This window comes from Urtica dioica, chromosome 3, assembly GCF_054948205.1.
Source record: "Urtica dioica subsp. dioica isolate 48M chromosome 3, U.dioica_male_clone48M_v1_H2, whole genome shotgun sequence".
Classification (NCBI taxonomy): Eukaryota; Viridiplantae; Streptophyta; class Magnoliopsida; order Rosales; family Urticaceae; genus Urtica; species Urtica dioica.
This window is the reverse complement of record NC_142758.1, coordinates 49,826,200-50,101,522: the sequence shown is the minus strand read 5'-3', so window position 1 is coordinate 50,101,522 and position 275,323 is coordinate 49,826,200. Positions and strand designations below refer to the sequence as shown.

At 33.8% G+C, this 275,323-nt stretch overlaps 35 protein-coding genes, 1 long non-coding RNA gene, 7 other non-coding genes and 2 pseudogenes across 52 annotated transcripts; 25 read left to right on the top strand and 20 right to left on the bottom strand.

Annotated features, from left to right (window-relative positions):
- Positions 1-8,791: 8,791 nt before the first annotated feature.
- Positions 8,792-12,651, bottom strand: LOC149403578 (uncharacterized). The gene is made up of 3 exons (XM_089609738.1): positions 12,507-12,651; positions 10,051-10,666; positions 8,792-9,284 (listed from the first exon to the last, which is right to left on the bottom strand). The coding sequence occupies exons 2-3, from the start codon at positions 10,612-10,614 to the stop codon at positions 9,078-9,080; spliced, it is 771 nt and encodes a 256-aa protein (XP_089465864.1). The 5' UTR covers positions 10,615-10,666; positions 12,507-12,651; the 3' UTR covers positions 8,792-9,077.
- A 5,248-nt stretch (positions 12,652-17,899) lies between these two features.
- Positions 17,900-20,256, top strand: LOC149403577 (Gap junction beta-4 protein). The gene is made up of 4 exons (XM_089610029.1): positions 17,900-18,740; positions 18,874-19,114; positions 19,481-19,601; positions 19,707-20,256. The coding sequence occupies exons 1-4, from the start codon at positions 18,166-18,168 to the stop codon at positions 19,796-19,798; spliced, it is 1,029 nt and encodes a 342-aa protein (XP_089466155.1). The 5' UTR covers positions 17,900-18,165; the 3' UTR covers positions 19,799-20,256.
- A 2,007-nt stretch (positions 20,257-22,263) lies between these two features.
- Positions 22,264-23,297, top strand: LOC149403576 (uncharacterized). The gene has a single exon (XM_089609853.1). The coding sequence runs from the start codon at positions 22,402-22,404 to the stop codon at positions 23,119-23,121; it is 720 nt and encodes a 239-aa protein (XP_089465979.1). The 5' UTR covers positions 22,264-22,401; the 3' UTR covers positions 23,122-23,297.
- Positions 23,298-26,598: 3,301 nt separating this feature from the next.
- LOC149403575 (glucose-6-phosphate 1-dehydrogenase, chloroplastic-like) lies at positions 26,599-33,219 on the top strand. 2 transcript variants are annotated; one of them, XM_089609278.1, is made up of 11 exons: positions 26,599-26,857; positions 26,989-27,230; positions 27,338-27,432; positions 27,534-27,648; positions 27,998-28,203; positions 28,292-28,441; positions 28,563-28,683; positions 29,214-29,443; positions 30,131-30,331; positions 30,424-30,682; positions 32,668-33,219. In XM_089609278.1, exons 1-10 carry the CDS (start codon positions 26,716-26,718, stop codon positions 30,674-30,676), a joined length of 1,755 nt encoding a protein of 584 aa, XP_089465404.1. In that variant the 5' UTR covers positions 26,599-26,715; the 3' UTR covers positions 30,677-30,682; positions 32,668-33,219. The 2 variants fall into 2 exon arrangements, with proteins under 2 accessions (XP_089465404.1, XP_089465403.1); XM_089609277.1 differs by lacking the exon at positions 32,668-33,219 and having other exon boundaries at positions 30,424-30,889.
- A 3,561-nt stretch (positions 33,220-36,780) lies between these two features.
- ACOS5 (acyl-CoA synthetase 5) lies at positions 36,781-41,973 on the top strand. Its single transcript, XM_089608714.1, has 8 exons — positions 36,781-37,206; positions 38,527-38,894; positions 39,078-39,297; positions 39,945-40,143; positions 40,244-40,389; positions 40,601-40,668; positions 41,626-41,681; positions 41,777-41,973. Exons 1-8 carry the CDS (start codon positions 36,781-36,783, stop codon positions 41,971-41,973), a joined length of 1,680 nt encoding a protein of 559 aa, XP_089464840.1.
- A 5,780-nt stretch (positions 41,974-47,753) lies between these two features.
- On the top strand, positions 47,754-51,160 carry LOC149403573 (squamosa promoter-binding-like protein 3). Of its 2 annotated transcripts, none has more exons than XM_089609053.1 (11): positions 47,754-48,066; positions 48,164-48,374; positions 48,470-48,550; positions 48,642-48,708; positions 48,803-48,883; positions 48,970-49,041; positions 49,136-49,215; positions 49,311-49,970; positions 50,056-50,189; positions 50,278-50,589; positions 50,686-51,160. In XM_089609053.1, the coding sequence occupies exons 8-11, from the start codon at positions 49,387-49,389 to the stop codon at positions 50,955-50,957; spliced, it is 1,302 nt and encodes a 433-aa protein (XP_089465179.1). In that variant the 5' UTR covers positions 47,754-48,066; positions 48,164-48,374; positions 48,470-48,550; positions 48,642-48,708; positions 48,803-48,883; positions 48,970-49,041; positions 49,136-49,215; positions 49,311-49,386; the 3' UTR covers positions 50,958-51,160. The 2 variants fall into 2 exon arrangements, with proteins under 2 accessions (XP_089465179.1, XP_089465178.1); XM_089609052.1 differs by having other exon boundaries at positions 48,637-48,708.
- A 577-nt stretch (positions 51,161-51,737) lies between these two features.
- Positions 51,738-55,685, bottom strand: LOC149403572 (Ran BP2/NZF zinc finger-like superfamily protein). Of its 2 annotated transcripts, XM_089610149.1 has the most exons (10): positions 55,534-55,684; positions 55,303-55,348; positions 55,006-55,121; positions 54,223-54,511; positions 53,782-53,858; positions 53,549-53,600; positions 53,342-53,442; positions 53,215-53,239; positions 52,974-53,125; positions 51,738-52,745 (listed from the first exon to the last, which is right to left on the bottom strand). In XM_089610149.1, the coding sequence occupies exons 1-10, from the start codon at positions 55,540-55,542 to the stop codon at positions 52,743-52,745; spliced, it is 870 nt and encodes a 289-aa protein (XP_089466275.1). In that variant the 5' UTR covers positions 55,543-55,684; the 3' UTR covers positions 51,738-52,742. The 2 variants fall into 2 exon arrangements, with proteins under 2 accessions (XP_089466275.1, XP_089466274.1); XM_089610148.1 differs by lacking the exon at positions 51,738-52,745 and having other exon boundaries at positions 52,752-53,125; positions 55,534-55,685.
- A 1,211-nt stretch (positions 55,686-56,896) lies between these two features.
- Positions 56,897-59,844, bottom strand: LTPG1 (glycosylphosphatidylinositol-anchored lipid protein transfer 1). The gene is made up of 2 exons (XM_089609938.1): positions 59,425-59,844; positions 56,897-57,457 (listed from the first exon to the last, which is right to left on the bottom strand). The coding sequence occupies exons 1-2, from the start codon at positions 59,756-59,758 to the stop codon at positions 57,258-57,260; spliced, it is 534 nt and encodes a 177-aa protein (XP_089466064.1). The 5' UTR covers positions 59,759-59,844; the 3' UTR covers positions 56,897-57,257.
- Positions 59,845-69,037: 9,193 nt separating this feature from the next.
- On the top strand, positions 69,038-71,987 carry LOC149403570 (glucuronoxylan 4-O-methyltransferase-like protein (DUF579)). The gene is made up of 2 exons (XM_089609834.1): positions 69,038-69,932; positions 71,456-71,987. The coding sequence occupies exons 1-2, from the start codon at positions 69,435-69,437 to the stop codon at positions 71,876-71,878; spliced, it is 921 nt and encodes a 306-aa protein (XP_089465960.1). The 5' UTR covers positions 69,038-69,434; the 3' UTR covers positions 71,879-71,987.
- Positions 71,988-74,762: 2,775 nt separating this feature from the next.
- Positions 74,763-76,787, bottom strand: LOC149403569 (phosphoribosylformylglycinamidine synthase). Its single transcript, XM_089609344.1, has 5 exons — positions 76,454-76,787; positions 76,245-76,348; positions 76,021-76,134; positions 75,397-75,480; positions 74,763-75,145 (listed from the first exon to the last, which is right to left on the bottom strand). Exons 1-5 carry the CDS (start codon positions 76,689-76,691, stop codon positions 75,089-75,091), a joined length of 597 nt encoding a protein of 198 aa, XP_089465470.1. The 5' UTR covers positions 76,692-76,787; the 3' UTR covers positions 74,763-75,088.
- A 1,551-nt stretch (positions 76,788-78,338) lies between these two features.
- LOC149403568 (protein FAR-RED IMPAIRED RESPONSE 1-like) lies at positions 78,339-80,080 on the top strand (annotated as a pseudogene).
- Positions 80,081-86,757: 6,677 nt separating this feature from the next.
- LOC149403567 (oxidoreductase, 2OG-Fe(II) oxygenase family protein) lies at positions 86,758-89,063 on the top strand. Its single transcript, XM_089609486.1, has 7 exons — positions 86,758-86,998; positions 87,081-87,232; positions 87,315-87,622; positions 87,733-87,871; positions 87,961-88,027; positions 88,153-88,274; positions 88,770-89,063. The coding sequence occupies exons 1-7, from the start codon at positions 86,901-86,903 to the stop codon at positions 88,907-88,909; spliced, it is 1,026 nt and encodes a 341-aa protein (XP_089465612.1). The 5' UTR covers positions 86,758-86,900; the 3' UTR covers positions 88,910-89,063.
- Positions 89,064-89,285: 222 nt separating this feature from the next.
- Positions 89,286-89,366, bottom strand: TRNAL-AAG (transfer RNA leucine (anticodon AAG)). The gene has a single exon. It is a non-coding gene; the product is annotated as a tRNA-Leu (tRNA).
- Positions 89,367-90,316: 950 nt separating this feature from the next.
- Positions 90,317-90,932, top strand: LOC149403565 (chaperone protein dnaJ-like protein). Its single transcript, XM_089609599.1, has one exon. It carries the CDS (start codon positions 90,435-90,437, stop codon positions 90,726-90,728), a length of 294 nt encoding a protein of 97 aa, XP_089465725.1. The 5' UTR covers positions 90,317-90,434; the 3' UTR covers positions 90,729-90,932.
- A 2,967-nt stretch (positions 90,933-93,899) lies between these two features.
- Positions 93,900-98,193, top strand: LOC149403564 (Pentatricopeptide repeat (PPR) superfamily protein). 2 transcript variants are annotated; one of them, XM_089609651.1, is made up of 7 exons: positions 94,231-94,969; positions 96,470-96,611; positions 96,977-97,095; positions 97,228-97,395; positions 97,648-97,704; positions 97,838-97,902; positions 97,987-98,193. In XM_089609651.1, the coding sequence occupies exons 1-7, from the start codon at positions 94,527-94,529 to the stop codon at positions 98,028-98,030; spliced, it is 1,038 nt and encodes a 345-aa protein (XP_089465777.1). In that variant the 5' UTR covers positions 94,231-94,526; the 3' UTR covers positions 98,031-98,193. The 2 variants fall into 2 exon arrangements, with proteins under 2 accessions (XP_089465776.1, XP_089465777.1); XM_089609650.1 differs by lacking the exons at positions 96,470-96,611; positions 96,977-97,095; positions 97,228-97,395; ... (1 more) ...; positions 97,838-97,902; positions 97,987-98,193 and adding an exon at positions 93,900-93,974 and having other exon boundaries at positions 94,510-96,405.
- A 1,875-nt stretch (positions 98,194-100,068) lies between these two features.
- EMB3011 (RNA helicase family protein) lies at positions 100,069-107,587 on the top strand. Its single transcript, XM_089608916.1, has 17 exons — positions 100,069-100,246; positions 100,339-100,477; positions 100,576-100,812; positions 101,309-101,352; positions 101,563-101,845; positions 102,049-102,249; positions 102,349-102,473; positions 102,765-102,862; positions 102,952-103,060; positions 103,371-103,548; positions 103,637-103,866; positions 103,956-104,132; positions 104,594-104,665; positions 104,798-104,974; positions 105,217-105,278; positions 105,385-105,537; positions 105,633-107,587. The coding sequence occupies exons 1-17, from the start codon at positions 100,241-100,243 to the stop codon at positions 107,233-107,235; spliced, it is 3,894 nt and encodes a 1,297-aa protein (XP_089465042.1). The 5' UTR covers positions 100,069-100,240; the 3' UTR covers positions 107,236-107,587.
- Positions 107,588-108,968: 1,381 nt separating this feature from the next.
- On the top strand, positions 108,969-110,331 carry LOC149403562 (uncharacterized). The gene is made up of 3 exons (XM_089609699.1): positions 108,969-109,295; positions 109,755-109,832; positions 109,919-110,331. The coding sequence occupies exons 1-3, from the start codon at positions 109,124-109,126 to the stop codon at positions 110,269-110,271; spliced, it is 603 nt and encodes a 200-aa protein (XP_089465825.1). The 5' UTR covers positions 108,969-109,123; the 3' UTR covers positions 110,272-110,331.
- Positions 110,332-112,232: 1,901 nt separating this feature from the next.
- GCS1 (glucosidase 1) lies at positions 112,233-119,808 on the top strand. Its single transcript, XM_089609259.1, has 22 exons — positions 112,233-112,608; positions 112,699-112,772; positions 113,159-113,410; positions 114,270-114,444; positions 115,050-115,136; positions 115,219-115,287; positions 115,368-115,464; positions 115,569-115,651; positions 115,877-115,984; positions 116,685-116,806; positions 116,896-117,003; positions 117,097-117,170; positions 117,349-117,474; positions 117,591-117,658; positions 117,952-118,101; positions 118,189-118,239; positions 118,445-118,501; positions 118,710-118,859; positions 118,976-119,067; positions 119,149-119,258; positions 119,350-119,413; positions 119,505-119,808. Exons 1-22 carry the CDS (start codon positions 112,306-112,308, stop codon positions 119,647-119,649), a joined length of 2,565 nt encoding a protein of 854 aa, XP_089465385.1. The 5' UTR covers positions 112,233-112,305; the 3' UTR covers positions 119,650-119,808.
- A 1,126-nt stretch (positions 119,809-120,934) lies between these two features.
- LOC149403560 (nuclear pore complex protein) lies at positions 120,935-123,972 on the bottom strand. Its single transcript, XM_089608095.1, has 9 exons — positions 123,489-123,972; positions 122,741-122,794; positions 122,553-122,612; positions 122,311-122,421; positions 121,978-122,043; positions 121,806-121,892; positions 121,601-121,702; positions 121,362-121,511; positions 120,935-121,141 (listed from the first exon to the last, which is right to left on the bottom strand). The coding sequence occupies exons 1-9, from the start codon at positions 123,912-123,914 to the stop codon at positions 121,025-121,027; spliced, it is 1,173 nt and encodes a 390-aa protein (XP_089464221.1). The 5' UTR covers positions 123,915-123,972; the 3' UTR covers positions 120,935-121,024.
- A 1,605-nt stretch (positions 123,973-125,577) lies between these two features.
- Positions 125,578-127,853, bottom strand: LOC149403559 (Galactose oxidase/kelch repeat superfamily protein). The gene is made up of 2 exons (XM_089609954.1): positions 127,063-127,853; positions 125,578-126,339 (listed from the first exon to the last, which is right to left on the bottom strand). Exons 1-2 carry the CDS (start codon positions 127,572-127,574, stop codon positions 125,709-125,711), a joined length of 1,143 nt encoding a protein of 380 aa, XP_089466080.1. The 5' UTR covers positions 127,575-127,853; the 3' UTR covers positions 125,578-125,708.
- An 11,852-nt stretch (positions 127,854-139,705) lies between these two features.
- On the bottom strand, positions 139,706-142,876 carry EMB1688 (Minichromosome maintenance (MCM2/3/5) family protein). The gene is made up of 5 exons (XM_089609086.1): positions 142,083-142,876; positions 141,627-141,839; positions 140,813-141,007; positions 140,274-140,461; positions 139,706-140,039 (listed from the first exon to the last, which is right to left on the bottom strand). The coding sequence occupies exons 1-5, from the start codon at positions 142,773-142,775 to the stop codon at positions 139,874-139,876; spliced, it is 1,455 nt and encodes a 484-aa protein (XP_089465212.1). The 5' UTR covers positions 142,776-142,876; the 3' UTR covers positions 139,706-139,873.
- Positions 142,877-143,219: 343 nt separating this feature from the next.
- LOC149403553 (large ribosomal subunit protein uL22y-like) lies at positions 143,220-145,693 on the bottom strand. Its single transcript, XM_089609087.1, has 7 exons — positions 145,556-145,693; positions 145,426-145,462; positions 145,249-145,289; positions 143,933-144,163; positions 143,752-143,854; positions 143,590-143,657; positions 143,220-143,505 (listed from the first exon to the last, which is right to left on the bottom strand). Exons 1-7 carry the CDS (start codon positions 145,556-145,558, stop codon positions 143,437-143,439), a joined length of 552 nt encoding a protein of 183 aa, XP_089465213.1. The 5' UTR covers positions 145,559-145,693; the 3' UTR covers positions 143,220-143,436.
- On the bottom strand, positions 144,265-144,402 carry LOC149403557 (small nucleolar RNA snoR74). Its single transcript, XR_016296253.1, has one exon. It is a non-coding gene; the product is annotated as a small nucleolar RNA snoR74 (small nucleolar RNA).
- On the bottom strand, positions 144,459-144,594 carry LOC149403556 (small nucleolar RNA snoR74). The gene has a single exon (XR_016296237.1). It is a non-coding gene; the product is annotated as a small nucleolar RNA snoR74 (small nucleolar RNA).
- On the bottom strand, positions 144,642-144,781 carry LOC149403555 (small nucleolar RNA snoR74). The gene has a single exon (XR_016296235.1). It is a non-coding gene; the product is annotated as a small nucleolar RNA snoR74 (small nucleolar RNA).
- On the bottom strand, positions 145,011-145,144 carry LOC149403554 (small nucleolar RNA snoR74). Its single transcript, XR_016296259.1, has one exon. It is a non-coding gene; the product is annotated as a small nucleolar RNA snoR74 (small nucleolar RNA).
- Positions 145,694-151,243: 5,550 nt separating the features above from the next.
- Positions 151,244-153,052, bottom strand: LOC149403552 (uncharacterized). The gene is made up of 5 exons (XM_089609843.1): positions 152,888-153,052; positions 152,644-152,817; positions 151,766-152,429; positions 151,463-151,600; positions 151,244-151,269 (listed from the first exon to the last, which is right to left on the bottom strand). Exons 1-3 carry the CDS (start codon positions 152,993-152,995, stop codon positions 152,145-152,147), a joined length of 567 nt encoding a protein of 188 aa, XP_089465969.1. The 5' UTR covers positions 152,996-153,052; the 3' UTR covers positions 151,244-151,269; positions 151,463-151,600; positions 151,766-152,144.
- A 3,654-nt stretch (positions 153,053-156,706) lies between these two features.
- LOC149403549 (signal peptidase complex subunit 1-like) lies at positions 156,707-159,454 on the top strand. The gene is made up of 3 exons (XM_089609458.1): positions 156,707-156,847; positions 156,984-157,024; positions 158,975-159,454. Exon 3 carries the CDS (start codon positions 158,975-158,977, stop codon positions 159,263-159,265), a length of 291 nt encoding a protein of 96 aa, XP_089465584.1. The 5' UTR covers positions 156,707-156,847; positions 156,984-157,024; the 3' UTR covers positions 159,266-159,454.
- On the top strand, positions 157,129-157,262 carry LOC149403551 (small nucleolar RNA snoR74). The gene has a single exon (XR_016296260.1). It is a non-coding gene; the product is annotated as a small nucleolar RNA snoR74 (small nucleolar RNA).
- On the top strand, positions 157,492-157,633 carry LOC149403550 (small nucleolar RNA snoR74). The gene has a single exon (XR_016296236.1). It is a non-coding gene; the product is annotated as a small nucleolar RNA snoR74 (small nucleolar RNA).
- A 6,258-nt stretch (positions 159,455-165,712) lies between the features above and the next one.
- LOC149403548 (signal peptidase complex subunit 1 pseudogene) lies at positions 165,713-170,216 on the bottom strand (annotated as a pseudogene). 2 transcript variants are annotated; one of them, XR_016296212.1, is made up of 2 exons: positions 170,086-170,216; positions 165,713-166,303 (listed from the first exon to the last, which is right to left on the bottom strand). The product of XR_016296212.1 is annotated as a signal peptidase complex subunit 1 pseudogene, transcript variant X2 (transcript). The 2 variants fall into 2 exon arrangements; XR_016296211.1 differs by lacking the exon at positions 170,086-170,216 and adding an exon at positions 168,828-169,021.
- A 1,313-nt stretch (positions 170,217-171,529) lies between these two features.
- LOC149403547 (Zn-dependent exopeptidases superfamily protein) lies at positions 171,530-178,480 on the bottom strand. Its single transcript, XM_089609359.1, has 22 exons — positions 178,319-178,480; positions 177,930-178,194; positions 177,598-177,683; positions 177,384-177,485; positions 177,111-177,217; positions 176,876-176,976; positions 176,350-176,437; positions 176,154-176,242; positions 175,882-176,021; positions 175,616-175,781; positions 175,191-175,326; positions 174,988-175,084; positions 174,662-174,788; positions 174,210-174,269; positions 173,985-174,103; positions 173,748-173,872; positions 173,064-173,288; positions 172,749-172,909; positions 172,500-172,669; positions 172,267-172,349; positions 171,947-172,032; positions 171,530-171,816 (listed from the first exon to the last, which is right to left on the bottom strand). Exons 2-22 carry the CDS (start codon positions 178,140-178,142, stop codon positions 171,673-171,675), a joined length of 2,625 nt encoding a protein of 874 aa, XP_089465485.1. The 5' UTR covers positions 178,143-178,194; positions 178,319-178,480; the 3' UTR covers positions 171,530-171,672.
- A 4,727-nt stretch (positions 178,481-183,207) lies between these two features.
- LOC149403546 (Exostosin family protein) lies at positions 183,208-186,237 on the top strand. Its single transcript, XM_089608192.1, has 4 exons — positions 183,208-183,842; positions 184,090-184,386; positions 184,473-184,568; positions 185,560-186,237. Exons 1-4 carry the CDS (start codon positions 183,264-183,266, stop codon positions 185,974-185,976), a joined length of 1,389 nt encoding a protein of 462 aa, XP_089464318.1. The 5' UTR covers positions 183,208-183,263; the 3' UTR covers positions 185,977-186,237.
- Positions 186,238-191,432: 5,195 nt separating this feature from the next.
- Positions 191,433-196,718, top strand: LOC149403545 (ELMO/CED-12 family protein). The gene is made up of 9 exons (XM_089609130.1): positions 191,433-191,706; positions 193,889-193,998; positions 194,096-194,164; positions 194,662-194,777; positions 195,320-195,374; positions 195,489-195,612; positions 195,702-195,749; positions 196,103-196,197; positions 196,303-196,718. The coding sequence occupies exons 1-9, from the start codon at positions 191,601-191,603 to the stop codon at positions 196,399-196,401; spliced, it is 822 nt and encodes a 273-aa protein (XP_089465256.1). The 5' UTR covers positions 191,433-191,600; the 3' UTR covers positions 196,402-196,718.
- A 3,000-nt stretch (positions 196,719-199,718) lies between these two features.
- On the top strand, positions 199,719-203,225 carry MAP65-8 (microtubule-associated protein 65-8). Its single transcript, XM_089609821.1, has 11 exons — positions 199,719-200,094; positions 200,180-200,392; positions 200,598-200,858; positions 201,227-201,439; positions 201,557-201,712; positions 201,800-201,959; positions 202,067-202,218; positions 202,300-202,387; positions 202,570-202,643; positions 202,736-202,810; positions 202,899-203,225. The coding sequence occupies exons 1-11, from the start codon at positions 200,014-200,016 to the stop codon at positions 203,046-203,048; spliced, it is 1,623 nt and encodes a 540-aa protein (XP_089465947.1). The 5' UTR covers positions 199,719-200,013; the 3' UTR covers positions 203,049-203,225.
- Positions 203,226-203,507: 282 nt separating this feature from the next.
- On the bottom strand, positions 203,508-204,247 carry LOC149403543 (nuclear transcription factor Y subunit C-6-like). The gene has a single exon (XM_089609835.1). It carries the CDS (start codon positions 204,224-204,226, stop codon positions 203,795-203,797), a length of 432 nt encoding a protein of 143 aa, XP_089465961.1. The 5' UTR covers positions 204,227-204,247; the 3' UTR covers positions 203,508-203,794.
- Positions 204,248-204,909: 662 nt separating this feature from the next.
- On the top strand, positions 204,910-205,634 carry LOC149403542 (uncharacterized). Its single transcript, XR_016296115.1, has 3 exons — positions 204,910-205,009; positions 205,102-205,176; positions 205,266-205,634. It is a non-coding gene; the product is annotated as an uncharacterized LOC149403542 (long non-coding RNA).
- A 528-nt stretch (positions 205,635-206,162) lies between these two features.
- Positions 206,163-206,632, bottom strand: LOC149403541 (nuclear transcription factor Y subunit C-6-like). The gene has a single exon (XM_089609666.1). The coding sequence runs from the start codon at positions 206,592-206,594 to the stop codon at positions 206,163-206,165; it is 432 nt and encodes a 143-aa protein (XP_089465792.1). The 5' UTR covers positions 206,595-206,632.
- Positions 206,633-210,163: 3,531 nt separating this feature from the next.
- LOC149403540 (mitochondrial import receptor subunit TOM20-like) lies at positions 210,164-213,432 on the top strand. The gene is made up of 6 exons (XM_089610117.1): positions 210,164-210,363; positions 210,571-210,649; positions 210,841-211,010; positions 211,104-211,151; positions 212,124-212,219; positions 213,143-213,432. The coding sequence occupies exons 1-6, from the start codon at positions 210,265-210,267 to the stop codon at positions 213,266-213,268; spliced, it is 618 nt and encodes a 205-aa protein (XP_089466243.1). The 5' UTR covers positions 210,164-210,264; the 3' UTR covers positions 213,269-213,432.
- Positions 213,433-223,827: 10,395 nt separating this feature from the next.
- Positions 223,828-226,804, top strand: LOC149403539 (cytochrome P450 78A5-like). The gene is made up of 2 exons (XM_089609971.1): positions 223,828-224,901; positions 225,978-226,804. Exons 1-2 carry the CDS (start codon positions 223,948-223,950, stop codon positions 226,593-226,595), a joined length of 1,572 nt encoding a protein of 523 aa, XP_089466097.1. The 5' UTR covers positions 223,828-223,947; the 3' UTR covers positions 226,596-226,804.
- A 9,014-nt stretch (positions 226,805-235,818) lies between these two features.
- SSP5 (SCP1-like small phosphatase 5) lies at positions 235,819-240,283 on the top strand. 4 transcript variants are annotated; one of them, XM_089609861.1, is made up of 8 exons: positions 235,819-236,004; positions 236,079-236,099; positions 237,028-237,192; positions 237,909-238,045; positions 238,163-238,256; positions 238,563-238,838; positions 238,924-239,261; positions 239,784-240,283. In XM_089609861.1, exons 3-8 carry the CDS (start codon positions 237,036-237,038, stop codon positions 239,997-239,999), a joined length of 1,218 nt encoding a protein of 405 aa, XP_089465987.1. In that variant the 5' UTR covers positions 235,819-236,004; positions 236,079-236,099; positions 237,028-237,035; the 3' UTR covers positions 240,000-240,283. The 4 variants fall into 4 exon arrangements, with proteins under 4 accessions (XP_089465987.1, XP_089465989.1, XP_089465988.1 ...); XM_089609865.1 differs by having other exon boundaries at positions 235,820-235,979; XM_089609863.1 differs by lacking the exon at positions 236,079-236,099.
- A 482-nt stretch (positions 240,284-240,765) lies between these two features.
- Positions 240,766-245,926, top strand: ASY1 (DNA-binding HORMA family protein). The gene is made up of 21 exons (XM_089609868.1): positions 240,766-240,873; positions 240,969-241,025; positions 241,826-241,922; positions 242,019-242,087; positions 242,172-242,264; positions 242,579-242,775; positions 242,888-242,929; positions 243,154-243,282; positions 243,363-243,476; positions 243,564-243,606; positions 243,718-243,756; positions 243,848-243,972; positions 244,098-244,110; positions 244,197-244,273; positions 244,364-244,438; positions 244,529-244,679; positions 244,768-244,844; positions 244,939-244,975; positions 245,064-245,231; positions 245,328-245,464; positions 245,558-245,926. Exons 1-21 carry the CDS (start codon positions 240,871-240,873, stop codon positions 245,609-245,611), a joined length of 1,797 nt encoding a protein of 598 aa, XP_089465994.1. The 5' UTR covers positions 240,766-240,870; the 3' UTR covers positions 245,612-245,926.
- A 512-nt stretch (positions 245,927-246,438) lies between these two features.
- On the top strand, positions 246,439-248,425 carry LOC149403536 (Rubber elongation factor protein (REF)). Its single transcript, XM_089609866.1, has 3 exons — positions 246,439-246,628; positions 246,728-246,964; positions 247,656-248,425. Exons 1-3 carry the CDS (start codon positions 246,614-246,616, stop codon positions 248,121-248,123), a joined length of 720 nt encoding a protein of 239 aa, XP_089465992.1. The 5' UTR covers positions 246,439-246,613; the 3' UTR covers positions 248,124-248,425.
- A 106-nt stretch (positions 248,426-248,531) lies between these two features.
- On the bottom strand, positions 248,532-251,024 carry LOC149403535 (NADH-ubiquinone oxidoreductase). The gene is made up of 3 exons (XM_089609867.1): positions 250,955-251,024; positions 250,384-250,707; positions 248,532-248,774 (listed from the first exon to the last, which is right to left on the bottom strand). Exon 2 carries the CDS (start codon positions 250,682-250,684, stop codon positions 250,385-250,387), a length of 300 nt encoding a protein of 99 aa, XP_089465993.1. The 5' UTR covers positions 250,685-250,707; positions 250,955-251,024; the 3' UTR covers positions 248,532-248,774; position 250,384.
- A 2,807-nt stretch (positions 251,025-253,831) lies between these two features.
- Positions 253,832-255,642, bottom strand: LOC149403534 (HCP-like superfamily protein with MYND-type zinc finger). The gene is made up of 3 exons (XM_089609784.1): positions 255,220-255,642; positions 254,951-255,113; positions 253,832-254,866 (listed from the first exon to the last, which is right to left on the bottom strand). The coding sequence occupies exons 1-3, from the start codon at positions 255,480-255,482 to the stop codon at positions 254,132-254,134; spliced, it is 1,161 nt and encodes a 386-aa protein (XP_089465910.1). The 5' UTR covers positions 255,483-255,642; the 3' UTR covers positions 253,832-254,131.
- Positions 255,643-275,323: the final 19,681 nt, after the last annotated feature.

Sequence of the window (275,323 nt, the reverse complement as noted above, 5' to 3'; positions counted from 1 at the left end):
CACCAAATATTTACAAATAAATTATATTACAAGTATAATAAAAAAAATTACCTCAAATATTAATTTGTTAAGTTAGGACATAGGGATAAGACCATCAACTTTTTAGACTGCCAACATGCATGAAATATCAATTATATAGTATCTTTATGTGAGAATTATAAGATTTCAAATTGGTAATTATTGAATACATTTTGTTTTATGCATTAATGATACAATTTGACCAGCAAATTAATTTAAAAAATGTAGTTTTTTAGGACCTTTTATAGTATATGTTATTCATGTATATACTATATATCGCTATTAAGTTGGTTCATGCCGTTATCGAGCCAAATCACGCTACATCGTAGAATAATAACAAAAATAAAATATTATCTTTTTTTAGGTTAATGTACACATCTTAAAATATATTATGAATAATACAAGTTAAATTAAATATTTTAAAAATAATAACACTTAGAGTTGAAGTATAAATCCTCGTTACCTTCTGAAATCGATTAAAAAATAAAATTTTATTCGTATATAACATTGGTACATACAAACAATCGAGCATGAGTCTAGTATATGTAAACGCTTCACGAAGCCGTGAGCCATATCCGAGCATGAAATTTAATTAAAACTAACCATAGTCATAATTTTAATATATATTTTGTATGCTATATATTATATTAGTCTTTTAAATTTTAAATTAATATGATAAACTCAAAGTTCTATGTTTAATGTTGGAAATAAGACTAATTCGGTAAACTCAAAGTTATATGTTTTAATGTTAGAAATAAGATACGCTTAGCCACAAACAATATGATACATATGTTAATTTTATGTATTTATGTAAATTTGCCATGTATAGTTGGTTGACTTAAAAAAAATAATCAAAGTTGAGAGATTTAAAAAAAAAAAAAAAACATATGCGTCTTTAGTTATGAATCATTTTGAGTCTTTTAATGGTAAAGAGAGATTTCATTAAAGAAACATAACGAGCAATGAATTGGTGGTAAATTCCAATAATGAAACTATATGGTAAGGGCTTGACTGGTTGGTCGGGAAAAATGTGAAGATCAAGCTTTCAACCCCACGCGCGTGGCTTAAATTCCAATACTGCCTTTGCATTTGGGAATACTCTAAATTTAAATACGATCAATGTTGGGTAGCCTCATACATAATTCGATGGAGAGTTCTCCTGTGTTCGAGTTTTTTGGGCTATAAAAATATATATCTCTTTATAGATGGAAGATTTATTATCTTTCAACTAAACGTGGGCATGGAGAAGAAATATAAGGGGCATGTTTATTTCTTAACTTGAAAACTATTTTTAACTTTTCTAACTTGAACAATTTTATGAAAAAACTGAATTTAGTGTTTGTTTGATGATTCTCATAATACAACTTAATGAAGAAAATAAAATAAAAAACAGTTTTTAGGTGTTTTTCAATTTTTTCGAATCAACTTTTTTAACTTTTTTTTTTAGTATCTCCTCTTGACATATCATTCTCTCCTATCAACATCATTTCATTTTCCTCACTTTTGATTATCAATTTTGTTTTTGTTCCCTGTGAAACTTAAGTTTTACAATTATGGCAAACTTTAAACAATCAGAACTCCATTTTACAAACTGTTAATTGGTCGTGATCCTCTCGTCGAGCACATAAGTTTTCACTATTTTTAGTCAACATTAGGTATCAAAATTTGATATTTGTTGTATTGACTACAAAGACAAACAGTGTTTTCCGATGAACTTGTGAACAATCATTATAACTAAAGGTATGACCATTATATTCACAGCAAAGACTTTCAATTAGTATATATCTCGACGTATAATTCTTATGGGAATTATTACACTACAATTAAAAAAAATTAAATTAAAAAAAAACTGAAATCCTTACCAAACAATTATTTGAAAACAACTGCAAAAATAATTTTAGACCAACTATATGAAAACTAAAACAGAAATAAAAAACAGTTTGAGTAAACTACCAAAGAGGCCCAAGAGAATTCTCTTATATTCTCTTTCCTTTTAGGGAAGAGAAATTTCCCTTCTCTTTAAATGAGGAAAGAGAAGAGAACCCCAAAAAACATTATCTTCTCTCTCTTCTCTTTATTAAATCGTAGGATTTTTTTTTTTTTTTTTAATCTTAGTCATTAGATTGTTGACCTTTGGAGATCAAATAGCTCAGATTTTTTGACCGTTACAGCCCAAATATTACCGTTTTATATCCGTTGGAATCCCAAAAAAATTAAAAAAAAAATTCATTTTTAACTCCCTTACTTCTTTCTCTATAAATACACTCATATATCTCCAATTTTTTTTTTTTCACAAAACACTCTCAAATTCTCTCATTCTTCTACATCTTTCTCTATAAATACTCGATTCTCAAACATAAACCTTACCAACCCTTAGTATTTTATTTGTAATTTCCTTTTAATTTTGCTTTCCTTTTTTTTTTTGCTTTGTAATATGTGTTCCTCCGCCATAAGCGATGGTTATTAATAAAAACACCACGTTTCCCTTAAGAAAAATATTTACATACAATTAAATAGAACAACACACTTAGTCATGAAATAATTACACACACATAAAAATGTCTTTGCATTTTAGTCCCTTCAATTAAAAATACTACAAATAAAATACCATTAAATTTAAATCAAAAATATATTTTAGGAGATGAGAATTTCTCTTCCCTTTTAGTAGATAATTCCCTAAAATAAAGGAAGAAGAAAGGAGAAGAGAACTTGTGTTCCTTCCTTTTGATTCCGATTACTTTCAACTTAATATCCGTGTACTAAATCAAGTACTCGCTTGCATTGCTATAATATATAATGTAATCTTGATTAATAATATAACTCTTTAAAAAAACCATGTCAAATGTTCACTTTGGTACACTTTCTAAATTTATTGGAGTATTTTATATGGTGATATAGCTAAATAGTCAATTTAAAGGTATGAATTCGTAAATTAGCCAAGATTTGTCTTAATTTAGTGAAATAGCTAAAATGTGTAATAATCTGGTTTAAATAAAAAAAAAATTTGACCCCAAGATTAATTTTTTTGAAACTAATAAATTGTTTATAATAATCGTAAAAAAATTTAATATTGACTGTCAAAAAAATTTTGAAAACGTAATTTTAGTTACTTTGTTGAAAAGTTAAAACTTTGACTATTTTACTAATCAATAAGTTTCAAATGACTATTTTGTATAACATTTCCTATTATATATTAGTTTTTCACCTAAAGCTGTCTTTTTGCATTTATCGGAAGAAAATAATTAAAAAAGGGATTCAGATTAAAGAATTACCTCCATAAAAATTATAAATGGTAAAGCAAGGTTAAAATAGTAATTTAAATAAACATGCCCGCCAAGGCGCCAATGGAGATGAGGACAACCGACCAACACTCGGTGCAATTTTTTTTTATTTTTTATTTTATTTTTTTCGGGCTACCCAAAGTAATTCTCTTTTTGTGACATGTATTTCATATCCCAATTTCCAATTATTTCATAGGTAAATTCAAAAACATATATGTATTAGCGCACGAAATTTATTTTCTAAAAGTCTATGTCATAAATATGAAAATTACTGAGTGTTTTAACTTAAAAATCATTCTCTCAAGTTGATCATAATTTTTTTTTTTAATCACTGACATTTCATTCAAACTAAAAAAACTACAAATGAACAAATTACAAAGAATTGAAGTTTCAAGAAATTAATACGACTAAACCAGGCAATAAAGACCTAAGCGTAGATAAATGGCAATCAACCTCTCGGAAGATGAACCTACTCGGGATTAGCCAAAACACCTCCCTATCTCGAAATCGGAGAAAAACTCCTTCAAATCCAAGGACGACAACTCGAACAATTGTCCAATGAAAAACCAGCCAATAAATGGCAATCAACCTCTCGGAAGATGACCACCACCTCAAGTTCGACATCCTCATTTTAATCGATGATTCGCAGCAGGTGTTTGAGAGCATGAGGCTGGCAAACAACCCAAAATCTTTTCCTCACTCATTGTACGCCTGAAGTTTTAGGAAAACCTCGGTAGAAAAGCGCACAATTATGATCAAAAGACTTAACTGACTAGCAATAACATAAACGAAAGCAACTAAATTGCAACTTATAAAATCTAAAGCTAAACACAAAAGAGACAATAAAAAAGACATATTTAAAACACTCCGAGCATTCTTCAAACACCAACCAAATTCCAACTCACACCCAAATACCACTCTCAAACACGATCAGAGTCGAGATCAAGTTCCGGGAAACGAGAGTGATTCTCAGCCACAATTGCAAATGCCTCGCGGGGAAGAAATAAAGTACCAGGATCTGCGGAGAGACGCATATCTGAAGATATAGACACCGTCGAGGGCCGCAACCTTGGTAACAAATTAGGAGCGTCGGAGATATGCATCGGGGAGAGTTGGTGTCAACAGCCACGCCGGGAAGGAGTTTGGAACCGATGATGTCCAACCTGAAAAAGCAATCCACAAACGCAGAAGCACGACAACACCGCTAGTCCAAAATGTAGATTACCGGAGAAAATATCGATGGAAACGTCAGAGAAAACAGATGAAGAAGAGTGAGAAAGAAAAACAACGAAAAAAAAGTTACAGGTGGGAAACGAGCCTCCCCCTCCCGGCCTTGACCTCGCCTCCGACGAGCGAGAGCGGCGTCCGGCTCCTGGGGGAGGGGGGCGACAAATGTGAAAATGGAATTTGAAACCTTAGATGTGGAGAAAGGGTTTTTTTAGAGAGAGAAAAAATTTACATGAAAAACACTAATAAACACGAGTAATAAATTCAGTTGATCAGTGCAGTTGACTGTGATCAATTTGAAGTTTTTAAAGTTAAAATTTTATGTTCAAGAACATTTATACTATTTGAATTTCCCTCCCTACTTCTTTCCTTCAGCACATCATTCCCAAAAAAATCCCTATATATATTGGTATTTAATTTCTGAAGAGGTTACTATAAGATATACCAACGATTATGTATTAAAAAATAATTAACCATTGTAACACAATATCTCAAAAGACACCCACTTTATCCCTTTTATTTCTATTGATTGGTTTCCTTCCAAATTTACTTTGACAACGTAAATATGAAATTTATACAATTTACATAATTGTTAGTTGAGTAGCGAACAATATAATATTTCAAAACATTCAACTATGAACGAGAATAGTGAATATGAAGTAAACGACATAATATAGGATTGAAACGAAGATTACATTCGCAAAATAAAAATGACAACGTAACTATTGGGCAATTTGAACGTGTCACTAACATATTTTGGTGTCAGTTTGAAAGTAAAAACGTAAATTTAAAATTGATTTATATGATGTAAATCAACGTAATGCAATAATAAACAATGTAAAGATCGGAAGCATTAAATTTTAAGCAAGAAGGTGTCGACATGAAATCGAAAAAAGAAAGAAAAAAAATCCATGAAATATCAAAGGAAAACAAAAATAAACAAACTAATTGTTACTACAATGTTGTCGAATATATTATACCCATCCATTGCATATCTCTAAAAAAAGCATCTACCTATACTATTAAAACATATATTACACGCTTAGTGGTTCGTTTTTGGAGGTTTACAAAGAAATTAGAGAGAATTACAAGACTAACAATTTTTTAGGCTTCTTTTCCGAAATAACGGTGATTTCAAAACACATCAAAACTATTATTTTTTAAATATTTAGGACGATAAACACAAATGTTAAGTCGTTTTTTGGATTCAACATTTGTCGACACGTGGTGTGCTTGGAATAGTCACGTGTCTAGTCAGTCTTTGATGGGCCCAAAATCACTATTCAAGATTCCAAAGGGCTCAAGGAAGTTTTGACAAGGCCCAAAACATCCGAGAGCTTTAGAGAAATCATTGAATCGTAATTTGAGAATAGAAGTCACTCTTCAAAGTTCCAAAGGGCTCGAGGAAGGTTAAGACAAGGCCTAATGCATCCAAGAGCTTCAGAGGATCTTGGAATCGGGTTGCGGGTCGATGAGATTTTCCTCTTACTAAGTGAAGAGCATGAGAATTGATTTCTCAAGCTCTTGGACACTTTTAGAGAGGGAAATAGAATTTGGTTTTGTTGGCCTTGGTTTGTGAGAGAAAATGTTTGAGAGAGAGTAAATATTACCTCTTCCAACCTATAGAGAATGAAAGTGATTATTTCTATTTTTGTGTTTTTATTGTGTGAGTAAAGTGATTTTTCTCTTTGTTTATTTTGGATCTCAAATGTTGTTTAATAAAAATCTAGAGAGAGAAGCGGGAGAAATATTTGACATGGATATACCTAGTTTTTTTCTTTCTTGAGAGAAAATGATGAAATGAGTGGGGTATTTATAGAGTTTTGGGAAGGGCCGGCCCTGACCTAAGGCGGGCAAGGCTTGTGCCTTGGGCCCCCAATTGAGTTGGATAAAAAAAAATTATTTTACACTTTTGACTTATTTTAAGAAAATTTACATTTTTTTACTCTAAAAATTTACACTTTTTACTCATTTTCTAAAAAATTTACATTTTTTTATCTTGAAAATTTAAATTTTCATCAGTATTATAGGGCCCCAAAATATTGAATCGCTAGAGCTCTGGTGAGTTTGAGCCAGCCCTAGTTTTGGGTGTTTTTATGCTCTTGGGCGAGCAAAAACACTCTTGGACGGATAGAATTGGTCTTTGGGCGAGCAAAAATGAGAAAGAATAAATCAACTTGGGCGGATGATGCCATCAGATAGAGGGCGGATGACATCATCAGAGAGGGGAAAAAGGTTTTTCCTCATCCCACTTCTTGTATCTCTACCGGGTCCGGGTTTCACATATATTTATTCAGGTTTATTTTCTCCTTTAATTTTCAACAGCATAACATCGAACATGAACTTAGCTAAGTAAGATATTTTATACATTGAATCAATAATATGACACGCAACCATTATAATAAGTTTTTGGAGCTTCTAGGGAACTAATATTACCTAATACAACTAGTACGCCCCCAATGAAAAATGTCTAAACAGAGCAACATGAAGTGCTTGAACTTCTCTTTTTTCACACGAACTAATATTATATACAGAGAACTAATATAAAATACAGAGAGCTAATATAACTAATATATAATAAGTAAAGTCGTGCAGTCTTTATATTCTAAAAAAAAAGAGTGTGGAAATTCCCTAATCCATTATATATACCTATTCAGTTACAAGTATGACTCTTTAGTTTTGATCATCTCTTTCAATCGTCGTAGGCCGGTACGCTCAAAATCATGGAGAAATTCACCAAAATCGCGAAAGTCTGCAAAGCAACCATCACGCAAAAGGTAAAAAAATTCACCCCCTGAACTCAATTTTTTAACCTTAAAATTATTTGATTTTTTTTTTTTTTTAAATTTGCTTCTGCTAATTTTTTTTTTTTTTTTTTTTTTTATCTTCAACCATTCTTGATTCCGTCCTTAGCTCTCCCAAATAATATTGTTTGTGGTGTTATTGTTAGGTACGCAACGTAATGAAATGCATGGGATGTGGAAGCACCGTAATCGTGAATGAGTGCGGTGTTGTGGTCACGCTCTCACTCATACAGATCCCAGACTCGAGAATTAAGAACATCACTGTCCCCCATAACGGTCAGGTTCGAATATCTGACCACAGATTCAGTAGCGATCGCAACCCTGACCGTTTCATTCAACTCGCTGTTCTTCGCGGACCGAATGAAGTGGGTCGCTTTACGTCCGCGAATGTTGTGAACCACAAAGCCATGAAGCTCTCCTTCGCAGACGATGGAAACACCCTGATTGCTACTCCGCTTTGATCTCTCCTTTTGGCTCAAATAATCTCATCTCCATAAAAATTATAAATGGTAAAAGCAAGGTCAAAATAGTCATTTAAATAAACATGCCCCGCCAAGGCGCCAATGGAGACGAGGACAACCGAACAACACTCGGTGCAAAGAGTTTTTTTTTTTTTTTTTTTTTTTTTTTTTTTTTAACCGGACCGGACCTGTAATTTGTAGACCGCCAGTCCGGTTTAAAATCGTTTTTATTTATCCGGTCCAGTCCGGTCTACTCATTACAAACGGTGTGGTCCGATTTTTTTAAAAAATAAACCGTTAAATCGGATCGGACCGGTTATTTATAAAAAAAAATAAATTAATGTCCAATTAGCCAAATTAAGCATTTGTGCATGTATTTCCCTCTTATACATGACTATATGTTAGTCATATGTTTTTGTTTTGGTGGAAAATTACTGGTTTTTTTTTTTTAAATTATGTAAAACGGTCTAATAAACGGTCCGGTCCGGTCCAGTCTAAACGGTTCGAAACGGTCTGATCTGATCTAAACGATTCAAAACGGTCTGATCCGATCCGATTTTTACAGTTTTTTGATCCGATCCGGTTTGGATTTTTTTAGACCGTTTCGATCGGACCGTGCACGGGCCTACTTGTTGCATGTATTCTACTTCTGTTTATGAAATCTTTTGGTTTATGATATATTTTTTTTTTGGGGAGGACAAGAGAGGAGCTTGTATTTTTGGTCTCGGCGTTTTTGGTTTATGATATATAAATTCCAATACATTAGTCTCTCTCTCTCTCTCTCTCCATATACATATATATATATATATATATATATATATATATATATATTAATGATATCGTCGTTCTATGTGAGTCATGAAAAAAAAAAAAATTTGTTTCAGAATAATAATATCCTAAAGAAAAGAATTATTCATTTTAATGAATCACACGCTTATGCTTACATAAATCATGTCATAAACCCAGGAATATTATAACATCAAAACTTGGCATTTGGAAAAAAAAAAAGGGTTCAATATAAATTCATAATATAGTTTCTTTCACAACAACCGTGATCAAATACACCTCGATATATAACAACTGTATAAGCTACGAAGAGTAATAACCATATCATTCAAGACATGCATATTAATATTATATATAAACAAAACAAAAAACAAAATATACAGTAATAATGTACAAGATATCACTACAACAATATACGCGTACGTAGAGATTAGGGAGTGAATGAAAAAAAAAAAAAAAAAAAAAAAAAAAAACAAACAAACATAAGATTAGTTAATTAGTTAATCAAGTTTATTAATATCGGATGGTTGAGTAGAAGATTTGGGACGGTCGTGGGAGATCTTGGCATGAAGTTCGTCTCTTTCCCTGAAATAAGTCTCGAAAGCTCTTGGAAGGAATTTTGGAATCAGAAACACGAAGAGGTTGACTGAGAAATACACCAAATTCGCTATCGCCAAATATTTCCCAAACCAATACCACGCCACGTCCTATAATACACACACATTTTCATCTCTTTATTACTCTTCATATTTTACTCGCAAGGCGAACCAGATTTACATCATTTTAGATTTTAGAGTAGTATTTTATTTTAGTGGTTTGTTTGAAATTACACATTAATTTCTTTTTATAGCAAAAATAGCCCTGAATTATCTAAAATTATTATAATTTGAATGAGTCACTAATTTTCTTATTTATTATACATACATAAATAATACACAAATTGTTGCATTTGGACCTGACCCTATTATTTTTTTTAAGTTTTTTTGACAAAATATAAACTACATTTTTTTTTGGACAAACTACTTGGTTACGAGTACATTTAGAATTCTAAACATAACTCAACCTAATAAATTTTGAAAAAAAGGGTCTAATAACAAAACCTTACGAAAAATCAATCTAAAATAAATCTCTTTTACTATTTAAAATAAAGGGAAAATATCAAGACTATCTCTCGTGTTTAATCGAAATGCGAGATTTATCCCCTCTATTTTTAGAAATATCATACATATCCTTTCCGTTTAATATAAATGACATATACCTCCCCTAAAAAAATGTTATATTACAAATATCACCATTTTCGTTTATTTTTTACAAAAAATAATTTGAACTCCCCAAAATACTCTTCCCCAAAATACTCTTGATATTTTCCCTAAAATAAAAACACGACGTTGACCAAGACGACTTTTATAGTTCATTTATGGCCGTGGGAAAAAAAAAAAAAAATACACCAACACTTGGTAAATAATATAATACCTTGAGTTGAGCGTTGGGAGGCAGAGAAGCAATATTACCGTTCCCAAACCAAGCCTCCTTAGTCCAATCAAGAAGAAGAAAAACCCTCCTAACGGTGTAAATCACCGGAATCAGAGCCCTGACCGGCGGCGAGAATATCCCGAGCCCGCTAACCACGTTCTCCGTCAGAATCTGAAACGAGAGCAAGAAAAGATGCGGCGCCGCGAATCGGACGGCCCTCTCGTCGCCACGCGTGTAACCCCCGAGCACGTAGGCCAAAGGGAGAAACAGGCCCACGAGGGTCCCGAGGATCACGTGGGCCCGGAAGAGCGGGCCCGGCTCGATGACGTGGCGGCGGTGGGCCCGGCCGGGCGGGAAGGAGAGGCGGGCGAGGGAGAGGAGGTATGACGTGGCGAGGGCCGGGAAGAGGAGGTCGGAGAGTGGGACGAGTCCGCTGGCGGAGAACACCATTATGAAGGCCACGAGTTGGAGCTCGATCACTCGGAGAGATCCCAATATTCCTCCGATCACCGCTTCCTGTTGCGGATCTCCTTCCCCGCCCGCCGCCACGGTCAACCCCGACATTTTTTTTATTTTTATTTTTTATTGATTATTGAATTTAGTAGTGGATTGAGACCTGATGAAGAAAAAAAAATCATCGAATTAGAATTATATTATATATATATATATATATATATATATATATATATATATATATATAAAAAATAGAGGTTTGATCTTTAGACAAGAATCATTGATAAATGAATTGTGTTTTTTTTTAATCAGAAAAGAAAAAAAAATCCAAAAAATTTTATGTTAATATTAATCAAACTTATATATTTCTAAATATATTTTTAGATATTTTTTTTTCCAGATTAAAATATATTAATTATTTCGCTGCTTATATATAATAGTAGTTAGTTTCAACTAGTGTATATCAAGAATGATTAATGTAACAAACCGGGATTCATATTGAACTAGATGCATGGACTGTATATTACGTTTAATTTTCAAAGAATCAAAGAAACATGGGTACATGTTAATTAGTTGTTAATTAATAGCCCCTAGCAAATTTTAAAGGATTTAGTTTTTTTTTTTTTTTTTTTATCAAATTCATTTTGAGTTACGTGGACTATATTGCGTTCAAAGAAACACACGTGTTAATTAATTAAAAAAACCAAGCTGCAAATAGTTATAATATTGAACGCGGATTATTTAGCTTGTGAGTTTATTTTAGGTTTGCGTTGTCAAAATTAATGAATTATTTTTAGGTTTGATGGTGTCTAGTACTCTAGTCTACTGCAAGGACGACTAAGTTTTAACAGTTTTTCCCGGTTAAACGTACGTTAAATTTTGACTTGTAATATTACTAGATAGATTGAAAACATGCACGGGTTAACCCTAGCGAAAACAAACTATGTACGAATAATGCTATGCGTGGCTCAAAACATGCGATGTTTGAGGAATATATATTTGGAAACTTTAGTCGGTAGGTTTCATGATTAAAATTTTATGAAAAAACAAGCACTTCATATATTAATGGTCCCAAAGACTAGATATACATATACATATATACAGCACTACCTACATATGATCATAATATATCTATTATATTAGTGATTTATTTGAGATAAATGAGAAGTGTTCATTGGGAAAGAAAAAAAAACATATGTGAAAGGAACGAAGATTACAAACAAGAAAATGGTGACATAGAGGGAAACAAATTGAGAGATATTTTGAAAGCACAAGAGGATTTTGTTGGTTGTGTGGGAGTTGTGACATGTTAAATTACAAGGGAACATAACAAGTGGTCTGTGTTCGAGTCTTCAATCATACATTTCACTCTTCAAAAAAAAAAAAAAAAAAAAATTCATACATTTCCACGACAATATATAGTTAATCATCATCATGTTATTCCAACAAAAGTACTTAATACTAAAGTCTGAATAGAAATTTGGGCCCACAGATTGCGGTGCTCAAATAAACTCAATTGTAGGCCAATCATTCATGTGGATTAATATGATAAAAGTGCAAAAAAGTGCACTAGATAAATTATCAAGAACATCACGACCATCGCTATATGTTTTTTTTTTCAAAAAGAAAAGATAAGGTTCTGATATGACTCATCAAATTGAAGAGTACTTCCATACATAAAAACACCACTTTTCCTATAAAAAAAAATGTAACGAGAAGAAAAATTGTGGTGGTTGAAGAAAATCAATAAACTCAAGATTTTAACAACCGCAAAAAAAGGGAAAAAAGGGAAAAATAAATTGAATGATATTACTCACCCACGTTATTGGTCTCTAAGAGAAACACAACCACAAATAGAAGAGGACGTAGAGAAACGATTTTGAGATAGAGGAATAAAAATGGAGTTATGTTTTATTACCCTATACACATTATATATTTTTGGATATACATAATATATAACACAAAAATTAAAGTTATTAAAAGAAAATATAAGGAAAACATACCAAGCGGATTAGAAATCTCGAGCGCTCTATCAATGTTTGCTGTTATTGTGGGATTAGGGAGAGAATAATAATATAATGAGTGAGTATATAGATGTCTTTATACTTGAAAGCTTTTTGAGCGAGTGAATTGAAGATCTTTTGAGTTTTCTTCGCTTTTCTTTTAGACTAGAGAAAAGAAGGAGTGATCGAGTACTTAAAAAAAAAAAAAAAATGGCTAGCTGTTTGTGGTGTTTGACGTGGAGATTTGTGAGATTGACACGTGGTGCACCGTCAGATTTGGAAGTGTATTAAGAGTACACGTGTGGGTGTGTTTATTACAACTGTGATGAAGATAACGATGGCTAAAATATTCTGAAACTTAGAGATATTCAAATCCGAACATGGAGTATTTTAAACGGAAAATAATATAAACCAAAGCCTTGCTCTCTCTACGCACGTGTGATGAGGACTAGCTTTAGGTTTTTTTTTTTTTTTTTTTTTTTTTTTTTTTTAGTTTTATTTCATTTTTTTTACGTGGTTGCTTTTGATTGTTCTTTTTGTAACTTATTGTGGTGTTTTTCTTTGAAGTTGGAATAACCCTCTTTTCAAAGTTTTGATGTTGTTTATATGTTAGTTTTTTTTACGGTATGATAAGTATAAGTATTTGAACATTCGCAAAAAATTTATTCATTAACATTCGAGTGATTTTCGAATAAGATATTGATTCGAGAGTTTATATGTCGGATTTTTTAAAAGTGTAATGTATACTTGAACATTCGCGAAAAGTTCATTCATTAATCTTTGAGTGATTTGTGAAAGAGTCATTGATTAGAGTTTTTTCTGACCTATTCGTTGAATTGCGATATAATTTTTATGTTTGCTAAAAAAAATTATTATCCGATTTCAACTTTGAATCTTTTTACTCTTGATATTTTATCTTTTTTTTTGTCTAAATTTCTTTGATGTCTCTATTTGCGGGTGTTATATCCGTTATCCAGTAAAAAACTGTTTACTTTTTTGGGTTGCATTTAACTTTATCTATCATTCACAGTTTTATTTAAAAAAAAAAAATTGTACAGTTTTTAAAATTACATTAGTGATTTTTCAAAACTAAATAAAATAATAGTGTATTTAAACAGTCATTTTTTATGTTCACATATTTTTTAAGTTACTTTTATTGTTCACAATTTCAATTACAAAGAAAATGACTATTTTACAATTTGTAAAAAATATTATTCATGAAAATATATAATTAAAAAAAAATAATGCACAGTTACATTCCCGCAATTTCCCCCTAATTTTCTCGTGATTTTATACAGCATTGAAACCCAATAAAGTCTGCCATCGATATGAATTGGGCTTGAAGAGAAATAGGTTCAAATAGGTCTCTCTTGGGCTATTTCTCAAAGCCCGAATTTGGCTATCTACTTATTTTTGCAGTTCAGTCCTTTTCTTTTTATTTTCTTTCTTCTTCTTCTTCTTCTTCTTACCAAAGTCAAATCAACCAAGAATCTGAAAAACACTTCCGACAAAGCGTTTTAAAATTTTTATATTTGTTTATGAATGCATTTATATTTTCACGTATTAAATATGTGAATTCTATTGAATGTTTTGACATAAATGCATCCAAAAACAGGAACTGTATGCTTGGTACTAATGGAAAGGAATTCTGAATTAATAATATAAAGTTCCTTAAATCCCTTTATATAGCACCTTATAAAAAAATAAAATATAAATGTTATCGGCATAGGTAAAAACGACAATCTCATTTCCATCTTAAATGTAAATCCATTTTCCCAATAAACTTTGCATAAATATATTGACAGCTAACACATAATTTAAAGCTATTATGGTCATGATATTTGCCTAAAAATAGTTTGTCCTATAATTGTAATTGCCTAATTTTATTTCTTAATACTACTTGTGAAATTTCTAAGTTATCTAGACTCATTTAGTCATGATAATTTCCTATAATAAATAGAAGAACCATGTATTTGTATATCTCTGAATACAACTAGCCATGCCTTTTAGAGTAACATAAATAAATCACATTTATAACCGATCATTATTCTGTAACTAGTCTTGGAATATTGAAAGACGGAATATCTTTAATATTAGCCATATTAGTGATGTTTAATATTATGGCATTGTGAAGATGATGATGACTCAGTGCTCATATGTAACCGAAGTATAAAATCACACACACACACACACACACATATATATATAGTTATATATTGAGCCACTTCTATATCTTAGTTATTGTTAATCTATACAAAAAAAAATGTGTAACGAAGTTGTGCTCAAAGCCTCAATACATTGTGAAGGATGCAAGGACAAAGTCTCCAAATGTTTGAGAAGTTTTAATGGTATTTTATCTTTTAAATGATGTCATATATATATATATATATATATATATATATATATATATATATATATATATATATATATATATATATATATATATATATATATATATATATATATATATATATATGGTGTATTGCGTTTTGATGATAATTGCTTTTCTTATCATTATATTTAATTTGTTAAATAGGGGTTTGCGAAGTTGAAATTGATGACGACCAAATGGTGACCGTGAGAGGCAAAAATTTGGACCCGTTGACGATTTTAGAGAGACTTAGAAATAAATACAGTAAACATGTTGAACTAATCTATCCATTGCCAAGTGAAGATTGCGAAGAGGCCAGTGAATCGGAATTTGAAGAAGAACCGGTTTGTATTACAAATTTTTCATTGATTTTTTTTTTTCCTTAAAATTATTGTACAAGCTGATTAATTGTTGTTTGTAATGAAATTAGATAAAGCTGAAAATTGTTGAGCTTCAAGTGAGCATGCATTGTGAAGGATGTGCAGATGAAATCAAGAATACTTTACAGAAAATGGCAGGTATTACTATTATACATATGTATATATGTGTATATATATGTATGTATGTGTGTATATGTGCATATACATGTATATATATTATTATTATATATTTAAAGGAAAGGAAAGATTTCCTCACAAAATATTGTTTATTTTTAGATTTTTTTTTTTAAAATAAGAAATTGGACCATAAACACAAGTAATGTTCATTCGTACCGAATTTTTTTTTATCAGAAAGATAAAAATATATGCAAAAAAAACTTTAAATACATTTTTTTTAAAATTAAATATTTCTAGACATGTCTCTATATATTTATTCTTCCATATTAAAATATATTAATTATTTCGCAGCAACGAGACATATTATTTGTATATATATATATATATATATATATATATATATATATATATATATATATATATATAATATAGCCTTGACGCGGGACTCAGCCCCTAACTTTTCATTTTTGTTGCTTTTTAGTCCTTTCAAATATTTTTTTCCCGTAAAATAATTAATAGTTGTTTTGTTAGTTTTTTCTTTTATTAATTGTAGTAGTTCTTTATTATTTTAAATTTTATTTTTTATCCTTTTAAAATTTTATTTCATCGTTTAACCCTACTTTTTATTTTGACAATTGACCCCTCTTATGTTTAATTACGTGTGCGTGTGATATATTGTAACATTTTTACTATAATTCATATTGTTATTTTGTGTGTAATATGATATAGGAGTAATGACGGTTGACCCAAATTGGGAGGAGTCAAAGGTGATTGTGAAGGGAAACGTTGACCCAGAAATACTTGTGGAATATGTTAAGAAAGGAGTTGGAAAGAAAGCATTGGTTTTGAGCGAAGAGACATTGACATGTGAGTCACGTGCTTGTAGTTGCACTTGCACGTGCGTAGAGAGTCTAGTGCCGGAAGATATCAACCTCTTATTCCCTCATTTGCATATGCATTACTCTCCTCAATGTCTTTGTCTTACTCAAATGTTTTGTGATGAAGATACCAACTCGTGTAACATTATGTGATTTTTTTAATCAATATTATGTCTATTCCCTTATATGTAAAAGTTTATCGAGGTTGGTCACTATTAAATTTGTGATTATATGCCTCTCCTTCAAAGTCGGCACGGTCTTACGCAAAAATAAAAAAATGGAATTTTTAACATATTATATTTTTTTTCGATGTAATAACTTATTTTTTAAAAAATTTAAAGCATTTTTCTCTAAAATTTGAGATTTTTTTTAGCGTTTTTTCCACAAAAAATTTGGAGCCTTAGGACAGCCCTCCTCAACCTTTTGAAATTGTATGTGTTATCTAGTAAAATTATTTGTTAGTCTATAGGATACCCCCTTCCCGAAGAATTTCTATCATATATGTCCCTACTCAAATAAATTCGTCACAATTGAGCATGAAGTATTGTTATATGTTTTCAAGTGTGTGTGAGTGGATTATGTAATACGTCTTGATTTAAATGACAAAAAGATCATATTATTTTGATTTTTTTTCTTTAATCGTTTTTCGACTTTGCCCCAATATCCTTTGAACTTTTCACGTATAAACGATTAAAACGAGAGTTTAATCGCAACTTCCTCTTTCTTATATATTGAGTGGCTCTAGATTATTTTTGAGAAAAATATCGCTCAGCCGTTTATATTTCGACGGAGAATTTGCATATACATAAATATGTCACATCTAACTAATGGAAATGATCTTAGATCACAAGTCTTTTAATCCTTTTACGACTAATATAAAGATGCCATAAAAATGTATTGTTGATTGCAACTTGTTTTAACATTTTGAATCCGTTGTGTGAATCATAATCCAAACGAGTGGTTAAAGATGCTTGAGCCTTGACATTGTTAAGTCTTACATAAAAGAAATTACCGACTACTAACACAAATGTGATAATTGTCTTTTGAAAGTTCAATACTGTATGTAACTAAAGTTAAACTATGTTTGACTAATCGAGCGACTGAAACAAGAACATAGGATCATAATAAAATCCTTAAAAAAAACATGAATGTATTATCGTCAAAATATAATTTAAACTTGTTAGCAATATTCGGCCATTTGAAAATAAATTTAATATATATCTCGTGTTAACCTTGCACTAAAAATGTGTTTTTAACTTTAAGCCCTCTAAAAAAACGTGGTTTGACTTTTGACAAATTTGACCTCTTATTTTTGGCAAAGTATTACCAGTAAGAAACAAAACAATAATTTACTAATTTTTCTTAGCCACGTCATTTCCTACCGTTACCTCGTGAGAATAGCCTTGACCGTGCAGTTTGTCACACTCCCACATGTATCTAGATAAGAATCAATGTCCCGGTCCCAATACATCACTGGTCCTAGCTGGCAAATTTCTATTGGTCCGTCGTTTACTGTTACGAGCCCAACTACCACGAGAGAGCCAGAGTACGTGTGTACTGTGTACCTACTTCCCTCTCGGGTGCACCGAATCTCCGTGCACTATGCAATCCCCAACTAATTAAACACCCGAATCTATTTCTGGCGCAGATTTAGGGTTCATTGCTCACCCAGCTTACGTTAGCACGTTCGCTTCGTCCAACGCCTCTGATAATTCCACGTGTCTTAATTCCTTTTCTCTCTCTCCTTCTGTCTCAATCTATCCGTTAACTCCTCTCTCTCTCTCTCTCTCTCTCTCTCTGCGACACTTCCGTTGAAGACCAAGAAAGACGAGGGAAGAAGAGCAAAGAAAAATCGAAAAATCAAAGACAAATATTTCTTTAGTTAGTTTTTGAGGGAAAAGAAAGGTTTTGTTATGGGGAAGCTTTTGTGCGAGTCGACTACGGCAGTGGCTGAGACGTTCCAGCCTTCTTCTCCGGCGACGATTCCGTGGCTGGAGGCTAAGTCAACGCCGGAGGTTGATTCCACGGATCTAACTGAGGCGGCGGCGTGGGACGAGGTCGTCGGACTTGAGGAGCAGCAGCGACGGAATCTCCGGCGACTCCACGCGAAAGGCGTGCTGTGGAAGCACTGTGAGGACGGCAAGGAGAGATCGGTGGTTTTCCGACTCACTCACGGCGGAGAAGTCTCCTCCGACGGAAACTGCCTATTCACGGCGTCGCGGAAGGCAATGGCGATGGCTTCGGAGCGTGAAATCGACGCGCGGGAGCTGAGACGGCGTACGGTGTCGCGGTTCTTGGAGGATCTTGGATCCGCGACGGAGAAGGATGCGGAGATGATCGGAGCCGCCATACGGAACATGTACTCGCCGGATCTGAGCAGCGGTTGGGGAATCCATGTCGTTCAGGAGGTCAAGCTCCTCGCGAGGAAGGACGACCGCGATTCTCTCGATTCCGCCATTGACGAGCTTGTTAACATCGGAATGCAAAGGTACATCTCTTTCTCTCTCTGTTCGGCTTTCGTCGATCTGTGCTTCGGAAACCCTAATTTACCTCCCATTTCACTAGGAACCCTCGTTCTTTGACCTAATCGAATTAGATCTTGAATTGTGTCTATCCCACAGAGAGATGGCGGCGGAGTCGATCTACAGAGAGCGGTGCTTGGCCGTGAACGACGGTCCAAGCTGGGCGAAGTACATGTCGATCTCCGGCTCGGCCGACGATGAACACGACATCGTGACGTTGCAGTACACTGAGGAGGGCTTATTGTCTGTGGACGAGAACAGGCTAGGCCACGCAGCCGCGTTCGGAGACGATATCGCCATCGAATGCCTTGCCACCGAGTTCAAGCGAGAGATTTACGTGGTAAAGAACAATTCTGAGGAATTCCGATCTTTTGATATATTGATTCTTCGTTGATTAATTGACTTGATTTATCGAATGATTTGAGAAGAGAAAGTCGGGGCTTGTTGTGGATTGTGATTGATTGAGTTGAAACATTGTTGATATATGATTATAATCTCATATGATTAATGGTACTTAGAGAAAAGAAAGTCAGGGCTTGTTGTGGATTGTGATTGATTGAGTTGAAACATTGTTGGTATATGATTATAATCTCATATGATTAATGATACTTGGAGAAGAGAAAGTTAGGGCTTGCTGTGAATTGTGATTGATTGAATTGAATTGAAACATTACTGATTATTGATATGATTATAATCTCATCAATAGGTTCAGGCACACGGATCGGACGCGATGGTTGACGAAGATAATTGCGTTTTCTTTCTCCCTCACCGCCCAAGAGGAACCCAGATTTGCGATATTCCGTTCTTTCTCTTCATGAAAGGAACAGGTAAAGAACTGAGCTTTTTTTTTTTTTTTTTCAATGTTCTTCATTGATTATAACTTGGTGATCAGAATGTAATATTATTCTTTTTATTTTTTTTCACTCGTTCAGGTTGGTGCGGCGCGGGAGCCGATCACTACGAACCCTTGATTGCAAATCCTTGCTCTTATGTATCCTCGGAGAAAGTCGCAATGGTGCTCTGAGATGAGGAAAAAACAAACTTGACACTAATATCGAGAAGCTTTGAGGCATAGAAGTAGAGGTTTTGATATTTATTCGTCGCATTCAATGTTCCGGCCGGTAATCCCTAGATTCATTTACCGGGAATGAAGAGAGGAGAGTTTTCTTTGCCTAGTATTTATTCTGTACTATTTTTGGTAGCAATAGGTGGTTTCTTTGGTAGTTTATTTTTTTGGGTATTCCCAGCCAGGTATTTTGCCTGCATTTGAGCAGAATTGCTGTAACAGCTTTTGTATCGCTGTCGACTTTTTTGTCATTTTTTTTCGATCGATATTTTTTGTATTAGGGGGAGATTTATATTGGTAGAGAGGGCTATTTTCAATTTTTAATTTTTTTTGCTTGAAGCTGGAAGAGTGTTTTATCATGTTGTATCTTAGGCTGGTTTTATTCAGATTAATGAGAGTAATATTTTTTTAATATATATATTCTTTCTTGCTTCTCTTTTATTACGTACCAATGATTTGATGTGATGAGTGTATTTACACTTGCACATTGTGTTGCCTAATCGTCTTTTCGATTGCATGTTAGATCTGAAGATTTTTTTTTAAATTTTTTTATTGCTTGAGATCTCAATTGAATAAGATATATCTCATGGATAAGCTTCTATACTAAAAAAAAAGTATGGATCGATGGATAATGTTAGAAAAGGCAAACATTTTTGTCCACGTACGTACGAGTGTATTTATACATGCTTACACAAAAGTATTGGTGTGTTTTTTGTTTTTGGTTACATTATTATGAATCTATGATTGAGGTCTTTCTATGAAGCTTCACTCACAATTCCAACACATGGCCTTTTGCTCTCTTTTTACTATGTGGTTAAAAGTTAAGAGTTTCTTTTGGAGGGGAATCTTCTCTCTATTATATACAAAACTTGGTTGTTTTTTTCTAAAAAGCAAATGCCAATGCTTTAAACCTTGGCTTCAAAACTCAAAAGTAGACAACAATAATACATACACCACTTATATTTATGTCCTCCAAAGAAAGAAAAACTCGGTATATCTTTGTACATTTTTGTAAATACCAGACAAATCAAACAATATACTTGAAATTGGTGTTTCTTTTTAGAGGAAATTTTGCAACTAGATGGTCCTGAAAATGGAATCTAAAATGTAATTGGGTTTTTTATGACATCAAAATATAGGTAGACTTAGACTTCCCAACTACCCACTCTCTTTCCAAAGTCCTCTATTTTTTTTTGTTACTACATTTTAGAGCTCATAGTATTTTGTAAGTTTAATATAACTTCTTTTTTCCGCTTAATACAAGGAATACAAAACTACTGTATGATCTTTCTCCTGTAAATAATCTCTAATGTCACGCCTGTACTTTAGAAAAAATAAAATAAAGTAGCACGATAGGATATGTATAAACAATCAATTTACGCGATTCATGTTTGCAACAAACTAATATAGTTACCAACTTCACACGTTAAAAATGATGATCATTTTTTTTCCTTTTTCTTTTTTCTTTTTTCTTCTTTCTTGAATACTATCATCTTTATAACTTTGGCGTTTGATTCAACACGTGTGTTCAATCATGCAAGGGAAAAGCACACATATACTACAAAACATAAGCAAACGATAATGGGAAATTACTATTACTTCGACGTTGTAGTTTTTTAACGTAACTATATATACAAAAGCAAGTGAGATATTTTAACGAGCCACACGAAAGTAATTAGAATTTTCTGGACCAAAGCTTTAGTGTTCTATAAAAACGATATATATGGTGGCAATAGTACTACTAAAAGAAAAATACTGCTCATGAAAACAAATTATTATATTAATTAATCAACCACTGCGATACAAAGTTTTCAACATATTTTAAGAGAAAAAGAAAGAAGCTTATATATTGTAATCAACATCTAGATTGTGCATATTTTATGTTCTTTCCGACCAATTATTAAATTAATCTTAACCAGCTTATTCAATTGAATTTAACTTTATTATCTATTATTGCATGTGGTGAAAGGGATTATTTATTTCCCTCTTGCTTAAACAGAATCTATACTATACATTGCTTCTTGAACTTGTTTTGGTGATCCAGTGGATTCTCCAAAAGTCAAAATCACAACCCTAATATCAAAACCAGCCTCCTTTTATGGGGCTCTTAATTTCATATTTATGCACAACAATTTGTGTCCTCTTAAGGAAAAGAAAATTCAAAACCATCAAACATGAATGTTATGGTGGAAAGCTATCGGGAGCCTAAAAATATAACCTGATTTAAAAAATGTGAAAAGGAACCACATTATATTCTCTCAGCATGTCTTACTACTTTTTTTCTTTTCTTTTCATAAAGCAATAATTTTAATATTATATTCGTATAATTATTAGAGCTTTGTCTATCTATTCCCTCAAATCAATACTAAACTTTTCCCTTCCCTATAAATGTCATTGTTGTTCAGTTCTTCATGTTCAGTCAGATTCGAGCAAATCCTCTCATAGCCCTCCTATAATCAAACAATTAATATATATACCTCTCTCTCTCTCTCTCTCAATCTTTCCCGGCCTATATCAAAATATAAATATTTTTCCCTTCAAAAACTTGTACCCTTTTGAGAATGGATTATGTTATGAAAGCAAAAGATCTTAAAGCCATGAAGTACTCGTCATATTACAAGGACATCCAATTAGTGATGTACAACCTCATATTCTCTTCTCTAGTTGCAATAACTTGTAGCTTTCTATGCTCATATTCCTTTTGGTTCTCATCTCTCAAGTACTTTGCTCTCATATCCCTCCCAAGCTTTTGGTCATCCTTTCTCAATCCCAAGTTCTTGTTTGTCGTGTTTAACGTCATCGTCGCATATCTCGTTGGAGAATCAAAGCTCCTCGGTACTCCTAAGCCATCCCCGGCCAATGAGATTTACTCCGAGTACGTTGAAAGGACTCAAAATCTCCGAAGGCAAAGGAAATACTTGCATGAAGAAGAAAAAGAAAAAGAAGAAGAGAAGAAGTTGGAAATAAGCACTAGTGGAATTGAAAGTGATGAGAGCAAAGTGTATCAAGACAAAGAAATTGTGGTGGTTGAGCAAAAACATGATGAAGATCAAGAGAAAGTCGAAGATCAAGACGACGAAGAATTTCAAGAAGCCGAAAATGATGAGGAGAATGAGAAGAAAGAGGAACATGATGATGAGAATGAGAAGAAAGAGAAAAATATCGCTGGTGAAGAAGTTGAGTCCGGTGAATTCCCGGCGGAGGAGCTCAATCGGAGAGTTGAAGATTTCATTGCGAGGATCAACAAACAAAGGTGGATTGAAGCAAGAATGTTGATATGATATCATTAATTAGTATAAGTAAATCAAATGTATTAGTATGTAGTTTTACTTGATTATAGGTTAATCATGCATGATAATTCTACTCTACTACTACGTGGGATGTTTTTGTACCATCGTTTGGTAGTTTTTTTTTTTTTTTTTTTTTAATCTTAATAAAATTTACAATAGTAATATTTCGTCCATCTTTTGACTATTGTGCACAATTTAAATTTTACCATCGATCTCTTGAACAATTAAATGTATTGCGCGCGATAATGCTTTATCGAGTGGTATTATGATATCAAGAAAAAGACTGAAAAATATGAATATATTAATTCGGTTACTTAACTGTTGGATTTGTTAAGACTTAAGATCATCAAACCATAATCACCATGAACTTGTGGATAACTATTCACAAAAAAGATTAAAACAAACTATTTACAAAAATGAATTCCTACGTGGCACATATTTATTGGCGGAATAGAAATAAAATAAAGAAATTATATAACTTTTTTTCGCCGTGGAGATAAAAAAGTGAATCTCAAATCTAAATCATGTTTCCGATTCGCAGATAACCATTTTTGTTTTGTTTGTTTATTTCTTCTCCTTTTTATCATAAAAAAAATTATTCATTTGCATGAGTTTAGATGTAACATAGCATTTAACATTAGGTTGCCTCAAGAGCTACAATTAATTCCGTAGATAATAACAAAATGAAGTCTTTGCACAATCAATAAAAAGACTAGGATTAATATAATCGATATAAGACCTATAGACTATTTAAAAAAAAAAAAACAAAACAAAAAACAATAGACCGCTAATTATACGAAAAGGAGACAAAAAAATATAGACATGTTATATATTTAGCTTAAGATGATTGGACTTATTCGAACTTAATATCCAATTTGAAGGAAAATAATCTCAATTATGCCATTGCCCATATAATAAAATAATATCACAATGTCTTTGTTTGACACTATTATGAATATTTTATGTTCTTAAACTTGATTGGTATTGCGTTGGTTTAATTTATTTATTTATTTATTATTATTAGCAGATCAAAGACTTGTTCCAATAATGCTTCAAAATTTATTGCGACTCTGAAAAAGCTTATTTGTAGTTGTAGTGCATGATTGTGACAAGCAAAATTTCATTTTATTTTAGATGCCAAATAAAGTAGATTCGTTTATATGGTATAGCATATGGACAAGAAAAAAAGTCTTGAAATATTCCATTTGATTCCAATAAAAGCCACATAGCCAGCCATACCCCACCAACACATTCTCATATATATTGTGCAAGTTTTGACCTACCAACACCATTACAATAGAAAATTCGAAATTCCTTCCTTAGCTTCGAAGAGACACACAAAACGACAAACAAATGTCTATTTCTGTTCATGCCAAACACGCACAATATTTCAAAATTGCTTTTCGTGTTTAATATTTTCGTTCATTTTTTCACTTCTACACGGCTACGCCTATCCATTCAATCATAATAGATATTTTTTTTCCTCAATTTACGACATGTCGTCTTTTAGTTTGTTGTCGTTTGGTACGGCAAACGAATCAGGGTTTTTTTTTTTCCTCGGCCCATTATGAACCAGGTTTTGTTTTTGGGCTCACCAAATCACTGATAGAGAACCGAAACACGCCCGTGTACGAAAAACTATAATAAACCAAGGGAAAATTACGAAAATAACGGTTTTAAGGTGAAATATTTATAAAATAGCGACTACATTAAATCCTTTCCAAAATAGCGTTTATTTTAAACAGTAAGCAATTATTCCCTTATAAATTAAATTATAAACGGTAAATAGAATTTAATAGCCCAAAGGAATTATAAACATCAAGAAAAATTGACCGTCTACAGTAAAAAAATTTAAACACGCTATTTTGCAACTAAATACAATAAACAAAGTGCTAACTTTAAATCTTTTTTAAAGTGTAGTGTGCAATATAGAATATCTGATATTCGGATGCGCTTTTTATTTGTTTTAACCAGGTTAATATATAGTTTCATTATTTCCAAGTACTAAGTAGTATTCGGGATCACAATAGTTTTTTTTTTGTTCGTATGCTACAACGTTTAGTGTGATTGATTTATTGTTATTTGTATTTTGTACACATCTAAACGAGTTAGTTTCCCTCACATCTTAATGATTTATTCATATTATCATCTTAAACCTATTCCGTTAATTTTAAGATCGTCTAATTGATTTTTTCAGATTATTCTCTTAAATCTCTTCGTTTAAGTTTCATAGATCGAGATTTAAGTTAATTGTATAATGCTGCTAATAGTAATAATTATCTTAATGTTATGCAATAATTATGCTTATTTACTTGTGGAAATTCAATTAAATATAAGGTTTCCAAAGATTCAAATTGAGACAAAATACAAGGTGTTTATATATTTGGTGTGACGTGTTTCTCTATGTAGCTCTTAATTTTCTTTATGTATTCTTATTTTTAAATTTTTCCCCAAAGAAAATAAAAAAATTCCAAAGAAAGCCGCCAAAATGGTATAAAAAGTGCACTTGGCTTTCTCTTTCAATAAAAAGAGAAAGAAATAAGCCACTTGGCATTTATATAGTGGGTTATTTTACTATATATTTAGTGGGACCCAACTCAAGCATTCTCTACCATTGGAATCAAAATTGCATGTCGTAGGCAATTTCAGCTCATAAAGTTGCATATCTATTTTTCAAAATTATATTCTCCTGAAAAAACAAATTTTTTTTTATATTGGGAATACAATACTCCGCTTTATTATGCGGGCAGGGCTATATCATTTCCCATGCACTCCACCGAATCGAACCGATCATTTCAAGTTGATGAAGAACTTAGGATACAAATATTCACACTTTTTCACAAATTCAATAAATATACTGTTTTTCTCTTTACTCAAGCAATTTTTTTTTACATCGTTCATGATTCCAAGTTCTAACTCGTCAAAATAATTATTTGATTATGGAAAAAGACCTATATTTTTAATTACTCATGAAGTTTCCGATATTTATGCTATTCGACTCAAATATAGGATATGAATTTATTGATTAAAAAGATTATTAATAACAAAAAGACACAACTTTTATTTAAATTCTAAATTTGGGTCTATAATCGAATTAGACCTTGATTAAAGTTTGATGGAACATAAAAAAAATTACCTTTGAATTTTAGCATCGCGAAACTTAATAAGTGCCAACTTAAAAACCCCGACCGAACGATTATTTTAGTGTAGGACCTATCGATGAAAATATAGTTCTCATGCGTAACCTTACTTAAATAAATACACTTTATTTATTGATTAAAAAATTAATAAAATAAAATAGAAATAAATTTTCAAATGTAGGTCTATAATAAATTAATAATAATGGAGTTAGACCTTAATTGAACTTGGAGAGTACAGAAGAAACAACCTTTCGTCAATCTCAAAGGGTCTTTTTCTCAAACTAACTAAACACAACTCTCACATATAAAGCGTAAAAATAAACTATAAAGTATAAAAAATACACAACTCTTCAACGCTCTGCTATTTCTCTTATTTCCAACACCCTTTCGATACTTCCTAAGCCGTTTATCCTCTTTGATTCCAATACCAAACAGAGCTTCGAACATGGCGTCTCTTTCTTCTTCGGCTTCGTTGCAAGGTCAGCTTCAACATCGCTCTGCGTTTCATCGACTCTCTCTGCCGACGAAGGTTTCTCTCCAAACGCAATTCGTTTCTCGTCGAATCAACGCCATTCGAACGCAAGACGGTTCGTTTCAATTTTTTGTTAATAATTAATTTGATTGATTTAATTGATTATTTGCTCTTCGTGCATAGTTTCTTTAAGAATTGGATACGAAACTGCGATTCATTATTTCTATAAATATATATGACCTTTAGGTGCGGTGGTTTCGGCTGTGACTCCGGTTGAGAACCAGGCTTCGTTTGAGAAATTGAAGGAAGCTCCGGTTACTCCGGTCAAATCTCCGGCGGATTTGAAAGAGGCGATCAAATTCAACGGAGGAGACGAGAGTAATGAATCCACAGTCAGCATCACGGTCGTTGGAGCCTCTGGAGATCTCGCCAAGAAGAAGATTTTCCCGGCACTTTTCGCCCTCTTTTACGAGGGCTGTTTGCCAAAGGTTCGATTTATTTATTTATATATATATATATTTTTTTTTTACCAGTCAATTATTAGATTCTCTGTGTGTGTGTGTGAAATTGAGTTTTTTGTTTGTTTTTGTTTTAGCATTTTACTGTGTACGGTTATGCTCGGAGTAAGATGAGCGATGCGGAGCTTAGGACCATGGTTAGTAAGACTCTGACTTGTCGAATTGATCAAAGGTGAAAAACTCGGCTCGTTTTTGCTTTGTTTGTATCAGATTTGTTGAGGAGTTGAGGATTGAGACGACAAGTTTGTGTGTTGTATGTATGTATATATTCAGGGAAAACTGCAGTGAAAAGATGGAGCAATTTCTTCAGAGGTGTTTTTACCACTCGGGACAGTACGACTCGGAGAAAAACTTCGAGGAGTTGGACAAGAAGCTCAAGGAACACGAGGTAATTTACGCTTTTTGTTTTGTTTTAAACTGTATTAAGTCATGTTTACTTTCAGGTGTTTTAAGCTAAATAGCCAATTGAATTTAATGAATTTGTGAAATAGCCAAAGGTTTGCCTTTTATAAGGGAAATAGGCAAATTTGACGTTGTCAATAAATTTTTTACCGTGCTACGTAGCTTATAAACAGGGTCAATATTTCTGGTGATAATATAAAAAAAATTATCTGGAAAACGTGACATTCGCTATTTTGCTAAAAAATTAGAACTTTTGGCTATTTTATATAAATTGTTTTTAGTGTTTTGACAAGGAAAGCTCTCTTTTTTTTTTTCTTTTTTTTTTTTTGGGTTAGGCTGGTAAAGTTTCGAACCGTCTCTTTTATCTATCGATTCCACCGAACATATTCATAGACGCTGTGAAATGCGCTAGTTTGTCTGCTTCTTCCGGTAATGGCTGGACCAGAGTCATTGTCGAGAAGCCGTTTGGTCGAGATTCCGAATCTTCTGCGGCTTTGACAAAAGCCCTGAAGCAGTACCTAGACGAGGATCAAATATTCAGGTGAAAGAGAAGTGTCTCCATTGTTTGACTTTGTCGATACTAGTAGTGTTACACGGTCCTTTTAACGCGGTAAATTTTCCTTTTACAGGATTGACCACTATCTAGGAAAGGAGCTCGTGGAAAACCTCTCCGTTCTCCGTTTTTCGAACCTCATCTTCGAGCCCTTGTGGTCGAGGCAATACATAAGGAATGTGCAGTTTTTGTTCTCCGAAGATTTCGGAACTGAGGGTCGCGGAGGGTAAATTTCTGTTCCCACTTCCCAGCAAGGCCTTTTGTTTTATTTTATTTTATTTTTCGACAAGCTCCTTACTTTTTATTATTATCAAGTAATAGTTTTTTCTTCCGTTTGTGTCAATCAGGTACTTTGACAATTATGGGATAATCAGGGACATAATGCAGAATCACCTGCTTCAGATTCTCGCCCTCTTTGCCATGGAAACCCCTGTCAGTTTGGACGCAGAAGACATCAGAAACGAAAAGGTATTTGTTCGTTGATATCTCTTGTTTCTTTGATAGGGCTTTAAGCAATCAGACAATTAGTTAATTGTTGAGGGACCTAATTAGTAATTTTAAGAGTGAGTCTATAAAATACAATCTCTTTAGTGGTGTAGCAACAATTCACTCTCTTCGCACGAACTGTTTGATCTCTCGATAATTCACTCACGAATTGTAAAATGAAAACGATAGAAAACAGTTGATCCTCTTCACTACCTTTCTGGTAACCAACTTTCAAGTCGATTAAAAGAAGAGAGTCGATAAACTGTTTTCTCTTCTCTTCTTTCTAAAATCTCTTAGCTCTATTTTTCTGATTATTATTAGACAAGTTAGATTAAAAATACAATGTACAACTTAAATACACCGAAGTCATAAACTAGCCGTCATTATACGAGTCAAGAAACAGAGTTCATCTTATATCGTCTTTATCGTTTATCAAAATGGAATTTCGAAGGCTCTTATCATTCTTCTCTTTCCCATTTTATTCATATATTGGCGGGTTTTAAATTTTTCAGGTGAAAGTGTTGCGTTCGATGAGGCCGTTGCAACTGGAGAACGTGGTGGTCGGGCAATACAAAAGCCACACCAAAGGCGGAGTCACTTACCCAGCCTACACCGACGACAAAACCGTCCCAAAAGACAGTATTACCCCTACTTTCGCGGCCGCCGCGCTCTTCATCGACAACGCGCGATGGGACGGCGTTCCTTTTCTCATGAAGGCCGGGAAAGCATTGCACAACAAGAGGTTGTTTGGCTATTTCTCACTTGTATATATTTGCTTTTTCGACTCTTTAGGGAAACATCCTTATCAAGGGTTTAAGGATTATTAACCCCAATGCGATTCTTGGGACCTTATCAGTCTCTGTTTAATTCCCCTTGAACGCTATAATTGGGGCTATTGGGGTAGTCTCCTGGTTGATAATGCCAGGTCCTCGTGAATTTTAGTCGGGTTTAACCCAGATAGTAAAAGTGAGTAAAATGGTTAGCCGGTCAAATTTTTAACCATTTTAAATGGTTAAAGGTTAAACATTAACCATTCAAAACGGTTAAAGATTTAACTGGTTAGCCCTGTTCTTTAGAACGGTTAACCAATTAACCGTTAGTTTCAATATTATTTTTTATTGATAGTTGGTTAACCACGGTCAACAATGAAATAACCGGTTAAAATTAACCGCTCGGTTAATTTTGACCAAAACGAATAGTTAAAATTAACCGTCCGGTTAAAATGTAATAAATCGACAGGTTAATTTTTCCCGGTCAAAATGCACTCCTTCACCAGAAACTAGTGATAAAAAAAGTAGAACGAGGTTTATTTCTCTCCAAAAATTAGTTTAGGGACCAAAATGCCCGCTTGCATTATAGTTCAGGGACAATTTGCTCGAAAAAATATTGTTTTTATTTATTTTCCCTTGACATTTTGGTTCTCGTGCAGGGCTGAGATAAGGGTACAGTTCAGGCACGTCCCCGGAAATCTGTATAACCGAAATTTCGGGACGGATCTCGACCGAGCAACGAACGAGCTCGTTATCAGAGTCCAACCCGACGAAGCTATCTATTTGAAGATCAACAACAAGATCCCCGGTCTCGGCATGAGATTGGACCGCAGTAACCTCAACCTTCACTACGCTGCAAGGTAAAAATTAAAAAAAAAAAAAAAAAAAACTTTCTCGAACACTAGTCAAACAAACTAACTTTCTAATGAATCGGATTCGATGTTCAACATAGATACTCGAAGGAGATTCCTGACGCGTACGAGAGGCTGTTATTGGACGCGGTGGAAGGAGAGAGAAGGCTGTTCATACGGAGCGATGAATTGGACGCGGCTTGGTCTCTGTTCACGCCGCTTCTGAAAGAGCTCGAAGAGAAGAAGATCACCCCCGAATACTACCCATATGGCAGCCGTGGGCCCATCGGGGCCCACTACCTCGCCTCCAAATACAAAGTCCGCTGGGGCGACGTTGGCCTCGAAGACCAGTGAAACAAGGTCCTCTTGATTTTTTTTATTATTATTATTTTTTTTGGATAATTTTTTTTATTAGATTTTCGTTAATGTTATTGATGTCCTTTAGCGTAATAATAAACTAAATGAGAAAGAAAATGGTGATTTAAGCGCGCGCACACATTAAGAAACTCACATGAATTTGTCAAATTGGAAGTGTGCTCAAGATTAATAGCATTGGTAATAAAAAGAGCTCTATTTATTCTCTTTTACTTTTGATTCTTACACAAGTGAAAGAGACCTTAAACGGGCAAAATTGGCGAGATCAAGAGGGGCATGACGTAGAATGCAATTGAATTTAGTTATGAAACCAAGAAAGTTGAAAAAGGGAGGGCTGCGAAAATTTTAAGTGACGGATTAGTTTTCATCCGAGCAAAGTTTACAATGCAAATAATTAAAGGGCAGTGTAGCGAAATAGTCAAAATAAAACTATAAAATTTGTTTTTAGCCTATGTTTCACAACTTTTAGGGAAATAGCCAACAGACTTATGTGGCAATAATTAAGGTCTGATTTACCCTTATTTATTAACAAATTCGTCACTTTCTCTCTCCTACTTTTTTCCTACATTTTTTTTACATAAAAACTTCAAAAAACCATATATATCTCATATGAACTCGAAATTTAGTGATTCCAAATCCTACGGATTCGTGACGCCGAGATCTTCAAAAATAGATCCATTGTGTTTGATGAAAAATCATGTTTAATACCATAGATGTAGAAAAATCACGTTACTACATTAAATATGGAAATAACTAGAAATTTTTGAAATTATCAAAAAAATAAATGGAAACGTAACTATGATGCATTTTCATCAAACACAATGGGTCTATTTTTGAAGATCTCGACGCCACGAATTTGTAGGATCCGAAATCACTCAATTTTCGAGTTCGTATGAGAAAGATACGAATTTTTGAAGTTTTGATGCAAAAAAATTATTTGAAAAAAAAATAGGAGAGAGAAAGTGACGAATTTGTTAATAAATAAGGGCAAATCAGACCTTAATTATTGCCACATAAGCCATTTGGCTATATCCCTAAAAATTGTCAAACATAGGCTAGATCCAAAATCACATGTTTAAAGTGGCCTACTTACTTACAAATCTCATAATTAAATTTCTTTTTAATAAGATCAAATAAATACAATTATGCATTAGGATACATGTTTAAGATTTACACATGAGTTAATATTTATGATTTTATATAAATAATAATAATTAAAAGCGGGGACAAGCCTTGATTTTATCTTTGTAGCTTTTTGTTGAAAAGTAATATGAAACTTACATAAAATTGTTATGAAAACAAAAGAAATAACTAAGAACAACTATAAAAATAAGTATTAAAAGGTAAGATATTTAAAGAGAGAGAGAGAGAGAGAGAGAGAGAGAGAGAGAGAGTGTGATGGAGAATTGGAGAACAACTATAAATATTTTTGCTTTTAGAATATACATCTATTACCGATTGGTGATGGGTCCATGTATACCGTCGTTACAAGAAATGGAGGCACATAGAAGCTACATTGACTAGTCCGATAATAACTTCAATGGAAAGAAGAACAATTCATCACGGATAGGTATCAAGAGCGTTCGTTAACATGGATGAAGCCGACTTTGTTGTTGATGACGCATTGAAGTTGGACTTTATGACCTTTTTAGAGGGCTACTCTTTAAAAATGTTATATAGGCAACGTTTCGTTTATCTTAGGTAAATAGCCGGTCCATGTATTTACATGTGTAAATTAACGTAAATGCTCTACATTTTTATTTCAATGAAAAGGCAAATCAGGAATGCCACGTCATCTTTATGGTTATTTACTTAAGATTTGCAAAATGTTGGTTATATATCAATTCCGAACACTTTAGTTGACTAATTACCTAATTTTTTGTTTTAAAAAACGAATCGTAGACTATGAACCCATACCGACTATATCTTGCCAATGATCTCCTGTTTTTCTACTCCTTGTCATGGGGCAGGATTTCATGGGAGGCCATCTATTGCGTTCTTTCGATTGATTTGAGCAAGCATAAAGATGATAATCACACGAAGAAAGCACCGGATGAGAAGTCGAAACCTAAGGTATTGTATACCCTTCTAAGGAATGGGAACGCCTTTCAGTATCGGGCATTTGAGGCTATTCCAGAGATAGCGCACGTGTTTGCCCGAAGACTGAGAAGATTCATGAGAAATTGGTTTAGGTATCTATGGAAGTGTGTAATCTGATTTGTCTAGCGTTATTTGGTGTTGCTATGTTAAGTGCCCACCACAAGGTTACTCCATGATCATAATAAATAATGAAGCTCTTCTTTGTTGAAAAATCTTAAGCAAGGATCGATCAACAAACTTAGCTTATAATGGTATGAAATCTTTAGAAAATATGCTTATAATGGTATGAAGACTTTAGAAAGAGGAAGGAATGTCAGGCAATAGATGATGATAAAACTGTTTATACAAGAAGACTCGAACCATATTTTTCAAATTGAATGAAAGCTCAATAGTGCACATATACAATTATTAGTCCAACATCTAAAATCGTTTTTGTATCTTTCACTACACTTGTGTGTAACTCTGTATATATTTAATATATACATACATAGCCTTTTGTTCCTTGTTCTTTGATATGAATATGATGTTAGTTTTGCTGCAAAACCAATATTTGACCATATTGCATTGTTTATAAATAGTTAAAATTCCACTATCGGTAGAGATTGGCCGAAAACGTGAATTGTTGACTTTCTTGAATGAACAAATATATAGATTAGGACGTGCTTATATATGGCAATGCAGGCAAATTTCAATTTGAAATGTTTTACAAAGCCATCATTAATTTGAAAGCAATCTCAACATATGAGTGAACATGTTCTATATTTTATGGCAAACGTTTAAAAGAAAAATAGCCTTTAGACATGCACGTTTTAAAGAAAGCACTACTCTAGCTCAAAATCGTAAGTGAGTAAAATGGTGTATATGTCAGTGCTCTACATCTTGAACGTAAGTTTAGAAGAATTTTTAGCATATTTACATTAATATATATATATATATATAAAGTTTTTTTGAGACATTTTTATCTTTCCGATAAAAAAAAAAATCGGTGCGAATGAACACTACTTATGTTTTTCTTGGGTTATCTTTTCACTGTCCCACCATTTTTGTGTGTGGATGACGGACGGCGAAAAGGGCAGACCCCGACCGGGAGGGTCCAATCTCTTTTTTTTCTTAAAAAAAACCAAAACAACCAAAATCATTGTTCAATGAATAGTGTTTTGTGAGTAGATGTCATTCTTCTACTTTATATATGTAATATATATATATATATATATATATCTTCACCCTAAAAATGTTTATAGGTTTTTATATTTTTAGCCCAAATTTATATAATTTTTTAAAATTTCTCCCCTTGAACTTGTTTTTTCAAATTTGTCTTAACTAGACTTCATGGTTCTGCCATTAACATATATATATATATATATATATATATATATATATATATATATATATATACACATATATATATATATATAGTAGCCGAGCAGGCTCGAAAATTATATTCAGGAGGCAAATTTGAAATTTAATTATTTAGGAGAGGCAAAAATATAAATAATTTATAAAACTTTAGTGTAAAAATTATAATTTTCAAATATTCTGTACCGCCAAAATATAATATATATATATATATATATATATATATATATATCATATGCCGAAGTCAGGAATTTAAATTAGGGGAGGTCAATATGCAAAAAAAAAAAAAAAAAGTTCAAGGGAGACTAATTTATAAATGTTTAGGATAAAAAAAATGTAAAACTTTATGAAAAATGGGCAAAACGTGCAAAAAAAAAATTCGAGGGGCGGCTTTGCTATGACTTTCTCCTATAATATATGTGTGTGTGTATATATATATATATATATATTGATCTCATATTAATTATAAAATTAATCTTGCCGTCAATCTTTTAGCTCAATTTTGACTTTGATAGAATTTGGAGTGACAAAATTATTACATTTTGTGTTATCCGTACCATTTTTATTGGCGGAAAAAATACTCAATATTTTCGATTTATTGTAATTTAATATTTGTTCTTTAAAAATTGCGATAAAAATACATAATATTAAAAATGCTACCTGTGTTACTACCTACACCGTCAACAAATTTAAATATGTAAGTAAATATTATGTATAATAAAAAGAAACAAATAACAAATAAAAATAATAATAAACAACCCCCAATTTTTTCTTTCCTCTGTGTCGAATCACAAGAGAAAAAAGATTGCATCTTATTTTTTCTCACACAACAACAATACGTCAGCGATTGTCGCCGTCGCCTGCTTTGCCAAAGAGCGAGAATGCAGTTTGTTACGGATTTTCTAACAGAATGACTAAATGTGACTATTACGAAAGAGTGATAATGCAATTCGTTTTGTTCAAGGAGCAACTCATTAATACCGATATAGTTTAGGGGACAAAAATATCATTAATCCTTTTATCATCAATAACACGTGTAAAAATAATAAAAAACAATAAATTCACGAAGAAGAGAATTTTGATAAAGCCAGCTTGGTTTGGTACCATTATTTTTTGGCACTCAGTTGTGACATAGACGTGATTGGCAACAGCTATATATAGTAATGTACAAAAACTCTCTCTTGTAAGTTTCATCATCAATTAAAACTTCACTATCATATTGGTCCCTCTCTATTTTTTTACTACTTTTTCACACCTATTTCTCTATGCTTATCGTTTTCTCATGGGTCCCCACATTTTAAAAGTTAATTATGATTTTAGTCTCATTTTTTTTTGTTGGAAGTAGTGGAATTGAATGATTTTTAATTGTTATATAATGACTTGATTTGCGGCAATTATTTAAGAGTTGAGGCAGACAAATTTAACCGAAACATACAAATTTAAGAGGATTATTATTCCTTGTAATCAGCATTAGAAATTGGCTATTATGAATGAGAAATCAATGTTTATAGTGTGTATAAAGAAGCAGATTGAGACAGATTTGAATTCGGATTTGTGAACCAAAATGTGTGCCGATGATGTGGACGATGCAAATGCCGAATAAAATAAGTTACCATGAGGCAATGAATTTGTGTTCTATAGTATCCTATCCGAATTTCTTCATAAATTAGAACACTTGTTTATGTCAAGTGTCTTCTAATAGGCGAAATATTTTTCTTTCTTTTTTGTCTAATGATAGCTTCTAGTACATATTAAAGTTCACTTCGTCGTGGTTGTATCCCAATTATTTCGTATTTGTTCATTCTAACACTTGTGAAGAGCAATAAAAGCTTTAAGAAAATTATCATACAGGTCTCGACGTTTCTTATTATTTATATTGTTTATATATATATATATATATTATATTTTTTCCATTACTTTTATTGTTTCGGAATCCATTTTATTCCTTAGTTTCCAAAAATATCGTTTATTTTCATATTATTATTTGTATATTGTCCATAGTATTTGTAATATTTCCAAGATATTCTTGGCTTCTACTTTAACATAAATCTTTTTTACATCCCAATCCAGGATGATAATTAACACTTCCACTTATTTTGTTTTAAATTACGAATCACTAAATATATTGCGCGTCACACCTTCTTCCGAGTTTTGTTCTCCGTGCATACGGGATGAATTAGGGTTCGTGAGTTATTACATCGTAATTCTTTTTTACGTATATATATTTGGTCAATTTTAATGTGTTCTCTTAGTCCACCCGTTTTTCCCTTTGACGAAATTATAGGTTCACAATCACATGCATAGCGAGGGACGACTAGCAAAATACATGCATATCACATGAGATATATTATATATTCAGAGTAATAATATTGCTCTTGTAATTATCAAACATATCCTTATGAGTTGTGACTTGTGACACACTAACATGAACCAACAAGCCATCACCAACCCAAAAATTCATGGCAAGATTTCACCCCTCCACCAATTTCTAACTAACTCACAAACATCATGAAAAAAACATGAAATTTGCACACCTCACAACACCTTTGATAATCTCCTCAATTTAAACCCTTCGGATTCAATTTACTACCACTAATACTCTCACCGCAAAAAAAAAATAATCGACCATGGAAACCAAACCTTTGTCACAAATTTACGAAAACGATGAATACATTTTCCGTAGCCGTTTTCCCTCGGTTCAAGTCCCGGACGACCTCACGTTGCCCGAATTCGTCCTCGGAGACGCGGAGCTCTCTGCAGACAAAGTGGCAATAGTGGAGGCCGAAACGGGAAAAACGTACACATACGGTGACGTGGCACAAAAAGTGAACAAGTTCGCGGGGGCTTTGAGGTCCCTCGGGTTGAGAAAAGGCCACGTGGTGGTGGTTGTGTTGCCAAATGTGGCCGAGTATTGCATTGTTGCCCTCGGAATTATGGCCTCTGGGTGCGTGTTTTCGGGCTCAAACCCCGCGGGCCATATTTCGGAAATCAAGAAGCAGGTCGAAGCGTCTTCGGCGAGGCTTATTATTACCGATGGCTCAAACTATGACAAGGTAAAATAAAACTATGTTGATATTTATTTGTAAATATAATTTTGGTAATACAAAGGTTAGTTTATGGGTTTGTGTAACGACATAAATCAAAATGGACCCAAATATAGCAATTATAGTTTAAATTATTGATATTTTAGTTTTCTAGTTTAATTTTTTTTTTTTAATTGTAAAGCCAAACGTGAATTGTGATTCATAATTCATTCATCATTAGCTTCTTCTTCTTTTTCTTTTCGCCCAACATTATTATTGAGTGCTAACTTGAACATTAGTACGACCTCATATAGTCAAGCGACAATAAAAAAAAATAGATAGATATCATTTACACCACTTGGTATTTTGTGAATAATATTGGACGTCCAAGAGTACTTTGCACAATTCACTCACAAAAATCCAATACATACATGCTGATCAGCGATTAACATATACTATATACATATCTTTTTGTGTGGTAACTAAGATAGTCTAGTGGTAATTCCACACCATCTCCTGTGTGGAGGTTGTGGGTTCAATCTCCACTAAAAAAAAATTTATATATATATATATATATATCTTTTTGCATCTCAATAGTTTTCAAGGAAAGACTGCTAGTAGTAGTACTAATACTATAGAGTCTAGTTAAGACAATATATATATATTTTTTTAAAGGTATATAAAAATATATTTTGTTACATCCTCTTTAGTCTTCCGTGTTCCATTACCTTTTCACGCTACTATTTTATTCCATCCCTAAACACGAACCGTCACAATTGTTAATAATATATATATATATATATATATATATATATATATATATATATATATAATATGGATAGGTATCAACATTTTTGTTACAGAAAAAAAAACACACACACTCGTAATGAGTATAGTTTTGGCAAGTACTATTATACTATTCATTGACGTAAACAATATTACGGACGGACCACTCATTTTGCTTTAAATAGCGTACAATAACTTTCAATAGTTATGTCAAAGTGACCAAAGATGAATTTAAAAAGTTGATCGTTACCTTTGGTTCATAGTTAGTACCATTGCTATAAAAACTTACACGTAGCTTTTAATAGCCGCTCCATTCATTTCGTAAGAAATCGAAACTAACACTAACTAAAAGGTGATACAAGTCAATCAATAGGTAACACGTGACTTTTAGTAGCCAGTCAATATTATATATCGGAATGCAATTTATTATTCGTGGGATAATATATATAGCACGTTGACCAAAAAGCATAATTTAAAATAAAATAATAAAAAAAAACACTTTAATGCTTATGGAAAGCTAATTTTGATTATGTTGAGAATTTGTTTGGTAAAATTAAATTATAGGTGAAAGAAATAGGATTACCGGTGATAACCGTGGACGAAGAGCCCGTGGAAGGAGCCATAAGTTGGGACAAGCTCATGGATGCGGCACACAAGGCCGGGAGTGTTCCAACGTCAGATGATGAGAAGTTGACTCAATCCGATTTGTGTGCCCTGCCTTTCTCGTCTGGCACGACAGGCGTGTCGAAAGGCGTGATGTTGACCCACCGAAACTTGGTGGCCAATCTCTGCTCGTCGCTCTTTGCAGTGCCGACAGAGGTGGCTGAACAGGTCACCGTTTTGGGGCTCATGCCGTTCTTCCACATCTACGGCTTGACTGGGATCTGTTGTGCCACCTTGAAGGGACGGGGAACGGTGGTAGCCATGCGTAGGTACATCTGAGATTTTTTTTTTTCAAATTTGTCCCTCCTGAATTTTTATTTTCGAATTTGCCCCTCCCATCAATTTTTTTTTCTTCTTAAAACTGTATATATGTTTTTTGTATATAAAAATTCTCGAAAGAGTATTTTTGTGTTAGCCTCCAAATTGAGTTTTCTGGCTCCGTCCCTGCTTAGGTATGAGGTGAGGGCCTTCATGACGGCACTCACTGATCATGCAGTCACGTTCGCCCCAGTTGTGCCGCCCATAATATCGGATATGGTCAACAAGCCAGCTGTCGCGGAGTTTGACCTCAGCTGCCTAAAGCTCCAAGCTATTATGAGCGCCGCTGCACCTCTTGCCCCGGAGCTCCTCAGGGCCTTCGAGGTCAAGTTCCCTGGCGTGCACGTCCAAGAGGTATTAGTTAAAAGGGTTATTAAGTTATATAGCCACACGGATATAGTGGATTGAGATATAGCCCACCTTTGGTTAATTTCTTGTAAATAGCCAAGTAAACTTATTAACAGATTAATAAAAGCCTTATTTAACACAACCAAACATATATTTTAGGTAGTTAATTGGCTGCCACGTATGCAAACTGGCTATTTACAAATTATTTACCAAAAGTTGGCTAATTTACAATTCATATAGTTTAGGTGGTTTACGTAGCAAATTTTTTGTAGTTAAAACCACATCTTCTCTTATGAGTCATGACTAATGTGACCCAATAATGTTATTAAAATATTTATTAAAAAAACTATGTGCAATATTTTTTTTTACTATATTACAAAAACTTTGTTGTTTAAGCGGGATTGGCAAGTTGGTTTTTTTAAGTTAATTTCGCTACATGCTCCAATTTTTATGGCGTGAGGCGAAGAAATTCAATTAACATCAACAATATATGTTGATTATGGATTAGTCACATTTAACTATTTTAACATAAAATATAGAATCATGTTTCTAAGAAAATCAGTTAAAAAGGAGGTTAACCACTTTTTAGCCGGTTAAAAAATACTTAAAAATGAAGACCTAGTAGTACTAAATTACAACAAAATGGATGATAGGCATATGGAATGACTGAGCATAGTTGCATCACTCTAAGTCATGGAGGTTCACTTGAGGATAACTATAGATCCAAGAAGAACTCAGTTGGATTTATTCTTCCAAATTTGGAAGTGAAATTCATAGACCCCGACACCGGCCGATCTCTCCCTAAAAATACCCCCGGCGAATTATGCGTAAAAAGCCAATGTGTTATGCAAGGTATGCATACGATCAATTAATAATTAAATCAATCGATTCATAATAATTGACTAATCACAACATGTGTTTTATGTTTTGATTAATATTGTGATTATATAAGGTTACTATAATAACAAAGAGGAGACTGATAGAGCAATAGACAATGAGGGTTGGCTTCACACAGGAGACATTGCTTATATTGATGATGATGGAGATATATTCATTGTTGACCGTATTAAGGAAATGATTAAGTACAAAGGCTTCCAAGTAAGATTATATTTAAATTATATGATTTATAAATATATAAATATATATATACAATGTACGGTCATAAAATCATAAAATCATAAAATTCACTTTCTAGGTATATAGACTTCATTTTCTAGGTATAAAAGGGTCAATCATAAAATCGTAATGATTTATTTTCATATTTTTTTAGGGGTGTTTGATTATTATTATTATGATTATTATTTTATAGGTTGCTCCTGCTGAACTAGAGGCCATTCTTCTGACTCATCCTTCCGTTGAAGACGCTGCAGTTTTCCCGTGAGTCTACTAAATTTCATTATGGCCTATTTTTTGGTTTTTTCCAAAAGTTTGGGTATATTTATTTATGCATGATGAAAAATCATATCAAATCAGTCGAGAAATTGTATATAAAGCTGAGTAACGTTATTGCTACCTGGCCGTACTTTGTTTGTTTGTTTGTTTAAAAATGTTTCAACTTTCATACAAATATAGGAAAAAAATCGTGAATAAACATAAATCATGACGAAGTAATAAGTGTTATTTTAATTCATAATATTTATAAATAAATAAAAATTCTCAACGGCCGGAATAAAGAGTTCCTATATGATGAATTGTTCTCCACTTTTTGGGCTTTGTGGATTTCTAAGTACCATTGGCATAATAAATAAATAAATTTTAAAAACAAACTTATATGTGCAAGTGACTTTATTAGTTTATGATGTTTCATATATTGACATATGTAACTCTTTTTACTAGCCATTCATTTACTGTGATAATACAGTCTTCGGTTCTCGTAACTTCACTTAATTTTTTGTTTTGAGCAAAAAACAAATTTACTTTTTGGACGGAATTTTATTTCTGCGACTTACTACTTCACTTTCAGTGTAAAATAATTAGGTCATATGATTGTATAATCGAATTCAACATTTCGCATCGCATCCATCACCAAAATATTACTTAAACTAGGCTAAAAAAAGACCACAAGTACGTACTAATGAAGTTTTCAAAGCATAAAATCAATTATTCGAAAAAAATAATCGGTCACAACTCATAAAATTAATACGAGAATAAGCCATATATGTAGCCAATTTTTTTTAAAAAAATTAGCCCTTTTAGTTTAATTGATTCCTCCGTCCCCGATAGATCATTTTATATATCTAATTATTTGTATACATCATATTCAAACTAGAAGAAAGCAAAAAATGAAAAAAAAATTCATGGCCTATAAATATAATATATTGGATTTTATTTCAGGGTTGTGGACGGAGAGGCTGGAGAGATTCCGGCAGCGTGTGTAGTACTAGCCCCAGGTGCCGATATTTATTTATTTATTTATTATTATTATTATTATTTCAGTCTTACATTAAATACATATAGTATATGCTTAATTACATTGAATTCATAGGTGCCGAAGAGTGTGAACAAGATATTCTCAGTTTTGTGGCCTCAAACGTAGCTAATTACAAGAAGATTAGACTCCTCCGATTCGTCGATTCAATTCCCAAATCGCCCTCCGGCAAAATCATGAGAAGGCTTCTCAAAGACATTGTAGCCAAAGACTCAACCCAAAAACTCACTCCCAACAAATACATAGCAATATGATCATATATTGATGATTGAAACAGTATTATACGTTGGAATAAAAGGGAGCAAAATAAAAATAAAATAAAACAAATGTGTCTCTTGTTGTCTAAAGTTTGTATCTTTCATTTTCTGTTATTGCCTATAGTCCATCGGCTACAAATATATTATTCATAATTCCATATTGGTGATGAAAATTACCATTGCGCATTGCACGTGTAGTATTTTTTTAGACTAGTAAAATAGTACTATCCATAATGATTATTTAATATCACGTAGGTGTAGGTAAGAGAACATCAGTTATTAGTTTATGTTAACACAAATTCAGGCTTGAAGACTTGTTATTACACTAGCTAGCTAGCTAGCATTTAAAATCATATTTTTCAATTACGTGTTTAATCGAAATAAATTAACTTCGATTACGCATTGATGTATCAAATAATACGGTTTGGAGCCAATCTTAACGGAGCCAGCTTTAAAACAAAGTGGAACGTGTTTTGATATATTTTAGTTATTAAAATAAAAGAGTATATTATGATTGATTTTCACTTAATAATAACTAGCTAAGTTCGAAAGTATAGACTTATATCCTCATTTTCTTAATTTTTGTATATTACTTACCCCCCTCTGTATTGTTTTTTTCCTTCCTATTACAAATATACTATCTTCTTTCTCTCTACTGGTTCTTATATCTTTAATTTGAAATTAGTTTAACATTTTATTTATTAATTATATATTTTCTATTCTTATTGATAGTACATATTGCGATTTATATTTATTATAAACATGTATTATAAGTTTTTTGTGCCTAATCAATCCTTAGCAGATATTAGACACTTTTATTATTATGGGTGTATATTATTTAATTATAATTAAAACAAAAAAATAAAACATGTCTTGTACTATATATCGTATAAAACCAAAAGAAAAATAAGACAAGCAAATTAGTAATCATAAAATCATGAAATTTGTCTTGAATATATATAAAAAAAAAAAAACGATTTGATTATACGTGAATGAATGGATGTGAGGTGACTAGAGATAAATATTTGGCAACTATTTATGGATAATGTATTTTCTATGAAACCCTGAATATATAATGTATTTATGGATAATTGTTTCTGTATTAGGAAACTATAAGTCAATGCCTAAATACTAGCCTCCTGAGCCGTCACCCCAAAATTACACGAATTAAGAAAAATCAGCTTTTTGTGCTCACGTTAATGATATTTTTACCTGATTAGGGTTCTAATGATGGGTCTTTTTATTATTTAATTTTTATTTGATTTTTCATTGCTTCATTTGGGTAATCACGTTGCTTCAAACCGGTCTGTGGTTGTGGACAATAATTCTCTAATTTTGTGTCACTCCACGTGTTTGACAAGCTTGATGGGAAAAAAAAAAAAAAAAAGCTTAAAAGGTCCATTGGGGACACATTTCCTTACCCATTTTCAATTCCTTCACATGGGTCTATGGCCCACAAAAAAATGCATGATTGTTGAGCCTCAAAAGCCTTTTCTTTTTTATTATTTAAATAATTTATATTTTTGGGCCTTTGCATTCTCTGAGAGAGGCTCAGAAAAAACTAAAGCAATGTGAATATCTCATGGTAGCTGAAATTCATTACTATCTTGACTTTTCTTCTTTTACCTATCACACTCTGGTTTCCTAAAATAAATAAAAATTTAAGGCAATGCAATACACATAAATGATTTCTACAGATTCACCAAAAAGTGAATTATCCGTACAACATAGGTTTTTTTTTTTTTTTTTTTTTTTTTTTTGGAAACACACCTGTTTCAATGGGGTCTAAATGCCAAAGCTGTAAAACCTTCAATAAATAGAAAATAACCCAACAACCTAATAACATTTACTTTTTTTTTTCATTCAGGAGGAAAACAACATAAAAGAAGAGGACAATGGAGTTTTTATCATAGAATCGTGATAATTTGATATTTCGTCATTTGGTGAATGAGTTTTCACTGTTCTGATTAAATCTGCAATGAAAACTTCTCAGCGTCAAATTCATGAAAGAAATGTTTTTTTTTTTTTTTTTTTTAAACATCGTGCCACGTGCTCACGTGCACTTTCCCAAGTGTGCAACATTATGAGATCTTACTACATCAGCTAAATCTAATTAAGTGATTGATTAAATTGTTGGCCAACCTCATTTACTCACTCCACACGAACTAATAAATATATGGTAGAATATATAAATATTTTAAAGGTAAGGGATCCAAATAATTATTAAAGTTTATATAAAATAATATCTGCCTGGAGTGCATAACCGTGACCCCCTACGAGAATAATATATAATTACTATGATATTAACATATTCCTTGTAACACATCCCATGTAGATATTCATATTCTTTATTTATTTACGATTTGTCACTAGCCACAATTGAACCTTTACTTTTTCAGTCGTTCCTTCCTTCTTTTTTTTTTTTTTTGGCCATAATCATAATGTCAACTAGTTCAACTTGTACCGAGACAACACAAAAAAAATTATATATATATTCAAATACAAAATAAAAAACAATATCCAACTTGCTAATAAAAAAAAGTGACACATTCTCTATGTTTACTTTCTTTAAATAGATGCCAATGTAGAAACTAACAAAAAAAAAATTAAAAATTTGATACCTTAGCTTATGATAGACATTTCACTTTACTTTTCAGATGTAAAGTAACAAATCCCCTTATTTGCGATTGCGCTACGTTTTGCAAAGCCTAATAACTTCTTTGCAGCGAAAATAATGTTATTTATATATCCTTATATAGTTCTACCGCAAACATATATAAACAAAAGACGAGGTAAGATATTTATTTTTTGTTTATTCAAGTGTATTAACTTCAGTTTAGATATAAATTTTACGAATAAATGTGAAACTTTTTGTGCTATTTATGAAACCCTATAAATGTGGATTCGATTTCCTCACTTTAGTTTTTTTTATTTTTATTTTTATTTTTATTTTTATTTTTTTTTGTGGTTTAAACTCAGAACTTTCAATTAGATTAAAGTAGGTGTACAACTTCTTTTTTTAAAACGTGAGCGGTACTAATACAGACATACCTAATAACATTAACATAACTATTGTGTTGATATAATATAAGACCCACTAACTTGACTACTAATTAGAAACGAGTTCTAAAAGTACGCATAATCCAGCTTATGAGTAGGATCAGACCTAATAACCGAGTGTACTAGTGAGAGATTGATGTTTAGTGGTTCGGGCTTATTGAATTTATGTCATTTTTTTTAATTAGATTATATTTAATCTTTATTGTTCTTAAAGGTGTGGGGTTCCATCTAAAACCAAGCTTGGTAATTAGAGGAGTAACCCACAAGACTTATAAAGAGTCCAGGATCGTAATACCCAGCCGATGTGAGACTTTCCTTGATAATTGTTGAAGATAGCACAAACACATCAGCGAGTCAACTACATATACTTACTTATCTGACGTGGCGCGCAGAGAATGACGGATGAGGTTTGGACGGTTGAGATTAATTGTTAAGGTCTTATATACTTTCCGTGTAATAGAGTAGTGGTGAGTTGAAATCATCCTGATACATTCACAAGTTCTTTCATTAAAAAATATGGGTTTGGGATTAGGGAAACACTTGGTCAAACACAAGCGAAACACGGTCTAGAATTTGGGATTAATTTGGAAATTGATCGGAGAAGGTTTTCTATGGTTTGAGTGATTCTCTTGTACTCAAGGTTATTGTGAGAGATTGAGTGTGTAATTGGTTGACTGATATAGTGCAAACTGAAGTACCGGTTGAGGAATTTCGAGGATTAGGCATAAGCTGAACCTTGTAAACAAATTCTCGTGTCCTCAGTTCTTTGATTCCTTGAGTCGCACGGCAATCTGCTTGTGCAATTGTTCGAGTTCTGTTCTAACATTTATGAAGAAAAAAAACAGCGTCATAACGCTCCACATGTGGGTTTAATCTGTTAAAATGTTTTTTCTTCATTTCCACTATTTTTTTCCTGCAAATTTAGTTATATTACCTTATATTTAACCAATTTTACCTTAGATTTATTGATTCTAATTTATTAAGAGTTATCTTAATCCTATCTTCTAGTGAGGCTGCTCATAGGAGAAATCTCTATATGGACAAGTTTCTTATAGTTTCATTGACCAACGGTCCAACGTCATATAAGTTGATTTGTTTCCCTAATTTTCCCTTTGAAATAAAAATTATTAATATGAACAATCAAATAGCTATTATTTTATTGAGCATCATGAGAGCATCGAAGAAAAATGTTTAGTATTTGTTGAATCAAATTGGTTGGGTTTTTTTTCTTTTATAAAAAAAAAATGTTTTACGACCACTATTTATAAATCGAGATTCTTATATCATAATAATTGTTATTTGTATACAAATCACATCTAATCCAATCCTAAACGACAAAATAAATAATTATTTGGAAACCGAGATGACTCAGCTGAACCGGCCAAAACTCGGACTTGTCTTCTCCCTCATTTCATTTCAATATATTTCTTAGATAATTAAATCTTCAGTAGAGAAATATTGCAAAAGGAAATGAAAAAAAAAAAATGGAAATAGGGTCATATTAAAAACAAAAGTTTTGGTTCGCGAATGGCTAGAGAGAGAGAGAGAGTAGAAAGATGTGCGAGAAAGAGACAAGGAAGAGAGAACAAAACAATTTTGAGTGTGTTGGAAAGTGATGGTACGTTTAATTATAATACCACGCATTTCTCTCTTCTCTTCTCTTCACACAACAAAAAAAAATTACAATAATAATATTTATACGATACCCAAACTTATTATAAAAAGCTCAATCACCATACTAAAAATCCCTTCTTTATTTCTGTTTCTTTTATTTTTCCTCTCTAAAATCCCTGCAATTGTCTCAGACCCATTTCTCATCTCTCTCGCTTCCACAAATCAGGTAAAGTTTCCTATAAACCTTCTCTCCTTTTAAACTTTTCTATTACTTATCTTCTGTATTTTTCGGGTTACAAATTCCCAAGCTAAGAAAAAAGACATCTTTAACTATGGGTTCTTTTATTTTGAGGAATCGATACAATCTACAATAAAGTTTCTATTTTAAGCCCTGGAAAATCCGATTTTTTATTATTTATTTAGCTCTTCTTTAAATTGGTTGCTCCAACAATCAGGTTGGTGGATTAGGTTTTCTTGTTTTTATTTTTATTTTTATTTTTATAAAACAATACAGAAAGATGAAATGAAACAGTAATGGGTTTGGGTTTGACTAGGTTTTATTTATTTTTATTATGGGTATGAATGAACGAACTTGAGATTGATGATTAAGTGTGAAGGTTGTTGAGGTGAGGTTGGTTTTTTTCAGGTTAACTTATATATTTTGTATGAAATTGTTGACCCATTTCTTTCAGTATTTTACTTTTAAGACATGTTAAAGGTCAAATGTTTTGTGGTGGGTCTTCTTGAGATTGATTGTTTTCCTCTTCTTCTCAGGTCGGTGAAGCTCCAATTTTTTTTTTTTTCACCGTTTCTGACGGCTCTGCTGATTTGCAATAAGTGTAGAGAGAGAGAGAGAGAGAGAGAGAGAGAGAGAGAGAGAGAGAGAGAGAGAGGTGAGCCTTCAAAATGGCAATTTTCAATTTTTTTTTTACCTTGTATGAAATAGTGTGTTTGGTTAGTTAGGAATAGAATGTAGACATGAAAATAATCACCTCATGAACTGTTTGTAGGGAAAGAGGGAACACCTTGGATATCTTTTTTTTTTTTTTTTTCTTTTTCTTTTCCCTACCGAGGCTTTTAATGCTTTAGAGTTTCATAGCTGTAGCCTAGTCTTTTGAGTGATGTGACTTATTAGAGAGATAGAGAGGGTTGAAACTAATGGCTGATATATGAAGAACTCAATTGGTGGGCCTTTTTCCACACTCACATTGTAAGGAGAAAGAAAGATAAAAAAAGAACCCAATTGTGATATCCTTGAACACCATTCAATAATGGCTTTGCAGTGAATGATGGTAGATTGGTTTTGCCTCTTTTTTTTTTCTGCTTCTCTTTTCAGTTCCCTGGCAGATCTGATAGCTCAGCACTTTAGTCCGTTTCTAAAATATGGTTTCCGATTCGGCAACGTGAATTCCGAAGGTACCGCCGGAATTCCCATTTTCGGTCACACAGTCTAGCGCAATTAAAATATGACTAACTTTGCTTCTTCTTTTTTTGTCCTCCGGTGATTTTGCAGATTAGGCAACAAACATAGTTTTGTTCTTTTTTATATTCTGGCATTGAATTTGGCGGCGTAAATTCCAAAGGAAACCGCCGCTATTCTGATTTCCGGTCTCACATTCTAGCGCATTGAAAACTCAACTAATTTCACCCTTTTATTAGGCACAAACAAAGTTTTGTTCTTTATCAATATTCTGACATTGAATTCTGTGACATGAATTCCAGAGGTACATCTGCAATACCCATTACCAGCTACATTTCTGTTGCATTGAACATTCAACTAAAGCTAAGCTCTTCTTTTTTTTTTTTGGTGATTTTGCAGATTGGCATAAACACAGGCACAGACAAAGTTTTGTTCTTTTTTAAAATTCAGGCATTGAATTCGGCGACGTGAATTTCAAAGGTAGGACCGCAATTCCCATTTCCGGTCTCACATTATAGCGCATTGAAAATTCGACTAATTTCACCGTTTTATTTGTGATTCTGCAGATTAGGCACAAACAAAGTTCTGTTCTTTTTCAAAATTCTGGCATTGAATTTCAGTGACGTGAATCACCAAAGGTACATCCAGCAATACCCATTTCCGGCTACATTCTATAGCATTGAAAATATGACTAAACCTTAGCTCTTTCTTTTCTTTTTTGTGATTTTGCAGATTGGCATAAACACAGGCACAGACAAAGTTTTGTTCTTTTTTAAAATTCTGGCATTGAATTCGGCGACGTGAATTCCAAAGGTAGGACCGCAATTCCCATTTCCGGTCTCACATTCTAGCGCATTGAAAATTCGACTAATTTCACCGTTTTATTTGTGATTCTGCAGATTAGGCACAAACAAAGTTCTGTTCTTTTTCAAAATTCTGGCATAGAATTTCAGTGACCTGAATCACCAAAGGTACATCCAGCAATACCCATTTCCGGCTACATTCTATAGCATTGAAAATATGACTAAACCTTAGCTCTTTCTTTTCTTTTTTGTGATTTTGCAGATTGGCATAAACACAGGCACAGACAAAGTTTTGTTCTTTTTTATATTCTGGCATTGAATTCGGTGACGTGAATTCCAAAGGTACATCCAGCAATACCCATTTCAGGCTACATTCTAACGCATTGAAAGTACGACTAAAGCTTAGCTCTTTCTTTTCCTTTTTTGTGATTTCGCAGATTGGCATTAACACGGGCACAAAGAAAGTGTTGATCTTTATTTTGTTCTCGGCACTGAATCCAAAAATATCGAATCATGGAGTGGAATCTGAGGCCGTCGTCGCTGTGGGAATGGGACAACCTCTTCGAATTGGACCACAAGAAGTCTCCGGCGCCGGCTCCGGCGAACCACGACTTCTCTCCCGGCGCCGGAATAAGCTCCGGCGACACGACGGCGAGCTCGGTCTCGGCGTCGATGACCTCGTCCTCTTTCGGGGACAGCAAGCCCTTCACGCTCGACGGGTTCGAGCCGGTCCCACCTAGAGCCGCGAAACAGCCCGAGAGCTCGTCTTCGCCGGCCGAGCCCTTCCTAAGCCTCAAGCTCGGAAAGAGGCTCTACTTCAAGGACTTGTGTACCCCCGAGACCGCCGGCGGCGACGCTGACGTCATCGCCGCCACGAGGACGCCCGCCACGTCATCATCGTCCGGGAAGAAGACGAAGCCGCTGAGCTGTCCGAACGGCGTGGCGGCCCCGCCGCGGTGCCAAGTGGAAGGGTGTAACCTCGACTTATCTTCGGCAAAGGATTACCATCGGAAGCATAGGATCTGCGAGCACCACTCCAAGTCTCCGAGGGTCGTCGTGGCAGGTGTCGAGCGCCGGTTTTGCCAGCAATGCAGCCGGTAAAAAAAAAAAAAAAAAAAAAAAAATTAAACTCTGGGTTTATTTGCTTTGTTTATTTATATTAATTACGGTTTCTATTTTCAGGTTCCACGGTCTATCGGAATTCGACGAGAAGAAGAGAAGCTGTCGGAGACGGCTCTCGGATCACAACGCGAGGCGTCGCAAGCCGCAGCCCGAGGCCGTCCGGTTAAACCCCTCGAGATTCTCGTCGATCTACGGTACGTTGATTTACGCTATAAATATAATTAAAATAAATGTTTATAAAATCAAGTGCCTTAATTTTTTTTTTTTTTTTTTTTTTTGTAGACGAGCCGTCGAAGATGAACATGGTGTTTGACCAATCCCCTCGGCTGTTTGCGGCGTGGGATCACAGCGGCGGCGCAATTACCACGATGCCCTCGGAGAGCGGCGCAGTTAAGTCGGGCGGCCACAGGAGAGAGTACACGGGCTTCGCCGCGTGGGATCACGGCCCAAAGGCGGTCCACCACACGAAAGAGTATCTCTCAAAGCCCCGACCGATTCTGTTTCCCGGCAATATCGCTACTACGAGCTCAGCCACGATGTTGTACCCGAACGCCGCGACCAACAAAAGCGCCGCCCCCGAGTTTCTCAACCCAGGTTCTTCTTCTTCTCAATCTCTCTCTATAAAAGTATCAACTATATATCATATGATATGTGCTAATTTCGGTGTGTTTTTTTTTTTTTTTTTTGCAGCAATGGAAGAATCTGAGCTAAACACGGGTCAAGATTTTCACCGTGCTCTCTCTCTTCTGTCAGCCAACTCATGGGGTTCTCCCGAGACAAAGCCGGTCCAACAGCACTTGGCGCCGATCGCCTCCTCGGAGCTCTGGGAGACCGAGCCGGCCAATCTCTCTCTGCCACGTGGCAGCGGAAACACCGCCACCGCCGCCAGCTTTCAGGATCTCCAGTTGTTCAGACCCGCTCCGACCGATTCCGGCTTCTACTCATCTTACCACTTCAATTAAGTCCAAAATAATCAAAGTCTAGTATCATTTCACTGTTTAATCTCATTTAAGAAGTAACACTTTCTCTTAAGAGACTGTCTTTGCACATGAAAAATGTGTAATTAAAATTCCTTCTTGTGGAGTTGAAACGAACACGTTGCTCATTTTTTGTGCCACTGAAGAATCCATTTTCGGACATCAAATGAATCAGTCATTTTAGTTGCCGACAATTTTTTTTTGGTAATAAGCGTGCCGTCATCGTCACAATTACTTTTTATTAGTACGAAAGAATTAACTTAAACTATCTCATTCTGATTGAGTTCTCGTTGGCTTTATGTATTCGCATACTATAGACCCTAATTAACCTCAAAGTCAAGTCTATTTCTGGTCCCATTTGTTTTTGGACCAACACGTACTAATAAAATCAGTGGAGCGTACTTGTTGCATTTAAGTCTCAACCAAACTATAGTTAATATCATTCATTCACGTCCTTTACAGGCTAAAGCGACTGCCTTAAGTCTTAACTTGGTACTTAGTACTTACTCGCTACTTTTTTTTTTCTCTTAGATTTTGTCTTCTACTAAAAAAGTGACCAAATCCTTGATTGATAATCTATTGCATTCCCGTCACTCGCTCTAATCCATAATGCGTATGAATTTATTTTGACGTACTTTTTTGTCATTTGATGACTCATGGCTCTTACTCTTGGCCTCTTACTCGTTTATTCTTTATTAATTCAATTTTAACACCCTCTTTTTATTATTATTTTTGTCCCTCCTTCAGGTATTTGAAGTTTTGAACTCCGTTTGCCTGACAATAAATTTCAACAAAAGACTTTAGAGTTTAGAGGAAAACTACAAGTAAAATAGCACAAGTATAGGGGTACAAATATGAATATTAATTTTAAATTTCAATATCCACTCAGCACGAATATAAAAAAAATAAAAAATAAAAAAAATATCTGCAAACCTGCGTTGGCGGGTCTTTTAACTTTTTAATGGTAGCACAGATTCTGTAATAACTCCAGTGACCTGGCAAGCTTGAATAGAATTTGATCCCAATATTGACCCATACACAACACCAATTTTCAATTAAATTCCTCAGAACTAATGTGGAAACACTACAGCCAAAACCCAAACTAGCTAACTAGGCCCATTAAAAAGACGGGCTCGGAGAGAACAATGTTGCACAGGGGTGTGATTTGACGCAAACCAAACTAGCTAACTATAAGTTGACCTCCAAAAGATTATAGCCCAATCATCATTATAATCATCTTACTTTATATACTTAGTAGTTATCACATGACAATAATAGTATACTAGTGAAAATACACCAAGCATGAACTGAGTGAACCAGCTTTATAATATATGGTCACGACTTTCACAACCAACCAAAAACCGACTAAAAAAGTGCAGCCTAATTGAATAATCAAACGACGTTCTTTTTTTACCCCTCTTGAAAAAAGTTAGTTGAGAGGAATTTAGGATACTCGAGGTCGATAAAAGGTTTAGGATTTAGGGTTTAGGGTTCTTAAGAGGGTAATTTTGAAATCCTCGACGAAGTAACTCACAGAAAAAAAAAAAAAATACAGAGCCTCTAGATATAAATGAAACCAGAAAACGTGAAAAAATCTTTGACACAAGCGTGATCCACAATACATCGACGTGACACACATTATCATAGAGTAACTTGACATATATTGTGCTGCAACATGAAGACGACGACAAGACTGACTTTCAGACACCCAAACAGAGCAATTTGCTTGACGACTCTGGACCTTCTCAACCCTCAAACATGTCCTAGAACTCACTGGAACAATAATAAATAAATAAATAACATTTAAATTAATGAGAGAAAGCAAATGGAAATGCAACACTAACCACCACCTTAAAAACTTTTGAAGCACAAACAAAAAAATTGTGACTTTCCTAGTTAAGATAAATTGGTCAAAGGTGATATCATATGCTGTACCTTCTACGTATAAAACCAAGCAAAAAAAAAAAAATGTGACTTTCCTCGTTACTATGAGTAACAAACCTGGTCGTTTTTATCGGGTATAGGTGAAGGGGAATCTGCTGAGGAGACTGGCTTATCAGCCCCACAGTTCTGTCTGTTACACTTAGTTCTGAAAGGATAATTCATGTTGTTACATTTCTCACATTTCCAACTACCTTCAGGCATCTTCTGTTCTGAAACCCCACAAAACAAATACATGTTACAACAAGAGAACGACATAGCTTTTTCTTTTATATAAGAAAAAGAGCATCAGGAAACTTACTAGGGCTTTTGTCATACTTCAATTGCTGGATTGGAAGGGAAAAAAAGGGGAATATATATATACATTAGACGTGTAAGATTAAAAATTAAGAAGAAGAGAAAAAAATAGAGTTCGAGCGTCGACGGACCTGAAGAACAGGCTTTGGTGTGTTACATTTCCTCATGTTGCAAAAATTTCTGAATGAGAAGTTGATGTTTCCACAATTAGGGCATGCCCAGTCATTAGAATCTGAAGTGGAAGAAGGATAAGAATGCAAAAAATAAGTAAATTTGAGGTCTATTCATGATACCCAATAATAACGAAAAACCATCAACATCATCGCAAGATGACTAACCCATACTCTTCTTCTGTGATTTTTCCTCGTGATAAAAGCCAGGCCTTGGTCCCTGTACAAATGAAGCGGATAAGAATCGCAATGATTAGTCTTCTCTCCAATTTAAAGTTTAAACGCAGAATCCATATGCGGCTCTAGATAGGCCAAGTTCCCAATACGAGCATATTTATTTAACAAACGAGAAAAAAATGGTTAGCTCAATAGTTAGAGAGGGTACAAACGTCATTACATACCATAGCTCTGGGGCTCGGGCGCATTGGCAAACTCATACTATAACGATCGATCATGGGAGGAATACTATACATCCCACCTGAAAGAAAAAAATAATAATAACTCAAAAAGAAAAACCAATAATACTCGATACCTTATCCAAAAGGCACGATGATTTAAAAAAAAATGACAAGTTGATCTTTCAGAAACAGCCAACAAGTGATCCACCAATACAAGGTAGAAAAATAGAGGAGTTGTTAAGCTCAAGCTGGGTGTTTGATCCGATCTTCTATATTTGTATTTGATGAGAACCAACTTCTAATTATTTCATATTCAACCCCTAACTATCTACTTATCATCATAATAGCCTCAATATCTAAGTTCCAAACAGTGATTAATTACAAAATAAAATACAGCCAAAATTTTTTTTTTTAAAAAAACTGATAAAATGAAAGCAAAGTTACCATTGCCAATCATCGACCCACTTGGATACGGTGCCGGTCCAGGAAAGTGTAGAGTAGGTCGATAAGGGCTTCCTGTGGTTAAACGAGGGTTGTAGTTGTATTGATGATACGCCGATCCCCCGGGAAACGGCGCATCATAAGGAGGTGGAACGGCGGGGCCGTTGAAGAGAGATGGGCTGTAAGGAGGTACGCTCAGATACATCGAAGATGGCGGCGCACCGGAGCCCAAATAGGTAGGCCCAGATGACGAGTAACCTTGTGGGGCTTGGAGAGGCTTTGCCGTAGATTTCTATCAACAATAAAAATAAATATAAAAATCATTTATTGGATAGTTATATATGTAGACCCAAAGGACTAAACGATTAACGAGAATATATACTGATAAAAGCTAACGAATTACGAATGAATGTCGTTACAAAAAACAGCAAAAAAAAGGAAATAAAAACATCGCTCGAGAGCTTGAATCAAGCTTGTGCAAACATAGGTTATCTAAAAAAACGTGCGAATGAATGCACTTTTTTTTTCTTCTCGAAAGTTTTCAAATACGGGTATGGTTGTACAGCAATCCATAATACACACACACAAAAAAAAAAAAAAAAAAAAAAAAAAGCATAATTTTGCTAAGCGGTTATTAAATTTAAAAGAACGCTTTATTACGGTAGAAGTTCTCTATACACCTAGATATTTATATAGCAAATCTGATTTCCAACTTTTTTCAAGAGACAGACATTGGAATTGGAATTCATAATATATCAAGTTTTTTCTATATCAATAATTTCTTACGGAGATGTGATCCGCGGGCCTAGGCTGAGTACAATTACGCATATTGCAAGTCGTCCTAAACGAAAAGTTGACATTTCCACAGCTGGAACAAGTCCAATCATCCTCTCTCCGACTACCTTCACAGCATTGAAATACAAGTGTTAAATCATAATGTACAACGTGAAAATTCACATACATAAGCATTGAAATCTAAGAAATTCTGTCTCTCCATAATTCGATTTTCGTAACAGAATTTGCTAAATTAGTCCTGAAAAAAGGAATGCCATAACTGAACAAAAAAAAAACGAAATTACATACCGTCAGTTCTAGCGCGCTTTGCAGCTGAAGAATTCCGGCTATCAACCTAGAAATGAAAAGAATAAAAAAAAAAAAAAACATAATTGCGTTATCAATTCGAACATCAAAATGCGAGTTAATTCGATCGATTCGAGAACAAAATCAAGTCCTTCAAATACTTTCCAATTCCATAAATAGACAAAGGCAAAGGATCGGAAGAAATCGAAGATCAAAGATGACAGCAAAATTTACCTGAGACATGCTGAAACTTGAAACTCGAGTTCGTGAGAGGGGAGAGATCTTGGTAAGGATTCTGGGGCGCGAAGTATTCTATTATGCCCTATGAGAGAGAGAGAGAGACAGGACGATGAGAGGCTGAGAATAATAGTTCGATAGTTTACCAGCGGGAACTTAAAATGGAAACAAAACTCACCGTTTTGTGGCTGTGGGTCCCACTCCACGTTACAAGCCATCGTTTTTTTTTTTTTTATATATATTTTTTTTTTATATCTGTGGTGTGGGCTGACGAATATGGACTTTGGGCCAAATATCAGAGTTTGGTAATCTGTACAAAAATACATTTATCATTTTATCCTACATTTCTCCAATGATAAGTACAAAAGTAAGTACTTCATAGTTCATAAATGTAAAATAAAACGTAACATTTATAGTTTTGCGGTTTGATTGTACTTTGTGCTTAAAACAGTTTGTTTTTGGTTTTTGGTTTTTGGATTATGTGTATATAATATAAATATATATGTCATTGTGATCTAAACTAAAATTAAATTTAGAGGAAATAGAGATAAAAATACCTAAAGTTTTACGGATGCACTTGGTTATCTATTCTTTTTTCCTCCTGGATAAATTACTTTTAATTCCAGTGTTATGATTAACAGAATACCACGTGTCATTACAGTTTTATATTAGTGTCAGTTTTTTTTTTTAAATGACGGATTTAAAATATTTATCTGCACTATTCTGTCGTTTTCTTTTCAAACGATTGTCGTTTTTAATCTAGATGCAATTCTATGTCGTTTTTAAATTGTTGATTTGTATTATGTAGCCTTTTTTTTTTATCCTCTTACTCTCTGTTCATAAACATACATAGGCACACTTCTTTCTTGGTTTGTTACTTTATATCGTTCCGATTTTAGCAACTCAAGTAAAATAATATTACATGACAAAAATTTTACATAATATATTAAGGATAAAATCCAGACATTCAATAAATAAACAGTTAACATAACGATCAAGTAAATTGCTTTCAATATTAATAATCATGGACGGAGCGTTATAAAACTCGTAAAAAATGGAGAGTAATATTTTGCATGTGTATATATATATATATATATATATATATATATATATATATATATATATAACTCGTTTACAAAGTAATGAAATTATCAATTCTTCCCTTTTTCCAAAAAAAAAAGGTAATGAAATTATCAATTATGGATGCTTGAAAAAACTCTGAACCTCTATAATGCGTTTTATTGCATTACGAACCAATCAAGAATCAACTACACACGTTATTACATAATTCAACTTCCAAGTTTTTTTTGTCTTATATACAATTCAAGCGAACCTTATGATCACAGAATGTGAAAGAAAGTTTAAGATCCATCCAAATCGCGCCTACATAATAATCATAATAATTTTGTCCGAACACCGATGGATTCCTCGTAAATTAAAGAAACAATTGCAATAAATAAATTACATTCAGAGAAATAAATAACTATAGAGAAGAGATAAGAACTGAAACGTGAAAGTGCTTTAGAAAAAAAAAAAAAAAATTTAAATCACACGTACGTACGTCACTGCCAACTCTGATCAAAAGTCACAAAAACACACACGAACACAAATGCATAAATGGTCCGAGAGAATTACAAATTGTTTCACTTCCTAAAAGAAAGCCAAAATATCAAAAAGTTCGACAAGCCAAAAAAAACTCCATATACATATATAGAGTAATCTCAGTATTTGTACGAGCACATGAAGAGGAAAATCGCCGCCACGGCGATCCCAAGGGGACCGGCGACGAAGTGGGTCCCACCGTTGCTATCTTTACCCATCTGCGGCGTTGACTTCGCCGGAGTCGTCGTTACCGGAGCGGTGGTTGAGTTAGATGAGAATATCGCAGCTTCTTTGGAGTTCGGATCTAACCCTAGAAGCTCTGTGATCATAATAAAAATTATAAACAAACAAAAAAATCAACGTACGATCAAACTATCAATTATCATCATTAATAATTTTATAACAAAAAAAAAAGCTTATATTTATCATCTATTTTCTCTACCACCATGAGCACTGGCGGCAGGGACAGCCACAAAGATAAAAATAAAAAATAAAAATAAAAAAAGAAAAAAGAAATAACCATTATTTTTCATCAAAAAATTACATTAGAATATTTCAAATTAGTCCCTGATATTTTTAACAAAAATAATCCTGTAATTATATCCGTCTAATTCCGTTCCTGAGTGTTAGAGCCAGAAATATTGTTGAGGCAGCACATAAGCAACAAAAATGTCATAGACTCAAATGAATAAATATATTAAATTGAAAGAAATTATGTCCAAAATATAAAATTTTCAAGAAGTTCTGATGCGTGTCAAACTCAAATAATTAAGACCATGAATTTATTAGTTATTATTGGTGTGGAAGTATATTAAACAGTGGGTTCTAATTTGAGAGACGTATTAAATTTAGCGGAAGAGTTTGGTGGGTGTTAGAAGTTCATTTTACATGCAAAACATTTAATGTCTTATGGGACGCTTGTACTTGCCACAACTAACAAAATTAAATATATTTTCTCAGCGGTACTCATTTCAAGAGACTTTAAGTGGAAAGTAACAACGGAAACAAAACAGGAACAGAAAAGAAAAAAATAAAGTATGGAACTACCGACATTTATTTATATGTTACTATGTATGTATATATCAAGTGGAGTAATAACAGTTGGCTGATATATATAAATATATATAGATATATTTACCACTTAATAGCTAACTTCCCAAATCAATTTCATGATAGCTGTATAATTACTATATATATATATATGCAAAACAAATCTATGGAACATATATGCCAAAACAAACATAAAACCAAAACAGAAATTCGCTCACAAGTTTTCACAAAGAGAAAGTCGTGATTCTAATTGAAATATATATATCCATTTACAAACAGAAAAGTGTTTTTAGACTAATTGTAAATCTTCACTTAGCTAGGGAACCAAATCTATACATTTAAATCGTTGTTATAATCTTATACTAACATCGTGCCCACAGTTATATTCTCATAAAAAAAAAATGACCATCGCTACTAAATTTTTAAACAGAATTATTACAGAAAAAAAAGAAGATGTTCATGCTTTAATTAGCATCCATCCTCTGTACAAACCCTAGAAAACACTAAAACAAAAAAATTAAGTTGAAATCAGGGTTTAAAATGTTAAAAAAAAAAAAAAACAAAAAACTTTCCGGGAAAATCCGAAATTCTGTTGATTATTTTGTTGCCTTTGAAAATAACAAAATTTGTGTCGGTAATATTTTTCAAAAAGCTTTCGCCGACACCTTCAACATCATATCATTAGAAATTTCCTTATAAAAACAAAAATTTCGCGAATAATCATCAACTACAAATATCCTAATCATGCATTTCAATTTCAATTATTAATCCCACAATTTAAAATCAAACCCCAATTTAAAATTTTCATCTAAATTTCTCGATCCAAAACCATACAAAAAAAAACTAGTTCACTAATAAAACCCCTCGAAAACACGAAAACTAAACCTCATATAAAATTTTTCTACAAAATCTCGCAATCCTAATCCATGCAAGTTAAAATATAGAGAGAGAGAGAAAAAAAAAAAAAAAAAAAAAAAAAAACTAAGTCACTAGTAGTGACGGAGCCAAAAAAGTCCATCAAGGGGGGCTAATTTGGAAAAAAAAAAATTCAGGGGGGGCTTGATTGTAAAAAATTTATAAAAATTGGGCCAAAAGTATAAATTTTCAAGGGAAAAAAATGTAATTTTTTTTTAAATGGGCAAAAAGTGCAAAAAAAATTAAAAATAAGCACATCAAACACGAAAATTAAAAATAACAAAAAAAAAAACGCGATGGTGAGAGATAGAAATGAATTACTAGGACACTCGGCCAAAGATGCGTTTTTGAGAGCGCAAGCTGATGGGAGCTGAAAGAGCTTGGCCTCTTGGACGCCGAGGCCCTTCACTTTATCGCTACCCGAGTGCGTCTGCTTCATTATGAAGCAGAGGCACTCGGGCTCGCTCTCCTTGATCCCCGACACTGACGTGCAACAGTCTTTCGTCGGCGTCTCCGCTTTTCCCGTCGCAAACGTCAGACACACCGCCAGCTTCTGCAAGTCCGCCCCGCACTTCTCCTCCATCGTCACCGCCGCCGCCGCTCCCCCCATAATTACCAATATTGCCACTCCCAACAACCTCATCATCATCATCATATTCTCTTCTTTCTTATTAGATGTATAGTGTGTTATATATAATGTATGCTTTGGGGTTGGGTGGGGATATATATATATATATATGTATTCTTGGAGTAGCTAGGTGTTGTGTTGTGTTGTGTTGTGTTGTGTGTGGGGTGTATTTATTGTGTCCGGCTTTGGGCAGCGTTATATCTTGACCGTTAGATATTGATCACTATGATGACAACAATGAGCTTGGTGGTTAGAGAGCATTAATGCGTTACATATAGTCATACGTATTGTCATGAATGAATATATATATATGTGTGAATAGTGGTGATTATAGGGCGGTACCTAGGTGGGAGAATTTATGGGGGGCCAAGCTCTCCTCTTAACTTTATATTATTTTTGTTTGTTTTAGCCCTGTTTTTTTTATTTTTTTTGTATTTATCCGACATAATCAGATATTAAGATCCATCTCTATATATTTATGTAATTAAGGAAGAAGCATATAAAAAATTTGTAAAAAAAAAAAAAACTTGATCTTTATCTTCCAAAAACTTTACTCAATCTCTCTCTCGTGATTATATGCGAGTTGAGTCGAGTTATGACGCTACATATTGTCATGAATATACGTGAATGGTGGGGGTGAGTGATGGTGATACAGTCTCTCTCTTCTCTCTCTCTCTCTCTATATTTATTTTGGTGAGAGAGAGCTTAATTACATTATTTCAAACAAAGACGGCATTGAATGAGCTGGTTGCGACGGAGAGTTGATCACACGTAATCTGCGCTCGGACACGTGTCAGACTAAGGCGGTGAGCGAGTTGTGAAGTCGCACAATCTACGAGGACTCCACTTGATATATGCCTTTCCATTCATTTATATGGAATAATGTATATACGATTGCCATATATGTGTGTGATATCAAGTTGGGGATGAGTATATATGGACTTGCTTATTATCATCATATGCATCGAGTAGTAACTTATAGGATTTACTTGTAATTAGTTGAGGTTTAACTGCTCGTTTCAAATAGATATACAATCAAACGTAAACTGTAATATAACCTGATTATTAGCAGTTGGGGCAACCTAATTCAAGTTTTATACTAAAACAATGAATTTTTTTGACCCATTAATTGATTTTTTACGTTCATAATCTCCAAAGTTTTGAAATTTAGGGCTAGTGATTATTTTATAAAACTTTTGTCAATTCTCATGTAGAAGAGTGTATTAAGTCTTGTACGATAAATTTGTGTGGATCGCGCATTTGATATATTTTTTTTTTATGATTTTAGCGTAATTAAACATGTTACCTAAAAAAAATAGATCAATACTTAACAACGCCGACAAGTGCAACGAAACCCGTTCACATAGTCTTCAAGATCATTTTCTAGAATCAGATTCATGAGGGGGACAAAACCACGACTTGTAACTTATAAAGAAGTAAGAACCTTGGAATAAGAAAGACGCAATCGATAGTGGAAACCCGTTTGATAAATCATTGTTGAACGCCACGGAAAACTCTGATAAATTCGAGACGGTTCTTGAAGAACTCAAAAGAGACACACTCTTATTTTCTTAATCCATCATTGTATATCTTTTTATTAATATGAAATACTATTTATAGGTATGAAATAACCATTCATGCTAGGCATACAAAGAGTCTCATTCTAGAGTCTAGACATAAATACACACTAATTAATATACTGAATACTCATAATCACACAAAATTTGTCTATCCACTTCTGAGTGATAATTAGACAACTACAAAGCAAGTGAACAGCCACATTAAATAACCATTTACCTCCCTCAATGCATATGAACCTTAATTATAGTGATTCGGGGTTGTTTGTTAGTTAACTCAAAAAGTTTTTGCTTTCTATTTTCTAATTTTTGTAGTTGTACTGAAAAATTATTTTGCAGTTGTTTTCAAAAAGCTGTTTGGTACAGTTTTCATTTTTGTTTTTGAGAAATTGAAAAAACTGAAAAAAGTGTTTGGTACAGTTTTCATTTTTGTTTTTGAAAAAATGAAAAGAGAAGATGAGGAGAAGGAAGAGAGAAGAGAATAAATTTTTTTCCAAAAATTTTCCAAAAACACATTTTATTTGTTTTCAGTTTTCTTTACTCTTTTACAAAACAACTTCAAAAATTTTTTTAAAAATTTTCCAAAAATTTTACCAAACACAATTTTCACTTTTTGTTTCATATTTTTTTAATTCAAAAACTCAAAAACACTTTTTGAGTTGATTATCAAACACACCCTTTGTCTTCAATTAGATTACTTTTAATTTTGGGCCAGAATGTGTCAACTTTGTTAAATCAGCCCATTTGGAGACTTATCGAATTGGTTGACTCTCAGTTTGAAAATTGGATTGATCATTTGAAAGTTATTTTTGAGTCTTCAAAAACCCACTTACATCATTATTGTCATTTGTTTCCATTTTGATTTTTCGTTAATTTGTATCACAGTCTTCCTCTTGAAATGTAATGAGCTCTTCGAAATGTCTTTATTTCTTCTTTCGTTAGATCACATCATTCGATCTGGATTTCTTGCTCGAATTCAGGTTTTGGTATCAATTTATTAGCCTAGCAGCTTACAGTCCCAATAAAACATATTTTCTAAATTTTTAAATTGTCTTTTATGCCACTTATTTACTACAGAACATGTCATGTTGCAACTTGTGTTCCCATAATAACACGCAAATAGGTTCTACCCATGATAGATCCTTAAAGACTGCACGTGAAATTAACGTGACGACGTTATTGTATGCCAAGTACTAAAAAACAACAACGATGTTTCACAAATATTAGTGAGTGATCGATGATTTTAAAATATATGTTAAATTTGACTTCCATTCCATGTACGCAACTGTGAAATCATAATTATAAACCAAAAAAAAAAAACTGTGAAATCATAATAATACTTTAAAAATAAATTATTGTTGAAAATTTTCCTAGAGTATAAAGTGGTTTTATATATTATTATTATTTTTTGGCTCGCAAATATTCAGATTGTGTAGTATTCAGATGTATATTTGACATTTCCTTTCAATCATTCATTCATATGTGTTACTCATATAATTTGTATAGTCCGAACACGAGCTCGAAGACACCGAAAACAAAAGAAATTCAACACTGAATCCGAGTCAAATAGGTCCGAAGACTCTTTAAAGATGAAGAATATGATCCGTTCATAAGTTAAGAACGAACCTATCATGCAGAACTTCGGAGAGAATAAAAGATTATAGGTCAAAGACTGGCAAACCAAATATAAACATGTGTAAACAAATTTAAACTCAAGTAAAACGCTCACCTCAACGGTTATGCCGAGTAGATGAGGAAATAACCACCAACTACGCACGTTTTGGGAGCGGTTCCTTGATAACCGCCTGAGACATAGGATTGATCACAAGAAGAGAAGGCTTTTCGAAAACATACATTTTTTCCTTTTTACTATATTCGTATGTATTCAGAGATAATCTTGTATAAACACTTGGAATTTTCGGTACTGCACGTTTAGAACCAAGTGTTCTTCGTAAGACGATTGTTGTACTAACTTTGTCTGTCAACAATATGAAAATGGAATAATGTAAATACGATTTCCATATGTGTGTGATATTAAGATGGGACGGGTATATATGAAATAAAGTATTAAACCATATATGCTAACGATTTATAAAAATAAAATAAAAATTTGATCAACTTAACTATTTATATAGAAATGGTTAAGAAATAGAACTGAATTTGGTTTAAATTATAGAGATAAATAATATGAATGAGAATGACAACATTGTTCGCACACTTTCCCTTTAATTTCAAAGTTTACTATTATAACGCTCTAAAGTGAAAGGGTAATTTTCATACTTTTATAACTTTCCGTTTGAGCCCACGTATTTATTTCTGGACCGTGCATAGTTTGTTGAGGCCTGATCTTTGTCTTCCATGTTCATCAATGGGCTTTTGGGCTTAGATGAATTCAATTCCAAAATATGTCCATGAAAGGTGGTGTGAAGCTTTCGCATCTAACCATTTTTTCACATGTTTATTCCAATAAATGGTTTATTTTTAGGCGTGTATGGAGCTCAAAAGAAATTCTCCAACAATTAGCAAACTTTAAGACATAATTTTTTAAGACATAACTTTCGCATCAATGTGGCATGTTTGTGTCATATTTTAAAGTTATGCATGATTCAGTCCGATTCAACACTAGTCACAACGATCTAAATATTTTAAACTTGTCACACCATATAAGAGAAAAATCATATTATACCAAATTTGTAAAAATAGTCCGGTCCGTTATAGATCTTTAAATCATTTTAGACCACATTGTTTTGAACTATTTTAGATTATTTTAAATCAAGTCATCGTAGCTCCAAATCGTTGAAGATCCTTTTAAACCATGAAAATAAACATATTTTTCGACAATATTACAAGCATTAAAATATCCTAATTACAAAAACAAGACTATCACAAAAGTCCTTAGTTACTTATGACTTATGATATAGAGATCTTATGTTGATCATTCTCTTTTCAAGGTGGGATATCTTAACCCTATATGTTAATCATTCTATTTTCAAGGTGGGATATCTTAACCGTTACTACACATGCCTAATGCGTTGGAACAAAACGAGGCCTTATCAATCAATTCAGCATTATTTAATCCGCGGAATAAAGAACTATAATACATATCACCTCTATGTAACAACACATCCATCAACTTATTTGAAAAAAAATCAATCTTCCTTAACAAAAAAATATATATATCAATCAACATTGTCGCATGGACACTGTTTTCTTTTGGTTTTAAAGTTCTTTTAGAGAATATTCAATATAGCATTATCTTCGTCCCCCTTTTTTTTGTCACATTAAATTAGCTCCATTTATCGCTATTTAAATTAATTGCCAAAAAAAAAAAAAAGTATTCAAAGTCTAACATAATGATATCAGAGATGGTGATCTGGTAGGAAGCACAAAAATTATTTATGCCCTTAAAATTGGATTGTGACCACGTGGATTTGAAATCTTGTCGTCTCACACCCGAGGCTGTTTAACTTTAACTTAAGTTTACCGTTTGTGTTTCGTCTATAAAAATTGGGAGGGATATAAAGGTTATGGTTTTGTAACTACTGTTTTTATTTCTTTTTAAATACCCAATCATCTCTTCTATTTAATCGAAATGCGAAATTTATACTTTCAGTTTTTAAAAATATCAGACATATCCTTTTATATTAATTTTATTTTAATATAATTGATATATATATATCTCCAAAAATATATTATATTGCAAATACAACCATTTTCGTTTATTTTTTACAAAAAAAAAAAAAAAGAATTCCCCAAATACCTTTAAAATAATAAATATTTATTTACTGTTAAAAAAATCAAAGCTTCTATAATTAAAAAAATCCTTAACTTTTATAAAGAAAGTTTTTAATTTAATTTTTTTATATCTAAAATAGGAAAAAAAAAAGTTATTTCATTAAGGGTATTTTGGAGAATTCAATTTTTTTAGTGGCTGCGTTTGGCATAGCTTTGCTTAAAAAAAAGGGTAATTAAGCTAAATAGCCTCCTGAAAATAGGCAATTTATTTTTAGCCAACATTTTGTTAATAAGTGGTAAATAGCCAGGATGATTTATTTACAGCAAGAACAGGACGAGAGTACCCTTATATTTTCCCGCCCGCTATGTATCGGCTCATTAATACGTGATCAGCTCTAATATTCGTCATTAATGCTCGCGCAAATTGAAGAGGTAATTAAAACCGTATAGCTGCGTTCACACTTCACACGCAAACCACTCTCATTTATTGTTTTTCAAAAAAAAAAAAAGAAGAAAGATGGACGAGAGCTGAGAGAGAGAGAGAGCCGAGAGAGAGATCGAGGGAGTGAGAGCTCGAGGAAGAAGAGAACGCTCGACCGAACCACCACCAAACACCCCGTCATGAGCGGACCGGGGAGTCGCCGGGAGTTGCCGAGAAGAGATTGACGAGGAGTTCGGCTGGAATTCATCAAATTGAGAATGTATTTCCCGTGAAAATTCATCAAATTGAGAAGGTATTCATCAAAGAGAACCGTCGCAATTCAAGAGATTGATCTTTTTTTCCTCTCGTGCTCCCTGTTTGAATTTTCTGAGAAGAGAAGAATCTGCGTCTAGAGGTCCCGATCGATATTATGGACTCCGCGAAGAACAGTTTTTTTTTCCCCAGTATATTCGTGTAAATAGAAATCATATTTACAGTATATTCATGTAAATACAAAGCGTATTTACAGTATATTCATTGTAAATACAAAGCTTATTTACAGTATATTCATTGTAAATTGAAAGCTTATTCACAGTATATTCACTGTAAATATTGAATATTGTTAACAGATTTGAATAATAACAGATTATTGTTGAATATTCGTGTAAATATTGAATATTTGAATAAAGCGTTCAACAAATATCAACTATAAATATTTTCAATAAATAGAATTATTATTAACAGATTTCCAGTAAATACTTTGTAACAAAATTAGAAACTAATAACCTAAAAATATGCGCTCATAATAACTACCTGCACGAATTCAAAATTAAATTTTGAATCAGAATTTTCAAAAATCTCGCAAATATTGAATATTGTTTAATTAAAACTTGCCGATTTTTTTTTCAAATTTCAAACAAAAAAACTGCCTAAAAAAGAAGTTACTAAATCGGTCAAACAAGGGCAAATCAGTAAAAAAATCCTTCATAAATGAGCTGCCACGTAAGCATCTAGGCTATTTACGGATTATTAACAAAACGTTGACCAATTTTAAATTGCTACACATTACGTGGCTTAAGCAGCCAATTTTTTGTAAAAAAAATGATTTTAAAATAGATGTACGAAAAAACTGTTGTTTTAAAAAACAGATGAGTGTTTTAAAAATGATTTAGTGTTTGGTAAAATATATATTAATATTTCTAAGTAATAATTATTTATATAAAATGTAATTAATAATAATAATAAGATATATTTTGGTATATAAAAAATATATCAAAGTGGGTGTCTATAGAATGTAAAAAATAAATTATAAATTTTGGCGACGTCAAAAAAATTATTTGATAAAGCATATAAAGATAATTAGAATTAAAAGTTAGTGTAAAAGAAAAAAAAAGTTAAGAGAGAGAAACTACAAACTAAAAACTAGTTACGTATAAAAGCTACAAATTATAGATTTTTGTTTTTTAGTTAAAATATTCAAAAACACTCTTTAGCTTTTAGAAAAAACAATTTTACCAAATATTTGAATATGATTTAACTTTTAGAAAAACTAAAATCAAGGTTAATAAGCTAAGCCAAACATAACCAGTAAAAAAAATGATAATGGTGATATTTGAAATATATCATGTTTTTAGAGAGATACACGTTATTTATATTAAGCTGAAAGAGTCTGATATTTTTGAAAACTAAATATATAAATTTCGTTTTTCTATTAAACAGATGGTATAATGTTGATATAAAACTATACACTTTTTTGTTAAAATGTCTTCTTCGAATATATACTAATTAATAGAATTTCATGTTTCATGGTTATTTTTTCATTCTTCTGACCAGATTTTTGTAATTAAAATGTTTGAGGTAAAAAAACAATGTCATGCTTATATATATAAACATTGAATTACAAAATGTTTAATTATACCGTATTCAGTTATGTTTTTTCCTCACGATAAAAACCTGTGTGTACTAACTACCAATATGAACTTTCCATAGTTTCGCTTATTAGATTACATAATAAGTCGTAAATTTGTGTAAGTATTTTCGTATAATTGTAAATGTATTATCATCAATGCATGTCATGTCATATTAAGATAAAAGGGTCCACGTACGCTATTATTGGTTAGGTACAGATTAAAGTTTTAACTTCATATTGTCGTGTTACTATTTAAATCTCTCTTAAGTTTTTCTTTGAAAAAAAGCTTAAAATACAGCGATTGAATTTAATGACGATCATCTGGGTTGATAAACTTTATATACATTACGCATATAAAATATTCAGCTTATTCCAAGATGGATATAGACAGAGCCAAAAAAGCAAAGCTTAAGGGAGTAAAAGGCATAATAATCATTTAGAAGGATAATAAGTTATACTATTAAAGAGGGACAAAAATTAAACTTTGATTTAAAATTAATATTTATTACAAAATTATAAATTTTAATTAAGAAGGGATATATTTTAATTTTATAACCTTCATATTAAATTTAAGGGCTGTTACAATAAAATAATTAATATATAATTAAAGGGAGCACAAATTGACAGTTTGATTTATTTATAAATTAAAGACGTTAAAGGCTTCTATGTTCTTTAGTTCTTCCTGAAGCCAACATTATGTCATTTCACTTTATTAGAAATCTTAACCCTGATTTTTGTTTTTTTTTAAATAATATAATCTGGAACTCTTACTAAATTTTATAACCCTATAGTCAACGAGGAAATTTGTTGCGTGAGAAAACTTCTGTTATTTTGGTGATATCTAAGTTCATTTCATTATATATAAAATTTATAAATATCTCGCTGTCGGTATGTGCTAGTCATGCATATTATATGTATAATATCTTCGCTCAAAAATAAATAAAAGATTGGTTGTGTAAATCTCAAGCAAGCAATCTAAAATATCAGTTCGAAGATGATAATCGATCTATAGTTTCTATACCAACATGATATGGACCCTTTAATTAATCTATATTTTTCTTTATTACTTAGAAAAGAAAATCAAAATTATGTACTCTATATCTTATCTTTTCATAGGGACGGCCTACCATTTAAATGATCTGCGAAGCCCAAATTAATTAATTAGCTGCACCAAATTGAAATAAATCATCCATTAAAAATTAATTATGCAATAAATGTTCCATTAAATTCTTAACAATTGAAAACGTTTCACTAAATGACCGAACAGGTCCGAAAATTTTAAAATATTATTACAGATTAAATAAACTTGTACGCATAAAACATAATTCTACAATCATTTATCATATAAGTTTACAAATTATTCAATAAATGATTACCTATTCTCTATATTTAATAATAATTTAGCGTTTTTTTTTAAAGCAAATATATACATAACAAACAATAATTATCACAAAAACAACAATTGTTACTTACAAAAACCTCAATCATTTAAAAATATTCCAGTTTTTAATTTATCAATCATTTAAAACCTCATCCATTTTTCTTCCGTATCAATCACCTATCTTCCTTCTCATTCAAATAAAAACATCCCTCCTAAAACTTCAAAATATATACATATATATATATATACAAAAATATCCCCTTACATTATCTTCCTCCTATAAATCTTTACCCCATAAAACTCAAACCAAAGACAACGCTCCCAAAGTCCCCAACTTCCATTTTCATTTAATTTCTTTTTCTCTTTCTAGATTCAAAAAATATTCTCTCATTTTTGTCTCTTCTTCTTCTTCTTCTTCTTCTTCTTCTTCATACACTCCAAAAAATAAAAAAATAAAAATATCATCTTTCTCCCAAATCAAAGAAAACCCTCCAAACTTCCATTTTTCCTCTCCTCTTTCTTTGCCTTCTCTTTTTTAGATAATTAAAAAAAAAAAAAAAAAAAACCCCACTTATATACTTCTCCTCCTTCCTTTTAATATATCCCATATATACGTACATAGTTACACACACACAGACACAAAAAAAAAAACTCAAGAGAGAGAGAAGAAAAAAAAAAAGATGAAGCAACACAACAAGGTATTGGGATCGGAGCAAAAGAGACGTTGGACATGCATGACCGGACTAACCCTAGCCCTAGTCCTCGGCGGCGCTCTCCTAATCGCCGCCGTCATCAACCTCGACTCCAACTTCACTTCCCGCCTCTGCCCCTCCGTCACCACCGCCACCACTAACGCCGTCACAACATCCGGCGACGCCGTCAACAAGCTCCGCGCCATCCTCCACTACGCCACGTCCAAGGTGGTCCCGCAGCAGTCCAAGGCCGAGATAACGGTGACGCTCGACGTCATAACGTCGGAATATAACGGCGTCGATAAGGGCTTCAACTTCCTCGTCTTCGGTTTGGGACACGACTCGGTGATGTGGGAATCGTTCAACTCAGCGCCAACAGGAAAAACTCTGTTTTTGGAAGAAGACCCCAAGTGGCTCCAAACCGTCCTAAAAGACAATCCTAACCTCCGGGCCCACCATGTCAATTACCGAACCCAGCTCCAACAGGTAAGCCCAATCAAACAATGCCACGTGTCTCGAAGAATTAGTAAGAACTGATATTTTTTTTTTTTTTTTTTTAATTTTTTTTTTCACTGGCATATAGATAGGATATTATGGGGCCATTTGGTTTAGTTTTCTAAACTCGTTTTCTGTTTTTAAATTTTGTTTTTTTATTCTAATTTTTAAATTAAAAAAAAAAATTTAGAATTACGTTTCAGAATATTTTAAATGTTGTTTGGTTATGTTTTCCATTCAATTGTATAGAGATAAAATAGAAAATAACTTTTCATTGTTTTCTGTTTTCTAAACAAATTTTAAAGAAAACAGAAACATGATTCTAAATCTGTTTTCTAGAATTTATAACCGAACAGTTTTTCTAAAACTGTTTTCTGGAATTTAGAATCAGAAAACAGAAAACAGGAATGAAAAACTTAAACAAACGGGGCCTATATTTTTTGTCCGAATTCCAATAGGTTAAATTAAAAGTATATTTTTCATTTTTTGTTTGTTTTGTTATTATTATTGAATTTTACATGTGTGGCCCCAAAAAAAAATTGGGATTAAATCATTAATCACTTTGTTTCGTGTGTTCATGTCGGTGGTACTTTTAGAATGTGATTTGGGAAATTCTTTGGACGGAATGGAAATTTTGTAGTTATCATTGGATTGGTATCATTGTTTTAATTAAAGGTCTAAATGATTGTCCAAATTAAAAGCTAAATAAAATGTAGATTTTATTATGGCGCTTAAAAATGTGGACGGATCTTCTTTCTAATTATAAATTAAGTCATTAATAATGGGGTTATACCATAGCTTACACGAGTGGAAATAAGGAAAATAGAGAATTTATAATGCCAAAGTTTGATTGGTTTTACTTTAGGTGCCATGGACTGAAAACACAATGATATGAATAAGTTGGACTTTTTACATTCCAAACCACATTTTATATTTAATGAGTAGTTGAATACTTATTTGCACTATAAATTAATCGAGTAGAGAATCCCATTGTGTTGGTCATACTCATATTGTATCGTATTGGAAAAAATTGTCAACAAAAAGTTAATGCATAAATATTTTATACGATTATGGAAGATATTACCCCTAAAATTGATTATATATTAGATGATTGATACGATTATATAGAAGATATTACTCCTAACATTGCTTTTTTAATAAATATAAATCCAAAAATACCATGCATTTTATTGCCTTTGTATTTTTTGTGTTCTTAAAAGATTGATTTTTTATTATTATTATTCTTTTTGGAAGAAAAAATAAATAAAAAACGACATAGTCCAAGTTTAATAAAATTCGCAAGTAGTGTCCATCCGTTTATTAACTTAGATTCTTAATTATTTTGTAAATTAATTAATTGTGAATGATGATTATGTGTGCTCTAAATATTTATAAAATTAGCCCCTCTTAAACTTTTTTTTACATATTAGCTCCCCTCTAATTTAGGTTTATGGCTCCGTCCCTGATTCTTGATGTCATTATTCTCTATTATTAATGATTGATTAATTACTCAGTCGAACGAGCTTATATCGACGTACCGAGCCGAGAAGCGATGCGAGGCAGAGAAGGCGTGGCCGCTGAAAGGGAACACGGAGTGTCGTCTGGCTCTCGAGAATCTCCCGCGGGAGGTCTACGAGACAGAGTGGGACCTCATCATGATCGACGCGCCACGTGGCTACTTCCCCGAGGCTCCCGGCAGAATGGCCGCGATCTTCTCCGCGGCAGTTATGGCGCGCCACCGCCGGTCCCGCCCCGGGCCCACCCACGTGTTCCTCCACGACGTGGACCGCCCCGTCGAGAAGCTCTTCGCCGAAGAGTTTCTCTGCCGCAAATACTTGGTCAAAGCCGTCGGTAGGCTTTGGCATTTTCGCATCCCCTCGGGTCGTGATATCGGCTCTCGCGCTAGCAACCACAGTTTTTGCTATAATTCTGTTTGAGATCGTTTCTCGTTTCGTTTTGTTTGTTGGAATAGAGAAATTTAAGAAGGAGATGATTATGTATATCGAACTGCAAAATTTTATATGATATTTGTGGAAGCTATATGTATTATTTCTCACTGTTAAATTCCATCTTAAAACCAATTGGTGTCAAATGGAGAATTTCACCCGATATATAAACACATGTTTATTTACACACACAATCAATATGGGACTATCTCATTTCTCACATGATATATTTCCTCTAAAATAATATAATAACTTCTTAGTTTCTCATTCAGTCCTTTCAATGTGCAATTCCTAACAATTCTTGAGAAATATTTTATACCTTACCTTAAAACAGCTATTTTAAACTATTTTTCAATTGGTTACAATTAAATAGAGATTAAATATAACCAGAGACGAAGCCAGAAATCTAAGTTTGGGGTGGCTAATTTGCAAGAAAAAATCCAGGGGAGGCTGATTTGTAAATTTTGAGGGTAAAAAATGTAAAAAATAAAAATAAAAATTGGCAAAAAATGCAAAAAAAAAAAAAAAAAAAAAATCAGGGGGGCTATAGCCCTCTCTCACTTTCATGTGGCTTCGTGCCTGAATATAACCATGAAATTTGCCTAAAATTAATTGAGGGGTTAGCAGAAATTAACTGATTTAATTGCTAAGATTAAGCATTTAACGGATAGGGTTTTTTTTAAGGTATATTGAGTATTATTTTTAAATTAAAATTGTTCATTTGCTTAAGGTAACATTAACAAATTAAAAATTAAAAATTAAAGATTAAAGGTATTCGAAATCTCATTGTTTGGGACGATATATAATTATATTTGTTGATACTATTAAGTTCATACCTAACATTAAATTAAGTTTTAGTTCTTCTGAATGTTGTCGAGCTATGTAAAATTACATTAAATTCTTCGTTCGATATATATGCACTAGTAAGTCTCAAGACGCAGGTGAGACTACTCAAAATATTTACTTTTATATTTTTGTTTCCAAAGATAGACTAGATGCTCAATATTGATTTTTTTTCATCACCTTAAGTAGTTCACACTCCACATATATAATTCGTTTATTGTCCACTTTGCATTAAACTCCAAGGTAGGTTCGGTTCCTAAATATTGGACCACGCGCATTTCCATTACTAAAATTGAAGAATTAAGTCAACAAACACTGAAAACTTTCTCAAGTTGATGACCTATATAAAACTAATTTCAATGTTTAATTTACTTCTATTTAAGTTCCAAACTTCACAATAACTAGCTTATAAATACGGACCCAAATTTTCAAAGGCAATAAAAGGTGTTCTTTTAGCAACTATGCATAAAAGGTGTTTTTTTTTAACAAATTACTTTTTACTTTTTAGTTTTTACCAACTCTACTATGCTTCGAATCTCACTGACTTTCCCGGTTAAAATTTATAACTATTTTTATAAGTACCAACAAAAAAAAAGCCTGAAGTCGGTGTGCATAAAAATGGAAAAGATGAAAACAAACACGCATAAAAGAAAAGTTAAAAAGTTAAGAACAAAAATCTCGATCTTAGGGTATTGAAAGTCTCAACTCTCAATATGGTTGAGAAATTCTATAGCGTTAATAACGGACGAGTAAGACAAGTTCCACAAAAGTTGATATGTTTGGGAGAAATCCAAAGTAAAGCTATCCTTTTGACCTTTTTATGGAGAGAAGGAAATTACACAATGAAAGCGACACCTATTTTTACTACAATTGTGTTTTTTTTAATGCATTCTTATATAGTATATAAACATTTATATTAGATACCGATTTAAAAAAGAAAATAAAAAAATTCAGAAGACCTTTTTTACATTTCATAAGGTTTTACCTTCCATCCTCACAAAATTCAGAAGACCTTTTTTACATTTCATGAGGCTCATAGTAAGTAGTTATTTTTTTTTTGTGCTAAACAATTAGGAGTTACCGGTTTACATTTTTATTGTCCCGGTGAAATTTTTTTGAGTAAGAGAATCAATATTATTGACGAAATCATTTATTTGCCCTTTTGAATTTTGAAAAATGCCCTCCCACATGCGTTAAGCTGCAATGTTTTGTCCGAAAGCTTTTTTTTTTTTTTGGCAACTTCCTAAACATTTAGCATAGGTTTTGAATTTATGTATAGAATTTAATACACTTAAAACTTGATAACCGTGATTCGTGTCTATTTTCCGGTGCTTCCCACTTGAGCAGGTGTTGTCGTTTTCATTTTAAAATAGAAAGAAAAATACCGTCGATTTACTATTATTTTAGAAAGAAAAAAAAATGATAGTCAGAAAATGGTCGAATTAAAATGAGCCAAAACAACACTAGACATTAAAGTTGTGGCAGAGCATGGATGGAGACTTGGCCATATGTGAGATTTGCTCAGATTACTTACGTTGAAAATGACAGGTCTTCTTACACATTTATACAGCGATCAAGTAATTTGAAAAATAAAGAAGAAAAAAAAACGTTAGCGTGTTCCAGGAGCTGGGCAAACTAGAAGAACAATTCAAAGTATTAAAATTACAGAAATAGTAATTTTAGTGTTACATTTCTAAACGAAAAAATTATACATAATAGTCGTTTAAACTCTTTTTACATTTTCTGTTTTGTTTTTTTAACGGTTAAAAATTATTAAGATTATATTTTTATGAATTAAACTAAACAGAACCAAAACCTGTAAACAAATTATATAAGATAAATAGAAAAACATAGAGGAAAATGATTGTTTATAATTTGACAAGCACTCTTTTTCCGATAAAAGCGGTAGACTCGTAATTTCACTATTAATGTAGCTAACTTATCCAAGGCCCATTAAAAACGGCCCAATAAGAAAATTTCGGCCCAGTTTATAACATTACATTTGCCCACAGGTTCAATGGATGACATAAGAAACGTTCAACAACGAATATAACTTGTATTATATAATTATGATTAACTTGAGACATAGACATCCATGTTTCTAAGACTATAATATTACTAATTTTGTTTTCAATCACAAGTTAGAAACTATGACATGTTATGAGAGTACATATCAGATAACTCATTAGTTTTTGGAGGGAAAAAAAATAATACAATAGATAGTTAATTTTAACTTCCCATCCCAGCTGAGTCTGATGATGATGGCACTGAAGCAACTATGTAAAACAGAGATGGGTAAAACAAAAGAGCATGTAACTCCAGAAATTAACAATCTGTACAAAGACCAACCAAAACACGCTACAAAAAGTATTTCATCCGATCGTCTCTCCTCATCGCATTGTAAACAGCTTGAACCTTTAAATTACCACCAAAATCCATGTTAGTTACAACTAGTTTTGGGTCGCCTTTACACAAATTTATTCACTTCGATTAGCCAGCGAAAAAACATTCGGTACAGATATTTTGCAAAATATAATTCTGAAACCGAATTTTATTTATAGTTTTTGCTTGATTTACTTTGATAAATTTTAATCGAAAATTCACGTTGAAAAGGTTAATTTAAAGTTGTTAAAAAAAAACGATCAGAGAGAGAGAGAGAGAGAGACCTGTTCGCTTGATACGACTTGAACAGGACCTATGTTCACAGAGATATATTTGCCCCGTGATGAACTTTTTTGCTTCACTCGGCCCTGCGAAACCGCGAAAATAAAGTCAATTTTTCATTGTCGTTTTCTTTTTCTTTTTTGTGTATGTTTTTTTCCTTCTTGAGTTTACAAGCCAACCAACAGTTGATTTTCCATACACCAAATATCACACTTCATTCTCTATCAAACTATATCATTCATCACGAAGTAACTAACCAAAGTGAAACATGGTTTTTAAAAAAAATTATTAAAAAAAAAAACAGTTTATCAAGCACTAAAGGCGCCATAAAACTATGCAGCTATGCACTGAGTGAAATGTCATTACTAGTCCAAGAACTTGATCTGAGGCTCGAAATTTTGAAACTTCGTGTTCCGATTAAATGAATTAGTAACCAAGTAATCATACAAATTCTCACATTCTTACTAATCTATGGACTGTAATTCGTTTGCAGCTCTAAAACTATGTTCCATTTCACATAAATTCAAGAAATTCAAAAGCTTTTCTATATAAGTCGGTCTTCGAACATACTAACATTTCTTTCTCTATGGAACATAATGCTCATCCGAAAAATTCAAAATGTGTACCTCGGGGATAGGTTTTTGAATCACGGATTCGACAGCAATAACCATAGAATGAACGAAATCATCACCGCCGGTTCCAATCGCCGTGAATCCTCGAACCGTCGGATATGAGTTCACCTGTTGGAATTCAATTCACTCGATAAACTAAAATTTCAATTCGATTGAAATTGAATTACCATTTTTGTTGTTCATGTGATTGTGATCAAGCGATTCATTTTTTCACATACCTTCTGGTCCAATTGAAGCCATTCGTTTGTAGAATCGTCGGTGACTGTGCCTCCGATGACCACATTCGTCGTCTGACCAACTCTCCCTTCTGTCCTCGAAACCTCTGCTTTAAGAAGAAGAACCGAAAAAAAAAACCCTAATTATCACCAATCAAACAGGAAAAAACTCGAGATTTGAAGAACGGAATAACCAGAAGCTTTCGAACGACCTGAAATCGCTTTGAGAACCACTTCCTGCGGCGGACCTTGCTCGTCCTGAGCCGAGGAATCGGGAATTTCTCGGTGGCAGCAACTGAGTCGGCGAGTCCGAGTCGCCGAGTGAAACTGCCGAGTCCGAGCGAGCCTGAGCTTCGACAGAGGAGAGTCCGAGACTCGGAACGAGGTTCGAACGGGTCGCCATGGCTCTGCTAACAGGACCGAACGAAGCATCACAGTTCGAGACGCCATTTTCTCTTCGACTTGACGATTTTGGGGTTTATCTGGTTTTATTCAATTTTTCATAAAAACGAGTGAAAATAATGTTGAAGAAAAAAGGTAAGAGATATTCTTTTATTTTTATTGCTGTATATTACCGCCATTTTATTTTTTGCTCTCTAATAGACAGAATTGTCCTCCCATTAGATCTCAAGCTGAGGTCAAATTTGTCTTATGCTCGCTTTTTAAAGATAATTTTGGTTGCTTATTACGTGTGATAGAACATGAAAATTAGATTATAAGAAGGACTTCTAATCCGGTGAAGGAAGTTGCGTCGGAGAAAAAGAAAGTTGTGTTTAAAAAGACTTGTACTCCGATTGAGGAAGTAAGCGTGACTCATAAAACTTCTAAGTGAGGACAATCTTAAGTTTCTATCTTTTTCTCGCCCTCAAAGTTAATCAATAATTTTTCTCGAATTGTCGTTGAAATCCGATAATATTAAATACTTGACAGCTCTAGCTCAGATTTGTTGAGAAGTCGGATTCTAGCTTCCAGGTGCCTCTGTCGAGATCCAACTTGTTGAAGCGGTCATCTACAAAATACGGGTATGAGCGCGAAGCTGGAAAGTGTTCAGATCGCCACTACTGCTTATGACATGCTTGACATTGACTAGCTTAGCTCGCCTTTTAGTGTTTTGGGTTGGTCTTCGATTAAACTAACTCGATGACATGAGATCGGACTCTCTGAGCTGTTCGATTAGACCTTGATTGGTCCAACTCGACCGAGCTTTGAGTTTGGGTCTATCCCCGTTCGGTCCAGCTCAATGATTTTGGGATGGACCTTGAACAACTCGACTCGATAATATTGTGGTCCGCAATACATCGTTCTTTTGAATGCCCAAAAATATTTCAGCAAGAGGACGAAATCTTACACCAACAATATTCCTATATAAGCTAGATTAAATATTCGATTCAAATATACTTATGTAAAATAAATCTAATAAGACACTTTGATCTTTATTTTCAATTTTGCTAGTTAAGAGAGATATCACGTTTATTGATATTCGAAGTTAGTCTATTTGAGCTAATCAACTTCCGGTATTAATAAACCAACACCTACCTTTGTACAAAACCTTTTTCTCTATGTGATTTTAATGAAATTGATTTGAGCCATCATCGGACACATGCCACATTTGATCTTATAATTTGATGGCATTTGATAAGCTCTACAAAATTAAAATCAATTTGTTTCCCTCAAGGTCGAAGGCCTCGAAACAATCGGCCAAACTCCAAAGGCAAACTTATTACAGAAAGCCCGGGCTATTCGAAGGTGGAAAATAAGTGGTATTTATCCATCAAACTTATTTTAGAGTATGAAACTTCTCGATTTTTTTTTCACTTCTAGAATATTGAATCTCGTACGATCGAACAAACAAACAATCATCCTTCAAAAATTGCGTCGACTTTCCATATTCCTTCACACCTGTAAAACATACGGATGTTTTTTTTAAGACATAAAGAAGCTTTCTATCTCTGGTACATTGGTTTCTCATTTCCAAGTTATATACATACTGTTAATTAACTTTCTAAACTTGTAATCTTGTGGAGTTTTTTTTTTAGATATACTATTATTTAACCTGTAAAGAATTTGTTGTGGTTGTGAGACAAACTCGTTAGAATGATGGGAGAAACAAGTGGTGCATTAGATAAATATGTTGAGTGCGAAGATGATAAAATAGCATTAGAAGTTGGGATGTATTTTGATTTACCAGGCACTTTCTTTCTCCACTAAAATAAATATTTTGAGTAAAGAAAGCAGCTTCTCATAGTTCAACGTGTGAAAAACAGAAACATCTTACTTTTTTCATGTTCACGAGCAAGGAAAATTAGAGATTACAAAGCAGAATTACCTTGATCCAAACCCACAAACAAAAACAGGTTGCAAAGCAAGGGTTAATGGTACCATGGGGGAAAATGGAAAGTGTAGAGTTGATTCAATCATATTTGAGCACAATCATGGATTAAGTCCAACAAAATCAAAATTTTATTCTTGCAATACAGAGATTAGCATTGGTGCTCAAAGAAAGCTAGAACTAAATGATCAAGCGGGAATCAATATCGTAAGAAATTTTCAATCCTTGGTTGTGGAAGCCGGCGGCTATGAAAATGTCTCTTTTTTAGAGAGAGATTGTAGAAATTATGTCTACAAAAGTAGACGATTGCGTTAAGGTGTTGAAGATGCTAAAGAAATCCATAATTACTTGATGACGATGCGAGCTAAAAGTTCTAATTTTTTTTTATATGATGGATTTGGATGATGATGCTCGTATCAATAATTTATTTTGAATTGATGCAAGAAGTCGAGCAGTTTATGCAGAATTCAGTGATGTTATTACGTTTGACACGACATACTTGACTAATAAATATGAAATGCCATTTGCCCCGTTTGTGGGAGTGAATCATCACGGGGAATCGATAATGATTGGTTGTGGATTATTGTCGAATGAAGATACGGGTACATTTACTTGGTTGTTTAAAACATGGCTTGAACGTATGTCCGGCCGTGCACCGAGTGCTATAATCACAGTCCAAGACAAGGCAATGCAAAAGACAATCACGATTTTATTTCCAAACACTCGACATTGTTGGTGTCTTTGGCACATCATGAAAAAGATTCCTAAAAAGTTGAGCCGTTTAAGCTCATATGAAGAAATAAAGAACGCCTTGCAATGTATGGTGTATAATTCGTTGACAAAGAAAGAGTTAGAAGAAAGATGGGCTTATTTTCCAAAAAAAATTGATCTTTTTGACAATGTATGGCTAAATGCACTATATGATGAGCGACAACGTTGGATTCCCTCTTTCGTGAACGATACATTTTGGGCAGGTATTATTACTTATATATTTTTTTTATATAATTATGTCATGGATATGTCCACCACTCAACGTAGTGAAAGCAAAAATTCCTTTTTTTGACGGCTATGTCAACTCAAAAACAACTTTGAAGCAATTTGGTGAGCAATACGACAATGCACTAAAAGACAAGCAAACGTATACAAATATTAAGTTTAAGAAATTTCAAAAGGAGTTCACGGGTAAGTTTTATTGTGAGCTTTCATATAGGTTCAACGCAGTGTACGATGTTTCTGAAGACGTATTTCTTGAAGAAAAATCAAAATAACTTCACTACGAAGTATTTTTTGAAGAAGATAAGTGTGGCGTGGATTTTGATTGTCGTATGTTTAAATTTAAGGAGATCATTGCAAGCACATCTTGTTGATTTTTTTGAAAAACAAAATTAGTAATGTTCCAGAAGAGTACATATTGCCACGTTGAAGGAAAGTGACGAAATTGCAAATTGGGCTGTCACTTAAGATGACAATTGTGAAGGATAATAAGCGTCTTGTTTTTATTTATGTATAATTGATGATTATCTACCTATTTTGTTCACATATATATACATTTTTGTATTCTGAAATAGTTTGTAACATATGTGATTTTTGTGGATGATATGGTTCATAATATTTTTTTGATGGTTCTATACATATGTGTAGTTCATATGGAATTTTGTAGTTACTGGTTCAAGTTCAGTATCTCTCCGGTAAAAATTACTCTACCCAAAAATATATATTTCATATCTTTACTCTACCTCAACTAGATCTCTTCCTTCTCAAGCTAATCTCTATATTCCAGTACCCATTCAAAAACTGGACTTCAAACATGAAAAAATAAAAAAAATAAATAATTCGAAATTTCTCAAATAACAATTACCAACACCATTCAAAGAATCACTTTCTTTTCGTTTATCAAATAAAACAATTCCGTCACAATAATAAATAGTCGTAGAACAGCTACAATCTTTCTTCCTCTTAACTTCCTATATTTTTCCAATTGAAAATGATACAACCAATAAATTCGTGTTAGGTCAAAAATTTCTCAAATAGAGTAAAGAATGAATTCCTCCGAATCTCTCATCGCCACCGCCTTCTGACCGCAGCTCATCGCCGGAGCGCCGCCGACGCCGGCGCCGATGTGGAAGAAGTCGAATCCCTCGCCGGCGTTAATCTGATGATCGGAGTTCGCCGGAGGAGGAGGGTGATAGTACATACGACTCGTCTGAGGACAGTGGGACTGAAATCTCGCCGCGATTCTCACGCCGACCTCCAAAATCTCCACAAACTTTCCCATGATTCCTCGATTTTCTCGGAGAAGAGAGAGATTTGAGATACAGAAAAGGAATATTCGGTGGAGAGAGAGAGAGAGAGAAAGAGAGTTATCTTCAGAGAAGCTCTCGAACGTCGGCGTCCATAAAAAGAGGAGATTTGTGTTTGTGGAGATACATTGTGGAGATGAAGCTATTTTATATGTGCAAATATTCTCTAGCATTTTCTTTTATTTACGCTTTTGGTTCTTCTAAAGTATTTTATTTACGTTTATATCCTTTTATTTTAGATCAGATTTCAAAATAAGCAATATACCAACTTATATTAGGGAATTGAACCTAAATCTGGTTCTTTGATGGAAAACGACAAAACAGATTGTCCATTTTTTTTTTTTTTTAAAGAAATCCTTTTGGGGACAGAGCATAACCCAATAATGGGGACCAAATGTTTCTCAATGTGCCAAGTTAAATAGAAATACAAAGTTACCTGAATAGAATTGATGAAAAGTTCTTCTTCAAAAAAAAAAAAATGATGATGAACAACTGCTTTGAACAGATCAAAAGGGGATGAATCAGCCAAACCAAGAAACAATGGCAAAATGCTAACAAAAAAAGGGGATCGGAGCCGGAAACCTTATCTGAAGGAAAAGTCTTCCAAAGTTCTTCCTTTTGTTTCGGGCACCCAAATGGTGACGAACACGACAGTGAATGCGCTGACAGAACAGAGCATAACCCACGGTATAAACTTTCCATAACACTAACAAATATCTAATTACAGAACAGACATTGAAGAGAGACAAAGGTACCTGGGCTGGGCGAGAAAAACTAGATCAATGAAGCTGTGGGCGAGCTTGACGGCTTGGGCGGCGAGAATCGGAGAAGACGAAATCAGAGCCAATCTCATAAGAAATCAATGAAGCTGTGGAGGGAAATCGAAGAAGACAAAAATTTTAGGTCAGTCAAATATTTTTCCCCCCTTCCCTTCTCTTCCCGTGAAATGAAATAGGTTTAAAATATTTAGGTTATATCTTATATCACAACGGCTGACTAAAACCTTTTTACTATTATTTAAAATTAAATAATACTTAAAATAATCGGTTATTAACCGATAACCGAATTTACCAAATAACCAGAACCGATAACCGAACCGAATTCTCAAACCGGATACGGTTAACCGAACCGAATTTTCGGTTTGTTGATGTGGCACCAAATTTCGGTTACGGTTCGGTTCGGTTATTGGTTTAACCAGTTTTCGGTCAACTTTTGTACAACCCTAAAAGAAATGTCTTTCCTATAAAAAATTAAAAATAAGTTCAAAATATACACGTAAAAAAGATACAATTTTAATTTTGTTTTTTCTTCAAAATACTCATATTCACTTGTGATTCTCTTTCTACGGCTAAAGAGACATTTGAAAAGTTTAGAGTTGTGTTGTAAAAAATAATACTCAATTTGTACACACATTTTTTCATTTCAAGTTTACGTTAAATAGTGAATTATTAATTTTTATGTGTTTATTACATACGAAGTGTTCTAAATTGCAATCAATCTTCATGAGTTGTTTACACGCGTAACCGTAAAAAACCGTCAGTTATTAATCAATAATCCAATCTGTAAAACTCCAACAGAGCGAACAGTTTATTTACATGTTCCAATTTGTGATGAGGCAAGATCATAGTACGTAACTGAATGAAAAAACAGAAAACCAAGCCGAACAATAGTTAACACCATAAATCAGGGACTCGTGTGCAAAACATTAATAATAGCGTACAGACGGCCAGAGAGAAACTTCCTTTTGAAGGACCCACATTGGAATTCAAAAGAAAATACTTTATTTGTTCCAAATACCCTTTGCCGCGTATAGTGTAAGTGTCGCATAGTTGGAAAGTATAAATTAAAATTCGTTGCTTTTAAGGACTTGATTGGGTCAATAAATACATCGTATTCGTATGCTTAATAGTCAGATTTGAATAAACAAGTCAGATTTGGTTGTTCCATTCCTCCGCAAACGACACTATCGGCAATTGCCCTAAACCTTTTTCAAAATTGCAAGATTGCCCCAACACCTTTTTTTGACTATTTCAATACCTTTCCACGCACTAATTTGACTCACACCACTGCCCACCATTCTTGATTGCAACCAAGCCTCTCTAATAATAATGATAATAATTTTTAAAAAAAAGGACTGAGCTAAGAACATGCTATATCATATATTGACTATTTATTTATCTTAAATTATTTCATATTTGTGTTTTTTTTTTTATATTGAGTGGTTCATAATTCCATGAAGATGGAAGATGCCTTGTAATTACCATGCTCTTATAAATTCCAAGCTGTTATACACGTGATTATATCACATGCGGTTTATTTTTTTTTTGAAAGATCAACCAATCTATCAAGAAAAAAAAACATATCACGTGTGATTGAACTGAAGACTTCCCAATCTCTAATGGCTTATAAATCAGGCAGCATATATATATATATATATATATATATATATATATATATATATATATATATATATATATATATATATAAAAGAAAATCACGTCCTAACGTGCATACAAGACATGTTAAGAATTACTTTAAAAAAAGACATTAAAAATAAAAAATCGTTATTAAAAAACAAAAAAACAAACGCACGCGATAGAGGAAAACTTTTCTCAACCCTATCTTTTCTCTATTTTTTTTCCCTTTTAAATCGTTTCCAGCTTAGACCAACTCCACCCGATAACATTATTTTCTACTTTATTTTATAGTACATGTTACATCAAACACTATCTCATCTCCAACCGAACTTTATTTTTTTACACCAAATTAAAATATTAATTTTATATTCAACTTTCTCTTATTTATTTAATATCTTTCAATTATACCACTTATTTATTAATTAATAATGAAGTATTACTCCATAAATTTATTCAAAATACAAATTAACACAAAGTAAACTTAACATTTATTAAAAACAAAATACAATACAAAACAAATAACATAAAATAAAATAAAATAAAATAAAGTACAATTACACGGCTGAATTAGAATATCTCTCCCACAAATGGTCGATCAATGCATCTCTGAGCGTGATATTTGCATCTTTGTCTCTTATTTGTCTGTAGCGACTGAAAAACTCTTGAAATCGTGTATCATCATTCTCCGCTAATTCAACCCTCAATGGTGGCGTTTCTATGTTAACTTCAATAGGCACGTTGAGATCACGCTCATCTTCTATTATATAATTATGCATGTAGTCATTATATCTTTTAAGACATCTTTTCTCCAAAATCTTGACGGTCCTGCCACAATTGCAAACCGTTCTTGGAGAACTCCAAATGCACGTTCTACGTCTTTTCTACAGGATTCTTGCTTCATTGCAAAATACTGTTTTTTTCGGCCACGGGGATCTCGAATAGTTTGAACAATAGTAGACCATTTTGGATATATACTATCGGCCAAATAATAACCCATATTATACTCATTTTCCCTGTATGATATAATGAGCGGGGGGAGCAATACCTTGAGTGAGATTGGAAAATAGATGAGAATACTCTAACACGTTGATGTCATTGTTGCTTCCCGGCATGCCAAAATAAGCGTGCCATATCCAAATATCATAATCAGCCACAACTTCTAGAATAATTATAGGTTTTCCGCTACGACCCGTATATTGTCCGGCCCACGCGGTAAGGCAATTTTTCCATTTCCAATGCATACAATCCAAACTACCCAACATTCCCGGAAAGCTACGTTGTTGACCTATATGGAGAAGTTTAGCAACGTCATTAGGAGTTGGTGATCTTAAATATTGCTCAGAAAATGCCTCCACCATTGCTCGGCAAAACCTCTTTGGGCTTTCAATTGTCGTGGACTCTGTTATTTTGCAGTACTCGTCTGCGGCATATGCCGGAAGACCGTAGGGCAGCATCCGAAAGACAACAATTATTTTTTGAAGTGGTGACAACCCAAGTCTGCCAGCACGATCCAACAGTTGTACAAAATAATTGTCGTGACTTTTAACAGCATCCACTATTCGGAGGAATAAAGAGCGAGACATTCGATAACTCCGACGAAACATGGCCTCGTTGTACAGCGGAGATTCTGAGAAGTAATCATTGAAAAGTCGCCGGTCTGCACTCTCTCGATCCCGATTGATGAAAGCATGTCATGGAATCGAGCCTCCTACGTTGCGCTCAATGGTTTGGTCGGCGGCATGTTCGTTGAGAATTTGCATGATCGTGATATTATTTTGGATAATTTGATGACATATAACATCCTCCTGCTCATCAATTTGAGCCATTTGAAGTTGAAAATCATCATCATAGGAAGAAGATGATGAATTAAAACTCATTTTGAGAGATGAATGATGAAAGATGGAGTGTGTTATAGAATGTGAATTCAAAATCATTTGAACTTAGACTATTTATAGGGCGTTGAGTGTAGATTCTTGATGGGTGATGGCATTGAGTGGTCACATCACGTCAGAACCCGGGAAGCGTGAGAGCTTTGATGAATAGTGGCATTGAGTGGTCACATCACGTCAGAACCCGGGAAGCGTAAGATTCTTGATGGGTAATGGCATTGATTGGTCACATCACGTCAGAACCCGGGAAGCGTGAGAGTTTTGATGAGTAGTGACATTAAGTGGTCACGTCATTTTCAAAACCCTGAACAAGCCAAAGTTTTACAAAAGAGAGCCGAACAACAACAATCTCAAACACCATTTTTCAATTCTGATTCATATTCACAATATTTCACCGGTCTTGGAGGATCCGGTGCTAATCTTCCCGACTACTAGTTTATGTATTGTAAATTTATTTTTAATTTTATTTTGTTGCATTTTGTTTTTATTTATTTATTTTAATGTTTTTTTTTTACATTTCGATGTCGTTGTAATGTTATTTTATTTCTCTTTTAAAATTAATGTCGTTTTAGTTTTTCCCAAACTCCAAATGTTAATGTTGTATTTGAAAATAAATTTAATGAAGGATAAATATGATATAATTTTATAAATCAATATAAATATATAAATTATAAACTTTATAGGGACTAAAAACATATTTTGGTGTAGTAAATAGTGTCACATCATATTTGGCGTGACACCAAACCCATTTAATATCCAACACCATAATGACGTGAGATATAACGTACTATCTCCACCCTTTGCCGTTCGGGTGGAGATGGTCTTATGGGTTGCGAGACACGAATTTAAGATGCTAGAGACTCGACTTGACTTTGGGGGAGTCTCATCTTTTTCCCATTCCGTTTTCCATTTTTTATTGGGTTTTTGCATGTTTTTTATTGGTGCTCTTTAGACGTAACACACTGATCGATTCATCCCCCACTGATTAGGGATGTCTTAAAGTGACAGTGTCAAAATAAGAAGAAGAAAAAAAATAAGATAAAGAGAAAGTGCACTTAATTTACTTTTAGTGTAGTTCATATCCTTTAAATTCGAGAGCAGTCGAAGTCTACAATACAACCACTTTTTTTAATATGTGGTTGCACGTATAAAAATAATTAATTTACGTACACATTAGTTAAATAATCAAATGATTTTAAAAAATAATGATTGATAGTCGTAATTCGTTGTAAATAATAAATAAATAAATATGTAATTAATTTTATAAGGAATAAAAAGATATGGAAGTAATTATATTAAAGAATATAGGTATATATATACATAAGTTTTTTTTATTATTATATTATTTTATATGAATCGGTACATCCGATAATATTATATCTGTAAATTTAGATCGGTGGAAATTGGTAGCGATGTTAGAATTATCGCTATTTTCGTTCTATAAATTGTGTAATTTTTACACCAAATGAAATTAGTGTAAAAATTATTCTAAAAGTTTATAATCTAATCAATTCATATCATAACTATATATTTTAGATCAGATATATAATGACCATAAAATTAAAAACATATTCTAATGGAGAGAGAAAATATATCGTGGTACTTTTTGAGCAAAAATGAAATGCAAAAATTACACCTTGGTGTAAAAGCTAAAAGGGGTGTAAAATTTGCACCATGGTGTTACTTTTAGAACCCTAAAACCAGACTCCCTGAATCTCCGCGAAATGTACGGCTCCGATAACACTGCCGGCGATTCCGAGCGATCAGCTTTCAGGAGAGCCGAGAAGAAGTACAAGCTCTATTACCAATCAAACTCGAAAAAGTAATCTTCTTCAGCTTTATTTGATTTAAATTATCAAAGCACACGGTGTTAATTAAAAGTCTTTTATCTTTGAATCTTCTAGGAAGAAGATAGCGAAACATGTCGATTTATCAGAGGTCTTGGATTTCAAATCCATTCTAGAATCTCATAACAACAACGGAAATCTTCCTTATTCCGTTTTCGCTCTTCGAACGGATTTCGATCTTCCCGTGTTCTGTTTGGAAAATCGTCCAGGTAATCACCGATCTCTTCGAGCGTTATCTTCATTTTCTTTTGAATCTCTCGAGAAAATTGATTTCGAGTAGTTGAAGAACAGGATTTTATTTCATTCCTGGAGCTTTGAGCGTCGAAGAACAATGCCGATGGGTGAAGGAGAGTTTGGCCGATTTTCCTCAACCTCCGAACCGGACGAATCACAACGCGATTTACGGTCCGATTGATGATCTATTCAGCTCCGCAAAAGAAAGGAAATCGTTGATCCGAGAAGATTGCTCTGGAGATTGGAGATTCGTCGACCAAGACACGGTTTCGTCGAGAGGAAAGGCCTGCAAATCTATCTCGGCCTCGGTTCTTCTTCGGAAGCTGCGTTGGAGCACTCTAGGGCTACAATTCGACTGGTCCAAGGCAGGTCTAATAAACGAAATTCCTCGAACATGTTTGCTTTTTCAAACAATCATTCAATCTTAATCGTTAAGACAATGATTTTATTATCTCAAATATATTTCTTATTTCAGAGAAACTATAATGTATCACTTCCACATGACGAAATCCCCGACGATCTCAGCGAGCTCGCTAGAAAATTGGCATCGCCGGCGATGCCGATCGGCCAAGAGTTTCGGCCGGAGGCCGCGATTGTGAACTACTTTAGCTCAGGTGATTTTCGAATTCAGATTGGACGAATCGAATAACGAATTTCCGTACTGAATTTTTTTTTTTTTTTTTTCTCGTTTTGTTTTCGAAAGGTGATACATTAGGTGGCCATGTTGATGATATGGAAGCGGATTGGTCTAAACCGATAGTTAGCATGAGGTATCGTCGTAATTACATTCAATTTAATTTTTATACGAGGAAGATAAGAGTTGATATTGAACACTGTCCGATGATTATATGTGTATATATATATATATATGTATATACGTTTTTTGTCGATGTAGTTTGGGATGCAAAGCGATTTTTATTTTGGGAGGGAAGTCCAGAGAAGATGAGCCTTTAGCGATGTTTCTTCGGAGCGGCGATATTGTGCTTATGGCTAGCGAAGCAAGAGAATGTTATCATGGTAAAAATTTACTTGTATTCTCTTTTTGCTCTACTTTTTATCTAATTTATTTTTTTTTATTAAAAAAGGGTCTTGTATCAATGATCAGCTTTTAAATAGTGTAAAAATTAAGATCAATGGTGTGTTGATTGTTGTGCAAGACTTACTTTTGAAACAGAGTTTGAATTGAAATAAAATAATGTGCTGTATTTTTATTTTTCTTCATCTAGAAGTGAGATTGAAATAATCAAATAATGAATCTCAAGTGGGATTTAGTTTTGTTTGAACATATATATTTGAGTGAACAGTTTTCAAACAGTGTTAGAATTAAGATTAATGGTCTTGTGCATGACTATATTTTAATTTTGATGATAAGAGAAGACGTAAAGTTTATGGATTATATATTTTCAGAAAAATCCAGTAGAAAAACATTTGATGATAATTAGTATGCTCTATTTTGTTCCATTGTCAATTCTGCTTCACAAGTAAGATTTGGTTTTCAATTTTCCATGGCAGGTGTTCCGCGAATCTTCACCGGCGAGGATGACGCCGAAATTCAAGCGCTTGAATCGCATTTCTCGCAGGAAGAAGATAAATTTTTCTTAGAATATATACACAGTTCAAGGATCAACATTAACATTAGACAAGTGTTCTAAGTTTTTGTTTTTGTTTTTATTTTCATGTGATTCCAAGTTTTATTTAAGTTATAAGCTCTCGCTTGAAGATAGATACCATAGAGGCTGATTTTCCTTGCAGCCATATTAACATAGAATTTCTTGTGGCGATATACACCATCAATAGAGGCTTAAAGAATGGATTGAAACTACTTAGTTAATGATTGTTCTAATTGTTTAAAAAATAAGTTTTTTAATGAAATAAAAATAATCTACTATATGATAATTGATTTTTTTTTTTAATATTAATTGGCAGTCCTGTAGAATATATTCAAACTAGAAATTCTTAATATATAAAACTGAATGAAAGACGAATCCTTAATTCCAAAAAATTAAAGATGAAAAAAAAAACAAGTTTTGTTGAGAGTGGGATTTGAACCCACGCCCTTTCGGACCAGAACCTTAATCTGGCGCCTTAGACCAACTCGGCCATCTCAACTTTTGCTGTCGAAATTAAATATTTAATTATATATTATACATTTCAATTTGGTGCCAAGTCAAAATAGGTTTATTAGGTACGTACATGTATGATGTATCTCCACGTGTTTCAAATCAGAACAACAACTCTCGGCGACTTGTTGTTTCTAGAGTCATTTTTTTTCCCGGCGGCGCTAGCAAAAACAAGATAAAAAATAAAAAAGGAGAAACATGTCTTGAAAGAGTAAACATATAGGCTTTCAAGCTTTATAATAATAATAATTATTATTATTTTCATTTAATACTAAAATACTACAAGTACGAAAATCTAAGGCAATTCGGACCAAGTCTAGTCAATATTTAGTTGATTTTTAATCATGCATAAAAAAACTCTTACTTGTAATTAAATTGGCACTCATTATTGTTAACACCATTTGCTAGTGTAAATTAAAATGATTAGCCTTTTTATTCATTTAAAAAAAATCGCCGGTGAAGAATTGGATAAGAAAAGACTTGGTGCATTTCTCCAATATCCAATTATGGATAATCCAATATCCACTTCATGCTTTCATGTTTTGTGTGTTTGTGAGCCACATAAATGGCCATAAACTATTTACTAATTCCATGCACTATTTCCTTAAAATATTAAGCTATTTGAAGGTGAAAAAAATTATTTGTAACTATAAATGTTATTATTATTATTATTATTAGCGTCATTACCATCAATTTAGACAGACTTAGAGCCACAACACAAGTTACACAACCAAAGAGGACTCAATCACAACCGTCCAAACAAGTGGAGTACATAAAGAAAGAAACAATGAAAACCAAAAAATATCAGAGCAAAAAAAAAAAAAAACAATAAAATATCCCATAAAAATAAAAATTGAACACGTCTACGTGTACATTTCCACCACCACTTTAATACCACCCCAAAATTCTATTAAATATTACCCACTTATTCAACTTAAAAATCCCTCAATTCTCATTCTATCATTTCTTCCTTCACCCAAAAAAAAAAAAAAAAAAACCAAATCTTTTTCTTTTTCTTCAATCCCTCCTTCGTCTCTTCTCCAAAAAAAAAAAAAAAATGAGTCCAATGGTGGTGAGCCAGGTGGCAACAGGGCTGAGCGTTCTCGCCGGAGCTGTTCTTCTGAAATCGGTGTTGGAGCAAAAGCCCATGGCCGGACCTTTTCCTCGCTGTCCGAGCTGTAACGGCACGGGACGTGTCACGTGCCTTTGCACTCGCTGGTCCGACGGAGATTCCGGTTGCCGGACTTGTTCCGGCTCCGGCCGAATGGGCTGCTCTAGCTGCGGCGGCACCGGAACGGGTCGACCCATGCCGGCCCAAATCGCAGTTCGTCGCTCTAATTCTCCTCCCTAGGATTTAGGATAGGCTAGGACAGCTCATCATATCCTCTTCCTTATTTGTATATTTTTTATTTTAATTTTTAAAGTATGTATACGATTAATCATTAGTAACGCTATTGCCTCAAATGTGATGGATTGTGTACGGAGTTTGTTGTGTATAATATGAAATATTGTTGACGGTTCTATAAAAAAGAGATTGGAGAAAATTTTAATTCGATTTGATATTGTTGAGAAGCAAAAGGACATATTAGAGCAAAATTTTATTCGGTTTTAATTGTAGGTTCGAGATTCGTATGAATATGATGGGGCTTGGGTTGAATTTTATTCCGTGTTTTTATGATTTGAAAATTGTGACAAACCTAAGTGCATGGAATAATTATTTTATGAAAATTTAATTAATTATTCTCATATGATGTTGAAGTAAGCTATTATTTTTTGGGTCTACTCTTAAGTAGAGTTCTCATATTCTCATATGAAGTTGAAGTAAGCTATTATTTTTTGGGTCTACTCTTGAGTAGAGTTCTTAAATTTAAATACGGAACTTTGTTGAAAATATAGACTATTTCAAAACAAAATCAAATTGGTTACGTTTAATTTTGCGTCTTCCGAAATGGATGTTTTTGTCTTCCGAAATAGAAGTATTCGTGTTCTGAAATGAAAGTTTTGTCTCCCGAAATAGAAGTAATTGTCTTCCTAAATGAAAGTTTTGTTTGCATTTATCGTCATCATTTGGTCGTGGAAGATGAAAAATGGAAGAAGGGTGAAAGTTTTGCTATATTATGTAACCTATATTAAAAGTATACAATCTTCCTTTTTTTATCACATATGTATATGTGTTTTACTCTCTATTTCAAGTTTGCACACACAAATCTTTTGCACATGGACATGTTTCAAAGCATGGTGAAGTTCGAGGCTGAAGTAGTTGCTATTGAAGTGAGATAATTTCATATTGATTGTGTGTGTGAATGTACATGTGTTTATATATCGGTTGGACCTCCACCTAACACTAATTGATTTTAAGATGAAATTTAACAGCTGCAATGACACATGCCTTACTTGGCAGCCACGATAAGTCCTCCGGTGGACAAATATGCAGAAACATGAACTCTGGAAGCATTGAGAGCCAAGATAATTGACATTGGAGAGATGATTATTAGGAGCAATATCATAACTCACGTGTTAATATAAAGTTCATCTTTGCGGATTGAAATATTCGCGAGACTATATGAAATCCAAGAAATCGATTACGAGATCTCCAGCGCCAATGACATGTAGTTGGCCGGCGGCGGCCGGTGGGCCCTTGTAATGCTGCCCAACAGGGGCGTCCATGTCAGATGGTGGTTCGGAACAAGTCAAATAAAAAAGGAAAATGAAAAAGAAACAAAACAAAATATTAAGAAATGCGAATTAATTGTAATTTTAGTAAAATTTATAATTGATCTTGAGTATCTTAATTTAACTTTATATATTCATGTTATATATAAGAATGTAGAAGACAACATCAAGTCCACATTAAAGGAAACTGAAAAAGCTAAGGAATTTATTAAATTTGAGGAAGATAGCTCTCAGTGTGACTCGGCTGATAAGTCACGGGCTGGGGCACTAATGGATAGGTTAATCACCATGAAGTTTGATGGTTCTTGTATCATGCATGAACATGTTGTCGAAATGAAGAATATTGTAGCAAGATTAAAGACAATGTGAATTGAAGTGAATGAAATTGCCTAACGGAAATAGTACTTCCGTTAAGCAATGGAAGACACATTAACGAAAGTGGAATTTATGTTTCTTTTCAATAGCCAAGATGAGTATCATGTTGTCTTTTTATATATAAGAATAATATAGTGCTGTTTATTAATTTGAGATCGCGTGTTTGTGGTTGTGAAAAATTAGTATGTCTAGTGTAAGTTGAGTATGATAAAGAATAAAGAAAGAGAAAAAAGTTTATAGTTTATTGGTACAAAAAAAATCCCACATGGAAAACGTAGTGTAATTTTGAAGAGAACATAAACCATAAATATCAAAAGTAAAATATAATTTTGGACAGCTGGGCTTAAAACCCACATTATTTAAAAATAATAATAATTCGTAACTAGATGAAATGAATAATAAGATAATATCAAAAGTAAAATATAATTTTGGACAGCTGAGATTAAAACCCACATTATTTAAAAAAAATAATAATTCGTAACTAGATGAAATGAGTAATAAGATAAACCATTGTATGAAGTCGGAGGAGGTGTGGAGCCAGAGAAGCGTTGGCGACGATGCAGAATCGGAGAGGCGTCGGAGTAGGAGCGAAATCGGAGAAGCGTCGGTCACTGAGCGGACTAGACTAGTTATAAACAGTAGCATGTGATATCATTCATTAGTATTTTCTTTGAAATGATACCGCACAATACAATGTAATATTTTTTGCAAAAAAAAAAATAAAAAAACAAACGATTTCCACTTGGCTTAAGATGGCGATTTGCACTGGGCTTAAATGATACCGTACAATACAATGTAATGTATAGTTTTTTTTTTAGCTTATTTACTTAAAAAGAAAATTATATCTGATCTTCAGAATTCGAACACGAGACAAGCTGCTCTAAATTTGGAGTGCTATCGACTTGATCCACAAGAGTGCTTGTGTTAGTTTTTTTTTTTTTTTTTTTTTTTTTTTTTTTTTTAATTATATGTATGCTATTTTATTTACGACAAAAGATAAAAATCGATTTTAAAAGTATATAAAAACAAAAATGATACAATATTTAGGTGTATATATATAGATTTACATTACTAAAACATTTATAAAATATTATATATACACTTTTCTATAAAAAAATGATCATATACACAATGTATTTTTTTTATATATGTTTAAAAATTGAAAAATATATGTATGTATTATATACAATACAATGTATATATATATATATTACATCTATTTATTTTAAATATATTTTGTCACATTTTTTTGGTTCAATTTTTTTTATCGGTTTGTCAGTTTTCCATGAAAAAGGCAATTCGATTGTTATTTTTCACATTTTTTCGTTCGATTTATCGATTTTTCGTAAATTACAAGGTTCGAAACGGTAAAGAAAATGAAAGTTTTAACTTTAAACCTTATATCTGAAAACTCTGAATATATAGAAACAAAACAAATATAATTCTTAAATATAAAAACCTTAGTAAGTGTAAGTGGTACCTGTACGATTAGAAAACCCTCTAGACTCGCTCCCAATTGCTCGCCTTCTCCCACCGTCTCATACCAGAGGTGATGTTCAAACTCTTAGTTTCAGTTTTTAATTGCGAAAACATATAATTGATGTTGTTTTTAGTTTATGTAATTTGAAATCGTCTAAAATTCGAATTCTGTTTTTTTTGGCAAAGTCTAATAAAGATATACCAGTTCCGGGGTCCCTAAGTTTAGGGTTTAGATGATGGTTTTTGTTCTGTGTATCTGGATTTTGAGGGATTTTGTCCTGGGTTTTGACTTACAAGTTTAGGGTTGCGTTTTTCTTAGTTGAAACTGAATGAAAAAGAAAAAGTCTTTATAACAAGTCCAAATCTGCAAAGTAGTGTTCAAGCAAGGTCATTTTCCAGATTTCCACACCTCAGTACGTACGTTTTAACGTTTTTTAAAACGTTGCATGGATGTTTAAAGCATTGACAAACTGGGATTTGGAAATTTAGAGAATTGACAGTGGTTTCTTGTCTTTGCTTACACTTGTTGATGTGTTTATCTCTTGTCAATTGAGTACTGAGAACACACGTACTTCCATATAAATGTTGTGATGTGTTCTCTTTAGGTTCAAGAGGCAAATAAATGTTGAAGGTATCTACAAAAACTAGCAGTCTAAATGAAACCCTGATTTCCGTTCTCGACAAATGTCAATCCATGTCAGAGATGAAGCACGTCCACGCTCTGATTCTCACTTCCGGATTCTTCCAAGAAGACCGTTCATTTGCTTCCAAAATAATTTCTTTTGCGGCGTTGTCCGAATCGGGCGATGTCGATTACTCGTTCCGGGCTCTGTCTCAGTTTCCAAATCGAACAGCCTTTGATTGGAACACTGTAATTAGAGGTTACTCCAAGAGTAGAAACCCGAACCGTTCGATATCTATTTTCACCCAAATGCTGCGAGACGAGGTTTCGCCGGATTACCTCACGTACCCTTTTGTTGCGAAGGCTGCGGCGAGCCTGATGAAACACGAACTCGGAATGGCAATCCACGCTCGCGTTGCCAAGCACGGGTACGAATCTGATAGGTTCATCACGAATTCGTTCATTCATATGTATGCTTCGTGTGGGAACATTGCAAATGCACGCAGATCGTTTGACGGTATGAATTGCAAAAACTTAGTTTCGTGGAATTCCATGGTCGATGGGTACGCGAAATGTGGGGATTTGAAGTCCGCGAGGGAAGTGTTTGACTCGATGCTTGAGAGGGACGTCGTGTCTTGGAGTTCTTTGATCGATGGCTATGTCAAAGCCGGCGAATACACGGAAGCTCTCACGATATTTGAGCGAATGAGAGAATGTGGAGCCAAAGCGAACGATGTGACTATGGTGAGCGTTTTGTGTGCCTGCGCTCACTTGGGTGCGCTCGACCGAGGGAGACATATGCATCGTTATATAATTCGTAATAGATTGGCTTTAACGTTGGTTCTGAGGACATCACTCATTGACATGTACGCCAAATGTGGCGCAATTGAAGAGGCTTTCGACGTGTTTCGTGGGGTTTCGACGATTAAGACAGACGTTTTGATTTGGAACGCTATGATCGGAGGGCTCGCAATGCACGGATTAGTGAAGGAGTCGCTAAAATTGTTCGAGGAAATGCAGAGCGTTCGAGTTTTCCCAGACGAGATCACGTACTTGTGCGTCTTGAGTGCTTGTGCTCACGGTGGACTGGTAAAAGAAGCGTGGTATTTTCTAGAGTGTCTGCGTAAACGTGGTATGGTTCCCAAGTGTGAGCACTATGCCTGTATGGTCGACGTTTTGGCACGAGCGGGACAAGTGGAAGAGGCGTTTCGGTTCGTCTGCGAAATCCCGATCGAACCGACGGCTTCGATGCTCGGAGCTCTGCTAAACGGGTGTACGAGCCACGGGAAACTTGATCTAGCGGAGAAAGTCGGAAAGAAGCTTATTGAGATCGAGCCAAATCATGATGGTCGGTACGTAGGGTTGTCCAATGTTTATGCTTTTTTCAAGCGTTGGGACAGAGCGAGAAGCACGAGAGAAGCCATGGAAATGAGAGGAGTCAAGAAGTCTCCTGGTTTTAGCTTCGTGGAGGCGTCTGGGACGCTCCACAAATTCATGGCTCATGACAAAGCGCATCCTCAGTCGGAACGGATTTACGCCGTGTTGATTTTCGTAACGAGCCAAATGAAACTTGATACGAAATACGAAAGTCTAGAGCACTATCTCTCACATGATTCAGAAAATTCTGGTTTAGAGTATTATTCAATTGTCTAAAATAGGAAATATTCTTTAGATTGGTCCACTCAAGAGTGCAATTATATGCATATTATGTGGGAGAGCTTACCAGATTAGTCAGGATCAAGTTTCATGTATCATTAAGAAGCAGTTTATTTGTATATTCTGCTCAATATCATCATATAGAATCAGGGCCATAAGTTATTGGATATTTATTTCCTACTACATTTTTCATAATGCTCTGTTCTTTATTTATGGTTTCGGATATTTTTCAGTATATATATATTTTTTTTTTCCTTTATGAAGTTTATGGAGTAAGACCTATTTAGTTGGATCAAGATGGAAAGTACGATAAAGAAGTTCCAGCAAAGATTCAAAAGGGCTCAAGAAGAAATGGAGCGTTGGAATTCGCTTCAGACTCGCTTTGTTTCGCAGTTCATGAATGCCAGCGCCATCATAGAGAGATTGCCGGTTCTTTTCAGCTCCCATTTTTCTTTTTTATTTTCTTATGGGGTTTTTCATTTCCCCACCATGATCATTGTTTGATTTTTTTTTTTTGGGTTCAGTGGTTATCTAACCATATGAAACGTTAGAAATAGCCAACGTTTCGTTAATCTTTTTGTAAATAGCCACGTAAATCTATTTACGCTATCGAAATAACAAAAAACGCAGAGTAAATTTCTATTAACTATGGCTATTTACGAAACATTTACAAAAGTTTTTGGCTATTTACGAAAAATTTACAAGACGTTGGCTAAAACGCAAATACTTATGTTTATGTGGCTTATATCGCTATATTTTTTTTATTTCCCAATGTGGTTTTTTTTGTTACTCAGGTGCTTCAAGATTCCAAGAATTTCGGCGTGTTGAATTCTGTTCCTGGAATCCAAGACGCTGTCTTGATGAAGCAGATGGACTCATTGCAGAAGATCTTTAATTCGATGCGAGAAACTTTGTAAACTTTTTTTATACACGTCCAAATTTGTGTCTGTAACTGAGTATAATAAACTAATTTTTTGACTTGTTTGAATTATTTTGTGCTAAGTTACTTCCGTTTTGTGTACTGCTCGGTGTTTTATTATTTCAGGGGAGAGTTTCACGGCATTACATTGAATCTTGGGAAGATTCGCCGTGATGCTAAAGGCTTGACAGGTCAGACGACGAGCAAACAATTGCAGCAAAAAAGTGGGATTAAACCGACTCTTCTGTATTGCTTCGATGCCCTTTCAACGCTTCATGAAATACATCATTCCGAGTATGTCTACTTATATCCGTTCTATATATCAAATTTGAGGACTTGATTCATCTGCAAACTGGGCTACAAAAAATAAAATAGTGATAGGAATTTATCAGATATAAATAATTAATTCTGGAGATAGGAAGAAAAAAAAAAAAAAAAAAAAAATCTTTCCTCTATTGTGTTGTACTAACATTTGGTAGTATTTGCCAAAAAAAAAAAAAAATCTTTGCTCAAAATTATTGTTCGGTTGTTTCTTTTCTTCCTCAGGTACAATCTTAAATTATCGATGTTTCAAGCACTCTCAGTACTTGCCTTGAAATTCAAGTAAGTGATGTCCATTTTTTTTTATTCAAATGAGTTTTGCAATGTGGCTTAAAATTTGCTCGTCTCAGTTGTGTATACTTAAATTTTCCACTCTATCACTGATTTAATAATTATTTTTTAAAATAAACGGCAGTGCCAATGACCTAAGAGCAGTCCAGCAACTATTAGTTGATCAGCCCAACATCATTGAAGAGGAAGGTACGGTACAAGCTAAATTTCCAAAAATTCACCAACCTTTTGTTTTTATTTAATTGTTATTATTATCATTATCATATTTTGCAGTTGAGTCCGTGTTTAGCACTATATTTGCGGGAGAAATGCCATGAGATTCAGTTTATGCGTCAATTGGAATGTTTATTTTGAGTCACGTATATAGTTTGTTTGTGTTACTTACAGTCTACTTGTTTGGAGTTGAAAATATTTTAATTCTGTTATCTACGTGTATTATTAATCCAGATCTAGCTGTATAATAGAGATTTTTTTTTTTTTTTTAAACAATAGATAGGCTTCTATTAGATAATGAGATTGACACTCACAATCACAGACACTGACTGAAGTCAAACATCTTCCAACAAGACTAGTTTACCGTGTTGAGCATGAATGATTAAAAATTAGATAATTAAAAAAACTATATAGGTAAATTTTCTGAAAACAAACATGATTTAATGTGGAGATATTTTAAGTATTTGTAGAGATGTTTATTTTTTTCCTGGAAAATGGATATGTTAAAAAATAAAAAATAAAAGCTTTAATGAATTACTAGAGATCTTTGTTTCCATACTTTCTTAAACCAATAGTCGGATCAATAACCCCTCTAATTTTTTCCGGTTGATGCAACCAATTTTAACAACCTCAAGTGTTGTTTCACATGTACACAGTCTCATTCGCGACCTCGATAAGATTATCAAATCATTCGTTCTGAGCACTCATATGAAACGAGCACTCATAGTACTTTAAAATCTATTCCAGCAATCTTTTTGAAATTTTATTGCTAAGAGGCTTGAGAAAATGAAGAAATTTTAAAAGGATCTTTAATTGTAACTCATTTTGTTACGATGCTTATAGAATGGACTCTTGTAACCCGTAAAATTATGAAAATTGTAACTTACTAAACCATTCCAAACATCATGTTTTCGATATAGTCAACGTTTGGAAACTTATAAAAAAAAATAGTCAAACAGATGGGGTGATACTTGAATAAACCATTTGAATTTTCTATTTTGTCATTCGTTCAAAGCAGCAATTTTTTTTTTGTATGACTCTCTCTCTCATTTGTTTTTTTTTTTGCTACAATCTCTCTCTCTCTCTCTCTCTCTCTCTCTCTCTCTCTCTCTCTCTCTCTCTTTCTTAGAGTTTTTTTTATCATCAAAACTTCAAAATTCCGTATCTTCCTCATATGAACTCGAAATTGAGTGATTTCAAATCCTACAATCACTGTCGAGAGATGGTCTTCACTGCTGATCTAAAAATAAAATTTACGAGTTGGGTAACTAAAGCCCTCAACTAATTTATTTCTCTCTCTCCTTTTCTCATTTTGAACCATGATTTTCTCTTTCACGCGCTCTTGAACGCCGATTATGCGTTCCTTTGATCCGCGTTTTCGAGACAAAGACATACTAAAATTTCAGGGTCGTCATTATCATCGTCCTTTCTTCTCAGTGTTGCGCGGCTCAAATACTCTAAACTCTGTCTATAAAAAACTGATTTTTTTTAAATAAATGAAAATTTAATTAATATTTCTGTAATTAATTGGAAAAAAATTGATGAAGCTATTTCTTAAATCTTGTGTAGTTCTTCATCTTCTTCGCTTAATTCTTTTAAGTTTGGGTTTTTGGGTTTACAGAGAAAAACTATAAAACGAAATTTGAGAAAATTTTATTTTAATTAAGAAAGTAGGTTGAAATTTTTTTAGAAATTCAAAGCCCATAACAGTTGTCATTAATTGTCGAATTTTTTAAATTATTTACGTTTTTTTGTTGTTAATTACAACGCGGTATAATATGAAGATATTTGAGTCAAATATAATTTTCGTTGACTATTTCCTAAACGTTGATTACATCCAAATTTTATAGTTTATTTTTAGCTATAAATCAACAACGCCCTTAAATTATTTTAATTTTCCAACCGTCGGTTGAGTTTTATGGTTCAAAACTGTAAATTAGTTTCTATATGTGTTAGTGACGTGGCAAGTCGTTTTTCAAAAACGACGTATAAACCTTTAGAAGTGAAATATTATGAATTAATGAAAAAGGACCCATTTGCAACAAATAAAAAAAGAAAGAAAAACAAAAGTTGCCTTTGTAGTGGAAAAAACAAGAGAACCAAGAGTTAAAGGAGCAATTTGGAAATTATAAATTTGGGGACCTGGATGACTCTCATGTCAAGAGGAGTAGAAAGAAACGAGAGAGAGAATTAGAGAGAGATCGAGAAAGAGAGGAAGGAAGAGAGAAAAATCGCGACGAAGAAGAAGCAAGAGAAAAAACTTGAAAGCTTTATCGGAATTCGGGACTTCGTTGATTCAAAAGTAACGTTCCGAATGGAGGTTCGTACTGTTTGTTTGTTTTTTTTTTTTTTTTTGGAGCTTCATTTAGGTCTCACTTCCATTTTTTTTTCCTATTCGCTTGCTTCAATCAGAAGCAAGAAAGTGCAGAGATAATCGACCTTGACAAGACGACTGTAACACTGGAAGCCGAGAAGATCAGCGTCGGCGGTTTATTCGTCCCCGGGAAGGACAGAGTGGTCTATCAACGTCCCGAGAGGAAATCTATTTTAGGTATCAAATTCAACAATTTTTTTTTTTAATTTAGTTAGTTATTTTTTGTGATAATTTATTTTCTTCTGCTGCTTATTGTGTTGCGTACGGTTTCACAGGGCTTGATGTACTTGCCGATGCAAAACGGGGAAATAAACCTGTTGATGGCGGGTTTAAGGTTCCCAGGGATAGAGTTGTTTCAGTTGCGGCGTCCATGGATGAAGACGAGAGCAATGAAGCTTCTGCGGTAGATGATGGTGGTGATGACGTGGCGAGCGATGCGTTCGCTGCTGGGAAACAAAACCCGACCCGTAGACGATATCGTGAAGCAGCCGGAGATGATACGCCGCGCACACGTATGTCGTTTTTTTTTTTACAAGCTCGTGTTGTGAATTTGAATTGAGAATATAGGTTACATGTGATTTTACAAGGATATAAGGAGTATTAAAACATTTCGATGACGATATGAAAAAAGAAAAAGTACCTGCTGATATATACTCTTTGAGTGTTGGTTATTTAGGTTAGGTTATAGGTGATTTTTCAAGGATATAAACTTGCTATTACTCTATGAGAATTTTAACATTCTGATGATGATAAAAAAAAAAAAAATTACCTGCTGAAATATACTCTTTGAGTGTTGGTTATAGGTGATTTTTCAAGGATATTAACTTGTTCTAATTATAGGAGAGTTTTGACATTCTAACAATGATATAAAAATAAAAAATTACCTGCTGAAATATACTCTTTTGAGAGCTGGGAAATAGTCATCTTTTTTTTTTCTTCCCGTTTATATTCATTTTTTTGTTTAAAAATGTTAGGGCCCGAATAGAATTTGAACTTCTTGTGTTGCAGGAAGTACGCTGACAAGAGAAGAACGCCCTGATGATTCTTCAAATGTAAGTTGATCTGATGATTTAGTGACCAATTTCATCACCAGTATTATCGTCATGATTGTTTTTTGCCGGCTTCTTCAAATGCTTCTGATCCTAATTCCTACCTATCCACACTTTTTTTCTTGTACTTGGAAAGATTTATAGATGGCGATCTTGGCAATGGAATGATTTTAATGTGACCTCAATTTTTTTTTTTTTTGGTATGGGTTGAAGGTTTCAGTGCAAGGATCCCGGAGCGTTCGGTCAAGCCCTAATGGGAGGCGAGCTTCTGAAGATAATGAAGGAGACTATGATCGGGTCAGCCGTGGCAGCGAGAGAAGGTATTACAGGGACGATATCAGAAATGAAAACCGTGGATCGAGAGAGAGACATAGCAGCCACGACGAAAGATATACTCCGTACGGAAGGGAATCACGCGACAGATACGATCAAGGCTACGGTAATGGAGATCACGGAAGGAAGCGTAGTAGACACGGAGGCTCAAAGAGGGGACATGGTATTTATCTTACTAGTATTTGCTATATATAATACTAAAAAAAAAAATTGACTTGTCCCTTTTTGCAAATCTTTGGCTATTTTGCTAATCCATTAGTTTTAATTTGCTATTTAGCCACATTTTTTTTTCTTCCTGTTTTTGGTTATGGAATATAATGTTTTGCTATTACTGATTTAGTTCCGAAAACTTGTTGAATACATCAGACAGATCTGACTGGGACGAGGGAAAGTGGGAATGGGAAGATACTCCGCGCAGAGATAATAGTTACACGCCTCGGCGAAGTAATAGTTACTCCGATTCTAGTAGAAGCCACTACAGACCTTCACATTCGCCGATGCTCGTTGGGGCTTCGCCCGATGCAAGACTTGCTTCCCCGTGGCTGGGTGGCAATACCCCTTACTCTGGTACATTCTCTAATTAGCTGCCAAAAAAAAAAAAAAAACTAGCTGTTAATACCGAGTTATATTAGTTTAGGCAGACTTGGTGACACTTGATAAGTGCAGGTTCTAATGCTTCTCCGTGGGACAACGTCTCGCCATCACCGGCTCCGATACGGGCCTCGGGATCCTCGGGAAGACCTTCGAGCTCCAGATATAATGGACGGCCCCATCAAGATAATTTGTCTACGGTAACTTCTCGATCACGTGTTAAAAAGTGTGTTAGAGTATTAGATATTAGGAGATTATAATCGATAGTCAAGGGGGTGATATAGTATTATCAAAACAGAAATGTATCGAATCATTTTGTGAAGAATTATTGATAAAGAGTTTTGGAGAGCCCCGGGTCTCTACAGTTACCCGTAGATTCGACAAATACCATCCAAAACCAGAACAAAGCACTATACGTTTGTCGTGGAAATCTGTTTGTAATTTCTGACATGTTAATTTATCTTCCTTGTGTGCTGCGCCAATCTCTACAGGGCGGAGAAGAAGAGAGGAACGATTCGGAAGAAGAGCAGAAATATGAGATAAGCGAAAGCATGCGTGCAGAGATGGAATATCATTCTGACCGTGCTTGGTAATACAAAGATATGGATTTCGTACCTGTTAGAAGCCAAAAAATAAAAGATGAGAGGGAAAGTTAATTAACCTAATCTTGATTTGTAGGTATGATAGAGAAGAAGGTAATGCAATGTACGATGACGACAGAACATCGGCGTTTCTTGGAGACGAAGCCTCTTTCCAAAAGAAAGAAGCAGAGTTGACCAAAAGGCTGGTATGTCCAGAAAACTGTGAAGAAATCTATTTATGTTAGGAACTAAGATGTTTAACCCACAAAAATTCAGTCATCAACATGATAACCAAAGAGAAAAAGGCAAATTGTATAGATCTTGCTCACTGTATGAATATTATTCCAGTTCTTGCCTACTTATCAAATCTACCCTTGCCCCCCAAAACCCGACCCAATAAAGAAAAGGCCATTTCCGTCCTGTCTCTGACAAGTTACTGGTAATGGTAACTTGTCAACTTATTGCATTGGAAAAAGAAGGAAGAAAACAAATTGAAACGATGCATTGTTGTCACAGGTTCGAAGAGATGGTACGAAGATGACTCTCTCGCAGAGCAAAAAGCTGTCTCAACGCACCGCTGACAACGATCAGTGGGAAGATAGGCAGCTAATGAGATCCGGAGCTGTTCGCGGCACCGAGGTCGAGACCGAGTTTGACGATGAAGATGAGCGCAAGGTCATTCTACTAGTGCACGGTAAGATATAATTTAGAAGACAATAAACCTCAGTCCATTGGGGTTTTGAATTAGCTGTGAATTGACCGTTCTGTCATGACTCGTGCAGATACGAAGCCTCCGTTCCTCGATGGTAGGGTTGTTTTCACCAAACAAGCGGAGCCGATAATGCCGATAAAGGATCCCACATCGGATATGGCTATCATTTCACGCAAAGGGTCTACTTTAGTGAGGGAAATCTCAGAGAAGAAGAGATTGAACAAGTCACGCCAACGCTTTTGGGAGCTCGCGGGCTCCAAACTCGGTGATATTCTCGGAGTTGAGAAAACAGCAGAGCAGGTATATTTTTTTTTACCTTTAAGAGAGAGATGATATTTACCTTTTGAATAGGGTAATATGCTAATTTTTATTTTGAACTGCTGTGACAGATTGATGCAGATACTGTGACAGTGGGCGAAGATGGTGATGTGGATTTCAAGGCAGACGCAAAGTTTGCGCAGCATTTGAAGAAAGACGAAGCTGTGAGCGACTTTGCGAAGAACAAAACATTGTCCCAACAGAGACAATATTTGCCCATCTATTCGGTTCGGGAGGAGTTACTTCAGGTGTGATGTTGCTCTTTTTTTTTTACACTGAAAGGCACGAGTTATTTGAAAATTTACAATCTCTAGTATTTTTTTAACATTATATAAAGAACTAAATAAATCATATTCGGACCACAAAAGCACTAGTTAAAGTTGACACGATTTTGGATTTTTGGAGTAGTTTTTATGTTTTTGTTTTAATGTGACTTTTCAATATTACAAACAATTTGATTTAACTTGTAAGTATGTATCAAAATGTTTTGGGGTTGAATTTCATTTAATAAAAAAGTAAATCTTGCATGAAAAGTGACTAAAATGCTACAAAAATAATAGCTCGAGGAGCATTTAGACCCAAAGTAGTTTGGGGATCACAACGCCACTTATACAACAGTTCAGGGACTACATGCGCTGAAAAAAAAAAAAAAACTTTTGGTAGATGACTTTCCTTGTGTACGCACTTTTCTAAAACATCTGTTGTGCAGGTGATTCGAGAAAATCAGGTTGTGGTCGTTGTCGGAGAAACTGGTTCGGGAAAGACTACTCAGTTGACTCAGGTTCGTTTATTAAAAAAAAATTATAATCTCTCTTTTCTCTTCTCATTGCTAAGACCAACTTGCATTTGTTTTAGGACTCGTGACAAAGGCTGACATTTGTATGTTTTTTTTTTGTGTGATTTTACTCTATAGTATCTGCATGAAGATGGCTACACCACGAACGGGATCGTGGGATGTACTCAACCTAGGCGTGTCGCAGCAATGAGTGTCGCGAAGAGAGTTAGTGAGGAAATGGAGACCGAACTGGGAGAGAAAGTCGGCTACGCTATTCGCTTTGAAGATGTTACCGGCCCTAAAACCATTATAAAGGTAAATTTATTTCCGTGTCTCACACAATAGGTCTTTTGCATAATTCGAGAGACCCTTGGCTCTCCTAATACAATCCTAATCTAAATGTTCATTGCCTATACTCTCATAATCTCCCCTATTTACAGACTAACACAACTTCTAGTTATTCTATATTAGCCCCTCAAATATCTACTAATTAAAATATTAAGACAGCGTTACTGATTTACTGAGTTATATTCTCGATCTCTATTTCCGACTTGCAGTACATGACGGACGGTGTACTTCTGCGTGAGACTCTCAAGGATGCTGATGTTGAGAAATATCGGTAAGAGAATTATTATTTGCTCATTTTTTCTATGTAATTTTTTTTTTAATTTTTTTGAAAAATGATCGACAAGTCATAACTTTAATGGTCCTTCTATCCACTGCAGTGTCGTCGTAATGGACGAAGCTCACGAGAGATCGCTTAGCACCGACGTCCTTTTCGGAATCCTCAAAAAAGTCGTTGCTCGGCGACGCGATTTCAAGCTCATCGTGACTTCCGCAACTCTCAACGCCCAGAAATTCTCCGACTTTTTCGGAAGGTAAACAACAAATTCTCTACACACACACACACACACACACACGGTGAATTCGATTCCGATTTTTTTCAATAACAATTTTTTTTTCCTCGTTACAGCGTTCCAATTTTCCACATACCTGGGAGAACTTTCCCGGTGAACACACTGTACAGCAAAAGCCCGTGCGAGGACTACGTCGAGGCCGCGGTGAAGCAAGCGATGACGATCCACATCACCAGCCCGCCCGGCGACATCCTCATCTTCATGACCGGCCAAGAGGAGATCGAAGCCGCTTGCTTTTCCCTCGAAGAACGAATGGAACAACTGACCTCGAACACGAAGAAAGAAGTCCCGAGGCTCGAGATTCTCCCGATATATTCCCAGCTTCCCGCCGATCTTCAAGCCAAGATCTTCCAAAAAGCCGAAGAGGGAGCCCGAAAGTGCATCGTCGCCACGAACATCGCCGAGACTTCCTTAACCGTGGACGGGATTTTCTACGTCATCGACACCGGGTACGGAAAAATGAAGGTTTACAATCCGAGGATGGGAATGGACGCTCTCCAAGTTTTTCCGGTCAGCCGAGCCGCGGCGGACCAGAGAGCCGGGCGGGCGGGTCGGACCGGGCCCGGGACTTGTTACCGACTCTACACCGAGACCGCGTACCTGAACGAAATGCTCGCGAGCCCGGTACCCGAAATCCAACGCACCAACCTCGGGAACGTAGTCCTTCTCTTGAAGTCCCTGAAGGTCGAGAATCTTCTGGACTTCGACTTCATGGACCCGCCTCCGCAGGACAACATCCTGAACTCGATGTACCAGCTATGGGTTCTCGGCGCTCTCAACAACGTCGGAGGACTCACCGAGATCGGTTGGAAAATGGTCGAATTCCCTCTCGACCCGCCTCTCGCGAAGATGCTCCTGATGGGCGAGAGCCTCGAGTGCCTCGAAGAAGTCTTGACGATCGTCTCGATGCTCTCGGTCCCGTCCGTTTTTTTCCGCCCGAAAGACCGAGCCGAGGAGAGCGACGCGGCCCGCGAGAAGTTCTTCGTCCCCGAATCCGACCACTTAACACTCCTCAACGTCTATCAGCAATGGAAGCAACACGACTACCGCGGAGACTGGTGCAACGACCATTACCTCCACGTGAAAGGCCTCCGAAAAGCCCGGGAAGTCCGGTCCCAACTCAAGGAGATCTTAACGACGCTGAAGATCCCGGTGAGTTCCTCCGGACCCGACACCGACATCGTCAGAAAAGCGATTTGCTCGGCGTATTTTCACAACTCGGCGAGACTCAAAGGGGTCGGCGAGTACGTCAACACGAGGAACGGGATGCCATGTCATCTTCACCCGAGCAGCGCGATCTACGGGATGGGTTGTACGCCGGACTATGTGGTCTATCACGAGCTCGTTTTGACGAGCAAAGAGTACATGCAATGCGCGACCGCGGTGGAACCGCATTGGCTTGCCGAGCTCGGACCGATGTTCTTTTCGGTGAAGGACTCGGACACGTCGCTTCTCGAGCACAAGAGACGGCAAAAAGAAGAGAAGACTGCCATGGAAGAGGAAATGGAAGGGCTGAGGAAAGATCAAGCCGAGGCCGAGCGGAGGAGCAAAGAGGCCGAGCGGGAGAGGCGGGCCCGCCGACAACAGCCCGTCTCGACGCCGGGATTGCTTGGACAAGGCTCCAATACGTATCTACGCCCAAAGAGGTTCGGGTTGTAGATATGATGTCATGCGATACCCGGAAAAAAAAAGAATCCGGGATTGTGAAAACTGTTGTATGGAGACTAATTTCGGAGAGAATTAAAAAAAAAAGAAAAAAAAGAAAAAAAAGAAAGGAAACTTTCATGATATGGTTGATCTTTATTTCTTTTTAAGTTGTGCCAGGAATGAAATCCCGGTGTGTAAAATATTTAACTTTGATATCCTTTTTTTTTGTTTTACAAAAAGGGTATAGCTTGATCAGCCCCAAATTTATTAGAAAGATTGAGAACAGTGAATTCAACCACTTAACAAAGTGGTTTGTTATGTTTAAGGCTTTAAGCAGAAATAAGAGCAAATTGGACTGTAACAACATCAATGGCAATCCTATCCTTGGCCTTCCTCAACAAAATTTTGACACCCCATTAAAGAGGATTACTTCTCAAATACACCCTCCTTGTGTTGTAGTCCTCGTCGTGGAAGCTTCTCGAGCGGATTTAAATACCGTTCTATGGCTCCGAATCCATGTCTTATGAGAGCTATGAAGCTTTAGCTAGCTAGGACTTGCCTTGATGAACAAAAGTCAGACGTTTTATGATGAGCAAGTGTTCATTAAAACAGTCTTACGTCAATAATTTAAACAAAAAATTGGCTACATAAGCCACCTATAAACGATATGAATTGTAAATTAGCCAACCTTTGGTAAATACTTTGTAAATAGTCAACTTGCATATGTGGCAGCCTATTAACTACCTAAAATATATGTTTGACTGTGTTAAATAAGTCTTTTATTAATCTGTTAATAAGTTTACTTGGCTATTTACAAGAAATTAACTAAAAGTGGGCTATATCTCAATCCACTATATCCGTGTGGCTATATAGCTTAATAACCCTAATTTAAATGGTTCAACTTAAGAGTTTATATAGTTAGAGTTATAGTTTAATTTGTAATTTTTACTTTCTTTCAAATTAAAATTTATTTAGGTTGACAAATATGCTTTAAATTTCTAAGAGATTTTATTTTAAAAAATTATTTAATTTAAATACTACAAAATAATTGATAAGAATACTATTTTAATTCAATAGCTTGTCCAGTTACTAAAACGTCACTAGTCTAATGGTCGAATAATAAATTCATTTTGCCAAAAAACCAAACAACAAAAAGGACAATATCTTCTTTATAAAAAAAAACTATATCTGTATAATACGTGCCGTTTCTACCAAATAAATATTCGTCATATTACACTAGAATTAATTTCTTCTTTTTTTTTTGTTGCATTTGACAACGTTTCTTGATTTAAACTCTTTTGCCGGTTGCTAGTTCAGTTTTACCCCTTTTATAAAACAAACTAATAAAAGGTTATCAAGCCGAGTCTATGTTTGTTTTTATTTTCACCGCATCATTAAGGTGTTAATTAGCTAAAACTAAAAGCAATCACTCTCAAGCAAAACGATAGGACATGTCACAAAACCACATATATATATATATATATATATATATATATATATATATATATATATATATATATATATATATATAATCAAGCTATTCAGCAAAAAAAAAAATTATAATTAAGCAACAACTCCAAAAGCCACTTTTAAAAGAACCATAAATAATGAAAGATGAGGGCCATAATAACAAACGTTTTATTTAAAAATTGAAGGACCCACCAATTTTACTTTGCTTTCAAGACCAATCAGCTATCTATTCTATCTTTCCTTTATTCTTCTGGTTGAGCTAACTTCAAGTCTCTTTAATTAACCAGCTTTACTTCTCTCTGTGCCATCTCTTACATCACATTCACTTATTTAGAAAAACAAGGCCTTTTTTCTCTTCTTCTTTCAACTGTATGATCAATGACTGTGTATCTTCTCTCTATCAATATTATTATTCCCTTTTATTGTAGAAATGGGAAACTGTGTTCCGGTCCTGAGAGTCTCGGAGCAGAAAATCTCGAACCATATCGATAGACACGTCGAATGTGTCTCCATCGACGAGAGAGCGATTCAAGGGAATAATTTTGGAATTACTTCAGAGAATTGCTTTAATCCCGATCCGAGGACTGTTCTTCGAGAACCGAGTATGTTCCTAACTAATTGATGTCAAAATCTCGATCTTAATTTTTTTTTTTTTTTAAAAGTGATGTCTCAAATGTTATAAATCAAAGCATCATAGATCTGTATTTTCAACTACTGATTTTTTTTTTTAGTGGATCTCATTCAGAAATTTAGAACTCAAAATTGATTTGTATTTAATTATATTTGGCGTTTCCTCGAGTGAAAAAGAAAGCATACACACAAAACTTCTTACGCAAGTAACATAGTCTTTCCTAAAAACGACATTCTCTAATAAGTTATTCAACACTCTCTTTGGCGATTCCCTTCTCTAGTATTATATCTCTATGTTTCATTCTTCCTTGATTGAAGAAAGAAGGATATACGTAGCTTCTTACGCAAGAAACCTAGTTTTTTATATTAAAGAGATTTATTATGATCATATACATTACTTTTTTTTTTTTATTATTATTTCCGTGTGAAAGGTAATACGGAAGAGACGTTTTTCGATTCCCACCTCAGTTTAGATTCTGACTGCGACGACTTCTTCAGCGTTAATGGCGGTAAGATTAAGATCGAATTACTTCTCTACACTCTAATTTTTTTTTAATTATCGACGCGACGAATATAAAACGTTTTAAATTCACAGATCTAACGCCGTCTCTTAACGGAACCCCCGTTGCTGGTTCTTTTAACGCCGCTGACGTGGCGACAGAGTCATCGAGACACAAGTCCTCTTCGAACAAGCTTCTGATCGATCTGTTCCACGACGGAGATGAGAGCCAAAGGAGTTCTTATTCTTCTCATACGAAAAGGCAAGAGAACGAACAAGTCACACACGTGTCGATTGTGAAGGGCAGTGATAAAAGTAGTCATCATAACAGACGTTGTTTCAGTGTCGGGAATAAGAAAACGAGACAACCCGTGAATTGTTGTCTTCCGAATCTAATGACGAGAAGTCTCAGCTTAACTGAGAAGAAAAAAGAAGAAGAGACTTACTAGTATTGTCATATGTATTATTCTATAAACTATAAATTTAAGGACGTGTTTGTTTGATAGGGTTTTGTATTTGTTACACATAGTGAATTGGGAACATTTCCTTTCCTTCTTTTTTTTTTTTTTTTTTTTATATATATTTCTTTCTACCACTTTATAGTCTGTGTTCTACGTGGGACACATTTTTTGTTGCTTGGTTGTAATCTCCTTAAAGAAAAAAAAAAAAACTACGTTGCATTTTCATAATTCTTTTGTACTTGTAGTAATAATCATCATTTTTATTAGAGATTTATAACTAACTAAGCCACATGATACTAGTATTTACATTCCAACCCACGTTTCTTTTTTTTTTTTTTTTTTTTTTTTTTTTTTTTTGTAAATAGCTATTTTACCTACATGTCAACCTTGTCTGATTTTTTTATTTCCAATTCTAACCATTGGTTTATTTAGAAAAAATTAAAAAGAAATATTCATATATATTGGTTTTTTTTAATCAACTATAGTTACATTTTTTGTTTCTAATTAGTAGGGACTGGTTGTTACTGCATATATCTACTTTGATTTCATTTTGATCAACAAAAATGGAAAATAAATCATATCTCACTACGCATATGCAACAAACATTTCACACACGTCAAATTTTTTTTATTATTATTACGTTATCCTAAGCGGAGAATCCCCACTAATGAAAAAACGACAGTCAAAATTATAGAAGGCCTTGCGTAAACAAACGAATAGCCAAGAAATCACTAAAACTGAAACAAACCTTTTTCCTTCTTCTCTCTTCTCTCTTCTTTCTTCTAAACTACTTTCTTTCCCCATGAGATTCTTCCCATAATTTCTCTCTTCTCAAAAGATCACACATCAAAGATGAAGGATTACGATCCTTATAACCCGATTCCCAAGCTCGAGAAAGACGAAAGATACAACACTCTAGTCCTGGGATAATCCAATGCGATGCCAAGAAAGAATCATTGGCATATTAATTACAGTATTTTCAATTATAAATATAGTCGCGTTAATGATTGGAGATGACTATATAATTGGAAAACAACAGTTTTATTAAAAACAATAATTCAAAAACGACCATATCAATATAAAAACGAGAATATAATTGGAAACGAATGCAAACGACAGCATAACTGGTAACGACATATGTCCAAACGACAACAAAATCGGAAACGACAATATAATTGGAAACGACACCATGATTACAAACGACAACATAGCTGAAAACGACATCATAATGAATCAAACGAGAATATAACTGGAACGACAACATAATCAAACGACAATATAATCATGCGACAGCTTAACTGAAAACGACAATACAATCAAACGACAGTTTAATTTCAAACGACAATATATTCAAACGACAACATAATCAAACGGCGGCATGAGTCTAAACGACAATATAATTAAACGACATAATAAATGGAAAACGACAGTATAAATGTTATTATCACGCCCATTAGACATTATCGATCGAGAGACAGAGAGAGAGAGAGAGTCATATACAATTGACATAATAGTTCAACTACGGTTTGGTTTAGGTGTTCGTTTCATATTATTAGCAGAAGAAATTCTCTTTCTCAGTTCATAGTATTTAGTTTTTTTTTTTCGTCTTCCAGTCAAGGATTTAATCGAGTTTTATTTATTTATTATTATCATCATTATTATTAAATGAATGGTTGTATATATACAGACATTGTTGGATCTAATAAAAAAATCCAAGCAATTACTGTTTAGACTAGAAGGAAAACACAACCCGAACTTCATTGACTCATATTTTGTTGGTACTTATGAAATTTTGGCTTAAACTTTTAAATTATTCTCTTCTTCATTTTTCTATTTTCTGTCAATATATATACCTTGAGGGCTATTTAGCTAAACCAAAACATTTTAAAGGACTATTTGTAACAAAACCCAAGAGTAATACCCGGAGACCGAGAAAGTCTAGTTTTCAGCAGCCATTTGGCGGTCAAGAAGTTCACTCTCGTTTTGAATTTGAGACGGAATCGGAAAAATCTCTGGTCCCAAATGGCCGGAAATGACAGACCAAGTGCTCGGAGCAGATTAAAGCCTTCCGATCAGTCCGGTGATCGCGACGATGGTCGGCGATCGAGGACCGTTGCCAAGCCTCGCAGAGACCGTGGTCGTCGAAGTCACGACTCGATTCGGATCTTCAATGCCGATCTCAAGTTGATCCTAGGGTTTAGCGCGATCGCGTTCGTCGCCATATTTTTCTTCGTTCGTCATCTGGTGAATTCGGCTGAAGAACACTCGCGGAGACCTAGGGTTGTCACTCCGTTTCCAGCTCCGAAGATCACCGATCTTCCTCAGGTATAATGACCTTAGATTCGTCTCAATTTCATGAAATTTCTTTTGACTGTTGACCTGTAACCTAGGTTTGAATTTTCCTTGAATTTGTAGTTTCAAGGTGAGCACAAGGAGAGCTTGTATTGGGGAACATATCGCCCTCATGTGTACCTCGGAATTCGTGCCAGGTACAAATGACTATCATGAACTAGCTTTTGTTTACTGTTTAAGACTTGAAATAGTGGATCGAAATGAGGGTTTGAATTTTTTTTATTGTGTAGCAACTTGAAATAGTGGTGTAGGGTTTCGTGGATTGTTCTATCTATATGCTTAATGAATCTTGTTATAATCTATACTTTGCAATTACAAGTAATTGTGGTTTTGTTTCTTACTAAATTGTTATTCTTTACCTATCTATTAAATTTTTACTGTCTAGCAACTTGAGTAGTGGTCTAGAGTTTCATGGGCTGTTTCTTTCTATATGCTTAATGAATCATGATATAATCTATACCTTGCAATTACGAGTGATTGTGGTTTTTGTTTCTAACTAGATCGTTGTTCTTTATCTATCTAGGACTCCTCGGTCGCTGATCGCTGGATTAATGTGGATCGGCGTGAAGGATGGGAGGTACGTGATGAGGCATGTTTGTGAAAATTCAGATGACCTAAGTAAATTTGGTTGGACGGATCATAATGGGCGTGATTATGGGCATCAAGTAATAGTTGACCAGGAGATAACCTTAGCCACAAGTTTCCTCAAATCCAAGCAGGAGGGAAGTGGTTATGGAGGAGATTGGGCGGTTCGAATTGATGTGAAGAGCAATAGGTAAATTCTCCCACCTTATTCTCAAAAATATTCTTCATTAAATAAAATGCTTCCATGACTTAGTTATGCTAAGAGACCAAAATCTCTAGCTTCAAAATAGAAGCTCTTTTTTCATTTTAGAATTGTTATGAGACAGAAGTAATCATTTTATCGCCTTTCACGTTCAGCTTTAGTCTCTTATTCAAGTTCATTTTCTATATCCGATCTAGTTCGAAAGCCATCTAGTGCTCTTTAGGTTGTATTTTCCTCTTGATTTTTCCCAGAGAATGGTCCATTTTAGATAGTAGTTTCTTTTGTTTAGACAGATTGTTTCTCTTATTTCTGTTTTAGTTACTAGATTCAGAATTGTGCATTGGACTTGAAATGTGTCTGCATACATGGTAAACATAAATATAATTTTAGTGCTTGCTTGATCACTGCTTGGAAAGCTATGCAAGGTGAGGGACCCTTGAGTAATGGTCATTTATTTTTCTTCACAGAATGGTTCTAGACTTAATTTTGCTAAGAGACCACAAATTTTAAAACGGAAGCTCTTCTTCATTTTAGAGGTGTTATGAGGCAGGATTAATCTTTTATTGCCTTTCACGTTCAGCTTAAGTTTGTTATATCCAATCTAGTTCGAAAATCGTCTAGTGCTCTTTAGGCTTATACTTTCCTCTGGATTTTTCGCAGAATGCTCAATTTCTTAGTAATAGGTTTTTATTTTATTTTTTATAACTAGATAGTAGTTTCTTTCTTTTGTTTAGACAGATAGTTCCTCTTAGTTATTATATTTAGAATTGTGCATTGGACTTGGACTAAATGTAGTCTGAATACATGCTAAATATAAATTATGTGCTTGTTTGTTCTCTGCTTGCAGAGCTATTCAAGATGAGGGACCTTTGAGTAACGGTCATTTATTTTTCTACATGGCTGATGAAGGTGGAAGTAATTTGCGGTTGAGTCAAAATACCTTGGACCGTAATAGGAATTCTCTCCTTACATCTGGTTCTCGAAATGATGTCGGAGATTGGCAGCTACATCTGAAATCACAGGTTAGCTTACCTAGAAAACCCTGTATAATAAGCTTAGGTGTAGTAATTAGGATTAAGAAGCTAGTTAGTGTAAATAAGAGGATAGTGAAATGACAAAAAGGAAGCAGAAATTGAGTGAAAAATTGGGATTTTTCTCGGGGAGGAGAACAAGTCTTTCTCTTTCAAAAGCTTGTAACTATCTTGTATATTCATATTTCGGCGTAACGGAATATTCAGGGTCATATTGTAATGCAAGTATTATCCTTGTGCTCATACTTATTGGTTACTAATGCAACTCTGCTGAAGCCTTTAAAGAGCTGTTTTGATGTTGGTCTTTACTTGAGATTAGATTAGATTAGATTAGTGCCAATTGATTTCTTTTGCAATGCGATAGACTTTTTGGTGGCTGTTTCTTTTATTTATTTATGTTATTGAGGTGAAAGGTTAGGCCTAGTACCATCTTTTGTGATTAAAAACTAATGACCCTCTACATAGAAAATGTCCGATTGATTCGAATCTATAACATCTTGATTTACTGAATGTAGAATCATCTCTTTTGCACTTTATGTTCCCCAATTATTCTTTTGAGTTGATTTATTGAAGGTGATGTCTGACTCGTTTCACAGGATGAGTTAGCGGTTCATTACGCGGGTTTTAGGACGTATAATATTCACAACCTCTCTGATCATGTGCAGCTCGATCTTGCAACACAGGTATGTGATATATCATTTTAATATGCAATATAGTTTGTGCTACTTTTTTTGGTTTATTCTAATTTTGTGTCCATTTCTCAAGGCTAGAAAGGTTGGTAGGCTTCAGTTGTCTAACACAGCTGATACAAATCCAAATATTGCTGTTTTTCAGGTATTTTACTCAGCATAGTCTAACGAAACTACTAACCAAAATCACTTTTCTTTTGAACTTACTAGGTTATGTTTGTGCAGATCTCTTCAAGGATTCCATTCAAGATAGATATCGCATTTGTTTCGGGAGCGGGATCGGATAGTTCAAGGATAGAAGAACGAGTTAGTCACCTTACAGGTTTTTCCGTTCTCCTCTTATATTGATGGGCAGTTTAGGGATTTTCTTAAAATGGTCATTGGATACCAATTCTACAAACTATTCCGATGCTCGATTGAATTTAGGCACCTCCCTCACTAGTGAACTGAAAGGGAAGCAAAGAGAATTTGACAATAAGTTCGAGAAGAACTTCAATGTGGACAATAAGGTATTCTAAAATCAGTGTAATTTGAAACTAACTTGAGATGGTGTTTGAATTTGATGCCATTATTGTATCTCTATGTGAATCCAAACTGCCTCATTCAGTTTTTTCGATGCAAACTCCACAAATACAAATTCGTTGGAAGAAACCAGAATTTTTATTAGTTCCTATGAATTTGTAATTTTATGTTTGTTATAGAAGAATTCTCAAATCATAGTGCTATGTTTTCAGCTTGATTCGGAATCTATTGCGGCTGGTAAGGTTGCTATTGGGAACATGTTGGGAGGCATTGGTTATTTCTATGGTCAGTCTAAAATTACACTTCCCAGAGATTCCAATGTAAGTGAAGTGATTCCCTCCTATATTTCTTTTCTTATTATACGCTGTCGAGAAGATTTTTATACTTGTAGAGTAGTAACATGGCTATCCAAAGAGAATTTACTAATTTCTAACTACCTTAGCTACTAATCGTTCCTATTTTGTTTCCAAATGTTGTAGTGTTAGAAACAGGGAAATAATAAAAACATAAACTATGCTTTTCTGATTAAACGCAGCATGTAAAATTAAAAGTTGACAGTTGTAACTTGTATTAATATACTTGGATAAATCTATGGTAATTTTGGAAGCATATCTATGACCATGAAACTTTCTCAGTTCATTTTTTGCTCAACTAGGGTATGTTTTGGATGTCTTAAAAAAAGGGTCTTTTAGCTATATAGCCATTTGACTTATAGCGTTTTGTATAATAGCCAACCTTTTGTTAATTTTATGTAAATAGCCACCTCAACTTATTTACGGCACTCAAAAAGACAAAAAAAAAAAAAAAAAAAAAAAAAAAAAAAAAAAAAAAAAACTCAAGATAGGCGGGAATGTTTTTGGGTATTTGTGTCTTTTTGAGCGCCGTAAATAAGTTGAGGTGGCTATTTACAAAAAAGTTTACAAAAGGTTGGCTATCTAGCAATTCTTAAACTTCCTTATTTGGCTAATTTTTTGAAAAAAACAATCATTCAGTGTCTCACTATGGGATTTTCTCTTGCAGGTGGGTGGTCGTGATAATTTTATTTCCTACTGGCCCGCTGAGCTTTACTCAGCTGTCCCAAGTCGGCCTTTCTTTCCAAGGGGATTTTTGTGGGACGAGGGTTTTCATCAGCTACTGATCTGGTGAGTATATCGTTGTCTTTTTGTGAAAGATTAACCCGAGAATTTTACTAGTTGAGCATTTCTAAGGACTATGTCTAATAATCGAGCAGGCGATGGGATATCCGTATTTCCTTGGATATCATTGGACATTGGTTGGATTTAATGAATATTGATGGATGGATTCCGCGAGAGCAAATTTTAGGAGCTGAAGCTTTAAGGTGATATGCATGTTCTAATATATGCATCGGATGAATTAATTCTTTATGAAAATAGTTACAATTACACCCCTGGCTTTATTTGTGCTGTTGCAGTAAGGTCCCGGATGAATTTGTTGCTCAGAATCCAACAAATGGCAATCCTCCAACTTTATTTTTGGCTTTACATGGTAAAAAATATCCGTGACCAATTTTTTGACTTGCGTACTTTCAATAATTAACCCTGCAACTCTATGAACAGAGAAGACCTAGTTCATTGTCTGCATTATAAGCATTTTTTTTCTTTTTTTTTTCTTCTTCTTTTTAGAGAAGATTTCTAATAATATATTTAATTTTTATTTCTTGCAGATCTGATTATTGGTTTGGAGAAAAACAAATTTGATTCCACTGAACGAGCTGAGATTACCACGTTCTTGGAACGGGCTTTTGTTCGCTTAGAAGCATGGTTTCAGTGGTTCAATACAACTCAGTCAGGTTGAGATCCTGTGAACTGCTATATGCTTTTTTTTTTTTTTTTTTTTAATATTCGCTTTCTCTTCCTCTGTAAGTCATACTTTGAGCTGAACAATTAGTTGACTATCTGAACGTAGGGAAGGAAACTGGAAGCTACTATTGGCACGGGAGAGACAATTCAACGACCCGGGAACTAAATCCAAAGGTTATTTATAATCTCATCTTCACCATTTGGATATTGCATTGGGAGTTTTGTTTATAAAATAAAAAAAAATAAAAAAAAATATTTTTATTCTTTTCTTTGACCTGTTATATAAATATATAAACCAGGGTTTAGGGTCAATATGAAACTACGAGATAGAGTTTGTTTCCTCTGTTACAAAAGAAAAATTGCTCGTAGCTTATCATTTACGATATATTAGCAGTGGTGAGCTTTGATTAGTCTTTTTCATTCCAAATACAATGGTGAATTGATATTGATTTAGTGGAACATTTCAGACGCTTACATCCGGGTTAGATGACTATCCACGAGCTTCTCACCCGACCGAGGATGAACGCCACCTGGACCTCAGATGTTGGCTGCTTCTTGCAGCAGGTTGTTTGCGTTCTATTACAGAGCTCCTCGGAAAGGAAACACAGTCTGGGAAGGTATTGAAAATCAATTTATATGATCAAAATTTGAAGAAGATAGCTTGTACATGTTATTGAATTCGCCTTTTCTGATGAACGGTGCAGGACTATGGTACTACATCCAAGCTTCTTTCTGATTTTGATACTTTGAATAAGGTTGGTTTAGGTTCATGATCTATGTTTCACGGTTATTATCTGAATCTGGATACATCCTTCTTGTTTTTTCTATTTTAGGGAGTGAAATTCTTTTACAACTTTTTTTTTTTTTTTTGCTGGTCTTATTTGTGTCCATGTGTCATTAAGAGCCCACAGGTGTGGTTATTACTAAGTCTAGCTTATCTAATTTGTGTTTTGATAACAGCTGCATTTGGATGATACATCTGGAGCGTATTATGATTTTGGTTACCATACTGAGAAGGTACACTTCATTATGAAGTCCCGAGACCTGTACTTGCTTTTACTATTCACATATACAAATTGGATAAGCCTAAGATTCCTCCAACTCTCTCATCATTTTAATAGTTTCAAGAGAAGCAAAATAGAGTAATGTAAGGTATCTTGTAATGGTGGTGTTTTTTTTTTTCATAAAATTTATATGCCGACATTCTGAGTTTTGGTAATGTAAGGTTCGTCTGGCGTGGAAAGAAACTAATGTCGGAAATGGTTACCCGAACCGAGAGCTTGTCCGCAAAGTCCTAGAAAAACCTGAATTGAGACTCGTACCTCATGTTGGTTATGTTAGTCTTTTCCCATTCATGAGGCGGATCATTCCACCTGTAAGTTTTATAACATAATCTGACCACATGTCAATGCGAAACTTCTCTTATATTTCGAGCCTGCATTTCGCTATCTTTGATTTATCTGAGTTTTGCGGAGCTTTTCAAATACGCAGGACTCGTGGATTCTAGGAAAACAGCTTGAGCTGATTTCAAACAAGAGCGTCTTATGGACTGATTTCGGGATCCGTTCACTGGCCAAATCAAGGTTAGTTAATAAAGCGCTTGAAACATTCTATATAGTTTTATACGGAACCTGCTTTTGATTTTTAAAACGTATCGTGTATAGTTCGGTGTACATGAAACGCAATACGGAGCACGACCCTCCATATTGGAGAGGCCCAATTTGGATAAATATGAATTACATGATTGTCTCGGCGCTTAAACATTACTCTCAAGGTATGAATCGCTTAATTCTTAATCATCATCATCATCTTAATATTAAGCGTGATGATCATTGGTTCTGATGTTTTTGGTTGAATTGTTGCAGAAGAAGGCCCGTTTCAGGATAGGGCAAGAATAATTTATACTGATCTGAGAAGCAATCTGATTAGGTATTAAATCACTCTCGCTCCTTTTTAAAATTTGCTTATAGTACAAGACCCATATTTCAATGACTCTAATTTTTTTTTGTGTTTCGGTCAGAAATGTGGTTCGGAACTATAAGGAAACGGGGTTCTTGTGGGAACAATACGATCAAAAGAGCGGAAAAGGTAAAGGTACACGCCTTTTCACGGGCTGGACATCCCTTGTCCTGCTCATCATGGCTGAAGCGTATCCACAAACATAAGCTCGCCTCTAAATTATGTCAGCAGCTTCTTAATTATCCATTTTTTTTTAATTAGTTATCTCAAAGTACTAGACTATTTGAAAGTTTTGATTTAACGTCGCCTTAAAATCCGGATATAATAATAAATAAATATGGATATCACGAATGGTGGGCGTAGAATTGAGATGATCGCACTTGTATTACAAAGTAACGGATATTTAGCCGGAGAGCTTCGATACTAATGGCAACGAAACGGTTTAAAACCAGAATCTAGCTAACAACCTATTAATTTGAGAATCTTTTGGGCGTGCAAATTAGTTTAGGACTGGGCTGAGCTGAGCTGAGCTTGAAATGAAATTCAGGCCCTTAAACATAGGGAGATTTGCGTCAATGTCACAAATTCGTCGGGTTTTTGCATTTGTGTCAAAAAGTTGTCAAAATTGTATTTGTGTCACGTATTTACATTCGTGTCACATGTGCAAATTTCAAATTACTCTCTCTCATCATTTAATCATTTTATTAGTTACTCCATGTCTTCTGAATTTTTACAATCCCTCATTAAAAATCACTTCATTTTCCTCTAAAACTTTCTAAAAATTTTACGTGTGACTTATTTGCAATTGGATTGCCAATTTGTGACATAAGATGCAAATACCACTTAAACATATGTAAAAGCTCACTAGTACTATCAAAATGGGCTTACACGATTGAAGGCTAAACAATTATGGCCCAAGTTCCAAATGCCCATTTTATGCAACTCTAACAGGCCAAAGCCCATAATTTGGATTTACAGTGGCCCAAGTCCCAAATAAATCTCACATGATTTTTTTTAAAAAAATTATTTTTTATTCTATTTTTTATTCACATATCAAGAGAACATTTTTACCAGAATCATATCGTGGAAAAATAATTGTATAGGAACAAGTTACGATGAGGTAAATATGGTTTTTAAAATTTCATTATTTTTATTTATTTATTTTACGGATCATTTATGAGCCCAACATCATCTTTTGCCCAACATATATAGAACCTTGAGATCATTTGGAGGTAAATGATCCGTAAAATAAATAAATAAAAATTAATAGGATATTACGACCGAATGCTTTGATGCCGAGGCCTAACTCTAGACGATTTTACCCTTTTTTAAACATTGGAAGAACAAAAACTGTTTCATAAGTGAGAAATTTGTAGTTTAACCTAAGCTCTACAAATAATTTTTAATATGGGACATATTTGAGTTATAATAGTGACTTTCATAATCATTTTGGCCCTCATGTGTTAAGCTGATAATTTATCATTTCCAACATAAACAAAAAGAAATAAATAAACCACACTGCATTGCATTGCATACATATCAATGGGAATATATGAAATCTAGAGAGAGAGTTTGCTTATTTTAGCTCAAATCATCGGCCATTTCGGTGTCCTCGGCCATGATTATCTCCATGTCCCTAATATCGCGCTTTAATACGTTGCCCAGCCTTGCAATCGCTTCTGTTTGCTGTTGTAACACCTGTCACCACAAAAAGGTGCAAAAAATTATAATGAATAATAAATAAATCAACGTTATTTCCATAAATTTCAAAGCACCAAAAATGCATGAACGAAGTTATTTTATACAATGTCAAATAACTCCACATCTTTCTAAGATATCATAACCAAAGACGTAATACTTCAATTTACATGATTTGAAAACAAAAATACTAGGCTCAAAGTCAGTATTTGATTCTCACCTCTTGCATATCAGAAAGACTCTGTTCATGTATTTTGGTTGATCCTGGAAGACAAACTGAAGAACCGCCTCCGACAGAATTTGCTTGAACGCGCGATATTGTGACCAAATTTTGTACCCTTCTTGAAAGCTCTCCTCCCGATCCCTTCAACTGCATTGCATATATATTATATTACGTATATATATACATATATATATATATATATATATTATATGGTGAAGAATGTGTAAATGAACTACCTCTCTGGTGATGGAAGCTAATTTCTCAGCCAGTTCGGCTTCGCCTTTCATAAGCGGTAATCGACAACCCTTTCCTTCAAGTGCCTCTGTTATTTTCATTACCTTTTTTTTTCACAGCAAGTAAAACGTCAAAACACGAGAGCAAGGATTTACGAGAAAAACAGCTAGGAGTCGTTTTCAAATGTAGAGCACAGAGATATTTTACCTTCAGAAGACGCCTTTGAAGACCTTGCTCTTTTTGTCTCATTCTTTCAATTCGAGGTAGCGTATCTGCCTGAAGATGCCGTTGAAGCTGGAGAGATTTAAAAGATAGTAAGACAGGCTGACGAAATTTCAACGTAATACAAAATCAGAAAGCTGAAAAATCTAAAAATTACCATTTTCACATTGCTTTGGGTCATTCTCAATCTCTCAGAATCTGAAAGAATGACTTCATCTTGGAGCTGCAACCATAGCCACACCATCAGAATTTAAATACCTCATTTCAAAAGTTTAAAAAACTATTTAGAGAAATGTATGCTTCAACACTATAACGATGCCAGTGATGAGTACGTTTTAGAAATTAGGTCCTAGAGTAGTCACTAGTTTAAATGGTTAAAGTATCATTATAGTCTTATTCAAAAGAATTATTTTATCTGTTTGGTTTCCCAAGTTAATGATAACATTAGACTTCGAAATTTGGATTAATCTGAAGTAAGGAATATAGATACCTTTAGTCTTTCTGAAAGATCCTTAAATCCGTTAATCAGTTGAGGCCATAATCGTTCTCTATCCGTACTTTCCATACCCTCAAGCTTTCCCATAGCCTCTGCCCACATGATCTGGCATAGCAAACTATACTCTGGATTTAGTCGAAACAGAAAGTAATTCCTAGTAAATAAAAAAGCAATAACAACGACTGTTTTCAATCTATAAATAAATCATTGACAATAGAGGAAAACGAATAACTCACATCTGATACGCCAGGGGGTTTTACTCTAAACTGTGAATCAATAACACTAAACAACAAATGCTGAAAAGAAAAACACAAACAAATTTAGGCAATGGACATTACACAGTCACAAGAACGAATAAATTATTAAATTTAAATGAGAAAACTATAAAATCTAAGCAATAAAGAATAGCAATCGGAAAACCTACCTTGAAAGCATACTTCTCGTTTCCAGGTTTGTCCTTGTAGGCTTCAACAATTGCCTAATCAGATTAGAATGATACAAACCAGATATCACATTCCAAATACAGAAAATCAACGTGATTAATATATTCATTTTCAAACAAACAAAATAACGCAGATTACTAGTACTACTACGCTAACTTCTCTTGCCAAACACATATACTAAATGCAACGTCAAATTAATTTAGAGAACATCGTCTTTTGTTCTAAGCAAACAAAAGGCCAGAGCAATCACATATCAATAAGAGGAGGAAAAATAAAAATAACAAATTAAAATGGTTCAACTCGTAATCCCTAATTGAGGTTAGAAGTGCATTGCAGTCATAAGATTCAAATATGCCTACAGAGATTAAATGGAATCAAACGCATTAATAAAACCTAGGGTTTGATATGCTTCCTACAGAACGCATAATATAAGAATCACTACATTAAACTGAGATATATGTGGGATGAACTAGAGTTTTCAAACGTAAAAAAAAAAAGCACTGATTTCATAATTATATGAACCACTACATTAAACTGAGATATATGTAGGGAAAAAAAAACCAGTGTCTGGAAAGAAATACACACACTGGTCGCGGTTTCATTCTTAAGATTACAACGTCAAATAGACCGAATTGCGCACCGAATCGAAATAATTTATGTAAATTCAAAACTAAACAAATAAAAAAAACCCTAGGGTTTCACGTATCGCGTACTGAATCAAGCACTTACTTGAATGTCGCGATCGGCGAGAGAGAAAGGAATCGGAGCCACGGGAGCCATCTGAGTAGTCAGCTGCGAATTCTGGAATTGAGCAGTCTGAGACGGCGGCGCCGGAGTCGAGAACGACATCGACGGAAATCCGAAGCCGCCGCCGGTCGACGACGGCTGTTGAAACAACGAGCTCTGCTGTGGCTGAGTCTGCGCCGAAAATGGAGTCGTCATCAGCGATCCGAAGCCCCCTCCAGCGGAGAACGACGGCGTGGAAGGAGTTCCGAAAGCCGGCGTGGACGACGGCGTTCCGAAAGCCGGCGTGGACGACGGCGCTCCGAAGGCCGGTGATGGAGTTCCGAACAAAGACGTCGAAGCCGGAGCTCCGAACGCCGGTGAAGAAGCCGGAGCCCCAAACGCCGGAGTCGACGACGGAGTCCCGAACATTGGGTTCGTCTGATCGCGAGAGAATGAAAAAAAAAGAGGAACCCTAGGTTTTCGGGAAAGAAACAAGAAATGGACATTTCAATTTTGAAGCGGGAAGTGTGTAACCGATTAGCTAGTGTGATTTTTCTTGTTTGGGCTCATGATTTGGGCCTCATTTATATACATACATACATATTATTATAGGGAAATTTGCGTCAATGTCACAAATTCGTCGGGTTTTTGCATTTGTGTCACAAAGTTGTCAAAATTGCATTTGTGTCACGTATTTACATTCGTGTCACATGTGCAAATTTCAAATTACTTCCTTTCATCATTTAATCTTTTTATTAGTTATTCCATGTCTTCTGAATTTTTACAATACATCATTAAAAATCACTTCATCTTCCTCTAAAACTTTCTAAAATTTTTGCGTGTGACTTATTTGCAATTGGATTGCCAATTTGTGACATAAGATGCAAATACCACCATATTATATGATTATAATCCTTGAACTATTTTCAATTATAATAAATTATAGTAAGAAAAGAAAGTGGAAGTATTTCTTTTTATCGGAAAATATTTAAGATTCTATCATATACAATAGCTTATCATGAAATTAAAATGGAAGACGTCTTTTCTTATTTATTAACGATAATTTGGTGAATTTTGACACAATTTATCTTGTAGTGAGGTGTCAAGGGGCTGGTCATTGGGTCATAGGACCGACATGCGTACGTGACTTGACTGGCCCTGTGCTTAAGAGGCAGTCATCGGGTCAATAGACAAGTAGGCGTGACCGGACTTGTGCTCCAACGCCTGACCGACGTCAAGGTGACACCGGAGTCAAGGGACCAGTCGGTACCAAGGTGACACTAGGGTCAAAGATCTGACCAGTGTCATTGTGACACTAGGGTCAAGTACCAAGAGGCCGGTCAAGTCAAGGAGACCTATCAGGTTAGGAGGCCGGCGGGAGTCACCCGGCCGACTGGAGTCATCGGGCTGGCAGGGACATCTTGCCCGGTGCGTCAGGAGGCCGGCTGAAGTCATCTGGTCGGCGGGGACTTCCCACCCGGTGTGTCAGAAGGCTGGTCGGGCCCGGTCGGCTTGAGTCAGTGGGACCTCCCTTCCGGCATTTCGAGGCATGTCGCGTGTCTCTTTTTCGAAGGTTTACCGATAGGCTTTTTAAGGCTTTTGTCGTTTGACTTTCTCCCACCTTAGTCTTCTGATCAACAACCTTTAATTTTTTTTCTGAGTTATAGCTATATAACTACACGGATATGGGTAAACCATGGGCGATACAAAAATCACCAAATGTCAATTTAACCCATATTCGAACTAATCCATAACCGAATTCTGGTGTCACATCAAACAACTGAACATTCGATTCGATTAACATTTTACCAATTTGAATTCCAAAAAACTGGTTATCGTTTTTGGACAAAACTAGTTATCGATTATTTATTCGAAACTTTGAATTAGAAAATTCGTATTTGATTATGAAAATAGCCAAAACTAATTCGAACCCATTTTTGCTAGGTAAATGAAGGAAAGTAATACTTACTAACAATCAACAAAATTTGAGAATTTTTTTAAAAAAACTTTACATTCAATTTTTTTAATAAATTTTCGACGATGTCATGTCGAACCTAACTCCGTTTTCTTTTCGAAATTATATACATAAATAGAAAGGGAGAGGAATTTATTATGCTGGTCCTTAAGAAGAGTATCCACAGTCACACCAGTTCACAGATTTGGAAACTGAAACACACTAATTTAACATTACAACAACAAAATAACTTAAGTCAAAGTCAAAGTTCAAGCCTTTATAGTGACGCAGTTGAGGCACGAACCGGACGGCTTAATATCCAAAGTTAACCACTCGGACCCGGGCTCAGCTTCTGGGTCGAATACGAGAGTCCGATACCCGCGATCCGCGCGAGCCGAGAAAAGCAAAAGCTTCCCGTCCAAGACCCCGAACCGAAACCCGACCCGAGTGCTTCCGGTCACGGGTACGTTGACTTTTTTCCACGACCCGTCGGAGGGGTCAAAGACCGAGACCCGTCTCTGGTCCTTCCACTCCATGCAAAACAGCCTTTCCCCGAGAGCCGCGTGGGCCGTGACCATAACGCAACCGTTCTTCTTGGTCTCGGCCCACGAGCTCGACTCGGGGGTATAAACGTCCACGAATTTCGAGTTTCCGATCGTGAAGCTCGACCGGCCTCCCATCACGTAGAGTTTTCCGCGGAACCCCGCCGCGAGGCAGCCCCACCGCGGCCGTCGGATCGGCGCGATCGGCCGCCACGTGTCGGCGTCGGGGTCGTAGGATTCGGCGCTCGACAGGCTGTCTCCGCTCTCGCCGTTGCCTCCGACCGCGTACACTGCTCCGTCGAGCTCCGTGCACGCAAAGTCGTACCGCGCTACGTTCATGTCCGCTAATTTGCTCCAGCTGTAATTAAAAAAATAATAATAAATAATGGAATTTTTTTTTTTTTAGAATAATGAGTGTATTTTTAGAGCGACACAAGAAATCTAGCGACTATTAACACAGTTCTGTAGTGAACAAAACTTCTAAAGAAAAAAGAGATTTTTTTAGTCGATGGAAGCCTAGTCAACTTAAACGTTTAACATTACTAAATAGCCAACGTTTGATAAATCTTAAATAAATAGTCGTAAATAATGACGTGGCCTGATATATGGAGTTAGTTATTTATCTAAGATTTACGTTTGTAAATACATGAAAGTGACTATTTATCTAAGATTTAACAAACGGTGACTATTTAGCAATGTCAAATGTTGATATGTTCCACAAATCCATTTGGATTAATGAGATAGCGACACCAAAAATCTAGCTATAATGCCGATCAAAAGCCTAGTCTAATACAGTTCTTTAGATAACAAATTTTCTGAAGAAAAAAGAGACGTTTCTGTAGTCGATTGAAAAGGCAAGTACAATCTTCATACGCAGTGAATTTTTTTTTTTTTTGTTTAAATTATCATGCATTCAAGTATTTCATTTATTTTATAAAGAGCTTAATTTAACAAGTACTTAACTGAATAAATCTTCTATATAAACGATCGAATCATAGCAAACGATCCTCATAGTCAGTCAAATGTTTTGTCAACTTAGAATAAAAAAAAAAAAAGAGCATCGAAGAAAACGATTACGAACCTGTTGAGGCAAGAATCGTATTGATAAACCTCCGGCGAAGCAAACGCAGCTCCGTTGATCACCGAATATCCTCCGATCACGAGAAGCTTCCCGTTGAGGACGACCACGCCGAACCCTAGTTTGGGGAGTCCGGGCATGGCGGGAAGGTCGCGATTCTTGCGGCCCAAGCAATCGACGACTTCCCAACGGCTCTCTTTTCCCTCCTCGGAGTCCGAGGTCAAGATGTAGAGCCACTCCTCGACCGCTCCGGCCAGCTTTCTTACGCTGATCAGCTCTTTGCTTCGGAGATAAGACCTCCATTTCTTGCTCACCGCTCCCATGGCCGGGAAGTTCGAGCGAGGCACGAGAGCTAGGCAGTGCTTCGCCACGTCATCGGGGAGCCCGGGAAGGACCGGCTCGTCGTTGTCTCCGAGCATCATCGGAGAGCTTTTTTTCGATTTCGTATGTTCGGACAAATTCATGATCAACGGTTCTTTGAATCTCTTCTTTGTCTCGCTCGCGAAACCCGGCATCTTGGTAAAAAAAATGAATTCTAGACCAGGAGCGAAAATCGAACAATTTTTTTTTTTTTAAATAAAGGGGATTTTTTTTTTTTTTTTTTGGAAGATTAGAGAAATTCGTGGTATCCGAAACCTATAGGGATTTTGGAAGACCAAGGCATGAAAGCTGTTGCGGAGCCGATGATTTCAGCGGTGAAAGCCGACGATTTTTTGTGTTTCGTCCAATCCGATTCGTATTCCATGCCAGAGGCTCTGTTTTCGGATTTACTATTGATTCTGTGGTTGTTTTGCAAGTCTCTTAAACCGTTTCCTAATCCAAACATTTCCCAAATATCTACCAAAAAAAAAAAAAAAATCACTTATAAACACTTGGATCAACAAATTCACAAGGGTTTTGAGAAATCATACCAGTCAATGCCATATAACAAAATCGAGTGTTTAGCCTCCAGTGGCGTCCATTTTTCCTTTGATTTTGAAATCACCTATATATCATCATCACCACATATATAAATGCAACGCGAGATATGTAAAGTAATCGAATCATAAAGCAGTCAAAGCAGATCAGAAATTAAAGTTATTTTTAGACCTAGAAATCATTGACATTCAATAAATGCTCTTAGTATAAAGTCAACTTAAGCTCGAAGAGATTCAAAGAGCACAACAAGCCAATCCAAATCAGGAATCAAAAATCCTGAGTCGAATCAAAGATGTATATATGAATACTGAAAAAAAAAATCTATAAATACTTGGAATGACAACAAATCAAAGATCTAAATTATCAGATTTCCAGTTCTTGTCCACTAAACACGAAACCGTGTCAATGTTGCAACAACAACGCTGCAAAATATCTTAGCAAGAGAAAAAACAGATATATGGAAAACACTAAAACTAGAAAATAAGATAGAAAGAAGATATATATGTACATATTTACCTGGAAAATAGAGGATTGGATTGCCCAAAAAAGCTCGCTGGAATACGTAATGAGAGTAAGAGAGAGAGAGAGAGAGAGAGATTGAGAAAAAATGAGAAATTTATAGGACCCGAAAAAAGGGTGAAGAGAGAAAGGATAAATCTGACAGAGCTAAACCACGTCAGAAACGAAATTTCTTTCTAACAGCTAAGGTAATAAGATTACGAAATTTCGAGCCAAAAAAAATAAAATAAAATAAAAAAATTAAAAGATAAATTGAAGAATGAATGAAATGGTCCAAGTGCGGGCGGTTGTGTTCCCGATATAAAGGAGATAAGGTCATAAATTATAATATAATATGTAAATCTTTTTTTTTTGTCAAATTTTTTTATGGTTGAGTCGAGAGTTGTGACTTGAGAGAGAGAGAGAGAGAGAGAGAGAGAGAGAGTGTGATAATCAAATGATATTGATCGTTTTGTTTTGCCTTTTGTTTTGAGGTCAATTCTTTCAACTTCAGTTGATACTCTAATAATCGAATTTCTAAAGAGGGATAAAAATTCTCATGTAGTTTTTTTTTTTTTTTTTTTTTTTTTTTTTTTTAGAAATGCACGAACATGTAGTTTCGACTTTCGATTCGCTTACCTACCCGGCCTACTATAAAAATATATATTATAATGTATCATCCGATATTTATTATTCGTGTAAAAAAAATGTTATCTACAAATGTAAGTGTACTATGTATCTAGTCTTTCAGTAATGGTTAGTTTATTAAACTTGATTTTAACTTCTTTTAAAAGTTCAACCGTTTTATAAAACGTGTTTGGTAAAAATAATTTTCAGTAAAAATTAAAAAGTATTTTTGCAAAATATAAAATAAAATTGAAAAACAATATTTTTGTAGTTTTTGGGAAAAACAATTTTTTTTAAAGCTAAATCTAAAATAATTTAAAAAAAAAAAACAAAAACAAAGCTATGCCATCTAATATGAATTATATAAATTAGATGTAATCAAACATAAGAACTAGGAAAGTAAAAAATGCAATGAAATTGATAATCTGGTTCGACACAAATGTTTAGATTTGGGTGAAAACTAAATTAGCTCCGTCAATATATCATAAGCATATTTCATTAACTAGTCAAATCAGCTTTATATCATAGTACAACCAATGGGGGAGCTTCATCAAGCCATATACAACAAATGAACTTTAGGCCCCGTTTGGTTATGATTTCTATCTCTGTTTTCTGTTTTCTTATTCTAAATTTTAGAAAACAGTTTTAGAAAAACTGTTTGGTTATAAATTCAGAAAACATATTTAGAATCATGTTTCTGTTTTCTTTTAAATTTGTTTAGAAAACAGAAAACAATAAAAAGTTATTTTCTATTTTATCTCTATACAATTGAATGAAAAACATAACCAAACAACATTTAAAATATTCTGAAACGTAATTCTAAATCTGTTTTTAAAATTTAAAAATTAGAATCAGAAAACAGAATTTAAAAACAGAAAACGAGTTTAGAAAACTAAATCAAACGGCCCCTAAATTTCAAGGAATATTTTGCCAATTTACGAGCCAAGACATTGCAGCTATACGGGATGATTAAGAAATCACAATCTGTGAAGCTTTCGTTGAGGCGTTTAATCTCGTCTGGCTTCGTTCTGACTGTTTGGAATTCATTAACCAACGAAACAACTCATTCCACTATTTATTTTTTTTATAACTTATCCGTAAATAACACATAATTCTCTTGAACTGAGATCTTCCTACTTCAACTCGAATCACTTCTTAAGTGTTTAATTCTAAGTTTACAACAATACGATCTTTACAATATCACGAGAAAAAAACAAAACTCGACATATATCACTCACGAATAAGTACTTAATCGAACAAAGTATAAGTTATAGCACTCACACAAACATAACGGATTTTCGCTCAAAATTCTGAACGTGTTAAAAGACTCGTAAAGATAAAATATATATTTTTTAGAAGTCAAACTCTACACATGATATCTTGCTACAATTTTGAAAAAGATCACGACAAATTGATTCGGTGAAGATAAAATCAAAAGCAGATCTGTTTAAAAACAGATTTTTTGCAAAATACTCAAATGAATTGAATCTGACAATAAAAATAACATGTTTCATCAAGGTGTTAGAGAAATGATGCATGACATCTTGGAAATTTTTTATCAAACTACAAATTAGTCAATCCCATTTTAACAAGAATTAAAAAAATTGTAGTGCATTGTGTTAAACAACACGTGATAACAATGGGTCAAACAAACGCCCTAACTGCTACTATATTTTTATGATTTATAGAAAAGGCAGTGTTTTTCTTTTATAAATTATTGTGTACTATTTTGACTGTTACTATAAATTATTGTGTACTATTTTGACTGATTTATATTGTTGTTAATTGTCTCGTAACTTTATGGGCGGAACCGAAAAACTAATCATAATAGTTTGAGAGGTACTATTTTTGCTATCACTATTTTGTTCCAGTAATTTTTATTTTTTGTCTTAAGATTTATTTTTCGAATTTGAGAATCTTAATAGTGCATGAAAAAGAATCCGGAGGAAATGAAAATAAAATATGCTGAGATTCCAATAGTCCTATATGTCCAAATCTGTCTAGATCTTGGAATATACTAAGTATTAACACGATTCGACGAGTGATTCTAATGTTTTTTTATTAGAACAAAATTGTCACATATACGATAATATGTGGCTGATTTTATTTGAATAGTCAATTTTCAGATTAATTAATGCATGATAAAGGCTTCAACTAGTGCAATGCAAACCACAACGATGATTCCTGAAATCTTGGACGTGGAATTTCTATCCATCAAAACGCATTTTAGGTGGTGGACGATTTAAGCATATATGGGTTATTCTCAATAATTATATTCCGAGTAAAAATATTTTTCACAAAAACTTATATATCTTACTTTAGTTGATGTTGGAAAAATGGTATAAAAGATATATGTTTAATGAAGAATATTCATTTTGGGCCAACAACTTAAGTTTTAGTCTCAACTCGAAACTGATTCTCCGCTGCGATGGCATAAAATTGATTATTAAACTATCAAAATCAAAGGTAAAATGAATGAGAAATTGATTATCATAAAGTGTTAAAATAAGCATAACAAAAATATTGTTCCAGGTAGATTATGAAACGCATGCATTGTGGGGTTTGTTTATAAGAAAATTTCACTTATCTTTTTTTTTTTTTTTTCACTTATCTTTAGTGCGAAGTTGTTGGGTATGAACTCTCTATTAGTTGAAATTAAATATGTTTGTAAGTTGTACTTGTAACCAACAAGCCTTGATGGTCAAGTTTGAAACGTTTAATTAGCATGTAATGTTAAGTTTTCTTTAGTATATATACTTTATCATTTGGTCGTTATGGAATTTGTAATAGTAGAATTCAAATTTCGTCGAAATCAGAAATTGCAGTTCTAACTTGAGCATATTGTCCAATGGACTTCAACATAATTTCTTTCAATCTTCGTTTCGCACCTATTTGTTTATCCATATGGAATTTTTTTTGTACTTTCCTTGATTTGAAATTCCACATCAATTGTGTACTATTTTATTTTGTTAGCTTTTTTAACATTATATTAAATAAATTATTTACAATTGGTTGTCCGAGACTTGATTGCTTATGACAAAATGAGTGACGAGATTTCCAAGTTCATCTTCCGAGTTGATAAGCTCTCTCAATAAACAATTAAAATTGCAAATTATCATATAAGTACTTGTCTTTTTGGGTCAACGGAAGAGAAATCGTAAGAGGATCAAGCATTAGTTGGACCAAACAACTTGTGAGATAGATTAAATATATATAAAGCAAATTCTTTAAAATATATATATATATATATATATATATATATATATATATATATATATATATATATAAAGCAAATTATGTACATTTGTAATTTGATATTGTTGCATATATTCAACATGAATAACTAACCAAATTTGACTGGATTAAAGGTTTTTCTAAAGAAAATTAGTCTTCAATAAATTTTGCCAAGGTTTATCCCAGTCAAATGTATTAGTTAATTTTAATAATTAACAAACTTAACTTCTCAAGTCGATAAATTTGTTACAGCCGTACAAGTGTTTTGATTGAGTGATTTCAATTATTAAAGTGGAGTTAAGATTTTACCCTTATGTGCACTGCAATTAATATATATATATATATATATATATGTGTGTGTGTGTGTGTGTGTGCAATTATATATATATATATATATTATATATATATCTGCACTGCAATTATTAATATATATATATATATATATATATATATATATATATATATTGTAATTGAAATAAATTTTGCGGTGAATAAAACTAAATATCATCCATCCGAAAGTTTAGGGGAATTTTTATTCTGGTGGTTTCTATGGGATATTTGAAAGTAGATAAACGAGTCTTATCTGAATTATAGCTCTTCATTTTGTGGAATTCATTATTTAAATCGCTGCTTTGGAATTGGAACAAGCTGATAAAAATAAAAATGTTGTGTCGGATTTTTCTGGTTTCTCTATATTATTGTTTGTATTGTTTTTCAGCATTGACATAAGCGTTTATGTATATTTCATTTGCAAAGGCTTTCAATTAGTATATATCTCGACTTCTGATTTTTTTTGTGGAATACTGCACTACAACTACAGAAAAAAAAAAAATATCTACCAAACAATTATTTGAAAAAACTGCAAAAATTATTAGACTACAATTATAAAAAAACTTAAAATAAAAAACAAAAACAGTTTGAGTAAACTACCAAAGAGGTCCTAAATAACTAAAAAAAATGTGTACATAAAAAGGAGAGAGAAAAGAGATTTACTACTATATTTGATTCTCTTCTTCTTCTCAAAACTCAACCTTTCAAAAAAATCAAAGACCACAAAACGGCAAATAACTATATGAAACTCTAAAAAAATTGTACATAGATAAAAGACAAGAGGAGAGAGAAAAGAGATTTATTACGAAATTTTGCTTCTTTTTTTCTTCTTCTTTTCAAAGCTCAAATCTTTCACAAAAATCCAAGACCACAAAACCGGGGTCCTAAATAGAATTCAGTTTAGTTGCCCAACTCCAACTTGTAAATTTTACTTTTTTGAGCTTTATTCAAGAGTCATGAAAAAAAAGTGAGTCTATAAAAAAATTTACAATTTGTTGCAACACTTAAATTCTAACAAGAAGAAGAAGAATAGCACATTCCTAAGACTTAGTTTGGATGACACTATCTTCTTATTTATTGTGGGATTTCATTTTGGGTGAGAACGTGAATTTAATCTCATGAAATAGCAAAATGTCTTCGTTATTAAAGTTTAGAGGATTTCTTTATTAAAATAAAAAATTATAGGTCCAAAAAAAAAGAACAATAATACGTTGTTTAACATAAATTAACAACAGCAACAATACAAACCATTCAAGCGCAACTCTATTTTATCAATTCATTTCTTGTATATATTCACAATCGATCGTTAGCTTTTGATTGGTTCCTTACTAATAATAATAAAATAAAATAAAACATTATCATGTATGTAATAGACTTTAATTATAGGGCAAGAGAGTGACCCACCTAGTGAAACATTATAAACGCATATTGAACCCACCGTGTGACTTTGTGGCTATATGCTATTGTATTCATATTTAATAAATAGTTGTCTAAAGAATATTTGATTCAATGGATGAGATTTCTACCACGTCCGCATTAGCTGTCTTTCATAAAAGAGAGGTAGAGTAATTTGTCTCGTATGATTTAGTGCTGCTGATTGCTATACCTATATATATATATATATATATATATATATATATGTATGTATGTATGTATGTATGTATACATGGCCAAGTGACAAAATTAATGTAGAATTTTACTTTTTCTAGGGCATCCATATTTGTGATAATAATAAAGGGTTATTAATTGATAGGTTAGTTATTAATTTATAGATTAAATTCATTCTTAAATAATAAAAATTCATTCATTTTTGTCTATTATATATATATATATATATATATATATATATATATATATATTTACTAGATATATCCGTGTTTATGTAAATAAAAAGACTCACCAAACCGAGCTACTAAATTTAATGGTGAGATTCTATAATTAATTTTCTCTATATAGTATTAATTGACCATAGTGACAATATAAATTGGGGCTGTTGCTGATATGTGAGAAATCTAGGTAGTTTTTGTGATTGTTAGTTTCCCATCATATATCGTGTATTTTGTTATTTATAATCGGGTTTTTCCCTTGGCGTGGATTTATCAAAACCACAATTTGTCGATTATTTAGTTGATAATCGCCGAATTCATGGCGGTATTCGATTCGTAGTGAAAGTCGTCGAGGATTTGGTTTTGATAGTTATCTAAGTTTCTTTGTCATGATCTTTCTTATATTGCTTTCGATATGCAATTAACGGTTTCCTAAGTTTAAGTTCTCGAACCATTAGATCGGACTTTGTTGGCAAAAGCATGTCTATTAGCATCATACCGAGGTAGACCTTTTCCCTGCGGATATTTATATATATAAACACACACACACACACACATATATATATCTATATATATATATATATATATATACACATATTGAAATAGTACATATTTCTAAAAAAATTGTAAATTTGCCTGCCACCATTTTAAATTTGTAATGTCAACGCAGGTGTACATCCTTAAAAAATAATGGCATCTTAGTTGCATATGAAAAGCCTAAGATATGTTGAGAAAGGAAGACATTTGATTTTTTATTTAGTCTTGTGACATATTTGAAAATTTTATGTTTCGTTGCGATAAGCGAGAGTACAAAACAAGATACAAATTGTTTTTTTTTTTTAAAAGGAAAAGAAAAAAAGACAAGACACAAATATTTCATCCTCAACCTTAATAAGTCATGTTGTGAGAGATTTTTCCTCACCCGAAAAAATATTAAGGCCCAACCCAAAAATAAAGAGGCCTCGCCCGAACGCCTATTCGTAAAAGAGGCCTTGCCCGACCCCTTTTTCTCATTTCGTAAAAGAGGTTTATCATTTCGTAAAAGAGGCATCGCCCGACCCCCTTTTCTCATTTCGTAAAAGAGGACTCGCCCGAACCTCTATTTCTCATTTTGTAAAAGAGGACTCGTCCGAACCTCTAATTTCATTTCGTAAAAGAGGGCTCGCCCGAACCTCTATTTCCATTTCGTAAAAGAGGACTCGCCCGAACCTCTATTTCCATTTCGTAAAAGAGGCATCGCCCGACCCCCCTTTCTCATTTCGTAAAAGAGGCCTCGCCCGACCCCCCTTTCTCATTTCGTAAAAGAGGACTCGTCCGAACCTCTATTTCCATTTCGTAAAAGAGGACTCGCCTGAACCTCTATTTCCATTTCGTAAAAGAGGACTCGCCCGAACCTCTATTTCCATTTCGTAAAAGAGGACTCGCCCGAACCTCTATTTCCATCTCGTAAAAGAGGACTCGCCTGAACCTCTATTTCCATTTCGTAAAAGAGGACTCGCCCGAACCTCTATTTCCATTTTGTAAAAGAGGCCTCGCCCGACCCCCCTTTCTCATTTCGTAAAAGAGGCCTCGCCCGAACCTCTATTTCCATTTCGTAAAAGAGGACTCGCCCGAACCTCTATTTCCATTTCGTAAAAGAGGACTCGCCCGAACCTCTATTTCCATTTCGTAAAAGAGGACTCGCCCGAACCTCTATTCTCATTTCGTAAAAGAGGACTCGCCCGAACCTCTATTTCCATTTCGTAAAAGAGGACTCGCCCGAACTTCTATTTCCATTTCGTAAAAGAGGACTCGCCCGAACCTCTATTTCCATTTCGTAAAAGAGGACTCGCCCGAACCTCTATTTCCATTTCGTAAAAGAGGACTCGCCCGAACCTCTATTTCCATTTCGTAAAAGAGGACTCGCCCGAACCTCTATTTTCATTTCGTAAAAGAGGACTCGCCCGAACCTCTATTTCCATTTCGTAAAAGAGGACTCGCCCGAACCTCTATTTGCATTTCGTAAAAGAGGCCTCGCCCGACCCCCCGATCCCATCTCGTAAAAGAGGCCTCGTCCGATCCCATCTCGTAAAAGAGGCCTCGCCTGAACCTCTATTTCCATTTCGTAAAAGTGGGCCTCGCCCGTACCCCTTTACTCCTGTCGTACTCCTGCCACAACTCTCACCACCTCACTATAAATACCCGAGACAAACACTTATCAAGGGCTGGCTTTTTCTCTCTCTAACTAGATTATACCAAATTCTCTACTCAGCTATTTCTCTCTCTAAAAACACCTTTGAGACCGAAATCAAGAACGAAGAGGATCAAAGCCACTTCATACATTCTTTTTCACACAAAATAGAGGAACAATCTACTTCCATTATCTCTAGAGTGGGAGAAGAGAAGCTTACTCTCTCTCTAAACCCAAGGCTCCAAGCCAAATTATATTCCCTCTACAAGAGTGTCCAAGATCTTGAGAAATCAATTCTCAAGTTCTTCACTTGATAAGAGGAATATCCCATAACTAACCTCACAGGTTTGAAGACGCGTGGCCAAGTCCGCTCACGTCACGTGTCCGTAAGTGTTAATCCAAAAAACGGCTTAACAAGTCATAAAATTATTTATTCACCTAATTGCCCATATTATGTTATAAAAGACGTTGCTTATACCTTTCGCTTATCAAGCTTGTTGGCTTTGAATGGTTATCCGTCTCTTAGCAATATTGAAGAGTCGTGTAACGGTAACATTTTTTAAATAGCAGAAGAATTTTATAAAGTCGTCAGTGAGATTTAAGAGACACGCAATAATCTCAATCCAGTTAGAGTTTAATTGATTTTTATTTCCAAATGAATGGATGAACGACCTTAGCTTTAGCTAGGCTTTGATTCCTATAAGGAAAATATCAAGGATATGCCATTCATTTTTAGTCAAAAGGTTATTTTCGTACGCTACGTTGTCAAAACAAAAAATCATCACAAACATAATTATTTTTTTTAGTTTATTCATCAAATTGGACATTATAAAAATAGAGAATCACATATTACAATGTATATCAAGAATAGAGATACAAACGCATATAAAATAATCTAAATTAGTACCACAAGATCTAAGTTTATTATGCTATTTTGAAAGATTAACAAGGAATAGTCAATAAAAATGTCAATTTATGAATACATTTTAAACTATTGGGAAATGATTTGGTTATTATACCAATTTTGATAAATTAAGACACAAAAATCAATCAAAATGTCTATTAGTGATAAACTCTGAACTTTAATTAAACATAAGGAATAGATTTGCAATAAACATATAAATAATAATATGATTGTGATGTATTTGAAAAGAGAAATTTCATACAAAAATTAAGAAAATAACCAACTTAAACATTTGACATTGCTAAATACCCAACGTTTGGTAAATTTTAGGTAAATAATCACTTTCTGACGTAAAATCTCATGTAAAAAGCCAATGTTTGACATATGAAAGTGGCTATTTACATAAGATTTATGTTTGAAAGTGACTATTTATCTAAGATTTACAAAATGTTGGTCATTTAGCAATGTCAAACGTTTAAATTGGCTATTTTCCTAATGAACCCAATTTCATATTGTATACCTAATAATTTAAGAAATATCAAGAATGGACCTCTTACTTGTAAAATACCCAAAAATAGAATTTTGCCCAAATACGGACAAAACTACCCTTTTAAAAAATTTAAACTTAATTTTAATTTTTTTTTTTAAATCTATCATTAAATTTTTTAAAAATTTCATCGTAATTTATAGTAATATATTGTATTTTATCGTAATTTATTGAAATGAATCAAAATTAAGGTAAATAGAGCAAACAAATACTATTTTTAGCAATAGCGACTTCAAAAAGAGCCGTTGTTGCTTTTTATTCAAATAAAATTAAGAAAAATACGATGCATTACGATGAAATTTAAATATCATCATATTTTATCGTATTTTTCAGAATTTTGAATAAAAAACAACATCGACTTTTTTTGTAGTCGTTGCTGCTAAAAAAAATATTTGTTTAATCTATTTACCTTACCTTTTATTCATTTCAATAAATTACGATAAAGTACGAGAAGTTACGATGAAATTTAACATTTTTTTAATAATATAGTTTAAAATATACATATTTTTTAAAAAAATATATAAATTTAAATGTCTTGAAAAGATATTTTTGTCCAATTTGGATCAAAAGTCCATTTTTTAATATTTTGCAAGTAAGATGTTCACTCTTGGTATTTTTTAAATTATTGGGTCAAAGGCACGGTATAAAAGCAATATATTACTAAAACTCCGAGATCCCATATGATATATAAAAATAAATAAATAAATATATAAATCCACAAGAAGGGAAATCTGATGCACGTGTGAGTTATGATAACTTGCTCGTGTACAAAGTACTTTCAGAAACCGACAAGTCAAAAAGAATTTGGGACAAAAAAAACGATGGGCTAAAAGATCTTCGAATATCACTTGATTTTCTCTTTTTGACAAAATTTGTTAAACGTTAATGGTTTTCGACGTTTGGTAATATATTTCTAATCGAGGGAGAAGAAAATGAAGGATCGAATTCGTTTTAAGTTTCTTTGTTTTCTAAATATTTTATTTTATTACTATCCATAGAGTTTAAGTGGCAAAACAACCTGAACCATTAATTTCTTTGTTTTGCTTGCTTTTACTACAATTGCATCGTGTAAAATATAGTTCACACCAAAAAGTTATGAAAAACTAGTATCAAAGGTATTGGTACCTACTTTTTGAAATAATAGATTTATATGGTATTTTCATATTTTTCTAATATAATTCAATACTAAAAATAGACATTTATTTGACAATAAACATAAAATAAGGAATGGAAACCTACCCAAAAAACATGTGGAAAACCCCAGAAATGATTGAGATAGTTTATCAATATAAAGTATAAACGACAAAATTTGTTATAAATAGCACCGACTGATTTTACTGCCAAAAAATAGCACCGACAAAATTTGGGGTGAAGTATTTTGCGCCTCAAACTTTTCCATATAGTAATATTTGCCAAAATTGATGTAAAAAATTACTCAAAATATGTGTTTCTCTTTTCTTACTTCAGAATTCTAAAGTTATCTATGCCCAATTAAAATTCGCCCGTGATTCCATCAAACGACAAAACCCAAACTATGCGTATAGCGGAGAGAGTGTCGTTTTTGTGTTGAACAAAGGCCATGTCTCATTCTTTAATTATCACAAAACAAAACTAGCCTAAATCAATATCATGTGTTTACATCAGGGAAAACTAAGCCGATATCGCATATATACATCCGGGGCTTAACCGGAAGTAAAACACTTGGGAACTATTTACAGTGCACGAAAACAGTGACGTTACATACCCTTTTTGGAAAATGCTCACCTAATCTGATCATTGTACTCGTCATCGTCATCGTTATCGTCATCTTCTTCAATGAGTTCGTCAATGAGCGATTGGTTCAAGCTCTTACGGGATTGTCTTCGGTGCTTCTTCGTCTCTAATCGCGGTTCCGCTTGTTTAACTCCTCCGTCTTTCATTTTGTATCTGCGTTTATTTTAAAGTGAATTAGGAAGAAAAAAAAAATGAAGGAAGCTAAAAGAGGCTTCCTAGTTTGTCTAATCCATAAATAATATGCCCACTGACATTTCAATCTATGAATAATTTTTCTTTCTAAGCAAGATGGTTTTCAAACTACTAATTTATGGCATTTAAGTTCATATTCAAAACCTTAAATTACCAACAACAGCAACAAAAAAATGAGATAAAAAAATTACATACCGAACATCGCTTTCTTTTTTGGTTCCGAAGGTCCTTAACTGAAACTCCTCTCTAATTCTGATTTCATCAAGGAGTTGAAAATAGTAAGGATATCTTTCCCAATCACTCCCAACAACGCACCCCGGTTCGCCGAGATGCAAGCAATCCTTGAACGTACATTTTTCGCCGGAATCGAGCTTTGCCCGGATCTGAGAACGACAAGACAGAGGATAATGCAAACGATTAGTAGACAAAATTAACAAATTTGTGGTTCTTCTAGCTACATAGCCAAAATTTACAAAAATACACAACTACCAAGTGTCAATAAAGGTGCCATTAAATTTGTTTCCCATGTCAATAACTTTATTTACAAAGGTGCTTACCGTGTAAGGAGTGTCAGAAAATTTATATTCAATGGAAAAATTTATAGATAATGTTAAAAGCAGGCAATTTTGTTACAAATAAATTTAAACTTTAGCTATTTCTTTCCGGCTATTTTGCAAATATATATAAATTTGTGGAGTCTCTTGAATGAGCAAATAAATAAACGAAACAAAGACCTCAGGGAATGCGTGTGGTAGAGATTGCTTTGTGATTTTCAAGAGACTGGGCTGGTTAAAACCCGGAGTATCGGCAAGATAACCGCCTCCCGATAAAGGAAGCAAAGACACGTGGCGGGTCGTGTGTTTCCCGCGCCCGCTTCTCGTCGAAACTTCCCCGACCCGTTGCTCCTCCAACCATTTGCTTCCTATAACCTGACAAAATCAAACAAACCCCGTGAAACGAAGAGCAAACGACTATCATGGGACCTATAATAAGAACCCCTGAAATTCACTTATAAACTGATTCTAAATACAAAGATAATTGGCGTCGAGAAATATGAAGCTCTCCCAAAAGGATTTTCTTTTTTGTTTCCATTCTCTCGTATCATTTTCAGGCCTTAATCTACCACAAAATCCGGGAACAAAAAAACGGCTGACTATCATGAGACTGATATAATAAGGACCTCCGAAATTCACTGATAAACCGATACGAAATACAAAGATAAATTGGGTATTCGATAAAGCTGTAGCTCTCCCAAAAAGGAATTCTTCCTTTCCCTCTCGTATCATTTTCAAGCCTTAATCCACCACGAAACCGGGGAATGAAAAAAATGATCGACTATCATGAGACTGATATAATAAGAACCTCTGAAATTCATTGATAGACTGATACGAAATACAGAGATAATTCGGGTATTCTTCTTCCTTGCCCTCAATTCTCTCTCGTACCATTTTCATGCCTAAATCCACCGTAATTCTATACATATTTGTAGAATAAAAAACCATCAATTACTCTAAAGAACTAATTCGATAGAAATAGATAGCAACTCACTGTGTCGAACCAGTTATCTTCCGACGAAGCAAGAGGGTTGTTTCTGAGAGCGTTGATGAGGCTCGACTTTCCGACTCCGCTCGGACCGACGATCACGGTGGTTTGGTCTTTGAGAATGGAAGCGAGATAATCGATTCCATATTTGGAATCGACACTGCAGAAGAGGGGTTTGTAGCCCCACCCACTCAGTCTATTCCGCCACGAACTCATCACCTGATTCCATAAATCAACTTCAGACCCAATTTATTCCATCTAATCATAGACTCAAGATATCACAAATAATTCTAAATTCACCATTTAACTAAGAACAAAGTATTATAATCACTACATTCCTGCAAGATTTCAACAAAATGCTCAGAAAAAGAGCTAAGAGTTACACTTATTATGCAGAAACAGCTTGGAAAACTGTGTTGTAGACTAGTCAGTAATGACTATGAACAAGCCCTAAGCACTGACCTCATTGTCCACAAGCTCGGATTTGTTGAAAGCGAGGGTGATCGGAATCCCGGTCGACTCGGCTTCGATCAGAAACCTGGTGAGCGTGAAAGGCTCTGGTTTTGGCTGGTCCAGAGAGAACAGAACGAGGAGATGATCAACGTTCGCCACAGGAGGGTCGAGAATCTCCGAGGCTCTCTGGTAAACGTTCTCGATCATTCCTCTCCGGTCAACCCAATCGATAGACCCGACCAAAACCCTATCGCCGACCAGAACTCTCCGGCGAATCTTCTTCAGCACGGCTCTGACGACGCAGAGAAGCTCGACTCCTCCGACGGCCTCGTCGCCGGGAGATTTCGCGACGACGACGCGCATGAAGTTTGCCTGAGCGGCGGCGACGGTTCCGACGGCCTGGCCGGCGGAGAGCGCCGGAGATTCTTCGGGGGAGAGGATCGGAGCGAGGGACGAGGAGTTGAAATCCTTGACGGACTGCTTGGCTCTGAGGAACTTCTTGTCCGGTGGCTGGTAGGTTTTCGGATTCTGGGGGTGTTTGGCTGCGGAGATAGTGGTGGACGGTGACGGACGCGTGACGGTGATGTAACGGCGGAGGAGAGAGTCGTTTAGCGCCGTGACCGAGCGGTGACGGAGAATTGAAATGGAGCCGAGTGACATTGTATGAGTGTGAGTGGGATTTGGGAGAGTGAAGAAGAACATGGGAAAGAAAACTAAGAAGATTCTGGTTTTGGGGAGAGTGTGACCGTTGGATTAAATTAAAAGGTTAGATGGCTTGTCCACGTAACATTTACAGATGTTTCATTTTTTATTAAATAGTTGAAAAAAAAATAAAAATAGAATAGACGTCCTATGAAGAATTCGTGTAAAGTACGTAGACGAAGAATTTAGTACTCACCCAATACAAAGGAGAAAAACTATGAGAAGATAATACAACTAATGATAACATTTTATTTCAAATCATTATTCACACTTATTTCCATCCAGGAGTTATAAGTTTTGATGAGCAATATAACTAAGGTAATCGATTGTTGAGTTGTAATATGACAGTTGGGAAAAAAAAAATGAGATGAGAATTAGCAACTTACTAAAGCGGTAATTCACACCAAAATTAAGGTTTTGCTTCACCAGTACGACACATGCAAATTGCAAAATCTAAACTGTATTTCTCAAAATTTCAATGGAAAATCTCAGGCTGGCATAATAATATCTAAACATGGTTGAAAGAAAGAAAAGAGCAGTTGGAAAACCGTCTACATAATAATTCTTGTTGCTGCTGCTATTATATAGAAAGGAACAAAAACTCGAAGAAAAACACATGTGATGACCGGTCGCAGAATTAATCGGGCTTTCGAAATGAAATTTAAGAAGAAGCACCGCTGCGCAGAGCAGAAGATCTCTTCGATTTACCGGTGGCCAACTGAGACTCAGCCTGAAAAAAAATATTTGAATAAATCACTTAATAGCACAACAAATTACCGGGAAGAAAAAAAAAATTAAACAAAACTAGCTTTACCTCTTTCTTCACTGGCTCTTCTTTCTCGGACAAGATCAACTCGATATGGCACGGCGACGACATGTAAGCTGAAGTGAGAACCCGAAACAGAAATGAGCCCAAAAAAAATAACACAAAAATTAAAATTCACCGCAGATTATTAAAAAAAACGCAAAGACATACGGTTGATTCTTCCATGGGCACGGTAAGTACGACGCCTTTGCTTTTGCGCTTGGTTGACCTGAATGTGGGAGATGTATAGGGAATCCACATCCAAACCCTTGACCTGCAATGCAAGTAATAAAAGATATAAGTACTACCGTTATTATAATAATATGTATATATTGTTTATAAATATATATACCTCAGCGTTGCTCTCGGCATTCTTGAGCAAGTCGAGGATGAACTTGGCGGACTTCAATGGCCAACGACCTTGACCATTGGACTGCCTGCTCTTGGCCTGAGCGGTACGACCGACTCCGCCGCAGAAACGTCTGAACGGAATCGCCTGTTTGTGGGCACACACATCTTCCAAGTACCGCTTCGCCTTGATCAAGGGAAGCTTCCGGATCGCGAACGCTGTTTCCCTCGTATTCTGTAAAAAAATTAACGACAGTGACAGAAATTACATAAGTCAATTGTTTCGAATAATCATACCATGGTACTGCAAGAGAAAAAAAAGGGGTAAGAGGGATTAAATGTAGCATCGTTTACTGAACCTTATGCCACAGTTTGATTTAAACAGAGGTTCACCCAATAACAATGCACAACTGATCTTCCTGAAGTTTACGAGAGCTAAGTCCATATATAAAGGCAACATAACCCTGCTTTTTTTAAAATCAGGTTTACTTATTTGAGTCGCTAATTGAAATTATTTTCCTATGCTTAATGGATGTAGCATCGTTTACTGAACCTTAAGCCACGATTTAATTAAAACAGAGGTTCACCCAATAACAATGCACAACTGATATACCTAAAGTTTTATTAAGCCAATTCACGGATATAGTCAAAAGGCCATATGTTATTTATCATCAGGTGAAATTCAAATGTAGCTAAACTTACGTGTTGTTGTAAAATGTAGCATCGTTTACTGAACCTTAAGCCACAATTTTAATTTAGAAAACAGAGGTTCACCCAATAACTATGCACAACTGATATCCCTGACGTTTACGAGAAGCCTTTTCACAGATAGGCAAAAGGCCACTGCTTTTTGTCATCAGGTTAAATTCAATTACCAGTATCATTTCTAAAAAATCACCAAATTAACATTCAAACTAATTGATTTACTAAAAGTCCGATTCAAAACTAAAGTTGAACAACCATTGAAAACTTACAGCATCTTTTACTGAACCTTTTTGTCATCATGTAAAACTCAACTACCAAAATCATTTCCAGGAAATCACTAAACGTTGGATTCAAGGTCTAAATTTTATAAGCATTGAAAATGTAGCATCGTTTACTGAACCTTAAGCCACATGAATATAAAACATAGGTTCACCCAATAACAATGCACAACTGTTGTCCCTGACATTTACGAGAGGTATATTCATAGAGTCAAATATATCACTGCTTTTTGTATATCAGGTTCAAATAGCCATTACTACAAAGCTTAAAACTACACCGAGTTGATTAAATGCATGCTAAAACAAGAAAATAAAAAAATTAGGTCAATCGCAATACCTTGAAATGGACTCTGAGATCCGATCCTCTTGCCTTGCAAGCTACAGAATCAACACAGAGTAAACTAAAGTCAGGCTTTAAACTTATAATCAGCAATCCATAAACCCTAAAAGAATTATGATAGTCAAATCAGATTCGAGAAAGAATATACAGAAATACAACTAATCGAAGACTTACATTTGGTGGAATTGTCGGGGTCTCTGGAGTACTTCACCTGAAATCACAGACACGTCAAATTCGAACCTCGCGCGTTGAAGAAAATGGAAGACGAAGAAGAAGAAAGAGAAAGAGAGCTTCGAGTAGTTACCATGGCGTCTGTGAAGTAGTTTCGAGGCTAAGCGGTAAGGAACTTCGGCGACGAGCAGAGAAACAATGGAGGCGCTAGGGTTTGATGTTTTATAGATGAAGACGAATAACAAATAATAAAGCCCTAAAATTACCGACCCGAAACAGCTCGGTTCAACCCGTTTTTTATTGGGCCTGCAATTCGTTATATAGCCCAAATACAACCCAATGGGACAACGTACAAATAATAAAGCCCTTTTTTTTTTGGCCAGTGTACTATAGATAGCTGTGTCAATATTTATTGACTTTCATATTTGATATGGGGTTTTGACAGCAATAATACCATCTTGTTGTCACTTACCATATTTAGCCCAAAATCAATATTTTGACACATATGTTACTTTGACTAGGAAAGAGAAATAAAAATTTCCTCAATTACCCTCCCCACAGATCTTCCTTCTTGCGCTCACTCTCTCATCTTCACTCTCTCTTTCACGGTCTCTGAAAAAAAAAACCCTCATTCACGCTCCAAAGCAGCTCTCTCATTCACGCTGACTCAGATCTTCATTTCCCTCCAAGCATCTCTCTCATTCACGCTCACTCTTCAATCGCTCACCCTCTTCAGCGTGGGTCCAAGTCTTCTCCGGTCACCGTCGTCAGATCTGGGTCGAGTGTCTTCTCCGGTGACCGTCAAATCTTGGCGTCAAATCTGGGTAAGTAGCTTGTTCTTCTAACAACTAAGAGCTATTTTAGTGATTTCGTTCAGTTTGAACGTGTTCCAAAGCTTTTTTGAGTTTTTACTTCGCCAAAAATGGTGTTTGGAATTTCAGTGTTGAAATTTTCCAGGTGTCACGAACTGGATTCACTTCGTGACACTAGTGTCACGAACTGGATTCACTTCGTGACACTAGTGTCACGAACTGGATGTTTTTCCATGTTAATAACCGTCTTTTAATACTCATTTCTAATACTGAGTGAACGTATACAGGTATGGCGGAAATATGTTTATATGCTAAGCATAGCGGGAAATGGGTAAAACCGGGCGTATATCAAGAGGGTGGTACTCTTACGCTTTTACTTCCTACCAAATTGAATTACCAAAGTTTGATGCAAACATTGTATGCTCGGTTGAACGTGACCCCTGCAACGCATTCAATCAACGTCAAGCATGAAGCTGACGGGCTCGTACCGCCAACCATAGACGACGACGAAAGTTTGCGATGTTATTTGTACTTGAGGAAGAACGAACCGAACCGGACGAAGTTGAATCTTGTACTTGAGATTAGTCCGGAGGCATTTCAGGATAAAAAAGCGGATGGCGCGTCTTCTCCACGGGTTGGATCCACTCCAACAGCAAACACAAGCGAGAGTGGATTTGGTTGCAATCGAAGCAGGATCATTCCAAACATGCCGAGTCCTATATCCGAGGCACGTGAATGGGACGTACCAAGTCCGGAGGCTTTCGACAATGATACTGTTGGGTTGGATGACATGAATACTGTTAGCCAGGCAACACCCCAACCCAGAAGGTCTCCACCACCAGTTTTTTTGTCAATAGAGGCTCCACCACAGACTCAACACCAGGAAGAGCCTCCTCTTCCACCACAGCCGCCAACTCGATCACAAAGAAAAGAGAATGTATCGAGCCAAGAGAATGGGGGGTGTTCGGTTACGGCTCCCGAATCAAATACATGTGTCGAGAGTAACGATATTGAGGTGTTGGATATTTTATCTCCGGTAAGAGTAAAAAAAAAAGGATTATATGCAAACAAAGCGGCGTTGTTGAAGCATTTGCGGATGGATGCAATCAATAATCATTATCGGTTCAAAACGAAGAACTCATCTCCGCTCAAACTTCATGTCATTTGTGCGGGTAAAAATTGTGATTGGGCGGTCCGGGCAGTGCAGCTAAAGAACACGGATTGTTTTGAAATTAGAAGGTAAAATTTCACGACCTAAAAACTGATTTTATTTGAAATTTCATTTCTCTTCGTAGATGAATCAGTCCGTGACAGATCTATCACGACGTGAATCCACTCCTGACACGAGTGGATGTACTTCGTGACAGATATGTCAGGAAATGTATTCCCTTTTAATTTTAAATTGTTTTTGATCGTGTGTATGTGTTTATGGTTCAAGATATGATCCAAAGCACACTTATTCTGTGGAGGAAAGACAAAAAGGGCAACCGCAAGCTACTGCAGAGTTCGTTGGAGAGAGGGTGAAACACAAATTTATTGATCCAACTGTACATAGTTGTACCCCAAAGGAGATTCAGAGTTACATGCGAACAGAGGTTGGAGTCAATATTTCATACAGAAAAGCATGGAGGGCAAAAGAATGTGCAATACAATCCTTGTATGGGACTGATGATGAGTCATATGCCTCTCTTGCAAAATACAAGTACATGTTAGAGCAAAAGAATCCAGGTTCTCTCATCGACCTAAAAACTGACCGTCATAAATATTTCATGTACTTTTTCGTTTCTTTGGCTCCGTTCAGAGAGGGATGGAAGTATTGTCGGCCTGTTGTAATTGTTGATGCAACCTTCTTGACAAACTATCACAAGGGCAGCATGTTTACGGCTTCCGCGATGGACGCAAATGAGCAAATATTCCCGCTTGCCTATGGTATTGGTGAGTCCGAAACTTCCAAGTCCTGGTTTTATTTCTTCAACAAACTTAAGGAAGCATTGGGGGAGAGGGATAACATGGTCATCGTATCCGACCGAAACACCGGAATCATTAACGCCGCGAAGAAAGTTTTTCCAAGAGCAGAACATGGTTTTTGCGCATACCACGTGAAGAATAACGTCAAGGCAAAATTCAAAAAACTTGGCAAGGAATTCAATTGGAAGTTCTACGGTGCAGCAAAAGCGTATACTATATTTGAATATCAAAAGTTTATGCGCATGTTGGACAAGGAAGACCCGTTGATACGTCCGTACCTTGTCAACGAAGTAGGAAATGAGAAGTGGGCACGTTGTTTTTTCAAGACATCAAGGTATACGATCATAACTTCAAACAACGCAGAGTCTTTGAATGCGTTAACTGTTAAAGCAAGACCATTTCCAATAGTGAAGTGCCTTGATTGGTTGAGGGAGAGAATGCAAGTTTGGTTCTACCAACGACGAGAAAAGGCGGCATCAACTCAAAGTGTGTTGTCAATGGAATATCATACCGAAATGTTAAAAAAACTTGCTGTCTCGGCAAATATGCAGGTTATAGTGTGTTTTTAATTTTTAAATTCTGTCACGAAATGACCCGAGTCCGTGACACTTGTGTCACGGAGTGACTTCAGTCCGTGACACATGTGTCACGGAGTGAATCCACTTCGTGACGCAAGTGTCACGGACTCGGGTCATTTCGTGACACATCTGTCACGGACTGAGTGGTTATGTTTAAACTTTTTTTTGCTTATGTTTTAGGTCCGGCCTTCTGCAGTATACGAATTCGAGGTTTTAGACACAGAAGGAACACCATGGGCAGTGAACTTGATTGATAAGACGTGCTCGTGTCGAGAATTTCAAACTGATCTATTTGCATGTGTCCATGCCATTGCGGCTTGTCGCTTACGCAACCTACCAGTTGAGAGCTATTGTGCAGAGTACTACACGACCGAGTATTGGAAATTGGCGTATGCAGGGGTTATTCATCCTCAAGGAAGTGAATCGTCATGGACTTTTCCCGACGAAATCAAGCAGATCAAAGTAAATCCGCCTAACTTCTTAGGTCGTCCGGCGGGTAGACCTAAGAAGAGAAGGATTCCCTCTCTTGGAGAATCTGATGCCCCGCTTCGTAAATGTTCCCGTTGTGGAGGTGTAGGTCACAATAGAGCTACGTGTCGCAACCCAATTCCACCGGAAATGAGGGCTCCGGGGATGGGACATTGGTTTGGTTTGTAATTCGACACGTTTTATCATTGAATATCTAGAACTTCCTTGGTGTTTTGCTATGTATTACATTTTGAATGTTTTGAACTTTATTGGTATTGAAACAATGTTATTGTTAAGAAATTGAAGTTCTAAGAATACATATATAAAGTTATAAACAATACATACACTTTTAAACTAAGAAATTGAAGTTCTAAGAATACATATATAAAGTTATAAACAATACATACACTTTTAAACTAAGAAATTGAAGTTCTAAGAATACATATATAAAGTTATAAACACATACATACACTTTTAAACTACGAAATTGAAGTTCTAAGAATACATATATAAAGTTATAAACACATGCGTACAATCATAAACACATAATTTCAAGTTGCCTCAACATTGACATTTCCACGCGTGTGTAGTTTTAGCGCTCCGTGTCGGTATAATTCGGTGGTCATTTTCTGTCGATACATGATCATGTCCTCCTGTTTCAAATCAGACAATGGAAGGTCGTGCGCCAAAAACTCGGCAGTCTTGATCATAAACATGCCACAATCATTTCTGAAGGAACAAAAAACGCATGCTTTAATTGATATGTGTCATTAAGAATGTAAAATTAAGAATTAAAATATTTACCCATTGTCTTGTTGTGGCATTTGATCGTAGTGGACGACCTTGAATATTTCTTCATTGGAGAGTAGAACGCCGGCGACATGCAGAACATATGGCAAAATGGTGGCCAAGTTTCTGACTTCAGTGTCCACGAGCGTTTGGTGTCCACCGGTGGAACTCATGGAGTCGTACACCGTTATACACCTTGAACGCACGTTGACAATAAGAAGATACCAGTGTCCGCCATCTATTACAGGGATGAAGACATCATCGACCCCGTCCCATGGGTCCACCAGTTGCTCCGCTCCAGACTCTCCGGTAATGTGGTCGACGACACATTTTTTCAGTTTCTTCTTTAAGAATACACCCGGATCTTGACTAGCATTGAACTGAGTGTAACTATCTCGGAGATACTTAAAGAAGACCGTGGACATGATGGTGAAGGAGTGACGTAACAAACTCGCCTTTTTCTTCTTCCGGAGGTAGTACATCGCGACGTCCACATGCTGCACGACAAAAGATAAACATAAGCACTAAATACCTCAGTCCGTGACACAAGTGTCACGGAGTGACTTTAGTTCGTGACAGATGTGTCACGGAGTTGATTCACTCCGTGACAGATGTGTCACGGAGTGGATTCACTCCGTGACAGATGTGTCACGGACTGAGTACACTCCGTTACACATGTGTCACGGAGTCAATTCAATTCACTCCGTGACACATCTGTCACGAAGTGAATTGACTCCGTGACACATCTGTCACGAAGTGAATTGACTCCGTGACACATCTGTCACGAAGTGAGCTGCAAAACAAGACATATTTTAAAAACTACTGACACACATTAATACCTGATCAGACAACCAACCGTCCTCGTGCCACATGTTGTAGAAGAAGGTCTTCTGGTTGATAGCCATCTGTCCAAGTTCCATAGAAGGCGCTATGGTTTCTTCCTCCGGCTTATATTTTGGTTTGCCCTGAGATATGTTCTTGTGGCCCCTCTTCAAGCCGACTTGGAACCACAACTTCATGACGTCAACGTCATCCTGGTCCGGTTGTTTGGTTACCTCCGACAGCGGCAGTTCATCAGGAAGCACGTCCGGAGCATTGGTGAACCTCAGAAAAGGCAACGCCTTTTTGGAAGGAGTAAACCTATCGGGGCTGCGTCGTTGCCGGGTCATATGTTTCTTGATAGGTGAGTCTTCAATAAGGATACGGGGATTCGGTGTCTTCAAGTCATATATCTATCCAACAAGAGAAATAGAGTTCAAGTTTATTGTTGAGTTCAACCATAAAATAATATTTCATAACAATTATATGCTTATTTGAGTTCAAGTTTATATTTGAGTTCAAGTTTATTGTTGAGTTCAACCATAACAATTATATGCTTCTAAACAAGTCAAGAATTAAGTTCAACCATCAAATTAATGGAGGTACCTCTTGAACCCCCTGTGTCCCTAACAACTCATACTCTTCCATAGCCTCTGCATTCATTTGGGCTTCTAGACTGAGAGGCGAATCTTCATCACCCCAAGATTGTTGACCTTGTGTGTTTTCGACGTCACTTTCATCCTCCTGACCATTCAAAATCATTTAGTTCAACATGAGTGTAATCAAAATAACGAAATTCAGCGACTCCGTGACACTGTGTCACGCACTAAGTACACTCCGTGACACATCTGTCACGGAGTGAATCCACTCTTAAATAAAAAAATAATATGTCTATTGCATATCTTGTACCTCTTGTTGACTGGTTTGTTTCTTTTTCCCTTTCTCGACTTCGTTTTTCTTCTTCTTTTGGTTGCCATCCTTCTTCTCCTCCTGTTTCTTGCTCTTCTTGGCGCCATCGTCCTTCTTATTCTTGTCGTCTTTGTCCTGCTTATTTTTCTTGTCCCCGTCATCGTCCTTTTTCTTCTTGTCCTCGTCGTCTTTCTTCTTCTTCTCGTCTTCGTCGTCTTTCTTCTTCTTCTCTTATTCGTCTTTCTTCTTCTTCTCCTCGTCTTCCTCTTTCTTCTTCTTCTCCTCTTCTTCTTTCTTCTTATCCTCTTCTTCTTCTCTCTGCTTCTTCTCTTCTTCTTCCCGCATTTTCTTCTCTTCTTCCTGCATTTTCTTCAGCTTCTCAACATATTCTTCTTCCTCTTTTTTTTTTCTTTTCTTTTTCCGCTCTCTTCTTCGCCATCACTTCTTCCCACTTCTTCAATTTGGCCGTTTTCTTCTCCCGGCGCTTCTTTTCTAACTGTAACTCGTTTCTCCAATCGTAGTACTGATCCAGTTCATCAAGAGCCACTCTGTAGCTCTTCACCGCGTCCAAAATTTCTTTTTTGAACTTCCTGTAGTCGTCTTGCATATAGCGGAAACGCTCGTCGAGATTTCCAACTGAGTTTTCGAGAGAGTCGAGCCGGGACTGTCCATGACCAAAATAACAAAGTAAGCTGGCTGACGAGTAAATCCAGTACGTGACACATCTATCACGGAGTGAATCCACTCCGTGACAGATGTGTCACGGAGTGGATTCACTCCGTCCGTGACACATCTGTCACGGAGTGGATCCACTCCGTGACAGATGTGTCACGGAGTGGATTCATTTAAATTAAAATAGAAACCCAAAATTGTGTTACCTCAACTGTCTGTGCTTGTGAATGGGACGGTTGTTGTGGTGGTTGTGGTGGTGGTGTTTGTGGTTGTGGGGCGTCTTTTTTGGGTTTCTTCTCCGAGCGTTTGTCCACCCCCGCTGCCGTCGTAGAAGGGGTTGCAACGCTTGAAGAAGTGTCGCCGATTCCGTGAAATTCAACCTATACGTGGGACAAGTTAACAAATGAGTGTGATCAATATTAAGTATGAATTAACCTACAAATTTATTACCTCATTGAAGTTGATTCCTCTCATGGCGGCATCCTGAACAAGTCCGATAGACTTCCACCGACGCATTATTGGCCGAGCTGTGGTGGAGACTTTCTCACAAACCCCCATGTTCGTCAGGAAAGGAAGACACTCGTACCCCCAAACCTGAAGCGGCTCGACGAATCCGGGGAGATGGAGCTTCTTTTTTTTTTACCTTGCTCCATTGGCTCGCCACCCTTCTCCACAAACTTCCGGACTTCGCCGAGAAGATAGTTCCACACCACGTTGCCCCATGGATGGCGACCGAATGTGTCCGTGTCCTCCACCGCCTTAATGAGCTCTACGCACGGTGTCCTGTTCTTTGCATCATCCGCCAGGAGGACATTCAAGACGAAGTAAATTTTCAGGTAATTTACCTGAACTTCTGTCGGCCAATCTACGCTCGCCTCCAAGAATTGGTTGACCAAGTTCCGACTCAAATACTTCCCCGGGAAGAATTTTTTGAACAGGCTGTCATTAGAAACAACCCCCTCGAACTTGAATTCCTCGTAGTCATCGACGACTTTGAGGAATGTGATCTCCTGGAAGTCTCTCTTCGTGAACTCCCGGACTCGGCCTCCAATCTCAATCAGAAGCCCGTCAGTGGTTTCGCCCTCGAAGCTCCCGGTCCTCAACACCAAGTGGCTTATAATCGCCGACGACCGGACTATTTTGGGTTGCCCCACGAACTGCCCAAAACATGATTGGGCGAATCCAGCTTGCGTCTCGGCGCTGCGGCCGAGTAAGAGAGCGAGGAAATTTTCCAATCCCCCGTGGAAGTTAAAGGAAAATCCTTCAACGTTGGACTCAGGTATAAACCGTCTCCACTCCTACACATATGAGTCAATGACATTATTAGTGAAACCATTATGCTTGAGTTCGTGACAGATGTGTCACGGACTCACCCACTTCGTGACGGATGTGTCACGGACTCGCTGACTTCGTGACACATCTGTCACGAAGTCATCGAGTCCGTGACACATCTGTCACGAACCAGGATCAAAATGAGTTTCTGACACTCACCTTTCGGGGAGTAGCAGTTGTAGGACTCTCCAAGGCGGTCGCAACGCCCGATGACTGAGCCTTGTTTTTTGGCTATATCAAACACAAAACAAAATCAAATAGGTGCACATACATCTAATTAAGTCACTTCATTTTTATTCTATACCTTCTTTATCTTTGTTGGTGCGACGACGAACGCGTCGTCATCGTTGGAACGCTTGGACGGCGAAATTATTTTCCTTTTCGAAGCCGTCCTAGAACTTCTTCGAACGTTTGAGGCCTCCTCGACCTTGGTTATTTTAGACTTCGTCATTGAATATATAAAACCTGAAACAAATCAAGTCACCAATTTTCAACAACTTCAAGACCAAATACGCACACACACACTCGTCAAACCCTAACATTGTTCAATCAAATATATACACGAGCACGAAACACACACAAACACACACATTCTCGGCCAAACACAATACACACAAACACTCAAAGACAACACATTCTCGGCCAAACACAAATACACTCAAACACCCGAACACAAATACACTCAAACACCCAAACCCAAATACAATCAAACACCCAAATACAACACATTCTCGGCCAAACACAACAAACACTCGCCCAAACACCAAATACACTAAAACACCCAAAAACATTTTGAGCCAAAAACCCTAAATCAACAAACACTCGGCCGAAATAAATGAAATAGAGATACCCATACCTTTTTGAGTAAATGAAATAGGGTTTTAACAAACACTCACCAGTATTTCTAGGGTTTTAAGAGACCGAAATAAATGAAATATGTGTCACGGAGTGAATCCACTTCGTGACACAAGTGTCACGGACTCGGGTCATTCCGTGACACACTCGCCCAAACACAAATAATCACAAACACTCAAAGACAACACATTCTCGGCCAAACACAAATACACTCAAACACCCAAACACAAATACACGCAAACACCCAAACCCAAATACAATCAAACGCCCAAATACAACACATTCTCGGCCAAACACAACAAACACTCGCCCAAACACCAAATACACTAAAACACCCAAAAAAATTTGAGCCAAACACCCTAAATCAAATAATTTGAGGTTAAATAGAGTTTTCAATCAATTTGAGGCTTTAATAGAGATCGGCCGATTTACCTTGATATGAAGATGAACACAATCTTTTCTTCTTCTTCACCGATTAACGTCAAGAATGTGATAGAGACCGAGAGCTGGGTCGAGCAGAGGTGCCTTCGTCGCCGAGAGCTGGGTCATGCAGAGGTGGGTTGCGCCTTCGCCGCCGAGATGGGTCGCCGAGGAGTGGGTCGCCGACAGCTGGGTCACCGAATGCTGGGTCGCCGAGAGCTGGGTCGAGCAGAGGTGGGTTGCGCCTTCGCCGCCGAGACCTGGGTCGCCGAGAGCTGGGTCGTGGGTCCCCGAGATGGGTCGTCGCGATTTTTGAGCGAGAAAGAGAAAGAGAAGGACAAGGAGAGAAAGAGAGACACAGAGGAAGATGATTAGAGAGCGAAATCGTGGGAGGGAAGAGGAAGAGATAGCGAAATCGTGAGAGCGAAAATGTGGGAGGGGTTGGAGGTTTGAAAAATCGTGAGAGAGAGAGGGAGGGAGATAAACCGAGAAGATGAAGAGGTGTAGGTGTGCGAGGGAAAATGGAGAAAATTGGGTTGGGATGGTTTATTTCGTTTAAATGAGTTTTGAGGGTATAATAGTCTTTACCTATTGGTGTAGGTATTACATGTGTCAAATTTTGAGTTTTGGGCTAAATATGGTAAGTGACAACAAGATGGTATTATTAACGTCAAAATCCCTATTTGATATGGTTAAATGTGTATTTTATGTGCATTGCTTATTTTATTTTATTCCTAAAAAGGTAAAAATTTTAAAATAAAAAAAAATCAACCATAATTCTATAGAGGAAGAATAGTAGCAAAATTTATATAAATAAAAACGTACAAATTCTGAATTTGGATTAAAGTTCATACATTACAGACATTTTTTTTTATCTTCAGCGCAAATCAAATTTATTGCAGTGAATATTGATGAACCCCTATTACTTTTTCAAACAATCTTTTTCAATTTTATTCAAGAAGATAAAAAAAAATGTCTGTAATTTTGTTCATTCCGGTCTACAACGTGCATACATAGAGAAAATTTTGTATTTCCTAGGCCTGCAAAGTAACAAATAATTGTAACACACATAAGAAATGGGCTTCTGTCATTTTTCTTATAACAAATAATTGTAAATATATACATTTCAAACATTTTTTTTTTCTAATTTTTTCATTTTTCTCTCTAACTCTCTCGGTTCTCAATCTTCACTCCTCCGACCGACGATCGCACCAAACAACTGCCAAATCATTTTTTTCATTTTGAACTTTATCATTTGAAGAAATACTGAATTTAATCATAATTCATCGGAACATCAACTGGGTTGTCAAGCACATCAACTGGGTTGTCAAGCATGTTATATTATAAATGCATAATCTGTAATGTATGAACTTTAATCCAAATTCAGAATTTGTACGATTTTATTTATATAAATTTTGCTACTATTCTTCCTGTATAGAATTATGGTTGATTTTTTTTTATTTTAAAATTTTTACCTTTTTAGGAATAAAATAAAATAAGCAACGCACATAAAACACACATTTAACCATATCAAATATGAAAGTCTATAAATATTGACACGGCTATCTATATAGACTATAGTACACCGGCCAAAAAAAAAAAGGGCTTTATTATTTGTACGTTGTCCCATTGGGTTGTATTTGGGCTATATAACGAATTGCAGGCCCAACTAAAAATAGAGCTAAAAAAACGGGTTGAACCGAGCTGTTTCGTCTTCCATTTTCTTCAACGCGCGAGGTACGAATTTGACGTGTCTGTGATTTCAGGTGAAGTACTCCAGAGACCCCGACAATTCCACCAAATGTACGTCTTCGATTAGTTGTATTTCTGTATATTCTTTCTCGAATCTGATTTGACTATCATAATTCTTTTAGGGTTTATGGATTGCTGATTATAAGTTTAAAGCCTGACTTTAGTTTACTCTGTGTTGATTCTGTAGCTTGCAAGGCAAGAGGATCGGATCTCAGAGTCCATTTCAAGGTATTGCGATTGACCTATTTTTTTTATTTTCTTGTTTTAGCATGCATTTAATCAACTCGGTGTAGTTTTAAGCTTTGTAGTAATGGCTATTTGAACCTGATATACAAAAAGCAGTGATATATTTGACTCTATGAATATACCTCTCGTAAATGTCAGGGACAAAAGTTGTGCATTGTTATTGGGTGAACCTATGTTTTATATTCATGTGGCTTAAGGTTCAGTAAACGATGCTACATTTTCAATGCTTATAAAATTTAGACCTTGAATCCAACGTTTAGTGATTTCCTGGAAATGATTTTGGTAGTTGAGTTTTACATGATGACAAAAAGGTTCAGTAAAAGATGCTGTAAGTTTTCAATGGTTGTTCAACTTTAGTTTTGAATCGGACGTTTAGTAAATCAATTAGTTTGAATGTTAATTTGGTGATTTTTTAGAAATGATACTGGTAATTGAATTTAACCTGATGACAAAAAGCAGTGGCCTTTTGCCTATCTGTGAAAAGGCTTCTCGTAAACGTCAGGGATATCAGTTGTGCATAGTTATTGGGTGAACCTCTGTTTTCTAAATTAAAATTGTGGCTTAAGGTTCAGTATCAACTAAGAAAAACGCAACCCTAAACATGTAAGTCAAAACCCAGGACAAAATCCCTCAAAATCCAAATACACAGAACAAAAATCATTATCTAAGCCCTAAAATCATGAAGTATGTTTTATGAAGTATGTTTCGAGGGATAGTTGATCGGTGAATTTATGTAGCATGTTAGTTGGGGGTTTTATTTTTTTTTTTGGTTGGGATAATCGTTTTTTTCCATGTAAATCTGTGTGAGCTTATGGTTTCTTTCGTTATTCAACCAAATGACCAACGAAACCAAACCCTGCCAAGCCAATCCGTCTACAATTATAAAAGAGAAAAAAATAAAAAAATTATCGAGCCAACCGAAACCGATATGTTATCTTGTTGGATATCGGTGACCTGAATTTTAGTTAGTTGATCAGACTAGGGCATCGAGGCCGATAGTGAATTTTATGTACCCTATCAATGGGTGTTTTGTTTTTCGGTCAAACCATTTTCCCATGTAAATCTGGTGAGCTTATGGTTTCTGTCTTAATTTTCGGGGACTGTTGTTCGGGTTGAGGGATCGGATTAGTAAAGACTTTTTTTCTTTTTCATTTCCTTTTATTCAGTTTCAACTAAGAAAAACGCAACCCTAAACTTGTAAGTCAAAACCCATGACAAAATCCCTCAATATCCAAATACACAGAACAAAAACAATCATCTAAGCCCTAAAATCAAGGACCCCGGACCTGGTATAGATCTTGATTAGACTTTGCCACAAACGGAATTTGAATTTTAGACGATTTCAAATCACATAAACTAAAAACAACATCAATTGTATGTTTTCGCAATAAAATAGGGAATTCAAGCTAAACTAATCAACAAAAAAAAAAAAAAAAAACCTGAAACTAAGAGTTTGAAGATCACCTCTGGTGGTCGTGACGATGAGACGGTGCGATACGGTGCGAGAATGCGAGATCGCTATCAATTGGGTTTTCTTTTCTGATCGTACAGTATCACTTACTAGTTTTTATATTTAAGAATTATATTTTTTTTCTTTTTCTATTTAATTATATTCAGAGTTAGTAAATATAAATCAAGGTTTGAAATGTCACTTTCGTTGTCATTTCGAGCATCCTAAATATCGACAAGTCGATTGAACGGAAAAAATGTAAAAAAAAGCAATCATTTACCGTTTTAAAATGTCATTTTTCTTTCATGATTGAAGAAGCAAATCAAGTAGTTTTAAAATGTCGTTTTAAAATCATTCACCGATCAACTAACCCCCGAAACATACTTACTAAAATTCAATACACCCATATCCAACAAAGATAACATATCGGGTTTAATTGGCTCAACGATAATTTTTTTTTTAATTTTATTTTTTTTGGGTAGATGGATTGGCAGGGTCAGAGGCTAGCGGAGCAGTTGATGCAGATAATGCTTCTGGTGTTTGCGGTGGCGGGTTTTGGGACGGGTTACGTGATGGGCTCTTTTCAGACGATGATTCTCACTTACGCCGCCGGAGTCGGTCTCACCACTCTCGTCACCGTCCCCAACTGGCCGTTCTACAATCGCCACCCTCTCAAGTGGCTCGACCCCTCCGAGGCCGACAAGCACCCCAAGCCCGACCCGCCACCTCAGCAAGCTCCTTCCTCCAAAAAAAAGTCCAGCAACAAGAAATGATTAGGTCAGTTTTCCGCTCCAGAGTCCTCAACAAGACTCGTTATGATGATTTTATAGCCGTGGATTCTTAGCTTTCGTGTGTAACTTGTGCTGAGAATTTTTTTTTTTTTTTTTTGTTGGATACTTTTAGACGTGGAATAATATCAGTAATCTTTTTTTTTGGCTTACTTTGGTTGGTTTGCGAAATTATGTGATTTGTTTCGTGATCTTTCTCTCACGGGTCTGAATTTTGAGATACTAATAATGAACGCGGTAGTATTGACTCTGAACCTTCTTCTGTAGCTTCTTGTCTAGGAGTTTCGTTTTTTAAGGCCAGCCTGTGTAATTGTTTTTTGAGATTTTTGATACTTATAGACGTGGGATAAAAAAAAACTTTCGGTAGGTTTGTGTGTGTCGTAATTTTTTATTTGGATTTGTTTGTGAAAGTATACGAGTTGTTTCCTGATCTTCTCTCGTGGGTCTGGACTTTCTTCTTTAGCAGCGAAAAGAGACGTAATTTAGTGTGACCATCTAAAAAAAGATATTGTAATCATAGAGAGCCAGTTTCTGTAGGATCTATGGGGAAGATTGGTTAGGAATTGAATTGGCCGTGAGTTAAGTATCGATCGTTGTTCGTGATTTAATGGATTGGTCTCCATGAATCGTGCCGAGATACGAATTATTCTGAGGTTTTGGAACTTCCAAAGTTCAATGGTAAAACCATATGAAGTTGATTAATCTCTGAGAAATGCTCTTTGTTTGAGAACAAGGTTTCTCTGTTAGTGTTGCTTTAGAAGACTAGGATTGAAATTGTGGCCAGAGATCACTGCGATGAATAATACGTGATTTAAGAGGAGAGTTGGAATTTTTTTTCTTCCCTTAAATCCAATGTTTCTGTTTCCTTTCAATTTTTTTTTTTTTTTGGGTATTATTTCCAAATCGTGAAATTGATAAACGGAAAATCAGAAAGTCGTCTAGTTATCGTTTTTCCACGAAAAGACGAGGAAGCAAACATGACGTTTCGGTTCTTAAACGTGGTCAAATTTTTCAACACGTTGCTCTGTCATAAATAAATAAATAAAAAAACGCAGAAACACTGCAAAACACAAGATTTTGTTTCTCCTACGTGAGAGAGAGAACTCATGAATCCTTCGTCGAGATTCGATGATTTTTCTTTGCAGATTGTCTCCATCCGATTTATTTCGGAACTCTTCAGCGCAAATCAAATTTATTGCAGTGAATATTGATGAACCCCTATTACTTTTTCAAACAATCTTTTTCAATTTTATTCAAGAAGATAAAAAAAAAATGTCTGTAATTTTGTTCATTCCGGTCTACAACGTGCATACATAGAGAAAATTTTGTATTTCCTAGGCCTGCAAAGTAACAAATAATTGTAACACACATAAGAAATGGGCTTCTGTCATTTTTCTTATAACAAATAATTGTAAATATATACATTTCAAACATTTTTTTTTTTCTAATTTTTTCATTTTTCTCTCTAACTCTCTCGGTTCTCAATCTTCACTCCTCCGACCGACGATCGCACCAAACAACTGCCAAATCATTTTTTTCATTTTGAACTTTATCATTTGAAGAAATACTGAATTTAATCATAATTCATCGGAACATATGAAATTATTCACCAATTTCATAATATTTTATAACTTTCCACCAAAATATTATTTTGACCCAAAATACTACCATTTATGTTAACAATGTTGATATTTATTTTTACCCTTCACTATTAGATGTTGTTGACATACATGTCAACATTGTTGACATAAATGGTGACATTTTGGGTCAAATTAGTCTTTTGATGAAAATAAAAAAATGTTATGAAATTTTTGACAAATGAGACCATTTCTCTAGAATTAAATTCCCTATTATGACATCACAAAAATGATTGCGGGAGAAAACAATATAAAAAACGCAGATTTAGTTACAGTGATTCTTAATCAATATGAGAGCTAATTTCCAGATCACTAAGAAGACTCTTCGGGTGACACTTTAATTCATCTATATATAATAGCATATATATAGCCATAAAAATAGATTTTTATCATGATCTTATGTCCAAGTATCTTTGAATTAAGTGGTGTCCCAGAACATTGGGTCATTTAAGCCACTCCTAATCCACTATACGAAATACTCAGAACCTACAACTTGAATGTACATGTTATTAGGTATCATAACATGCGGTCCCAACTCTATAATCCACTGGTCATTATTATTATTATTATTATTATTACAAGGAAATTATGAGTATCAATAAGGCAATAGCATGTGATTTTTTCAGCTGGGGCTTGTACGTGATCTCTCAAGAGTCTGTGTTGATTTGGTTTGGCCTTGAGACCACGAATCATTACTCTCTCTCTTTTTTTTGTCCTATTTTTATCATGTTGTGTATTACTCTATTGATATATTTTTTTAAGTTGTTTCAGATTTTGGGGTTTGGAGATAAAATAAAGTTGTCAACTTTTCGTGTCGCTATACATAACGTATAAATCTTTGGCTATATTCGATACATTTCATTTCATTTCTTTTTAAAATTTATTTTACATCATATCCCGTGTTTTATTGGATGAATTTATTTTTGTTTGCGTCAATCTATACGGAACTGCTACATAATCTAAACATTCCTATATTATCATTAATATCATATATATGCAACACATCGAGTGCGAATTTCTGTAGGAAAAAATAAATTCAATGTTTCACAATTCGCTTATTTGGGGTGGAGATTCAGAGAAAAAATCAAATGGAAAAACGCTAGTCTTCTTAAACAAGTTTAAGAGGTTGTAGAGAAAGAAACTCACATTTTTGGCCTAGCTAGAGTGTCGCAATTACAAGTATGTGCTGACCTGGACTCAATTGCGACACTCTAGCTAGGCCATTAATTTGAATATCTAGTTGGTAGTTGATCAAGCCTTGAATTTATGATCTTTTTGCTTTTGAGCTGGACCAGGTTGGTCACATATATATAGCTTTAATTATACTTGATATATCTGTAACTTTAAAACAAATTAAGAATGATTTGATATAACAATTGCAAAATAAGTTGCTGGAAAATGTTGTTGACAAGATTTACCCTCATCAATTAATATTGTGAGCTACAATTAATATATATATCAATTTTGGAAATATACTCTCATACATATGTTGCACCAAGTTTTCGTGCCCACTCACCATTCTAGATTTTGAAGAATATACATAAGCCTTATATTATATTGTCTCCACCTCTGCATGGAAGCAAGTAATATGTTGTAATGAGTTGTTTTATATGTGTACTGTAGCGGAAATTTACGCAAGAAACAGACAAATTTCCAGACGTGATCAGAAACGACAACAAACTTGTTCCAGATAAAACGACAACTAACTATAAAAACGACATCTCTTGTAAAACGACAGGTTTAATAAACCAGTGGATACATGTTGTAGAGAAACGACAACTTTTTAAAAATATACTCTCTCTCTCTCTCTCTCTCTCTCTCTCTCTTAATGCTACGGATGAATATACTAATTTACATAATTTTATTGCAGGAGTTCATCATTCATAAAAAAATGGAATTGAACACTATCAAAAATGCATTTGATCGGGAAATTAAAGCAAAAGCTATTATCTTCAAGATCTCATGAAGTAATTGACGAAGTTGGCCATGAAATACAACAGGCACTAGGAAAAAATTATGGCACCAGTGACACAATCTCGCCCGTATATCAGAAATCGATTCTTATGGAACTAAACGTAAGCCTAAGCAAATACAGAAGAAGCATTCTTTGTAAGTATCGATGTCCAAAATTAAAAAAAGGGAATACTCATTTGATGATAATGTGAATAATTAATCTCTCTCTTCTTTTAAGCCTTGTTTTATCTAGTCATTCTTTTTTTTTTCTTTTCCTTAATTGGTGTCAAAAGTTTGTTTCATTAAAATCAAACGGCTTCAACTACAATGGGGGAAGATCCCTGGTGGGGAAGCATCCAAAATAAGATAAAGTTTTTGCCCAATAACATAAAATTGTGGGCTCTAAGATTACAATTCCTACTCAGCCAAGGCAGTTTTAACTCAATAAAAACAGAAGTCAGGGAACACAGACTATCAAACAGACCCAACAAATGCGATTCAGGACAAGTCTTCTGGTTTTCCAGAGCCTTGCACAAGACAATCACGTTCCTTGAGGCATAGAAATACATCGCCATTCCAATCCAAGTATATTATATCTGCTTTGGCATTAGGACTGTATGTTCATGATCTAAACAACGCAAAAACCATGATAATGCTGCTAACAACGAAAAAAAAAAAAACCCTATCTTTTACAGACTAATCATCATAATGTTCCAACCCCATGAATTCATTCAAATTGGGGAACAAAGTTGAAGAAGAAGAAGATGGAGAATCCTCTTTGGAATCGGTATTTGGTTGATGACCCAAAAGCTTTTCGTCGACCAAGTCCTTGACAGACTTCACAGAAATGGATGAAAGTTGAGAGCCCAATCAGAAACAAACCCTCTGACCAAAACCCACTTTTCCTCTTCTTCCATAACTTTCCACTTAGTGCTGACCTCGTTGGTCTCCATAGAAAGGTAAAGACAGAGCTCTCCGAAGAGGATGTCCCGGCTCTTCTCCACGGCCTCGCGGCTCTGCGCCAAAACGGCTCTCCTCTAAGCCACTTCTCTGCTCAGCTTCACCGCCACCGACTCTGCGGCGCGGGATTCCGATGAGCATCTGATTCGGTCTTTTGCTCTACTTCCGACGAGCGTCGTCGGGATTCGGGTCTTGAAGATGGGTTTCGGAGAGAGATTGATTCTCAGTCTCAGAGACATTTCTCCTTTTTTGGTTTTGCTTTCTTATCGATCTTATATTCCTTTCCTTTTGTTCCCCCATTTGAGACAAACGACATGTCGTGGATCTTTGTTTACCAAAAACGACATGTCGTTCCCCGTTTAAGAAACGACATGTCGTTGTCCATTTAAAAACGACATGCGTTCCCAGTTTTAAAAAACGACATGTCGTTTATCATGTTAGATAAATTAACGTCATTGTTTGCATAAAACGACATGTCGTTCTACGTTTAAAAAAACGACATGTTGTTTCTAATTTGAGGAAAAAACGACATGTCGTTTTCAATTCGAGGATAACGACATTGAAAATACAGAAAAACGACATATCGTTATCCTCAAATTTGAGTATACAGAAACGACATGAATATTTCTACCCAGTTTTAAAAAAGCCATGTCGTTTTTTCTGTATTTAAATGAATAAAATACTTAAAACGACATGCAGATAGTAGAAATATTCTTTATTGAATAATAACCTGTCACTCAGATTTTTACTCTCTTCCCATTGCCCTAATTTGTTGTTTTGAATCTGTAATTATTTGTTACTTTGCAGGCCTAGGAAATACAAAATTTTCTCTATGTATGCACGTTGTAGACCGGAATGAACAAAATTACAGACATTTTTTTTTTATCTTCTTGAATAAAATTGAAAAAGATTGTTTGAAAAAGTAATAGGGGTTCATCAATATTCACTGCAATAAATTTGATTTGCGCTGAAGAGTTCCGAAATAAATCGGATGGAGACAATCTGCAAAGAAAAATCATCGAATCTCGACGAAGGATTCATGAGTTCTCTCTCTCACGTAGGAGAAACAAAATCTTGTGTTTTGCAGTGTTTCTGCGTTTTTTTATTTATTTATTTATGACAGAGCAACGTGTTGAAAAATTTGACCACGTTTAAGAACCGAAACGTCATGTTTGCTTCCTCGTCTTTTCGTGGAAAAACGATAACTAGACGACTTTCTGATTTTCCGTTTATCAATTTCACGATTTGGAAATAATACCCAAAAAAAAAAAAAATTGAAAGGAAACAGAAACATTGGATTTAAGGGAAGAAAAAAAATTCCAACTCTCCTCTTAAATCACGTATTATTCATCGCAGTGATCTCTGGCCACAATTTCAATCCTAGTCTTCTAAAGCAACACTAACAGAGAAACCTTGTTCTCAAACAAAGAGCATTTCTCAGAGATTAATCAACTTCATATGGTTTTACCATTGGACTTTGGAAGTTCCAAAACCTCAGAATAATTCGTATCTCGGCACGATTCATGGAGACCAATCCATTAAATCACAAACAACGATCAATACTTAACTCACGGCTAATTCAATTCCTAACCAATCTTCCCCATAGATCCTAGAGAAACTGGCTCTTTTTTTAGATGGTCACACTAAATGACGTCTCTTTTCGCTGCTAAAGAAGAAAGTCCACACCCACGAGAGAAGATCAGGAAACGAATCCTATACTTTCGCAAACAAATCCGATTCAATCGTTGTGAAGGAAGAAAGTTCAGACCTTAAAGAGAAGACACGGCATCATTTAACTTTGCAAACCTACCGAAAGTTTTTTTCCATGTCTACAAGTATCAAAAATCTCAAAAAAAAAAAAAAACAATTACACAGGCTGGCCTTAAAAAATGAAACTCCTAGACAGGAAGCTACAGAAGAAGGTTCAGAGTCAATACTACCGCGTTTATTAGTATCTCAAAATTCAGACCCGTGAGAGAAAGATCACGAAACAAATCACATAATTTCGCAAACCAACCAAAGCAAGCCCAAAAAAAAAAAAAGATTACTGATATTATTCCATGTCTAAAAGTATCCAAAAAAAAAAAATCTCAACACAGTTACAAACGAAGCTAAGAATCCACGGCTATAAAATCATCATAACGAGTCTCGTTGAAGACTCTGGAGCGGAAAACTGACCTAATCATTTCTTGTTGTTGGACTTTTTTTTGGAGGAAGGAGCTTGCTGAGGTGGCGGGTCGGGCTTGGGGTGCTTGTCGGCCTCGGAGGGGTCGAGCCACTTGAGAGGGTGGCGATTGTAGAACGGCCAGTTGGGGACGGTGACGAGAGTGGTGAGACCGACTCCGGCGGCGTAAGTGAGAATCATCGTCTGAAAAGAGCCCATCACGTAACCCGTCCCAAAACCCGCCACAGCAAACACCAGAAGCATTATCTGCATCAACTGCTCCGCTAGCCTCTGACCCTGCCAATCCATCTACCCAAAAAAAAAAAAAAAAATTATCGTTGAGCCAATTAAACCCGATATGTTATCTTTGTTGGATATGGGTGTATTGAATTTTAGCAAGTATGTTTCGGGGGGTTAGTTGATCGGTGAATTTATGTACCCTGTCATTGGGGGTTTTATTATTATTATATTTTTTTTTTCGATTTCCATGTAAATCTGTGTGACCTTATGGTAGCCAATCCATCTACAATTATATAAGAGATGATAAAAAATAAAATAAAATAAAAGTAAAAAATATTATTGAGCCAACCGAAACCGATATGTTATCTTTGTTGGATATGGGTGAACTGAATTTTTTTAGTAAGTATGTTTCGAGGGTTAGTTGATCTGTGAATTTATGTACCCTGTCAGTGGGGGTTTTATTTTTATTATTTTTTTTTTCGATTTCCATGTAAATCTGTGTGAGCTTATGGGAGCCAATCCATCTACATTTATAAAAGAAAAAAAAAATTTATTGAGGCAACCGAAACCATTATGTTATCTTATTGGATATCGGTGTACTGAATATGTTTCGAGGATTAGTTGATCGGTGAAATTATGTACCCTGTCAGTGGAGGGGTTTTTTTTTTTTTTTGGTTGGGTCGATCGTTTTTTTTCATGTAAATCTGTGTGAGCTTATGGTAGCCAATCCATCTACAATTATAAAAGAGAACCAAAAAAAAAGTAAAAAAATTATTGAGCCAACCGAAACCGATATGTTATCTTGTTAGACTAGATAGTAACACGTGCTACGCACGTGGTTAATAAAGATTTACTTAAAAAAATATAATTTAAAATTAATCAAAATTACTTAACTAACACACTTTAAATACTTTGAAGTGATAATAAAAAATATAAAGAAAGTCTCATATTCATAAATAAATAAACAAAGCAAATGTTTCTCATAGTTTTTCAATCAACACACGAAATCACAAAATGCTACGATAAAGTATGGATGAAAAAAAAGTAAAACAAAGATTACACACCAATTATTTGTATAATTTTACTTATCATTCGTGTTGTGGAGGGGTAACCATGTAGATTTAGTATATACAACTGCATTTCGAATTATTTTTGTCGTTACAATAAATTAGACAATATTAATTTACTCACAATATACGAAGTAAATGAAATGAATAAAAATTGAGGGTGGTGAAAATACTGTGATGTGAAGATGAGAGAAATCTCAGTACTTTTTTTTTTTTTTTGAGGAACGTGGGCGGTGCCACGGAGATATCATAAAAGCCCTCACGTATGGCGGAGGAAAACCGTGGTTACAAGAGACAAGGAACAAACAAACAACCACGAAACCAACACAGCAAACCAAGAACGAAAAAAGACTATCCCGACATGTGGGATTGAATCTCTCTGTCATCGGCTCTAATAGCCTCTTCCGAGCACGGAGGGACAAGCCCCATCCATGTCGAATTCAAACCATGAGTAACAGCAAAACGGGCTAAATTGTGTGCCGCGATATTACAAAGACGAGGAATATGCATAATTTTAAACTCAATCAAATTGTTTAGTGCATAACACGTGATAATTTTGTAATCATGCAATAAAGGCCATAACAAACTTTGTCTTTCCCTTCTTTTTTGTGTTCTTTCATCTCATGCAGAATCACATTCAACTTCCTTGTGGTTGGAAAACGCACTCAGACACAAATATCTATCTATATATATGTATACATATAATCTAGGTAATATGCTTAGCGGTTTCATTGGATTCAATGTTCCATATTCTTCTTTTGTTGGGACATTTTAAACTTTTTTTTTTCTTTATTAGGATAGGCTAATTTAGTGTTTTGGTCCAGAAGGAGATCTTGTGATTGTACCGCTAGCTCAGACCGGCAAAGGAATCGCAGAGTGTGAATTTCTCAACTGGTTTGTCAATTCCTAGATAGTTTGTTTCATTGCTATGAATTAATATCATTTGTTTTACTGAAAATATTGACTAAAGGTTTTACATTTAGCAGATTCGAGAGGTCTCTCATACAATGTTCATAGATAGGATAGGCTAATTTAGTGTTTTTAAATACTTTGATGTGCACAGAGAAGTAAATATATTAATCTGAAAGGTTCTAAATGAAAGAATGAAGCCTCGAAGAGAATAATCTGTGTTTGTCTATCTTCTGTTTTTTAGATCTTACTCTCGCAGAGAAATAAATAAAGAAAGAGATTCGTAACTGAGTGATTCTACGGATTAAAATGACAGAATTACTTGTGAGAACACACTGCGATGAAGTTGAAACAGAAACAATATGGTATTTTTATTGATAATTGAATAGAATATTACACCCAAAACGGCTTACAATCAGATTGGTAGGCCAATCTCTCCCTATATCAAATCTGGAAACCCTATTTCACATTAAATTCGAGTAAAACCTATATCGAATCTGAAACCCTAATTTTGAAATCAAATTCGAGCAAAACCTATATCAAATCTGAGAACCCTAATTTATAAACCAATTCGTACCAGAATCCACAAAAGAGACGAAGAAGTAGAGAGAACGTACCGTGGAGAGGAGCGGAGACGCTGAACTCCGGCGATGACGCGCGCGACAGCAATGGCAAGTTATTCGCTGGCAGCGAGGAGCACCGAAGAAGAAGAATATAGAAGAAGAGACGAGAAAGAAACAGAGAGTCGAGAGAAAAAGGTGAAGCGACGAAACCGTACGTTACAAAGTAAAAGAAAAATAAAACGTGTTGTACTGTAAACAGTAATTTCGGAATTAGGTACTTATAAAAAAGAGAGCTTGAAGAAATGGCCGAAGAGAGAAATTAGTAAAACTGGAGAGTGAGTGAGAGAAGAGGGAAATGAATAGGCACCAAAGAAAATGCAAAGAAAAGTATTAATCGGTTTTATCAATGAAAAGATGGCTCATATATATCAGCTGGACGAAAAGGTGACTCGGATGTCGGCTTGGGCGAAAAGGTGGCTCAAATCTCGGCTTGTGAACAGTACCAAAATATTCGCTCTTATTATTATTAGAAGGATATCGGTGACCTGAATTTTATTAAGTATATTTCGAGGATTAGTTGATCGGTAAATTTATGTACCCTGCCAATGGGTCGTTTTTTTTCCATGTAAATCTGTGTGAGCTTATGATTTCTTTCGTTATTCAACCAAATGACCAACGAAACCAAACCCTGCCAAGCCAATCCGTCTACAAAATTATAAAAGAGAAAAAAAAAAAAAAAAAAAAAATTATCGACCCAACCGAAACCGATATGTTATCTTGTTGGATATCGGTGACCTGAATTTTAGTTAGTTGATCAGACTAGGGCATCGAGGCCGATAGTGAATTTTATGTACCCTATCAGTGTATGTTTTGTTTTTCGGTCAAATCATTTTCCCATGTAAATCTGGTGAGCTTATGGTTTCTGTCTTTATTTTCGGGGACTGTTGTTCGGGTTGAGGGATCGGATTAGTAAAGACTTTTTTTTCTATTTTCATTTACTTTTATTCAGTTTCAACTAAGAAAAACGCAACCCTAAACTTGTAAGTCAAAACCCAGGACAAAATCCCTCAAAAATCCAAATACACAGAACAAAAACAATCATCTAAGCCCTAAAATCAGGGACCCTGGACCTGGTATATATCTTGATTAGACTTCTCCAAAAATGGAATTTGAATTTTAGACGATTTCAAATGACATAAACGAAAAACAAAATCAATTGTATGTTTTCGCAATGAAATAGGGAATTCAAGCAATACTAATCAACAAAATAAAATATTAAAAAAAAAACTGAAACTAAGAGTTTGAAGATCACCTCTGGTGGTCGTGACGATGAGACGATGCGATACGGTGAGAGAAGGCGATCGGCGAGCAATTGGGTTTTCTTTTCTAATCGCACAGATATCACTTACAAGGTTTTTATATTTAAGAATTATATTTTTTTTTCTTTTTCTATTTAATTATATTCAGAGTTAGTAAATATAAATTAATGTTTGAAACGTCGTTTTCGTTGTCGTTTCGAGCATCTTGAATATCGACAAGTCGATTGAACGGAAAAAATCTGAAAAAGAGTAATCATTTACCGTTTTAAAATGTCGTTTTCCATAAAAAAAAAAACTAATAAATAAATAAATCAATCAAAATCAAAATCAACAAGTCGATAAAAAAACCGAAGGAAAAACATGTGACAAAATATATTTAAAATATATACATATAATTTATACATTATATATAATACATATATATATATATATATTTCAATTTTTAAACATATATAAAAAATACATTGTGTATATAATTTTTTTTTATTATAGAAAATGGTATATATAATATTTTGATAAATAGACTTAATTGTGGGTTTAATTTTTTTTATTGATTTTTGTTGCAAATTGGGGTTATATTCTCAAGTCTTTTTTTGTGATAATTTTTGTCTTTGTATATTATAATATTACAGTATAAATTTTAATGTTTATTAAAATATTAAATTATATATATTAATGTTTTTTTATTCATGTATAGTACCGAAACTATTCAAAACGGACTATTCTTTTTATATTTAACCGGAATTTCAATACTGTTCAGATCAGAATGAAATGGATGGAATAATTTTTGTCTAAATTTACTCTAGGGTTATAACGTTCCACGCCTTATAATCTTTGTCTCGTCCATTTCTACATTTTACAATCCAATTAATTGATAAGGTCGTTAACTCAATGGTTAAATACTAATACCGATTAAATAACGATAATGTTATTTTATTTAGATACCAAAAGATATTCAATAGTTATTTGGAATACTGTTACTAATGTACCGATGATAAAATTAATAAAATATTGAGTACCGACGTCGGTTACCGACAAATATTCTATAAAATAATAATATTATAAAAAAGAATATTACATATATCAGGATATTACAAAAACATAATTTTAACTATAATATGAAAAATGTTAGTTCTAAACTGTCGTAATCCATAAATTGTAAAAAAAAAGTAGTTAATAGACTGACATGTATGCAAGTTGGCTATTTACAAAGTATTTACCAAAGGTTGGCTAATTTACAATTCTTATAATTTATGTGGTTTACGTAACCAATTTTTTGTTGTTATAATGGCGTGGTAATCCATAATCCAAAAGTACGACACTCGTGAGTGATCATGCTAAAATGTGCGATATTTGAACAAAAAATAATTAAACTAAGGCAGATGTTTAAATTAGTAAAAAAAAAAAAAAATAGGAGTGACCTTACCAACTGGAACTGGGGCAACAAATTAAAGCACTGAATCTGAACCTTTATTAAAATGATTATAAATCTTATTACAAAATTGATTTTTTTTTTCTTTCAAAACTTTATGGGGATCAAGATCAAGCTAACTTTTCTTTGCCTAACCATTCTTTAGGTACTAGAATACATAGGTAGACATAAAACTGGAATAAGAAACAACATCAACCCAATTGGGAAAAAGGCCTTTGAGTCTCTTTGTTGAACTAACTAAGTGTTGTTCCAATACAGCAACTTCAACTCTCAACTCTTCATCACCATTGGCCTGAAAAACAAAAATAGTATCAACCAACACAAATTTATGATTCGTCTTTTCGCGTTTTATAAAAATAAAAATAAAAATTGGAAAAAAAAAATTATATTAACGAGAATAAATAAGGGATACAAATAATTACCTCCAACCAGAAGGTCCAATTCTTGTGACTGGATCCGCTGAGACGGAGTATGTACGACGGTGGACCTCCATTGGCTATTTCGGGAGCTGTAGCCCAATTTTTCGAGGGTTATTTTTTTTTTTTTTTTTTTTTTATTTATGGAAACTGGTACTTTTATTGAATCAAAGTTCAAACAAACCAGGTTATCCTTCAGGACAGCCTCTATAGTTTCTCAGGAAGGTTAATAGCTCAAGGAAAAAGCAAAAAAAAGAGGGACTTTATTTTCTATTTTTTACGACATTATTTTTTATATCAAGTTTCCATGGAAATCATTTTCTTACCTGGAAGCACGTTTTCGGCGAATGACCAACCCGATAATGGTCCGGTGATGTTTAGTACTGTCACCCAAACCTCCTTTAGGGACCTGGAAAGAAAGTGAGACCTTGCAATCAAATGATCTGATAGAAGAGATTTCTTTATAGAACTTATTTAAAACAAATACCATGAGTTATAACATTATCAGTTACACGGACAAAAATGGACCAAATGGATTTAATGGTTTCGTGAAACTCACCCCATTGAAAATTCCAAGTGCACTCGTCTTCGAGTTTCCTCGGGAAGAAGGGATATATGTGGCTCGTACGTAGATAGACTGGGAAAGTCTTTGTACTCATTTACAATCTCGTCGCTTTTTACGGGAAACTTCAAGCTCCTTGAAAATAGAAAAGAAACGGGATATAGAGCCTGCCAAAAAAAAAAAAAGTTCACACACCATTAACTGAATTATTTATTCCTCGAACACATTTGATTTACCGTCCCATACCATGAATGTCTCTCTGTGAGACAAGTTTGCGATTTCAAAAGAAAACTCTGGACCTATTTGCAACTCATTTGCCACTTCAGGCGCGTTTTTGAAGATAAAAAGTAAGGAATTGGAATCCACCACCGCAAGATCATAACTTGATTCCACCACTTGATTTGCTTCTTCAATCATGAAAGAAAAATAACAAGGAAAATTTATTTATTTATTTATGATGTTGGATGGATGGTTTACTTTACCAGACAAATATATCTAGAAAATAATAACGTCGAATTTTTGTCGTACCCATATAAATATTCTTTTCCCAGCATTTAGTACCTGAAGTGAAAATCGTATGTTGCAAAACTACCCTCTTGGGCGCGGCATCGGTGTAGGGAAAGAACTGAGACGATAGAGCCAAGGACACAATGCTGAGATGAAGCAAGAATTTGATAATAGATCGCCTACTTAACCAGTGACCGCAGACCGGTAAAAGAGGTCCCACACACAAACCCGTCACGATTCCGATCACCGCTGCAACTACAACGTCGGGAATGTAATAACCTATGAATCACAAAAGAGGTTCACGAGTTTCAGGGTCTACGAAATCTATAAATACATCCACTAAGTAGATACAGAGAAAATTGACACGGCCCGAGCTTCACTGGTGAATCCCTGTCCGTTGTTGCACTAGAAAATTACGTTAAGGTTACTCCTAAAAAGCAATAAAGTAAAGCAAATAAAAAAAAAATTACTGGTGACCGAAATAATTCTTTCACAGCCTCCACAGGTGGTAACTGTTACAAGCTTAGTAATTAGGAAAATAACCCTCCTAAATAATAATACTGAAGTCACGATAATATAGCCGCGTAAAAAATCTATCAATCGATAAGCACAACAAACATATTCATAGATTGAGTTTGGCTACAATGGACACATGACGAATCGACTAACCAAATTATTTATAAAAAAAAAAAAAAAAAAGTATTTCTCTAAGAAAAAGCTAGAGTTGAGAAGACTAACCAAATGGGGGTGGTACAGAGCCCATCATGCCCATCTTCTCGACCACAAATTGGACAAGAAACCCACCAAAATATACAGAGTAACCGAGGAATGGAATTTGTGGTATCACATAGAACATCGTTGACCTTAGATGAATATATATATAAATCCGACCGATATGCCGATTGTGAGTAATTTATCTTCCACAGAATTATATTAAAGGGCTAGGATAAGAGAGTTAGCTTCAGAATCCAATACCTTAGGGATTCGTGACCACAAGATTTGACCGCAAAGCTGTATGAGATCCAAGCAAGAAACATAGAAGCAGATAACATAAATGATAAGAAGCCTCCATTCAGCCCAGCAACAAGATAAGCCTGCTTTCATAGAAAATATTAAGCTTCTTTGTTTTTTGGAAAATAAAAAACAATCGAGAGAACTAAGTTCCTAAAATATCCCAAATGAAATTATAGTACGGCATACCAGAGTCAATGCAGCATAAAATCCAAAAGTTCCCCAAAATCTCGCCTCGACAGAGAGCGCCTGCAAAATTTGTGCTCAATGAACGTTCATTTTTTTCTATAGTTCAGCACGCTGTAATCGAAACTGTGATATTTTTCCTGATAAAAGAGACCCTTAAAATAAACGAATCATTTCCTCCTTTATCTATCACAAGTACATCTTTGGTTTTACTGACAAAGACAAATTACAGCCCATCCCCAGAAACCAATTTAGGATGACACAACTAGCTAGTTGCATCTAAGAGTTTAAACTTTAGGCAGTTTATCTAACTTACTATTTTCATTCTTGGGTCTTGTATTAAAAACCATAAGTTGCTTTACAAAAAACGATAGCCATACAGCTAAGGCGAATGTAAAAAAAAATAAACTTGATCCCGGCCTGTAACACTCCGAAGCTTTAAACCATATTTTTACCTCCTTCGACCCTCTTTGATCTGAATCTTGCTTGAGAGTGAAGCAACTTGAAAAACTCCTTGGAATTGTCAGACCAATAAGTGCACCAGGGACGAACATCATAAAGGCCAGATAAGGATGGGCAAACCTGTTAATAATAGGTTGAATTCAAGTTATTTATTTATGATATTTCTGCTGATTGACAGCAGCATTTTAATAAATATCTAAAAACTTAAAATAATTAAAATCTAGATCTCTACCTTATCCAATTTTCTAATGATGATAACTTGTAAAATACGAACTCAATCAACCATTAAATACATAATGCATAAAGAATTAAGCCTCACCAGTTCATTGCATGACTTGTAAAAACCAATCTTAGGATGGAAAATATAACTGGGAAAATAACTGCAAGCAATACACCAGCTATATGGAGAAACATCCCTGAAAATGACCAATTTCCACCGCATCAAAATTGAACTACCCTATTGGAAGTTACTCTGTATAAATAAGAGAACGATGGAAAACATGAATATACGACAATATCTACCTTTCAGAAAACCGAGTAAATTTGAAAAGCAAGAATTCAGCCCAGACGACCTTAAATGTATGAAGACTGGCATGCTAAAGAAAATGACAACAGGAATGCTATGAAGTACCACAGCTACTTTTCTTGAATAGTATACCTGTGATAAATGCAATGAAGAAAGTAATTTTTTTAATAGGATCCAAGGAGTATAGGATTTATAATAATCAGTAGAGAGTTGGGGTTAAATGTGGAATGGTTAAAAAGTTGTTAGTCTGAGAGAGAGGACCCCTCGAAAGTCTGGAAACTATCTTTGTACTCCGTTTATCATATTTTCTATTTATAAAAATGAATGAGGCTCTTAACATTGTCACTTACGATACTTGGAGTTTGTAACACATCAAATTCACAATAACTGCAGTTTAAAGATCATGAACGAATGAGCCTACCATGAAAAGCATGAAGTAATCAAAGAAAACAGCACGCTCGCTGTTCTCTGAGTCGGTAGCGGCTCCAAATAATGCTCTTTCCTGGGCATTTTTTAGCTTCGACGAAGTGGCAAAGGTTTTTGTGATCCTAAGCAAATTTTCTCCGCGTGCTTGAATGCTTCCCGGTCTGTATAATTCGGAATCAATCAGATGATGATTTGGGATGACATTCCGTAAAAGTTCATACGAAGTTTATTTCTACCAAAATAGCAATTTGTAATTCATACAATAATCTCTCAATAGTATCAGAGGCGGTATGATAAAAGTAACCACCGAGGAGAAAGATAATGTCCAAGCCAGGTATGTTGCCGTAGTCTTTTGAAAACATTCTGTAATCTGTATCTCCAGGAACAACGGGAAAAACATCCTGCATTTCCAGGTATACATTACAATCCAATTCAGGCCTGAAATAATTTTAGTACACCCCATAAAGATCCCAATAAGGAAAGATTATCCCCAAAAATCCACTTAGCTACACTATTTTAAAGGCTTTCCGAACCTGGGCTGCACTATGTGCCATTGGATATTTTGCCGATTGAGCATATACTTCAGAAGGCCATGAACCAGGACCAGATTGACAAACTAAATCTGCAGATGAACATAGTCAGGCTATATAGTTTTTTGGAGCACACGAAGAAAATAACACGCTACCTATCTTTTGCTCTTAGCATGGTTCGTGATAGCAAATATCTTACCTGGGCCTCCAGTCCCTGATGCTTCCACATTGATAAAAGCCCCAATTCTGTCACGCCATTTATGAGTCTTCATGAAGCCATGGCTTCCCTAATAAAAAAAGAATATGGAATCGTTGTTTAAAATCTTGTGGTTTTGGACAGTCCAACAAAATAACAAGAATCATAAAACAAAGTGTGCGAATCTCATCGAGCTCAATATCCAAGGATCGCATTTCAACAATTTGTTTCCTTTAGTATCAAGACTGTTGGAGTCTCTCTCGCTCATTTTTTTCCCTCCAAAATGATCATTTTGTTCACACAAGGTGGATAAACCAAAAAAAAATATATACATATATCACATTCAAACGCGTGAAATTGGAAGTACCCATTAAGAAACTGCGCTTTCCTAAGTTCAACAAGCCCAACATGATAACATAATAGAGAAGATGTTAATGTGATCTTTGCTGACTGACTTCTCTTCTATAAAGGCGTTGACTAAAACACGTTACCGGAACAGAGAAGATGACTTAAAGTCACACGATCTTACCAACATAAAAAGCTCTTCAGCGCCATTAAAAAGAAAAATAATAGGCTGAGGAGGAACCCAACCAGAGTCTACAATGAGTCTCGCCAATTCCAACAGCGATGCTGCAGAGAAAAATACAATAAATAAGTTTTTTTTTTTTAAAAAGAAAAAAAAAAGACAAATATTATCGAAACCAGGATTATCGAAAGCCATTGGTATATCGACTTATATAAAATTCTTTCTTTCTACGACCCACCAACACATGAACCACAATCGGCCGCACCAGGCGAACCGAGCGGGCTATCGAAATGACCGTTCAAAAGCACCGATGTGTCAGAGTCCTGTGAGTCAGACGATGATATTCTGCCATAAAAGTATAAATCAAGTTGGTCTACAGAATCACAAGGTGAAAAGAAAACAATAATGATTTCTTTACTTTTTAAGTACGATTAAAAAATAAATAAAAAAAACCCCAATGCCACAACATGTTTTAGCCAATGCCTTATAGAAGAAGACTCAGTCATCAAACCTCATAATAACATTTATGTGATCTCTATAAGTTAGAGATATGCTATGGCCTAAAAACATCATATTAAATGAGCCGTTGACAATGGTCTCCTCTATATCAACCCTGCAAAAAAAAAAAAAATGTCAAACTCAAATGTACGTATCACTATCACCTAATAAAATCAGAATCATGAAATTATAAAATAAAACCATTGTCACTGTCTTCAAATACCCACCTCATATTTGATCCAGCTCGGTCTTTTATCGACCCCAACTGTCCCTTAATATAACGAACAGCTTCTCTTAAACCAGGTCGTCCTTCCTATCAACGACCGTACTAAATTAGCAAATTTAATAAATCAACTAAACAACACAATCTCAGTGGGGGATATCAATACAATCATCGAATAAATGTTTAGTTCAATCTCTCTGCGCGGTAGCTGAGAGAGTAATTTGAGTCCAATTTCGACCAGAGGATGAAGAATTTGAAAAAGCTCGAGCCAAACAGAAATCTAGTTTCAAGATCGCAACGAAAAATAGAAACGAAAATCGAGATTCGCCGACTCACTTGTCGTCCATCGATCTCTTCGGACAAGACTCGAATGTGCTCGATCGCTCTGGCTTCCGAGAACCGATCGAGAGGAGCTTCGAGCCCTAGCGGAGCGATGAGCTTCATGTTGACCGTGAAATACACGATCGCGGACAAAATTCCGTACATGATCGCCAGAAACGACAGGAATTTGAACGCCGTGACGTCACCGGTACTGAGCCTGGACGCCATTGACGATCGCGCGAAATAGCTTCGACTCGAAACTCGCTTCTCTACGCGATTTCTTTTAAAAGAAATAAATTAACAAAAACAAAATAGAACAAGAGAGAATGAGGTAAGCGTGAATGTGGTTTGTTTGTTAATTGATTTATATAGAAAAATTGAAGGAAAACGAAGGAACAGCGAACCTGAAGAATGTTGAAATTAATAGAAGAAAGTTTTGAAGAGAGATTGTCTGTTTATGAAGTGACTAACTCTGAGAGGGTTAAGAAAAGAGGTACGACCAAAAAAATCAGACCGGACATTTATTTCTGTCTCGTGAACTCTCTGTTGTTTGGTGTTTGCTTTGTTCTCTTTTTATAATCAAAGGAATATAATGAGGGAGAAAGAAAGAAGTTTAAGAAGAATATAACAACTTACAAGTAAACAAAATCCCTTAATAAAAAAAAATTAAAAAGAAAAAAAACAAGTAAACAAAATAGACATGTTTACCCTTGAGGACCGAGCTTAGGTGGCACGGAAAGTGGGCAATCGGTCGGACAGAAATTCCGTTCCGATTGAACTATAATAACGGAACGTTCCATTTCGATTAATGTTGTAATATCAGTCAAATCGAGTGAAATATTTTGGTTCGGTTATTTTCGGCACTATTCACTTAATTACAAAAAAAAAAAAAACAATTGAAATTCAAAATGTAATTTATTTTCGGAAGAAAACAAAATTTGATAAATAGTAATGGAACAGTAATGAAATTTCAGTTCTTCATTTCGGTTCTTTGAACAACACCAAACCATAATTTCAATACCATGTATGATGTCATAACGGAACAAATTTTCGGTTTGTTGTGGGGTCAATTTCACAAATATACATAATGCTTCGAAATGTCTTCATTATTGAAATATTAGGGATATCTTTTTCATTTTGTGCTTGAATATTTCATGTAATCACACTATCTACTATATGTGTGAATGTAAGGATAAGAAATAGTTTTTTTTTTTTAAAAAAAAAAAAAAATTAGACATGTTTGATTGAACGTAGACTATAGTAGCAGCTCATAACCTGGTCTAGTGATATTTTTACACTATCTTCATGGTAAGACCGTTTTTTCAAACTTTGGATCATGATAGTCCTTATTTAATTTTTTTTTTATATACCATGACTATGTTGTGTCAATAATAATTAACAAAATAAGAGTCTCATGCCTAAAATAGATTATATGACTAGTTCACGATCCACGTATGTAGAATTGAAGTTCGAGCTTTGTTTGTTAAAATGTTTCGTCCTCGTCAAATTTTTAAAAATGACATGATGCCGATTTTGAAGGATAAATTTTATCATATAGACTTTTTAATGTGTCCATATTCACCATTAGCCTTAAAACTTGCACTCTATCTAAAATAGACTTTTGTCTCATTTAAAAACGCTTTTAAGATGATTATAAGAAACTTTCAAAGGTGTTTTAGGACGATTTTAAAACGCTTTCAAGATTGTTTTACGATGTCTTTATGTCATTTTTAAGACCGTTTTAAGACGGTTTCCAATCATATTTTGAGGATTTCCCTTTTTATACTATTCTAAAAATAATATAAAATTTTAAGAACAAAAAGAATATCAAAATAAAGTTAAAATAATTTTAACAGTAAAATAATATAGTATCATTGGTTGATAAAAGCTCGAGACATAGCTATTAGAGAAAGAGCATAACACTCAATAGTACAAAGATCATACATTTTTCAACATAGAAATTTGAGATCTCAAGACAATTAATATTTAATACTAGCATCTGATGAAAGTGCAACTTGTATGATCAATTTCGAGCAACTCCAAAGCTCTTTCAACATACTGTTAGAGGTTAATGAATCGAAGTCCACCGAACGTGGAGAAAGACGTTCAAATAAAGTAGGCACTGCCAAAATACCAACAGAGAACTCGAACTCTTAAACAAAAAATTACTGATAACTCATCTTTGGGAAACAAAAGCTACTAAAAAATATTTTGATATTTGTATTTTATTTTTCAGGATTCTCTATTAGGTAGTGTGAGAAGCTGCAAGTATTTTATGTCCATTGACAGCCTTTAGGCTCCGTTTGGAACCCGGAAAATAGGAGGGAAAGGAAAATGAAAATCCCTCCTATTTTACTTAGGTTGTTTGGATCGATGAAAATATGGTAGAAAAAAAATATGATGGAAAATGCGAGGGAAAGTGTATAACTAAAATGAGGATTTCATTTTCCTTCGAAAATCAAATGGAAAATGAGAATCTCTCCACATTTGTCTATGAGATGATCACATTTGTCTAGGGTAAAAATGTACAACTTTTTTAAAATGGGCAAAAAAAAAAAAAAAAAAAATTTAGGGGGTCTAATTAAAAAAATTCAGGGTAAAAATGAAATTTTTTTAAAAAAATGGGTCAAAAGTGAAAATTGTTTAGGGTAAAAATGTAAAACTTTTTAAAAATTGGCAAAAAATGTAAATAAAAAAAATTAGGGGGTCTAAATGAAAAAAATTCAGGGTAAAAATGAAATTTTTTTTTTAAAAAGGGTTAAAAGTGTAAATTTTTTAGGTTAAAAATGTAATTTTCTAAAATGGGCAAAAAATGTAAATAAACTAGTCTCTTCGTTACTTTCCCGTCAATTTTCTCTCATATTTTCCATGACTTCCAAACACAATTAGAAGTTTGACTTTTTCTATTATTTTCTTTCACATTTTCATTTTCTCTATGATTTTCACTTTCTCTCTTATTTTCCGGGTTCCAAACGGAGCCTTAAGGATAAGAAATTTAGAATGCCAACCAAGTCCAACTGTGATCTAATTCGTTGTCTACTCTAACTTCTCGAAGATAATAAGAAATTGTATAATAATTGATATGTTGATTTCGTGGTGTAGTTGGATGAGCTATATTGTAACTCTTTTAATTGCCATTAGAGGAATTTATTATTGAACTAATTGCTTTCATGAAGAACATAGTAGTTTGTCTTGTTACGTTATATTTTTTTATCTTTGATTTTTTTTTTAGAAAAAAATATTATTCATATATATGCATATAAAGAACATGTCTATTTTAATATTTTCACTATAATATATTTATTTTACCAAACGCTAAATCAACTTTTGTTATCAGCAAAACTGTTTTATAAACAGTTTACCAAACACCTGTCAGCTTTTTTAAAAAATCCTATAAACATTTTTTTTTTAAACAAAGCTATGCCAAAGGGGACAAGCATTTTTTTGGAATTATGATCTTCCTCAAGGCTGGTCAAGCTCAATTAGAGCACTTAAAATCACTAACATCGAATTGGCAAGCGATCATTAAGATCCCTCTCAACCTTACAATCCACGTGGCACCTCATAAATTTCACATAAATTAACCTTAGGATGATTTTTTTTTAACCATGGCTAGTACCACGGAATTTTTATTAGTAGGGCTCACTTATGGCTGAGGAAAAACGTGGTTATAATCATTAGAACCTGAAAATAATAAAATAAAATAAATAAATAAAAACTAATCTAAGAAAAAAGAAAATAAAAGAAGAAAGCAAGGAAGAAAAATTACACGAAGCCTTTGTCATATCTAGTTAACTTACTATCTTTTACAATAAGATTTTGAATATTACAAGACAAATCTGAAAAACTTAAAAGAGAATAATGAATGAAAGAAAGCCTTGTTTTACAAAGAGACTCTGCAACCATATTTTGCTCACGATACAATATTTAAACTTCATATTCTTCACCGCTTCCATAATGAAATTTCATCTACAACCAATGATCCAAGGAGGTAGAGTCTTACCATGTAAAGCCTCAATAAGAACTTTAGAACCACTCTCAATGATAGAGATGTCCTGGCAATAAAAATGCAATTTTTGGATTTTTTTTTTTTTATCAAACTTTCAACCGCATCCTCAAGACTTGAGCTAACAATAACATTGCCTATAAAATTAATGACACAATGACCATATATATCGCGGAGAATTCTACCAACACCCCCACATTCATTAGATACTGCAATTCTGGTTTTGATGGAGCAAGTTCATTTTCAACGCTCACGTTACTAAAGAATGAAGCTCGAAAACCTTTTTATTTCATTTTTTACATATAGATAATTGAAAGCTCTGAACACCATCGATCCACTTTCTATTTGCTAGTTTGCTATTGTTTTAAAAATACGGGTATTTAATAAGAATTTGTAGCAAGTAATCATTTTTCTAATTAACTCATCTTAAGATTTTTGCCAAAGTTTTATTTAAAATACCACATTTTCCTAGCTATTTTACTATCTTTTCATTCATACAACATTTACTTTACCTATAAATAAAATCAAAATACCACTCTTCCCACCAAAGGGTCCAAGGGGTCCAATGCTCAAATATTCAAATATTTTATAAAATATAAAGCGTATACGTTCTTTGGATAAATTTTAACTTGGCCTTTTGTCATTTTAGCACATTCTTTTGTTTAAAATAAGGGATTTAAAGTAATTACGGTGTGCGACATTTTTATTTCATTTAAATATTTCATCGATTAATTTATCGCCGGTTTCTTTCTAATTTTTCATGGACATTCGGTTTTAATTTTTTGCTAGTCCTTAGTTAAAACGTCAATGATTATTCAGTTTACGCAAATGGAAAATATTTTTTCCATCACGTTTTGCACCATTTTTAGTGGATCCAAACCATGTTATATTATATCATCCTTCTTAAGGGTACTAAACAAAACTTTAATTAATATCGTTGACTTTGCCTTTCATATGAATGCTCTACCATTGGCTTCATCATTCTATACATTACAATAAGTAAACAGATATAGTAAGGAAAATACTTTTTTTAGTACATAGTTTGTGTTTAAAGAAAGTAGATTGAGATTTAATAAGAAAAAGAAATGTAAGCTTGTTACGTTGGCAACTAGTAAAAATTTACAGCAGAGCTCATTAATAAATAAAAACCAATTTCTAAATCATAATCACGAAAGCTAAATCACAACTATAGCTAAGTTTTACCTTCAAAGATTTGTATTATTTTATCCAATCACAATCCAATATCAATAAATTGATAGTAGCGACTCATATGATATACGATATAAGATTTGCCTTAATTTATTTTTCTTATCATATTTCCTAATCCTATCTAAGAGAAATCAATGGCTTTTGGGTCGCTCAGAATCAAAGACAACACTTCAGCGAATAACACTAACAATTCAACTTCCTTTGCTCTTATCAGATCCCGAAAAATGTACAGAAATGTCTCTTTGTTTCTCTTCTTCGTCTTCCTTCTCGTGCTCTCATACTCTCTCTCGATCGGGACCGTTGATTTCCGATCATACTTTTCACCTCTGCAATCGTCACCCGCGGGTTCACGCTCTCTCCGTGCAACCAAGCCTCTTAGGGTTTACATGTACGACCTTCCACGGCGGTTCAACGTCGGAATGCTCGATCGCCGGAGCTCCGAGGAAGCTCCGGTGACGGCGCGGACGTGGCCTCCGTGGCCGAGAAACTCCGGGCTGAAGAGACAGCACAGCGTGGAGTATTGGATGACCGGCTCGCTTCTCTACGAGCAAGACGAGTCCGAGGCCGGCCATGGCGGCGAGAGAGAGGTCGTTAGGGTTTCGGATCCGGAAATGGCCGAGGCGTTTTATGTACCGTTCTTCTCTTCACTGAGCTTCAACACGCACGGTCACAACATGACCGATCCGAATACTCGGTTCGATCGGCAATTGCAGGTATTGCCTGAAATTGAATTCGCCTCTCTGAATTTCGCGCTGAGAATGACCGTCCGGTTATTAGTTGAATTCGAGATTGAATGTAGATACTTCGAATTTTGATTTCTGGTTTTAAAATGTTTGAAGGAAATGCCTAGATTAGAAACTAGAATTTCTCTTTCACTCTGGAATTTTAGTTTAGAGTTGATCATTGTTCGTCAAATCAAATTCTCAATGTTCTGAGTCATGTTGTTGATTATGATCACAGATTGATTTGTTGAATTTCTTGGAGGAGTCGAAACACTGGCGGAGAAACGGAGGAAGAGATCACGTGATTCCGATGACTCACCCGAACGCCTTCAGATTCTATCGTGCCGAGATGAACTCGACGATCCAGATCGTCGTGGATTTCGGAAGATACCCGAAATCGGTGTCGAATCTGAGCAAAGACGTGGTGTCTCCGTACGTGCACGTCGTGGATTCCTTCGACAACGACGATGTTTCGGATCCGTTCGAGTCTCGAACGACGCTGCTTTTCTTCCGCGGAAAAACATTCAGAAAAGACGTACGCCAATTAACGAAAAACAAAATTGAGATTCCAACTCTGTTTTTGAGCTAGGGGTTGACTTTGTCGTTCCGTTACTTGCGCAGGAAGGTATTGTTCGAGTTAAGCTGGCGAAGATACTCGAGGGTTACGACGACGTCCACTACGAGAGGAGCGTCGCGACCGGCGAAAATATAAAAACGGTACGCAATACGATAAGTGCTTTTTTTTTTTTTAATTATTTTCTTTTTTTCGATTTCTGGTCATTTGAGAAGTGTTAGTACTTGCCATTTTAGTCAAACTTGTTTACAGGTTAATGGTAGAATGAAATCTTGGGTTTGATTGAATAACATGCATTTTGCGTTGATACAAAGCACGTATCATCATTATCATCAGTCGTAGGTTGAAAATAACACACGCTTTGTGTGATTTTGCTCTTACGGGTCTGTGGGAGTAAATCCAAGGAAGTAAATTTTCAAGCGTTCGTTTGGTTGTTTTTTTTTTTTTTTTTTTTTTTTTTTTCAATTCACTTTAAAGTATAGGGGAATCGTCGTAATGCTGTCGAGATCTAAGGAATATAGGATTTATACGTAGTATATAAATACGAGCTGTAATGATAAAAAAAAAAAAGGGTAAAAAAACATGTCGATTCTTTGAGTGGATAGAGCAAAGTGGTATAGTTCTTTTTTCTTTCCTTGAATCAATTTTTTTTTAAGCATGTCACAACATGTCGATTCTTTGAGTGGATGATCTCACTAGTCTTTACGAGGAATGAGATCATCGAAGTTTTGCCTTAATCGTCGTAATGCTGTCGAGATCTAAGGATCATAGGATCTATTATTAGTCTATAAATACAAGCTGTAATGTTAGAAGAAACGAAAGGCGCTTCGATTCTTTGAGATTAGTGGATAGATCAAAGTCCGGAAAAACTATCATTTGTCTACTTGTATTGTACACTTCTTTATTTTTTTCTCCATCATTCGCTTTATTTATTTATATATTTAAACTATTACGCTACACTATCATCGAAGTTTTGCCGTATACGAAAAAAGACAATTCGTGGAGATGAAGAAAAAAAAATCCTGTTTTAGGAGAAACCTAGAAAGCAGACCTCTCGAAATTCCTTATCGATCATTTATTATCACGCAGCGGTGTAAATTTTTTTTTTTAACTTTTTTTTTTACGGTACACCAGTCATCACGAGGAATGAGATCATCGAAGTTTTGCCTTCACCCCGCCGGAGACACGCCGTCGTCGTGTCGCCTATTCGACGCCATAGCGAGCCACTGCGTCCCAGTCATCGTCAGCGATCAGATCGAGCTTCCCTTCGAGGACGAAATCGACTATTCACAATTCTCGCTCTTCTTCTCCTTCAAGGAGGCTCTGGAGCCCGGCTTCATGGTGGGTCGGCTCCGGAACGTTCCGAAGGACAAGTGGCTCGAAATGTGGGCCCGGCTCAAGAGCGTGTCTCATCACTTCGAGTTTCAGTATCCGCCGGTAAAAGAAGACGCCGTGGATATGCTGTGGAGACAGGTCAGGCATAAGCTTCCGGGTATTAAGCTCGATATTAATCGCAAACGGAGATTGAAAATCCCCGATTGGTGGAACTGAAATATAGTTTAATTCGGATTTTTTTTTTTTTTTTTTGTACATTTGGAATTTTTTTTTTTTTTTTCTTCCCTTCATTGTTAATTCATTTGTGTATTAGATTGGATACAGATTGGTCACATTATGTGGGCAAGTTGGCTTGTTTGTTCTGACTTGTACACATAAAAAAAAAACGTGGGCTCTTTCAATGTAATTACATACACAGGGATTGTACACTCTTTTTTTTTTTTTTTTTGAACGAAGGGATTGTACACTCTTACTTCCCATTGTTGTTTGTAGTGTACTGAGGTTTTCTAATAAGTAATAGATTCGAACAATATTCTACTAACTTGGTTTTGACAGGAAATAAGAATGGAATGAATTTTCCTTTTTGGAATAGCGAATATTAAATTATAGTTATGTTAACAAAGATTAAAAACAGATAGAATGGAATAATTTTTGGAATAGCGAATATTAAATTATAGTTATGTTATCTAGTTAACTTTTGATGCAACCGTTTATATGAGCTTTTCCAATGCATAACTATATAATTTCATAAATAAATAGAATTAAACTTTTTCAATAGTAAAAACTATATAACATCATATTTGGTGTAACTTTTACACTAAATGAACAGCGTTGCACCAAATTTTAGTGTCTGTTCATTTTGTACAAAAGTTGCACCAAATATTTAAGCATTATATTAATCTAATTAATTCATAATCCATAATTAAAAATATATATTTTAGTTAATCCAATTAATCAATATGTTTTAACTGTAAAAAAGAATACTGTCAAAACTTGATGAGCCCTCTCCCATGCCTGGGAACGTTTTTTTTTTCTTCTGAAAACAAATCCAAGCCCTAACCTCCACTCCCCGGTTGGCGTCAGCCTCCTTGTCAACCAAACCGCCTCACTCTGTATGGATGAGGAAGAATGGGACGATATGCTCCCTGTTACCGGACCTCGGACAATCTCTCACCCTCGATCTGCGGCTGCAATAGGCAAAGTCATTACCCCGCGTATTGGTACTCTGAAATTAATCATCATCATTCTCACCCGTCTCTGGTGGGGTGAACCCAATTGGCGCTCGAAACTTCTTGACAAATTCGATGTCAACCGTCGTTGGCCAACCTAGGTGCGTCTGGCCCCGATTTTGGGCTTTGAGTCTTTGCTGAGAGTCAGTATTTCCTTGGTGGGCTTGATTTGACTGTCGTCATCGTTCAATTATGAGGGGAGGATTTTCATCCTACAACATAAGCCGATAAATAGTACTACAAATACTATTACTACAAAAAGTTTCAACATTACAAGAAAATACTAATATAAAGATTAAAAAAAAAAACTTGTATATTATTTATTCCCTAAAAAATGTTGTATACATAAAATTTATTAATTTTCATTTTTATTATTTCTATTTTATTTTTAAATAATTTATTATTGATTTATACTATATGTTACACATAATTAATAAATAAAATACAATTACATTTTTATATATGTATTTAGATATAACTAACTAATAAAATTAATACACTTAATCTAAAAGCATCTTAAATTAAAAAGCCTAATAAAAAAACATATTATAAGAATATTCTTTTTAGTGTAATATATAGTGTAGTACCATTTGAGTAAAAAAAAAATTAGTGTAAAAGTTATACTATATTTGGTGTAAAAATTACATCAACCCATTGAATTACCAACTGCCAACCTGAGTAACATCCATGATTATTTTGGGGCATAACTTTTTTATACTTTTTTCTTTGTTTAATTTTGAATTTAATCCATCTAAAAAAAATAAAAAATAAAAAATAAAAATAAAAAAAACTACTATGGCTTTAATACAAGCTTTTCAAAACTCGTTCTACAAATACTTCATGTTTATTTATAATTTTTCAAACTATATAGAAAATAGTTTAATGAGTCATTTTAATTATAAATATATTTGTCAAACTCATGTTTAGCTCTCCGCTTGTTACCTTGATTTGTGATATTTTATTTATTATTAGATTATTAAGTTATAATTTTAACATACATATGTCTACCTTCTATTATGTTTACTCCAAGCATTTAAATTGGGTGACATTATCTCGTACATGTGAGCAGTGGTGGAGCCACATGGAGACCAAAGGAGCAGATACCCCTATGAACTTTTCAAAATTATAAAATTTACCCTATATTTTTAGCTTAAATTTATATAATTTTTTAAAATTTGTCCTCCCTTAATTTTTTTTTTTCTTCAATTTCTGGCTCAGCCACTACCTGCGAGGTCAACTCTTGCGTGAGGGCATAAATTCAATCTTCCGAAACAACGATTTGTTTCCATTACAACATTTATTTGTAATTTGACATTAAATGTTTTATGTAATCAAATATATGATATGTATAAATAAAAAATAGTTAAAAATAAATAATAAATGTTGGTATAGTTTTACTTATAATAAATGCTGGTGTAGTTTCACTTAAAAAAAATCTATTTTGTAGAATTAGATATTATTGTAATGAATATATTAAAATCGGTATTTGTGGGATTTAATTAAATCATTTTTTTTTTATATAAAATATAAAGTTAAAGTTCCTTGGTAATGTGGTCTCTTGGATGTGTCGCGGTCAGTGCCGCCTGGCTGTCAATTGTTGTAGATTTATTCAGAGCAAAGCCAATTGAAAGAGACATTACATATGCAAATAGTAACACAATTACTATAAATAATTTTTTTTCTCCGTACAAATACATTTTTTTTCTTTTCTTTTTAGCCAACAGTAACACTTATGCCGTTCTTTCTTCTTCTTCTTCTTCTTTTTTTTTTTTTTTTTTTTTTTTTTGCTTGAAACCACACTCACGCCGTTCGTTTTAGCTTCTTGGATCACCAAAAGCATTTTTTTGAAAGATGATAAATAAAATAAAAAAAGAAAACTTTTGAGTAAACCTTTTTTTTCATCATATTCGGGATACGATTATGTGTTTAAGACTTTAAGCTAAAAAATAGAAAAAAAAAGTAAAATATAGATAAAAACAACTGATTCAAATCCTAATATTTATATGGCTTTATTTTGCATAACACCCTTAAACCAAGCTTCAATTTCGTATCTATATTCAATAGTTAGTTTGACTTTATAGTGATGTCATAATCCTGTCCATTCCTCATAGTTTGCAATATTGCAAATACGTGCTAATTAAGGTTGATTTTGGCTACACTCCTAAAATAGAAAAAATTGATAATGCACTATTACACGAAACAATAAAATTACTTTTGTTTATAAATATAATAAAGATTATTTGGTTAAAAATAACTCTCGAGATCAACCCACGATCTACAAAATCAGATAGTAAAAAGGGGGGAAAAAAATTCTCTCGCAACTTGATCAAATTTAATCACCGAATTAACGTATAATCAGTAGTCTGACCATATTTTGTTTATTTATTCTTTAAATGCAAGTATTTTTTGTTTATAGAAAATATAGGCAAGTATTCTCATTAAAATATCGCTTATTGCACCGCAACTTTGATTTCATTAGTAAATTATTTTATTGCTGAGGTCTTCTGCAGATATTTAAGAATTTCGCAGGTATATATTTATATTATATATTACTATAAAACATATAACTAACATTTTGTTTTTGCAATTTTCGCAATTTTTTCGTGTGATTTTTATATTGTTGTTGTTGGAATAAAAGGTATTAAAGAGTATTTAATACATTGTGTTTGACTGATTTGTGACTAAGTTTTGAGTGGGGTCCACTCATCGGAATTGATTAATTTCAGCGTATTATTATTCTTCGTTGCGACGGATATAAGATTGAATATTTATTCGTCAAAATCAATACTATATTGAATGAAAAATTGATGCTCAAAGTGTATTGAAAAATATCAATATTTGTGAAGGAATGAATGTGTTGTGATTGAGTGCATACCAATATTTTTCCTTTTCATAATATATTATTTATTTAATAAATAAATATTAGTATTAAAAGCTATGGTTTTATTAGTTTGTAACCGAGCAGTCATTGGGCTACGGTTTATACTTTGTAACCGTGCATGTAAGCCTTCATAGCGAGCTTTGAATGTCCATAACGTACATTAGCACTGTTGTTATTGTCGGAACGTTTTCAAATGTTGTAACCGTGCCTTAATGGTTGTGGTTATTGCTGAACAGTTTTAGACTTTGGCTTCGCTTATATAAAGATGTCGTATGCTTTTGTTTCATACGCACTGAAGCCAGCTTTCAAACAGTTTCTTCTCTCCCTCCAGAAATTCGAGTTTGTTTTTCTTTGCAGTCCGGTGGTAGGTTCTGACATAGAGTTCTGTTCATCGGAGTCGTACGTTGTGGTGCACCGTCCGTCTCATCGTCGTTATATCCTGTGAAACTCTTGCTCGTTATTTCTAACATCCGGTGGGAGAGCAATATTGTTTTAAGGAGATCGTCTAACGAGCCCCAACGATACCCTTTGTTTTTTTTTCTTTTTCTAGTTAAGGTTTCGTGTATTATTTATTTTAATTGGTTCAATATTCTGTCTACGTTTTTTCTTGTTTTATTATATCATTTTCGTTGATAATTATTTTAAAAAAAATTCGCAAATTGTCTTTTATCCCGTAATTATTTATTTAATTATTATAACAATCTTTGTGCGATTTTATCGATTTTTCAGCATAATATCGATTACATTCAAATAGCTTATGCATGTGTACACTTCATGTGATTCATTCTACACGAAAAGTTTTAATTTCGTGCGAGATTTTAATCCGACTTAAATATTTGTTGTATTCAACTTATACCCATAGGTATACGGATTTCCATGTAGACAATTGTTATGGCCGTTTTTCATTTTTTTTCATCAATAGTTCCTTTGGATATTTTTTTTAGATAACAACTATAAGTTATTTTGCGATAAATTAAAAATATAAACAAATAAAGCATCATAAAGAGATTGTCCGGAAGTTCCTACGTGGCCATGTGGAATCTGCTCCATATGTTTTGGATTATTTTGTCAACCAACCAGAATTTCATGTCCCCTCAATCTTTGGCGTCTCTCACTTTATTGATCAACCAATTAAATAAAATATTACTAGCTATCAATGACAATATAATAGACCAAATATTCTAAAATCTTACTTGCCGTTTGAGACTCAAGCATCCCACTAAAAAACCATAATAAACTTTGTTTTGTTTATATCATAGTAAGTAAGTGGTGACCAAAAATTAACCTACTTTTTCCCTAAGAATTTTTTTTTTTTTTTTAAAAACCCTACTTTTTTTTTCTTCCCCTTTTTAATTGAGATCGAGAGTCCGTAAAAATAGGAATGCATTGTCAATATTTTATTTAGTTTCTACTCATAGAAAACCACATTTAATGTTTACTTGTGTAAAATTGGTTTGCTCTTTATGGAGAAATCCCAAACGAATATATATATATATATATATATATATATATATATATATATATATATTTATTTACTTGCTTGCACGTCACTCGCATTGATCAGTTAGCTAAAGGTCGCACAAAAGTCGATTTTGGGACCAAAAGAAACTCCATTTCACTCTCTCTCTCTCTCTCTCTCTAGAACTTGAGTGAAGAGTGTACATGTGTTATGTAATATTGAAAGAGAGAGAGAGAGAGAGAGAGAGAGAGAGAGAGAGAGAGAGAGAGAGATGAGTAGTGTGGCGATCCGTACACTTTCACCATCTTCATCATCTTCTTCCATAAACTCATCGCGTTGCTCTTCAGCCCATCACGACTCTTCTGCTTCCTTTTCAGGTTCATAAATTTCTCTCCATATCTTTATTTAATATAATATATATATATATATATATATATATATGTGTGTGTGTGTGTGTGCTGTGTTGTGTTCTACGATCATTCCTCAATGGTATTTAATGAAAACGAGCGAAATGACTTAATGCCCTTGGAATATTGATTATGTATGAATCGCTCCTCCTCTATTCTTAGTCTAGAATATGAACACGCTCTGTAATTTGTGCTTTCATTTTCAAAAGCTTCATTTTTTTTTAATCTTGGATGATTAGAGTTTTACTGAGATTTTCCGAGTCTATAAGTTTAATACAACGTATAGGGATTTAACTGAAATGAATAAATCATAGATATTAAGTGGATTGGACGGCGTATTTGGTAACATTGGTATTCTGTGGAGAGAGAGAGAGAGAGAGAGAGAGAGAAACGCTGCGTTTTGAAGGTTCAATGACCTTCAATTCTATTTATGCTTTGGCGATTATAATACGATATTTGTTCATTTCCAATTTCCAATGGCCAAACGGTCCTACAATTTAGCTTATAGGCTGTGTTTTGTGGGACCCACATCACGCCGACGGTTTGTTGACTATAGTTTCTACGTAATATACACTCCCATTCTCACATATATAGATTCTTTATACGAGTAAGTAAATATATGTGTCAGAAGAACACTAGGTAATAGGTATATATATATATATATAACCAAACTCCACCCACTATAATCTCTCTATAAACTCCTAATGAAATAATTGGAACACTCACTAATTGCATCTACGTATATATATGCTTGCTTACGCAATACGCACACACTTATGAATTAAAATAGAAATTAAAGGTTTATAGTTTGGTGACCTGTGTTTCAAATAATAATTGGAGTGCTGTTTTCTCATAATAATTAAAGGTCTAATTGCTGTTTTCTCATTGTGAGTGACATATTATTGTAATTTGTGCACATTTTATATCTATCTATGAAATGTACATGTATGTATATGTGTATATACCGTATACGCATATGATATACCTATATTTTAAAAATGACATTATTTTACTAATATGTATATGTATATATTATATACCTATATTTTCTTGTCAATTGTCATGTTCAGAAATTGAGTTTATAAAACTAAATTAAAAAGATGTATTATATATTATAAACACAGCTTTCCGATTTCCCAAGACCAGATTTGATCAGGTGTTCTCACATGGAAATTTTTGCCATATAATGTTCCTAGGACATAGTTCTTAATTTGTTTCTATCCATGTCTTGTGATTCCATGACCTCTTGACTGTATTTAAATAATAATCATAAGAAAACAGTATAGCTTTTCCTATTAACGGTATTATTTATCTCTTAATGATTCCGTGTCATCGGGTTATGCATATATATTTTACCAAGCAAGTGTGCATATATATATATATGTATATATACACAATATACATTTATATAAAATATATATATATATATATATGTATATAATAGGACATAAAACACACCACAACCATTGTGCCTCCTCCGAAAACTATAGAACGTGACCATAATGCAATCTGGATAAAAAAGCAACACGCTTTCTCAACTTTTTCAAATAATTATTAGAGACCAGAATTATAGTACATATTTTTATTTTGTGACAAAGTTCTGTGAATGTATTGATGGTGTTATATTTTCTTGCTTCTAGAATATAAATATTAGTTGGTGTTTGGTCTGAAAGCTTATAAAGTTGGTTGCAAATTTTGTGACCAATTTCTATCCTAGATCATCACTATGTCATTCATATCTATTTATTTCCTTTTTTTCCCTGAAAAAGCTTACGTTGAGATGTAAAAACTATTTTTTGCATGGATGATTTATTAGTATATATATGTCTGGTATGTGATTAAAAAAAAAAAAAGGAGAGACTCCAGTAGATATATTATTTTTATTTCTGTTTTGTTGATCAAGTTTAGAGTTTGTCTTTTTCTTCTTTTTTTTTTCCAATTATGTCAAGGTTTAGACTGTTCTCAAACTCAAACCAATTCGTTGTTCTTAAAAAACCATCTCCAAAGAAACAGAAGTTCATTAAAACCAACAAAATCAGTGGTAAATTCTTTTATTTTATATAGTGTGTAAAATAATCTCAAATCTCACTAGTTAAAAAAAAGGGCAAATTAGTAATTTTATTATATTTGTTTAATTAAATTTTAATTGCAGATGAAACGACATGCGTTTCGCCGGCATGGATAGGCAAAGGACTCACTTGTGTCTGCTTCAAACGAAAAGGAAATTACGACCGATTTTGCCTCAACTTGACTCCCCAACAGGCAAGTAAAAAACAAAAATAAAAAAAGATAAAATATTATTGTTTTAGCTTAGTATATATATAAATATAAAGCATGTATATGCCGTGGCTACTCTCAGGAAGAAAGGCTGAATCGGCTAAAGAACCGAATGAAGGTCTTCTATGATGCTTCTAGAGTGGATCACCAGGTTTGTTTTAACTTTAATTGTGCATTAATTTAGTATTGCAAAAAAATAGAGAAATTGCTTCAACTACTAATTTTTTTTTTTTTTTTTAATTTTTCACAAAATGCTTAATTTAGTAAAAAAAATACTACTAAATTATTTATACAAATAAAATTTTATCTTTAACGATTGATATAAACAATTTATGTCAATTGTTGATATAGACGTCAATAATAGAAGTCAATTGTTAATATCTATATCAACAAACAGAGAACTCAAAACTCACAGATGTCAACAATAGATGTCAATATTTGACATCTCTATGTCAACAATAGATGTCAATTGTTGATATCATGTTGAGAGTAAAATTGTATTTGTCCAAGTGACTTACTAGTATATTTAATCAAATTAAGTTTTTGGTGGGAAATTTGAAAAAAATTATCAAATAGTGCTAGTCGAGGCAATTTCTCAAAAAAAATATAATTTGTGTTGGGCAATAATCTGGTGAGACGAGTGTACAGGAAGCGTTGAGAGCTCTATGGTCAGCGACGTACCCTAATGAGGAGCTCAACGGCTTGATTTCCGATCAATGGAAGGAAATGGGTTGGCAAGGAAAAGACCCTTCCACCGATTTCAGGTTTTAAAATTAAATATTAATAATTATAAGCTTTTTGACACAAATAATTGTTGAGCTGTTTGTAGCAAATTGGTGCTTTAATAAAACAAAGTACTTTTTATAAAATTTTACTTTTATTTGATTTAAAAAAAAAGTATTTTTAGGGGCAGAGTATAATTTAATAAATATTTATTTTATTAACAAGTTACTCCAAGTTTGTAAATATTTTTAAGTTTAGTGGCTTTATTTAATATTTTTCTTCTTCTTCTTCTTCTTTGAAAATGGACAAAAATACAAGGAAAATCAGTAGTTCGATTAAGAATATAAGTTAGGGACCAATATACCACACATATAATAGTTCAGGGACTATAATTTAATTATTTAAAACAAAAAAGTTAACAAGTACTACTTAAATATGTCAAAATATGTTTTTTGTTTAGCGGTTTGGTTTAACAAGTAAAATATGCTTCTTTTTTTATTTTACGATGGACTAAAATAATACAAAATCAATCATTTGATAATCAATCACGTAACATTTCTCTTTGTGCCTTTGTTTGCAACAGAGGAGCCGGGTTTATTTCCCTGGAGAATCTCTTGTTCTTCGCAAATACATTCCCAGTAAGCCAAACTATTTATATATAATATAAAAAATAAAAATAAAAATCTAAGTAGTTCTTTATTATTTCCATATGATAATTGTTTTTTATTAAAAAGAATTAAATTTTTGGGCAGAATTCGTTCCAGCGTCTGTTAAAGAAGCAAGTAGGGAATGGAGATATGTGGGAATATTATCCATTCGCCGTGGCGGGAGTGAATATCACCTTCATGATCATGCAAATGCTTGACCTTGATTCTCGTACGTGTGAACGCAAAATTCAATATTTTCAGCAAATATTTCATGACTAATTATGTTTTTTTTTTTTTACTTTTCTTCGTTCATTGTAGTGAAGCCCAGAACTTTCGTTAAACCGGTCTTCTCGCAGATATTGTCTGGTAAGAGAGAGAGAGAGAGAGAGAGAGAGAGAGAGAGAGAGAGAGAGAGAGAGAGAGAGAGAGAGAGATTTGTATATTTATTTATCTATAAGACTAAGATTGATTTTTGTTTATTTATTTTATAAGGTTTTTAATTAAATAGCTAATTACTTTAAATTAGAATTAATGTATTTACAAAATAATTAAGTTTTGTGTAACGTTAGTAAAATAGGCCAATATATATAAGTATATTTTTACCCTCTAATTAGTTTCAAATTATTATTTTATATAATTTTTACATTTATTAGAAAAATGAGAGAATATCAATCCTATATCTTTTTTTTAGCGTTGACTTTATATATATTATTTGACAGAGGACGAGTTGGCGTTTGACTTGTTGTACTGTGTGGCGTTCGTGGTTATGGACAAGCAATGGCGCGACAGAAATGCCACGTACATGGAGTTCAATGTGAGAAATTAAATAGATAAATAAATTATAAACTAACTAATTATAGAATATTCGTTGGAATTATAAGTAAGAAAAAAAAAATTGGTTTTTGAAATGTGTTATTAGGATGTTGTGAAATGGACAAGGGCTCAGTTGGAGAGGGAAATTCTAATGGAAGGTGTTATGAGGATCGAAGACATGCCTTCTTACAATCTTCTTTCTTGACTCCCAAGCAAATATACTCACTCACATACTATTATTATTATTATTATTATTTTATTTTATTTATTTATTAGAAGATAAACCATTTCAGCTTAATTATAGAACAATGCATGCAGTTATATTTCATTTTCATGTCTACTAGAAAATGACTGAAATTTGTACAGTCTCTCTCTCTCTCTGCTATGTGGCAAACTTCGACTTCGGTTTTTTTTTTTTTTTAGAAGTTGAGAATAGTTTTTTAACAATTGAAAAAAAAAAAAGAGTTTTGTAACTGATTAAGCCAATTCAAACTTAAGAATTTCATTCTGTCATACGTTTCAAACTTTTTTGATTTATAGTCATTTTGCTTATGTGGCATATTGTTTATACCATTTTTACCCTTATTAATTATATAATATAATTTATTTTCGAAATTAATAAAATTTAATTTATTATTCAAAATCTCTAATTATTAGGATCTCAGTTATCTCTCTATCTCTCTCTCTCTCTATTTTTCATGTTCACACTCTCTCTCTTTTCTCTCTCTCGTCACATCTCTCTCTCTCTCTCTCTCTCTCTCTCTCTCTCTCTCTCTCTCTCTCTCTCTCTCTCTCTCTCTCTCTCTCTCTCGTCACATTTTTTAGTTAGGAGCAAATGTCAAAAACATAAAAACCGCAGTTAATAATCGTTAATAACTGTTAATAGGTTTCTGCTTTAACTAATAATCGGTAATAACTGTTAATAAGTTTATGGTAGAAACCTATTAAGAGTTATTACCGACTATTAACTGCGAGATGCTCTTTTTTAACCTCTGTTATGACTAAAAATGTAACAAAGAGAGAGAGAGAGAGAGAGTATTTAGGTATAAATAAATTATTTTCATTTAATTTATTTTTGGTAAATAATTAGGGGAAAAAATAAGGGTAATTATGTCTTATTGCATGAAAGATTGGCTAATTACCAAATATTACTAAAACGTTGGTTATTTCACAATTCTAAGTTTTAAAAAGGCTAATAAGCTAGAGCGCCAAAAAAAAAATGAACCATTTCTCGATATGTCTCAGCGATGTGGGATAAAAGAAGTTTCGGACTAATACATGGGCTTTTTACCATAATGGACTGTATTAGAAAGGCCCAATCTTGAAATTTATCAGCCCGATCTTGATAAAGTTATTTACATACATCAGCCCCAAGACTATTTGTTTATTTGGAAATTTTTATCTATTTATTTATTATTTTATTAAAATTCAGAAGAAAAAAAAAATTAAGAGACATCTATATATATTGAATTTCTGAATTTTTTAAAAAAAAATCCTGAATTACATTAAAAAAAAGAAAGGAAAAAAATGTCCAAAATTTAATAGTCTCGGAAAATTGGCGAGACAACTCGAAAGTAGAAGGTGAATAGAAACACTGAAAAACTGGCAGAAGACATTATTTTAGCAAAATTATATAATAATAATAATAATGGCATTCCTAAATTAATTTTTTTGAAGAAAAAAAATGTAAAAGAAGAATTTAGATGAGTATTATTCTTTGATCATATGGAGGTTTGTACAAAGTCATCCTGTACAAACGGCCACCATTGGCTACCATTAAGCCATTAAGGCTTTACCACTGGCTTAATGGTAGTGGTACTACCGTTAAGCCATTAACTGCTACCGTTAGCTTAACGGTAGCGGTAGCTAATGGAAGTGCTTAACGGCTACCATTAAGCCGTTAAAACCATAGATCTAACCCAGTCAGCAAATCAGACGGCTGATATTAAAAAAAAAAAAAAAAAAAAAAAAAAAAAAAAAAAGCTGCAACAGCCACTGCACTGCACCTGTGTTTTTTTAATGGAAAAATGGCTTAACGGTACCAACAACTGCGGAAGCTCATCCACTGCCCTCCATGGCTTAACGGTACCGATACCGTTACCGACGGCTTAACGGTGACCGTTACACCGCTAAGATCGGACGGTGGCGGGTGGCTACCGTTAAGCCGAACCGCTTGTACAGGATGAGTACAAAGTAGTAGATAAATAAAAAGCAAACGATTAGAAAAAGGAAAATAAAAAAGACTACAAAACTAATAGTAGTACCGAACTAGCTAGCTAGCTGGGCATATGAGCTTGTGTAGGAAATAGTTGTAATGTCGTTTTCAGTAGAACTCCACATGTCAGTGTACATAAGTTCAGAAGAATAATGTTGTTACAATTCTTAAATACAACGTTGCAGTTAGACAACTGTACATAAATACTATAATTATTTTTATTATTTATTTATCCCACAAATGAAAGCGCCATCACCAACCACCATACACGAGATTATTAAAAAAAAAAAAAAAAATTGAAACATACTTCTATGTAAGAATGCTATGATGGCCAAATTAATGAACTATACACACACAATACATGTATGTTTTCATTTAATCTTTTGAACCTTCAGTTTCTGTTTAATTTCAGAATTCTTTGGAAAATTTTTTCCGAATGTGACAATTAATTGGTTGGGGGATTATACTTACAATATTGTTACTCGTTGTATTAAGCATAAATATAGGATATATAAGATTTGCATTTTCTGGTTAGGGATCAATTTTTTTGAAGATCATTCTGGCCTACATTTTTATTGTTTTTTTCATAGAAAAACCAAGATTATAAACGTCAATTGTACTTGTCATGTTTTAATTTTAACAATATGTGAAAGTTTAGATGTGGTACTTCAATGAGTACAACTTGGGATCTTCAAGTATTTCTTCAATTATGATAAATCTATACCTTTTGATTAGTCTAATTTTCCATAATTAGATAATAGAAAGGTATAGAGGACTTGTCGCTTTATTTCAAACTTATACATCAAGCCTTAATTACGTCATCATGAGTTTGCAATTGCAAAAGAAAATATTATTTTTTTTGTTGAAAACCTTGAAACTAATCAATTAAAAAAATGCATACATGGAATGAGGAATATCACCTCCTACTTTTTCCATTGACACGAGAAAATGAAATACTAACAGAACAAATAAAAAAATACATACATTAATAAAAACAGACGAGCCAAGAGAAATTATGGACTAATCAATTAGGTTGTTAATAATAATATAAAATATCGTTTATTTTAAATGTTTATCATCACCAAATCAGATGGTCCTTATCCGATTCCTCACCCCACCTAAAAGCACTTGGCTATTTACAAGTAAATTTAAATCAAACTCTAAAAAAGAAAAAATGTCCACATTCCAAAAATGAACTCGCAACTTTCCTCACTAATAATAAGCAATTATTACTTAGAACTCACGTTGGCGTACAAGCTTTAGTCAATATGGTGCAAAATAAGGTGGGAATAAAAACTCTCTGAATGAGAGACCTTAACTTAATTTTAGTTTCCGAAGAAAAAATAAAGTTGTATTGCATTATTCTCAGTTCAAATGTTCTGGAAGAGAAAAAGCTGCAAAAATTCAGTCTGGTGTGATTCTTGAACCCAAAGATTCAAAATTACCTACCTTTTTTTTTTTTTTCCTCCCTGTCAAATCCTTGTCTTTGAAGCAAAACTCACAACCAAAAAAAAAAAAAAAACTCCACTAAATCAGTACTTTCCTTGGCTGACAATCAATGAACTTTCAAATCCCTTTTAGGCAGCAAAATCTCACACACAAATGAGTTCGTTTCAGACTTCATCAATCGGAACTCGAAGCTCAACGATGATAGAAACTTCATGCGGATATCTACTCCAAGAACTTCAGGCAAGTCTCTCTCACTTTCTGGGTATCTTTGTTTTGATTAAATTTGTCTTTCTTTGAAATGTTCGTTAAATTCATACACACACAGATGATATGGAACGAAGTTGGAGAAGATAAGTTTGAGAGAGAGAAGGTTTTGGTGGACTTGGAACAAGAGTGCGTCGAAGTTTATAGAAGAAAAGTCGACTCGGCAAACACTTCTCGGGCTCGGCTTCACCAAGAATTAGCCGAGGCCGAAGCCGATTTCACTCATCTCCTCTTGTCCCTCGGCGAGCCTCTATCTCTTCCTTCTCGGGTATGAAAAGAATATTCCAAAATAAATCTTATATTTTATGAATTATGTTTACTTTGATTATGTTTTATTGACTTGTAACCAATTTTTTGACATGGCGAAATTCCTCGTCTGACCGCGATTTTTTTTAATGTCTTGGATTTTCGACGTGAATCGCAAATCTGTGTATTATTGTTTTTTCGTATTTTATTTGATTCCTTACTATTAGCCGGAGAAAATGGCGGGAACGCTGAGAGATCAACTAGGGTCGATCGCGCCGGCTCTGAGGGAGATGCGGATCAAGAGAGAGGAGAGGGTGAGTCAGTTCCGTTCCATCCGATCTCAGATTCAGGCGATCGCCACGGAGATTGCTGGGAAATCAGAGCCGTTGATCAGCAATCTCGTCAGCAGCGCTGATAACGAGAACGATCTTTCTCTGAAGAGGCTCGAGGAGTGTCGGGCTGAGCTCCAGCGGCTCCACAACGAGAAGGTAATAATAATAATAATAATGATACAACGGCATATAAAATATGATGTCATTAATTTTTTTGTCAGTACATTTTTTTTTTGGTAGCATTTTAGCCATTTTCTAAAACAATAAAACTCAAACACCTAAACTTATATGCACAAGTTTAGTTAATTTGTTTATTTGATGAAAGAAACTACTTAAATTATATTCCCTCCTTTGAAACACCATATAAAAGTAAAATAATTTTGGACTTTTAGAGTTACCTTTTCGTTTAATAATACTTCTTGAAATTATAAAACAGTTTATTTAAGGTTCAAGGTCATTCACGCTAAAAGCCTTTTATGTACTGAGGTTTAAGTACAAGTTTTGTTTGTTTTTTGTAAATTAAGAATGAAAGGCTTCAGAGAGCAGAAAGATGTATAGATGCGGTCCACAAATTGTCTACAATATTGGGGCTTGATTCAACCACGATCATCTCGGAAGTTCATCCGAGCTTGAACGACCTATGTGCGGTAACAAAGAATATAAGCAACGATGTCTTGGCTAAGCTCGACACTGCTGTGGAATCGCTCGAGGAAGAAAAGAAAAACCGGCTTGACAAGGTCGGTCTTCAAGTCTTTCTTTTTCATACGTTTTTTTCTTCCTTGACTTGCATTGCAAGCAAAGAGAAGCAAAAAAAAAAAAAAAAAGTAAGCTCTTATGCTCATAATATATGGCAGCTTCACCAACTAGGAAAAGCGTTGACAAACTTGTGGAATCTTATGGATACGAGAATCGAAGACCGTCGATTGTTTTCCCATGTCATTCGGTTGTTGTCAGTCTCGTCTTCTGAGGTGTCCGATCCGGGTAGTCTCACGCAAAGCATACTCTTTCAGGTGACTAATAACAACAATAATAATAACTATAGGAATTTGGAGATAAAGATTATAATTGTAATAGTTTTTTTTTTTTTTTTTTGAAAGGCGGAGGAAGAAGTGAAGAGACTGGATCAACTAAAAGCGAGCAGAATGAAAGAGCTATTCATGAAGAAGCAGAAACAACTCGAGGAGATTTGCAATAGAGCGCACATGGAGATTCCTTCGCGCTCCGATATGGATAATATTTTCAACCTCATTAGATTAGGTAAAACACCTAAATATTAATCCATCAAAATCGATGTCTTTTTTTTGTTTCTTTCTCTTGAACAAATCTGACTTCAATATAATTAATTTTTTTTTTTTTTAAAAAAGGGGAGATCGATCACGCGGATCTGTTAATAAGCATGGACGAACAGATATGGAGAGCGAAAGAAGAGGCTTTGAGCAGAAAAGGGATCACAGACAAGGCTGAGAAATGGATGTTAGCGTGCGATGAGGAACGATGGTTGGAAGATTATTCAAGGGTTCGCTTTCCTTTTCTTTTCATTTAATCAAATATGTATTTTTTTTGTGCAAAAACAAGTTGTAAATTTTTATATTTTCAGGATGAGAATCGTTACTCGGTCAGTAGAGGCGCTCACAAGAACCTAAGACGAGCTGAACGTGCAAGAATAACTGTCAACAAAATCCCCGGTAACACGAAATGGAGAGAATAAAACAAAAAACGAGAAGTTTATTTATTTAAACTATAAGGCAAAGACAAGATAAGAGACTCATAAATCTCCCAAATAATTTTATCTGTTTGTATAAAGGTATTATCGAAATATACTTAGTTGGCTGTCATGGACAATTTTTTTTTTTTTTTTATATTGCAGCTTTAATGGACTCGCTGATAGGAAGGACGAGAATTTGGGAACAAGAGAGAAATAAGGTTTTCCTGTACGACGAGGTATTTCAAACTAAAAGATTTGAAACCAATCAGTAAAAATTCACTCGTGTTTATATATACTAAAGACACTGATTCACGGCCTGACGTTTCAGGTACCGCTGGTGGCAATGCTAGAAGAATATTACGCGCTTAGGCAGGAAAAAGAGGAGGAAAAACACAGACAAAGAGTAAAAGTTCAAGTTTCTAGAAGGGATTAATTACTTAATTAATCATTAATCAAGTAATTAAATCTAAACCTTCTTTTTTCCGTTTCAGGAAAAGAAGAAAGTGCCTCCTCGTGGAAGCGTAGTACTAAAGAGACAACAAGGACACAGAAACATACCTTCGAGGGCCGGCCGTGTCACAGCTTTCAGAGACGATACAGCCTCAGTGGTCTCGACTTTTTCTGGCCCAGTTTCTCCCTGAATATATATAAAATCGGTGTAATAATGTATATCCTTTATGAAAATCTCATAAGCTCTAGTTATCAATTGAATAATGTCGCACACAAATACAATAAAAATTTCCTTGATTACTATACGGTGATGACCAAATTGCAATAATCACGAGCAGGAAAAAACAGCTAGGAGACGGATATTACTATTGAAGATTATTTAACAGACACTTCCAAAACAACCTGATCATGGCTGTGCAAGTCTCCCATTTGTTAGAGATTTCAAAACAAATTACTCTGGTAGCTTAGTAATTACTGTTTGGGTTACTTCAAGTCATAACTAACTCCTTATCTGATGAAAATGAGCTAAACACAACCTGATTTACAGATCTAAGAGTTTAGCCTTAACGCTAGACTTGATTTCTTACACAATCACGTATCAGAGCACAAACAAATAACATGTATTCTAGCAGGATCTGTGAGCTTTCGTGAATAATGCATAAAAACTATGAGCTCCAATTATCAATTGAATAATGTCACATACAAATACAATACTATTACCTTGATTGCTCTACTGTGAGGATAGGAGAGGAATTTGAAAATAATGTATCGATAATCAATCGCAATACCACCTAATCATCGCATTGATAATGAACATTAAGAGACACATCCAATAAAAGTATAACACCTAATCACAGCTATATATTAGATCTCCATTATACAGCGGAGCACATAGAAATAAATTACTTGAACGAACTGAAACATGTAATTCTATGATCTAAGACTCGTCGGCCTCAATTACCGCTGGTTTCTTGAAGAAATCATCGATGCGACGCGTTCCGGCGGGTACAGGCTTCTCCGATGCGGCGGCGCGTGGGCGATCCCGTCGACTCGCCGTCGGATCTTTGATCGCCGGAGGCTCGGCGGCGGGGAGAGAGTCCAAAAGGAAATCGCTGGTCGGAGTGTGATTCTTCACGGCGGAGATGATATTTTCGAGCTTGACGGTCCGGCGCTTCTTCGCGACGGCTATGGCGGCGGATTTCTCGGCGAGGAATCCGAGGAATAGCTCTGCAGAGAGCGAGACGAGAAATAGTGCGTCGGAGTTGACCTTGGCGATGTCCGGGTCGAGCTTCATGATCCTCTTGATCCGGCCCGTTGGGAATTCGGGTCGGACCGTCTCTAGGGTTTCTTCTAGCTCTTCTTCGGCCATTGAAATGGGAATTTTGGGTGTGGTTTGGTTTGTGTTTCTTTGGGAGGGAAAATTTCGAGGGCGTTTATATATAGGTCCGGAAGACTCGTCAATTTTGGCGGGAAAATTGATTGTGTGGCTGTCGTTTTACATTCTTGTCGTTTTTATAAAATTTGTTGCTTTTTATTTTTTATTGATTATATTATAAGCACACAAAAAAAAAAAATTTAAAAAATTAAGCTAGTAGTGAGAGTTTCATTTATATTTATTTGTTAAATTAGCCTTGTAATTTTTATATTTTGGATGAATTATCATTTTTTTGGATGATACTTTCTAAAATCAATTTTTAAATTTTTACCTTGGATGATTTTCCAGTAAGAATCGCATTATTTTCTCATACTTTGAGAGTGGTAGGTTTCTATGTCATTTTCATATTTTTTTTTCTTCAAATAATGTCCCGCAAATATAATTTTACACAAAAAAATGATATTGAAAATAAACTTAGAATGATACATAGTCACGTAGATGATTACCGCTGAAATAAATCCCAGGTAACACGAAATGGAGAGAATAAAACAAAAAACGAGAAGTTTATTTATTTAAACTATAAGGCAAAGACAAGATAAGAGACTCATAAATCTCCCAAATAATTTTATCTGTTTGTATAAAGGTATTATCGAAATATACTTAGTTGGCTGTCATGGACAATTTTTTTTTTTTTATATTGCAGCTTTAATGGACTCGCTGATAGGAAGGACGAGAATTTGGGAACAAGAGAGAAATAAGGTTTTCCTGTACGACGAGGTATTTCAAACTAAAAGATTCGAAACCAATCAGTAAAAATTCAATCGTGTGTATATATACTAAAGACACTGATTCACGGCCTGACGTTTCAGGTACCGCTGGTGGCAATGCTAGAAGAATATTACGCGCTTAGGCAGGAAAAAGAGGAGGAAAAACACAGACAAAGAGTAAAAGTTCCAAGTTTCTAGAAGGGATTAATTACTTAATTAATCATTAATCAAGTAATTAAACCTAAACCTTCTTTTTTCCGTTTCAGGAAAAGAAGAAAGTGCCTCCTCGTGGAAGCGTAGTACTAAAGAGACAACAAGGGCACAGAAACATACCTTCGAGGGCCAGCCGTGTCACAGCTTTCAGAGACGATACAGCCTCAGTGGTCTCGACTTTTTCTGGCCCAGTTTCTCCCTGAATATTATATAAAATCGGTGTAATAATGTATATCCTTTATGAAAATCTCATAAGCTCTAGTTATCAATTGAATAATGTCGCACACAAATACAATAAAAATCTCCTTGATTACTATACAGTGATGACCAAATTGCAATAATCACGAACAGGAAAAAACAGCTAGGAGACGGATATTACTATTGAAGATTATTTAACAGACACATCCAAAACAACCTGATCATGGCTGTGCAAGTCTCCCATTTGTTAGAGATTTCAAAACAAATTACTCTGATAGCTTTGTAATTACTGTTTGGGTTACTTCAAGTCATAACTAACGCCTTATCTGATGAAAATGAGCTAAACACAACCTGATTTACAGATCTAAGAGTTTAGCCTTAACGCTAGACTTGATTTCTTACACAATCACGTATCAGAGCACAAACAAATAACATGTATTCTAGCAGGATCTGTGAGCTTTCGTGAATAATGCATAAAAACTATGAGCTCCAATTATCAATTGAATAATGTCACATACAAATACAATACTATTACCTTGATTGCTCTACTGTGATGATAGGAGAGGAATTTGAAAATAATGTATCGATAATCAATCGCAATACCACCTAATCATCACATTGATAATGAACATTAAGAGACACATCCAATAAAAGTATAACACCTAATCACAGCTATATATTAGATCTCCATTATACAGCGGAGCACATAGAAATAAATTACTTGAACGAACTGAAACATGTAATTTTATGATCTAAGACTCGTCGGCCTCAATTACCGCTGGTTTCTTGAAGAAATCATCGATCCTACGCGTTCCGGCGGGTACAGGCTTCTCCGATGCGGCGGCGCGTGGGCGATCCCGTCGACTCGCCGTCGGATCTTTGATCGCCGGAGGCTCGGCGGCGGGGAGAGAGTCCAAAAGGAAATCGCTGGTCGGAGTGTGATTCTTCACGGCGGAGATGATATTTTCGAGCTTGACGGTCCGGCGCTTCTTCGCGACGGCTATGGCGGCGGATTTCTCGGCGAGGAATCCGAGGAATAGCTCTGCAGAGAGCGAGACGAGGAATAGTGCGTCGGAGTTGACCTTGGCGATGTCCGGGTCGAGCTTCATGATCCTCTTGATCCGGCCCGTTGGAAATTCGGGTCGGACCGTCTCTAGGGTTTCTTCTAGCTCTTCTTCGGCCATTGAAATGGGAATTTTGGGTGTGGTTTGTGTTTCTTTGGGAGGGAAAATTTCGAGGGCGTTTATATATAGGTCCGGAAGACTTGTCAATTTTGGCGGGAAAATTGTGTAGCTGTCGTTTTACATTCTTGTCGTTTTTATAAAATTTGTTGCTTTTTATTTCTTATTGATTAAGCACAAACAAACAAAAAAAACAGCTAGTTGTGAGAGTTTCATTTATATTTATTTGTTGAATTAGCCTTGTAATTTTTACATTTTGGATGATATTTTCTAAAATCAATTTTTAAATTTTTTCCTTGGATGATTTTCCAGTAAGAATCGCATTATTTTCTCATACTTTGAGAGTGGTAGGTTTATATGTCATTTTCATATTTTTTTTTTATTCTAATAATGTCCTGCAAATATAATTTTACACAAAAAAAAAATGATATTGGAAATAAACTCAGAATGAGACATAATCACATAGATGTTTACCGCTCAAATAAAAGTCACAATTATGTCCATTTTTCAATTTGATTCAGACTAAGACTAAGGCGCTAAAAAGTTTTGCCAAAACTCTAATTTTACTGATAAATCATGTATCATAAAGATATACTACATATAACATGAAAAATATATATTATATTTATTTATTAAACCATTTATCAGGGCAAACTGCAAATAAGGGATAAATGGATTGATGCAAATAAAATTAATTAAAAGTGTGCGTACATATAAGGTCTTTTAAATATATACATAAGACTTATAGTTAATATTGTATAGCTCAATACATTAATAAAAATGACATATTTCCTTTCGAGTATATTTTTTTCAAACATGTATCCTCTTTTGGACTGCGATTCCTAGCTCCACCATTGTCGGTATCAACATATAACAACCTTTATTAGAGTGCAAAAATAATGAAGCATCGTATTGATTATGATCGTATAAAAGTCTTTCAAATCATAAAACTCCGTATGCTTTTTTTTTTCAATTGCCTTGACGTAATGTATTTGTTGTTCATCAAGAGATGCAAAAGCGTCTTAGATTTTGGATTAAATCTAGTCTAGATCTCTCAAGAGGACTAAATGTGGTTAATTTGATCAGCTTATAGAGAACAAATCAATGTGTAATATAACAAAATTAAAAAAACGAGATGTTGATTCACATAGTAACATCTTTTGATATCTTAATTTCATGGCATATCGGATATATAGCAATAGAAAAAAAAAAACAAAAACTCCAGCCATTATTTGTTTTTAATTACAGAAAAAAAAAATGGACGACGAGCATATATGATGAACAACATTGGATATTACAGAATTCAAACATTGTGATTGTTGTTGTACCTGTGAAATATTGCATAATTGAGAACTCCTAAATCATACAACAGACCGATCAAAATCACCACGATCATCACGCACGTGCATAGTATGCACGCCTTGCTTTCACTACATAACATTCTTTCTTCTTCTTCTTCTTCTTCTTCTTCTTCTTCTTCTTCTTCTCTCTCTCTCTCTCTCTCTCTCTCTCTCTCTCTATATATATATATATATATATATTATATGTGTGTATATATACATATATATATATATATATATATATAAAAAGCACTATTAATTTACGTACTTTCTATATACGTACACACAAGTCTTTTGCATTTACTCTTTTTTTTTTTTTTTTTTGTGTGCACCCAATCCTTAAAGTCAAGCTTTTACCTCGTCATAGTACGTACGTACCAAGTCCAAATTTACAATTCCATGGCTACAAACCCAAATTATGATTTGTTAGAAAGGAAAAAAAAAAAAAAAAGGCATAAGGCTGTTTTAATGTCGGTACCAAATCGTCGTCGACACTCGGGTGAGGCTTGTCCTTAAGAGGCTCTTATAATTCGATGAGTTAAATAGAATACTAATATATAATGTATTTCGACGCAAAGCTGTAAATGTTAATTTATATGTATCGTCGGAAAAAGATGAATAATGTTGAACACCAGAAGCACATCGTCATAATGGGTCGGAGCTCTTCGGATTTGGTGTGGGAGTGAAAGAGATAGTGAGAGTGAAGGATAATGGAAATAGGTTTATTTGAAATGAAAGGTATTTTTGTTCGAATATGAGTCAAAATTTCAATTTTGAATATTATTTAACTAATGGGTCTAACTTTGATATTTTACCACTTTTAAGTTTCTTGTTATCGTATGGTTAATTCTTTTATTCTTTTTTTTCTTTAAGTCTTTATTTCTTTTAGTTATTTATTTTAGTTAGTATCATCAATATTTTTTTTATTTATATTTTTAATATATATATATATGACAACACATATAAATGTATTTATTTATTACAATTACACTGTATATATTCATAACGATCAAGCTTTTGAATTTGAATATGGATATTCCTATATATGTATGCACACATATAATAACTAATCATAAATTTAGTTTGTAATAATTTTTAAAATATAACTACAAATTATATCATTAATTAATTATATGTAAATAATAAAAAAATAATATTTGAGTTTATATTAAAAATGGATAGCATCTGTTATGATTTATCTTGTGTATTATTAGTTTATTTGTTATATTGAATATGCATTATTAGAGAACTATTTTATCATTTAAAATTTAGAAATATGTATATATTTTAGATTTGTAATTATATTTTATTATAATATATTTTTTGATATATCGGTAAACGATATATTATCGAAATATCATCGGTAGTTGGTATCGAAATTATGATAAGATACATATTGAAATTATTATCGAAATATTATGGGAAAATAACATATTTATACCCTGTGTTTTAGTGAAATGTCGAGTTTAACCCTCAGTTTTCAAAAATGTCGAGTTCATACCCTCTGTTTAACTAAAATGACGAAATTATACCCTGAAATGAATAACAGCGTCACAAATCTCCCTTTCATTGATATTAACTCTTATATAAGAAAAATCGAATCAAATCTAAATCAGTACCCTAATTTCCAAATTCTAAATTTTGAAATAAAAATAGTCTTAAATTGAAATTAAATAATAAAACTCATACCGCCTAAGAAATGACTTCATTCCGTGTTCGAATTGTAACTCTAAATCTTGGATTCTCTGTTCGAATATGCGATTTTGATGACTATCAACTATCGATGTTTACCCCTTTGCCTCTTTATGTGTTCTTCACGATTAAGAAACTGTTATTTATTTTTTAGTTTTTAAATAAATTACATATATGACGCAAATGAATAAAGATAATTGGTGTTTATATTATAAATATTATAGTCAACGTGAATGAAAAGTCAATAAAAAAATATTTGTGACACTGTTGTCTATTTCAGGGTATAATTTCGTCATTTTAGTTAAACAGAGGGTATGAACTCGACATTTTTGAAAACCGATGGTTAAACTCGACATTTCACTAAAACACAGGGTATAAATGTGTTATTTTCCCAAATATTATTACCGTCATCTGAAAGTGAAGCTCAAACGGGTTTTTAATATCAAACGGGTTCTATGTTAAGAAACAATGGGCCTATAACCCGGTTTTAGAAAAAGCCCATAATTTTTTTTCCTCTCGTCAGTTTATCTTTTTTCCGTCGTTTTCATGTGACTTTAATCTTCCGACTGAAATTTGGAAAACCCTAAAACTGTTAAATTTTTTTTTTTCTTTTTCTTCAGGCAGAGGTACAGAGAGAGATCATGGATTTCTCTAAGGACGATTTCGATCGTCTTGTGATGTTCGAACACGCTCGCAAATCCTCTGAACTTGCCTACGCCAATAACCCTCTCGACGCAGATGTTCGTCTCTCCTCTCTCTCTCTCTCTATACATATATATATATATATATATATATATGTTTATCTGTCTATGTGATTCGACATATATAACTTCCTGTTGAACTTGTAGTTATAGTGAACTACTCGATTGTATGGTCAAATTTCAGGTCTTCGAAGGTAAATAAGATTTTCATTTCAGTTCTTTTTTTTTTTTTTTTTTTTTTTGCAGAATCTAACGAAATGGGGAGGAGCTTTGCTCGAGCTGTCTCAGTTTCAGAGCCTTGCAGATTCGAAGGCTATGATTAATGGTATGCTATTTAAAAAAAAAAAAAAATGGATTGAATTGAATTCTATAATTAATTTTTTTTTTTAATATGGATTGATTGTTTGTTGTTAATTCAGTAGCTCTGGTTATCTATTTCTAGTAGTTTTTCCGATGTTTAATGTTATTATTAGTTTTTTTAGTATGGATTGATTGTTTGGTTTGTTGTTAATTCAGATGCTATTTCTAAGTTGGAGGAAGCTTTGGCTATCGATGCCTCGAAGCACGATGCGATGTGGTGCATCGGAAACGCTCACACCTCAATCGGGTTTCTCACTAAAGACATCGATGAAGCTCAGCCTCACTTCGATCAAGCGGCTGATTATTTCCTAAGCGCGGTCTCTCTGGTATCGTAATGCGGTTTTTAGATTTTTGTTGACAAGTTATGAGTTTGTAAGAGGAGGTTAATTCTTACGGTTTTTTTTTTTTTTTGGTTCAAGGATCCGAGTAATGAACTCTACGTTAAGTCGTTGGAAGTTGCTTCTAAGGTATGCGATTTATTTCCTTGCAAATTAACATCGAGACTCAAAACCAAGAGCTTTTTTACACGCTTATTATCGTTCAACAAATATATTGCAGTATTGGCTTATGAGATTCCGTCTATTTTGTTTCGGTTTTGGGTGTTGAATAGTTTTTTATTGTACGGCTGATCGTGGTGCAAAAGCATGGAAAGACTATAATGTTTCGGTTTTGGGTGTTAATAGTTTTTATTGTACGGCTGATCGTGATACAAAAGCATGGAAAGGCTATAATTGTCTCATATTTTTCAATCGTTCTAATCCGATGAATTATTCTTGTTAAGTAAATGGATCATGTCCTAGCTTTTTATTTTATTTTTATTTTATATCAAGCAACATGAAAACCCACTTCTTGGCAATTTGGCATTAGGTTAGTTATAGTTGGTTGAAGAGATTGAATAAGCCAAATTTTAGCCGAGTTTACTAGGAATATCCGGGACTAGTCTTTGTGAGCAATTTATTTCTATTATAGATGAGATATGATTAGCTTGTGCAAGCTGGGAAATCAATTGCTGTAGTACTAGTAAGGTCTCCATGGATTTAGTCAAGCTTAGCATAGCATGATAAATTGCTAAGATAAAGACTATTTTGTGCCTAGTGTATAAGTTTAAAGTCTAGGCCATGTTGAAAAAAAATGAATGTGCAATTTGGTAGCTTAGCCGAGTCTAGGCCATATCTGGGACTCGTCTTTGTGAGCAATATGTTTCTAACATAAATGAGATATGATTAGCTTGCGCAAGCTGTGAAATCAATTGGTCTCCGTGGATTTAGTCAAGCTTAGCATAGCACGATAAATTGCTAAGATAAAGACCATTTTATGCCTCTTGTAAAATTTAAAGTCCAGGCCATATTGTTAAGTATCTCTTTTTTTCCAAAATAAAAAGAAAATGAAATAAAACTGGTTAAGATTCGTTTTTTTTTTTTTTTTTTTTGCTGTTTTAGGCACCGGATTTGCATATGGAGATTCATAGTAGTGGTGGACTTGGTCAGCAGACTATGAGCGCCGGGCCCGAGGCTTCCGGTTCTGGAAAGGCAAAGGTGAGAATACTCAAAAAGCCTTTGCGTTTATGAATTTTAGAATTCTAGTTACTTTATTCTAGGAGCAATTTTTGCAAATCTTCAGTTGATTCGATAGAGACCATGCTGTCTTATTTGACTAGCTTATGACTGAATAATCTTATTTCAAATCGGTGTGAAATGTGATCTGATGCACAAGGAACTTCATATATTAGCTGCGAATGTGTTTGGATCATATAGTAGCTCTTATCATTGTCCTGTTGTTATAGAGATGGTCAAAAGCCTTTGCATTTATGAATTTTAGAATTATAGATAATTTTTTTTTCACGAGCGATTGTTGTTGCAAATCTTCAGTTGATTCGATAGACCATGCTGTGTTATTTGACTAGCTTATGACTGAATAATCTATTTCAAATCGGTGTGAAATGTGATCTGATGTCAAAGGAACTTTGTATATTAGGTGCGAATGTGTTTGGATCATATAGTAGCTCTTATCCTTTTCCTGTTGCTATAGTCGGCCATCAACTTTTGGTGTAAAAAACAACCCCGAAAGAATAAATGAACGAATAAATTGTTGATTGTCAAAAATGTTGTTTCCTTTAATAATGGGTATGTCATTTGATAAGGTAGAAAGAAAGATTGGTTTGTTTAACTCAGATATGGTTTAGCATTGATGGGAAGTGGATATAATGATATACAATTTCATATATATACACCTCATTTTCACTAGTGTTTGAACTGTTTGACAACTCTCTTAAACAAATGTGTATGTAATATGACAAGATAGAGAAAGAGAGAAAAAAGATGGGTTTGTTTAATTTAGATATCTCGAAGTATCCGACTCTACCAAGTGCTGAACGATCTCTCTTTAAAAGTGAGAGAAAGTCTGGTTTTGTTTAATTCAGATCAATCTTATATCAACTTTTTTTTTTTTTTTGCTGTAGAATTCCAAGTCGAAGAAGAGCAGCGATCTGAAATACGACATAATGGGTTGGGTTATTCTGGCCGTGGGAATCGTGGCATGGGTCGGAATGGCTAAATCCAATATGCCTTCACAGCCCTCTCGATGAGAGAGAGAGAGAGAGAGTAATCTCTCTGCAAGGTTCAAATTTTCGTTGATTTGGCATGTCAAATTATGATTATGATTATTGTTTTTAATATTATTTGTTGTTGTTATTATTTTATTCGGTTATGTTGCTGATCATACAATAAACAGATTCATCATCTTTTTTTTTTTTTTTTCGTCTCCTCCTTAGAATCATATTTGCTTTACATAATTGATATCTTCGTCTCATTTTTGGATTATACATTGTCATTAAGAAACAGCTCTCTTTTTTTTGTTTTTTCCGGCAGAAACAAAAATATACACACTGATATGTGATATGACTAGTCCCCCTAATCTTTAGCTTGCATTGCATTTGCATGTATGTATTTCGTTTTTTCGTTGTGTATTTATACATTTTTTTTTTTTTTTTTGGGGTTGATCGATCAAGATTGAAATTGTGTAAGCACGGTAGGCCGAGGGGAATTTAGTTTTTGTTTAAATAATAAAAACTTAAAAATTTCAAATATACCCCAACTAGTCTTATCCAAATTGTGGTATATCTCAAAAAATAAAAATCGGAAGATAAAAAGGAGCTCCTCTTGTCGGAAGTTTGTGCATGCTTCAGTATTTGACATTTTTTTTCAAGTACTTTTACTGAAATTTGTTGTAACTAGTCAAGTTTGTCATTTTTATTGGAGTAATAGCTCAAGTTTCATTTTATTAAGCAAATATCTCATATATTCGGCTCAGATCATAATGTCCACACTTCCTTCGCGAATAAGTTAATATAATTAACGTACTGGAGTGAGTTAGGTTAATTAATTAACTTATTGGTTCAATATTAGCTTAGGTTATGATTTTTTGTGAATAACGTTAATTTACTAAATGATTGAATTAGGAATTAGATTAATTAATTGAATACTTTGAATATCAATTGACTTAAGTTCTTATTTTTGTAAATTTTTTGTAAATTTCAAATCCTTCACGAATCAGTTAATTAATTAAACTAAGTCACTCCAATATGTTAATTAAATTAACATATTCGCGAATTTACAGTGAATCAACAAAATCGGAGATTTTTCTTTCTCTTCTTCTTTTTCTGCGGCGAGGATTCGTCGAGGCCTCCGTCGAACCGGTTCGACTCGAGACGGAGAGTCAGCAGTCTCGGGAGACAAGCGAGCTCAGTCGGCGGAATTTCTCCGGTGAAACGATTATGCGAGAAATCCAATCTCGCCGGAGCTTCGAGATCCCGGAGCAGGAGGGCGTGGCGGCGGTGGATGTGGTGGAGGAGTCATCGTCGGAGAGGTTTGGGACGGCAGTGAGAGGGAAGGAATTATGGTTAAGGGGGGTTGTGGATGATAGGAGTAGTTTAGTTAGTCTATTAAAGTTAGATTATTTACTTAATAAAATGAAACATGGGCTAGTCCCTTAATATTGTTGAGTCAATTTGGCTATTGTTCAAAATAGCCCATTTTATTTGTTTTATTTGTTTTAATCGTTATTTATTTATATTTTATTTATTTTGGCATGAACAACTAGAATCGATATTAAATACGCAATGTTGTGAATTTATGTTTTGGCCTCCTTCAAGGAAATTTTATGGCTTCGTCTTTCACGATAAATATCGTGTATCTCTTTTGATATAATTTCAGGAACGTACTAACATGTAAACATAAAAATGACAGATAAGAAGGTTGTAAAAAAAAAAAAAAAAAAAAGAAGTTGTAAACTGCATCCATGTATGAATAAATGTCCAAAATTTTAAAACAAATTAAAAGACTAAAAAAAGTGTTTTATTCAATACTCATTCTAATAAGGTTTACTAGAAACTCAAGCACGGTGATGGAAAAACACCATAGATTGTTTTATTTAGATTAAGAAATATTTAATATAAAGAACAAGAAACAATGATTAAACTTTATAAGAAAAAAAATAGTTATTTTAGTAGGCAAATCAACTTTGAGATCAATACTTGTAAATCTTACTAGTAAAAACAAAATGGAGTTGATTTGATTTATTTTTTCACAACAAAAAATCATGCCATCTTTTATGAAATTTAAGGCATCAATTATTACAATTCCGAGTCCCCTCCCTAAAGATATCGATAGAGCATCATATGATCACCCCTAAAGGAATATCAGCATATTTTTTATTTTTATTATAAATATAACTATTATTTGGAGAATAAAGCAGTGGAATTACTTGTGCTGTTAATTTTTTTATTTTTTAGACTCCTATGTAGTGGGATCCAATCTCATTGCTTTCGTATGTATGCACTTTCCTCTTTTAGTAAATTTTTCATTAAATCATTGGTTATTATATCAAATATAAAACTTTCCTTCTGGTTACTTCTTGTGCGGTGTCATTTTTTTTTTCTTACTAGTATTTATTACGACACAATGAGTAAATATATTATGAAAATGAAACATATATATATATATATAAACATAAATATAAATTATATACGAGTTTAGCGAAAATGACATATTTTATGGAACTTTAATTTCTAAAAATGTCATGTTTGCATCTCCAATTCAATAAAAAAAATGATAAAATATTCTTAAAATACATAACTATGCCCCAAATATTCACATTTTTATAACATTTTCTTTGAAGTAAAATACAGCGTAATGTGATTGAAGTTAAATTAATATTTGGCATAAAATTAAATCGTATATTTAGGGTAAAAATTCCACCATATACATAATATTAAGCATTGGAGATACTTAAATGGATAACCACAATATATCGTAAGAAATAACTCAAATAAGGGTATATAATTGACACATTTCGTGTACATTTTTATTTATATAAATATATAAAAAAAAAAAAGTGATAAATAGTGAGTCATGTTCCATGAGAATGGAAATGTGTTATGGACGTATCAGGTTAGGTAGGTCTATCTAAATCCGTATATCATTTGATGATATCAAGTTTAGATTTGGAGGTAGAATTATTAATGGGCAAGCATAGATTGTACGTACAAAGCATGCATTATATAATATAAATAAATTATAGTAAATAACTATGCGGTGTATTATAAAAATATATCAAGAAAACTATATTGCTGCTGGCTGCTAAAAATAGACACCCACTTACTCTTTTTAGCATGACTTTGTGGCTAAGCTGGCATTTTTGCGTTGGACACCTTGCTATTAGTGGAAAGAATTTCCATTGGGCTAGGCTAATTTATTCATAATTTAATAAAAATCATATTCCTTTACAGTGCACAGTGGTTTTTGTGTGGATATTAGGAAGTTAAACACTCTATTTCCCATTTCTTTACTTAAAGAGCAAAGCATTTGTTCCACTTTGATTTTCTTTTCTTAAGGTTTAGTCTCTTCTTCTACGAGATTCCAGGAAAGGACTTAATTTAATAAAGATTATTATATGTATGTATATAATAGTTGTCATAGAAGAAAGACATGGTGTTTAAGAAATCTTCATGGATCAATCCCTGTTGGATGAGACTAATTATTGGTAGTCTTTGTCGGAAGATTTACTTTATAACCACTCTATGTTATGTTATTATTTGGTTGCTTTCTCCAATAACCACTAGGCTATGCATTTTGATTTTAGTTTTAATTATTTTTTTTTTTATACATACAAATACAAGGGCATGCTCTCAAAAAGAGGAAATTATGGGAATAATATATTTGGTACTACAAATTTAGTTGATAAAGAACCATCACGCGTCATGTAGATCTATTTTTTGGTTCCATATTATTGGTCACTCAAGCCATGAAATAGTTAATATGTAGCTTTCCTTATGGTCCCAAATTATTTGGATACTAAAAAAAATTTATGGGCATCCATTCTTTTAGTTGGTAATTGCTTTTAACAATGAATCTATCTTGTATATATAAATATATATATATATACACACACTAATTTTTGCTTTTATAATGTCACCTAATCACCCAAAGAGAACCAATCCAACCGAATCGTGAAAAAAAAATGGATTATTATTTTCATATATGTTGAATGTGCGTAAAAATAGACTGAGACGAACATATGATTTTGGATTATCAGTAATCGACTCTCATTCAATTATTACGTATTTCAATTAAGGATTGTGACAATAGTAGAATGATGTATTCTCTTTATAATTATAATTTACTCAAATTTACAAACGAATTTTAAATAATAAAAAATGAACATTTTTCTTAGAGATTGTTTATACATTTTTCTTAGAGGTTGTTTAAAAAGCTTAAATAATACCACATTAATAAAACTACTCAAGGGCTTGTTTCTTCATTCCCTTGAGTAGTTTTATTAATGTGGTATTATTTAAGCTTTTTAAATTCCCATGTAAAAATTTCACGTTAGCCCTAACGCCTAAATAGGTCCGCCTCATCGCTGTTTGAGATTATACTTTAACATATTATCATTGTCGCAAATTCATATAATACTAATACAAAAATATTAAGATATTGTCTAAAATAAGTGAGCCTAAATAGCTATCATCTTATGATGAGTTTATGAAGATCACAAATTAATCACCATAGTTTCAATTTGTTATGACATTTAACCTAATAATACTTAACACGAATCAAGATATATATATATATATATATATATATATATATATATATATATTAATTTATCAAATTCCACCATTATAGAAATCAGGTTGGCTATAACCTCCCCTCAATTTTTTTTTTGTGCATTTTTTACCTATTTTTATTATTTTACTTTTACATTTTTTTACTTTCAAAATTTACAGATCAACTCCCCTAATTTTTATTTTACAAATTAGCCTATCAGATTAGATTAGCGGCTTCGTCCTGTATATATACAACACAAAAAAACTTATCAGCTTTTTAGTACGAATTGGTAATTAAATATGCTTAAGAAATACGTACCAAGTGTCCAAGCTGAACCAATCAAATTCAGCTAATATTTTAATGGGAAAATAAATCAATGATTGTGGGCATAGAAAGAAATATTGTATGGTGTTGGTACGTAGAAATCGCCAAGTAAAGTCATGCTTTAATTAGCGGCTCGGCCTAATATACCCACTTTCTATATAGAGCTATCAGCCATGAGTCTATGACTAACATAAATAAAAAAAATTTAGGTCAAGTTTTTTTTTTTTTTTTTTGGTCTTTGATATTTCATGTTGCTGTAGACTTGGTTATTTTTATTCTTTATTGATTACATGATATATTAACAAAGTAAAATGCAGGTGATACTATTGGTCAAAATTACACAATTTAAGATAAATCTTAAGAATCATACATTTTTCCATGAGCCTTGAACTAGGACCTCTCAATAAAGATATGTTTAGGCAGTGACGGATCTAGAAAAGCTCATCAAAGGGCTAATTTGAAAAAAAAAATCAGAGGTGGCTAATTTGAAAGAATAAATCTCAAGTGTGATTAATTTGTAAATTTTTAGAGTAATTTCTTTTGAAAAAATTAAAAAAATGGGCCAAAATATAAAAAGAGATATATATATATATATATATATATATATATATATATATATATATACACACAATTGAGGAGAGTTACGTGATCCCCGTAGGTGCCATATAAATCCGTTACTGCGTGTGATATTACCAATAGACTAAACTAGTAACCACTCGCTGCCGGCTTTGGGTTAAGGCGGGCTAGGCTCAGATCTAGAGCCTCATATGTGGATTACCCAAAAAATTTTATTTTTTTATTTATTTTTAAAAAAATTTATATTTTTTATCCTAAAAATTTACAATTTTGATTCATTTTCTAAAAAAATTACATTTTTTACTCTAAAAATTAAATTTTTATTAATATTATAGGACCCCCAATAATCAAACCGAAATATTTCCAACTTCGCAATCAGTGATCACCGTAAGAGAAATTTGAAGTGGGACCCATCCATTTTTTTTACAATGGCATCACACAATTTGCCTACAAACAAATTCAACAGTTTCAAAATTTTGCACTTGGAGACTTTCTATAATAACTTTCATCTAAATATTGACGGAAATTGGCATGCGAGGGTACTTTAGTCATTTTAATATAAATCATTAATTTTAGTGCTATGGCATGCCTATATATTGACAAGTTTGATATGGTCTAGTCACTACTGTTTTGCAAACAAAAATATATAATAATCTAGTAGTTTGTTTGCTCTATGTATTTTGTTTACAGTTGTAGCAAAATACAACAAACACTTTCTATTTTTCTGTATCTAGCCAGGAAATCGAACCATGAACATGGAGGTAATCTCCACCCAAACTCGTAATGAAACTTAAATAGTTTGGGATTCTAAATATATTTGAAATAATTTGACTTATTTATCATGGCATTGGATTTTTGGTACTTATTAGATAATAGTGTAAAAATTTGAACGGTTTGATCAATATAATCTTAATAGAAAAATTACGAAACTTTGAAAGTTTCAAGATTGTTTGAAAATAACCAATAAACATGAGGTGCTAATTCGCGTATTTTTATTATACCCATTTTATCCTTTTGATTTTTTATTTTTGTAATTAATTGTATTCACATATATTTAATCAATTGATTGTGCATATATATATATATATATATATATATATATATATATATATATATATTTACTTGCCTTTTATTATGAAAAGAATGCGATAAAAAGAAAATAAAAAATAAATAAAACTTAAAACATATTTGCTCTCAGATCCACGATTAAAGATCTCTCTCTCGCTAATCCTCTGAGAATTGCATGTGAATGAATATTTCTTTTAGTGAACTGCTTGCTTGATGATACCTTGCATCATTAACATAGTTAATAAGAGGCAATGCTTCTTTAACTTTAATCATGGTGCCGCCACGTGGCACCTCCAGGGGGCGACACGTGGCGGCCAGTTTTTTTTTTTTTTTTTTGCTTCCGATTTTGGCTGTTTTTTTTTCCCTTTTTTATTTTGATTTTGAATTTTTCTTTTTTTCCTTCCAATTTTGATTTTTTTTTTCCTTCCAAACATTAATTTTTTTATATATGTTATAATCATAATTACTAATACTATAATATACTATATCAATAACATACATTATCATTTATTTTTTTCCCCGATCTTTAATTTTTTTCTCCCTCTCATCAATATATTTTGTATATCTTTTTATTTATATTATTTCTTTTTTTATCCCTATTTCATCAATATATTTTGTATAATTTTTTTATGTATATTATAATCATGATTACTAATACTATATTATACTATACCAATAACATACATTATTATGAGTATATGTTATTATATATATATATATATATATATATATATATATATATATAGTTGGAAAAACTTTGATTTCTTTTATCATAATTTAACTTCGACTTTTACTTACCTAAAATTTTTTTTTCCCATAATACTTCTAAGAAATCTGACAGATAGGAAAACATTCAGTATTTTGAAAACCTTTGAATCATAAAAGAATTTTTTTTTCTACCTTTTGTTATTTTTTAAACATATTTGACAACGATTTTGCTAGATTTAATTTAATACAATTAAAAATCTTTAACTTACTCTATTTTACTTATTTTTCTTTTTTTTTTACTTAAAAAAAAAAATGCTAACTCGCGCATCGCGCGTTTATAAAACTAGTAAAAGTAGAAGTTCATGTTGGTTTAGGAATAAGAAACGTTACGTCAGCGGTATTAAATATAATTATAATTCATACATGATAATATCTTGTGGCCTCTGAAAAGAAATTGGGCCGGCGAATAAATGGACGTTTAGCATAAGCCCAGACCATTATAGGCAAATGGGTAACTTCCAGCGGAAAATAATATTTAATGTGTAGTATTACTCTTTTTTACTTTTAATATAACTAGAGTCGCGTTAAAGAAAGAACCTTCAATTTTTTTAGTATAGGACCATATGATATAGTGATTCGTGTAAAACTGTAAAATATATAAATTCAACTAGCAGTATCAGAGTATTTATTTAAAAAAAAAAAAACAGTATCAGGGTAATTAATTTTATATTATATTGGTACTGGACTGGACACGTAGTAGTCTCTAAGCTTTCCCAGTATCCTTTAATCACAAAACCAGCTTATAACGCCAATCGTAATTCGTAACTTATTTTTCTAGTTATTATTAATAAACAAAACGGGCTATGTAAAAAAAATTATCTTTTTTGAAAGCGCTTTGTGGCTGTGAAAATGACAAATACATGAATGCCCATTTCCTCTTCAAATTCGATCACAGAACAAATCTACAAAAAGAGATATGAAATTATATATTTATGTCACTCGTTTGACACGAGTCTGTTTGCAAAGATTCAGATAACAACATTTCAAGAGTGCAATATATATATAAGTATATATAGTACAATTGTATATTGTTCACGCCGAGTCCAACTAATTTTACGGATTTTTTTTTCCCTACACGTGGCAGTGAATGTGATGATTATGAATGAAATATTACCACAATATAAAAAAGGTACTGAATTAAAAGCTTGTACATGGAAAAAGAAAGAAGCCCTTTTGTTGGCCATTAAAGCTATATAAAAAAATAAAAATAAAAAAATATAAAATCACAAAGAAATGACCAGCTCATCATTCATTGATAAGAACCCTGCTGTAAGATATTATATATATAGCTGGACACAATTGTTACAGAAATCTGTAGGTATTTTATTTAAGATATGTAATATACTCACATAATTTCACTCTAGTATTTAGAATATAATAACCACAAAAAAAATAAAATTAATAATAACGTGCATGTTACGAAATAATCAAATCAATATTGTTCAAAACACGAACCTCCTGATATATATAGGTTCAATAATTCTTGCGTTATACAGATGTAATATAAATTAAGTTGATGGATATATATATATATATATATATATATATATATATTTTATATATAGGGAAAATAACATATTTATACCATGTGTTTTAGTGAAATGTCGAGTTTAACCTTTGGTTTTCAAAAATGTCGAGATCATACCCTCTGTTTAATTAAAATGACGAAATTATACCCTGAAACGGATAACAGTGCCACAAAATTTGTTTTTATTGACTTTTCATTGACGTTGACTATAATATTTATATGTAAACACCAATTATCTTTATTTATTCGCGTCATATATGTAATTTATTTAAAAACCAAAAAGTAAACAACAGTCTCTTAATTGTGAAGAACTCAAAAAGATGCAAAATGGTAAAAATCGACAATTGATAGTCATCATAATTACAGATTCGAACAGAGAACCCATGATTCAGAGTTGCAATTCGAACACAGAATGAAGTCATCTATTGAGAGATATGAATTTTATTATTTAATTTCAATTTAAGGCTATTTTTATTTCAAAATTGGAAATTTGAAAGTTAGGATACTGTTTTGGATTTGATTATGTTTTTTTTATATAAGAGTTAATATCAATTAAAGGGAGATTTGTGACACTATTATCCGTTTCAGGGTATAATTTCGTCATTTTAGTTAAACAAAAGGTATGATCTCGACATTTTTTAAAATCAAATGTTAAAGTCGACATTTCACTAACACAAATGGTATAAATGTGTTATTTTCCCCCATATATATATATATATATATATATATATATATATATATATATTTATGTATATTGTATGAGTGTAGTTTGGTTTGAACAAGAGTTCTGGTTGTAGATTGACGAGACTCGGTTACATTTCATAATTATTGAATGAAAATGACCATATATATATGGTCCATCAACAAAATAGTTTTGGGGTTTATTCAATTGTCTTTATCACAAAAAAAAAAAAAAAAAAAAAAAAGAAAAGAAAAAAGAAGTATTGATAATCTCAGACAACCTTTTTTCTATTTATGAGAACACGTGTTATTTCAAGACATTACATATGTGATTTTTTTTAAGACACTTCATATGCGTGTAATGTACCAAGTACCTGATATAATTCTAAGAAAAAAAAAAAACCCTTAGGATCGGATTAATATGGTAAAATGTGTTTTCACATATAACATTGTAGCCTATCATTTATTGAGGTATAAAAAAAAAACACGATACGTAAATATATGATATTACAATGTTTATACCATTTATTTTACATCTTTACATCAAATCAAATGCGACCCTTAATTCGATGATCCATAACACAATTATTTTAACTTAAAATCCTATTTTTATATATATGTATATATTTAGGTCAAGCTCATCCAAAACTATGTAATATACTCAAACCTATCTTTATCTCTTTCTAAAATGAATTATTAATATTATTTATTTAAAAATATTCTTCATTATTGTGCATCCTCTAACAAAAATTAGCCCTCGGAATATATATAGAGTGAGAGAGCAATAAAAAAAATTATATTAAGTACGTAAATAGCAATAAAATAATAATGATTCAGCTTCGAGAGAAATAATATACACAACAAGAGAGAGTACGTGTTGTTAACCATGGTTAAGAAACTAACCACATTCTTATTGCACTATCTTTCTTTTTACCAGCATATAAACGTATCATATGTCTATATTTATTGTATGTGTATACGTGTATTGACCCTAGTTAACAAACTAACCACGTGACGCAATTAATTTAAAACCTTCTAACACACACACACACCACTATATATACTAATCAATCCTCTTAGAAATTCCTCATCGACAGATGTCCAAGTCTAGACATTTACACTAAACCGTTTTTCCCTTACGAAACCCCCCCAATTCACTTCAAAAAAACAAAAAAACAAAAAAAACCGTGTAATCGAATTATATATTATATAATGAAGCAACGACTAGTCGTTTTAACTTCTCTCTCGATCATCGTTTCGGCGGCTCTCAGTGCTAATAGTAATAGCTTGGCTGTCGTATCGCTCTTATTCTCGATCCTCTTCCTCTACTTCCCAATCCACAGCTTGTTCGTCCCAGGTGGGCTTGCTTGGTCCACGTGTCAAAATGGGCCCACAGGCCCAACAGGCTGGCTCTTCCTGGGAAGCCTACCCGATTTGGTGGGCCCACTTTCGCACCGAAGGCTGGCCCACTTGGCCCACTCCCTCGGCGCCACGCGTCTCATGGCTCTCTCCGCGGGGCCCACAACGCGCGTGGTCATCAGCAGCGACCCGGAGACCGCGCGGGAGATTCTGACGTCACCCTCGTTCCGCGACCGTCCGATCAAGGAGTCCTCGCGGACTCTAATGTTCGAGCGCGCCATCGGATTCTCCCCCGGGGGCGGGTCCCACTGGCGCCACCTCAGACGCATCTCGGCCGTCCATCTCTTCTCCCGGCGCGGGATCGCAGGGCTGGAGGGCCTCCGCTCGCGCGTGGCGGACGCGATGCTAACGCGCGTGGGAAGCGAGAACGAATCGGGTGTCGTGGCTTTGAGAGGCGTTTTGCAAGAGGGCTCTCTGAGGAACGTTCTGGAGAGCGTTTTTGGCGGGATTTCAGTTGAGGCCAATACGGAGTTGGGGAAAATGGTCAAAGAAGGGTACGAGTTGATATCGGAGTTGAACTTGGAAGACTACTTTGGGTTGGGCTTTTTGGACTTTTTCGGCGTCAAAAGAAGGTGTCATAACTTGGCGGGGAAGGTTAGAGAAGTTGTGGGTCAAATTGTGAAGGAGAGGAAGATCAGGGGTGGTTTTGAGAATAATGAAAATAATAGTAACGACTTTCTCAGTGCTATGCTCTCTTTGCCTAGCGAGGACCAACTGAGTGACTATGATATGGTGGCTGTACTGTGGGTAAGCTCTCTCTCTCTCTCTCTCTCTCTCTCTCTCTCTCTCTCTCTCATGAATTAAACTATATAATAATGTGTGATACGGTCTATAATTTTCGAAAATCATATAAAAATATAATTTAGAAAAACCTACGATGTACTCACTGAAGATAGTGCTATTCGTGCATGAGGTATTTTACGTGGCAATACAAATAATTTGATATTAGAGGAAGTGTTTAAACTTTGGTTGAATAACCTATTAAGTAACATAATATTTTTTGTTGATAAAGGAGCTAGATTTTTTCCTACGCCCCAATCCAAATACAAATAATATATATGTATATATTATATATACTTGTCCCATCCTCGCAAGGGCTTCTTCGATATTTCGACTTACTAGTGCATTTAATAAATACAAATTGACTACTATGTTAGTCAATCTCAATATCTCATAAGAAACGAGAGAATCGTAAAAGTTTTTATCTGAGATTATATGAATCATTGCGACATGACTCCAACATAAACTCCCTCTCTATCTCCCACATGTATATATAAATATAATATATTGGTTAAAGCAGTTTTATTTTTAACAAAAGCTCACAATCATAGCCACCTAGCTTACTTTTTTTTATCATTTGTAGTACAAAGTCACTTTTTGCTATCGACCTGTTACATGAATATCATATACCAACTTATTAGTTCATTATTATTACTAAAAAGGAAAAGTAAATATATATCATATTGCCAGTTTATCTCATGATGATCTCATCCGCTTAATGGATTTACTAACCACTTTACTTTTATTCAATTTAGTGATTATTTATGTGGCGTTAATTATATCCAACAAAACGATTTTGATGCCAATCTAGGAATATGATCCCAATTTGATCCATATACTGAAAAAAAAAAAAAAAAAAAAAAAAAACTAATAATTAAATGCATAAAAAACTGCATTGTGGTTTTCCACGTTATCACCATAATCCATCCAAACATTCTTTTGTGGGCTTTCGAGTATTTTAAATACCAACAAACAACACACCAAAAAAAATATATTAATTTAAAATAACTGTATTTTTTTTTTGTTTAATTATTATTATATAGGAATTAATATTCCGAGGAACAGACACAATTGCCATACTTTTGGAGTGGATAATGGCTAGGATGGCTATGCACCAAGACATCCAAGCGAAAGTCCAGCGAGAGATTGACACGTGCGTGGGGACCGAACGGCACGTGCGAGACTCGGACATGCAAAGCCTCCCATTCCTCCAAGCCGTGGTGAAAGAGGTCCTGAGGCTCCACCCCCCGGGCCCACTTCTCTCGTGGGCCCGCCTCGCTGTCAACGACGTCCACGTGGACAAGGTCCCGATTCCAGCTGGCACGACCGCGATGGTCAACATGTGGGCCATAGCCCACGACCCGACCGTTTGGAAGAGCCCGTGGGCTTTCAGGCCCGAGCGGTTCCTTGCGGAGGAAGTTTCCGTGATGGGCTCGGACGCCAGGCTGGCACCGTTCGGGATGGGCCGCCGGGTCTGCCCGGGAAGGGAAATGGGCTTCGCAACGGTCCGATTCTGGCTCGCCAGGCTCCTCCAGGAGTACACGTGGCTGCCAGCTCAGCAGGTGGACCTCTCCGAGCGTCTCAGGCTCTCCATGGAGATGAAGACCCCGCTTCTCTGCCACGTGGCACGTCGCCGCTCTGGAGTCAACGTCCCTGGCTAAGTGTATATATATATATATATATATATATATGTGACAATTAAAATGTAGTGCGAATAAAATGTGCTACGGTATGTATGGTGATATTTGTAAGATTGCGGTTTGTGTTTGTGTTTGTGTTTGTATTTATTTATATGTATTGGTGTGATTTACTATTTTGTATAGTACTTGGCAATATGAAGTGTTTAATGGAAAAGTAAGTATTTTCTTCATCTTGTGGTCTCTTCTCTAATTCTTTAATTTTTATTTTTTTTTTATATTAACGTTGTTCTTTAATGTTAATTAAGGGAAAGAATATCGATTATCTTCTTGACATAAAAAATAGAATTCATCAAATAAACTTATTAAGACAGTGGATGTTACAGCATAAAAAAAAATTTCTTTGTAAATGACATCGCGACCGAAAATATTGTAGCATCATTTTTTAAGGCAATAGTCACCCTCAAAAAATAAAAACACACTTTTCCTTTATGTATTAGTTTATTTATGTATATAAATTATGAAGATACGCCAAGTGAGCTTAAAATTATAATCAAAGCCCCTCTCGTATAACAACTAGGCCAATTGGAAGGGTCTTTCACCTCAAACCAATAATAAACTAAATCTAAGACAATCGCCTTACGAACTCTAGTCCATTTTTTTTTTTTTTTTTATAAATTCATATCCTCTATTATATTATCACCCATGGTCTCCACTTGCCTCTGCTTTTCATTATTTCTTAAAATAACAAATAAATATTACGAAATTATTTTATAAGAATTCAAAAGTATATATCACTCGTTTTTTTTAAATGAAAAACAAAAACAAAGTATAAATTTGAAACCCTTTGTGAATTTGATTTTTCACCCTTCTTTATTTATTATTATTATTAAATCTCTTTCTCTTCGTTTTACATTTGGTGTATTTATTTTACTTTGTGGCTTGAGATATGCTTAAACGTAAGGTTATCACATCCCTTCCATGAATTGCAATAAGATATTGTATAAGATAATTGACATGAATAATGCTTTTTTTTCTATTTAGTTTTACAAAATTGTGCTAACACTATTATTTTTTCTAAAATTAATATAGTTTTCTGATAAACTCGTCATAAAACAACATTAGTTTTAGAAGAAAAAAATTATTGAAGAAGTATTATTCATGTTTATTTTACTAATATATATATATAATAAGTATTAGGGATTTAGACATTACCACGAAGATTTTGACAAAAACACCACAAACTCGTACAGAACATTTTTATCACTATTTGATGACAATATCGTAGTAAATTTGAATGTTTTTATGAGGACGTCATTATAAAAGACTGACAATAGGGTCTAAATTAAATTTTGGTCATATTTTTGTCTGGATCTATATTACTAGCCATTAGTGTTATTCGTGTCCAATTCTCTAATTACTATACATTAACATACATAACACGATAGAACTTTACTAGTACAAATTGTTGACAGCTTTGTGAATTGGAAATTTTGTCCCACCACTAATCATCCCACGCTTATACACTAAGCCATTATACAATTGCTTTTTGAGGTTCCGTGGACCGCAAAAAAATGCGTTGCCTTTACGTCCTTCTCTTTCTATTAATCTTTCTCTAAAGTTATCCACGTAATTGAATTAATCAGTTTAATATATACATTGCACTAGACTAAACATCCTAAAACTTGATTAATTGTGCCATGTTTAATGGAATCATAGTGCAGTAATCAAATCTTAATCCCAAAGGCATATTATTTTATTATGCGATTGCTAGTTAGTTGATTTTTTGTACGGAATATGGACATAAAGATGACGAGAGGGGTTTGTGAAACATTATGTCATCGTCTAGTCAATAAGCAAAAGAAAAAGGGTTCCCAAAAGAAAAAAGCCTATTGACACAAAGGGATCCTTCTTTAGATTTATTTTTATTTTATTTTTTAGTTTATTAGAAAAATAATCAACTTAAACATTTGACATTGCTAAATAGCCAATGTTTGTTAAATCTTATGTAAATAGTCATTTTCATGTATTTATAGACGTAAATCTTAGATAAATAGTCACCTCCATATATTAGGCCACGTCATTATTTACAGATTATATTCATAATTTTTTGTTTATGTTTTTTACTCTTTTGCGCAAATAAACTGTAAAAAAAATTTATGATCGTGCTAGTTTAATCTATAACTTCTTATTTTTTTTCTTATGAATATCTTAGTCCATGGCCAATTGATATGGACGTGTTAAATTTGTAAAATAAAGAGATTTGTAAACAACTAACCACTTGAGGAGAGAAGTTTTAAAATAATAGCTCAACTATTAGTTTATTAGGGAAATAGCCCAAATTATTTTGAGTTTCCAAAATTGTCCTTTACCCCCAATTTCGTACGTTTTATTCCTCCAGACCCACCTCTTCTTCTTCTTCTTCTTCTTCTTCTTCTTCTTCTTCGTCTCTGTGGTTCTTCTTCTTCTTCGTCTTCTGTGGAGCGAGTTCTTCAAGCCTAGCACACCATTCCCGGACCGTGAAGCTCGAAAATATAATCTCTGCCATGAAGAATCACACTCCGACCAGCGATTTCCTTTTGGACTCTCTCCCCGCCGCCGAGCCTCCGGCGATCAAAGATCCGACGGCGAGTCGACGGGATCGCCCACGCGCCGCCGCTTCGGAGAAGGGGAAATGGCTTCTCCAGGCGTTTGCCGTCGTTCCCGGTGCCGGAGTCGAGCTCTGCGACGGAGATTGCGTCAAGATCGGCGAGGCGACCTCGATCTTGGCCAAATCTGAGACAGGTATGTTGTTTTTTCAAATGGTAAATATTATTTACTATCGAACGGCGATTTGTAAATATTATTTACTATCAAGGTTATGATTTGGACAAATTGGAACGAGCCGACGAGTATGTGTAACATTACTGCAGATATTTTTCATTTTGCATGTTTTACTATGAAATATGAAGAGAAGAGATCACACTATAAACGACATTGACTTTCTCGCTTCAAGATGTTGGTTTTTTCAAATGGTAAATATTATTTACTATCGAACGGCGATTTGTAAATATTATTTACTATCGAACGGCGATTTGTAAATAATATTTACTATCGAACGGCGATTTGTAAATAATATTTACTTATCATTTTTATGAATAATCTAACCCAAAATCGTTCGGAGATGACGTCTAGGGTTCAGTTAATAATATTTACTTACAATTTAATGGTTAATCTAACACAAAATTGAGCGGGGATGAGGTCTAGGGTTTCAGTTTGGGTGTTTTATGAGATCGCAAAGCATTGTTAATAATATTAACTAACCAATTTACTTCATCGGCGCCGGAAGTGGAGAGATTGAAGGATTTGAAATTACCAGAGATTGAAGGTTGAGATACTCACCATTTTTGCTTCGTCGGCTTCGGAAGTGGAGAGATCGTCGGTTTCGTGTTCGCGAATGAGGGTAAAAGAAATTCGTTTGGCGGAGAGGTTTGTTTCGAATGAGGGAATTGTGTTTTGCGCTCTATTATTTGAACTAAGGGTAATATAGGAATATTAAATTGTTTGGTAGTGGATTGGGCTACTTACTTAAATTTTGTGATAGTTGGGCTATAATTTTAATAGAGGGGGTCAATTTGGGCTAGATACCTAGCCGCCCCAAAAATAAATTAGCGAATATATATTTTGGCCCTAAAAAACATGAAATAAGAATTAAGTGATTTTAGAGTTCTACAACATTATTTTATCTAAATGGTACCTTATGAAATTATAATAAACAGGTTAATTTAGTTTATACATATTGTGTTTTAAGTAGTTTATGTGTTGAATTTTGTTTAAAAAAATATTAAGGACCAAACGACGAGCTACCAATTAATAAGTAAGAGACCAAAATGCTTCAAAAAAAAAAAATTAGGGACCAAAATGCTAAAAATCCTACTTTTTTTTTATAGTGGCCAAGTCTTGTTACGAGTCTTTTTAAATGTTTTCATTATTTTTAGAGAGCATCTTGTTACTATTCATTGCACTCTAAGTGAGTGTATGCGGACTCAGTTATAAAAATTCAAATTAGAATATATGCACTCTTTGAACCAACAAAATGACATATATATAATTTAAAAGCATTTGCCTAAAATTTAGGCTTTAAGAAAAGAAAAGAAAAATTAAAAAAATCCAAATCTCGTGAACTTGATGCTTTTCATCTCATTGTCTATCTCAATCCACACACCACATTAATGGAAACGAAAAAGACCTCTCTAATCCCACTTTATTTTTGCTAAAAACATAAATACGTTTTTGCTCTTCCAATTAGCATGCTAGCTAATGCCCACAAAGCTCTCAACTCATTGAATTGGGACCCACCACATAAAAAAAAAAGCTTTAAATTTATTTTTTATTTTCAGTGAACTCAAAGTAATTTTTTTAATTCACACAAGGTGTACCAACGTAGCATACAAGCATAATAATTTATACACCAAAGATACACTTCTTTTTCAGCCGATGTGTGACAACCAATTCCAAGTGTCCTTTTGTTGAATTTAATATTTTTTAGGACATGCTATATAGTATATAGCACGAGAAAGACTATGCACGTCGCAAAAGAAACCTAAAATGAGAGGTTTTGGAAGATGAGGCGTCAAATGATAAACTATAACTATTATTATGCCTTTGAAAACCAATGAAATAACGCATGAATCTATATATAGTTTGTTAGTTAGTTAGTGACTAATCAGCCATCGAAATATATTTTTAATAGCAACGCGATCGTCATACATTTTATTGAGATGTTTATCTCAATAGCATTAATTAAGTTATAAAACAAACCTAAATCATAAAAGTAGTCATGCATAATTTATTACGAACTCGCTCACCTATAACATATATGTTTTTGGAAATAACAAACTATACAAGCCATAACACACGCACGTGTACGTGTATATCAAGATTACGAATTATGCAATAGTACTTGGATTATTAGCTGTGTATATATTAACGATCATAATCAGATTTTAAGTAAGTGTTACTTCTTTTTCGTATATGTATACTGTAGAAGTCGAGAATAAAAGTAATAATATGATATACCGTGCATTTTAAGGCATAACTTAATTTTTATTTTCATTCTGTTATATCTTCGTTTCGTACTTCATTTTTATGCACTTCGTTTGGAGAGAAAGAGAGAGAGAGAGAGATTGAAATATTAGAGGTTTTCTAAAAGTGACATTATCCATCTTTTTAAGATTTTTCTCTAACCCATGTATAGTTCTTTACCTTTTTTTTTATCTCTATTTCAATTTAATTATCTTCAAACGACACTACACAATATCTATGGTTCATTTTTACTTTGTCGTTTCCATTAATTATGTCCTTCAAAACTCCACAAGCGGGACGTACCCAACCAACGAATAACTTTCTGGATATTCAAAGTATACTTGGCCAATTTATGATCGACACTATGTAAAAGAAAAGATAGCGTACAATAAATTTGAAAAAAAAAAAAGTAGATTCCTTGTAATCATAATTTCACCAAGAATGTTAGAGTACGTACAAAGGTCTTTTGCCGGTATAAGAGCTAGACTCCAAAGTTGAGGAAGGCTGAAATAATTTTGTTTAAAGGGACTAATTTGTAATTTTTTTTAAATTAAAACAAGAGGAATTAAATTCAATTTGGTAAAAAAAAAATGTCAAGAAAATTGTTTTGAGGGAAAGCTATTCCATGTCACGACCACTTATGAGTAAGCTAGTACGCCATCATGTCATAGAGAATCGCCGAGGCCTCCGCCAATGAAGGAGAGAATCTATGGTTGGATACGGATAACACTCGAACAAGCCAAAAGAATCTGTATTCTTGTCACAAGTCGTATCGACGCTGATCGCCAGTCCAAATTCCCACTCGCTTTCCACGGTTCAACGGGGTTTTCCCTGAATTCATCCAAAAAACTCCTCCACAAATCAAACAAGTTTCCAAACATTGAATTCAAATAATTATTTTGAATATTCCACATATGCCACACGCTCGAGTGATAAAAAAAAACTCAAGACTCAAGATTTTGTACCCTTCAACAACTCGACGGCTTCATGAAGACTCCAATGGCATCATTTGACAAACAATTCCCCAAAAGTCCGCTAGGTTTTTGACACCCAAATAATTTGACAAACAAATCGCATTTTGAGGGGCGGAACAATGTACACAACTCATTGTTATTAATTTTTTTTTTGGTGAGCAAACGATTCATAAATCGAAATTTAACTTTTGCACACTCGCCAGCCATGCATCTTCACTCTGAGGCCTCCCATGGCCTTTAGCTCGTCAACCATCATCTCTCGTGTACATCTTCCTATCTTCTATCAAAATTGTAATTTTTTATATATTAATAACGGTACGGAGTGTTGATTTATATTCAAAACATTTTATTCGATATTATATGTACATGTCATGGTATATAAATAAAATAGTTGAAAGATAAATTTAATTTAAAGTTTTATTGTAAATTTTTCGAGTACTAAAAAATATAACTACATAGATATTTTTTTTTTAATTTTATCGAATACTAAAAGAATGTTTGACCGCAACCCCGGATGCAATATTATATTTATTTATTTTATCATGTACATATATTAGATCATTATTTTATATAAATATTTTGGCATTCAATAATACCTTGATATATATGTTTTAAATTTCTGAATACTTGTTGAATATAATAATATTTTTCAGTCATATTTTATAAAAGAAAAATTATTACAATCTGTATCTATTATAGACATGCATGGTTCAGAGAAAATTATAGGAGTTGGCCTATTAATAGTATCATTTTGCCTTCAAAACGCTTTTTCCACTCTATATGATAATAATCATACAATTATGAATTGATTTTTATAATTTTTATTTTCTGATATGGCATTTGGGCCATGACTTAAAGAGAGACGATGAATATGGGCTTACATTCTAATCTTGATGTAATCATGTAAGTGAGGACTTGATGACGTGGCATAGCAAAGTGAAAAGCCGTTTCGTACGTTCTTCTGACAGTGTGAGTGTGTGAAGTGAACTGAGAGAAGTTCCAGCAAAAAAATATATACACATATATATATAAGGAGAGAGAGGTGTGCCAAGATGGTTTTTTTTTTTTTTTTTGAAATTTTATAATTTTGACTTCAAAGTTCAAACATCAAACACCTGTCACTGCTTCTTAAAGCTCAAAATTCAAATTTTCAAAAAGATTCCCTTATCGAGGCATTCTAAATAAAACTTTACTTGTTTTATTTTACATAACGGTCCTTTACTTCTATCCTAATTATTTTTCTTATTTTGTGTTCATTAAAATCGTAGTTCACGTCTATATGTAGTAACAAATATTTATATAAAATTTATAGTTATTGACACATATTAACTAATATTGACACATTAATTCTACCTTTTTATTTGAATATTTTTTTTTTTGCAGTTTTCATTTCCATTTTGAATTGAGTTATGTGTTTAAATTTATAAATGAATTATTTAGTTGACTTAATCGTGTTAAAAGTCATTATTTTCAAACATAAAGCAAATAATTATTTTCGACATAATTACGAATTGCTAAAATCATATTGATACTTCCAATAAAATATTTGCAATATTCAATAAAGATCCTGATGCGATGTTCGCCATCGACGAGATTTTGCTTATGAAGAAGTTTTTCAAGAACGTTACCGAGGCTCCGGCAACGACGTTAGAGGAAGAGGAAGATTTGTCGGAGTCGGCTAAAAAGAAAGGGAAGAAGGTGGTGGATGAGATGAAAGAAACGCCGGTGTTTGGATTTATGAGTAATAAAAAACCAAAAATCTTAATTTTTCAAATCGCGAAAATAAATCCAAGAAATACTCGAAAACCTTTAAAAATCGAGAAACAAACGCATCAACAACGAAGATCATTTGTAAAAATTTAAAAACAAACACTTTTCGTCAACGATTGTTGATTATGGTTATCATTCGACCAGGAGTTTTTTTGTTCCCCTCGCTTGATCCTTTTTTTTTTCTTCTTCCAATAATGGAAAACCAAATACATGTGTAAATGGTTATATCGTTTCAACAATTCAGCCTCGATTTTCACGTTTTATAATAAATTGAGAAGTGTTACCATTTTCATAAGAAGCGAAGCGCTTTTGAATCACCCTTAGGGTTTCGAAATCATCGTCATCCTCGGTCGCGTCGTCATCGGAAAAGCCTCCCAGGGTGGGAAGAAAATAGAGGGGCTGAGGTAAGAGCGGATCAAAAAGGCTGAGAATCGACTCTAAATCGCTATTGTTTTTTGTTTTTTCTTTCCCAGTTTCAAAAATGGGTATTCAAAGCGTGTAAATGCTTATAGTGATTCAACAAATATGCCTTGCTTCTCGCGATTTATAATTAATGCACAAATTTATTTTTCATATTAAATTCGGGGAAAAAAGAAGGCATAAACATTTGATTGGTATTTACGTCATTTCAACGGTGTAAATAAGAAGTGGTGGCTATTAACAAAAAATTTACGAAAAATAAGCTATTCGCGAAATAGAGATTTCAGGTGGCTATATACCTAAAAAAACTCGGAATATTATTGTTACCATATATTTTTATCGGTAAAATGTGAATCAAAACTCTTAAGATGACTAGTTGCTTCTACTCCATCATCATTTATTTCCTTTTGAGTTTCAATTCTGATTATTATGATTTATGAGTGTATAGTATAGACATGAAAAATAATATCGGATTTGTCGCTATAGAACATCGGTTTATTTATTTGATTAAGTTGGCTTGATTTGAAAGATATTTTTTTTTATACTGTTTCTTGATTTGATCTGATTTAAAATTTGGTGAAATTTGAGTTTTATCTTATGATTAAGTTATTATTATTATTATCTTTTTTTTGTCATCAATATCATCAGATTTCCTTCTAAAAAAAAAGAGTACAAATCCCTTAATAATACTGTTGCTGCAAGAATACTGAAAGCTGTATTAATATTGCCACTTAAAAAAAAGTAGATATTATTCTTATTGGTTAAGAGAATCATTGACAATTATTTAAAAAAAACATTGACAATTATATTATTAAAAATAATAAAAGACAAATAGATGTACCCCATTCAACTAAAGAATTGCGCTGAATTTATTTTTCATCCATTAACCCATATCAACAAAATAAGAATATACATTAAAAAAAAAGTAGTAAATACACGTAATACTACACAAACTAGAGGCAAATTCACAAATACATCAAATGAAGGCCTTTTAAGAAATACTAGTTTTGTTTCAGACTAATTTTCAGTTTGGAAAGACCGTCTTTTCCAAAATTTCGATCCTCTTTTTTTCAGACAAATTATATAATTTTTCGATCCCTCCGAGTTTTCCCTCTCTTTTTCTCTCGCGTTTGGAGGGAAATAAAGAAAATAAAATAAAGAAAACCTTAAACCCAAACTGGTTCTCTCTTCCGTCTCTTCTACTGGTTCGTTTCTGTACTGATTTGACTTCTTTCTTCTCTTCTAATTCTGATTATAGCTCTTCGTTTTGAAATTTCAGGTCTTGATTTATTTGGCTGAGGTAAGAATTCATTTTTTTTTTCTTCTCTTCTTTCTGTTATTTAGTTCGGTAAGCTCGTGGTTTGGTCACTTTCGTTCCAATGCTTAGGGTTTAGTGTTGGATTTTAAGATTTTCGCGCTTAGAGTCTGATTTGTGCTTGGAGATCAAATTTCTTTTTGTTTATACCTTTTGTGATTCCGTTTATTGTTCTTGTATGGTTATCTCGAATCGCAGTCTGGTTTTCTAGGGTTTTGACTTCAAAATTGGAATAGTTTTGAAAAGAACGCAAATTTGCTGCCATGTTGAACCGTGTTGATGTGATAACACTCTCGTTGCTTCGGTTAAGATTATTACAGTGAATAAAGTTGCTTCAGCTAAATTAGGTGTATAACTGGGTTTAGCTGCGAATCACTTGTAGTTAATATATTTCAGACTGTTAGAAATAAAACCCTAAGGATGTTCTTGCTTACTCTGAGGTCGAGTATTTAGAATTCTGTTTTGATGTCCTGTTTGGAGAATAGCGGTGAAAAGAAAAGAACACAGATTCGCTGCCGTGTTGAAAAGTATTGATATGAAAACACTCTTATTGCTTCAAGTAAGATCAGTATCGTGGATAAAGTAGCAATTATGCGAAAATTACTTTAGTTAAATTAGGTCTACAATTGGGGTTAGCTGCAAAATATATTTAGAGAATTTGTTTTAGTGATCTTGCTTGCTCTGGGGTCAAATATTTGAAATCCTGATTTTGAACTCCAGTTTGGAGAATAGCTTTAAAAAAAAGAACTGATATGTTGAAATGTATTGATGTGATAACACTCTTGCTGCTTCGATTATGATCAGCTAGGTCTATAATTGGGTTTAGCTGCAAAAACACTTTTGGAGAGTTTGTTTTCGGAACGAAACCCTCTGGGGTATTATTGCTTATGAAAATCCTGCTTTTGATCTCCAGATTGGAAAATGCAAACCAAGAAAAAGGGTGGTGGGAGAGCAGCGGCTCGAGACCAATCTGGGTCGAGAGTGTCTAGAGGTCAGAAGAAATCAACATTAAAGGCCCAAGATTCGGAAAAGAAAGTAGCAGATCTCATTACATCTTCCGCAAGAAAGAAAGGCCTTGGTAGGTTCACAATTTACTTTTGATATTGTGTTGGGACTAGTTATCTTACTTTTTTTTACTCTAGGCCAATCGTGTGTGCTTCGTATAACATATTTATGTCTTATGCGGCTGTATTGTTCTGATTGATTTTGTGATTTTTTCCCCCTGTTATCTCTTACTTTTGATTTATGTGATGATGCTGTTAGGACCTTTAGGGTAGTATCTTAATAAGAAATCAATAGTTGGTTAAGCAATTACTTGGTATGAATAAGAAGAGAGTGGAAGGAAAAACCGGGCATATATTGAGTGAAAAACTGGGATGTTTCCCTTGGGAGAGAAAGAACAAGCCACTCGAAAGTTTCGAATATCTTGTATTTTACTATTTGTGAGTAATGGAATTTTCAGGGTCTTATTAGAGGCCCACTTAGTTATCTTTGTGTTTTTATTTTTTAAAGAAAAGTATCTCTGGAATTGAGAAAGATATCTAACTTCAAAAGCAACAGTTAAAAGTCTATTGTCACAAACTAACCACAAAAAGAAACCAGTGAGGACCCAAAGACTCATACCATGTTGCCCCATTGCAAAAAAAAGTTGAGATGCAAGTAAACACACCCTCAAAAGTTCATACTAAGAATAGTTTTTGAAGTAGCGGCTATAAAGATGATAGTACATACATTTAATTTGGATGGATTATATACACTTTGATTGTCAACATTTGTCTTTCTATACATGATCAGCTGAAACGTTGCTAAAGAAGAATGGGCAACATGTAGCAGAAACAAACCTGGATACGAAGTATGAATTTCTGCGAAATGAGGTTTCCGATGCCTGTTTGGGCCATGACGGAAGTAACGGAGATTGCGTTGATTATAAGGTGATTGTTTATTTATTCCAAAATAGTAAGGTATTTGGAGGCTCATGTATGTCTCGAGGTCAAGATTCAGTTCTGGTGTTTGTGATAAAGCATTACAACGTTCTTTAAATGTTGCAGGATTGTAACGAGACAACTAATCACGTGCTACAAACCATATTTTCTCCTTCCTTTCATATAGCCAATCAGGTTGATGAGGAGACCACCACTGGAGGTAGGTGAAACTGTTAGGAATTGGGATTTTGGGGCTGTTAGAATAATAATTGATAAATTAGGGATTAATGTGGAAATTTTAGAAAGTATCTTTGTGGTTTTCAACTGAATAATGATACTGATGTTTGTGGGTTTGTCTTTATATTTGTTTTTGTTTGTCACAGGTCAGTGTGTAAATGTATTATATGTATGACATGGCAATTTAATGTTGATTTGGACACAAAAGTGCTTATAAAAAGACAATATTTGCAGAATAGTGATGACCATCACAGTAAATAATGCGTAAGCTTGTTCTGTATTATTGCAGGTGTAGAAGGAGCACCTCTTTCATCTGAGGTCTCGGCTATATATTTTGCCATGAAAACCTCTAAACTAGAATGTATTGATGAGCACGGTCAAGATCCCATGTCAACCGAAAATTACGTCGAGGATGAAGATTTTGAGGAGTTTGAGGATTTTGATCCTTATTTATTCATAAAGAACTTACCCGAACTTTCATCGGTAGTGCCAACGTTCCGGCCCATGTTGCTGCCTAAGCAAACTCGGAGTTGCCCTCCAACTACTCTCGTTTTGGACTTAGATGGTAAGAACTATCGTATTTGCTTTCTGTTTGATAATAAAGGTTTGGATTGATTTTTTTTTTTGTTTTTGTTTTTTTTTTCTTGCAGAAACACTGGTGCACTCTTCGCTCGAGCCTTGTGACGATTCAGACTTCACGTTTCCGGTAAATTTTAACGAGCAAGAGCACACGGTCTATGTCCGATGCCGTCCTCACCTTCGAGATTTCTTGGAAAGAGTTGCGAGTCTTTTCGAAATCATAATATTCACCGCGAGCCAGAGCATTTACGCGGAGCAGCTTCTCAACGTGCTCGACCCGAAAAGGAAGATATTCCGTCACCGCGTTTACCGGGATTCCTGCGTTTTCGTGGAAGGGAATTACCTCAAGGATCTGACTATTCTCGGCCGTGATTTGTCGCGCGTCATGATAATCGACAACTCTCCGCAGGTAAAAATTAATTGTTGATAAGATAACTGTTAGGACCTGAGATTTAGAGCATAAAATAGTAATAATAGTTAGTAATGGATATTAGGAGGGAAAAGATATCGAAGAAGAATCTTAAAAGTCTTTAATCTTTTGTACGGTCTATGCCCAATATTCTTTTTATTCCTTTCGTTCATATACCCATCAATACAAATATACAAGATTCTCGGCCGTGATTTGTCATGATAATCGACAACTCTCTGCAGGTAAAATTAATTTTCGTTAAGATCACTGTTAGGACCTGAGATTTAGAGCATGAAATAGTAATAAGAGTTGGTAAAGGATATTAGGAGGGAAAAGATATCGAAGAAGAATCTGAAAAGTCTTTAATCTTCTGTCCTGTCTATGTCCAATATCCTTTGTATTCCTTTCGTTCATATTCCCATCAATGCAAATATACAATAAGATATTCCGGGGCGTATCAATAACACAGACTTTCCAAATTCACATTCTGTTTGATATATATGTATTTTTTTTTTCTTTCAGGCATTTGGGTTTCAAGTGGACAATGGAATACCGATCGAGAGCTGGTACGACGATCCATTGGATAGAGAATTGCTTTTAATGCTTCCGTTTTTGGAGAGCTTGGTCGGTGTTGAAGATGTACGGCCAATGATTGCACATAAATTCAATCTGAGGGACAGAATCGCCGCCGCTGCTTATCCTCTCCATTCAATTAGGACCGACCCTTTTGGAAGCTAAGCCTTTTGAGAGATTCCCAAAAACACATTTCTTTGTAATTTAAAGTATCTGCTTTGTTGTGTAATCAAGTCATTCCCAACGGAAAGAAAGAAAGAAAAACAGGGAGATTTGATAATCCAATGTTGTTTTTTTTTTTGTGTTACCGTTTTGTAATTGTGGTTTTATTAGAATAAACCCCCTTATAATTTAATTTACTTTATGCATTGTTACAACTTACAATACAATGTTCTGGTAAAGAGTTTGCCAGAATATTTGTAATTGAAAGGGTTTAATGTTTCTTGTTATTTTATTCAAGTTCAATAAGTTTGAGAATTTTATTAATTTTTCTTTTTCTATTTTCTATTTCTACACATTTGGCAATATGCTTGCCATAAATTAAATAACAAAAAATGTCATGTCCCACGACCATTTGTATTGTTCCTCTCTATGAGAACACATTTATTATTATAAACCAGTAACGAATATCTATAAACTTGATCAAATGGTTAACGATTGAGGTTATTATTAATATTGTTTATTTAAGGAAACTGGAGGTTAATATTTTGAAACTAATTTGTATCGATTCCATCATGTAACATAATTTTTTTGTTATTAGTCTATTACTAGAGAATTTAGACTCGAAAAAAAATATGCTTCTAGACGATCGTGTTCGGGCTAAAAGAGGTGCTCTTGATTTTGAGAGAATTCACGACAATGCCATTGCGAGGCCTCCCTGAAATTCTCTCTCCTCTCAGTATCACGCATTTCGTGTGCTTACTTGTCTATAAATATCATTAGAGTACGGACTGTTCATTCCCGCTAAACTTTTCATTTGAGTTTTTGAATCCTCTCCAAACACTCTCGCTCTCATTCTCTCAAGACTCGCGAAACAATGGTGAGATATCGGATCTCACCAAGCGATTCTGAATTCTTTCTTCTTCCTCGGTTTAGGTCTCGCGTTGATCCGATAGTTCTCTTTCTCTTCTTCAGGTGATCGCTCAGAAGACTAAGGAAGCGGAGATCACTGAACAGGATTCACTGCTTCTGGTAATCAATTCTAGTATCGTTTGATTAATTACTTGCTGGTTTGAGCTTCGTCTGCCATTTCAATGGCTTCTAGTTGCTTTCTGTTTCGGTTACGAGGTTTTCTGACTGATCATGCCTGAGTAATTATGTATCACTGACTTTTTTTCTTCTTCTGAAAATCGGTGTGTATCACCGAGCTTCACTGATTTTGTTAGTTTGAAGTTTTAATAGAAACAAGCCTAGTTTTGTTTCTTTTCATTCGCTCTGATGCAAAATTTGATTTAAGCTTGGGAGCGATATTATTGTTACTATTTTTATCGGTAACATGTGAATCAAATTCTTAAGACGACTAGTTGCTTATACTCCGACATCATTTCTATCGTTTTCTGCTTCAATTCTGATTATTACGAGTGTATAGTATAGACATGAAAGAATGATCCACGATTTGTTGCTATGGAAGATTGGTATATTGGACTGAGTTTGCTTGATTTGAAGGATATTATTTTTGTCCTGTTTCTTGATCTGATCTGATTTAAAATTAGGTGAAATTTGAGTTTTATCTAATGATTAAGTTTTTTTTTGTTGTATTGAATTTTATACTCTTATTTTACAATAAGTTGCCAAGCTCATAGCCATGTTTTGTTGAGGTCATAGCACTTGTGTTGTTGTCCAGAAAGTATTGAATGCATTGCTAGCTTACAGAATTTCTAATGAATGGATTCGTTGGCTTTTAGATCCTTGAGGATAATTATACTAATTTTGCTATATGATAATATGAGTTGAACTTTGTATGTATAATTTCATTTTCTCTACATTTATAGACGAGGAATCTGCTTCGAATTGCTATTTTCAACATCAGTTACATCCGAGGCCTTTTTCCAGAGAAGTATTTCAATGACAAGTCTGTTCCAGCTCTAGGTGAACTTCCTATCTGATTAAATATTCCCTTCTGTTTTTTTTTTTGTCACCATTTATTATTATGATCTGGTTTTCAATGTGATTTGAGCATGATAGATATGAAGATAAAGAAACTTATGCCAATGGACGCGGAATCTCGTAGGCTTATCGATTGGATGGAGAAAGGTTGGAACTATTAAGTCACACAGGCCGTAATTGACCTATCACCGTACTTTTATGTGCATTAATGATTTTATGATTATTGTTCAGGTGTATATGATGCGTTACAGAAGAAATATCTAAAGACACTTCTGTTCTGCGTGTGTGAAGCAGTAGATGGCGCAATGATCGAGGAATATGCATGTAAATAAAATTATTTATTTGTTGTTATTTATACAGCTTATTGAAATACATTTGTTAAAATCCAAGTTTTCTATTCTAGCAATCATGAAATGATCTCCGCATAAGTCTAGTTATAGCAGACATTCTAGTCCATATGTTATGCCATGAGTGCTGTTATGTGTCAATACAGTTATTGTCCTGGTCTATTCTGTAGCCTATAGTGAAAGTATACCTTATGTATGAGCTTCATTTTATGCTGAAATCATATGCGGTGTTTTTTTATTGCTTAAGAGGACATTTTTGTATTAATGAAATGTATTACTCTTTGGCTGCAGTTTCATTCAGTTATTCGGGATGTGATAGCCAGGAAGTCTTGATGAACATCAATCGCAGTGGAAACAAGAAATCAGGCGGGTCCTTCAAGTGCAACACGATGGAGGAAATTACCCCAAATCAGATGAGGAGTTCTGCGTGTAAGATGGTCCGGACTCTGGTTCAGCTCATGAGAACTCTGGATAAGATGCCCGAAGAAGTACGATAATTATCTCCCCTAATGCTTTTTTTTTATTTTTGTGAACAGATAATGTAGTTTCTTTGTATGTTATAGTATATGATATGGTGGTTTTCTGTTTTTAAACGTGCAGCGAACCATCCTGATGAAATTACTCTACTATGATGATGTGACGGTACGTCCCTCTGGCATTTCAATGTTTACTCACTTTACTGTTTATGGGAAAAAATATTTCTGAATCGTTTAAAAAACTCTGCTCATACATTCTATGGTTATCAAGATCAGGATAGGCAATCGGTCATGAGTAGTAAATATATAGCTTCTCAAAATGTTTTCTTTTACCTTAAAGAATTATGTGATTAGTATAGATAATTTAAACATTTTTTTTTGTCAGTGCAGCCAGGGGATTATGAGCCACCATTTTTCAGAGGCTCCACAGAGGAAGAGGCTCACAATCCTTGGACGAAAAGTCCATTGAAAATGGAGGTCGGGAACGTGAACAGCAAACATTTCGTGTTAGCTCTAAAGGTAATCTCGTGTGCTTATGATTTTATATATCTTTCCACGTGGTTCTTCATATGAAATAAAGTTGGGTGTTTTGCATTTAGGTGAAAAGCGTGCTCGATCCATGCGAGGATGAAAATGAGGACATTCAAGAAGATGAGGTGAGCTTAGGTGGCGATTCTGGGGGAAGGAACGACTCTTCTGACTCTGACAGTGAGGTAAAAGCACTAATTCATTTTTATTTTCTAGTTTTATGTTTGGAAGCTATATTAGACAAACCAATTATGTTTTGTTTTGAATTTCAGTATGAGAATTCACAAGAAAATCAGTTCATAGTCGCGCCAGTAGGTAAGAACTAATTTAAACATCTATACCATTAGCTTATTGATCTATCTATTATCTTTTTTTTTTAACTATTATCAGTGTCCCCTTTGGAAGTAACAATACTTTCTTTGACAGAAAAACCACAGCAGCAAGATACTCCCATGGCTGAGGAAGGTAATGGAATAGCTTTCAAATATAATGATCATACTTGGCTCCTCAAATGATAATTTTGTGAAATATGATTAAATGGTTCTTTATTTAGCAGATCTAACACAAGATCCGATGGAAGATGAACACCAATTTGCCCGAGTTAAGGATTGGATCAATAGTCGTCACCTTGACACTGTTGAACTCACGGATATTCTGTCAAACTTCCCGGACATCTCAGTGGTAAGCATTTATGTTTGTATTAGTAGTCTTTTAATGGTTCTCTACCAGCTAGCAAATTTTCAGAATGTCGTCAATTTCTTATGAAGTGTTTGTGTTTAACTCTTTTCTGCACTTTTTTTATGCAGGTTCTAAGTGAAGGTAGACTCATACAAGAGAGAGATTGAATGCAGAACTTTTATAATATCCAGAATTTTTTTTTTGAAATTATTTTAATTGGATTCTAGAAATCACGGACAAGCTTGTCAAAGAAGGAGTCCTAACGAAAACAGGAAGCGACGCTTATTTGATCAACAGGAAAAAGGTTTGCTCAATATTATTTACACCATACCTAAATGTTATTCATGTGTTAGGTAACTATAACTCATCTCTTTGGCCAATCACACGATACTAGACTTTCGACTTCGAGTTTAACATGGTAAAAGAAGAAATGGAAGCTGCGCGGAACGATGATTTGCTGTACATGAAGGTGAATAATCACTCATCACTTTTTTTTTCTTTTTTTTTTTTCGTCCTTTAACTTTGTCTTATTACACTCACTAACATTGTCGTATTTCAGGTACTTTCTCACGCCCTTCCGATGAATTACATCACTGTTGCGAAGCTTCAGAAGCAGCTCGGTGGAGACGCGAGCCTGAGTACGCTTCGGAAGCTGATTGAAAAAATGGTCGAAGAAGGTTACGTCGAAGCTAAAGGGACCCGAAGGCTAGGTTTGTTACTTACTCAACACTCCAATATCTTCACTTCACAGTATACACTTAATGAGCAGTACTGAATCGACAACCTTTACTAATCCAGGTAAGCGTGTGATCCGATCCGACATGACTGAAAAGAAGCTCGCAGAAGTCAAGAAAGCCTTGAACAATGATTCCATGGTAATTACTTTGGTTTTTCATTTTTTCTGGTATACATTTTTTTTCTTCTTTTCTTTCAGATTAACTTACTTAAAAGTCTTATCTCGTTTGACAGGATACTGATATCAACGAAGCAGTGGGAAAAACTACAGGTTTCGATATCAAACCCCGGATTTATTAATGTCTCTCCTGTGTTTGTTTATGCGTTTTAAATATTTAAATTTTGGTGATAATTATTAGGAAGCATCCAGAGAGACAACTCCACTGTTGGAGTACTCCACTCGATCGGCTCGGATCTGACACGAATGAAATTAACCACTCAGAACGGTTCTGTCGGAAGCGAACAGACTATTTCAAAAGCAAAAGAGCCTGGACATGGAAACACTCCTATAAGCAGAGCCGAAGCAAGTGCTCTTTTTTTTTTTTTTTTTTTTTTCTTTGTCACCCTAAGTTTGAGATAACTTGTTTTAAACCGAGTTTTCTTATTTTAAACTCTGCAGCCAGTGGCGTCGCTGGAGAGTTTTGCAGCGGTGAACGAGGCAAGAAGATCGAATGGGAACGCAAATTGCGGAAACGATGCTGACGGGGATTTTTGCAGCAGATCGAGCAGTCAAGACAAGCGTACCCGAAAAACCAGCACGGTACTATTGATTTATGTGATTAATTAAAACACTCTTTCGACAAAGTATGAATTTTTTTTTCCTTCTTCTATGAAATCTCGTTTTGTGTTACAGGTCAGAGAGCCTATTCTTCAGTACTTGAAACGCCAGAAATCACTGGCGGTCTGAGGATTGTGATCGTATTTCGATGTTTCAACAAACTTCCTTACTCTGTCTTCTTTAGAGAAGAAGATATGCATGAACTGTCTTGGTTCATCACACCTTTAGAACCTTACTTATACCTTATTGATTAAGTGATTGGTCATGCTTTATATAACTATATATGCATGAACTGTCTGGTTTCATCACCTTTAGAAACTTACTTATGGCCTTATTGATTTAGTGTTCTTTACCTTTAGAAACTTACTTGTGTACCTTATTGATCTAGTGTTTGGTTATGCTTTATGGTAGTGTCATGGTGAATATTATTCCTTATTAATACATGTTTATAGGATTTTTTTTAAAACGTAATGAATGGTATTATATATTGAGCAACGTATCATTGTCATCACGAGCAGAGAAAATTGTCTTGTTGAACACCCAGACAATAAATCCTTGAGAAAATTATAATTACTTAAAAAGAAAATAAAAACTAAAAAAAAGCAAACAAGGTTTTGAACAGTACTACTGAAATGAGTCATGTTTTAGAAATTTATTTGGCCAATCAATGAAAACATATATAGAGTCTTATTGTCGAATGATCAATTTGAACCCCTAAATCATATATACCATAACAAACGAAAAAAAAACCACCAACAAAGCGTTCTAGCGAAGTAATGAAACGACTTAGTAGCACACATCATTTAATTTACTGCCACGTGTCCTTCTCGAAGCCTCTGCTTTCACCTAGAGAACTCCGCGATTCAAGACCGTCCCAAGAGCCTATCGCGTTAATAAACTCGTGAGCCCACAGAAAAGCTCCCGGGCCCACAGAAAAGCTTGAAACTCATTTCCACCGTCAAAATTAAGACAGAAATGCTCAAAAGAAATAAAAACGTCGCACTTTCCTATAAATAAATACAAAACCCTTCTTTAGCGTCATTCTTCATAACAGACCTCCCAGTCCCAACCAACGAAGATATTTCCCAATTGAAGAGCACACACACACACAGAGATCAACCAAACAGAGAAATGGAAACAGAAAAGGTACGTCTCTCTCTCTCTCTCTCTCATATGTTAGGGTTTTGCTTGATCGGATTGATTTGGATCTTGACTTGCGTTTCGATTCTTTCTTGTTTGGTTCAGAGTCAGAGCGAGGCTCAGTGCAATGAGAGAGAACTGAAGCGACTCGGCTTCGTCAGAGTCGCTGCGATTCAAGCTTTGGTTTGCGTTTCGAATCTCTACGAGTACGCGAAGCAGAGCTCTGGTCCGCTGCGATCCACCGTCGGAACCGTCGAGAGAGCCGTCACCGCCGCGATCGGACCGGTCTACGATAAGCTCAAGGACGTTCCCGATCATCTTCTTTCCTTTCTTGATAACAAGGTAAAATCCTTTTCGTGTCCTTCTTTCTTTGTCTTGGTTCAGACACACCTTAGAGCTTTAGTAAAGAAAAGAAGAAAACAAAAAAAGGAATATTAGACTTTATTTTGTTCTTTCTTGATACCTCGAGTGACAGTCAATTCGTCCAATCTTCGCGAAGTTTCGTGGTTTAGCGAATTCTTGGCGTATTGTTTATTATTTGTAAACTGTCGTGCTCTTTTATTTTCAGAAATTCCTAAAATAAAGAGATAAAATTGAATTGTGTAAGTTTAGGATTTTCATCCTCGTTGTGTGTAATTGACGTACTATCTATTGAAATGTGAATTCTTTTCTTTATTTGTCTAGGTTCTTCAGGATATAAAGAATCTTGGACTTTATTCTGTTCTTTCTTTTTTATGGCACGAATGACAGTGGTCCAATCTTGAACTTTGATTAACGAATTATTTATTATTTGTTAGCTGTTTCTCAAGAGATTATGAATAAAAATTGGGGGTAATATTTTGTGTTGTCATTCTTCATCATGTATATGTAAAGTATTCGTTAGCAAACTGATTTCTTAAATCACTTGTATTTCTTGGACAGTCATCATATAAGTGGTTCCCAAGTTGAGTCTCATTATTTTTATTTATTTTGTAATTAATTCAATCACTTTAGAAAGAGTCTTTGTTACTGAACTGGTATTGACTTATCACAGGTAGACCAAGCCACACACAAACTCGACAAGCACGCTCCGGCGCCTGCGAAGAAGGTCTTTTTCGGGGCCCGAAGCTTGGCGCACAAGGCAGCCGAGAAGGGTCAGAGGCTCGTCAGCGAGGCTAAGACCGGCGGGCCATGGAAAGCTCTGAGCTACGCGGTCAACGAGTCGAAGCAGATCGCGGTCAATCTGGCTGCGAATCTCTGGCTCGTCCTCAACAAGAGCAACTCCGTTCGGCCGTTGGCCAGGAAGGCCGCTCCGGCGGTGGTTCGCGTATCGGAAAAGTACAACTCGACGGTCAAAGGGTTGACCGGGAAGGGATATCCGGTGGTCGGGTATTTGCCTCTGGTTCCGGTGGAGGAGATCTCGAAGGCGATCGAGAACGGCGAGTCGGCGGAGAGGAAGAAGAAGGAGGACGACCCGCCCGTGTCCGATGATCGGAAATCGAGTTCCTCCGATTCCGAGTGAAGTCTCGAGAAGGGGGTTTTTTTTTTTTTTTTTTAATTGCTTGTATGAACTTTTTCTTTTTGGGTAGTTGCTATGGTTTTAGTAGGTTCAAAAGCATATCATATGGGCGTTTAGCAATATGTACATGATTTCTTGTTAAACTGGTTTTTCGAGTTCCTCCGATTCCGAATTGAGTCTCGAGAAGGGTTTCTTAATTGCTTACTATGGCTTGTATGAACTTTTTTCTTAGTAGGTTAAAAGCATATCATATGTACATGATTTCTTAGTTTTCTTTATGAAACTGGTTCCTTTGGATATGTGAATTAATGTGACTTTTGGCGTCTTTCTTTCATGTTATTTTTTACTCTTATCTAGTTTTCTCAGTAAAAGCACAAATTTTCAGCTGTGTTTTTAGACGAACCAAGTGGATTTGAAATAGTATGTCAATGGCATTAAAGGACAATTGGCTCTTATAGTACTTGAGAATATTACATGATGCAAGGAAATATTTGTATTTGAGATGATTATTGAAACACAAGAGGATTGTTTCAGATATGTTCTAGCTGAAAATACAGCAAGTTGATTTTAGCTGGAAAAAAAAAAATAATATCATCACAGCGACTGCATAAAATCCCTGCTTCCGATTTGTATTTGAATTCCATGGAGTCAATCCTGCAGATAAATACCATAAAAAGAAAATTATGAAATTGAATTCAAGTTATACCCTCACTAATATATATGAATAAAAAAAAGATTCTCTCTTTTATAATTTTCTAATGTTGTTGAGCTTAGAGAGCACTTTCCTTTCAACCTCTTCTCCAAGTAGTAACTCTCTTACTAAAAGGATTCTAATCTAAGAACAAATATAGGATATTGTCTTTACATAAACTGTTAGGAAACTGTCCTCTTGTGGAAATTATGTATTTGCACACTAAAAGCACTAGGAACAATAAAGCTAAAGACTTTTATCTATTGGATTAGGGAAATTAGACAATAATAATAGATAGTCAAGGAGGGTTAATATATTATAATGAGCTCTCATTTTCCTATCAATACTACCAATTGTTCATCTGTGCATTGTATTCTTGTTTTTCACCAAACACTTTCTGTTTTTTATCAACCAAATCAAATCAAAATTCTCATCAACTTTTTGCTTGAAACCTATCTTTACCACGAAAGGACAGTGAATAATATCTGATATCCAGACCAAAATCCCAAATAATACTACTAATAAATCTCTGCCGAACACACAAATGATCAATGATCAAACCAACAGTAAAAAAAAAAAAAACAATAAACCTAAAGGCTTTAAAACTATTCACTATATGGGAGACCCAAATCGCTCACTATAAGCTCAATAACTTACCAATTATCAACAATATCGAAAACCATCCAAATTTAACTAGATAATCAAAAATAGAAACAGAGACAAATAGAGTGATTGGAAAGATGAACCTCAATTGAGCTTCTTTAATGTCAAACCCAAATCTCTACCGAACAAACAGACGAGCAAATGATCGGACTAAACTCCATAACTACCAGGAGGAAACAATAAACCTAGTTTAAGGCTCTTTAACCTACCGATTATTATCACCACTATCAAAAAACTATCCAAATTCAACTAGATACTCGAAAATAGAAACAGAGACAAATAGTGACTGGAAAGATGAACCTCAATTGAGCTCCTTAATGTCAAAACCAAATCTCTACCGAACAAACAGACGAGCAAATGATCGGACTAAGCTCCATAACTACCAGGAGGAAGCAATAAACCTAGTTTAACGCTCTTTAAACTATCGATTATTATCACCGCTATCGAAAAACTATTCAAATTCAACTAGATACACAAAAATAGAAATAGAGACAAATAGAGTGATTGGAAAGATGAACCTCAATTGAGCTACCTAATGTCAAACCCAAATATCTACCGAACACACAGACGAATAAATTATCGGACTAAGCTCCATAACTACCAGGAAGAAGCAATAAACCTAGTTTAACGCTCTTTAACCTACCAATTATTATCATCACTATCGGAAACTATCCAAATTCAACTAGATACTCGAAAATAGAAACAGAGACAAATAGAGTGATTGGAAAGATGGACCTCAATTGAGCTCCTTTGGTAAGTTAGTATCAAACCCAAAGATAAGCAATGATCAGACAAACCTCACTTAAATCTCAATAACATACCAATCATCGCCACTAAAAAAAAAAAAAAAAAAATCCAAATCCCAATAGATGCTCAGAAAAGAGAATCAGAGTGATAGAAAAGACGAACCTCATTTGGCGGAGGAAGAGGACGAGGCTTTGTTGGACTTGTAAGCCTGGGCTAAAGCGTCGTCGTATGGGTCTCTGCGTCCCTCGACTTGGCTGATCTGAGCGTCCCATCGGAGCTGAGCGTTGTGTCGCTCGAAAGTCCAGAAACCGTACGGACGGAGAGGCAAACTCCACATCTCCTTCGTCTTCGCGCACCGATCCTTCACGGCGTAGATGTGCTTCCTTATATTCTCGTCCCTCTCTTTCGGATCCTCCATCATCCGAAGTATCAGATCCTCCGCGAACTCCATTATGAAACTCATCTCTCTCTCTCTCTCTCTCTAGCCTGAAAGCTCGAAACACATCAACAACCGATTATTTTCCTGCGACGGAACGAATTCATCGTCTCGAGAAATTCGATTTGATCGGATAGTCAAAACACGCTGCGACGGAGCGAGAATTTTGATCGTCTCTCGAAAAAGTAGATTCCGAAAGGGATATAGATACAGAGACATACGCACTAAAACAGAATGTATATCGACGAAGCCATAGAATTCGATGAAGAAGATGATATAGAAAGTCGAAGGATTTACCTGGTTTCAATGTCGAAGCTTTTTGGGGATTTGGGGGTTCTAGTCGAGAAAATAGTAACGAGGCAAAAGAATAAAAGAAAATAAGACTTAAAAAAAAAACAAATTAATTTATTATTGCTGGGCTTTAGTTGGGCCTATCCTAGAATAAATATTGGGCCAATAAAGTAACCCACTGGGCGAGATTTGGCCCAATATTGAATTAAACGACCCTGCTTTTCTTAATACGCTTTATTTATTAATAGTTCGTGTGTTAAGAAAAGTGTCAAAATAGCTCGTTTTATTCGCATTTTCACTTCTTTTTTTTTTTTTTTTTCTTACTTCGTTGTTTTTAGTTACCGTGATAACAATAACAAATTATACAAAACGAGTAAAAATTGCCTTTTCAAGTCTTTTATAAACAATTATGAGAACACCTCATTTTTCACTGTTGTTCCACGAATAGCTCATTTATAAAAATTGGTTCTGTTGGTTACTAATAATTTTGGAATTTGCGCAAGTAAATGCTTGCCCTTCAAAAAAAAAAAAAAAAAAAAAAAAAAAGTAACTACTAGTACTACCCCTATGAGGCTAGTTCAAAATTGAACCATAACATTTGAAATCCTTCATAATTTGGCTACTCGGTCATATTCGAATTAAAGGTATTAGATGTTTGAAGTTTTGCCTTGTTTATGATATAAACTATAAAGTAGCTTGCTATTCTACGTCAATTAGGTCCTAAACTTAAAATAATAAAAAATGACGTGGCAATTGTTAAACTCATTTCTTCATAAATATAGTTTGTACCCAATAAAAATTCAATGGAAGTACATGTGAAAGAAACCAAAAAAAAAACAAAAAAACAAATTCATTCGCTATTCTTTGTCATGCTGAGAAACATACAAAACAATATGGGTGAAGAATAGTATGTGTTGTAAAATGGTTTTTTGTGCAGACCATTAACAACTACAAGATTTGCCATTCTAGATCAAGACAAAATGAAATGAGAAGGTAGATATATTGAAGCCCTTTTCTGTGAAGTAGATACACATATAATTGGCCTTTTTTTTTTTTCTTTTTTACTTTTCAACTACACAACTATCAACAAACAATATAGTTCTAGATTAACTCTACGCATGCTATTTTCTGGTTTAAATTATTTGTATATCTAACTAATTAAATACGTGCGAAGCAGATCTGCATTTCCTCTAACCTAACCAACCTTTGGTGTTTTTTTTTTCATGCCAAAATATAATCCCACTTTAAAGTCGATTTAAGTAACCAGCTAAATCCCTTAACCAATAGGCATGACAAATATTTATATATACAACAAGTCCATTGAAACCAATAATAAATTTATTTATTTTTCTGATTGACAAACTTGACTAGTTAAATATGGGCAAATGGACGGAATAAATTTAAATTCCATCTAAGCTGCGATTATTGTGGTAATCGGAAGATAACGTTATGTTGTGGGGATAGTCAGAATTCCGGTCGAATCCAGAGTATAACAATTGTTTCGTATTAATTAAAAAAAAACAATTGTTTCGGTACATATGTTAAAAAAAATATATAATATCCTCTAATAAAAATAGTATATTAAGCAAAACACTATGGACGGAACAGAAGTCGGGTTTCCTTCATTGTTACAAAACAATCGAAATTGTTTGATTTGAAATAGAAATACAATAAAATTTTCTTTTTGAATATAAGAAAAAGCATATGGAAGAGAAATTTTGTTTCTCTTGACAAAGTTAAAAGACTATATAGCACAAATGGATTCATTTTTCCACACAAGTCTCCAACCATGTCATATTCTTCGGACCACATTTCAGAATCGAATTTGTGATAACTTGACTAAGAGCAACATTTATGCAATTTTTTTCTCCCAAAATAATTATTTAAGAGAAAATAAAAGGAGGAAGAAGAATATAATGATAAAAGAAAGAATAAGTGCACTCCCATTGAGAGATGCTTTTTTAGACATTGCGTTTATTTTTCTTCCCACTAAGTTTTTTTTTTTGTTACAAATAAAAAATTTATAAAAAAAAATAAAATTAAAATTAAAGCTTGTCCCTTTTTTTTTCTTTCTCTTTATTTAATCTCCGAACAACCATATCCATCGATGTCTAAATAATATGTCCCTCACTTCCACTAACGTTTACTTTTTTTTTATTTTCCTTTCCCTTTTGCCCTTTTTTTTCTCCTTCACGAATTGTTGGTCAAATCACTAAAATGCGTTCCACTAATTATTTTATTTATTTTTTTACTAATATAAAAGCCAGAAAAAAGCAGCAGCTATAATGGAATATTACATAAATAATAGTTGTGCCGTTTTGAGCCCATAAATATTTTTACCCAGACTTGGCATCTTTGACCTTCACAGAAAAGAACTGCACATTTTACAGACTGTAAATTGAATATGAATATTGAATACCAGAGAGAGAGATTCTTTATTATTATGGAAAATACAAAGGAAGAGAAACTCCTTATCTTTTACCATATCCACAAAGACGAGCTTTTAAAAGAGACCATAAATGAGAAGTTTATATTTGGTAGCTCCGTTACACATCCAAATCAAAACAAATAAATTTTGAAATTGAAACTAAGCCAATAGCCTATTATTTGCCTCACCCAGTAATCTATGGTCCAGAAGCTAAACCAAACCGTTGAGAAAACTTGTCCACATAAATAATTATATTTTCTTTGCGTATTTACACAAATTAGAAAAGTTAGATTTATATCATTTAAAAAAAAAAACAGAAGTTAATTTAAAAATAGAAATTAGCGAAAACTCGAGAACTTTTCGATATTACCGAAATTAAGGCTGACAGTTTGCTCTCTATATAGTACAAAAAAGTACACGAGATTTAAAAAAAAAAAAAGAAAGAGAAACAAAAATTAAATTAAATCTCGAACATTTCCTTGGCAACTGAAAATCCGCTACTATACACTAACGGGGAACAAAAAAAAAACTACGGAAATGGCCTAATTTGTTTCCCTCGTAGTAAACACTATGCCAGTTAAGCCACTAACTTTATATATTTTTCTCTTTTTACCCCTCAAAAACTCCCGTAATTTCATTAGTACCCCCAGCAAAAAAAAAAAAAAACGGACTTTTCCATTTTTTTTTCAACCCCTGGCCTCTTGTAATTTCCCATTTCGACACGGAAATCTTAAGATCTTTTTCTGTTAATCCTTTCAACTATCGGCGATAATCTCTTCACCGTCGTTTCCACCGTGGACAACTGCCACGTCACCACCTTCATCTTCAATCCACTGCTCTGCCGGAGTACACTCGGCCTTGTGACGAATCTTCCAGTCGAGTGCTTGACACGCGCGCGAGCAGTAATTCACTGCGCCGCAAACCGAGCACCGCCGAAACTCGTGTCGCCGCGTCTCAGGCCGTCCACACCCCACGTGTGAACACAGCCTCAGCCCCGACGCGACGGTACCGCACGCACCTCCTCGCAGCGCGTACCACTCCGCCATAAACCTACTCGCCGGGTGCGCCTCGGGAGCCGGGACGTTGCACCCGAAGTCGCTCAGGAGCGGACACCCCGACGCGCCGCCGGCCACCGCGTGGTGCGCGTGCGGATGATGCCACGTCAGCCATCGGCGCGTCGACACCACGGCCGCGAGCTCCCGCGCGTTGGCCTGGACGAGAAAGCGTCGTCCCTCCGCGATGTTCTGCCTGACTCCGTAGCCGTCTTGAAGGCAGTGACCGAGCTCTCTCAGCGCGTCGATGTGGCCGAGAAAAGCAGCGCGTGCGCATAACGCGACACCGGCGCGTAAGTCCTTATCGTTCTTCGTCCCTCCGCTTCCGTTGAACTGAATCACCGCCAGCGAATAGAGAGCCGCCGCGTGGGAGCCAATCGCCGCCTTAGCCATCAGAGAAGCCCCGCTTCCACGGTTTTGCAAACAGTAAAACCGAATCTGAAACAAAGAGATAAAAAAACAAAACATATTAAATAAAAATCGAAAATAACAAAATTATTCATATTTATATTCTCTGCATACCATGCCGAGAGTGTAAGAAGCTTCGACGTTTCCGGAATCGGCGCAGAGTTTGAGGAATCGGTGAGCCGACTCGTTCCAGTTCTTCGCTCTGACCGAAATCGCCTTCTGAGAAGCCTTCGACAAAACGATCGAATTCAGACCTAAATCGTTCAATCTCTTGCTTCTGTAACAACAACAAAAGAGAAAGAAGGAATAAGCTTTAAGAATTCGCATCAACAATGGCGAAAGAGAAAGCGATCGAGGTTTTTTTTTTTTTTTCACTCGCGTACGTCATCATAACGTTGACGAAATCGGAGGGAGATTCGGCGGTGGAAGCGAGCTTGGCGAGGATCGTGAGGACGAGATCGTCCGGCAAGGAATCGAACAAGTCCGGTCCGGCGGAGATATTCTCCGGCGAGACTCTGTGTCGTTTTCGAGCGAAGGTTCTCTCTCCGGTGAAGCTCTTTCGCTTGTTTGGCAAAAGCCTAATCTCCGATGAAGAAGAAGAAGAAGAAGAGCACATATTGTAACAAAGGCCTCTTCTTGTTCTCATTATTCCCTCAAAAATCTCTCAGTCTCTCTCTCTCCTATAAGGCTAATGAGGAAGATATATATATGCAAGTGAAACCCAAGCCTTATATATATGTGTCTTGTTATATATATATTTGTGTATTATATATACACCACAAAAGACCGACCGTAACAACAACGACACAGCCAAATCCAAATACGCTCTCGGGTTATATACACACACATATGAAACAAATTAATGTTTATTTACACACCAAACTGAAATAATACTCGTTTTTACGTATTTGGCCCTGGAAGTTAATTTATCTACGGTCAAACCCCGTTGACTGAGATCCGTCCGTTTTTTCGTCGGTTTTAATTTTTGTACTGGTAAATGCTTTTCGAACACACAAACTCAAATAAATGGAAATAGAGACAGTCTTTATCTCTCTCTCTATAAATATATTTTTACTTTTTTCCTTTATTATTATTTTTTTTTTTTGGGGTACGAAACGATTGTATGGATTTTAATTTTTATGTTTGTCTGTTTGGTAACAGGTGGGGATGAGAGAGGTAGAAAAGGAAGAGATTTAAAAAAATATATATATATTTAAATTTTTTTTCATTGGATTTGTTTTGAAAACGGTTAAATTTGTTACGAAAGTGAAACAGCCAAAGATCGGTTATTTTGCACTCTTCCTCGGTTATTTTAATTTCTACAGTTTTACTGGGTTTTTGTTTTTTTATTTCTTATTTTAACAAAATCAGGGTGATTTGTGGGAACAAAAAATAAATAAAACGAAAGAGCGTGGTTGTGTTTGGTTGTTAGAGATTTGGAGCGTTTGGAAACGCGAGTAACGAAAGCGTTTCTTGGTTTTTTTGTTTTTTAATTAATTTTTATAACAAACTTTTCAGGTTCTGGGCAAAAATTGTTGTTCAAAGACAGAACCGTATTCGAGGTCAAACGTATGAATCAGCACTCAGTTACTATACTTTGTTTTTACTTGCCATTGTAACGTTAAATTTTTTTTAAAAAAAATCAGGCTCATGCAATAATAATGGGATTAAAAGGATAACAAATGCTTCACATTTCATACAAAACTTTATGAAAATTATACGATGGTGGTATATATATATTTAATAAGGTTAATTACTAGGTAAATACGAATGTATTATCTCAAAGATAAAATATTAAAAATTTTATCTTGAATTGTATCATCATTGAACATTTAAACGTAAATTACTTGGATATAAATGACTTTATACATGATAATGGGATTGAATCATCTCACTTGTAGATGTCAGTGTCACGTCACAGTTATTTTAAGAGTAAATTTATTCAAGTAGTATAAATAATTTTAATAATATGAATTGTCAACATGCATTTTTATATCACCCCCTTTCAATTTTCAAAAATAAGAAAAAAAAATGGCAAGCCTTAATTGTGCTGCTGAAAGGTCACCAATATTCTTGCCAACTTGTACGAAATTATTGGACTATATAACTACGTATCGTATGAGAAAAATAAATGCACGAATTGGGTAACAAATTTTAATTTTCACATAAAAGTGTAAAATTCGATTTCAAATAGCCTCTATATTTTCCAAATCAGAAGTTAATTATAGATAAAGATTTGAAGTTAATAAAAAAAAATACGAATTAATAGTAGTAAAATGTTCATCTCTAATTATGTCATTTTTCACTAAAAAAAACTTATATATAATGACTTCGTCATTTCTATTTGTTTTAGATTTTTAAAAATAAATTTAGACATAATATGCTATTATATTGGACGTAGGATTCGACCATCAATCTTAATGTTGGGGCTGCCCATATAAGGCTGTAGCTTAACATTTTGTTAAAAACAATATAAAAAAGAGATTTCTAACGTACTAAGCCAGTTAAAACTTTTCAATTTCAAATTGTCACACAGTTTGAAATTATGATAGTAACAAAAATATGAATAAGTACAGATGAATTCTCAATAAACGCTCGGTATAAATGAAACAAAATTTTGTATACTCAAGCGGTTTGAATTAGATGGTATAACTTGATAGTGATAGAAATTCGTGGTTTAAATTCTTAGTTGAATTTAATGTTTCAAAAATTAACAAAATGTTAAACTAAACTATTGAAATTAGCAGGTTTGTAACATATGTTAAACTTTAAACAATGAGTTAGTAATTATTCGGTGAATTTAAAGGCATATCTGTATCCAAACATTTTCAAAAGATATGTTGGTTAGACATTTTATGTGTAATAAGATAAATTTATATCCAAACATAATTGTGTCACTAAAGAAAAGGATTTTTGGAGAATAAATTTCATTTTAGTAGTGTAATATTTGATCAAATTATGTTCATATATGATGAAGCGGGATTCGTTTCACCTGTCAATGGGTCGAAATCCTAATTTCTATCTTATTTAAATTTGGTGGCGGAGAAAAAAAAACAGATCTCGAATCTCGCCAATAGATTTGAATACAGTAAAATCGCAAGAAGAAACAAATGGAAAATAATAATGAACGGAGCATTATTGATAATTACGTATGGAAAGTGACAGCATAGATGTGAAAGAGTTGTAATCAGAATGGAGAAAGTAAATAAGTATGCTCTTTGGATCAAATGTGCGTGTGAGCATGAATCGTTCTACGTCTTTGACCGTTGATCTTGTCGAGCCTTTTCAAACTACCTCGTTCGCTTCCTGAGAATCATAAATCCTTAAATTTCGGGGGATTAATCATCAATTATTTAGAGTTCAAATAATTAAGACGAATCATTATTTCGAGAGATTGAACTCGTACTCTTACGCAGGAAGAGACCCCGCAGACATCGATTTTAAATCCCTAAATTTATTTGTATTAGATTGTAATTCTATTAAATTTTGGCTTACATGGGATTTAAAATTTGAAAATAAAAAATCAGGGGGTCATAGATAAAAATTATTAGCATAAAAATCAAATAAATTTCCGTATACATCACTTTAGAATTTTCTACACTATGAGCATAAAAATCAAATTAGAGCACTTGTCATCACACATCAAAAATTGAACTTTCTCTTTAATTATATTCATTTCCTTACAAAATTGTAAATTCACCCAAGAAAAATGTTATAGAATTTGTATCACCCAATACGTAACTGTTTGAAAGCAAAACCACACGGCAAAAAATAAGAAACGTGATTCAGCATAGACATAATGGGAAAAAATCAACCACTTTTGGTGGGGTCTTTTCTAAACATGTCTTTGCTCCCACTTCCCGGTCAAGGCTTTTTTTTTTTTTTTTTTTGCCATATTTTATTTCTTTTTCAGTTTGAAATAATATGGGACCTTTTGATTTAGATTCACAATTCGCATTTATACCCCGAGTTATGAACGTACCTATTTTAAATCTCAAATTTTGTGCCTTTTTTTGGTACCACAGTTTTCTTTTTTCATAGGCTAGTTTCCTATGAATTATTGCCGTTTGGCTTATTATTCCCTAGTTCATAACTTCAAAATTCATTCCCTAATTAATAAATTTAAAAATAATTGGAGTTGAAATTTCGGAACCAATCATAGTCCTGGATCACTCGATCCATTATGGCTTCGACGTGAATGTTTTATGCTCTATATTTTTAGTCATAATCATGATATTTTTTTAAAAATCGGTGATATATTCATAAATGATCTTATACTTCTTTTTAGACCCCATTTATTTTACGTGAGATTCTTAACCCTTTTCTAACGTAGATATACAAGAAAAACACCAACTATATATCCTCCAAAGTCAGTAATATCTTCTATAATTTTTTCAACTTTTTTTTAAAATAATATTATTGAAAAAACCGACCGCTTGAACATCCTTATTAGTCTCCAGTCCACAGCTCACATTTTAGTGCATGACCTTCTTTAGTGGACCCTGTAATTTTAATTTCAAATTCTTGATCATTAAATCTACTATATAAATTGTTTGAATATTTTGTTGTGCTTGAAACGACAATGATAAAAATAAAAAAAAATTAATACGACTAATGCCAGTGTCGGCAGATGCAAATCTACTTTAGAATTATATATATAATCATCACCGCATATTTCATCTAGGTTTTTTCAGTGAATAATTAAGAAGAAAAAGAATAAATAAACAAATAACTAAGTAAAGAACCAAATCAACGGTTAAATTTTGTTTAGTCGTTGCATGAAGATTCAGTAATAAATATTATCATGAGATTAGAGTCAGACTGTGAACGTGGAATTATTATTATCATTAATTTTTTTTTTTTTTTTTGAGAAAGAACCTGGAATTATTATTTGTATGCGAAGTTCGATTGTTGACGGAAAAAAAACGGAGGTCGTGCAAAGAAAAAACGCAAAAAGCTTGTCACGTCGCCGTAAAAAGATAACAGTTTCCGTCACGTTAAATGCCGACGTGGACTTCCCTTTAATCTCTTCTCCGTTTTTGTACTATTCACCTTACTAGACTACTAGTCGTTCGTCTATTTATTTATTTATTCTTGGTTTTGAAATGAAGAATATTAAATACAAGTGAAAATCGATCAAAACAAACTTGAAAATAAAAACATTCGAGTTATGTGTAGCAGGGCAGCGAACGCATAAATAATAAATACAAAAAACAAAAAAGAATAATTATTGAGCTGGTTAAGTTGTTTAGACTTTAGAATATAGATGCTATTAATTACTCTCTCATGCTCTGATCAGATAGTTATGACAAACCAACTAAATCTTTACATATCGTTTAGGGTTTAAATTAAAAACAGTATTATTATATTTCGAAATTTGATGCACACAGACTGAGCGATTTTGTCGGTGGTATAGTCACTATAGCGTTTCAAGATATTTCTTTTAGGGATATATAGTTTTTAAGAGTTGATACATTCATAGTTTTTCAATTCAATCAAACAATTATAATAGAACATCCCTTCTCAATTATTTCTTACTAAAATGAGTTTTTTGGTTAGTATGGTGCTATCTTATTATCCATATAAAACTACCACCAATAATAAAATAGCCAACATTCAATAGTTACAAAATTTTGGCCATTAATTAGTAAAAGTATATTCTTTTAAAATTGTCCATTAGTACGTTGATATAACAGATAGTTCAAGTGTCATATTCACCCATATATATTAAATTGATGTCATATGTTTCGGTTATTACTTAGACATGATTTCTCTTAAAAATGCAAAACTTATGTATTATAAACTAATTCGAGCGGTTGACTCCATGAAGCCCTAGTGAAGTGGTTGACTCCATCTTCGTCACTGTCTCATCTCGGTTGTTCGTTGCTCCGACTGGCACTTTCTTGACGCTGCTCGGATTTGGAGCGCTTCGTTTGTTGAGAGATAGACCGGTTTTAGATATGAGATCTGAACTCGGAATGACAAGCTCTGCGGTCTGGCTTCCGTCGGAGCTCTGTCCTGGGCAATGCCTTACAAGATTTCGGGGAGACTTCAATGTTGGACTTCTCGAAGTTCGTGGTGGCTCCGAGTGATGGTTGGGAGGGGTGCAGGCGAAGATGAAAGGTATGTCTGTTGTTATGCTGCTCTGTTTAAAGTTCTTATGCTATATGTTACTTTGGTTGCTTTATGTTAATATGAGTAGTTGTTTTAAGTTCTTAGTCCACGTTTGTATGGTGGTTTTGTGTGAGATAGTCTTCTTTGTGTTTATTCTTGCTGGCCTTCTTTTTTGAAAAATAAAAATTGTTAGGGAAATGCTTAGTTTAGTTTAGATGATATGGAGTGCGACATGTTGTCGAGGGTGGCTTAGGTTTCGAGCTTTGCCTGTTATGGTAGTCTTTCTAGCTCGATTTTGGATTTGCAGGACACATCTGTTGGAATTAGTATTTTTCGTCATCATAGACCCTTGTTCTCCTTTGTTTGCTTTGACAATCTTCTGCTTCTCATTTTTTATGCACGGCATATGTTTTGAATGAGGTACCGACCTCTATCCGAGATATACCCGAAGCTAAGTCTGTATAATAATGAAAATTTCTGTTAAAAATGATGAGAAACGTAGTTTTAATATCATTTTTAATAATGAGAAGAAAAAAAATTACAATTTTAATTTCGATCTTTATAATTTTTAAATATTCTTTGTCATTTTCATGAGAATTGTATTTCTACAACATACATTGGACATAACATGTTACATTGAAATTTCTAATAATAACATCTAAGCTTCGTAATGTATACTTATCTCACTTTTGCTTTGTTTATATATATATTTCAAAGTGCGTTTTCTCAATATATATATATATATATATATATATATATATATATATATATATATATATATATATATATTGAGAAAACGCACTTTGAAATATTATTTTCCATTTTTTTTAACTCTTTTGTAGATTTAATAAATATTTTGAACAAATAAGAAGTAATCGTATATCTCATTTACTTGAAAAAAAAAATTGTAGACTAGTAAAACTTAAATCAACTTATATTCATAATTCATTTCTCTAGATCTAGCATCAATTTTTGTACACTAATGTTTTGTATCTACCCTAGATGTTAGATGAATATTCACGTACAGTATAGTCCAAGGTGTGAATATATTTTGTCTTTTTCTTTAATTGACTGAAAAATCAAAATGTGAAAAAAAAAAAAAAAATTTGTCATTGTAAGGAAAGTGACGTGGCAAATGAAGGTGTGATATCGACCATTCATGTCATACCACTCATGGGCCCACCTGTCCCTTCCTTTTCTTCATTTCTGGAAGAGTTTGTCAATTTTAGACTATGATCACACAACACAGGTAAGTCTGGGTCCCACTATTTTTTATTTATTTATTTATCTTTTTCGGTTTGTGTGTGTGTGTGTGTGTTTTTTTTTTTTTTTTTTTTTTTTTATTGAAACGTACGGCTTCCGGTGAAGAAATAAGACACCGTGCTCTTCTTGACAACCTTTTTATTGTAATAAAAAAGGGAAAAAAATGAATACGGGAAAATGATACATATATCTTATGTTTTAGTTAATTATCGAGTTTAACTTTTAATTTTTAAAAGTATCGAATTCATATCATCTATTTAGCTAAAATGACGAAATTATACATTGAAATAGATAACAGTGTCACAAATATTTTTTATTGACTTTTTATTTACGGTGACTATAATATTTATATGTAAACATCAATTATATTTATTCATTCGAACAAAGAATTCATGATTTAGAGTTGCAATTCGAACACGCAATGAATTCATCTATTGGAAAATATGAAGACTATTTTTTAATTCAAAATTGAAAATTTGGAAATTAGGTATTGGTTTGCATTCGATTCAATTTTTTTTATATAAGAATTAACAGTAATGAAACTATGAAATGGAAATTTGTAACACCGTTATTCATTTCAAAGTATAATTTTGAATTAGATATTTCACTAAAATACATTATATGTATGTTATTTTCCCAAAAATATGAATAACTAGTTTTTTAATAGACATTCAAATTAAATATAGCTTGATAAATAACAACGACAAAAATTGAAAAAGGGCGAGAGAGTTTTTATATGCCTTGTAGTGTATAAATTTAAGTTAGAGAATATGTGTAAGAGTGAAAAATTGTATTAAATCTCGCAAATTCTTAATTAACAGTAAAGATATAGTTGCCTTTTATGATAACGTATTATGAAATTGTCAATTTTCACAGTGAAAAATATAAATGTTAGTACATATGTACTGACCAACTATCTTACTATTATTCTTTAAGTATATGTTCAAAATGATATATATACATATATATATATATACATATATTATATACATATATATATACATATATATATATATATATATATTAAAGGACCCTCAAAAAAATATATTGATAAAAGTCAAAAGGCTTAGATTACAAAACTAGAGCAAAGAAAATTAATAAAAAACTTCTATAAGAATAAGATGAAAAGTGAGGGTTACCATTTATGTAGGTAATAAGTCATTATCAGATTATTATACGAATCGCGAATCGAAACATCGATCTTCGCTTGCTGCAAATTACGGGTTTAGGGGGTCTGGCCCGACTAAAATCCATACGCAAAAAAGAAAATAATATCTTAGATATAAGATTTAGATCTGAAGAGATCGAGCGATACGAAAGCTAGATCTTATAAGTCTAGATTATTGAAACATAGTCAAAACATGAAAAAGAAAATAATAAATAAAAATTACATTTTCCTAAGTCGAGAGTCTTCCATTGGTCGAGATCATCGGAGTCTCTATCCAATGAGAGAATACGTCACGGAATATTGAAAGTCCAAACTTATCAACTTTAGGGATAGAGAGCGCCTATGGTTTTTTGTTAAAATTTTCATCGTGACCTTAAATAGAATTAGCATTTTTTTTTTCGTGTTTAAATAATTACAGATTTTGTTATTACGCCACGTATTTGTAGTAGTTACCAATTCAAACAAACACAGATTATTTCCTATTATTTTCAGTACATTCACAAATTACGAATTTTTTTGTCTTCTTCGTTCAAATCCTTTAGATTTTTTTTTTTTTTGGTTATTTTGGTAGTCTGAGAAAGATAAAGGAGGGAACAATTTTTTGCGTCTTTGTTTTCAAAATAATGATTCTGAGGTTTTTTTAGTCAATAAATCACAAAAGATATATTATCGTGAATGAAATATATATAAATTTGTTCTCGTGTTAGTTGTTGTCATTTCTTAAAAATCAGAATACATTTACACTTGTCATTACTTGCAAATTTTTTAAAATTCTTTTTTATTTTGTTCATTTAAGTGGTATGCGGTAATGGTATTTTAAGTAATTGGATGTGTCAGTTTACACTTTTGGCTATTTTCACAAATGTTTTAAAAATTGGCTATATCCAAATTTTATAGTTTTATTTTGACTAAAAACTAGAGTATCCATTATTAAATTAGATATTAAATACGTTTCTTGTTATACATTATAGACTATATATGAAATACATACTAGCAAAAAAAAAAAAAAACAGAAGTATCGTGTTGGAAATGATATAGAGTTAATAATACATATATAGACTTTAAATAATCCTGGTTAATAATATTTTGTATTAATAAATAAATAAATACTAATTCCTTAATAAAAAAAATGATATCTATAACTTAGATAATAAACACAACCTCTCCCCCAATTTTTATCCTCAGGCCGCCACGTGCGGCCTTTTTTTTTTTTTTTTGCCCGATGCCTTTTCGGTTTTTTTTTTTTTTTGCCCTATGCCTTTCCGGTTGGGTTTTTTTTTTTCTTATTTCTTATTTCTTTGCCTTATTTTTGTTTTTATTTTTGTTTTTTTTTTTGTTTTTTTTTAGTTCTTTAATATTTTGTAAATTTTTTTTTATTTATATTAGTTTTTTTTCTCCCTCTTTCATCAATATATTTTGTATAATTTTTTTTTTATGTATTTTATAATCAAAATTACTGATACTATCAATAACATACATTATTTCTATAACATAGATAATAAATGCAACCTCTCCCCCAACTTTTACCCTCACGCCGCCACGTGGGCATATATTTTTTTTTTGGCCCTATGCCGTTCGGTTTTTTTTTTTTTTTTTGCCTTTGTGCGTTTCAATTTTTTTTTCTTTTTTCTTTGCCTTTTTTGTTTTTGTTTTTTTTTTAGTTTTTAAATATTTTGTAAATTTTTTTTTATTTATATTGGTTTTTTTTTCTCCCTCTTTCATCAATATATTTTGTATAATTTTTTTTATATATTTTATAATCAAAATTGCTGATACTATCAATAACATACATTATTTTGACTGTATATTAGTTTTATATTTTCTTTATTAAATTCTATTTCTTTTTCTCTTTGATATTTATTTCTCTTCACCTTATATGTGTCTTCATATTTCATTGGAAAGCGAACGTGCATCTTATTTACCAATGAAAGCATAATCGATATGCAAAATAAATTTTTTACATTTTCTTATTCGTTCATTATTTTTAAGGGTTTTTCTTAATTATACTATATCGTTTTTTTAGGTTTTTTTCAATCTCTTTTGTAAATCTTTTTTTTTATGTATATTGTTTTTTTTCTCCCTCTCTCGTCAATTTATTTTGTATAATTTTTTTATGTATTTTATAATCATAATTACAGATACTATATTATACTATATCAATAACATATATTATTTTGACTGTATGTTAGTTTTATATTTTCTTTATTAAATTCTATTTTTTTTCTCTTTGATATTTATTTCTTTTCACCTTATATGTGTCTCCATATTTAATTGAAATGCGAACGCAGGTCTTATTTACCCAAGAAAATCTAATCGATGTACAAAATAATTTTTTTACATTTTATTATTCGTTCATGATTTTTAAGGTTTTTTTTCTTAATTATACTATATCATTTTTTTAGTTTTTTTAATCTATTTTGTAAAATTTTTTTAATGTATATTATTTTTTTTTCTCTCTCTCATCAATATATTTTTTATAATTTTTTTTTTATGTATTTTATAATCATAATTACTGATACTATATTATACTATATCAATAACATACATTATTTTGAGGTATTTTGAGGGTATGTTAGTTTTATATTTCTTTTATCAAATTATCTTTCTTTTTATCTTTGATATTTATTTACTTTCACCTTATATGTGTCTCCATATTCCATTAGAAAGTGAACGCAAGTCTTATTTACCAATGAAAGTCTAATCAATGTACAAAATAAATTTTTTACATTTATTATTTGTTCATGATTTTTAAGAGTTTTTTTTCTTAATCGTCGATTTCTTTGGTGCTCATTGTTTACGATTCTTGATAGCACAAATTAACCTCTACAAATTTTACTTGCTATTATCATTTATAATATGCTAGAATCATTCGCGCGTAGCGCGGAGATAAAACTAGTAACATAAGAAGCCCCTGGTATGTCAAAGTGTACGATTTATTCATCTACAACGTGTAATTTTGTATGACTATATACCTTATATAATATACGATAATTTTTGTGGGACCGTTTTATTTATTAAAAACACATTTAAAAAATTCACTATATTTTACTGTATATTAGCTAGCTATACATGTATTAATTGCATTTATAAATTTAAGCGATGCAACTTTGTTTTGGTTATTAGCATATTATTAGTGTTTAATTAGTAATAAAACACTACTCCCTACAAACTAAAGAAATAATGCACGCTAGTTGGGCCATATGCTTAAGATATATTAAACAAGTTCAGAAAGATAACGCTTCATTAAGATAAGAACTGTATATTTATTGCTCGAAAGGATAAGGTATATTGTTTTTCTTTGAAAAAGATGGATTGTGATTTCACACAAAACATGGGAACTAAATAGGCAGTTACAAAAATATAATCGTTGTTTATAGTTAAGATGCAATCATATATGTGTAAATCTCGTGTATATAGCACATTGTGTGTTTTTAAACGTAAAATTATAACCGTTCATTAAAGATAAGTGAGAATTGTAGTCATTTTTTGCCGGCTTGAAAATGATGTTCTTCATTATATGATATTTTAATTTTCTGACGTAGAATTGCAGTCATGCTATTGTCTTATTCTAATAATATTGTTAATCGATGTTGATAACATTCATGTAATAAGTATAAAGCTAATATAATCCACAAGGGTTATAGTGCAAGCTATCTTTGGAATTATGCTATACTACTAATTTTCAATTCTTACTAAATGCTTTATTAAATGACAGTTTAGTAAAATAGCTAAAATGAAACTATGAAATTTGTTTTTAACTTACGTTTCACAAGTTTTAGGGAAATAACCAACAGGTTTATGTGGCAATAATTAAGATCTAATTTGTCCTTATTTATTAACAAATTCGTTATTTTCTCTCTGCTACTTTTTTCCTACACATTTTTTACATATAAAAACTTCAAAAAATCATATCTACGAATTTGTAGGATATGAAATCACTCAATTTCGAGTTCGTATGAGAAATATACGAATTTTTGAAGTTTTGTTGCAAAAAAAATTATTTGAAAAAAATTAGGAGAGAAAAAATGACGAATTTATTAATAAATAAGGGCAAATCATACCTTAATTATTGTCAAATATGCCATTTGGCTATATCCTTAAAAATTGTCAAACATAGGTTAGATCCGAAATCACATGTTTAAAGTGGCCTAATTAGTTACAAATCTCTTTATTAAATTCAAGAACATATGTAATTTAATTAAAAATAGCAGTATTTTAGGAGTGCTCGAAATTTGATGTGCTTTTAGTTCTTTATTAATTTGTCGGAAACATGCACAATGTGAGCGATTATATGTACTTAATGTTAGATTCTCTCTCGATTTATGTCTATGATGTATTTTGTAGATTTTATTCTAGCTCATGTAACCGAGGGTATTTTACCGAGATTAGAAGTCTCTTTGATATTTAAAAAAAAAAAAAAAAAACTAAAGTGTTGAAAAAATAATAAAAATGTATAAAATACTTGCAGATATTTATGAGAATAATTAATATTTTAAAAAAAATTATTGACCCACCTTTACTATAAGTTTAGACTACACCTACGTGGCTTATGGTTATAACTTATAGTGGTTGATTCATTGTATACATTAAAGATGAAAATTTCAGTCAAACTATTAATTTATCTTATGTTTTTCACTTCATTGGATATTTTGTGACAAAATTATCACGAGTTTTATATTTTATGACCGATCTATCATTAAATTATAAAAGGTATTATAGTTTTTGCTCGACTTATTTCATCATAAAATGTCAAATTTTATTTATGAACTAAGTAATATTATTGTCAAAATACATTTTCTCGTTGTCTTTTCTAAATGATATATATATATATATATATATATATATATGTATTAATATTATTCAAATTCAAATACCTTTTCCTTTTTTTTTGGTATAAAAGTAAAAGGAAGATTTTCTTAAGATTTTGTATGCTTTGCCTCATTGATGGGATGGGAGAGGATTGGTAATTGTTCGATGATTTCTTAATTTCCCTTGTCCTCATCCGAATTTCTAATTACTTTTTGGCTTTTGCCGATCTCTCTCTGTCTTATATTATTGGTACTTGGATTGTTTAAAACATACATGTTAAGTAACGGTTTGACTCGTTAATTCCTATTAAAATAAAATATAATCTGAAATTTGAAATTTAAATAAAATTTTGCGAAATAATACGATTTATAGTGACAAATTCATCGTGCATTATGTTTGATGATTTGTTAGTATACAAGTGACATAAAAAATCACTATACAAGTAAATGAGAGAATCTCTCTGATTGGGTTTTTTTTTTGTTTTTTGTTTTTTGTTTTTTTTTTCGAGAACAATAGTAAGTTCATTTTATTGAGGGTTTGATGTTCGGAATTGTCATGCTAAAAGTGAGGAAAAACATAAATATGTATGTTATACTATTGTAAAAACATGCAAATGGATCTAGATTTATATACTTATTATAATAGATAAGTGTAAAAGACAAAATTAATTTAGAGGTTCAAGAACATGCATGGGAAATAAATTTATTGATGAGCAAAAGACAATAATAATAAATTTATTGATGAGCAAAAGACAATAATAATAAATTTATTGATGAATATACATGGGTGTTTTATTTCGTTATTCCTTTTATGAATTTGATGAGATATTTTTTCCTTAACCTCTTGCTTTATAAATTTTTGAAAATCGCTGTTAAGTCTTTAAAGCCGTTTTCTGGATGAACAACAATGGAAAAAAATACTTACATTCACTTATGAATAAAAAACACTATGTAGAAGAAGGATCAATTTAGCATGTTCCAAATCTAACGCTACATGATTTAATTGCAAAACCTAGTTGTTAAGTAGTATTCATCAAACGTTCAAAGAACGAGTCAACAAAAAATACTATGAACCCAAAGAATAAACATTTGTTTTTCCAAACAAAAAAGACCTTAATGAAATAAAAATTAATTGTTCTGAATGAGAAAAAACTCATATTTATTGCGAATCAACTTAAGATAAAGTATAGATAAAGTATGAAAGAGGAATTAAACAAACGAAAGGACTACTCGAAAATAAATAAGTTACTAAAATCAAACAAAAGTAATAAACATGCCTAACTTTATCAGCTAAGCAATTAAATAATTTGTAATCACGAAAAAACTTTTTATTATTGAATATAATCACATAAAAAAATGCATTTACTATATTGTAAAAGAATTATGTTATTTCTATATTTAATTTAGGTCATCCGTAATGCTTATTAATTCATTCCACTTTGCAATTATTATACTTGATGATATTTCCTCGTAGGACCGAAAAACAATATATTTATTAAAAGTATTCCATCATTAAATTGACTGCGTGGGTTAATTAAGGTTAATCAACACAACAGTACGCGATCTAATAAGGCCAACTAATTAATCATCAAATAAGGTTTTTTCCCATATATAATTTAGTGCACTCTCTTTCTTTGCAAGTTGTTTGACCACGACACTTCGTCCAATAAGATCTTTTGCACTTGATATTGTTGTGAAAAAAAAACATTTCGGATTTCGAGGATCAGGCTCTCCTTGATAGACACGTGGCGTTGTCTGAGTGGAGAACAATCGAAGTAGATAAAAACAAAGATGATTTGGATTTTAAAAGCAAAGGTAGAGAGAGAGAGAGCTGTGTCAAGTGGCTTCCTAGTGTGATATACCTTCTCCACAATATGGAATTAAGGATAAAAAGCGCAAATAAGTATTTTCAATTTTTATTTTCTCTAGGGCAACTAGCTATTATTTCATAGGAAATTCGTTTTCTACTTTTCTCTACTATTATAAGTCAAAAATACATTAATATAGTCGGATATTTATTTTGTTTATGAATATAAAGATACTATTTGATATTTTATAACATCTTCAAGCTTGTGTTTATATTTCACTTTTTTTTATTCTTCTTATTGGTTCTTTAAATTTAACAGATCTGAAAGTGAGAACACATACTGGGTTTGATTGGATTATAAATTTATCTGTTTTCCTATTGAAAGCATGTGTATTCTTATATGTTTATGTGTACGTAAATATATGTACACATACAAAAAAAAAAAAAAAGATCCATATATTTCATATGCGTTACAAAATCAAGTCACACTTTTTTAGGAATGTCAAACTGATCAAAAACCATTTCATCATTTTGAAAACACTCACGGAAGAGTGATAAAAAAAACTATATTGATGCAAATTTGGATATAAGATTTCTCAAATTCGGATATGATGTCACAAGAGTTATGATGGATAAAGATAAAAAAAAAAAATGGTAAAAAAAAAAAGTGAGTGGCATGGCATGCAAAGAGAAGAGGGAAATAACTCCACGTCATTGGATAGCTTTGTCTCTCCGTATTCACATGAAGTAACCAAAACTCATGAAACAAAAAGTTTCTTCTAATTTTCAACTCTCTATATCTCTTTCTCTCTCTAATAGTACTTTTTATTTTATTTTTAAATTGGAGTACAATTCAAGTAGCGTTTTGAATCCACGTGTCACCACAACAAGGTCAATGCCCATAACTTTACAGAAGAGCATGGCATGGGAGAGATTTCAATATTCAACTGCTTATGATCTTCTACTTGTAGATAGGGCAACAACGATTCATCTCCAAAAAGAAAAGAAAAGACAAAAAATAAATAAACGAAAAAATCGTAACCATGCCACAACATCAATTCATGCAAAAAAAGCAAATTCAAACAAAGCGACTCCAATTTATATTGTTTTATGTTCATATGAAAAAACTGAAAAAGAAAAGATCTTCCGTTGTTGCACGTTTACAACTTTTAACATGTTATGGGAAGAAATGGACAAATGACATCATTATTTCTATATTCTACCTCTCAAATAATACGTGCTTTTATTTAATTTAATTTATTTGTTTTTGGCTAAAATAATTAATACGTGCTTTGTTGTACACCATTACTTGATAGACGAGGCACCGAGTGTATTGCATTAATTCTCTCTATTTTAATGTATTTTCATCGATTATTAATTAAGTTTTAATACGACGTGTATCATTATAATCCTTTAATGCTAAAAATATTGATCTAATTTATTAACCATGGTAATTGAAAGACTTGAGTCACAAATCTAGATCAGCATATGAGATTACAAAAAAAAAAAAAAAAAGTCCTAAAAAAAATAATATGTAAGTGACTTTTTCTTTGCAAAATTAATCAAACGGTTGAGAAGGTTGTTGAAGGAATGATGTGGGATCCAAGTAAAATCCAACCAAGTGAGTCTCTTTTTCATAGAGAAAAGATTGAAAAAAAAAAATCGGAAATCGGAATCCGCTTTGTTTGATATTAACGTGTATGTATTATCACTTGAAATTTTATTTATTTGTTTGTTTGTTATATTGCTTAAAAATTTGATATAGAAACTTGTTGCAGTGGGTCCCACAGTTTTTGTTGGGGGGTTTGCGGACAGCTGAATCTGTTGTTTGTGTGTTCCCTCTAAGAGTCGCACGGCTCTCTCTGATTGGACACGTGGCAGCTTACGTGGCTTCTAAGTTTCAGGCCATTGGATTACGTGGCACTTCTCTCGACAGCCACGTAGTAAGCAAAAAGAGAAATATACAATGAGCTCAAAAAGAAAGTAACTATCGTGTGTGTGTGTTTTAAACGAAACGAATTTGTTTATAATAATATTTTGTTTTCTAAAGGTTTATAATAATTTATGTACTTTAAAGTTGAAACATACATGCATTGCAATATCACGTTGAATGACCTAAATTTAGTGGCACTAATGTCTTATTGTGAACTTAAACCTGATAAATATAAAAGTATATATTCATTATTTAAGTTTTAACTCATTTTTTTGTATGATCATTTGCATATTCTATATATTGTGAACATAAATGAAGTAGCACAGTGTATACTATCATTTGATAAAATAAAATAAAAAAAGTTAATATTATCATTTCATATTTTTTTTACTCAAGTTTTTTATTTTTTTATTTTTATTTTTTTTCTTGCCAATAAACCAAAAAAATACGAAATAAATAGATATTTTCATTAAGATTAACTTACTCGAAATCCTGTTTGGACTCTATTTCGAATATATGCAATCAATAATATGATAATATATGATTTTATAAAGCCCTTTTTTTTAAAAAAAATTACAAGTAAAAAGCTAACCAAAACAATATCATGGGATGTGTATTAAAATGCAAGATATATAAACATTATTTGAATAAAACTCATGATTTATGATAGATATTTTTGTGAAGTTATTTTAATTTCACACTTGAACAGGCCATAGAGAAAATGATCCAATAAATATCACAATAAAATTTCTGCGCATATCCATATCACGTACGACTACTGGAATATATATACATATAAATGTATGTGTAGAAATTTATACATACGCGTGAAGATAGCTTAATCAAAGTGGACACGCACAATATTTGTGCACCAAGTTACAGGACCAACTGATCTTGATATAATTATATTCCTTCAATCTTATTCAAATTATTCAATCTTTTTCAAGGACCACCCAAAAGTTAATACAATTAAATATTTTTTTAAAAACAAATATCTCATATTACATGATGACTCATATACACAGCACATATATTAGATATACTCGATTGCTTTCACAAGTCCAGGATATTTCTGGAGCCAGTAAAATTCAACTTACTTTTATAGTTAAATACATAAAAGTCAAATACTATTGGCTAAGTACATACCACTCTACCCTTTAATTTTGATGCCCTTATAGGATTACTATAATAAATATGAGTTCTAACTTCTTAGACAATACTTTACAAATTTTGTCTATATGCTTAATTAATGCTCACAGAAATATCCAAAATAGTGGATAATGGTATCATTATGTAGCATATATAAGAAATATGAGATAATATTTACAAACATGTTAGTTCATATGCAACCAATAGATCGGAGTCAGTGTACAAGTGGTATTTGTCTAGAGAGAGTAATAATCTGTGTCACAATCGATTTATTTAAAAAAAGTTATGATTAGGGTGAGAAACTCAAAACAGATTACTACTCTCACGCGCTTACGTAAAGAAATGCCATTCATCACTCCCATACGTTGGATTAAAAATGATAGATTAAAATTCAAGTAAATCGTTGAACCATCTATTCAAAGAGATCAGCAAAATAATTTAGTTTATGATGACAACAAGATTATTATAGAGATGCATTTTTCGTATAAGCATCCAAAAATTATGTCTCACTTGTTTCGAGACTTGAATTCTTCACGAATTTATTTGAAGATATTTACAATCCATTTGAATGGATTTTTTTTTTTTTTTTTTTTTTTTGATTTTTTGTCTCTGCGCTAAGACGAGTCATTGATTTGCCGTATAAAATGACATGCAAAACCAAGGTATTTGTGTACTATTATGCATTGCATTGATTTCAGTGTGATAAAAAAATGATTTAATAGAGAGAAACTATATATGAAGTAATTATTTCTTGTCGGGTTTTAGAAAGTAACTAAAAATAGGTTAAATTTTTGTAGTATCATCGTGCAAACACTAGAAAATAGGTATATAGGCGCGCGATAAAAGATAATAAATGGCGTCAAATACTCATACGCGACTTGAATTGTGTATCTATTGATTGATGTATAAAAGAAATATATAACAGCTCGGAAATGAGGTTTCAAAAAAAAAAAAAAAAATTCCTTTCAAATAGTAGGAGAAGAAACAAACGCGAGAAGTGGAAAGACAAGAGGCGAACAATGATATATGTGTCCAGTGGCGGAGCCAGGATTTCAATTAAGGGGGGGCAAATTTGAGAAATATTTTTGAGGAGGGGCATTATTGAAAAAAAACTTATAAATTTGGGTCAAAAACATAATTATTAGTAAAATTTAGGGGTAAAATTATAAAAAAAATATAAAAATTTAGGTCTAAAAAATAATTTTCAAAAATTGAGGGGGGGCATTGGCCCACCCTGGCCCCCACCTGGCTCCGCCTTTGTATGTGTCGACTTTGATCCAAGCACGCCTTGAGTGCGAGAGCCTTTGTTTTAAGGCCCCAAAATAGAAAAGGACAAATACAAAATACAAATTATATCTTCTTTTATAAAAAGAAATGGTATATAAATCCAATATTTTTGTTGTAATTTAGATATACTATAACGTATTTTATGACTCATTAGATTTAAAGGGCACGATTCTTATCATTGGAAAAAATGTGATATTTCGAGTATTTGAGACTCAAAATAAGAAAATACTTTTTGGCACGTTTCACGATTTGAAACGATCCACTCACAAGTTGACACGTGGCACTGAACAGCCACGTGTCAACTTGTGAGTAGATCGTTTTAAATCGTGAAACGTGCCGAATAGCATTCCTCTTCAAAATATATTAAGCCCGTCATGCCTTGATATGACATGCAAATTCATTGAGATTAGTTGTTTTCCGTCTTTTTTTTTTCTTCCGTTTTTAGCCTATTTAAAAAACCACGTTATAACATTTTATTTTTCATGCATGCACATGAGTAAAAGTAAAACCAAGATATATTATCGATATAGGCTCTTTGTTGCTTAACGCATTCTCAATATGATCATGTATATACATTAGCCAAAAGAGATCACTTCTCGTAACTAGTGTGTGTAATGAACCAATCACGTGCCTCCGCACGTGATACTCTTGCTAACTCTTCACTATTGAGTATGGTCTAAGCCAATTATTTTTCTCTTCCTCTTACAAGTAACTCGTACGTACTAAATAGTTTTTTTTTTCTTCACAATACTATACTTATATTATTTGAAAGGAAGTTTGATTATAATAATTATCCCATGGAAAAATCTGATAATCATGCACGCACGCATTTAATTTGGTTAAAGTTAAAGATATTTGGAGTGAAAATTAATTATATATATTAGTTGGAAGAATTATTGCTCAAGATCCTACAATTATCACATGTATATTAAGAAGATCGAATTAAGAACTGTATATA

Excerpts from the sequence above, each read along its gene's own strand:
- GCS1 (XM_089609259.1), top strand. The coding sequence starts at position 112,306 with ATGGCCGGAAATGACAGACCAAGTGCTCGGAGCAGATTAAAGCCTTCC. Across the intron at positions 113,411-114,269 it reads ATTGATGTGAAGAGCAATAG|AGCTATTCAAGATGAGGGAC; the intron begins GTAAATTCTCCC and ends CTCTGCTTGCAG. Across the intron at positions 118,240-118,444 it reads ATTTTGATACTTTGAATAAG|CTGCATTTGGATGATACATC; the intron begins GTTGGTTTAGGT and ends TTTTGATAACAG.
- LOC149403552 (XM_089609843.1), bottom strand. The coding sequence starts at position 152,995 with ATGGGGGTTTGTGAGAAAGTCTCCACCACAGCTCGGCCAATAATGCGT. Across the intron at positions 152,818-152,887 it reads GAGGAATCAACTTCAATGAG|GTTGAATTTCACGGAATCGG; the intron begins GTAATAAATTTG and ends TCCCACGTATAG. Across the intron at positions 152,430-152,643 it reads CACAAGCACAGACAGTTGAG|TCCCGGCTCGACTCTCTCGA; the intron begins GTAACACAATTT and ends GGTCATGGACAG.
- LOC149403547 (XM_089609359.1), bottom strand. The coding sequence starts at position 178,142 with ATGGCGTCCAGGCTCAGTACCGGTGACGTCACGGCGTTCAAATTCCTG. Across the intron at positions 173,873-173,984 it reads TGTGGTCACGAATCCCTAAG|GTCAACGATGTTCTATGTGA; the intron begins GTATTGGATTCT and ends TATTCATCTAAG. Across the intron at positions 172,033-172,266 it reads CGCCGAAAACGTGCTTCCAG|CTCCCGAAATAGCCAATGGA; the intron begins GTAAGAAAATGA and ends ATTGGGCTACAG.
- LOC149403573 (XM_089609053.1), top strand. The coding sequence starts at position 49,387 with ATGGAGTGGAATCTGAGGCCGTCGTCGCTGTGGGAATGGGACAACCTC. Across the intron at positions 49,971-50,055 it reads TTTTGCCAGCAATGCAGCCG|GTTCCACGGTCTATCGGAAT; the intron begins GTAAAAAAAAAA and ends TTCTATTTTCAG. Across the intron at positions 50,590-50,685 it reads CCCCGAGTTTCTCAACCCAG|CAATGGAAGAATCTGAGCTA; the intron begins GTTCTTCTTCTT and ends TTTTTTTTGCAG.
- LOC149403564 (XM_089609650.1), top strand. The coding sequence starts at position 94,527 with ATGTTGAAGGTATCTACAAAAACTAGCAGTCTAAATGAAACCCTGATT.
- ASY1 (XM_089609868.1), top strand. Across the intron at positions 241,026-241,825 it reads AACAGGATTCACTGCTTCTG|ACGAGGAATCTGCTTCGAAT; the intron begins GTAATCAATTCT and ends CTACATTTATAG. Across the intron at positions 241,923-242,018 it reads CAAGTCTGTTCCAGCTCTAG|ATATGAAGATAAAGAAACTT; the intron begins GTGAACTTCCTA and ends TGAGCATGATAG.
- LOC149403562 (XM_089609699.1), top strand. The coding sequence starts at position 109,124 with ATGGGAAACTGTGTTCCGGTCCTGAGAGTCTCGGAGCAGAAAATCTCG. Across the intron at positions 109,296-109,754 it reads GACTGTTCTTCGAGAACCGA|GTAATACGGAAGAGACGTTT; the intron begins GTATGTTCCTAA and ends TCCGTGTGAAAG. Across the intron at positions 109,833-109,918 it reads CTTCTTCAGCGTTAATGGCG|ATCTAACGCCGTCTCTTAAC; the intron begins GTAAGATTAAGA and ends TTAAATTCACAG.
- LOC149403549 (XM_089609458.1), top strand. The coding sequence starts at position 158,975 with ATGGATTGGCAGGGTCAGAGGCTAGCGGAGCAGTTGATGCAGATAATG.
- ACOS5 (XM_089608714.1), top strand. The coding sequence starts at position 36,781 with ATGGAAACCAAACCTTTGTCACAAATTTACGAAAACGATGAATACATT. Across the intron at positions 39,298-39,944 it reads CTGGCGTGCACGTCCAAGAG|GCATATGGAATGACTGAGCA; the intron begins GTATTAGTTAAA and ends AATGGATGATAG. Across the intron at positions 40,144-40,243 it reads AAGCCAATGTGTTATGCAAG|GTTACTATAATAACAAAGAG; the intron begins GTATGCATACGA and ends TGATTATATAAG.
- LOC149403536 (XM_089609866.1), top strand. Across the intron at positions 246,965-247,655 it reads TTTCCTTTCTTGATAACAAG|GTAGACCAAGCCACACACAA; the intron begins GTAAAATCCTTT and ends GACTTATCACAG.
- LOC149403560 (XM_089608095.1), bottom strand. The coding sequence starts at position 123,914 with ATGTTCGGGACTCCGTCGTCGACTCCGGCGTTTGGGGCTCCGGCTTCT. Across the intron at positions 122,795-123,488 it reads TCGCCGATCGCGACATTCAA|GCAATTGTTGAAGCCTACAA; the intron begins GTAAGTGCTTGA and ends TAATCTGATTAG. Across the intron at positions 121,703-121,805 it reads TTCAAAGGCGTCTTCTGAAG|GTAATGAAAATAACAGAGGC; the intron begins GTAAAATATCTC and ends TGAAAAAAAAAG.
- LOC149403570 (XM_089609834.1), top strand. The coding sequence starts at position 69,435 with ATGAAGCAACACAACAAGGTATTGGGATCGGAGCAAAAGAGACGTTGG. Across the intron at positions 69,933-71,455 it reads ACCGAACCCAGCTCCAACAG|TCGAACGAGCTTATATCGAC; the intron begins GTAAGCCCAATC and ends TTAATTACTCAG.
- LOC149403575 (XM_089609278.1), top strand. The coding sequence starts at position 26,716 with ATGGCGTCTCTTTCTTCTTCGGCTTCGTTGCAAGGTCAGCTTCAACAT. Across the intron at positions 27,231-27,337 it reads ACGAGGGCTGTTTGCCAAAG|CATTTTACTGTGTACGGTTA; the intron begins GTTCGATTTATT and ends TTTTTGTTTTAG. Across the intron at positions 29,444-30,130 it reads AAAGCATTGCACAACAAGAG|GGCTGAGATAAGGGTACAGT; the intron begins GTTGTTTGGCTA and ends GTTCTCGTGCAG.
- LOC149403578 (XM_089609738.1), bottom strand. The coding sequence starts at position 10,614 with ATGTCGGGGTTGACCGTGGCGGCGGGCGGGGAAGGAGATCCGCAACAG. Across the intron at positions 9,285-10,050 it reads CTCCCAACGCTCAACTCAAG|GACGTGGCGTGGTATTGGTT; the intron begins GTATTATATTAT and ends TGTGTATTATAG.
- LOC149403540 (XM_089610117.1), top strand. The coding sequence starts at position 210,265 with ATGGATTTCTCTAAGGACGATTTCGATCGTCTTGTGATGTTCGAACAC. Across the intron at positions 211,152-212,123 it reads CGTTGGAAGTTGCTTCTAAG|GCACCGGATTTGCATATGGA; the intron begins GTATGCGATTTA and ends TTGCTGTTTTAG. Across the intron at positions 212,220-213,142 it reads CCGGTTCTGGAAAGGCAAAG|AATTCCAAGTCGAAGAAGAG; the intron begins GTGAGAATACTC and ends TTTTTGCTGTAG.
- LOC149403565 (XM_089609599.1), top strand. The coding sequence starts at position 90,435 with ATGAGTCCAATGGTGGTGAGCCAGGTGGCAACAGGGCTGAGCGTTCTC.
- MAP65-8 (XM_089609821.1), top strand. The coding sequence starts at position 200,014 with ATGAGTTCGTTTCAGACTTCATCAATCGGAACTCGAAGCTCAACGATG. Across the intron at positions 201,713-201,799 it reads CGCAAAGCATACTCTTTCAG|GCGGAGGAAGAAGTGAAGAG; the intron begins GTGACTAATAAC and ends TTTTTTTGAAAG. Across the intron at positions 202,219-202,299 it reads GGTTGGAAGATTATTCAAGG|GATGAGAATCGTTACTCGGT; the intron begins GTTCGCTTTCCT and ends TTATATTTTCAG.
- LOC149403543 (XM_089609835.1), bottom strand. The coding sequence starts at position 204,226 with ATGGCCGAAGAAGAGCTAGAAGAAACCCTAGAGACGGTCCGACCCGAA.
- LOC149403567 (XM_089609486.1), top strand. The coding sequence starts at position 86,901 with ATGTACGGCTCCGATAACACTGCCGGCGATTCCGAGCGATCAGCTTTC. Across the intron at positions 86,999-87,080 it reads TACCAATCAAACTCGAAAAA|GAAGAAGATAGCGAAACATG; the intron begins GTAATCTTCTTC and ends TGAATCTTCTAG. Across the intron at positions 87,872-87,960 it reads TGTGAACTACTTTAGCTCAG|GTGATACATTAGGTGGCCAT; the intron begins GTGATTTTCGAA and ends TGTTTTCGAAAG.
- LOC149403577 (XM_089610029.1), top strand. The coding sequence starts at position 18,166 with ATGGGGAAGCTTTTGTGCGAGTCGACTACGGCAGTGGCTGAGACGTTC. Across the intron at positions 18,741-18,873 it reads GTTAACATCGGAATGCAAAG|AGAGATGGCGGCGGAGTCGA; the intron begins GTACATCTCTTT and ends TCTATCCCACAG. Across the intron at positions 19,602-19,706 it reads TCTCTTCATGAAAGGAACAG|GTTGGTGCGGCGCGGGAGCC; the intron begins GTAAAGAACTGA and ends TCACTCGTTCAG.
- SSP5 (XM_089609863.1), top strand. The coding sequence starts at position 237,036 with ATGCAAACCAAGAAAAAGGGTGGTGGGAGAGCAGCGGCTCGAGACCAA. Across the intron at positions 237,193-237,908 it reads CGCAAGAAAGAAAGGCCTTG|CTGAAACGTTGCTAAAGAAG; the intron begins GTAGGTTCACAA and ends ATACATGATCAG. Across the intron at positions 239,262-239,783 it reads TAATCGACAACTCTCCGCAG|GCATTTGGGTTTCAAGTGGA; the intron begins GTAAAAATTAAT and ends TTTTTCTTTCAG.
- LOC149403534 (XM_089609784.1), bottom strand. The coding sequence starts at position 255,482 with ATGAGAACAAGAAGAGGCCTTTGTTACAATATGTGCTCTTCTTCTTCT. Across the intron at positions 255,114-255,219 it reads TTCGTCAACGTTATGATGAC|AAGCAAGAGATTGAACGATT; the intron begins GTACGCGAGTGA and ends TTGTTGTTACAG. Across the intron at positions 254,867-254,950 it reads CTTCTTACACTCTCGGCATG|ATTCGGTTTTACTGTTTGCA; the intron begins GTATGCAGAGAA and ends TCTTTGTTTCAG.
- LOC149403535 (XM_089609867.1), bottom strand. The coding sequence starts at position 250,684 with ATGAGTTTCATAATGGAGTTCGCGGAGGATCTGATACTTCGGATGATG.
- LOC149403539 (XM_089609971.1), top strand. The coding sequence starts at position 223,948 with ATGAAGCAACGACTAGTCGTTTTAACTTCTCTCTCGATCATCGTTTCG. Across the intron at positions 224,902-225,977 it reads ATATGGTGGCTGTACTGTGG|GAATTAATATTCCGAGGAAC; the intron begins GTAAGCTCTCTC and ends ATTATTATATAG.
- LOC149403553 (XM_089609087.1), bottom strand. Across the intron at positions 145,290-145,425 it reads CCCCGACAATTCCACCAAAT|CTTGCAAGGCAAGAGGATCG; the intron begins GTAAGTCTTCGA and ends TTGATTCTGTAG. Across the intron at positions 143,855-143,932 it reads ATGCCGAGAGCAACGCTGAG|GTCAAGGGTTTGGATGTGGA; the intron begins GTATATATATTT and ends CTTGCATTGCAG.
- LTPG1 (XM_089609938.1), bottom strand. The coding sequence starts at position 59,758 with ATGATGATGATGATGAGGTTGTTGGGAGTGGCAATATTGGTAATTATG. Across the intron at positions 57,458-59,424 it reads ATCTTTGGCCGAGTGTCCTA|AGCTTCTAGGGTTAGATCCG; the intron begins GTAATTCATTTC and ends TTATGATCACAG.
- LOC149403572 (XM_089610148.1), bottom strand. Across the intron at positions 54,512-55,005 it reads GGCCCGCGGATCACATCTCC|AAATCTACGGCAAAGCCTCT; the intron begins GTAAGAAATTAT and ends TATTGTTGATAG. Across the intron at positions 53,126-53,214 it reads GAAGTATGACAAAAGCCCTA|AACAGAAGATGCCTGAAGGT; the intron begins GTAAGTTTCCTG and ends GTGGGGTTTCAG.
- LOC149403559 (XM_089609954.1), bottom strand. The coding sequence starts at position 127,574 with ATGCCGGGTTTCGCGAGCGAGACAAAGAAGAGATTCAAAGAACCGTTG. Across the intron at positions 126,340-127,062 it reads TACGATTCTTGCCTCAACAG|CTGGAGCAAATTAGCGGACA; the intron begins GTTCGTAATCGT and ends TTTTAATTACAG.
- EMB3011 (XM_089608916.1), top strand. Across the intron at positions 100,813-101,308 it reads AGATGATACGCCGCGCACAC|GAAGTACGCTGACAAGAGAA; the intron begins GTATGTCGTTTT and ends CTTGTGTTGCAG. Across the intron at positions 103,867-103,955 it reads TTGAGAAAACAGCAGAGCAG|ATTGATGCAGATACTGTGAC; the intron begins GTATATTTTTTT and ends CTGCTGTGACAG.
- LOC149403545 (XM_089609130.1), top strand. The coding sequence starts at position 191,601 with ATGAGTAGTGTGGCGATCCGTACACTTTCACCATCTTCATCATCTTCT. Across the intron at positions 194,778-195,319 it reads GACCCTTCCACCGATTTCAG|AGGAGCCGGGTTTATTTCCC; the intron begins GTTTTAAAATTA and ends TGTTTGCAACAG. Across the intron at positions 195,750-196,102 it reads CTTCTCGCAGATATTGTCTG|AGGACGAGTTGGCGTTTGAC; the intron begins GTAAGAGAGAGA and ends ATTATTTGACAG.
- LOC149403541 (XM_089609666.1), bottom strand. The coding sequence starts at position 206,594 with ATGGCCGAAGAAGAGCTAGAAGAAACCCTAGAGACGGTCCGACCCGAA.
- LOC149403576 (XM_089609853.1), top strand. The coding sequence starts at position 22,402 with ATGGATTATGTTATGAAAGCAAAAGATCTTAAAGCCATGAAGTACTCG.
- LOC149403546 (XM_089608192.1), top strand. The coding sequence starts at position 183,264 with ATGGCTTTTGGGTCGCTCAGAATCAAAGACAACACTTCAGCGAATAAC. Across the intron at positions 184,387-184,472 it reads GAAAAACATTCAGAAAAGAC|GAAGGTATTGTTCGAGTTAA; the intron begins GTACGCCAATTA and ends TTACTTGCGCAG. Across the intron at positions 184,569-185,559 it reads CCGGCGAAAATATAAAAACG|TCATCACGAGGAATGAGATC; the intron begins GTACGCAATACG and ends ACGGTACACCAG.
- EMB1688 (XM_089609086.1), bottom strand. The coding sequence starts at position 142,775 with ATGTTCTTCTTCACTCTCCCAAATCCCACTCACACTCATACAATGTCA. Across the intron at positions 141,008-141,626 it reads AAGATAACTGGTTCGACACA|GTTATAGGAAGCAAATGGTT; the intron begins GTGAGTTGCTAT and ends TGATTTTGTCAG. Across the intron at positions 140,040-140,273 it reads AAAAAAGAAAGCGATGTTCG|ATACAAAATGAAAGACGGAG; the intron begins GTATGTAATTTT and ends AAATAAACGCAG.
- LOC149403569 (XM_089609344.1), bottom strand. The coding sequence starts at position 76,691 with ATGGCGTCTCGAACTGTGATGCTTCGTTCGGTCCTGTTAGCAGAGCCA. Across the intron at positions 75,481-76,020 it reads TTCAAAAACCTATCCCCGAG|GGCCGAGTGAAGCAAAAAAG; the intron begins GTACACATTTTG and ends GCGGTTTCGCAG. Across the intron at positions 75,146-75,396 it reads AAGTCGTATCAAGCGAACAG|GTTCAAGCTGTTTACAATGC; the intron begins GTCTCTCTCTCT and ends GGTAATTTAAAG.